The sequence below is a fragment of the Syngnathus floridae genome, chromosome 12 (genome assembly GCF_059516105.1).
Source record: "Syngnathus floridae isolate MCC-2025c chromosome 12, RoL_Sflo_1.0, whole genome shotgun sequence".
Taxonomy (NCBI): domain Eukaryota; kingdom Metazoa; phylum Chordata; class Actinopteri; order Syngnathiformes; family Syngnathidae; genus Syngnathus; species Syngnathus floridae.
This window is the reverse complement of record NC_142424.1, coordinates 8,483,087-8,766,892: the sequence shown is the minus strand read 5'-3', so window position 1 is coordinate 8,766,892 and position 283,806 is coordinate 8,483,087. Positions and strand designations below refer to the sequence as shown.

General features: G+C 39.6%; 19 protein-coding genes and 3 long non-coding RNA genes across 46 annotated transcripts; 11 read left to right on the top strand and 11 right to left on the bottom strand.

Annotated features, from left to right (window-relative positions):
• Positions 1-7,440: 7,440 nt before the first annotated feature.
• Positions 7,441-20,274, bottom strand: LOC148389973 (cilia- and flagella-associated protein 44-like). Of its 2 annotated transcripts, XM_088391749.1 has the most exons (34): positions 20,183-20,274; positions 19,591-19,729; positions 19,107-19,269; positions 18,622-18,724; positions 18,338-18,554; positions 18,157-18,271; positions 17,895-18,059; positions 17,652-17,807; positions 17,526-17,573; positions 17,133-17,232; positions 16,634-16,728; positions 16,041-16,235; positions 15,711-15,821; positions 15,441-15,593; positions 15,134-15,316; positions 14,800-14,942; positions 14,447-14,726; positions 14,263-14,318; positions 13,930-14,092; positions 13,689-13,819; positions 13,241-13,446; positions 13,028-13,172; positions 12,752-12,929; positions 12,412-12,653; positions 12,043-12,244; positions 11,756-11,959; positions 11,392-11,584; positions 11,218-11,319; positions 11,001-11,131; positions 10,602-10,718; positions 10,298-10,499; positions 10,065-10,225; positions 9,824-9,958; positions 7,441-9,213 (listed from the first exon to the last, which is right to left on the bottom strand). In XM_088391749.1, exons 2-34 carry the CDS (start codon positions 19,671-19,673, stop codon positions 8,950-8,952), a joined length of 5,142 nt encoding a protein of 1,713 aa, XP_088247875.1. In that variant the 5' UTR covers positions 19,674-19,729; positions 20,183-20,274; the 3' UTR covers positions 7,441-8,949. The 2 variants fall into 2 exon arrangements, with proteins under 2 accessions (XP_088247875.1, XP_088247876.1); XM_088391750.1 differs by having other exon boundaries at positions 19,591-20,240.
• pum3 (pumilio RNA-binding family member 3) lies at positions 8,236-27,172 on the top strand. Of its 6 annotated transcripts, XM_088391757.1 has the most exons (21): positions 8,287-8,358; positions 16,706-16,768; positions 18,877-19,056; positions 21,214-21,281; positions 21,364-21,399; positions 21,496-21,654; positions 22,130-22,328; positions 22,453-22,528; positions 22,613-22,706; positions 22,941-23,007; positions 23,179-23,353; positions 23,497-23,600; positions 23,672-23,750; positions 23,844-23,942; positions 24,385-24,438; positions 24,617-24,697; positions 24,780-24,922; positions 25,067-25,289; positions 25,426-25,513; positions 25,777-25,867; positions 26,021-27,172. In XM_088391757.1, the coding sequence occupies exons 3-21, from the start codon at positions 18,893-18,895 to the stop codon at positions 26,142-26,144; spliced, it is 2,124 nt and encodes a 707-aa protein (XP_088247883.1). In that variant the 5' UTR covers positions 8,287-8,358; positions 16,706-16,768; positions 18,877-18,892; the 3' UTR covers positions 26,145-27,172. The 6 variants fall into 6 exon arrangements, with proteins under 6 accessions (XP_088247887.1, XP_088247885.1, XP_088247882.1 ...); XM_088391756.1 differs by having other exon boundaries at positions 8,282-8,358; positions 21,364-21,654; XM_088391761.1 differs by lacking the exons at positions 16,706-16,768; positions 18,877-19,056 and having other exon boundaries at positions 8,236-8,358.
• kcnv2a (potassium channel, subfamily V, member 2a) lies at positions 25,986-32,551 on the bottom strand. The gene is made up of 9 exons (XM_088391762.1): positions 32,275-32,551; positions 31,774-31,890; positions 31,155-31,333; positions 30,900-31,071; positions 28,640-28,840; positions 28,106-28,360; positions 27,909-28,025; positions 27,710-27,835; positions 25,986-27,480 (listed from the first exon to the last, which is right to left on the bottom strand). The coding sequence occupies exons 1-9, from the start codon at positions 32,428-32,430 to the stop codon at positions 27,142-27,144; spliced, it is 1,662 nt and encodes a 553-aa protein (XP_088247888.1). The 5' UTR covers positions 32,431-32,551; the 3' UTR covers positions 25,986-27,141.
• A 606-nt stretch (positions 32,552-33,157) lies between these two features.
• On the bottom strand, positions 33,158-51,319 carry vldlr (very low density lipoprotein receptor). Of its 4 annotated transcripts, none has more exons than XM_088391752.1 (20): positions 51,015-51,319; positions 46,624-46,743; positions 45,807-45,929; positions 44,258-44,380; positions 43,900-44,108; positions 43,533-43,695; positions 43,117-43,239; positions 42,521-42,643; positions 42,190-42,309; positions 41,934-42,059; positions 41,043-41,214; positions 40,332-40,556; positions 40,119-40,237; positions 39,436-39,575; positions 38,910-39,051; positions 38,469-38,618; positions 36,479-36,538; positions 34,965-35,042; positions 34,589-34,758; positions 33,158-34,141 (listed from the first exon to the last, which is right to left on the bottom strand). In XM_088391752.1, the coding sequence occupies exons 1-20, from the start codon at positions 51,259-51,261 to the stop codon at positions 34,106-34,108; spliced, it is 2,769 nt and encodes a 922-aa protein (XP_088247878.1). In that variant the 5' UTR covers positions 51,262-51,319; the 3' UTR covers positions 33,158-34,105. The 4 variants fall into 4 exon arrangements, with proteins under 4 accessions (XP_088247878.1, XP_088247877.1, XP_088247880.1 ...); XM_088391751.1 differs by having other exon boundaries at positions 43,117-43,242; positions 51,015-51,312; XM_088391754.1 differs by lacking the exon at positions 36,479-36,538 and having other exon boundaries at positions 51,015-51,308.
• A 1,993-nt stretch (positions 51,320-53,312) lies between these two features.
• sh3bp2 (SH3-domain binding protein 2) lies at positions 53,313-67,174 on the bottom strand. 4 transcript variants are annotated; one of them, XM_088392470.1, is made up of 13 exons: positions 66,916-67,174; positions 60,588-60,730; positions 59,686-59,788; positions 59,449-59,566; positions 59,250-59,317; positions 59,089-59,174; positions 58,941-59,018; positions 57,761-58,481; positions 54,882-55,005; positions 54,463-54,518; positions 54,175-54,250; positions 53,938-53,997; positions 53,313-53,832 (listed from the first exon to the last, which is right to left on the bottom strand). In XM_088392470.1, the coding sequence occupies exons 2-13, from the start codon at positions 60,724-60,726 to the stop codon at positions 53,707-53,709; spliced, it is 1,755 nt and encodes a 584-aa protein (XP_088248596.1). In that variant the 5' UTR covers positions 60,727-60,730; positions 66,916-67,174; the 3' UTR covers positions 53,313-53,706. The 4 variants fall into 4 exon arrangements, 3 of the variants coding, with proteins under 3 accessions (XP_088248596.1, XP_088248595.1, XP_088248593.1); XM_088392469.1 differs by lacking the exon at positions 66,916-67,174 and adding an exon at positions 64,323-64,991 and having other exon boundaries at positions 54,882-55,002; XM_088392467.1 differs by lacking the exon at positions 66,916-67,174 and adding an exon at positions 64,323-64,985.
• A 15,414-nt stretch (positions 67,175-82,588) lies between these two features.
• Positions 82,589-87,366, top strand: spp1 (secreted phosphoprotein 1). Its single transcript, XM_088392035.1, has 8 exons — positions 82,589-82,810; positions 83,618-83,687; positions 84,005-84,049; positions 84,131-84,205; positions 84,301-84,366; positions 84,448-84,624; positions 85,021-85,341; positions 86,546-87,366. The coding sequence occupies exons 2-8, from the start codon at positions 83,634-83,636 to the stop codon at positions 86,834-86,836; spliced, it is 1,029 nt and encodes a 342-aa protein (XP_088248161.1). The 5' UTR covers positions 82,589-82,810; positions 83,618-83,633; the 3' UTR covers positions 86,837-87,366.
• A 1,182-nt stretch (positions 87,367-88,548) lies between these two features.
• On the bottom strand, positions 88,549-89,881 carry LOC148389967 (uncharacterized). Its single transcript, XM_088392191.1, has 3 exons — positions 89,745-89,881; positions 89,528-89,600; positions 88,549-89,290 (listed from the first exon to the last, which is right to left on the bottom strand). Exons 2-3 carry the CDS (start codon positions 89,585-89,587, stop codon positions 88,613-88,615), a joined length of 738 nt encoding a protein of 245 aa, XP_088248317.1. The 5' UTR covers positions 89,588-89,600; positions 89,745-89,881; the 3' UTR covers positions 88,549-88,612.
• Positions 89,882-99,404: 9,523 nt separating this feature from the next.
• On the top strand, positions 99,405-102,151 carry LOC148389966 (uncharacterized). The gene is made up of 3 exons (XM_088393012.1): positions 99,405-99,503; positions 99,998-100,352; positions 101,406-102,151. Exons 2-3 carry the CDS (start codon positions 100,198-100,200, stop codon positions 101,836-101,838), a joined length of 588 nt encoding a protein of 195 aa, XP_088249138.1. The 5' UTR covers positions 99,405-99,503; positions 99,998-100,197; the 3' UTR covers positions 101,839-102,151.
• LOC148389964 (uncharacterized) lies at positions 100,707-107,394 on the bottom strand. Its single transcript, XR_015861940.1, has 3 exons — positions 107,261-107,394; positions 103,860-103,968; positions 100,707-103,742 (listed from the first exon to the last, which is right to left on the bottom strand). It is a non-coding gene; the product is annotated as an uncharacterized LOC148389964 (long non-coding RNA).
• Positions 104,560-106,365, bottom strand: htr1ab (5-hydroxytryptamine (serotonin) receptor 1A b). The gene has a single exon (XM_088391937.1). It carries the CDS (start codon positions 106,131-106,133, stop codon positions 104,877-104,879), a length of 1,257 nt encoding a protein of 418 aa, XP_088248063.1. The 5' UTR covers positions 106,134-106,365; the 3' UTR covers positions 104,560-104,876.
• rnf180b (ring finger protein 180b) lies at positions 106,968-112,110 on the top strand. 7 transcript variants are annotated; one of them, XM_088393002.1, is made up of 10 exons: positions 106,979-107,046; positions 107,397-107,489; positions 108,868-108,963; positions 109,065-109,389; positions 109,472-109,743; positions 109,815-109,928; positions 110,336-110,394; positions 110,461-110,567; positions 110,747-110,872; positions 111,426-112,110. In XM_088393002.1, the coding sequence occupies exons 2-10, from the start codon at positions 107,439-107,441 to the stop codon at positions 111,623-111,625; spliced, it is 1,350 nt and encodes a 449-aa protein (XP_088249128.1). In that variant the 5' UTR covers positions 106,979-107,046; positions 107,397-107,438; the 3' UTR covers positions 111,626-112,110. The 7 variants fall into 7 exon arrangements, with proteins under 7 accessions (XP_088249126.1, XP_088249128.1, XP_088249125.1 ...); XM_088393000.1 differs by having other exon boundaries at positions 106,968-107,039; positions 110,336-110,567; XM_088392999.1 differs by having other exon boundaries at positions 110,336-110,567.
• A 582-nt stretch (positions 112,111-112,692) lies between these two features.
• Positions 112,693-116,966, top strand: rgs7bpb (regulator of G protein signaling 7 binding protein b). Its single transcript, XM_088393011.1, has 6 exons — positions 112,693-113,156; positions 113,276-113,448; positions 114,453-114,583; positions 114,752-114,890; positions 114,984-115,054; positions 115,654-116,966. Exons 1-6 carry the CDS (start codon positions 113,034-113,036, stop codon positions 115,743-115,745), a joined length of 729 nt encoding a protein of 242 aa, XP_088249137.1. The 5' UTR covers positions 112,693-113,033; the 3' UTR covers positions 115,746-116,966.
• A 301-nt stretch (positions 116,967-117,267) lies between these two features.
• c6.2 (complement component 6, duplicate 2) lies at positions 117,268-125,210 on the top strand. Of its 2 annotated transcripts, none has more exons than XM_088392995.1 (18): positions 117,268-117,438; positions 117,882-118,046; positions 118,120-118,276; positions 118,500-118,644; positions 119,390-119,531; positions 119,782-119,920; positions 120,284-120,457; positions 120,621-120,864; positions 121,728-121,847; positions 121,922-122,088; positions 122,183-122,408; positions 122,591-122,759; positions 122,871-122,982; positions 123,198-123,330; positions 123,412-123,606; positions 123,715-123,802; positions 123,895-124,139; positions 124,218-125,210. In XM_088392995.1, the coding sequence occupies exons 1-18, from the start codon at positions 117,272-117,274 to the stop codon at positions 124,397-124,399; spliced, it is 2,970 nt and encodes a 989-aa protein (XP_088249121.1). In that variant the 5' UTR covers positions 117,268-117,271; the 3' UTR covers positions 124,400-125,210. The 2 variants fall into 2 exon arrangements, with proteins under 2 accessions (XP_088249121.1, XP_088249122.1); XM_088392996.1 differs by having other exon boundaries at positions 117,330-117,438; positions 117,851-118,046.
• A 358-nt stretch (positions 125,211-125,568) lies between these two features.
• Positions 125,569-131,952, bottom strand: LOC148389960 (complement component C7-like). Its single transcript, XM_088392997.1, has 18 exons — positions 131,840-131,952; positions 131,587-131,648; positions 131,306-131,381; positions 131,033-131,174; positions 130,822-130,966; positions 130,597-130,735; positions 129,912-130,040; positions 129,557-129,800; positions 129,078-129,191; positions 128,843-129,009; positions 128,255-128,483; positions 127,912-128,083; positions 127,695-127,782; positions 127,381-127,513; positions 126,727-126,918; positions 126,335-126,431; positions 126,094-126,254; positions 125,569-125,760 (listed from the first exon to the last, which is right to left on the bottom strand). The coding sequence occupies exons 1-18, from the start codon at positions 131,843-131,845 to the stop codon at positions 125,591-125,593; spliced, it is 2,466 nt and encodes an 821-aa protein (XP_088249123.1). The 5' UTR covers positions 131,846-131,952; the 3' UTR covers positions 125,569-125,590.
• A 1,565-nt stretch (positions 131,953-133,517) lies between these two features.
• On the top strand, positions 133,518-143,945 carry ghrb (growth hormone receptor b). The gene is made up of 9 exons (XM_088392998.1): positions 133,518-133,731; positions 135,088-135,166; positions 139,067-139,202; positions 139,713-139,891; positions 140,059-140,237; positions 140,994-141,138; positions 141,487-141,577; positions 141,777-141,846; positions 142,034-143,945. The coding sequence occupies exons 1-9, from the start codon at positions 133,549-133,551 to the stop codon at positions 142,889-142,891; spliced, it is 1,920 nt and encodes a 639-aa protein (XP_088249124.1). The 5' UTR covers positions 133,518-133,548; the 3' UTR covers positions 142,892-143,945.
• A 136-nt stretch (positions 143,946-144,081) lies between these two features.
• ccdc152 (coiled-coil domain containing 152) lies at positions 144,082-147,781 on the top strand. 2 transcript variants are annotated; one of them, XM_088393010.1, is made up of 9 exons: positions 144,082-144,541; positions 144,620-144,782; positions 144,906-145,011; positions 145,461-145,529; positions 145,719-145,783; positions 145,865-146,000; positions 146,400-146,527; positions 146,765-146,866; positions 147,047-147,781. In XM_088393010.1, exons 2-9 carry the CDS (start codon positions 144,720-144,722, stop codon positions 147,170-147,172), a joined length of 795 nt encoding a protein of 264 aa, XP_088249136.1. In that variant the 5' UTR covers positions 144,082-144,541; positions 144,620-144,719; the 3' UTR covers positions 147,173-147,781. The 2 variants fall into 2 exon arrangements, with proteins under 2 accessions (XP_088249136.1, XP_088249134.1); XM_088393008.1 differs by having other exon boundaries at positions 144,082-144,782.
• Positions 147,782-148,668: 887 nt separating this feature from the next.
• On the top strand, positions 148,669-151,490 carry nim1kb (NIM1 serine/threonine protein kinase). The gene is made up of 4 exons (XM_088393007.1): positions 148,669-148,818; positions 149,075-149,358; positions 149,888-150,156; positions 150,593-151,490. Exons 2-4 carry the CDS (start codon positions 149,085-149,087, stop codon positions 151,355-151,357), a joined length of 1,308 nt encoding a protein of 435 aa, XP_088249133.1. The 5' UTR covers positions 148,669-148,818; positions 149,075-149,084; the 3' UTR covers positions 151,358-151,490.
• Positions 151,491-152,319: 829 nt separating this feature from the next.
• Positions 152,320-153,209, top strand: LOC148389956 (uncharacterized). The gene is made up of 3 exons (XR_015861650.1): positions 152,320-152,369; positions 152,463-152,531; positions 152,619-153,209. It is a non-coding gene; the product is annotated as an uncharacterized LOC148389956 (long non-coding RNA).
• On the bottom strand, positions 153,055-154,473 carry gadd45gb.1 (growth arrest and DNA-damage-inducible, gamma b, tandem duplicate 1). Its single transcript, XM_088391741.1, has 3 exons — positions 154,236-154,473; positions 153,938-154,145; positions 153,055-153,844 (listed from the first exon to the last, which is right to left on the bottom strand). The coding sequence occupies exons 1-3, from the start codon at positions 154,376-154,378 to the stop codon at positions 153,731-153,733; spliced, it is 465 nt and encodes a 154-aa protein (XP_088247867.1). The 5' UTR covers positions 154,379-154,473; the 3' UTR covers positions 153,055-153,730.
• Positions 154,474-157,310: 2,837 nt separating this feature from the next.
• LOC148389953 (uncharacterized) lies at positions 157,311-183,187 on the bottom strand. 4 transcript variants are annotated; one of them, XR_015861636.1, is made up of 5 exons: positions 183,130-183,187; positions 182,510-182,593; positions 178,012-178,416; positions 177,777-177,926; positions 176,403-176,906 (listed from the first exon to the last, which is right to left on the bottom strand). It is a non-coding gene; the product is annotated as an uncharacterized LOC148389953 (long non-coding RNA). The 4 variants fall into 4 exon arrangements; XR_015861638.1 differs by lacking the exon at positions 183,130-183,187 and adding an exon at positions 182,793-183,105; XR_015861637.1 differs by lacking the exons at positions 176,403-176,906; positions 177,777-177,926; positions 178,012-178,416 and adding exons at positions 157,311-157,796; positions 157,881-157,955.
• On the top strand, positions 157,882-158,633 carry LOC148389954 (growth arrest and DNA damage-inducible protein GADD45 gamma). Its single transcript, XM_088391693.1, has 3 exons — positions 157,882-157,982; positions 158,108-158,315; positions 158,409-158,633. The coding sequence occupies exons 1-3, from the start codon at positions 157,882-157,884 to the stop codon at positions 158,520-158,522; spliced, it is 423 nt and encodes a 140-aa protein (XP_088247819.1). The 3' UTR covers positions 158,523-158,633.
• A 5,191-nt stretch (positions 183,188-188,378) lies between the features above and the next one.
• On the bottom strand, positions 188,379-242,187 carry LOC148389952 (ephrin-A5b-like). 2 transcript variants are annotated; one of them, XM_088392623.1, is made up of 6 exons: positions 241,782-242,187; positions 241,484-241,593; positions 196,905-197,197; positions 192,157-192,222; positions 191,990-192,070; positions 188,379-191,233 (listed from the first exon to the last, which is right to left on the bottom strand). In XM_088392623.1, the coding sequence occupies exons 2-6, from the start codon at positions 241,585-241,587 to the stop codon at positions 191,109-191,111; spliced, it is 669 nt and encodes a 222-aa protein (XP_088248749.1). In that variant the 5' UTR covers positions 241,588-241,593; positions 241,782-242,187; the 3' UTR covers positions 188,379-191,108. The 2 variants fall into 2 exon arrangements, with proteins under 2 accessions (XP_088248749.1, XP_088248748.1); XM_088392622.1 differs by having other exon boundaries at positions 241,484-242,187.
• Positions 242,188-283,806: the final 41,619 nt, after the last annotated feature.

Below are 283,806 nucleotides of genomic sequence, written 5' to 3'. Positions count from 1 at the left end.
AATCCACACATGGGCGCATGTCAAACGCATGAAATAGAAAATTGGAGCCTGCCGAGCCTGTCATGAAACCGATCACATTTACAAACTCGTTATGAAAAGTAAGGGGTTAGTTGTTAATGCATGTTCACAGACATGACACAAAATTCTCCAAGACTGCAGTTGACAACCTGCAAAGTAAAGCAAGTTTAACAAATAAAGCACAATCTGCTCCCTGGGTTGCTGTTAGAGGCTGCAATACAATTAGGTAAAACATCAAAACAAAGCAAGTCATCACAAATTCCGTCACATACATTTCGTCACACTGTCAGGTAAGTCCAGAGTTGTTGTCATACACTGTCTTGGCTCAGAGTCTTGATTGTCAATGCTGGTATAGTCACGTCTGGTCATAATCTTGAAATGGGCCTTCTCCATTGAAGTCTTTTGTTGTCAATGGTGCCCCAGAGTAATCCTAAACCCATATTTAGTCCAAAATGAGCCCTGATCAATCTTGCTTTTTTCAAATCTGTAGTATCTTTATATTTTTCAGGTGAGAGGAATGTTATCCTCTGCTGTGATCACATCACCCCAACCTTAAATCATGTTAACCATTCACAATACACAAACCCCATCCCAAGTACAGACTTGACATTCATACAGCATGACAGACAAACTGTCATCCCACAACACACACATAAAACATACAATATTAAATTGTAAAAAGAACCCTCCCTATGCAAAATTTTCTCCTCAATTAAAATTTCCCTTTTTTATTTTAAATCCAAAATTAATATCTAATTGTCTGGTCTCCTGTCCTCACATCGTTTGCCAATATGCATAATACTGGAACATGATTTAACTCCCCATTTAGTTTGCTCACATCTCACACTTAGACTATTTGACACTTTGTGTTGAGCTGTAACTTCAATATTTCCACCTTCTCATATTTCTTCCACTAAACAGTTCCATTTTGCTTTCAGTTTAAATTCATCCCTCCAAATAACTACCTCTGGCAAAAAACCAAAAATTTTTAGAGCACTCCCTTTTACTGTCACCTTGTTCCTTCATTCATCTCCTCACAAGCATTACTGACCCTCCTAAGAAATAATGATACTGAAAATAATGTTTAAAAAATATACACAGCTTCCTCCTGCCACTTACACTATAACCTTGGATTATCGTTCTCATTTTTGTTGATGCCAATTCTTAGAATTAAAAAGAAAGACTTACTCTTGATAATTGAGTGACGCTATATCACAAATTTTGAAAACCTTCTTCCATGTTCCCCCTTTGTTCCTATCAAAACCAATTAGAAATATTTTTGCTGTCATGATCATCATTGTGGCCCTCACACTTATTGTTCTTGTATTTTAAATTGGCAATTTTTGTACATTTGGAGCCCTTTGAGACTTGCTTGTGGGATATATAAATAAATTTGAATTGCCTTGACTTTATTATTATTCAACTTCTTCTGCATTCCTCTTCCTTTTATTTTAATCTTAACTACTTCCACATAATTCATCTGATTTACTCCATTACACTTTTAACCTCCGAGATTCAAATTCAAATTTCACATCCTCACTTCCAACATTGCGGTAAAATTTTGCAAAGTTTCATTTTTTTTTCCCTTCTAATTTCTTCTAGTTTTCCTTTTTTCTTCTTTTTTTTTTTTTTTCCACTGACTCAACTCATTTCAATTTTTTTTTTTTTTTTTTAACTGTTCATCTTATGCCTACCTATTCCAAAACTTCCCACTCCCCAAATTTCAAATTTTCAACTTTAAAATTCACGCCCAATTTAACAAAATTCTTTCTAAATTTTTATCAATTTTCTAGCCAATTCATCACGTTCCAAATTTAAACATAACCTTGTAGCTTTCCCCGAATTTTTATTCAGCCTCTTCGCTTTCACACGCAATTTCTACAGAAATGAATAATTCTAGTTATTATTGTTAATCATCTGTGGCCCTCGTAAGGACAAGCCACACCAGTAATGGATGGATGGATGGATTGTTAATCCTAACCCCAAATGCCGATCATAAATTGCCATTTAAATCAATTGTCGCAAGGGTCATGTCAATGTATTTGTTATTTAAAGCCCTACTGTATTACTATTTTGCCGACTATCCAGAATTCCAACTTTCTTATGGCCCCTCACCCATTCAAGCTGAAATATGCATCCTATAAGTCAGTCGCAGTTGATGTGTAATTAAATTCTGTTGTTTTGATAAAGGTCAATTAAGTTTAGCAATTCAGCCTTCTGTTGCCCGAATCCAAATTTTCACTGGTCCAATTATAAAATTTCATTATTTCAGTTAGATTAATTATGTCTTCGAAATGCTAAGTTACATATAAAAATTTATGATTCAAAAGATTTAATTTCTATTGATCAATGTCCACCTTGCAAAGTTTCTGATCACGCGGTTGTGTAATTTGTCAGTGCATCTTCACTGTCCCTATCTATGTATTTTATTTTTTTTTATCCCCGTTTCAGTGTCAATAAGCAGCCTTATTATTCCCACTTTTATCAAAACTCCTCAGTTATGTCTGCCCCAGCACCCAAACACACTTCCATCCCTTTTGTCCCACACTCCACCAACTTTGTAATGCTTCAGCAGTCTTTAGCAATGTGTCCAGTTTGACTTCATGTGACTCGTGCAAGTCTTTAGCAGCCTCTCCTCTTAGATTCTCATGATGATGATTCAGGGCTGGACCGTCCGCCATTCTCAAATGCGTCCATCTTGTCTTTGTTCTTTCAGTCCATTTTCTTTTTGATCTGCAACTGTGTGTATTCCACCAACTATATGGTTCTTGTCCTGTGAAGAGCTGTGCTTGCCCCCTTCAAGCATGATAATAGTTCCTGTTGTTCTCCCAAAGGTCAAAGGTGTCTCATGACCAGGGACAGTCCTCTGTTGATTTTGAGGCAGCCAGTAGAGTACAAGGACTCAGTTCAGGACTTGTGCCATGCGCGAGGGCAGAACACACTGGGACACAAATTTCACAAAACTATCTTCGTGTTATCAGTCTTCATGTGTAGTATTTGTTCCTTACACCCCAAATCTTCCCATTAACATATTGTATCCTATCAGTTGCGCACACACATCATCTTACTATCAAGCCGCCCTTATCAAAAGCTTTTTTTTTTTTTTTTTTCGAGTAATCCATCCACCCTACCCATTAACACGGCTAAAATCCTCGTTCCAGTGTTTATCAGCAAATAAAGTTCCGAAATCCTTTGTAATAAACTGTAATGTAATTTAACAATCTACCAACATGGTTGTATATGCGGTGAATGTTATTGTTCAATCTATAGGTCATACAGCGCCTGTGTTCCAACTATGACACTCCTCCTTGGTTTACCATCTCATAAGTTATTGTTGTCAGCAGCGCTAAATGATAGTGCTTGAAAGTGAATGTCTTATCGCCCAATTTAAAACACATGCCGCATTTGAGCGAGTATTTATTCATTTATTTGCCATCCTCATGTTAGCTGGCATGTGTCAGAATTAAAATGTAATTTTGCTTTTAATTTTAAGTCTTTCAAAATTGCTTTATCCTTACTGCACCGAGATAAACTGTCAAATATATCTTTAAAAACAAACAAAAACAATCTATGCTCTGCACAGACTCTTAAAAGTGGCACCCAAATGCCAGATTACAAATCAAACCTCCTCCTTCACTCTCACATTTTTGATAAAACAGTCTACTTATCTAGACACTGTCATCACATACGAAATAATGGCCTGCAAATTAAATATAATGTCGTTGCTCTGGTCCCTCAAAACATGTAACTAGGATTTGGACAATTATTAACCCCCATCAATTGATCAATTTTCTCCTCACTAAATTCCTAGCCTGTTAATCTATCTGCATAAAGAAGACATTTACAATGCAGGGGATAAGAGAATAACAAGGAACACCTTAACAATAAACACAAGGAAAACCTAACAATAAACAAAATAAACCCAAACCACAATCAAAACCAAATAAACTCGGCCCATGACCTATGTAGACCAACACAGTACTCCAAATATTTCCCCATTAAAAATTTAAGCCTTTTTGTGTAGAGCACCATTGATTTCTAATCATTGACCTAATTTTATCCTTAATTTAATCCCAATCACGAATGCCCCCTACTTACTTTACTTGGTGTTCTTTTAATAAAAAGTGCCCCCTTGCAATGTCGTTTTTATTTGTTGTTTTTAACTCTAAGTGATTCAAATCTTTGACTTATCCTTACATGTGTCCTTGTATAGTCTTATGTCATAACCAATCAATAATTCCCCCTAAATTTAAAATCTGCAATCATAATTTAATTTTATCCAATTCTACAATGTATGTTCTCTCTTACTCTCACATTTTTATGAGGGCTGGGCACTCTCCTCGTTGGACGAGTTTCTGACCACAACCCTCAGATTATTCTATCATTTCTAATTTTTACATTTAACAATGCAAATCTGATTAACCATTGTCTAGCACACCGTTTCCGTGCACCAATTTAACGCAATTCCATCCTTTATAACGAACTGATACACAAAGACAAACATACACATAAACAAACACACGGGCCCACAACATAGACATGACAATCTTCCCAGTTGATAACAAGGGTGGGGGGGGCAACTGAAGTGCGGAGAGCCTCGCCATCACCACGTCGCACAATGTAACCCCCCACCTCTGTCCAAAAGGTGCATTTGTGCCCACCTGACCGTTTGGCCCAAACTTTAGAGCTGCACCCTTTTGAAAACAAAAATGGTTACAGTTTAACCCCACCACACAATGGGATATAACCTTCATGCTAATTAAATATACATTCTTTATCAAATTCTTGTTAAGCCATTTTTTCTGACTCCAACTCTCATGCAAAATCAAAATAAAATCAACAATTTTATACAAATCAACTTATTGTTCTTCATGAACCACAAATCATCACTTCCATCCCATGAACAGCACCACAACTAATCACTCACTTCTTCAGCTGCGCCGCTGTCCCATCTGACAGCCAAGCCTGCTTTCCACACAATATCATCATAGACACACTTCAACAATTATGTAGCGACCTGGTTAACCCAGTTACCCTTCGCCCTAGACAACAATATAAGTCTCTAAGGTCGCACTATTGAAGTCGCCAGGCATCCGTCCTGCTATATCAGCGATGCCTTCACCATTTTTTTTTTCTTTTTTTTTTTTTTCTTTTTTTTTAATTATATTTTTTTTTCACGAGTCCCTGACTCGTATTGGTGGCCTGGCCGATCCAATCGACCCCGACCTTAGGCAACAGTATAAGTTCCTAAGTGTCTACTATTGAGGCCACTCAGGTGCCCATATGCTAGTCACTGGCATCCCACAAGTTCCAGCGGTGTGAGCGCCCTTTGCTGATCAGACAAAGTCCTCACCACCTTTCTCTTAATTCACCACGACTCGGACATCCCAGATGTCCCTCGCCTTAGACAGCCCTATAATGTTCTAAGGTCACACTATTGGAGTCGCTCGGCATCCGTACTGCTATATCAGCGACGCCTTCACCTGTTTTTGTATTTTTAATTTTTTCCACAAATCACTTTTACCAAATTCCACACAAACACACACTTCTATACAACCACCATTCCTGAACACAGAGCTGAAATTATTAATTTTTGTATTCCGCTTTCACTCCACAATATTGCTGAACTGGGAGAGAGAAAAAAAAAAGTTTCCCCCTTACCTTTTGTGCCGATCGGACTGCAATACTGTTGAGCAAGAGCGGAGAAGGAAGAATCCTTTGTGGAGCATGCACTTTCCCTTCTGAAGAAATCACGTCGGATGGTCACCATTTGTTGGATTTTGTCCACAATTTAGGGAGCGCGTTATCTGCGCCTCACGGCAAAAGCCTTTGCCAATCACCTGTTATTCAATTTACTCACTGCGTGCTCGTTTGATTTCTTCAGATTTAGGAAAATGCAAAGACACTGAAGCAGAAATTAGACTTAGACAGCTTGGTTGAGTTCAATCACAATTCTTGTTCAAAAAGCTCTGTTTTCAGGAAAGTGCAATACAGCGCTGGGCCCTTCAAGAGCGGAAAGTCTCCATTCAGAAAAGGGCAAAGTCCAAGGTTGTTAGATCAGTTTTATATTCAGTAGCACATTGTGGGCCGGGATTGATGGGCGATGAGTCTTCGGGGTGGGGCAAGTTCGAAGGAGAGTCTGCTTCCATGCGAGTGGTGCTGGTTATGGGCGATTCGGTGTGTTGGTGGGGGCTGTTGGTGTGTGTGTGTGGAGGGGGTTGTTGTCTTCCATCCCGTATCTCGGCCTTGGCGATCATCTTTGGCCGAGTTCTCGGGTGGCTCCTTCTGGCACCAGCTGGTTTTATCTCCACGTGACCTTCCTGTGAACATTCTCCTCCAATCTCGGACATACACTGTCGTACCGCATTCAACCGTATCTTTTTCTTTGTTAGGCCAAGATATTTCCCTCTGTGCAGAACGTTCAGTAGTAATCAAAAACTGGCATCTAGCATTAGTCAAAACATAAGATACAATCAAGTACTGAACGGTCAAGACGACTGTGGCCGTGTCCATGATTCAGAGAAAAAACATCAGGCATGCATTCCACAGTTCCTTAAGGGTCATTAAGGTATTTAGGCAATATATCAAAAGTCATTTGTTATTTCAAAGTCCTCAGAAATATATATATCAGATCATAAAGTTATAAAAACCTTTCTCATCACCACTTATCAAAAATGTCTAGTTATGTCTTCTTTATTGATTTGGTGTGTAGGTATAATTATATGCTTCAAATGTTTCTTTTATTTATTTAATATGTGAATATACTTGTCTGCTTATGTACTTTATTCAATGAGGTTTGAGCATATCTGTTTTTGTAGCGAGGCAGGACTTTTTGTATTTCGACCTCATTCCTTCACCGTCACTCGCGGAGGTGAATATGATGTGAGATGACCCCGCAACTTGAGAAGCACTGTGAAATAGCCATGAAAGCACCATGCTGACTGTTTTTGCACATAAGAAAACTTAGGAAAGTTGCATTTAAATAAGATAGTTATAAGAGGTTGTTTCCAGGTTATGTACTATTGAATCAACCAAATGGCAAAGCATAGTAATGTTTTAAGCAAAGGAGCAGAATAGAAATGTTTCTATTTTCAAAAGTTCTACTAGACTACCTTGATGCATTGGTATCGCAAATTGTCCCAAACATAACCTTTGTCCCTCATCTGGTGAAGTGTGTGTGTGTGTTGTGTGCGTGTGTGCGTGTGTGCGTGCGCGCGCAGCCAGTACGAAAAAGAGCACAATCAATTGCTTTGGAGCACTTTGATCTTGTCGGCCCCAAAAAGGGAAAAAAACTATTTATACTATGTGAGGGTCTTCTCCAAAGCTGGAGCGGGAGTGAGGCAGAAGAGACAATTAAAGCCAAGCACTGTGGAAATAATTTTTTTTTTGAATAAAAAAAAATTTGAACCATCCCAATGACTACAAAGTTACACAATCAGCTGAAAATATCAAACTACAGTAAATATCTGTACGTAGGTCATAACAGTAAGCATGTAAGCATTAGCTGTGTCTCCTTGTGCAGCATAATGATGTAGAACTGTTAAACAATATTGTACATTAAGACCAAACCGGGCTGCCTTGAAATCAGTTCTCCACCAAATTTACAAGTGGCAGGCAGACGACAGTCAAATTTATACCTATATTACAACAATGCAGTGTACATTCAATCTCATGATGCCTTTTCTAGAAAAAAAGGGAGTAAAACTCAAAGCTACTCCCGTCCAGTCGTCATATATTTTTTCTTTTGTAGTCTGACAAATTTTCTTGATAACTTATAAAACAAACTACAAAAGTAAAAAATAAAATAAAATACAGGGGACGTGATTGTAAGTTACCAGTTAACCCAATGATGATGCCATGGTCAAGGTTATAAAATAGATGGATAACTTTATTAACAAGCAGTAAATTCAAATCATTCAATGAGTTCTGGTATCTCATTTGATTTTAGTTGATTCTTTTTTTGAATAATCAAAGATTTTCTGAAAGGAAAGTTTAGAATAAAAAAAGGGAAAACCTGACGGGGCGCATGCTCAGCCAGGAAATAGCTTAATATAAAAAAAAATGGCGCTTGAAGATTTACTGCATGAAAATTTAGTATTGATTTTCACAATTACAGCTTCAATCGATTGATCCGGTTCAATTTTCAAACGTTTTTCCCCGTGAGAGGAAAAGCGAATGGATCAATGAAGTCGTGACGCGCGCATACGTATGTTCTTACGTCTATGACGTCACAGGTAGCGTCATAAAAAGCTGGAGAGGAACACTAAACTAAAGAATGGGAGTGATCAACATCGAAATTCAGTGAAGACACCTAAACACGATTCGAGCTACAACAAAAGGGTGAGTCCTGCATAGTTCGTGTAAGCTTCCGATGCACTAAAAAGGGAGTGGGTGAATTTTTTTTGCTGTTTTTACCACTAATCAAGCGCCCCTTAGAGTTTGCAGTGAAGTCCGACTAGTGGGCAAAAAGCAATGATCACAATGACCCCATGAGGATAAAGTACACTTCTCTGTTTTAAAATGTCTTCAACCACGGCGGTGGTGGGAAACATGTTGTAGAGATAAATGTGTAAACTTAACAAAAAAAAAAAAACCTAATAGGGATTTCTTATTTAAGTATTATTAATAAATCATCCAGATGTAGCATCAAGAACAATTTCTTCCCAAATAAGTTTGTTCACGTTACTGACTGCAAGGAGGACTATCTAAAAGTTAATTTCTCAATCATTTAATCAACACAACAAAAAGACATGTCTGCACACAAAATCATTTGCTTCTTATATTAACGTTCATAGTGCTCATATATTGAGTAAAATGTGTCTTTGTATATCTTTACAAAATTCCAACAGTTGGTTATGTGCTTATTAAGCATGTGGGCATATTAATTTTAAAAGTATCAATTTAATTTCTGACTTGTAGTTTGGCATACATTCAGTTGTACACCTTTGTGTCTTTTCTATCAAAATTTGGTTTACCTGGTTTTCTCAGGTGTTTTTGAATTGTTGGGTTGTGTGAATGAGCAAGTGGAGGCAGCTTCGCGTGGCTTGGTAGATGGGCGTGGGCTCCTTTAAGCGAAAGGAGGTTGATTTCTGTATTGAGATGCTCCATCTGCTGCGACTGCTTTCTCACCAGCTCTTGAAGTCTCAAGATTTCATGTCTGCCATCTCGCCCGCTGCTGTCTTGGAGCTGTTTGCCCTGAGAACACACATGTATTAGATGATAGAGGGAAGAAAATGTCTTCATAGCTTGCTTAAAATTGCATTGGGTAAATGCTTGATAAGTATTGTTTGCAAAAGGGTCAAGAAGACAGTTTTTAGAGTTTTGCTCCTACTAGTTGTCATGGTAATGTAAACCATACTCTCCATCGATCTAATGGTGTATGCAGGGACGAGGGCTTAGGGGTGGCTTTGCATGAGACAGGAGACTACTTTAAAGAAACTAATTTCAGCAAGAAAACTCGTGTGAATGTTGTAAAGTGAATCTTAATCCTTGGGGTATTTTAATGAAAACCTTTTAGACTTTAAAAGGTTAGACTCTAAAATTTAGAGGCTTTTTATTAAAATGCCTGGAAACTGTTAAATTGTGGTAAAAATGCATCAGTCTGCTTTAAGTCCCTGTATTCCATTACCTTTGTTTCTTGTCTGAAAATGCAGCATTTCAAACAATGCTAAGTCGGATGTGATTACTGTATTGTATGCAGAAATAAGAATTGTGACCTGTGAACCAGTTGTCTCTCAATAATGAGTATACCTTACGTCTTACTTGTGTAATGTCAATAATCACAACATTCAACAAAACAAATTACAATTTTCTTCTGTCTTGCATCGAGTTTCTGCTCCAGCTCCTTCTTCTGCTCAAAGAGACTATTCAAGCGGACGAGTCGCTCTGTGTTGCTCCTTGTCTTCTCCATCAGAGCCTCACGAGCTTTTTCTACTCTGATCTAAGAAGTGTATGCACAAAAACAAATATCGACAATAATTCTTGTCAATCCTAGTAAAACTCACACACATGCACTCCTAAACCAACACACATAAAGTTCCACGTACATCCCACTTTTTGATTTCTTTGGCAAATGCAGCTTCTTGAAGGAGTTTCTCCTGCTTCAGCTCCTCAACGGTCCTGTTACCGGACAGCGTCTGCAGAACTTCCAGATCAACCTCTCTCCCAAACCTTCTCATCATGAGCTGATTACAAAGCTTCTCTAGCGCTACATTGAACACAAAACACAATTTGATTAGTGCATCAAGGCTCTCTGGTTATGTATCTATTCGGGTCTTACACTGGATCTCATTGTTCATGTCCTTGCGTTCTTGAATGAGCCTGATGTGCTGCTGCTTGGCTTGATTGTAGATTTCGATATGCTGGTGCTTTTCAACCTCCAGCTGCTTCACTCGCTCCTGCAGACATTTTAGCTCTGTCCTGTTCAGTACCAATGCCGGACGGAGGTCTGAAGGAACCCGAACTGTGACATCATACTCAATCTTAAAGAAAAGGGAAAGCAAAGTAGATGGTGACAGAAAATCATTTGAAAGAATGTGTTGCTTTTCTCAAAATATACAGTGAACTGCCCCAGTTCTCTTTACCTGCTGTAGTCTTAGAGGAACCACAACATCTAGTTGATTCATCTTCTGCTGTTTCTCCCTGTTGACTTGCTCCAAATCATCCTCTACCATCTTCCGACTGATTTTTACTGATTTGAGCTGGAGGTTCAAACAAACGACATGTTTCTCCTTGTGTTCAAAATCGCCACAAAAATCGGGTCAATAATCTCTAAAAACATCGAGGTTTGTGGTTGTAAGGAGGCAAAATGTGAAAAAGTTCAATTATTACTTTTCCAAGCAATGTAGGTTTTTGTCCTGCACATTATATTCTGTTTTCCTGTATCTGTCAATGCAACTGAAATGACAAAATTTCCCCTTTGGGGGACTAATTAAGGTTATTTTAAGTGATTAAATCTTGTCCTATGTTACATTTATGATCACCTTCTTCACAAGGCAGTCACACTCCTTCTCAAGAGCGTCAGCAGTTTTCTTCTCATCTGTCAGCAGTTCTTCCAGGTCCAGTCGACGTTCACGTAAATGCAGTATGTGCTCAAACAACTTTGGCTCACAGCCTGTGACCAAAAGTAGAAAAGGTACACACGCACACACACATGAACAAAACAGAAATAAGGAGGCTTAAAAAAACAGCAACATTGACCTAGAGGGCATTCCTCTACAGCAGCTTCTCCTTCCACTGCATCCCAATCATCATCGCCATCCCAGTCTTCATAATTGTCAAAGTCGTCCTCATCCTCTTCTTCTGCAAAATACATTTGGAACATGAAATCAAGATCACTCCCACTTATGTATATTTGGTGAGTCTTCTTCTCACCTTCACCTGGCTGCTCCTTTTTCTTGGTGCGTTTTATTTTTCTTCTGAAAACTTTTTTCAGATATTCTTCAATTTTTTTGTCGTCACCCAGCGACGCCTGGAAGGCTTTTGTTACAGCCTTCTCTTTCTCCCGCACCTCAGTTATGGCTTTATACTTCAGTTCGAGCTCTTCCTTACACTCCTCCAGCTTATACTTTTGACAAAAGTGTAAACAAATACAGATAAAATAAACAAAAGTACAAAAATATACAGAAAAAAAATAAATGGTGAGACACCACAGGTGACAATTTTGTATAAACAAATACAAATAAAATAAACAAACGTACAAAAATACACAGAAAAAAACAGGTTACAATTTTCTCACCTTCAAGTTGTTCTCCTCCTTCACACGTGTGTTGAGCTTATCTTGCAAAATCTCCTCAGTCTTGGCCACTTCCTTGAGGAGCAGGAGCTCCTGATAGAGTGTAAGCTGACGGAGGTTGCCAAGATTTAACCTCCAATCTAGCATCTGTACCTTCTGAAGACACATCAGGTGCTCCTTGTCAAATTGATTCACCATGCTTTCCATCTAGTAATTAAAAAAATGAATACATTTTCAAATCATAAAATGACTCATTTATTTGTGACCTAAAACTAAACTATATAGCAGACCTTTTCCAGGAGACAATCCTGCATGTCTAGCAATTTGCTCTCCTCCTTACTCAGTTGTGCTGCTTCCTCTTCTTCTCTTTCTTCAGGGGCAGCAGATACAATTAACCCATCTTCTGCTTCCATCATTTCCTCAATTACATTTTCCAGTTGCTTCAGGAAATCTGTGGCTCTCTCTTGATTCTCCTGCTCGGTCCACTGAAACCTGTAGCAGGTACATCTTCGATAAATGTTTTTATGATAATAAAACAAATCACTTTTAGAGGAGTGCAAAAAAATTGATCGTCGTGTCTTTTCCATGAACTAAACTTTGAACAAGAGTAGATGTTAGATATTGAGACTGATAACAAATATGAAATGTGGCTCCAGAACCTTTTCTCCTTCAGCGCTCTGTATCTTTCTAGAATGGTTCGGGTGCATCGCTGGCTCTTCTCTGGTACTTCCTCACATCGTATAGTGGGCAGCGGGGGTGGGTGGCGGTGGAGTTGCGATGGCAAACAACTCTGGACCCTCTGGAGCTGTTTAGCTAGGGCTCCCAGTTTGGATAACAGGAGAAGTTTGGAGTCTCGCAAGGCCACAATCTCTCTGTTCATCTCAGTTTGTTTCTCACGTATCTGGAGGGATGGATACAATTATTTAAAAAAATCTCATGAGTAGTCATCTAGAAATTAAATTTAAAAATCTAAATGATAAATGTGTGTGTGCGCTTTACATTGCCCTCCAGGTGTGTCATCTCTGCTTTCTTTTTATCTGCATTCATTCTTAAGTGTTTTGCTACAGTAAAGTTTTTGTCTGTTTTAAGTTTCAAGTCCCCAATACTCGCTTTGGCTTCACAGATGGCCTGCACATCGTATGGGTCTTCGCAGTTCTTTTTGGGTTTCTCTGTATAACTGAGATACCAATAAAATGGTTAGCGTTGTGTTAGTTGTACAAATCATGGGTCGTGGCTTTTCGTGCTGAAAAAGATCTGCAGTGATACTACACTTACATCTTGTCCCATTCCTGCTTCCTCTTTTCAATCTTGGCCCTTGCCTGTTCAGCTTTCTCCGCGGCCTTTCTGAGCCGCTCTACTTGCCGATCTGCCAGCTTTACCGTTGACGATCGAGTCACCAGTGGGTGTGGGATATCCTCTTCTGGTGAGCACACATGAGCGGGATGTTAATGTACCGTATTTCCCTACTAAAACTAATTGTTCTCTCACCATCTGTTACTTGATTGTCTTTTACAGCTTGATCTTTGGATTTCCTGCGTTTATCTGGAGCATTTTTATTGCTGCTGTTATCGCTATAACTGCTCTGTTGATGAGTCTGTACTGAAGAAAGTGGTGGAATATGGTATGTGGAAACTCTGTGATTAGAGTGGATTGCAAATACTGTGACTATGTTGGATTCCAGGGAAACATTGAACCTGAAAGAAAAATACATCCAAGTCTTTACAAAATGCTTCATCTTGTAGGTTTTATAATTTGGTAGTGTGTTAAGAAAAAAAAAATCTGTGTTTTCTAAGAATGTGCATGAGGAAATTCCAGTAACAAGTTCACGAGAAAAATGATCTTACTATTTGTGGAGAAAATATCGACACTAAAATGAAAAGCATTTTAAGTGGAATATCACACCGTGACGAAAGCCGTATTAGTAATCGGTCAATACCATTGCTGTAGTTTGTTTAGAGCTATATGGGAGTGTTGTTCTTCCCAACTCATTTGTTCTTGGACTTCTTTTAATTTCTGAGTCTTCTCCTTCTCAGCCTGTTCTGCAAAACACTTGTCCAGCTGCAGCTCCTGCTTACAAATAAATCACAAAGCCGTAAAAGCCAATCTACTTTCACCCAGTCTCAATTCAGATTTGTCTTTTTCATTAACAACGTTCTACCGTGTATATGTTTTTGTACCGTAAGTGTGAGTCGGGAATGTTCTGGCAGCTCGAGGTTGTCCTTCAGCAGTTGTTTGAATGTATTCTGAATCTCAGCCAGCCTTCTCCGCTTGTCCGATTTCTTCTTCTCAGCTTGTTTGCACTGATTGTCTTTCTCCAACTTCTGTTTGACCATCTCTATGCTAGGACATTTTCCCAGCTAAATTAATGTGTGTGGCGGTTTATACTTCAATTGAGTTTTCGAATATTTAAAATCTAGTTGCGTTGTGGGGGAAACAATTCAAGGCCACATACAATGACTTCCCGATGTCCAGGGAAGGTGATATCCATTGAAAATTGATTCATACTCAACCTATCAGCCGCTGGGTCATCGATGTCCTGAGCCAAATCCTCATTCTCAAGTCCATCCTAGTTGAAGGATCACAATATTGTTTTTCTATTAAACCACTAATCTGCATGTCAACATAAATGGATCCAAAAGAAAGCTTCTTTGTAAAATAAAAATATATATATATATATATATATATATGACTAACCCTTGGAGAAGGAACCATGGCCCTTTTTCTTCCCAGTCCTTTCTGCAGCTCCTCATGAGAAAGCAAGTTGAAGGAGAAGATATTTCCATCATCTCCTGCTGTAAGCACAAACTGGTCGTCATGACTGCAACAGACATGCCGCAAGTGTCCATAATTGCTGTCGTGGATACTCAGTTCCCAGTACGCCTGCATGGATTTTAGAGCGTGATCGCCGGGATCCAAAGGATAAGCTCTGATTGAGCCTGAGTGCATTCCGCATATCATGAGCTGCCTGTTGGAGCTGTGACAAAAACAACCAAACATAATCTGGTCACTACAAAGTATTTTCACTTTAGTGTCTGCAGTAATCATACTTGAATGTGACCGAACAAATAGCATCATCATCAGCATTGAGGACAGTCAGGTAGTCAAATGGCTTGTCTTGACGTTGGTCTGGATCCTCATCCTGACTCTCAGAGAATTTGCAATGGTACAAGAAACCTGAGTCAGACCCTCCCTGGAGACAAAAGTATTAAAGCAAATGAGGCAGATATACATTAGAACCGATAATAAATCCAAGAATAGAATAATAATATAGAATATCTTATTCTTGGAGTTCATTTCTGCAAACGCGGGCGTATCGGCTGATCGGTGTGTTGGGAGAGATCTGCCGATCAACAAATTGCTCGTGATTTCATGTGTGTGTACCATTGAGAGCCAAAATTGGCCAGGCTGTGAGTAGAAACCACAGTGAAGAGGACTGCGAGGGTTACTGATGAAAATAAGGGGTAACTCCTCTTCCAGTGTCTTGTCTCCTATGATTCGATGCGCCTCTTGCTCTTCTTGCTGCTTTGCTTTTAAAGCTTGCCATCTTGCTATTTCCTCTTCTCTCTACAATGCATGGATATATTTGCAAGTTATTAAAGTTTTGTTGATTATTTAAATGAAATCAAGAAACATTGTTGTAACAGAATAGTTAATGACATATGCTGAAATCATAGACGTGAAGCAGAACCTTGATTTGTGATTTGATGCTATTGAAGTAGAAGGATTTTCTAGGCAGTTCAAGCAGTTGGTAGGATTTGGTTGGCTTCAGGATATTCTCATCAGGACATGGTACCTCCACAACATGACCATTCTGACATAGTATTAGCAACCTGTTTTCATGCTGTACAAGATTAGAAAATGGTACATTGGCTTTCATGCTGTGCAAGAATCATAATAGGTACTGTGTATCATGTGTTTTGCACATGCAAAATAGAATCTCCTTCAAATACATACTTACATGGGAAGGAGGTGACCACTCGAGTAATTGTACTGGTCCAGGAACATGGACAAAGCCGATTGGCTCATATTTTTCTCCAACAGTAAAGAAAAATATCGTGCAATCTGAGCTCTGAAAGATTTTTTTAAGTTAAAATGTAAAATTTAAATGAGGAGGGCTCCCATCATGACAGCCAATCAAAACAAAAAAAATCATCAGATTAGTGACTGTGTGAGATTTTGTCCCCACTCCAAATGAGATAAAACTTTTCCAATGAAGTACACTGCAAGTCTTGTAAGCAAATTATTTACAATATTATAATTACTAAAAAGATTATAACAACGTACTTACCCCCGTGGCTAATATTTTTCCATTGTACTCATAAGCAACTGATGTTATAGTGGCATTATGTGGCTTGAAGGCCTGTTTGAGTCGAATGTGGGCATCTCCTTTATTGTTGTGCAACCCCGTGGGGTCAAAAATCTCCAGTAAGCGAACAACCCCATCTTCAAATCCTGCCACCAATAAACCTCCACTGTGGTTCACCTGCAAAAAAAATATTTGAGGTTATTTATTCCATTACTGTCTTGCGTCAGGGATTGTCAACCGGTGGTCTGTGCCCATCTAGCGATTGTGGCGGTATTGAAGGTGGTCTGCATAATTGGAAGTGGAACATTTTTGTAACATTTTTAAAAATGATATTGATTCATTATTTAGACCTAGTTTATTTTCCAACAAATTTTGTGAATCATTTACCCATCCAAATTATGTAAAATGTAGCTGAAATTCCCAAAATAGATATAGTAAATATAGGTCTATGCTCCTTCAGTGCAAAATAAAATAAGATTCCACCAAAGCAGTGGTCCCCTTGAGGTGAGCCCCTTGGACAAAACCAGCTGTTCTGTCTTACAGAAATGAAGTTGTACTACTGCATCTTTACTTACAGAAGGTGGTGCCCAGTGAAGAGCAGTTCCACCTTGATTGAATCTGCTACTGATTAGTTCTGTTTTCGCCAGAAAGTCAAAGACTCTGACTGAACCTGGAAAAGGAAATACCCAGAATACTGGAGACAATCGCTGGTATCCTTTCAATTAAGAACAACAACAACAACAAAAACTCAGTGGTCATTACAACAGTATTTAACTGACAAAAGCAAAGATACTTTTTGTCCTGAAAAGGAAGATGGATAGCTTTGAGACAAGGTAAATGAGTACAAACATATTTGCATTTCATCATTCACCTCATCAAAAGAACACAACAGGAAGCATGCCAATAATTTTGTCCATAGTATGTAAGTATAGAAGGAAAAAATATATAAAAACAACAATAATACATTTAATTTAGAAGCGCCTTTCAGGTCACTCAAGGTCATTTTACAAAGAGTTAAAAAGTTAAAAACAAATTAAAACAATAGCATTCAGTAAAGAAGAAGTAATGACTCACGATCCAGAGCAGTGGTGGCCATAAGGTGACTTTTCTTTGACACATCAAGACCCTTGATTGGTCCGGCATGGAAGGATAACAGGCACTCTGGATCAGGAGTCTGTTTACGAAGATTTTAGTTAAAGTCATTCAATCCTGTTCAATTGCTGTAGAGTAGTTACTAGAGTAGACCAGACAATTTGTTTACAGTCGTTCCAGAAAGTGGTGTGGAGGTGCCCAACTCTTCAAATAGACCCGATTTGGAAATGTGCCTCTTAGCATGTAAATGTGACAATGTGTAGGGTGATTGGTCAAAAAAGCTTGTTTTACCGTTCACTCAACATGATCCTTAATTTAATCCGATTCAAAAGTCAAGGTAAACATTGCTTTGTTAATTGTGCAAATGAGCCTCACAGTGTATGTGAATGAAAGATCCAGTTTCCAAATAGCGCCATTGGAATCCTACAAAATAAAAGAGTTCCAGTTGGAATTATTCCTCGAGGTACGATTTGTGCATTTTCATGAGAGATGAGTGGTGACCTGAGCAAACCAAACAATCGAGTCTGGCTGGGAGGTTTTCACGATTGAGGAGAGACATACGTGGCGCCCAACCGTCATCTCATTCATGGGCTCCATTTCAAACTTTCCGCTTTCACTGCTACTGTCTGCATTGTTGATTGTTTCAAAGTCCCAGCCCTGCAGGCACAAAGCGTGGTCACAATGGCTTATTGAACCAACAGGACCACTGCAGCCCTTCAGTTATGACAATTATTTCCGTTTTACCCGGATCACTCCATCAGAGCCAAAGGTCATCAGTTGTCCATCCTCCAAGGCAAACGGTTGGACAGCCCCTGCATGACAACACTGTCCTCCCTTGCTGCAGATCTCAACTTTGATAGAATTTCCATCCCAGACAAGCAGGTTACCCCAGGCTGAGCCAGAAACCACCTTGAGAAGATGCACATGGGTCAAAGCCTTGCATTGTTTTTGAGCCACACTACCTTCCTTAAATAAACCCAACCTGTTAGAAATGCAGGAAACAAACCTTTCCATCGGGAAGTTCCATGTAGCCTTCAATGTCTGTTGCTGTAGTTTTGCCAAAATGACCAATAAGTCCTTCCAATTTGAGACCTGTAAATGTGCTGGCCATTCTCCAGAACCTAGGCAGGGACAACATTTAAATCATAAAAGGACAGTGAAAGAACTGTTAGAATTGTGTCCTTTACTTGATATGTCCAGATCCTGATGATGTGAGTAGGCTAGGGTTGTATGGGGAGAAGCTCACTCGGTAAACCTCTTGAGAAATGGCTTTACACCTGAGCATTACCTCCTCCTGCCTCCACCTCCACACTGTCAACATGTAGTCTGGTGCACTGGCCAGAGTGGCCAGAAGACTCCCATCACTGTTAAAGCTCACAGAGCTAAAAGCATGTTCTGCACCATCTACACACACCCAATGAACAAATGAGCGCAACACCAAATTATACAACACAGATATAGATTTGCTTACCTCTAAGAATACGGTATGCTTGTAGTGAGGAATACTCATATATTATCACGATGGGCTTTTCCCCCTTTTCTGCCACAACAAAATACTCTTGGCTTGGGTGAACCTATACATACATAATTTAATTACCAGCCATTCACTACATTATTTATGCACTCCAGGGATAATGCAAGAAATGGAGTCTATTTTGCCAGGATTTGGGGAAAAACTGTGAATGACCTAATTAGTGATGACAGCATATATTCTTTGACTGCAAAGACTTGATCAACTGATTATGACCTCAAGTGCTCAAATGAGGACACCTGCCAGGTGTGGCAGAACCAAATGTCTGCTGGAAATATATCTGCAGAACTTCGCGCATGTCCTGGAAGAGGTGGGAGACATTGCTACCAAATGGGCCAGTGGCATCATCTGGGATCTCCTATCACTAGGATTCAGGTTGTACACAGTATTTGTTGCCTTATAATTTATTTCCCCCCCATTCTTACCCCAATCGAACCAATTCCACTTCCACTGCGGGAGCGGATGTATGTCTGCTGCTTGGTGGAAATATCAAGCAGGATCAGGATCTGACCTGCAATAAAAATCAGTGTTCTGTCTTTCAGCAGCAGTAGGTTTGCTCTGCGCTTACAGTCGTAGCCAAAAGAGTGACTGAGAAAAAGATTGAATCAAGGGTCCATATTCATGTTTTTTTTTTTTTAAGTTTAGAGCCACTGTAAAATTAAAGTTTTATACTAACAGCTATGTCCCTAGAGAAGGAAACTGATTGGTTAAGACATGATTGTTTAGCTTTAGTTTTGTTGTTATGAGGAAAATATAAGAAGAAGGGTGTCAACAGCAGCATCCTGTGATGGCCTCAATAATTAATGAAAATAATAATTATTAATAAATCTAGAGCTTCTAATTCATAGATGGCTGTGCACACAAAGATAAACTAATGGCCTCCATGGCAGAGGTATACATGAAAGATACGAGAGATTCAGGAGGTTCTCTGGGATGTCGGAGCCGGGTGTGATGAACGGTCTTGAATAAAGCTGGTCGTATTTGTAATGCATGTCTGCAGGAAATTGTTTGCCCCCAGCAGATATCGCAATGTGATCACAGGTCGCTTCTGTGACAATAAAAAAAAAAGTTTCAGATTACAGAAGGCATGATCACCATTATAGCAATGGATGTAACAATTGTCTGTTTTTGATTAAGGATTTACACTTGTTTGGTCCAATAATCTGGCGGTTGAACCAACTTAATTTGTTTTTGGCTGTATTTTATACTATTCATATTTAAATGTATTTAATTCATCGTTACATTATATATATTTAAAGTCTCTTTAATTTACTCGTCTGTCATATTGCTTTCAATCGTTCCAATTTACATAATACAACGCATAATTCATTCATGCTTAGTGTGTGTGCGGTCACCCTTTTCACTGGCATTGTAAAATGGAAGTATTGTAGACATCTTCACTCCTTGTCTCAAAACTAGAATAACTCAAAAACAGTCATTCCATTATTGGTCATATGCTAACATATTAAAAGCTGGCAAAATAATGGTAGGTCGCGCTTACGTTTTTACTTGATCGTTGCAATTTTAGCGTGTCTCATGTCCAAACTTTCCAATGTCCAGTTCCGTTGCCTCCGTTGCCAGGCAACAGGGAGACACCGCTAACACTACGAAGCCTGTTGGTTACTGTAGTCCTCCCCCATACACTTTTTTAAAAAAAATAATTATTTAAAGAACACCAGATTTTTTTTTTTAAAAAGGAAATATTTAATTACATATCAATTGATAATTTGTTGGTACTTTTTTGATAATCATCTATACATTGATTGCAACCTTGCACGACTTGGCTGACTTTAAGTAACAGTCAAAACAATTTTAAAAAGTATTTTGCTGACTTTAAGTACATGTCAAAACAATTTTAACAAGCATGAAAATGTTTAAGGAAACTAATGACCATATAGTGAACTGCGTTTGTGGATCCTGGCTCAGTCGGAGAAAATAAAAAAAGTTTCGGGTCGTTTATTTTGTGCTACGGCATTGTCGTAACGATACGAACGTTTTACGGTAGCAAACGTCGAGTTTGATTGGAACTTTCAGTGTCGTAAACCGTAGGGGTAAAACACGCGTGGACATTAGAAGCGGCGTGTCCGTGTCCTAGCATTTAACGTAAGTAAACATGTTAAACGACGAGCATTGACAGAGGCGTTGTTTTTAGTATTTGTAGATTATATGTGTGCATTTTTTGAAAGCTTAGTAATTTTGATCGCCGGAATGCTCGCTTAAGTGTAACCTAAACCCGTAGTGTAGACTAGATAAAAATGGCGACAAGTCAGTTTCTCTTCTGTAATTCCCTAAAATGTCCTTTACCTGAGAAATTAGTTCGTTACATCGTTTATTTACTTTAATGGTTATATCCGCCCCTCCGACACACACGTAACTTTTTGTTAATAGTTACTAGTTATGATACAGATTTTCCATAACTTTCCATTGTATTCAATATTGAATTGGCTAATTCAGGCAGTTCAATTTATATTAAAAAATTTCATTATATCAATCCTATCAAATATTAAGATCATATTTCTATCACCTCTGCAGGATGGAAGCTAAACCTAAATCGCCCCTTTCCCCCAAGGGAGGAAAGAAGTTGAAACAAAAAGGCAAGGGTAAGCTTGGAAACACTGTTAAACATCCAAATGCTCATGTCTTAAGTTTGAACCTATTGTGTTTATATGTCTCTCTCTACAGATTCTTCTGGGAAAGCACCAAATAGTAGGCCACCTGGTAAAAAGCCTTTCAAACCATACAACAAGAAAGATATGATGGGCAACATGGGGAAGAGTAGAGATAACACCAAGAAACAACATACATTTGTTAAAGATGGGAAAGGGCCAAAGAAGAAATTACTAAGTGGTAAAGGGGAAGGTGGAAAAGGCTCCAAGAGAAAATTATCAATCGACAAAGGCGAAGGTGGAAAAGGGCCTAAGAGAAGATTCCCTGTTGACAAACGAAGAGGAGACAATACAAAAGATGATGGAGGTAAGGAATTCACTCACTCACTCACTCACTCACTCACTCACTCACTCACTCACTCACTCACTCACTCACTCACTCACTCACTCACTCACTCACTCACTCACTCACTCACTCACTCACTCACTCACTCACTCACTCACTCACTCACTCACTCACTCACTCACTCACTCACTCACTCACTCACTCACTCACTCACGTTTGTCTCAGGGGCACAAGCTTTAGCAGGGAAGCCCAGACCCCTCTGCTTAGCAAAAGGCTACAGCAGTAGACTGTTCATTTTTTGTGATGTGGACATAATGGGGGAGGGACCCAAGTATACCATTTTAGCTAAGCCCAAAAAATTATGAATTAGGAAATTGTAGCTCACATTTCATAAAAAAAGCAATGCACGTTTTTTTTTTTTTTTTCCTATGTCAACAGTTGCCACACGCTTCCATTTGAGAACATTTAGAATCAGTTTGTTTTCATGTGTGACCAGGTCCTCAGGCAAAGAGGTTCAAGAAAGCAGAGTTCAAGCCACAGAAGAAAAAGCAGGGAGCACAGGAGACAGATGAAGAGCTGAAGAAGAACAGGCTGCAGAAGAAAAAAGACCTGAAGAAAAGCAGACAACAAGCAGATCGAAAGGACATGTACCAAATAATCAATCAGGCTAAACAAGTGTGGGGAGACTTAAGGATGTACGTAGATGCGTGCTCGTACTCACACAAGTGAATTTCAAACTCGTCCTTTGTGTGGTGCTTGTTTGGCAAACATGATCTACATATGAACAATTCGTTGCGTGTCCAATGTGCATGTCCACAGGAAGAAGTGTGAGAGCGATTTGAAGAGGAAGCTGATGAAGGACCTTCATGATCTTATTAGGGGCAAGTACAAAGAGGTATTTGTCGGAGTTGTTGAAAACCAATCTTTGCCATTTACATGCACTGTCTATGCGCTAAGTCCCACTATCTCCCGCCACCAGATGGCGTACGCGCATGACTCTGTGCGAGTGCTGCAGTGTTTTATCCAATGGGGTAGTCATGAACAACGACAAGAAGTGTTTGACGCCCTTAAAGGTGAGGTATTTTAACTAGAGCTATCTGTCTTGTATAGTTTCCCATCCAGCCAAACTTCAACACTAAGAGTTTTGCGAACAACTGAATACACGTTATTTCCTATGAGGAAAATTATATTCAAAATGGAACAGGGGCAGTTTGGTATTCTCAGTGTGCATTTGGAAGTGAAACAAATTCTGCTGTTTATCAAACATACTGGCTTTGCTAATGTACGGCGTCACGTGTCTCCTGCAGATGATGTCGTTGCTTTGTGTAAGTCGCAGTACGGCAAGCACGTTGTGAAAAAGTTGCTGATGTATGGGTGAGTTGCTATGCTGATGTCCCATTTTGACATTGTTTGCTCATAACAATATCACAACCATGTTGCGCAAGATTTCTGTTAAACGTGAAAATTCTTGTAATGCCTTAAGACGAGAACACTGTCTCCATTATATTTTTATGAGCAGGTGACTTAGTGAATTTGCCTCTACAGGAATAAGGAGCTGGTGGCAGCTGTGATGCAAACGTTTAAGGGTAACGTCCGACCGATGCTTCGACACGCTGCCGCTTCGGCCATCATTGAGTACGCCTACAACGACAAAGCTGTGCTTGCGCAGAGACTCATGCTAACCGAGGAACTGTATGGAAACGCCTTCGCCATTTGTAAGGTACACAAACCGAAGCTTAAAAACGCACCTAAGAACTGTTTGAATTTATGATGAAAATGCAAAATATCTTTATGCGTCCAACTGTGTGGACTTGAATCGATGTTGCCGCTGCTCGTTGTCAATCTTTATCTCTCTGCGTGCAGTCTTCGGTGTGCAACACTATCGATAAGGTCGTAGAAGCCAACCCGGACAAGTTGCACCATATCATCAATGATATGAAGCAAATTCTTACGCCAATGGCACAGAAGTAAGTCAATTCAAAATGAATTCATCATACACCTTCATTCTTTGGCTGAGAACACTTTTGGTTTGTTTCAGAGAGCAGGTCATCAAACATTCTCTCGTCCACAAAGTATTCCTGGACTTTTTCTTGTTAAGTCCTGCCAAAGAGAGAGCGGTGAGTGTAATGTTCTCGAGTAATGTTGTCATGTTGCTCTGACTGTGTCCCTCATGAACCTATTTCTTTGGTGTATGGTATCACCGTGAACAGGAAATGATTGAGTCCATAAGGGAGGCAGTAGTCTACATGGCTCACACTCATGATGGAGCTCGAGTGGCCATGCACTGTCTGTGGCACGGCACCACCAAGGTAAACACACTGACATGCACTGACCAAAGAAATAACATAACAGTTTTGCTTTGGCACATCTGGTGGAATGTGGTTGTGAAGGAAACAAGTAGAACTGAAATCAATGCTTTAACTAGATTGTTTTTGCTGCCCTCTTTTGGCGCCTTTAGGCAATTAGACAGATTTTTGCTATTTGCACCAGGGCCCGGGTCCACAGTCCAGTGAATTATTAGGTTGACTGTAAAATTTGTCTAGTTTCTTCTATACACTTTCCTTATATAATTTGGCTTCTGCAAGTATTATTGCATGATGTGCAATAATAATTTGGCCAATTTTGTTCAAAGATCAGACAAGATGCATCACAGGTTTTAGTGCAGGTTCGGCACTCGGCACTTTAAAACCCACATTTTGTGTCTGATATCACCATGTTCTTTATTTTGAGCCCGAGGTTTTTCTTTTTCAGGACAGGAAAGTCATCATCAAAACAATGAAGACATACATGGTGAAGTTTGCCACGGTGGGTTTTCACACAATCTTTTTTTATTTATTTATTTATTTTTTTTTACCCACTGTCACATTTAGCTAACCTGGTGTCACTTTTCTTGCAGCGCTTAAGCACAAATTATATGATTTAAATGTTGTAGAATCAGTCTTGATGCGATAGCGGGTTGAATGTGAGACTGTTGTGTCCTCAGGGGGAGTTTGGTCACCTGGTTCTTCTCGCTATATTTGACTGTGTGGATGACACCAAACTTGTCAAACAGGCTGTGTTGTCCGTAAGTGTAACATTTGTTTGAGAGTTCTTTACCCCTTTGAATGTGTGAACATGATCAAGTGGCATGTATCTCACCTGTCCAGGAGCTCATGTCATCATTGGATGAGGTCATCAGTAACAAGTATGGCAAAAAGGTTCTGTTGTACCTGCTGAGCCCCAGAGACCCGGCTCATTTGCTGCCTGAGATCATCAAGGTGCTGGAAAAAGGAGATGGCAATGCGCACAGGTCAGACATGGAAAACCATTCTTTCTAGTCACTTTTGGCATGTCTAAGTATTACTGCTCACACCTACCTGATGGTGAAGTTTGTAGTCCTCAAGCAAGAAGTGACCAACTTAACACCCAGCTCGACCTCTTCTTCTTGCACCAGTAAAAAGGACACGGCGCTTCGAAGGAAGGAGCTACTTGAGGTTGTTTCCCCGCAGTTGCTGAATTATCTCCGTGACAATGCCGCCGCCATGGTTATGGACAAAGCCACCAGCGTGACAGTTAGCGACATCCTGGCGTCAGCCTGTGGCGAGTTGCGACCTGCTATGGCAGCTGTGGCTCAGCTAGCCAATCAAGATCTAGTGCCTGGAGGTGTTGAAGGACAGGTCAGGGGGAATGAATGAGGACTTTGGGGCATTTAAAATCATTACATACCAACATGTGTTGAAAATAGCACAAAAAAGTGCTCGTGTGAAGTTGTTTGCACATGTGGGTCAAACGTTCATTTCTTTTTTTTTCTAGCTTCACATGGCAGAACATCCTGCAGGGCATCTGGTGCTCAAATGGCTGATAGAGCAGGATGTCACTCTGGCTGAGGCTGGCAAAGAAGGTGACTAAGTTGAAGCAATGCATTTTTCCCCACATCACTGTCTAAATATATTTAGATAAAATATAATATTTCCATTTTTCATATTTATTTTCAATATTTAATCATTTCAATATTTGCATTTTGATTTAATCGTAATCCTTTGACAGAAAATCAACACACCCTATAGAAGTCATAGTACAAAAAACGCATCCTTGGTCATTTGTTGAGTTTTATGCCAATGCTGACAGAATGCTGAGTAACTTTTCTTTGTGTCCTTCTGCCAGAGCGCTTTTCCAGGATCTTGGTGGACACTGTTGGAATAGAAAAACTGAAGAATTGGGGAAAAGTCAACAGAGGAGCCATGGTACTCTGCAGGTCCGTGTGTATTTTCCCCCACTCAAGTTACTGTTGAGTGTTGTCATCACTGTCAGATAATTGATTCAAAACCATGCTCTAAATACCATTCCTAGGAGAAAATTACATTATCAAGATGTAATGTTTTTAAATGTTTGTCTTTACTTTCTACAGCCTTCTGAACAGCTGCGACAAGTCTGTGGTGGCAGATGTGAAGACAGCTTTACAAGACTTTGAGCTTGACAGTGGCAGCAGCAGCAAGGGAGCTGAAATCCTGCTGGAAATCTTGAAAAAATAGATCAACCTGTCATACAAACAGCTTGTGACACTCTGCATCACTTTGGATCTGGAAGTAGGACTGTGTTGCTCCAGAAACTGATGAGGACCATATCAAAACTATTTCAAAATGTTTAATGCCGAAAAGTGTCTCAAAGAGAGAGAGAGAGCACAGAACATCAACTTCGGCTGATGTTTGAGTATTTGTAAACATCTATACTCCAAAGTTAATTGAGGTCTTCCGCTTGAGGATCACTGAAAATAATCTCTGGAGTCAATAGCTTAATCCGGTTTAACAAATGGACAGACGACCTGATTAAGTGATGCTCTTAGGACCCAAAGAGTGAGACATCAAATTACTACAGAATTCATTAGTGGTGTCAAAATGTTGTGCCCTGGAGATGAACCTCAAATCACATTAGCAAAGAAGGAGGTTTACACCTAATAAGTTACATGATAGTTTTGCTTTGCATTTGCTGTTCTACTTGAGAACACGATAAAGACCAGTTGCTCTGTGTTAATGGTTCATAAACGGTTGATGCAGTATGGCTCGACATGCCAGTGGTAAGATAAGTTTTGTAAAATGAGATAAGATTTTTATATTCATGTAAAGTTTCAATTGTTTTGATTACAGTTGTCTTTGAAATGTTGACAAATTCATTGCATGTAAAGATGGCAGTTTGTTAGCACCTGTGACGCCTACATGCATCACACACTTGTCTCCATTACACATTAACTCGCCTTCATAGTGTATCTCCCTCATGTGTACTCTTAGCATGCTTGCAAACTCTTGCTAGACATGCCTCACTTGCAATATTGGTTCTCCTCCAGACAATTTGACATTTAGAAGTGTGAGGCAGAAGAAAGTCAGTCCTGGTCTATTGCAGACACCCAGGAAAGATGCCATTACAAAGTTGGGAAAAGACGTCTTCACCTTAAGAAAGAGTCCAACAATTTACCTGGGGTCAAAGGTGATTTGTAAGGTTGTAATTGTAAATAAAAATCACGGGCATGAGTGGTCAATGTAGCCATAACAGCCTTCTGCCATTAGTGTTCTCCTCTTCTGTCTCAATCGGTTGACACTGCAGCCGTGACACTCTCAAATGAAGGCTGTCCTGATAACATTCTGCAAACTTCTTGGCAGCTCTTCGGGCAAACTGCACGTCGCCGCGGGCCTTGGTGATGGCGGCATACTCTTGCGACTTGAGCTTGCCGTAGTAATCGGAGAACTTGTTGTAGAGGACGGAGATGGGCATACCGTTGAGGATGATGCCGAAGGCGATGCAGGCGAAGGCAAAGACACGGCCCAGGTTGGTCTCTGGGAGCATGTCGCCGTAGCCCACCGTGGAAATGCTTACCTGCGGGGATTGGAGACACAAAGATTATGTGAGATCCTTTAACAATAGCTGTGAAAATCAGCTTTTACAGAGAGAACTTGCTTTCGGTTTGTTAGGATGTTCAATATTCAAGTGTTTGCTGGTGACCAAGTTCGAATCGGCCCGAATTGAAACATTCATCAGGCATAATTCTTCGTTTTGACGATCATAAAAACACCTACTAAGGCTATTACTGGTAGTATTGACTCACAGCTGCCCACCACCACGCAAGCGGCATGGAGGTGAAATTTGTGTTAGGAACGTCACGCTCGACTGTGTACACCATGGCTGAAAACATGAAGATCCCCATGCCAATGAAGAGCAGCAAACAGCCCACCTAAACACACAAATAAATGATGTGACTACAAGTGGTCTGGCCGAGGAGCATTAAGGTACATGTAGAATGTGACCTGCTGGTAGCAATGTCTCAGTGTGAAGCCGAAGGCTCTGAGGCCTGTTGAGTGACGAGCCAGCTTCAGGATCCTGAAGATCCGCATTAATCGCATAATCTTCAGAACTTGACCCAACTACAGAGAGAACCCATATTTAGTCTGCTTCCTTATGTAATGTCATAATAATCTCATCAGTCACCGAGTGCTGCTTTTACCTTCCCAACACGAGTCATGGCTTCAATGTCTCCAGAATGCATATGTGTATCCTCTTCATCGAAACACTCAAGGACAATCTGCAGGTAGTGTGGTAATATGGCAATCAGGTCGACAGAATTTAGGACGCTGCGTCCAAAACTTCTGATGTTGGGCGTAGACAGCAAGCGGAGAATGTACTCCAGTGTAAAGAAAGCGATACAGAAAGTCTCCACGTGATCTCCGTAGAACCTGCTGCTAAGCTGTCCTGATGGCGTCTGGAACATAAAATCAGAGAAGCAGTATTTTTTTTTTCATATCACTTAAAATTCAATGCAAATAATTTTGAGTGATTCAACTGCTGGAAATAATGCAAAATTACATTTCTCTTCACACAATTGTCTTCCACTGCCACTTTGTGGCATTTTTGGTGCTATGTTGAAGTCAGTTGAGAAGTTTCATTTAGACAAAAATGCTCAGACACTAATGTGGCATCTAAATGCAATCATAAATGTTTTGTCGGTGTTGATGTCTATTCTCAGTTTCCCCCTTCACACCTTATACTGCATCTCATCGACCGTGTTTAGCGTCATAGCAACCAGTGAGATCAGGACAAACATGGCAGATGCAACAGCCATCAACTTGGCAGAAACAGAGGAGAAGGGCTTTTCCATCATGTTCCAGATCTTCCAGCGGGTGCGTCCAAAGATCATGTTTTGATACAAGGCCTCATCTTCCTCCAATGCCACAATCTCCACCTGTAGAAAAAAATGTTGGTGAAAGGCTGCACAGGGTTACAAAATAGAAGCAGGTTATATTACTTTCCAGGAAACTGTGACGTCCGATGAAATGGAAATTGTATTATCGTTATATTAATGATGTTCTAAAAGCAAGGTATCGAACGTCACTTTCATGCTGATCCTTGAGCGCCACAAGGCCACATTTCCAGGTGTCAGGTTGTTATTGCCAACACATAGCCTTGGAAAGGATTGTTTTGACTACATATGCCTCAGTATGTTTGGCAACTGGGAAATTTGGGACAACTTCTGGATGGCCGGATTGTTCCAGGCCAATCTGGTCAAACATATTTAGGCTTTTGCAGCAATGCATCATGTCAGTTTGTAAAGTGAATTTGTAAAATTGAACAAAAAGGTGTGTAAAAAAATAAATAAAAAAAAGTCATTAAAAACATGCAAAATATACAAAGGATAAATATAAAAATTTGGGCACAAAATTTTTTAATAAAGTGTAAGTTGTGTAAAAAGTGCAAAGTTACATTTAATTTTTCTTAATTTAGCTTTAATTTAAAAAAAAAAAAAGCTATTTTACAAAGTCTGTAAAAAAGCACTTGACAACTAACCTGAGGGACTGAAAATTAACACCGTTTATTGCATTGCCATACGTTTTTCTTGTTATTCTTTTATAATCTTTGATACCCGTTTATTGGGGTTGCAAGATAATTTCGTCTGTGAATGATGGCCTCCAACTATTTTCATTTGGCAGAAATGATTAACGTGACTTTTTTCATTAAACTGTATTTCGACTGGGTCTCTGTTCTTAATTTGATATGAAGAACATTAGATATCACCACATTATTCAGCATAGAATTTTTTATTATGCTGCAAGGAATTTATGTCTGGTAAAATGTAAAGAGAGTAAAAGACAGCAGGCTTTGTGATCAGACATTTTGAAAGAAATTATAATTTAATTTGCAAACTGTTTTTCAAATGCCAAGTAGGAATAACATACTAAAATGGTGAAAATCTCTTCACATCAAGGTCAATCTGAATCGTGTTATGACAAACTATCAGCGCAAGGACTTGTGAGAAGGAAACATGTTGGTATAAGTGTGCCAAGAAGAGGCCCTTTCTCGTCACACCATCTGTCAAGAGGAAATCTGATTTAGGTCAGACTATCAGTCAGCACGCGCTTTCAACATGAAAAACAGCCTACGTGCAGGGTTAGGATTGGGCGGGGGAACTTGAGATGACTTTATGGACAGTATAAGAGGAAGGTTGGTTTGTATGACATTTTGTATGTGACAGCAGCACAATCACTTTACAAGTGAAACGACAAAGAAGCACTTATTTTTCAATTACACTGTACGTTGATGAATGTTGGACCTTTTCTGCAAGAACAGTGGAAGGACCACAGCTAGAAAAGTCACAATAGAGTAACTGTCATTTTGCTCTCGTATTTTTATAAATTGACATTTATTTATCCTCATTAGGATCGCATCCAAGTTTGGGCCTGAGGCTGGGTACAACCTGGATTGGTCGCAGGTTATGTCTAGAAAAGCAATCATTCACACTCATGGACAATTTAGAGCCGTGTTGTCAAACTCTGGATCCGTGGGCCAAATTTGGCCCGTAGTGTAATTATATTCAGCCCACGAAGACAAATTGTGCATCGACTTCATATGTCAATACTAAAATTGCAAATTGGCTTCACTTTTAAAAAAAATAGAGACATTGCTATCAATTTTTATTAGCATCCAGCCATCTTTTTTATTTTTTATTTTGAACAGTTTTTACTCTTCTCCGATTTCAAAGACCTTTATCTGTTAAGTAGCATGTACTGTACTTAAGTTCATGCATTTAATTGGGTTGACTGTTATAATGGCCCTCCAAAGGAAAAACAAGTTTGACACCCTTTATTTTCTTCAATTAACCCAGTGCTGCCTCTTTAGACATTGAATTTCTAAGGCAATTGATTTATTTGGCATTCTGGCTTATGATATAATCATTCCTAGTTATAAAAATGTGAAACAATTTCCTCCTCAGACTACAACTGAGACACTGAAGGGTCCTGACCCACCTCTGCCATAAGCTGCTTCTGTATTTTCAGCTGCTCGTTCAGCTCGTCCTGCCTCTCCTCGAATGAGATGCGACAGCAGCGTTGGCTGTTTTTGAGCCTGACCCCCCAGTAACTGATCTCCTCCAAGAAGGTACGAGGGCAGAGCTCATCTTTAATCCATAACACGTCGGTCCTTGGCAGAAGGAACAAGAAAAGTGTGATATTTGTGGGCCGTGTTTTACTTCAATTGGGTCCAATCGCATCAACTTGTTGTACCTATAAAAGTTGAAGATATTTTGGAAAACAGTAGGGTCCCGATCAAAGAAGAACTCATTGTTGTGCACAATGTAGTCGTCACATAGTTCCAGCTTCCTGTTATGGTCTGTGTATGTGGCAAGGCGGCCAATCCGTGTTTTGGGATATCTGACAGCTAACCTGTAGGGCAGGTGGTACACCTAAAACGTAGAAAAAATAAATCGACAAGGCCTGTTCCTAGTTGAACAATTTACTGTGGTTTTAAAAAGTGAAGGTTTCAATACTGGTATATGTTTTGGTAGCTCAAAAAATTAGCAATCTTATGAAGTGACTTGTGATTATTCTAAGTTACTTGGGGGAAAAAAAATAAAGTACTTTTTTCCATGTCAAAATTTGTTATATGGTACACAAATCATTTCTGAGTTGATGTGGAGAAACAGGACACTCAATTTTTGGTATATTCAAGTTGAAAAATAAAACCTCATTCCTGTTGAAAATGGCAAAACAGAAAGCTCACCAAAATTGAAAGATTCCATATGAAAGCATACGATGACTGATTGTGTCCATGTCATGTTTGGTGCCAGATTGAATAAAAACTGATGGCTCGGAACAATCTGGCTTTCACCACGAGAAAATTTACCGTTCCACCAACATTGATGTTGAGCGTGAAGTGCTCTGAAGGCGACAGCAGTGTGTGAGGTGGCGATGCATCCTCTTCATCCTCGGCATAAAGATCATAAACATCTTTGCCAAGTTCCTACACAAATATAGTCAGGTGACCAAAACATATCAAATACAATAGGCAATAAAACTGACTCATTATCACAGTTATCTTCACATCTGTAAAGTATGCCGAATATTTGGACTTGAGAATGTTCGACTAATTTTTAAATCAGGCAAACTGAAAATCATTAACATGAATCAATGACCCTTTTGATGAAATTACACGAATGTATTAAAATCAAATGACAGAAACTTAATTCTAATAATTTTCACAAACTGCACTAAAAATGTCCTCTGTTTAAAAACAAAAATTTGACCATAGTCCAAAAGACCTCATATCCCATGATCTCTCTAAAAATGTACTTTAAAACTAAGTTTAAAAAAACAAAAAAAAATATGAATAGCTTAATTGTCTGACCTGCATAGAATTCCATGGTTTCACAAGGATCCTGGTCAGATTCCCAAAATTGCTTGGTTCCTTGAAGACTGGAGTTCCGCTGTCTGATTTGTATCCGGGAAACAAACTCCTGCTGCGAGCTCGGAGGCGTCTCAACATGCTTCGATTCTCATACATGAAGGTATTGACATGCTAAAGTAAATGATTTTGTCAAAAAAACTCGTGGGATGAATTTTCTTTCAGGCAGGAGGGCATGGTGAGAGAGAGCTTCTGACAAACGGTTGAGCTGTGAAGTTGCTCTGCGATGATCTGGGTTCTTAATGTTTTAGATGGAATTATCCTTTCTCTCATCCATCTCTTAATCCTTCGTCTCTCACTCAAGCCATCATAACATGACCAATCAGGATGACTTTAATTATGAGACGTCTTACAGCAATCCTTAATGAATAAATAAATTCCAGGCACTGAAAAGGACTATTTGAGAGAAAAGTGAAAATACCTTATTTTAACATGGCAATATTTCTGCAAAACAAAAATGCCAAATTCTGGACAGCATTTTTCATGCAGACACCGAGGGGGTTATCAGCTTTTCCTGAAGATTTTTTGGAGTTTGTTTTAGGGGGAAAATATATATATATATATATATATATATATATATATATATTTCGGGGGAAACACCAGAGATATCCTTGTGCCCCGCAGGGGCAGGGAGGATGGAGGGGAAAAAATATATCGCAGTAATTTTACCTAATAAAATGGTGACCCTTGCACTGCGTTAACCCATTTCCTTGCCACAATTGAGAGCTGGTGTAGTCAAGAAAATAAAATAAACAGAATGGGCATTAACAGTAAGCTGTTGACAGTGTGACACCAAGGAATGATGGGCAGCCAAGATTGGAACAAATTTCTGGATTAGAGTTTCAATTTAATTAGTTTTCAAATCATTCTCCCCCACAGATACAGAGCTTTCAAATGTTTAAACAACTGTACAAGGCTAGAAAAGATCAACAGCCACAGCAAACATACAAAATAGTTTTACCAAATTGTGTTGCAACCCCCCAGCTATGTTCAGCACATTTGAATCATAACCTTGGTACAATGGCCAACCATATCCCAAAAGACCTCATGTCAAATGTATACAATCTTATTTACACAAAACATTTGATCAAAGTGCATTGAATAGAATCCTGATTGACAGCCTGAGACGATGGCTAAATATGTACAATGTTTAGAAATGCTGAAAACCTGCTGTCAATAATAGAATTAAATATTCAAACTACTAAGAGGTATTGCAAACATGATTTGATATTTTAACTGAAGACAATTTCCCACACACAGAGCCTGTAGGTTTAAAAAGGCAAGATGTAGTTTTGATCAAGTTGTGAAACCTGTCCGGCAGACTTGATCTGTTTGGTGAGAGCAGGACTGGTCTCCTGCAAAATTTCAAGACCCCCCCACCACACCCCATCCCACCCCACCAAGCACAAAAAAAACCAGCTCAGCAAGATTCAACCGACTAATGATTTTGCTTTCTTTCCGGAAAAGGGCGGGAAAAGACAGTCAAATTGCCTTAAGGGCAGGGAAGCTTGGAAACCAATGAAAACAAAAACAAAATCAAAAGCATTATTTACAAAATAAATAACATCTTTCAGTTACTGTCACCACTGATAATGATTTAATGCACTTCAGAAGGCATGTTGTCGTACTGTGAGCAATCGAACTGGTGCTGACGGGAAAACCAGCAGCGTGGGAAACAAGGGGACAACATGCTCAGCACCATGAGTTCCCTTAAAAACCAAAGGGGAAAGACAGAAGAGGGGAGATGGGTTGGGTGGGGGGGGACCCAACATGGTCACGATAGATCATCCTCCGTGCTCACTATTGAAATCTGAAAAGAGGAGAATCGACAAACAGAGAATTAATGACCAACATGCCGTCATACCTGAATGTGCAGTTCTATTTACAGAGACAATTGCAACGCTCATATAGACAATTTATGGAGTGTTGAATTCTAAGAGCGTTGTGTTGGCAGCTGCAAGGATGACGGCCAATGTTGCGCCATCTTGCCTTGAAGCTTTGAGTGGTCCAAGGTTAATCTACTTAATCTGTGTACGTGGGCGGATGGCCAACAATTCATTAAAGATTACAGAGGGTCACAGATGAGCATGGAGGTCATTAACAAGCAGTCGCAATCCCCTGCTGAGAAGAAATTATTTAATCTAGTTGAATCGAACCCTAAGCGACTCTGCACCAATTAACCCATTTCTTCTTTGCAGCGTCACTTGCTTTTGTTATCAGGACAATTCAGGGGGAAGGTTATCAGCCTTTGACTTACTGCTGGGTATGTGTGTCCCACATTTGCGCCGTGCCGTGTGATGTCAATGTTGAGGTCTTCTTCTGTGGTCTTCAGGTAGACTGGGTTGTCAAAGTTCATGCTTTTCTGGTTCTTCGACGTCCAGTTTCTCCACATCAAATAGCCGCCTGCTGCCGCCATGGCAAGCAGCACTGAGTGTGTGAGCATGGACACATTTTCATTAGTAAAAAAAAAAAAAAAAATAGGTGATGAGGTTAGGGTTAGGGGCAAACGCTAATTTAAAATTGTGCCATCCGGTTCCAAAAAAGCCACAACCTCTTTTGAATTGCATGCCAAGTATACTACTTTAGGTGTTGATATTAATTCAAAGAAGGTACATGTGAAGATGTGCACTTACAGACAGGTAGTATGGCCCAAGCTGCTGCAGAACCTCTGGCTGTGGTGTTTACCTGAATCGACGTACTCACATTGGCTTCTGGAAAACAAACACACCTTGTGGGCAAATCAAGCACACTAAAAGTGTAAGTGATTATCAAGTAAAGACAGACATCTCCATTGTTCAGGTAATTGTGGCTTTCAAGCAGGGTTTGGAGGGAGAAATGAAAAAGCAGCTGCACACCAATGCACATCGCAGCCAAACCTTGATTAGCACCGGTAGCCATTTTCTACTTAAATGAGCAAAAACTCCAAACAAACCAGTCGGAATGTTAGTTATAACTAAATATCCTAGGAGGACTAATGGAATTAGGCTTTATGATTCATTTATGTCAATTATGTGCCCACATGTACAATGCTCTTCTCCCAGATACTAACTAATGTATACTACTGGATACATATTTTTAATCATCCTATAACATGCATCATAATTGCTGGGTTAATAATTGGAATTGGACCAATTCATAACCCTAATTGGATCGTTTCTTTTTTACCCAGCGTGAGCAGTTAGGTATTTTTTTCAATGGTCACTAGAATGGCTAGGAAAGTCACTAAAGTTCTTTATGATGGAAACCCAGAAGACAAGTCATTGCCTTTGTTCGCTCAGAATATTTTGTCTTTAAAGTCATCCAGGAGGTGGTCAGCAAGTTTTGGGGTGCCAAACAATCACCTTTGGTGCCCATTTGACAACAAGACCAAAAAATGCACCCCTGAGCATCATCAAGTAGGCTGCTAGGAACTTTACAAACTTTTGAACAACGTGAAAGGCACGCACTTTTGAGAAAGGCTGAAGTTCCCCTTATACTAAAAAAAGGTTTGTGCAAACAAGTGATATTAACGGCAAATCGGTGAGCTCAAACCGGAGTAAAATGTCCTAAAGGTATGCTTGTGTTCTCAAATTTGACTTCCTCTCAACTGGTTGACAGTATTTCGAAACATCCTGTCACTCAGACAATGCCACACACTTCCCAAATTTGCAATTACACCCCTCAAGGGAACCCCCCCACACACAAATAAGCACAACCCCCCCCCCCCCAAAAAACAAAAAAACATAAGTCAAATACAAAAAACAAACAGTATGATAAGAGCTACAGAGAAGCTGTAGTGAGTGCGATAGAATTTACAGCCACATGAAATTCCAAGATACAAATCTAATTAGGCAGAACAAAATATAGTAAAGAAGAGCTGGGATGATGACTGAAATAGTAAAAGCAATCTTAAAAAAATAGTAGCATTACCAAAATGTTGGAATTTGAGATAACCGTTTGACAGGCAAGAAGCTGAACAGCAAATATTACTGTGCTCATAACCATGCCACAAGATTTTTTGTTCCATGTAACAAAGACGAAATACTTGCGAAGGAGAGTTATGCAGCCAGAGAAAGGCAAAGCACGTAAAAGGAAGCCTTGAGGTAAGTTGCCACTTGCCAGCAGCCCAGCATCAGGAAGCACAACAGGCGACAACTGATGGTATTACCTGGGGAGGGCGGCAAGACAGGTTCCCCATCCTCCTTTGTTGGACTTTTGGTCAAAAGGTCTGTACCAAGAATCAAGGGGTCAGACTTTAACAGGGTGGGGGCAAACTGAAAATTAGCTTGTGAATGCTGAGAAGTTTTCACATTTTGCAGTATCACACCTATCATTTCTCTGAAGAACTGAAGATAGCTCATTTGCAGGAAAAAAATAAATAATTGAGAACCTTCTTAATGCATCTGAATGGAGCCAGTTTAGGGTAACCCTCACAGCCCTATCTCAAGGTGGTCACATGATTTGTTTTCCGTCTCACTTTTTTTTTTTATGTTTTTCCCCCTATTTAGTGCTGCATAGCAAAAAAATTACTGGCAAACACTGGTTCTTTATATTTTATGCTTATATCAGTCTATCACCCTCATCAACTATTCTTGATTGTTCTGGGGCCAACCTAACCTGTAAGTGCATTAACCTGAATGGAAGTTGAGCTTTGTTTTGGCCCAACCCTCCCAGTCCACTGGTTTTTCCTTTCAGATGTTCAATTACATAATTTTAGTCATTTTTTGTTTCTAACAGCTGGCTTAGTATTGTCTTCTGCTTTCACTGGAGCTTAACGACTGATTTAAGCATCAAGGCCACCTTTTGGTGGAAGGTTGTATTGCAGCCAAGTGGCTAACACCCAGGGGGTCACCAACCTTTGACACTGAGGGCTATTTCATGTAGGCACGGATTGATATATATAAAAAAAAATAAAAATAAAAAAAAAATAAACATGCCAGACGATAATTTTGCAGCCCTCAACTCACGTTTCCTGCCTTTTGAGCCAGAGTGCATGGTTTGGGCGTGCTTTCAACTTTGAGCTTGAGGTTTTCCAAACTAATTCAGACTGGTGCATAAACTGATCAAGTTTTCTCAAACGAGGTGAAGATGAACCAAAGAGCGCAGTTGCGTTTGGGAACAACTTCACACATCAAGCTTACTCTAAAATTTACTTAGAATAGAAGAATAAAACAATGATCCATGGTTCCTTTTAGTGCAGCAGCAATTGCTGAACAAAGGACATAAATGCATTTGCCTGAGATTTCGTAAAGGGCTTTGGCTACAACCCAACTTCAAGAGACGGTGAAAGGCATTCTTTCCCAAGCTATTTATTCAGCACACCAAATTCACGGAAGGGTGTGTTAACACAATTATACACACAAACTTGGAATCTAAAAAGTTTCAAGGCATCTTAGACTAACAAGGCATTTATTTCTCTTTTGGCGGACACAGTGGCACAGAGTTGTCAGGGAGATGTTCTATTGCTTTGTTTACGCCACTTGCTTGGTCTACAGCAGAGAGTCTAATTAGGAGTTTATATGCAAGAATTCCGTTGCCGGGTTCCTCTCTCACTATCTTCTGTATAGATTTAAAATAAAGAAGGAGTAGAGCATCCCCTAGTCACATTAAGAAGAAAAAAAAAAAAGACTGCTGGCATAGCAACCATGAAATGTTCACTACCCCTCCAAAAAAAAATGTGCTCCTGGATTACGGAGACCCCCCACCCCAGAGAGAAATCCTTGGAATGAGCACCTCAAACACCTTTAAGATAGTCCATAACATAATGTATTCATGAAAAACAATTGACTACAGTACACAACCTATTCTACTGCCAACATTGCTCTCGAATAAGTGTTTCATTTGCATTATTTCAAGTCAAAATAGTTTTTTTTTTTTTTAAGCACGTGAGACCATGAAATATGAGGGAGTGCCTGGAAGAACATCTGAGAATATTAGCTTGCATGAGCTTAATGATGAGCTTTGACAAATGCATGCTAATTAGGGTCTCACGAGCACGTCTATTAAACGAGTCAAACATTTTTATTCGGTGGCCAATCATTACGTTAGTTTTTACGTGAATTTAACCAGGTTATTTAAAGGCAATATCGCAAAAGTGCTCCCTTCAACCTCCACCCACAAATCATGCTCATGCTTTCATCATGGGTGTTTTAACTCACCAGGTCTGCAGAGTAGACCATCAGCAGCCAATTCCTGCCCTTGTGGACACAGGCAAGTAAATTTGGGAGAGTGTTTGTTGATTTGTGGTGCAGGTAGACACATGTAGCTGCAGCCCCCATTTGGAACCTTCTCTGCACACCAGTTTGTTCCTGCAAACAAGTGTAGGTTTCTTGTTAGATCATGTCCAAGTTCTACTGGCAGTTTTGCCACTGAATTGATCCATTCTGCCAGTTTCCCAGATAGCTTTACAAGAATGCTGGAGCTCCATTATTGGTTACCAGTCAGTCACAGGGACAATGAATTAAAAGCACAATCTAGTCCACATTAACTTTAGGTACTGAGAGAGTTTTCTAAATTTATTGAAATTGACCCACAAACTTGCCAATTTATCATTACAGAACCCATTTTTCTTTTCAATTGTGTTTTAATTGCATTCTTACCAGAAAGTTGAATGAGCTCATGGTACACTATGATGTCCTGTGGATCATGCAGGTTGTTGGCTAGTGTCACAATGTCCATTCCTGTGAATTTGTTAGCTCCGTAGATGGCTTTCTTCTCGCCATCTGTCCAGAAGACACGATCCTGGAAAGGGGATCATGGAAAAAAGAAAAAAAAAAAAATTTGGCATAAATTTAAAACTATGCTATAGGGATAGCTATATTGATAAATCATACATTTTAGAACAAACTGAAATCTAATTCTAAAAATTAACATACAGTAGCAGTAACTTTCAGTTTTCCCTGTCTGGTTGCCACAGCCTGCCACTCGCATGATTTGTTTGGCACAGTTTACACCTTCTGGTGCCCTTTGTGACACAGCCCACCCATTTAAAATCCTAAGCATTTGATAATGTTAAGATAATACAAATAAATCAGGAAAAAAAACCCTGCAGATTCTTTGTGCAGGTCTTAGCTCTTAAAACAATAACAAAAAAAGTCCCACTTTTTGGTAAAATGGTAGCAGTACCTCAAAAACAGTAAGAGCAAAGGGGTGCGCAAGGTAGTCTGAAGATTGTAGCACTTTCTTCCTGTTGTCACCATTCAGGTCAACACTGCAGAGCATGTGTAGCTTTGAATCAACCCAGTACAGCCGTCCTTTGATTAGATCTAAATAAAGAACATACAGAAGATTAAATGGGTATGACATAAAAATGGCAAATCTAAAATGTGGCCCAAAAGGGAAAAATGTAGATTTACAGGTGAACATCTAATTCCAATTTGCTTTCACCGCAAAAGTGAACACCCAGGGTTGCTCAAAATAAATGCTAATAAAACATTTTAAAATGACTACAAAAGTCAACTTTATTCATTGAACACTTGAATCTGTGGTTGTTTTGTTGTACATTAAGTTAATCGGACATTAAAACAAAAGTTGTTACAAGACATCAAAATCGGTGAAAGATAGGCCACGAGTTTAAAAAAAAAAAAAAAAAAAAGAGCCCTTGAAGAATTAGCCCTGCACATTGAAACACTCAAATCTCTGACAAAAATAAAGATCTTCTACAAGCCACAAGCCAGAATTTCCAATTTCAACCCTAAACCCCCCCGCCCCCCCAACAGTGGTTGAAATAAATCCCAATTGATATCCGTGGAATTGATCTTTATAATCAGCTGTGTCAGCATATCGTCAGTGCGATATATAACCTTTACCAAGGGTTATTCCATTTGGCCACTGGATGTCTGTCGCCACCAGAATCTGCCTGTTGACTCCATTCATACCAGACTTCTCAATCTTGGCTGGCACACCCCAGTCAGACCAGTACAGGAAACTACAATTGACAGATGTGCCCAAAATAAGAGAAACCCAAGTCAGAAAATAGATTTTACAGTATTGACATCTTCAAAACCTTGACAAACACCCACCCAGACAGAGGATCCACAGCAATGGAAGCTGGTTCTTTCAGGCCACTACTAAACAGAATTTTCTGCTTGGTTCCATTAAAGTTTGCAATGGAAATGGTTTTGGTACCCAGATCGGACCAGTACAAGTTCTTGTATATCCAGTCTACGGCGATGCCAACGGGAGAGAGGACGTTTTCTATCACTTTGTTGTGGGTGCTCACGTCGCCTCGTTTGTCCAGCACAGTGCTGTAAGAATAAATTGAAATATCTTCAGCTCACTTGAACAAGTTGTACTCCATCACCATATACAAACTTAGTAATGCAACAAGTCTAGGTAAATAATTACACAGAAGTGGGTGTTCAGATGACAGCGGAAGGAATTTTGTTCTGTGGAAACGTCTGAGCCGCCAGCAGACGGACATATTTCGGAATCATCAAGTACTGCTAAACATTTTGTCCACGTCCGAAATAAAACTACATGGAAAAAAAAAAAGAAAAAAAAGTCCTGCAGATGCAAGAATAGTTGTGTCACACACAAATATAAAGCTTGCAGTTTCACTTCTCTATTGCAACACAGTGGGGGGATAGTAAAACCCCAAAAATCAAATCAGACCAAACTGTGAGGCCATTCATTAGACTGCCACAATACTAGTTTTATGCATTTTAAATTCCATACATCAACACTAATTTATTGCAGTTTCCAAAAGTATGGTTATGTAAACATTACAGTACCTAAATATAGCTTTCTGTCCCAGATCGGCCCAAAACATCATCTGCTGGTCAAAATCTGCATCCAGAGCCACCGTGTTCCTCTGCTGCTCCACAATCTGAGTGTACTCCTTTCTCTCCAGACCCAGACGACGAATGTCACGACGGTTTGTGAAAATCAGACAGGGCTCCTTACCTAGGAGGGAGGGGAACACAGGAATAAGTTTACACTTCAAAATGTGTCCAACATATTTATGATATCATTCTCTATTATGTTTTAATGTTCAATTAATTCATCAAAAGGAGGGATAAAAAAAATGGTCCCAGGGCATTTGTGATTTGAAGAGCACCCAGTTGGTGACAAACCTTCCAATTCAACTGATTGTGAAACAACACTTGGACGAGGAAGCTGGAGCTTCACTTTACACTGCTTTCCTCATTCCTTACCACCAGTCCTATGGTCTTGTCAATTTGAATATTTCGAAGACCAGTTGTGATCAGAATAGCCGAAGCTGGCAAAACCAAGTGCTACTCTCATCCACCACAAGCTTCCATACGTTTGTATTCTCAACGTCGTGCAGATCTATCATAGTTGGGCCGGACATTTCATTGCTGCGCATAGCGTTGTCGTTCTGAGGTAGCAGCAGACGGGTGATTAAAAAGTCTTTAAATTGCCTGACTGAAAGACCAGATGCCAATAAAACTTGACTAGCTATTAGTCAAGACTAAGCTTTAACCAATACAGAGCCGGAAATGGCAATATACAACTAATCAAGTCAATTTATTAATTTGTCATCACTACAAATACATTAGTGTTGTAAAATCTACAAGGGACCAATACATTTCTGTGAATCTTTAATGCCAGTGACTAACTAGATGAGGCGGGCATATTGGATTTGATCGGGCCTCACTCACCTACAGCTTTACAGACTCCTGTCGTTGGATCCATCTGGTAGCCGTTGTGGCATTCACATTTGTATCCTCCTTTCAGGTTAATGCAGATCTGACTGCAGATGCCTGGGTTCAGACACTCATTGACGTCTGAAGGAAGAAGGGTCGAATGAGATCTTTCAACACGCAACGGCAAATTCACAGCAACATATGCTACCAGAAACAATAGAGCATCATGTTGCTGCATGCAATATTGTAAAAAAGTACTATACTTTACTACCTCCACAGGTTTTGTGATCAATGAGCTGCAGCCCGGGCGTGCAGTCACACTCAAAGCCAATTGTCATGTCTTTGCAGATATGCGAGCAGCCCCCATTGTTCATTAGGCACTCATTGACATCTGCAGCACAACACACAATACAGTCCTTAACACAGCAAATATGGTTTCTGCCTGATTCACTCAGTCTGAACATAACTGAAGCATGTTGACGCACAAGATTTTGTTTTTCTTCATTTGGTCTGTTGCATGACAGCTTTGTCAGGTTTTGCTTGATCATGAATTCTGATAATATTGGGCAACTAAAACAGGACATTTCAAAGATAAAACTCACCACATTCTTTGATGGGTTCATCACTCCAGTCTGGACAGTCTCGATTCTTGTTGCATACTTTGCTCATCTCAATACATTCCCCACTACGACATTTAAACCTCTCAGGTCCACGACATTGTGTCGCTGTGAGGAGGGGGGAAAAACGAAAAAGTGCATTTACAAAAACTCTTTTTCTAGCATCATCGAAAATGGAGATGCCCATTCCTTCACTTTTTTTCTAGTATTTTGACCGGGCCACTCTTGGCACACACTGTAGTAGTATTTTTTTATTTATTTTTTTATTTCCAACACATGGGTCCATCCGTGTTGAGTCCAATGATATGTAATGTGCGTATACTAAAAGAAATGTCATCTAGTTATTAAATCCAAGCCTACACTCGCTTTTCTTGTAATTTTCTGAAAATATTGTGCATGTTATTTTTGTGATTATGAAAACAACTGTTTATTCACGTGATTGAAATAGTCAAGCCACGTCATGACCAATTTATGTAACAATTTAAGAAATTCCAAAAGGGTTCACATAACGATCATTAAAGCAATTGTGCAAATGAAAAAAACCCAAAAGGAATAAAACTATTGAAGGAACCGGAACTTACAGTTTTTGCAGTTGACCTCATCTGATCCATCAGCGCACTCTCGGATTCCGTTACATTGTCTGTTGCCCAGGATACAGTTCCCGTCGTCACATTTGAACTGATCTGCGCCACAGGTGCGTGCAGCTGCTAATACCAGACAACATAACCATATCATTTCATATTAGACCTAGTCATATTAGACACCCTAAAAAGTTCACTGGTTTTTGAAAATACATTGCAGACTACCCGGAATAAGTAAAATCCGCGAAACTGAATGAATTTGCTTTAATTGCATTTATGGTACTTAATTTGTTAAGTGATTAAACACACAATATAAACCAGCAGTCACACACGCATGTTACTTTTTTTTTTTTTTTACAGTATTTAAAATAATGAGAAAAAAAAATTGTATGTACGGTGTTGAAGTTTGTACATACGACAGTTTGCTTCATCGCTGCCATCTTTGCAGTCCGAGTCTCCGTCACACCTCCACTTTTTGTGAATACACTCTCCGGAAATGCATTGCATGTCACTCGTTGAGCATTTGGCTGGTGGGGTTGGATGACGACCACACCGTAACGGCGACTCATCGGACTGATCCTGCAGAAGAACAGAAACGTTGGACCGGAAGAGACGTGTGAAGAAGCATGTACGCCTTGGATAACAAATCTGATGTTTATTGTTCTTGGTTGGACGTGGCAAAATTGGGATAGCAATTTGAGATACACTGCCATTAATGCGTTGAATTTAGTCTAAACATACATTCGTGATAACAGCTATTCTTGTTCATTGTCGTTTCCTTACCTGGCAGTCGACATCCTCGTCGCATACCCAACTATTTGGGATGCATGATGAATTTCCACACTGGAATTGACTTGGGCCACAGGAAGAAGGCGCGCACCCCACCTCATCCGAGCCATCCCCACAGTCGTCCTCGCCGTTGCAAACAAAGTTTCGGGAGATGCAGCGTTCACTGGCGCAGGTGAATTCGTTTGGAGCGCAGGTTACGTTACCTGAAAGTAAGCATGAAGGTAATTAAAATGGCTTGCTGGCAGCTCCTTTCAATTACTGGCCGCCAGACAGTCAAGCACGAACACCACAAGCATATTTTTTTAGACCATAAGCCGCACTTTCACATAGTTTACAGCAAATCTCAACCTACCGCAGTTCACTTCATCTTCTCCATTGTCACAGTCCTTTTCACCATCACACTTCCAGAAGTTGGGGATACACTGAGTGGAACCTGCTCCACAGCTAAACTCATTCAAACGGCAAGTCCGCATGTCTGCATGATCCCCAAAAAACAAAAAAACAAAACAAAAAAACAGGTCACGAATCAACAATGCATTGCAAGGCTTTTGTTTTGTTTTTTCCCCAATATAACCATTCAAAAAAAAATGCGCTGTAAATATTTTTCTAGTTTCAGCACAAGCCACGACAGAGATACAGAACCCTGGAGAGGGACATTTTTAACGGCACAATATACAAGAAACTAGCAACAACTGCCCTTAGTGGATAGTTAATATTTACACACACAGGATGCTTAAAATTGACTACAAGGCTCTTCCAGAAATAAAACCGAATGCAATTTTTTGCCCGTAGTTGTATCAATTCTGCACATGGATCTGTTTTGCTCATCTAAAATTATGTAAACCTTTAGGCTCAAAACTGATAAGCCAGCTCCTTGTACAGATAAGTTGAACTTTTATTTTTAATGTGATGCGTAAAAAGGTGGATTACATAGTTATTAATTCTATTACTGCATTATGGGTCATACTTTACGTACACCTTTCCTACCCTCTACTTCAATGAAGAACAAATACTCATGCAGCTCAAGTTACCAGAACTCTCAAACAGTAGTACCTAAAATAACACCACATAGGCTGTATGCTTTGTCAAAAGATCAACATACTGAACATGTCGCATTTAAAAAAAAACATGGACATTATTAGCTTATATGTATTAAAGCTTGTGTCAAGCTAATAAAACAGACATATGCATTCACAGCATGACAGCCACATTGCATCAGAATTTCTTTATCCACTAGAGTCACTAGAGATGACCATGCAAGTGCAGTGTTTTCCACTACTAAGAATAAGAACAGCTGGACAAACAACAGAGTGACATACGCAGTTATACGTGCAGCTCAGCTCATGTACACTGCAGCTAGAATGCCTGGAACTTAATCAGATGCACATGATCAGAGCCTCCAAGTTCAAGACCTTCAGGAAAACGTTTATGTGTTAAGACTACTGGAAATATTGTTCAAGTACAAACACAGAGTACACATGACAAGACAAAATACTCCAGTGAGAAAGTGCTGACAAGACACTATCTAATTTGCTTGGCAAATACGCAGCAGAGCCCAAGTCTCATACTTGCTCATTCATGGTATTAACATACAGTTTCATTCATGAGTCATGAGTGAACATGAACAACAAGAATACTCCTATCAATGTTAAATATACAAATACATACGTATATATATTTTTTCAGTACTTAAGTTGTAGTGCATTACTACTACTTAAGCCAACTGATGTTTTGTGCTTAACATGGTGGATCAAAGCAGACCAGTGCTTGATTTTGATGCTAAATTGATTTGAACTTTATCTTAATCAACTAAAAAAAAAAGAATGCAAGTACGCCGAAGGCCGTTTAAGATTTTAGTAGTTAAAATTTAAATCAGAATTTGAGGCTTGTGCAGTACTTACGGCAAATTTCGACACTTTCGTCTGAGCCGTCCTCGCAGTCTGGCTCCCCATCACACTGCCACCTCTTTGGAACACACTGGCCATTACGACATACAAAGTCTGCATCTGGACAAACCTTTTTGACTGTTGTGGGAGGGGAAGAAAGCAATCAATATAACAATCAAAATGCACATCCATGACTTGATTCTCACTTCATACGTTGCAACCGCTTTAGTCAAAATTTCTCAACAAATATGGCATGACTAACTGACAAAATGAATTGAAATGTACATAAGCTATAGGTAACCTTTCAAGTGGTTCGTGATGGCTCAAATTGGATAACATTTTAAAATCAAATCAACAGATTGTCATGTGTGACCTTTAAGTAATTGGATTTTTCGTCGTTTGGCATCTTACTATATTTATTCTTTACCATTTTACACGCCATGTGTTACATTACCCGGATAAAATGAAATAAAAAGGAGAGGTGAAATTTGGGATTGGTTTTGAAAGAGAAAATTATTGTACATCTGTACTGTGGGTGTGTGTATATTGTATGACATTATTGATTGGTTCAATAGACATGTCGTTAGCACTATTCTGATGCCTCTGTATCAGCAGGTTAGTCATCCCAGGAGATAAGAGATTCACCAGTTATGTATGACTTCTACAAGAACACAATGATATGTTGCCCAACAGTCTCCTCCTCTCCACTTCATAGATTACAAATGTGTCCATAATTGACCTAACTTGAATTCCCCCCCCCCCCCCCCCCCCCAAGAAATCTTCAGAATTTAAGAATACATTTGGCAGAATATTTCAAGCCAGCATTTCTTACCACACGAGCGTTCATCACTGCCATCACTACAGTCCTCGTCCCCATCACACTTCCAAACAGACTGGATACAACGACCATTTTCACACTGAAATTGGTTGGCCTCGCATTCCGTTTTAGTTCCTGACGGACAGAATCAAATCTTGACATGAATTTTTGCAAAAAGAGAAATATGATTTTGTAACTAGGGATGAGCAATACATTTTTTGTCCGGACCGATTAATATTTGCTCGAGGACTCTCAGAGTACCGGTGCCAGTACCTTTCTAACGCACATGATGATTTTGCACTGTGCTTAAGTGCATCACCAATGACTGGCAAGGAATTTGATGTTAGAGGTTTTCCTGCCTCAAGTATCAGTGGCTGGTATCGGCATCCTTTATGAGTACCCAAAATCTTGGAATAAGGACAATATTAGCCCGATACAGGTACCTACTAGTATTGGTACACATCCATTTCTGCACATACAGTAATGTTTCATTATCTCTTGAGGTCTTGTGTCGCTTTGCTCATTATACTAATAAGTTTGTTTATAGGTTTATAGAACATAAATTTAAGGTTTAGATTCCTTATGTGCTATTGTAATACTAACCTGAATTATTCTATGTGAAACAGCTCACAATAAGTAAGTTCAGACAAATCTAGCCAAACAAACGTTGGCGTGCATTGTCTGTTAGGCTATGTATTCATATATACACATTTTAATTCATGTGAAAGAGCAAAATCGTTTGAAAAAGAACTATATATAAACATGCTCCACAATTATTTGTGCAGTCTGTCACTGGAGATATTCAAATGCTACTTTAACTGTACACAAATGCATGTACAGTAGATAAGTACCTTAAGTGCCCATCCACCCACCAAGTGTGGAAATTCAAGCATCACCCTCAATGGCTCTGAAATGTCCTGCCACTCCTTGCATCGTGCTAACCATTTCTGTAGTTGCCTTTAGCACAGCAGTATATGGGGCGCGGAAAACAGTTTCACCCTTGCATGGGGCAGCAAATCCTTAAACGTCATCAGGACTAAAACAGGATGTGTTAAGTATTACGATTCTTGATTTTTGACACAACTTGAGAACTGTTAAGAAAAAAAAGCACAATATTTCCCATACGGGGTAAATCTACAGCGATCCATGCAGGTAGAATTCATAATCCTGAACAGGAGTATGCTGAGCTGTAACTACACTACAATTTCAGTCACCCTAACAGAAGGAGGATCAAAATTATCTGCCCATCACCAATGAGAGAATTCCACCAGAAGTGCAATGAGTGCTTGAAAAAGGACAAAGCCACTGAAGGGAAAACATAAATACTATAATGAGCATGCATTCATATTGTGCTAAAATCATCGCCAAGACGGTTGCTGGGGGGGACTGAATAATGTAAAGATAAGAAACATTCCGAGAAAGAATCAAAACTGGTAGTTTGGTAGACAAAAAAGTATTCTCTAAAATATCAAACATTGCTCTTGTGTCCTGCTAAAAATGGTAAGTCACTGGGCATTACATAAGCACTGTCACACTGGTGGTCACGTTAATGCATTTTTGCCCAGTAACACAAACTGTTGCAGTGCGTTCCCCTCCTCCTCTTCCAGTCCACCACCCCGCCCACTTCAGGAGCCAAGCGCACCCCCACACCGCCAGTGCTCGTGTAGCTGCAGATCTGGGTCTAACATGCCATCATACTCACTGTGGAGGGAAACTACATCCATTTTAATCAGGGCAAGCATTGACGCTGCTCTGTTTTTGTGAGACGCCTTGCTCACAGACTTAATTTAGATCTACGTGTACTTGTGATTTTTTTTTTCTTTAGGAGACAATTGTTTTTTCATTAATATCCTGTACACTACAAACTTCAACACCTCAAATCTGCAAAGAAAGGGAAAGAAAAACCACCAAAGAGCCAAATTGTGCCTATCTCTAGCTCTTGATAATTGAGCCTGGATTTCCTCTACTTTTGGACAGAATTGAAATTAATGTGCCAATGGTATGCACACATTTTATCTACCTACAACAAAGAAAATAAGCTTGAATATGCTGTGGACATTTGGTGAAAAATACATTTAAAAACTAAATTAAAAGATTGAAAACAATGTTACCTTGACCAAACTGATTTTTAAGTTAACAGCATGTTTCAGCACAAAGTTAAATTGAGTGACTTGATTAGGGCTTAGCAGAGGTCTGAGTCCAACATTTTCATTCTAGGTGTCTTTGTTGAGGATGAATAATCTGAGACGAGGTTATATTTGATTGTTTGCTTAAGACCGCTGTACAGATACCGATAATTAGATCGATTTTGACGCAGATTCCTCGGATTCCGATCAAAATCAGCTAAAGCCAATTTATTGGAAGTCTCTAAAGATAATCCAGAGCAATTATCCGTTGGTGGTGGGTGCTAAGAATGTCTTTTTCCTTTTCAATTAGCTTTAAATAGTGATTGAGGAAGAGAATCCTAAATGCGACACAGGTTCTATATTTTCAATGCCAATCAGAAAGCAATGAAAATAGTTCAATGCTGCCAAACTTAAATAGTGGAGGAGAATACCGTTTGTAGTACTTTGTCTTTAATGAATAAATATCATTTGTTGCCTGAGGAAAAAAACTTCACAGCATTAGCACTTGCACTATACAGTAAACTGCAAATAAAACAATTCCTTTATCCCTATTCCCAATGATTTAAGATAATTCAAATAGTGCGGATCACAACTGTTTGGTCTACTCTCTGCCCTGTGCCAAGGTCTGTCAAGCCCAAATGGCTCTTGTTTAGGTTTAAATAGAGATTGTGGAGATAGGATAATGTTGCTGCTGCTTTTTTGGTTTTACAAAGACACTATTACTTCTATTATTGACAGGTGTTACGCACCAAGCCCTGATGCGAAAAGCAAAAATGTACATTCAATTTACACTACATTTATAATTGTGTGTAGAAGACTTAAGGTGACAGTAAAGCATTTAAAAAGGGGATAATAAAGCACAATGTTCATGCGTCTAGCATGTACACAATTATGAACACAACATCGATGACTGTCTTCAGTAAGTCCAAATGATCCACTTTCACATAAAACTCATTATCTAACCTAAATAACACCCAAGCAAATACTGCTGTATGGCCATCATACATGATCAGTCAACTCAATCATCACTATCCTACTGAGGAGAAACAGCATATTAAATGGATTGATAGTTAATTCATTTGCCTCTGCAATAAATGTTAAATGATAAGGAGAATATAGATCTCTCGCATCTGCGCTTTTATGTTAGGTGGTTGTTCTGAAAAAGGAGGCCAGAGATTTAGCAAGAGAAACTACAGATGGACTGCTCTGCAACAGTAGCTTTGTTGTCAAACATCTGAGGACAATGGCGCTCAGTGTGGTACTACTCCACAGGCTCACTCAATACGAGTGGTAGGCAAATAAATCACTACAACTACAGCTCAGATTGATGTTTTTTAGTACAAATAGCTTATATTTTGGCACAGTGTAAATGTACAGATTGTGTACAACATTGATTGCAGTAAATTCACCACCTACTGCGCTTCTGTACTTCAATGTGTCTCATGATATTGGTATCCAGTATTTACTCAGGTGGTATGAGAATGAGTGCCTAAAAAAAATATTTATTTATTAAAAAAAAATATATATATATACATAAAATAACTATAAATATATAAATAAATTATTTATCTATATCTATCTATCTATCTATCTATCTATCTATCTATCTATCTATCTATCTATCTATCTATCTATCTATCTATCTATCTATCTTCACCTAAATATTTCTTACTGACAAATACTATGAACTAATCAATGAAATATAATTGATGAATTAATCAATGTCATTCAATTAGCATAATCACACCTGGCCCAATGATCAGACCTAGATTGAGGTCACCTGCAGCAGGTAAACTCAGCTGTCGCCACTTGTCACAAATTCATATTCGAATTCATCGTGACCCACTTCGAAATAGGTCCTTTTATACTAATTTAAATATGAATGGGAGCTTCAATAGTAACGCGTGATCCCACAATAGTAGTAAATGACCACAAAATCAGATTAGATTACGTGCACATGTGCACAGCAGGCGTTTTTCGGAAGGAGGAAATTGACTGACTAAAAAAATGACAATTAGACAAACCAAACAGGGCCCGCTTCGACATTCATTCCAGAGGAGTGCAATATAATAAGCTATAATAGTCAATCTAAATTTGTAGCGACGTAATATCGTTTGTGTGAAGAAAACAGGTCATGCATGCATCGTCCCATTTCTAACAATAAACGCAAGGTACACGACATCATAACCGAGCTGGGTCATTCAATCAGAGGGCAGCACTATGACAGGTGTTCAAAGTGGGCGACATTTGCTGCGTTCATGCGGGGAAATCAAGACTTACCACGAACGCTCGTGCAATGTTGGAGGCATATTAGCAGCGGGAGCAAAAAGATTCCGGCTGTGGAAACGATCATGTCTCCCCCTGAAACGTGCGCTTGGTTGCTAGCCGAGCGCTTAGCTCTGCTCTGCTCCGCTTTTCTTTCTGGAGGCTCGGTGCTGCCCTGCTTTGCTCTTTGGGTCTGCTGCGGTTCAAGCGCCCAGCTTATAAGCACGTATGCGCGCGCGCTCTCGCATATGTGCTCGGACATACACACTCCCACGCGCGCACGTACGCACGCACGCACGCACGCACGCAAACTGATCGACCAGCACGCGCTCGACGGAACCAATTGGGAATAATGTTCGTGCGCCTCACTGGTCGCGCGTGGACCAGTTGACGCGATTTCACACTAGATCCATTTCATAAACGTGACGTTCAAGGACGGCCCCGTGTGATCGGGGAGCTGGTGCAATAGCGATCTCGTCACAACCAAGGTGGATTTCTTTTCCCCTCCTCTACGTCTTGTTAACCCTTAACAACCCTTAACTATGCGACATTCAGTTTTATACTTGCAGTATTTCAGTTATTCAGTCATCTAAAAGCATTGAATGTATTTGATGGGCTTTATCATCAATAATACTCAATGCGAGCTCAAAAACGTTTCTTCTTCCTCCCCAAAAAAGATTTTACTCACTCCAACCAAACAATGACAGTTTAATATGATTATTTACAGTACAGCAGAAAAAATACTAAGCTCTCCAAGTAACAAAATATGACCTAAAATACACGTATTTATCCAAAACAAGGCAGTTGTATTCTCATTATCATTAATATTAACAACAACAATAACAACAACAACAATAATAATAACAATAATAATAATAATAATAATAATAATAATAATAATAATAATAATAATAATAATAATAATAATCTAAGTGGTTCACAAAATGGATGGAAGCTAAGTAATAGTTCAGAATAATGAACAATGTTGTGTTTATAAATAAATGTATGAAAACAAACTGTTCTCTATGCTTAAGTGCAAATTTCATTGAACAACAAATAGAACTGAAGGAACTGAGCACTTATTCTTTTGCATACCACCAGAGGGGGCCCTCGTGGAACTAGTGGTTCTAATAGCATAACTAATACCATACCTGCAGCTGATGACACCAATCTCACTACTTGTAGCCATTGAGTGTACATTATACCTTAAAATACTGCTAAGATAGAAAGCGTATGCAATAGAGTGAAGTAAAGTAATTAATTATTAATTTCAAGTTCAGTTCAGGATTCAGTTATATATTTAGTTTATTCCTTACTGACAGTCTTAATTTTGTTGTCTAATATTTGAAGAGACTATCTATCAGAATCAAGCTCAGCTTTCGTTCCTTCCCGATCTGATACTATTCTTCACCGTTTTGATCAGGGGGCCTTTTGGCTGTTCCATTGTGTTGCTGGTTGCCAAATTTTACAGACTATCAGAGGGTTGAACCTCATTTTTGTGATGGCTGATGGCTGCAGATACCCCCTAAAGCTTGTTCCGCTCTAGAGTTCTGCACCTTGCAATGTGCTTATTGTGTCATGAAGCTCCTACAGGATCTGAAAACGGGAGAAACCTTTCAAAGTAAACATGATCTATTTTGTCTGAAAAATGACATTAACAATTGGAGCGGTGCAATAAACATATAGCGCTCATCCTATTTTTCTTTTTAAAGACTTCAGCACCACAGACAGCGACGCTTGATGTCACTGCAAACATCTGGGATCATCCATTCATGCCACTGCATTGGTAGCACTTCTACAACTTTGCATTGGAATACAGAGAGATTGTTTGGTAATCATGATTCATGTAGCGCAACAATCTGAGTTTTATTGTTGTTTTGAAGTTAGTCTATCATAACTGGAAACTTCTTGTCTGTTACCTGCATGAGAATGATGAATCCAGATACTGTTATGTTACACTTTAACAAACAATAAAATTCTGCACTGTAAATTTTGCCATATCAATCAAAAACCCTTTTCATTGATTATTTCTTTGTAATTTGTTTCTTTTTACATACATCTCTCTGATATAATGCATTTGTTTTATTGCTATCTGGACGTATCTGCAGTATTTGTTAAGGAGTTATTGTTGTTTTTTTGGTTTTGGAATGAATTAAACAAATTACAATGTATTATTATGGCAATATTTGATCCAACATACGACTATTCAACATATGAAGTAGGTCCCGGAATGAATAAAATTTGTATGTAGAGGTTTGACTGTTCTTAAATTTAAAAGAAAATGCTGCAAAAACACTCATAGCCAGCTCTCTCTGGTATTGGCTGAGAAATTTTATTTCTCAAGAGGAAGGTTCAGTCAAATACTGTTTTTGAAAACACAAGACCCAATTTTACATTTGCCTGCTATATACGATTGTAATTCTTTGAGGTTGACTTGCCTTTGTGTGATGACACATTTTCATCCTGTTTTGTTTTTTCTCCTTGAGAGGCCACAGAATATTTGTATAGCAACAAGAGACAATTTGTCAGTTATTACAATACAATACAATATCACATTTTAAAGTGCTATTTTGAGCAAAGATTTTCCACTATTCAACAAGTATTCACACTATGACATATTTAGCTCTCATTGAATTTAAAGCAAGTCTGTCTCCATGGTAGTCCGCATTTTAACATTGCGAGTTCTTGCTCTTGGTTAACGTGGTGCTTATTTTGAATAAGGTTTCTGCAGGCATAGCGAGCCCTGCTGAGGAAGAGGATGGCTGTAGTAGTGTTCGATCAGAGCTGAAAGAATCGGGAAGGTCACATCACAGTCCAGAAACACCAGGTCACCCTGTGTTTTAGAGAGGATATTACATTTTACAGTTTCAGTTTGGCATGGACAATTTTCTACTGATGTAATGATCTAATATGAAAGGTAACAGACAGTTTTGTCTACCTCTTCAAACAACCGGTAATTTCTGGCTTTGCCTATGCTGACATCCCATACCACCAGCACCTGAACACATTGAAATATTTGTTACAACATTGGCATTGTCGCACAAACAAATCAAAGCATCAGCCATTGACAAAACACTGGATATAAACAAGCCTGTGGAAACAATAAAATATTTTAACACATATGTATATTATTTTTTCCTATTTTGAAAATGCAGTCTTCAATTTTTTTTCTTACCTTGGAGGTTTTGGTTCCAGATTTTCTAATGGCATAAAATCCATCTTGCGGAAAGACAGAGCTCTCTTTAAATAATCTACAGGAACAAAAGTCACAAAGCATTAGCAATGGAAGTAATAAATATGAATAGATACAGTAAAATTATTTTACATGTAGTTTACACAAATGTAGTCATCATAGAATTTCCTCGGAAAAGTATTGATCCATTAGTAGATAGTATGTCATCACGGAGAGTAGCCCTAAAAATCAAGATCAAAAGTAGTATCATTCACAAAATCAGTGTCATACTTCTCTACAAAGCTGGTATCCGTTGAGTCAATGAAAACGGATTGTGGCAGATGCATCTGGAAATAAACCAAGAATATTTGCACTTTTAGATGTTTTATAACTTTTTATATGAGTTGATCATGATGTGTTAAATCAATACAGTACAAATCAAGAATTATAATTTTTTTGTTTGTTTTTGTCCATGCTGCTGTCTGCAGCCAGGTCAGCATTGCCTTCCTGAATAAGGTATATATATATATATATATATATATATATATATATATATATATATATATATATATATATATATATATATATATATATATATATATATATATAGGTTCATATAAAAAAGGGAATTTATACAGAAAATAAATTAGTTCCAAAGTATGAATGAAGTGAGCTCACTGTTAATGTAAATTAATGTCAGTTTTTCTTACGTCATCATAATCCTCATCGGAAACATCTCCTTCAGTGCTCTCAGTCAAATCTTGTTCCTTCTTGGGCATCTCATTGTCCTTATCTCCTGATGAACGGAAGCTTTGACCTTCTGGGGATGCTCTTCTGGTGGGAAAACACAGTATAAATAGTAGGACTGCTTTCATCAGAAGGCACTATAGTTTCAAGACCACGCTTTGATTTCGTAGTTTTATTAGTACAAGCTGAAGTGAACATGGTGCAGTAATAAATAAATGTAGCAAGTAGGTGATCTAATTGATGGCTTTAAATCTCATCTTGGACCTTTCTATGTTATTTCCATGTTCTTTTTCCACTCTCTCTACTTGGTACTAGTTGTTGATTTACGATTTACGTGTCTGCTCTTACGAAACTCTATTTTATCCATCCATCCATTTGCTGAACTGCTTAGTCCCCACGGGGGTCGCGGGCGTGCTGGAGCCTATCCCAGCCGTCATAGGGCAGTAGGCGGACGACACCTTGAACCGGTTGCCAGCCAATCGCAGGGCACACAGAGGCAAACAACCATTTGCACTCGCACTCACACCTAGGAACAATTTGGAGTGCTCAATCGGCCTACCAAGCATGTTTTTGGGATGTGGGAGGAAACCGGAGTGCCCAGAGAAAACCCACGCGGGCCCGGGGAGAACATGCAAACTCCACACAGGGAGGGCCGGAGGTGGAATCGAACCTGCACCCTCCTGTGAGGTGGATGTGCTACCCAGTGCCCCACCGAGCCGCGACGCTATTTGATTTATTTTCAAATTTTCTAGATGGTATCAAGGTACGTATTGTTGGCATTGGGCTGAAACCGTGTAGTCACTTTTCGGCAACCATGCAGGTATAAGTATCAAAGTCAACATTTTTGTATTGTAACGATGCTAGCATAGCATAGTATTGTGCTATATAGTATAGTACAGTATGACGTGTGCCTTGGCCACCTGGGGGTAGTATAGGACAAAGATGGATCTTGTTTATAGAGACGTCTCAACTCCTCTCACCTCATCAGTACGACACTAAAATTATTATTATTATTATTTTGCAAACCGTTAAGAAAATATGCCTGTGAACATTGTAAAAATTGTCTGTCTACATGTGTTGCAGCAACATTTGTGTTCAGACATCCAATGCTTAAAGGCTGACAGCACCATCACTGCCACATACCTTAGATGCCAATTAGATGTGTATCTAAAGTTTTTGTTGTTTATTTTGACTTTTACATTATCACCATTCATCACAATTTCATTACATACACTACTACCACATGACTTGCTGAAATGGTAAATGGAATAAAGCAGTTCTGCTTATCTTGTCCCACCCCGATTTCAACAAGGGATTTCGATTAGTAATAGACGCTTCAATTATGTTACTTTTGTCACCCCCGCCCAAGAAAAAAAAACAAAAAACAAAACAAGAGTGACATTCTAAATTGTATGAAACAACAAAATAGTAGTTCATTAGTTGGAATCTTCAGTAGGTTTGATCTAGTTAATTTACATCACCGATAGTTTACATTTGTGATCTGTTATACCACTTCAAATTTGTTTTTGCCCAAGTGTCCTAATAAACTGGATACCCTGAGAGTTCTTAAGAGATTTCCAGTCTGTCATTTCCAGTCTTGAATGTTCGAGTTTTGTACGTATGAGATTTTTATTAGAATTTTTGAGAGTTCTCTGGGAGTCACAGCCCACAAGATATAGGAGAGCATCACAGGACGGCACCAGTCCCGACAGTTCATCATTCATCCTCTTCCATGCCAGCCTCACGCTGCTCGTGGATTTTTTTTATAATTCAGACATCTCCAGGGGAAGTGTAGACATCATTTCTCTGGGGTGTGCGCTGTCGGCCTTTAACCTTGTTAAGAGGTTCCTCATTGCTGAGGGAACAAGACCCTATCTTTCTCAGCTTTCATTACACTTTCAGCACCATAAGGGTCAGCGAGTGATAACTACAAAGATGTAGACGTTCTCCACGTCTTCTGTTTCCAGCACACCAAGACACAAGACACATATTTATTCTAGCCATCCATTGTATAACCTGCTAATGAAATACCATGGGGGCAGGGCAGCTTGCCAGTGCCGATGTGTCGTGTGGAGAAGATATGATCAATTGCGTTTATGGACCGGCTTAGGGAAATTCCTCATGAGAGTCATCTGAAGGGTTGGTGCCTCTTCCCGCTCCACAAAACCAATACCCAGGTAACTTCCAAACCACCACTCTGAACTGGTTGCCGGCTAATCGCAGGGCACACAGAGACAAACAACCATCCACGCTCACACCTACGGGCAACTCAACTGATCTACCATGCATGTTTTTGGGATGTAGGAAGAAACCATAGTGCCTGGAGAAAACCCACTAAGGCAGGGGAAGAACAAGCAAACTCCACACAAGGAGGGCCGGAGGTGGAAATGAACCCGCACCCTCTGAACTATGAGGCGGACGTGCTAACCAGTGTCCTACCATGCCGCCCTATATTCATTTTATCAGAGATAATTCCCACTTCAAAAGATAAATAACATGTATGCAAGTTTCACATCTGGCTCATTTGCATCTATTGATGTTTTGCTCGTGCACTTAGTTAAGGTAGACCTCATCTCAACTTCAGTTTTCAAGTTGATTTCCTTCCAAAGTATCGCTTGTTCTCATAGTTTCCCATTGTTTGTTAGCATTTAGGTAGCAGACAATACAAATTGGAATTATCTTTCTTTTATGTTTACTTTGACTGTACTGCTTGATGGGAGTGGGAACAGACAGTTAAAAAAAAAAAAACAACAACCATGTTCTGATTGTATCTGCCAAACTGGTGCTTGTTGTGAAGTGAGTTTGAGTCACCGGTCAGGTGTATGTGAGAAAAACAACTTACTGGAGGGGTGTGCCTGTTTGTCTGGGCTTGGTTAAAGGCAGTGGAGGCTTGACTGTTGGAGCTTTTGGTGCATTTGTACACTTGTGCAGTTCACTTTGAAGAAGAGTAGCTCGAGATGCGTGACAGGGAAATGGTGGGTAGCAGAAAGGTGTCGGCACTGAGGGTAATGCCGTTCGAGGTTTTGGCATTGGCTCTTCAAAATTTGCTGCTTTGGTCAGTGCTTGGCTTGGCTTGCTGCGGTGGTTTTTGATAGCAGAACGTTTTTTTCCGGCATCACGAGGGCAGTGATCTCCATCACTGACAGTCATCCTGCTTTCTAGCTGATCACAGATGGGAATGGTGGTGGGGGATTGGAGTGAAACAGAGGATGAAGGCCTCTGGTGATTTCCGTCAGTCCCTGGTCCAACCACAGACTGCACCCTGTTTTTAAGAGGCCGCTGTGAATTGGGTGGAGGAAGGGGTGGGGGGATAGGAGCGCCGTGATTGTGCATCTGGGTGGCGAAGGGTGGAGCGGGAGGCGGGCCTTTGTTTGTGTCCTTCAGGATGGGAGGAGAAATCGATGGCGGGTTTTTTCTAATGTTTGCACTGGTTTTGACTCGGTTGTGTGATGGGATTGGAGGTGGTGGCCCTCTATGGGTTTGTAAACAAGATCCAAAAGGTCGCGGAGGTATCATTGGAACAGGAGGAGGCGGGTAAGAAGGTGGAGGGCCAGTGGGTCGACCTGTGGAAGTAGAACCGACATTACCAATCAGTTAACATTTTCTTTGAAGAATTTTTATTGTCGAATAATTGATTAATCACAGTCAGGAGACAATCCAATAATGTGATTAATCATGAGAAAACTTCCCACTCAAACCTAGCATAGGCTGTAAATTCAAATGGATACCCTTGAAAGCTTACTTTTACATATTATATACTGATTTTTATTTCAATAGGATTATATGCATCCAGCTACAATACAGTAATTGCAGATGTTAGGGAACAAGTTAGAGCGTGAATAGCCAAACTCCAATATTTGAAATGAGACATCCAACAAAAAATGATAAATTACAATAATTGCCACAAGATGGCAGCAAAGCAGAATTGATGTCATTTAGTAACATTCTGCAAATCATCAGTAACAAACGGATCATTGATCTACACTTTGGTGTGAACGTGTACATGAATATGTTGTGCTTACTTGTACTTGTTGGAACACAGTCACTGTCTGGCTTCAGATAGTCTTGCTCATCTTCATCGTCATCATCCTCACCATAATCTACATGCAGAGAGGATTAGGTAGCTCAGTAGCAAATTTAGCCAAAATCAATTCCTCCTGCATGTCTTACCAGTGTCTGCATTATTGATTGGGTGTTTAATATCCAAAGGCCTTTCAATGGTCCCGTAGAAACTGTCTGCATCTGAATCCGAGTCACTATGGCAACAAAGACAATGATTGCAGGAAGAAAGCAAATTGAAACATGAAAATGCCTCCGATTAATTGGATTACCTTGGAATCTGGGACTCTTTCCTGTCATTATAATGGTCAATTTCATGTCGTAAGGATCGCATCCATGTCTGTATTACGGCATAAAATATAATGTGTTAAGTGTGTGCATGAAAAGTGTTTACCTAGTTCATCCCTAAATCACAATATTCATCCAGTCTTTTACAGCTACTTTATAACGTCTGGGTGTGATTCTTCCTACCCTCCTCTCATCTTCACTAGCTGCAGAGAAAAACCACGTCCTGTGTTTTTTACTGATGTGGATCATCTTAAACGGAAAAACATTGTTAGATGTCGTTTCCTCTGCTGCTCTCATCACTCTGTGGGAGAGGGGGGAGGGGGATATAGCCAACAATGTAATGATTTGTCTTTTAAATGTTAGATGCAATTCTAAGCAGCTAAGGATAATTTAAAAAAGAGGGAAAATTCTGCTGCTGACCTATTGTAACCGTTTAGAGAGAACGCTCCGTGTGGTGCAGGAGACGTACTACTTTTAAAGTAGTACACACAGCCCTTGTGGACGATGATGTACCTCAATGGCCCTGAAAAAAAAAAAAGCACACTTAATAATCTGTTTTGATAAGAACACTCACTATATGTAATTCTTCACAGATTTAATATTTATGGATTGTTGTTGGAAATGTCGCTTAACATCTTATTTGTTTTGTAATTGTGAATATGTATTACTTAATTAATTATTATTATTTAGTAACTCTCTGATAGTATCAATACACAACTGTTGTATCAATGTCTTTCAAATAAATAAAGTATCAATTTCAGTTCTCACCAAGTGGAGAATACTTGCGACCAGTGAATTTTAGATTTTCTCAGGGTTCATAAAAGGTTGCAAAAATGTTTGCAGTTTTACTTGTCGCAAACAATTTTGGAACATGTTTAAATGTTTATTTCATTTCATTTTAAATTAAAATTTTTAAATGTTTAAATTTTTACTGCAGCAAGTGTCGGGTTGTCCGCGAATCAAGTCGAGTGTGTTCACAGCTACAACAGGGCAAAACTTCTCACCAGCTTGCACGCATCAGGGAATATTTCAAACTAAGTTCCGGTTATTTAATCATGTATCAAAATCGACTTTGTCATATCAAATTTTACCGTTCAGCCCCCCAAAATGTGTGTGTTTATACTATATATATATATATATATATATATATATATATATATATATATATATATATATATATATATATATATATATATATACCTATCACATTGTGTTCTATCATTAAGCTTTATATGGATACACATTGTAAAATAAAACATAAGGGTACACCCCTACCTAGAGTCATTTAGAAATTGGATTAGGTTTTGTCAATATTTACTCACATCTCATGAGACTAACAAACTGATTGGCTCCCTTCTTGTGGAGGTATCCTGCTATAGAAACTCCACCAGGCATAGTGAGGAGGTTCTGGGCTCCGATGGCTCGCATTGGCACAGGCCAACACACCTCCTGAGCTGACATGGTTCTGCATGAAAAGAAATGGGAAGTCGAAGAAAAATGACAATAAAAGTGAGCCACAGTTAGAGACAGAGGCTTAACATAGTAATTAATAGTGAGCACAACCCTTCGCTAAGATTTATAAAAATGAAATGTCGGCGCATGAGTTCTTGCAATGTGTGCTCTGACAAAAAAATCAATCAGTAGACAGCAATGACTATCCTTTATGGAAAGCCACGCAAATTCAAAAAGCAGATATTCTGCTAACTGTATGTCTCCTGGTGCAGACAAAATTTTGTCCTTAAAACAATACAAACAACAAGTATAACTGAGATAACAGAAAAATCACAAATTCTGGCTAATTGGCATATTGACAGAAATGTTCATTTATATGTACTGTCTCTTTGATAAATAAATTAGGAAACAAAACTGCGTAATACAAATAAAACGTACCTGTTTTGATGAGACTGTGCTGCACATAATTATAAAATACACAATTTACTGTGCCTCACATAATTAAAAATACACAATTTAATGGCATTACAAAACAATAGACTACCACATTTAAAAGCAAATAAAAAACACTCATACAAAAAGCCTTAACAGCATTCCCCTGACGGACGATATCCATTGACTCACTTTTCTAAATGTGATGACTTGTAAACGAACATGAAATGTTAGCTGCATTATGGTTGGCACATCCTTGTTTTCGCTGGATGAATGCCAGAAGGAATGATCTCACACATTCCTTTGCAGCACTGAGAAGACGTGACCTGTTCTATATGCTGCCTACCTCCTGTCACGTTTTGTTTTAATGCTCAACATTGCATGGCTGTCTCTTAGCAGATTGACAATGGAGACGGCCACCGTATACGGCAGACGCTCTATGGCTGGACCTTTTAATGGATCCAGATGAGGTCTATCTTTTGCCTCTTCATGGTTGTCTATTACTGGAAAACCTGTTCCATACATGACCTCCCTCACACACCTAAGCTGAGATAGTGCCCTGACTTCAGCAAACAAACACTCTGAGTCCAAACAGGAAATATTCGTGCCAAGAATCATTTAATTTGAGGTTTTATTTAATGTGTGCGCGCGCATGTGTGTGTGTGTTTGTTTCAAAATAAACATCCCAAGTCAAGCCCTTCATCCTCAAACGAGTTTACGAGTAACTTCCAGTTTATCAGCAGACCCCAGAGTGTAGGGGTAGATGATGTGTGTGTGTGTGTGTGTGTGTGTGTGTGTGTAGCCTATAAAGAGTGAAGGCATCTGCTCCCTTTTGCTGTCACAGTACACAACTGTATAAACATCTGACTTGATGTACTGCAGTCCAACTACATTCTTAAACATCAACGTGTCAGTATGATGTGAGTTTTTGGATTACATCGAAGCAGTGGAATTTTGGTATTAATAGTATGACAATTTTTTTTATTCCTGACATTGTCAATCAAAAGTCGGCATCTTTTTTTCCTTGTGGAGTCAATTCAGGATTTTGCTGAGGATGTACCTAATGGAGCGTCAGTCTTTACACAGTCAAGTCTTACGTTTTCTAAGTATATAATAAACTATCTAAAGTTACAATAGTTAAAATAATACAACTCCAAGTGAGCCTTTGCACATTTAATGGCATCGTCGGAAAAACATGAGAGCCTAGCAAGACAATAAGAGTAAAAGTTCAAATCATCTGACCAAATCAGAAGGATTAAAATTTATTTTGTGATACCACAGTAGAAGCACACCATTGATGGCAAGTAGGACAAAGTGTGATGTAGGACTGTCATATTTTTTTTGTCCAACCGAACAAAGTGCCAGGTAAGTGTTAAATGTAATTCCAGAATTCATACTAACGTTGTAAAACTGTAAAATACACTTAAAGGGGATCATATCCTTTTATTATATGTTTAACTCATTTGAATGTTTGCCTGGAAACAATTACCCACCAGCATCACAAAGCAGAGTGTTTATAACCCCATTTGATCGCTGTGTGTTTACAGAAATAAATCCATTGAGCATGAATAAACTATTCTGAATTCAAAGCTTTAAGGCCCATTTAAAATGCACTAAGAACATAGTTAGAGTATGAGTCATCTTGTAATTTGAAATGCTGACAACTCTGCGGCCAAAAGGAGTCAACCGTCAGGAATGAAAGGCATGGCAGCCCAATAGAGACTGAACCGGAACACAGCTAAAAGATGAGACGCCAGTCAATCATCAGGGTGGAGCGTATCTAAGAAGACACACAGAAGATGTGTGTGGTTTGTTCTCAGGCGCAAACACCGCCACTATCATCATCTCGGCGCGGCAGAGGTTTGGGTTCTCCTCCTGTTTATCAAATGGGAAGGGTGGATTTCCTGTACCATCCCCCCGTGCGGAGCAAATCCAACACACAGGCAGCAAAGGAAACTAAAGCATAATGGTGCTAAAACTATGGTCGCATTTTTAGGGGATCAACTCCAAAGTAGTCGTAACATTAATTCATATTATTGTTATTTTGGAATTTTCTAATTTTTGGGATTCTATTTTCATAGACAGTGTAGGTGCACTGGTGTGTTAAAAGCTATATGCACAATTTATTTATATTATTTTTTTAGTTACATGAAGTACAATGAAACTTTCATTCTGAAAATGAAAGTGTTTTTTCTTTTTGCCCCAATGTACTCTAAAGTGTCAGACAAGGTCACTTCCTCCTCTTAGAGGATGTACTGAATGAAAAATCAGCTTAAATTTTTCGATCTGAGCCTTTAAGGACCCCGCAGCATTTCCTCTCACTAATAAAACTATAGCCACTCATGTCAATCTGCCAAGCTAAATATATTATTTTCAGCATTATGGATAATGCTACACGGTAAGTATTGAATCCAATCGTAAGGTAAAGCGAAAGAGCAAAAGGCAGGAAGACGAATCCGATCCCACGCCCATCCTCCCCCCTGACAGAGAATGAAAACTAAAACACTTCCTGGAAATATCCCATTTTCTAACACAAACCATTAGCCTAGCAACAACTTACTTGGAATGCAGTAGTGTCTCACACTGATAACAGTTTCAAAAACCCTGACTGTAATAGCTTCTTTGGTCACTGAAAGGGCATAACTTACATTAATGAAAACAGATGCCATAAAAATAAATCCCATTTCTGACTCATGCATGACAATAGCATTTGATTCCACACAAATTTACAATGTTGGTTCATTTGATGGTGAATTGGGCCTTTGCATGGTATAGTGAAGTATTTTGTGCATGATGTCTCGCATGACGGAAGTATGTATGGCCTCATTTCCGCCAAACAGCTCGAAGAAATTCCAAATGGTGTAGGTGGGTATTTAGTTCTCAGTGTTGCACTAACCCTCAACAAGATGCAAGTGTGCTTAACACCATAAACACAATGCTGCTGGATATATAATAACCTAGTTCGGAGTTTCCAAAAAAAAAAAAAAAAAAAAAAAAAAGAAAGAAAGTCAATTAAATACAATAGAAATAAAATATTTTAATAATTTATTTAATAGTATTAATTATAATAATGATTATTAAATGTATTTAATGAAATTATATAATATATACTGTCTATACATTAAAAAATCCAATTCTACACAAGACTCCAAAAAAGGAATGTTCCTACTTACATGGCGTCACTCTGTTCCTGAAAACACATCCTGACCCTCGCTTTGGAGCTCCACACAGTGGATTTTCTCACAGATGGAACATACATGTCAATGGTAGTAAATCCCAGTCGAGCATTTTTTTTTGCCTCATGTATCTTGATGCAGACTGAATTTCTAGTTCAATTGAGCGAGAGTTATGTCGGTGAGATCCGTACTGTAAGAGGAGACTGAATGAGCAGAGCGGGTTGCCAATTGTTGTGAAATGATCGAATGTAGCCTTAGAAGGATGTATGGAAGGTCAAAGTAAGAAGAAAAGGTCAGTGAGTTGTGTCTTCCTTTAATTCTGCAAAGCAGGTTTGAAGTCTTCTAACTTTGTCAGTCATTTCCTGCAGGTGGGTGATTGGTCAGATGCCTGAAGTGTACTTCCTTCCTGCCTTGGGTTAGTCACAATGTGATTGGTTGGTAGGAAACACCCACACCTCTACACAAACATGCTCTTCATGTGGACACAAAGACCTGAGAAAGATGGGGGGACTTTCCATCCTTTGCTACCAGATAAACCGCTGTCGACCATATTGTCTCTCCCAGGTAACTCACCAGAGAAGCATATTGTGAAGCCACGTTACATGTAAAGGTGTTCCACAAGTGACTTTAACCCTAACCACTTGTATAATGATTATTAGGTTTTGTATTTCATTGCAAAAAAAAAAAAAAATCACATCTTCACAATCTTCAACAGCAAACCTCTCAATGAGACTTTCCCACTGAGTGGGAACTGAACTCACACTTCCTGCACAGAAGTCAGGTGAGCAAACCATCAGCCCACCAATGACCTATTTTATGAAAAAGATAACTTCATTAATTATCAATTAACCAATGCTAATGTATTGTGCTAATTATCACAACGTGACTGCTGCCTAGGAGAAAATTAATGTCTAATTTAATTAAAAAAACACCCATAAAACCGGAAATAATGTTGAATTACTGTTAGTGTGACAAACTTCTTCCTGTCACAGTCAGTGAGTAAATATAATAATCTCAAACCACAAGCTCGGTCTTTGTCTGGCAGCAAGCAACACAACAAACAGTACCAACAGACATGATTGTTACATCGTTATTTAGAATTGTAATTTCTAAAGTGGAGTCTTGATATCCTGGCACTGTCAGTGATGTTTCCTCTATTTAACCGCACGTATTAAACAGGTGATGCCTCTGATGAGAATGCACGCCACGTTCCAGGAGTTGTTATAAACCTGTCTGCACCATTATCCCACATTCTCCTCATGACACTGACATCATCACGAAACCGCTTACCTTATATACTGCAAAGTTCCCTAACAAACAACTCAAGCAGGTTTTAATGATACTATGGGAAATTTGTGAAGACAGATTCACTATACTACTATTTCATTATGTTTCTGGGTGGCCCATGTCAGATGATCGCTCATGTGAAGACACCTGATGTGGCCAGTGTGGTCGTTCATCTGTTTCTGTGAAAACACCTCTTTGGCTAGATATCCATTACGTGCTTATTTTTGTGGCTCGGTTTGGATATACATGGTAGCGCAAGGGCTGGGAAATTGGGTTATTGTTTGATTTTTTTTTAGCCTTACTGCAAACGGGTGAATGACTATAATGTCAAAGCTAAAAGGCTGCGTTGTTTTGTTAACTTCTTAAATTAGCATCAGATAATAGTGTCACCAAGATTGCTTAGTTAAGTTGTCGACCCGGTACAGTGAGGTTGTGACAAGGACCTGCGAAGAATATTTTAAGCGAGTGCCAATTAACCCTTTTAGCTATATCAGTTGAAGGGAAGGTACACAGAAAAGATTGTTCATGAGAAAAAGTGAAATTAACAATCAATAAGCAGCATAACAAAAACTTTTGCTCAGGTATGGACTTCTGTGCTTTTGAGGGGAACAAGCTGAGCGTCGGGCAGTTGAAAACATTGAAGTATTTTATATGACATTGTGTTTATTTGTTTTCAAGTAACAGTCCCTTATTTTATTTTCATTGTGTTTCTTATTTTCTCACCTTTGAGTAGTGAGCATGGTAGATTGTTGTTGTTGCAAAATCTGATTTTATCTTTTATGTGTACCTAATATAATATACTCTGGCCCTTCAGAATAGTGAGTGCACATGCTCACAAATAGCAATGACTGTTTTTTTTAATTTTAAGTTTTTGTTTTTAACAATTCAGAATCCCAATTCACCTTACTTTGCCTTTGCAAATGCTAAGCATGGTGTCACAATGTTTGTCGTTATCTGATTGGTTTATCACTGCTGACTGTCTTGCGATGTGCACAATGGGTGACTAGTGACAACAACAAAAAGTCGAATTTGAAGTGGCGCTTACCAGATAGAACATATCGTACTACCCTTTTCTCACAATGTCTGAATATGCAGCATTAGTAAATAGTGATCATATTAATTAACCTGCAAAAAGTTTACCCCAACATTTTTTTAACAAGCAAAGAATTAGAAGGTGTATTAACTTTCAGGGATGTTAAACATTTCATCATAAACAAGAAGCACTGAAGTAAATGCAAACTGAAAGTATAAAAGTGAGAAAGTAAAAGTTAGAGCATGATAAGTGAGCTTCCAGCAAACTCACCCATCTAGTGCAGTGTTAAGTTGAGCAGCTCCTCTGAGTGTGTTATTGCAGCTCTCGGTGCCGCTGCGTTCCAGCCCAGATCACTTCCTGACACGGCTTTTCAGAGCTACTGTGCACAGTGTCAGGGCAGCCTCCATTCCACCAAAGCAAAAATAGCTACGGTTTTCATTCAGACGCTTAAACAATTACAAAAGAAACACAGTTCCAGTGCATGCCCAAATTCCTACTACAAATGTGCTGGTTTGACAGCACTCCGATTCTGTGTTTACTTCCTCTTTATAGATAACTCCCTCAAACATCTGGTCAGTATTTCATAAACACCTAGACTAGAAACTTGAATAATCCCAGACATCAGGTTTCAACAGTAGTTTTTTTCCAACACTTGGTAAAAATTCTACTTTGCTGTATTTTCATTTTTTTCTAGCTTTTTAGCAATAAAAAAAAGTAATTAAAAGGACTTATAAAATTTATACAAAAAAACAAATTTTCCTTTGTAGAATCTTGATTAAAGTTACACCGCAAAGTACGTTAAACACTTGGTAAAAATTCTACTTTGCTGTATTTTCATTTTTTTCTAGCTTTCTTAGCAATAAAAAAAATAAATAAAAATAATTAAAAGTACTTAAAAAAATTTGTAAAATGGTAAAACTACTTTTTATCAATTGTTGATAATTGTTTATTCAACACTTTTTTTGCTCCAAACTCTTATTGGAACTGGAGCTGCAAATATTATTTCACTCATATGCTATTTTTCCTTTGTAGAATCTCGATTAAAGTCACACCGCAAAGTACTTTAAACACTTTCCATAGATCATCTATTTCCAGCCCAGGATCCTGTCTTGAGGATTGTGCCACTTCTCATGATGGTTTTTCAAGACAAACCCCAAAAAAATTTGATTACTGCTCTCAAGTAGAATTACTGACAAAGCAGAAAGCAAGTCGTGAAGCAGAAATTGTGTGAGCGTTACAGTTATGCAAAGCCAAATGCCAAAACGGCAGCATTACTGTAGCCCATCAATAAACTTGGAATTGCCTTTCTCAGCAGAGAAAGTGGTAAAGGTGTGTGGGTGAGTGTGCGACTGAAAGAGGTAAGTGATGTGGAAAGCTATGTAATATTGGTGGAACAATGAAATTGAAACTGCTCGGGTTTATTTTTACAGGCACATTTCATTTCTATTATCAATATTTTATTCAACAGGAATATTATTTCAGGCTTATAAAATAAAATAAAATTCCAATTAAATCTCCCTTCTCATAAACATCCTACTATTGAAGTACAAATGTGGCCCCAAGTTATGTGCCTTTAGAGCACTGGTATCAAACTCAAGGTCCGGGGGGCCAGATACGGCCCGCCACATCATTTTGTGTGGCCCGCGAAGACAAATTGTGCATCAAATTCGTGTGTCATTACTAGAATTGAAAATTGTCTTCACTATTAATAATATATATATATATATATATATATATATTTAATATTTGACCAGTTTTTACTCATCTGATTTGAAAACGAGTCATTTGTCAGTTTGTTTTGTACCTTTTTCTGTATATAATATGAGGTGCTCATACATTTCTTTGGGTTGACAGTCATAATGGCCCTCCCAAAGAAGCTATGACTACAATGCGGCCCGCAAAAGAAATGAGTTTGACATCCCTCCTTTAGAGTATGTTTAATCGTCTGGAACATCTTATCATATTTATTTAGTACTTATTCGGCTGCAATATAAGTTATATCCCGATCTCCAACGCAATTAAGCGTATCTTCTACTGAAGACTTGCAAAGTTACCTTCTAATTGTCTAGTGCAGTAAATCCTCAATCACATTGTGTGTCATAAGCAGTGATGCTGCTACCGATGCTGTTTCTTATAATGTACATGTTTTCTGCAAACAATCTAACACTTTACTTTACCAAATCAAGTAATCGGATTAAAATTACTGATCAACTAATGTTACTCATTCATACATAAATTAAATTAAATATAAACTTCGTGACACCCTGTTTTTTTTTTTTTACTTCTTTCAAGGCATAATCGTTGCACTCAGAGGGTTATTTTTCAAATTATGTGGTCTTTCTTTAACACAGAATAAGAAAACAAAAATAACCTCAGACCTGACTACTTCCTGTGCTCAAAGAATAAATGTCAACGACAGTAATTGTGACCACAGCCCAGAGGTTTGTGTTGCAACGGACGACTTGTGGAAAGAATCAATGTTGTTTCTTAACGTGTACAAAAATAACATTTTCAGGCGTGCTGAAGTTTAAATTATATAACATAGTGCTTTTACACCACTTTTTGCTTTTACACGCAGTCCTAGAAAATCGGGTAGGGCGATAGTAAGTAATAGGAAGTGACTGTATTGTCACGCAAACTAATTTGCTCAATGGCCTTTGAATGATCACATTTCGGATTTGGAAAGTCTTCATTTTAGCACAAAATCATTCTTCGAGAACACGGTTGAACATTTTATGTTGGTTTGGTTGGGGGAAAACAAATATAGTGACAGACATGTTGGGTTTCAACCCACGCTTCTCACAGTCTCAGAGGCAACAATACATGCTGCACCATTTTTAGCACAGGAAACATGTCAAACCACAACGGCGACAATGAGCAGACTCTCTGAGTCATGCTTGATGACTTCCATGTAGTTCTATGCTATTTTTTTTTTTGGTTATGAAGACTTATTCTAATCATTTTCAATCAAGATAAGGATTTTGGCTCTTTTTACACCCTGTAATATGAATGATAATCAATAACTTCTTCTCCATAAATGTGGTTTTCACAAGTTCCTCGTTGTGACAGTATTGTCTCACTTTTTTCCTGTAACACATAATGAAATAGGAGAAGAAATATTTCTTTCAAAATTTTATTTATTTATTTATTTATTTGTCATTTATTATTTGTCTCTCTCTCTCTGTCTCTCTTTCTATCTCTCCTTTTTTGTACATTTAACATGCATAGTCACCATTTTAACACTAGGCCAGAGAAGTTTGGGCTTCCGGTGCATAATAATGCCTTTTTATCAAGATATTGCTGACCGATGGTGACTGAGTTGTCTCAATACACTCACCACAAGAATCAAATACAGGCTGCAGCCTTAAAAAACTGAATTTGCTTGTCCTTCCAGTGCATGTGAATGTTTTTTGCTGGTGTGTCGGCTTCCTCCCACATTCCAAAACGAAGCATGCGAGTTTCATTGAAGTCTAAATTGCCTTTAGGTGTCAATGTGGGTGTGAGCAGTTAATGGTGTACACGGCCTCTTGGCCAAAGTTAGGCTCCAAATTGCCCCCGAAAAGTGGAGATAGAAAGGGGACGGATTTTTATTATGTTTACAATGAAACATTTAATAAAATACCACCACCAAATTACTACAGTAATAATGGTTGCTTTATATATTATTATTTTTATTATATATTAATTTTGGATAGTATGTACAAACAAATATTATCATTATGATCTCCTAACTTACATTTGAGGAACGATGCTGCCCTCTAACGTAACATTTTAGATACCACACTGTATAACATTTTAAGGGAATCACTGCATTTTAAAATGGACAATAGCGACAAGTAGTGGTAAAAAAATAAATATTTCAACTTTTCCACGCAAGATTCCATTCAGGCCAGTATCTTGATAATTGCCAACAAATGTGACCTTGGTCATGACTCGTGACCGAGTATTAATGGCTCAGATAGATATAAATATTATGGTGACAAATATTTGGAGCTAAAAATTCTCGTTATTACTTGCATGGGGTAAAACAAAAGTAAATAAAAATATTTTATTCAATCCACAGATCGTCCTAAACACGCACACGCACGCACACGCACGCACGAACACACAAACACACAAACACACAAACACACACACACACACACACACAAACACAAACACACACACACACAAACACACACACACATATATAGAGGAGGCAGACATACAACATAGTTTGTGGCCGTATTTCTGCAGACTATTCCCTCGTCCAGACATTTAGAGTGCATATTTAGCTCCCTGTGTCATCTCACCGCAGTCGAATCTTTGGCACCTGGAGTGGAAAGTTTTTTTGTGCTTTTTTTCTTTTTTCATGTCTTAAAGGAATAACACACACACACAGTTATGTAACATCACAGTGTTATGAAACTTGTAAGGAAAAATAGCTATTGTATACATCATATGTAAGGATATGAAGAGAATGGGAATCAATGCAGACATTGCACAGACACAGGTACTAAAAACTGAATGTGGGCCACACCAAGTCTTGAACATTTTATGTGTGTGTGTGATAATTACTACTATTTAGAAGCATCTTTATTGCATGTTTAAATGCTAAAATGCTGTATAATTATTATTGTCATCCAAAAACTACTAAAATAGGCGAACTCACCATTTTGGCCTGTTATCAGTTATTTTGAGTTGAACCCTACTTTAGATAGGGGAAGGTGAGCACCAGAGATACTACTCCACCAAACTGCCCTAAAAAAAACAATTTTGTATGTGTGGTCTTCTGTCAAAGTTTTGCTACATAAGCTTCCAATTGGTTAAACAGTGAAATTGAAAGAGTCTGCATGAAAGCATCCACTAAGGATGCTGAACAGACACTTCTGATGAATTTAAATAATAAAAATAAGTGCTGTACAGTACATACTGTACATATAAACATACCTCCATTAGTAGTAAATTTAAAACACATTCTTATTGCAATAAAAGCAATAATGTAATACATTATAATAATATTATATATTGCGGATGACGGGAGAAAACAATGATTCACATATTTCCAGCTCACCCTATTTTTCTTTCTCTACCCAAAAGATTCACACCTACGACCACTAAATGATGCCAGACACACATACTTACATGCCAGCTAATGCAATTAGTTTTCCCAAGTGGTGTAATGGAAGAAAAAAACAAACACAGGATGGTTAGTGACGTCTTTAAGAAAATGTTTAAGTACATTTAAAGGGAACATCCCTGAAATATGAGCCAAACCTCAGATAACAGACAATTCAAAATGCTCACTCACATAACCAAAGCGCACAGAGCATGAAGTTCTAGCAAAATCATTTAAAAAACAAAAAGCATGTGAAGCAATCAAAACAAGAGAAAAAGTGCAGTGAAAAAATGTGTTGTATTTATTCAATTTCATTTCATGAAATGGTTACATGAAATAAAAGTATCTGGATCCAAAGACATTATTTAAGTAGTCATAGTTTAAAAAGTCTATCCATCCATCCATCCATCCATCCATCCATCCATCCATCCATCCATCCATCCATCCATCCATCCATCCATCCATCCATCCATCCATCCATCCATCCATCCATCCATCCATCCATCCATCTTCTTCCGCTTATCCGGGGTCGGGTCGCGGGGGCAGCAGCTTCAGGAGGGACTCCCAGACTTCCCTCTCCCCAGCCACTTCGTCCAGCTCATCCTGATAAGATGCCCGAGCAACCTCATCTGGCTCCTCTCAACGTGGAGGAGTAGCGACTCTACTCCGAGTCTCTCCCGGATGACCGAGCTTCTCACCCTATCTCTAAGGGAGAGCCCGGACATCCTGCGGAGAAAACTCATTTCGGCCGCTTGTATCCGAGATCTCGTTCTTTCGGTCACGACCCATAGCTCGTGGCCATAGGTGAGGGTAGGAGCGTATATCGACCGGTAAATTGAGAGCTTTGCCTTTTGGCTCAGCTCTCTCTTCACCACAACGGACCGGTACAGGGTCCGCATTACTGCCGACGCTGCACCGATCCGCCTGTCGATCTCACGCTCCATCCTCCCCTCACTCGTGAACAAGACTCCAAGATACTTGAACTCCTCCACTTGGGGCAGGATCTCATCCCCGATCCGGAGAGGGCATTCCACCCTTTTCCGATCAAGGACCATGGACTCGGATTTGGAGGTGCTGACCCTCATCCCGACCGCTTCACACTCGGCTGCGAACCATTCCAGCGAGAGCTGGAGATCACGGCCTGAAGAAGCCAACAGCACCACGTCATCTGCAAAAAGCAGAGACGCGATGCTGAGGTCCCCAAACCGGACCCCCTCAACGCCTCGGCTGCGCCTAGAAATTCTGTCCATAAAAATTATGAACAGAATCGGTGACAAAGAGCAGCCTTGGCGGAGTCCAACCCTCACTGGGAACGAATCCGACTTACTGCCGGAAATGCGAACCAGACTCTGGCATCGGTGATACAGGGACCGAACCGCCCTTATCAGTTGGCTCGGCACCCCGTACTCCCGAAGCACCCTCCACAGAACCTCACGAGGGACACGGTCGAACGCCTTCTCCAAGTCCACAAAACACATGTGGACTGGTTGGGCGAACTCCCATGCACCCTCGAGGATCCTGCCGAGGGTGTAGAGCTGGTCCACTGTTCCACGGCCAGGACGAAAGCCACACTGCTCCTCCTGAATCCGAGGTTCGACCTCCCGACGGACCCTCCTCTCCAGCACCCCTGAATAGACCTTACCAGGGAGGCTGAGGAGTGTGATTCCCCTGTAATTGGAACACACCCTCCGGTCCCCCTTCTTAAAGAGGGGAACCACCACCCCAGTCTGCCAATCCAGAGGCACTGTCCCCGATGTCCACGCAACGTTGTAGAGGTGTGTCAGCCATGACAGCCCCACAACATCCAGAGCCTTTAAGAACTCCGGGCGGATCTCATCCACCCCCGGGGCCTTGCCACCGAGGAGTTTTTTAACTACCTCAGTGACTTCGACCCCAGAGATTGGAGAATCCGCCTCAGAGTCTCCAGGCCCTGCTTCCTCAATGGAAGGCGTGTAGGTGGAATTGAGAAGGTCTTCGAAGTATTCTCCCCACCGACTCACGACGTCCCGAGTCGAGGTCAGCAGCACGCCATCCCCACTGTAAACAGTGTTGACGTTGCACTGCTTCCCCCTCCTGAGACGCCGGATGGTGGACCAGAATTTCATCGAAGCCGTCCGAAAGTCATTCTCCATGGCCTCACCAAACTCCTCCCACGCCCGGGTTTTTGCCTCAGCAACCGCCGAAGCCGCGTTCCGCTTGGCCATCCGGTACCTGTCAGCTGCCTCCGGAGTCCCGCAGGCCAAAACGGCCCGATAGGACTCCTTCTTCAGCTTGACGGCATCCCTTACCGCCGGTGTCCACCAGCGGGTTCGGGGATTGCCGCCACGACAGGCACCAACGACCTTACGGCCACAGCTCCGGTCGGCCGCCTCAACAATGGAGGCGCGGAACATGGTCCACTCAGACTCAATGTCCCCCGCCTCCCCCGGGACGTGGGAAAAGCTCTGCCGGAGGTGGGAGTTGAAGCTCTTCCTGACAGGAGATTCTGCCAGACGTTCCCAGCAGACCCTCACAGAGCGTTTGGGTCTGCCAGGTCGGACCGGCATCTTCCCCCACCATCGGAGCCAACCCACCACCAGGTGGTGATCAGTTGACAGCTCCGCCCCTCTCTTCACCCGAGTGTCCAAAACAAGTCTATCTATCTACAATTAAAAAGTCTATCTGGATCCAAATGATCTCTTATCGTGAAACCCCTTGCCAAAACAAAATAGAGTAAATTCAACAAACAATCTGATCTTTTTCATTTGTCCAACTATTTTCTCCAGCTCAGAGTCTTACAAACTGCTGGATTAAAATTTGAACCGACCCAGGAAGTTGGAACAATTTGACCCAAATCTGGGTCATTTTGTAAAAAAACATTTTTGGGGGGATTTGTACCAAAAAAAGATTTGCTGTGTGTAAAGCAACTGGTTGAATTTTCAACACATCAGTTTTAAAGTTGTAGATATCCTCTAGTACATGGCCCAAATGAATAAATCATTATGAACGTTTCCTCTACTACTTGTGGACCCCTGCATACTCGCAGCAGAGCACCTGTGGATTTTCTTACAGCGCTTATCTGGAGCCTATAGCAGTCAACATCAGACAAAAGACTGACTACCGTATTTTCCGGACTTAAAGACGCACCTAAAAACCTAAACTTTTCTCAAAAGCTGACAGTGCGCCTTATAGTCCGGTGCGCCTTATATATGGACCAAATTCCGAAATTTAAACTGGCCCGAAGCATTGTGTCGTGAAATCAATCATAAGTGGCCCGCTGAAGACTATGAATCATGAATCAAAAAAACTATGGGTCATTATTTTGTGATTATAAAGTAATTTGTTGCGTCTGAAGTTGAAATAAAAAAGATAAACTGGAGAATGATTTGATTTGGATTAAAAATCTGACATGATGCATTAATGGTGCGCCTTATAGTCCGGTGTGCCTTATATGAGGCCAAAGTTTTAAAATGGGCCATTCATTGAAGGTGCGCCTTATAGTCCGGTGCGCCTTACAGTCCGGTGCACCTTATATTCCGGGAAATACGGTACACTCTTGGCAGTGGCAGTGCACATATTTAGAGAGACAACAATTTGGTGAGTCGGTGAGTGGGAGACAAACCCATGCAGCCTGCACAAAAGTCAAGCAAATATAGCACTATAGTACCTATGGAAAAGCTGAGTGTGGGAAAAGGAACAAAATCAGCTGTTTTAGGAGTAGATCAGCTGTCTAAATAAAAGTCATCCTACAAATTTTGAGAAGTGCCAGGCCACCCCATGCTGTTAAATCAGCGCTTAGAGGAAAAGGTTGGAGACCTCCATCTTACAGTAACCTGCATCCTAGTCATGCTTTGTTCTATTTCCAATAGTGTTTCAATTTTTCTTCTAGTATATTTAAAAAGGTTGTTGCAGGTCACAGAGGTAGGCTTTAGGCCTTTATCAAACAAAGGAAGTGGCCATATATGGTCATTTCCTTGTCCCTACTGCAGGGCCTCTTCTCAGGGAGTGTCAGCCTGGACTGTGCAGTGATCTGTAATTACACTTGGCCGAGTCAATGAGTGCCACATGAGTGTTGGTTCTGAAGTAGCTACTTTTCTTAAAATGTTTCAAATTGGAGTTAGAACACACGTGCATAAACATGTAATCACATGCTCACATATGTAACAGCAGACCATGTTTAGAGGAGTATACAGGATATGCTTGCATAACACTTCCTTGTCTGGACATAATTTTACAGAAACACCCACAGCGACAATCATAGGTGGGTAACATAAAAGCACTGTGAAACAAACATTCTTCAATTTAGGACTGCAATAAAATTAAAACAATCAGGACAACAATAACAACTAGATTTGTGTATAAAATAGACGGCATGCCGACTGACTAAACTAATTGAAAGTGTAATTTGGAAACTTGGGGATGAATTAATGCAATCGGCTTTTTATGGATGCGTATAATATTTAGTAGTAGCTTTGCACAAGCACAATTCATCTACAGTCTTTTTACAGAGAGGTGAACCCTTTGTTTTATAGCACAGGTGTCAAACTCAAGGTCCGGGGGCCAGATATGGCCCGCCACATCATTTTATGTGACCCGCAAAGACAAATTGTGCATTAAATTCGTGTGTCATTCCCAGAATTGCAAATTGTCTTCACTTTTAATAAGATCATTTTTTGTAAATATTTGACCAGTTTTTACTCGTCTGATTTGAAAACGAGTTATTTGCCAGTTTGTTTTGTAGCTTTTACTGTATAAAATATGAGGTGCTCATACATTTATTTGGGTTGGCCCTCCGAAAGAAGCTATGACTACAATGCGGCCCGCGAAAAAAACGAGTTTGACAACCCTGCTTTAGAGGAAGTCTCAGTCTGCAGAAGTCTCCAATAACCCCACAAAACAACATTACTATTGCTGGCCGCTTTTTGTAAAAATAGTTGTTTGAGGGGTTACTAAGCCACGAAGTTGGCAACATCGTGTTTCCGCTGTAAACCGTCAGCATTTACCTAAGACAGACCCCAACAAACAGATTACAAGCAGCCTTTGTGAAGTGAATATTAAGTGTGCTGGAGTTCTTCACTTTTTGTGTACTTTGACTGAAGACTGTCAAAGAACACTTAAAATATAAAATTTTAAAAGACAACAGTGAAACTAGAAATGAAATTACAAATCAATTATTGTTTTAGCCCTCATCATTAAGATGTGTGATCTCTTGCTGATTTGACTGATTCCACTTGGTTGGATTGTGGTCAATGACTAGACTTCTTGTTTTTTTCTGCGCCTTTATGATCAGTTCATACTGTGTGTATAAACATCTTAAACCATGGGGTAGTACACTGACCAGTTTGGGGTAAGTCCCTAGTGTAATGGTGGTTTCACAGTTATTTCCCAGAACAGCTCTACAAAACATACAGTATCGTGAGTATAAGGCTTTTCACTTGTGAAAATAAGCAAACTTAAAACATTTGTTTCTATCTATGAAAAAACACTATTAGTTTGTGTTTTATGCTAGGTTCCTTGAATTTTGCTTTCATCTCATTGTTGATGGTTCTGATGATGCAGATGAATGTTTGAGTTGCACTAGTTGTGATTTATGCTAGGTTCCCTGCATTTTACTTTGATGCAGATGAATGTTTGAGTTGCACTCAGAGATATACCTTAAGAGAAGATTTGACATTGCGTTCTTACCAATAAAAAAGTGCATGCAGCACTTCTCCACAATTGATGACAAATGTATGTCATGCTCAATGGCATTTTTGCAATATAGACAGAAAACATCATCAAAACGGCACAGAGAAATCAATGTATTCAAGTTGGGTAAGCTTAGTAATGGACAGGTGGCTTAATGTCTTCCGACAGTGAGTAAGTTAGTTCATTCATATTTATGTCCGTGCTCACAAGCTATTTACCTATTTATGGTTAACTATTTGGCTAGCTATAACTATTAGCTATTAATGGCAAATCACATACTTTGAATAATTATTCCAACTCCATTGATCTTCGTAGAGGATGTCTTGACTGTATGTTTCGTCTTTACAGTACCAATAATTAAAATAACGCACAGTGCTGCGCTCCCTTTCCAGCTTTAAACCAAGTCGGTCAAAGTATGAAATGAGAACAACAATTTTAGGCATACATTCTTTGAGCTTTCTGACAAACAGTCTGTTCTTGTCATGAAGCTATTACATATATCCTTAGATCTTCATCCATCTGACATCTGCTATAACCTCAAAAGATACTGGAACTCATGTGAAGCCACGACATAGTCTCTGGTTTTGCTTTCCAGATATCGTTTTGGAAACAATAACCCGGTTGATGGAACCACAATGACGGGCTTTTCCTCACTCTGACTTTCATAGTTTATAATACTGGCTTGGTGGACAATGAGAGGGACCAAAGTGATGTGTACCACAATGACACTGTGTCACATGCGCACCACAATGAACTTGTGAGATTATGCTCTTGTTATACTGTTCCCTGTGAAAAAATTGAGCTCCAAAGAATTCATATACAAATAATTAAGGTAAAGATGTGCATAAAAATCAATGCTGTTAAAAAAACAAAAAACAAACAAACAAAAAAAACACTCGTTGGAGATTATTTCATTGTAGTGAGAAGAAATTAATTAGATGATCTTCTCTTTTCAGTCGTCATTGCTCCTTCTTCGCCCTAAAATTTCTCAAGCGCGTAAAAGTCTGGTTTGAGTCTAACCATAACACAACCACAGCGTCCATCCTTACAGACACAAATAACTCATGCAGGCCCTCTGCAGCCACACCCTCAAACAAAAATAGTTTTGACAAAACATGGCACTAGCGGGAATTCAATTATGTGCAAAAAAATATTTCATTATACCATTTGGGGTATAATGTGACATACCGACATGCAGGTCATTTTAATTCTGAAATCAAATCCATAATCAAATGACATTTGTATTGACAAGGTGTTTGTTTATATTCCACCACCAAGTCCCATTTAAAATATTGGTGTGGTGCATTTTGTTGCATGAGCCTTAGTCATTACAACAACTTTACTAAAATGGGTTTGCAATACGTTGTTCCCTTGAAGTCATAAACTGGAGAAAAACATATCTACATTTTCCACCCTATCATCCTCCCGGCAACATGAACTTACAGCCGCAACTAGTATGAAGAACACGCCCTGGTGAGGCAAACTATGTAGCCAATCAAACGCAGCCAGTCATCCTGGAAACTGTCCAAAATGAACAGAAAGGGAGAAGTCATCCAAAGCTACATTTGTGTTCTTAAAATAAAATCGCAATTCTCTGTCAACCAGACTGACATGCATATTGCTCAATCCTTTACGTGGCATTCCACCCTGATGGATGAAAACTATTCTGATAAGCTTCACTCTCACAGTGTTGAGAATTGTTATAGATTAGCAATAAATCATTGGGAAATTGGAAAAGAATTATGAGAATCTTTTGGTCACTGGCTAGATTTCAATATTGGATCATCTGGCTGTGCCTGTTATGTAAAAAGGAAGTCCCTAAGAGTAATGACAACCTTGAAGATGAATACAAGACTTTTTTGAAGCACACAATTCTGAGTGGAGAAATTTGATAGCCACACATGAAGTATAATTCCACAGTCATCGAGTGCAGAAGAATTTGAGATCTGGTCTCTGTTGTAAGTGAAGACATTTTGCAAGACTGTCTTTTTGGTGTGTGTGAATTAAGATAGGCGGGATTACACAAAAAAACTACCAAAAAATACAAATGTGACAATGACCATCACGCAACCAGCAACCATCTTCCTCCGGGCTCAGATGTTGTTGTTCTTTTTAAATGTGTCAATAATGCATTGAAATTATTTGTATTTGTGGCAGGCCTTTCACAGTGACTCTTAGCGAGTTATGTATACGAGTTGTGTCAGGATCAATATCACAAAATATATATATTTCAAGCCAATGCTACAAACTATATACCGTAAATTTCGGACTATAAGCCGCTACTTTTTTCTCAAATTTTGAACCCTGCGGTTTATAGTCCGGTGCGGCTTATATAGTTTTTTTTCCGTGCTTTTTCTCAAGATTAATACACTTATACACTCATAAAAAGGCTGTGGACCGCTGTTGTGCTGTTATGTTAATAAAAGTTATGCGTCCCTAAATACTTATCTCTTTCCTGACAATCATCTTTGTGTATATTCTCTTACAAATGGGAATTAAACATTAAAAATCTTACGCGATCATGCGACGACTTTACATGCATATTCTAATCAGACACTGAGGAGGAAGGTTTTGCTGGTTTCAGTGGACAGGAGGAAGACAAAGACGGCACTCAGTGACTTTGTTGACTGGTGTGTTTTGTTTTTTACCCGCCTAGTTAGTGCTGTTACTTCCATGTGTACAACAAAATGTTAATGTTATTAAAACTTTAGCCCAGCTAGTGCTGTTACTTCCGTGCTTACGACGAAATGTTAATGTGATTAAAACTTTAGCCCAGCTAGTGCTGTTACTCCCGTGTTTACAACGAAATCTTAATGTGATTAAAATTTTAAAAAGGCTTTCTGCGTACTGTCTTTCTTTGTAAATAACTCGTGCGCACGTGCGGCTTATCGTCCGGTGCGGCTTATATAAGTATAAAATGAGAAAAATCACAAATTTTAGCTGGTGCGGCATATACTCCGGTGCGGCTTATAGCCGGAAATTTACGGTATATATTTTTTACAATCAACCAGCATAACAACAAAAATATCCAATGATCCTTTGCTTCGTTCAGTGCGTGTGAAAAGGCTAGTGAGGCGATATGACACCATCAGAGGAAAACACTGAAGAAGTTCACATGATCATGTGATCATAAAACATGCATATTCTTTTGTTCCATCCTAGAAATGGCAACAGTGAGAAAACCAGACAGCTCTTCGATTGATCACGAAACAGACAGTCATGCTGTTGAATGAACAATTCACACAGTGTATCTCTTTATTCGCGTCCAGACTCGAGATCATGGAGCTCAAGCAATAACAAGTGCCATTTGTATTGTTATAATGTTTTTTTTTTTTTTTTTTTGCTCTTTGTCTGCATTTTTAATTTTCTCTGAAAAGAAGACTGCGTGGGTTTTCTCAGGGCACTCCGGTTTCCTCCCACATCCCAAAAATATGCTTGGTAGGCCGATTGATCACTCCAAATTGCCCCTAGGTGTGAGTGTGAGTGCGAATGGTTGTTTGTCTCTGTGTGCCCTGCGATTGGCTGGCAACCGGTTCAGGGTGTCCCCCGCCTGCTGCCCGATGACGGCTGGGATAGGCTCCAGCACGTCCGCGACCCCCGTGGGGACTAAGCAGTTCAGAAAATGGATGGATGGATGGAAGAAGACACACTATTTAAGTTGTGCTTTCATAAAATGAAGACTTAAGTTGTTGATGTTTCATTTTAAATGCAGTTAAATGCATACCTATATAAACACAACAAATAGTTTTGCATTTTGTTCCCTTTCAGTGCCGAATGTAAACCAGGAGTTCGAAAACGATGTATGAATCAAACTGTGATTTGTTATTTTCATTTATATTTATACACTTTCACCATTATACCCTCTCTTTTCTAAAATAGTCCCACAAACTTGAAAAATAGCATTGGCTATGAGATTAAGGGCCCCTATTTTTGTAAGCAGGTGCCCAATAATAGTTTTTATCCAGTTGCATCTTATCATACTGATGATGACAAAGCAAATCAAACCGATCACAATTACAAACATAAGTATATTTGATCCACCTAGAAATGTAACTGTTGTCTTCCAGTTCATGAAATTCCCTTGTGTTTAAAATAAACTGACTACCAGAACAACATGCCTAAATGGAAAAGAGAAGTGAGAAAATATATCCAAACCAGACACAGAAATAACATCACCCACCCAATCATCATGGAATATTGTGTGAAACAGTAATGATGACAGTGGACGTTATTTTTTTTATTTTAATGTCCTCATTTTGGGTACGCCTGTGTTACTTTGTCTAATCTCTGCATTTCCATATTGCCACAGCAGAACAATAAATCGGAAAATACAACATTTAGTTATATATCTGATCAGGTCATAATTCATTCCCTGCGACTGGGGACCTGTCAGAAAATAGACTGGTGGAACATTTAGATGATGATGATGATGAAATTTGATGATAATGTATGGATAATGCCCAGGTACCTCCCTTCTCAGCTTTATTGATACGTATGCTGTATTTAGGTCTTTACAAGCATGCAGATGTAAAAGTAATTCAATACAAACCCCCCAAAATATGCAGAGTCCACTATTCAAAATAGTATACTAGTGCAAAGCATGTTTGCAGATAGTTAAATATGACTCATCTTATTCCAGTGCATTTTGTGTGGTCTTTCGTGCATGTAAATTAATTCACTGGTGCAGTTTACAATTTCTATTGTGCAAAAAGTGCATTGTCCTGCTAAGTGTATAATTTTGTACAGCTTTCCCATGTTGCATTATATTGATTTTCTTCTTCTGTGTACGATGACACTCGTGCAGGAAGAACATAATAATAATAACGTAACATATCACATTTATTTGTACCAACCAGGCAAAATGCCCTTTAAAAAACTTACAATTCAACCCATTTGTTGTTCTTTTGGGCCACATCTAACATAGTTATACACACGGGATATTCCCACAGAAAAGAGGCAAAGCCATCACAATCTGGTTATTCTCTTCAGTTGACAATTTAAGATGATTCAGTCTCCTCTTGCAGACAAATTGTCAATTATCCGAGTAGACCTCAGTCAGACATCTGTCAGGAAGTTGAGTCATTGTCACAGCTCTTGTTTTTAAATTTACATCATGATAGGGCATTTTCTTGGATTAATTTAATTCTTTCTGTGTGTATGTGTGTTAGCCCCCACACCACAAACCAAAGGAAGAGTGGGGGAGACAGACAAGAGGTGGACCATGGAGCGGTTAACCTCATGACATCAGAGTCTCGGCCCTGATTGGCTGCTGACAGAAGCATGCAGATAAAAAGGCCAGCGGGGAGACTGCAATAGCATCACAGGGCAGCGCACAGCATCCAGGGAACATACTACAATCAGACCTCACCAGTCTCCACTCTTCCTGCTACTCCAAACAAGGTTAGTATAAGTTCATCAAATATGAATGACAAAATGGAGTGTTTGGGAGCGACTGTGGTTTGATGGAGCTAATAATTATTTGCAATGTTTTGCTTTTAATACCTGCAAGAACATGTAATGTAAAACATCTGGAATGTAGTAGTAGGATTAGTCAAAGTGAATTACATGTTACTGGATAATTGTACCCCAGCAAATAGTTGTGAATAGTTGGGTTAATGGGTCAATTTTATTTGAGCATTGTACAGTTACAAATTCCCAAATAATTCCTCAAATGTTCATTTTCATTTATGCAAGATGCTGGGGGATGCGGGGCAGTACACCTGATTTTCCCCTCAAAGTTCCCCATCCAACATCTTTAGGGGGAGTAAAGAGAATTGATCAACAGCAGTGTCTTGCTTCTGAGACGGAGTGGTAGAAAATCCCTTCGACTGGTTTGGAAAGACAAAAAAAAACAAAAAAAACCATGAGTTTGGGCTAAGCGGCAACAGATTACTAGGCATGGTTTTGGAATGAGATGTTAGTTTTTGCTCTGTATGTCTGCTTGGGTGGGTGTAGTGCTTGGCCGTTCAGTTGTTCCCATAATTTCGGGTCTTGTGGCAGATGCAATTTAATTTGAACTTGCGATTTAACTCTTTACATGGTGTATTTTGAACATTGCTAGAAATTACATAGCCAGAGTCCAAACAACAGAGATGAGTCAACAGTCAAGCCCAAAATTCATCACACCCCTGTAGTTATTATTTTAAAACTGTATTTTGTTGTTTCAATACAACATGAGTGCTTCATGTTTTTCTTTTGTTCTTCTAGACACCAAACAGAAACGATGAAAGTGGCATTTGTATTTGTTCTGCTCTTTGCTGCAGTTCTCTGCCGACCAGTGAGTTTCCTCTTTGTTTTCTTTAAAATGCATTTCTACGTCAGGAATTGGAACCCATATTTTCCTCTTAGTTGAGTTAAATTGTATGAAACATGACAATTACTTGGTAACGGTGCGATTGCATGGATTAAGAAATACTTGTACAAACCAGCCAATCAAATTAAAGCAAAGTTCTTTATTTCTCACTTTGCATGATACCAGTAAATATCTAATACGCTGAGATTTTTTTGTCCTCTCACAATCTCGCAATTCCAGTTATTATTTCAACATTACAAATATAGTGTGGTTTGTATTGATTGTGATTGTTTGCTTCTCAGGCAAAAAAATATTCTGACAGTTCGGCGGAGAGTTCTGAAGAAGTGGTGGGTGTAAAGTCGGACAGTCATACAGAGAGACAGTGGAACCTCCACGTTGATTGTTCATATTGTCCACATTGTCCACAGGTCAGACGATCTGGAGCGTCACTCTTCAGGAAAAAGATGGCCCAATTGACTCGCTTCCATGTGTCACCATTCAGGGTACAACATTTCTGCAATTCAAACTAAAACGGACAATTTTACATATGTTTACTTAGATCAAACATTGGAACTCATCAGTACGAATGTTTTTACAGTTGTTCCAGAATTTTTTAGCACCTGTTGCTATGGGTTCAGATGAGAGCACAGATGGTTCTAAGGAGGTAAAACATGAAGAATACAATATAGTATATAGTGTCAAGACGGTTTATTTTGTATAATTGTGAATCTTTGGATTTCAACAGGCAGCAGTCGAGAGTCCATCTTTAATCAACTTTGAAACTACAGATGATGCTGCAACAGACACACCATCCGTTGACAACCAAGATGAACCAAGTAAAGACGGTGATGATGACGACAATGATGACGACAATGATGACGATGATGATGATGATGATGATGAAGAGGAATCAGAGGAGAGTGTGAGTAGTTAAAACAAATCATGTCTTTACCTGTCATATGGAGTTCCACAGGGTTCTATTTTGTGGCCCTTGCTGTTTTCATTTTATTTGCTGCCCCTAAGTGCCATCCTATGAAAACACTGTATTTCTTTTTACCGCTATGGGGATGACAATCAGATCTAGGTCCCGCTGAGCAAAAAGGATGATTTCTCCTTTTAGCCACTATTGTCTTATCTGGGAAAATCAAAGCCTGGGTGGCACTGAACTTCTTAAAACTTTGGTGTTTGGTCACAGGGTCCCTGTACCCTTTTGAACTAAAGCCAACAGTTTCGAACTTGCGTTTTTAATTGGACAGTGCACTTGAATTGGTTGTTGTTGTTAAATCTTTTCATGCTGATATGTGATTTGTCCCTTTAGGAAAGTGAAGAGGAAGACGAGGAAGAGAGCTCAGAATCGGGCGAGTCTTCCACTGTTGCTCCCGAGACAGTAACCCCTGTAATTGTGACCGAGGAGCCCCTGTTGCCCACCATTGTCACAGACACAGATTCGGGCCGCGGTGACAGCATGGGAAGATACCCCAGCGAGTACAAGAGCTATGTCTACGCGGAGGAGAAGACCTACCACAAGGCTCCTTCATCTTACAAGTCCTATGAATATGTTGACACAGGCAAAAAATCGGGCTATGAAATGCCCATTGACAATGAGGTGGAGAAGTCACCAGAGGTGTACAACAGTGAGGTCAGTTGTATTTTTTTTTTGGTTGCATATTGTTTTTATGGACATTCAGGTCTGACTCATTTCCGATATAAGGGGAAAAACAATCAAAGCATAAATTATACATCTTCATAAAACCAAGAGCAACAAAAAAAAAAACCCTTTGTGGCAAGGGGGATAATTTATTCCCCATTCGGTTGGTTATATCAGTAAAGTGGTGGTTATATTTACAAGCCCTCAATATCCTGCAAGCTCCGACTATGTTTTTGTGGTGTAAGACGTGAAGCTTTTCCCCGTCAAAATTTTTTTGTACTGTGATCAGTCAACAGAATATCAGTGTCACATTGGAAACACACAGAGACACAAAGCGTGTCTCAATATTAGTTGTTTTTTATTTTTGTATTTTTTTTCAGAGGTAGCTAAATGTAATATGTATATATATGTAATTTCAGTGACTGGAAATTCTTTGATTTGACACCGGTTTATACAACATAACACTTTGCCAAGACCAAGACCACCATCGATGTTGCATGTGCTCTGCAAAACCAAAATAAGCCAATATTGCAAAAACTGTAATGCCCCGGGTGCAAGCTTTCAAAGGAAGAAAACAAAATACAGTAGTTGAAAAACTCAGGGGCATAATTTAAGAAAATCCAAATTACAGACTTTCAACTGGCGCCTTGACATTGCCAGTTGGATTATTCCCCTCTTTAAATGAGTCCTGGTCCATCTGGCAGTAGCCAGTCTTGAGGTGTCCTGAATTGGACTACTACTCCGTCTAAGCCTGCATGTTTGCGTTAAGTCTTTAAGTAAACATAGAGATGCCCTCAATTAAATATAATGTGACATTTTACACACGCTGACTCTGATGGCTCACTTATATATGGCAACATAAAATCCAAAGGCCTTAAGTATAGGTTAATCAAAATATACAAAAAAACAGATATCCTATCCATTTTTACACACAGCATGTAAAGCAGAAAATAGCCTACAGGAAATACAGTCCTGAAATTAAAGCCACTGCCTTTCAGTGAACCATTGGCAGCCCAAAGCGACACTAAATCTTTAGTATAGCCAATGCAATGATGTCTGTCAAATTCTGGCAGCCTCTGTGTACAGTGTTCCTTTCAATACCATAAATGTTTACTAAAGTATATCTTGCACCAAAGTCTTGTATTTATTTTGTAACTGTAAAGCTGTAATAAAGCCTTCCATCTCCTTGTTTCAGATTTATCAGGGGCAATCTAACATACTGGAGGAGGACAGCAGCACTCCTGAGAACCAGGAAGTTCTTCCAGTAGAGGAGGAGGAGAACGATGGCACAAACGATAGCGGAAGCTCCACAGATGTGGAAGAAGAAGAAGAGTCTGAACACGAGCAGAGCAGCGAGGAGGCTACATCCACACCCGGGGCTGCTGACAGCGATTCTGACGAGAGTGACAGCATGGAAAGTGACTCAGATGAGCAGGAGATGAGCCCCGAAACCACTGACATGCCCGCGGTCATCACCGCCAAATAAGTCGTCCAGGAACTCAGGTGGTGTCCCTCATAATGGTATAAGGGGTTCATGGCCCATTCTAGTTCATCTGTCCACTTTGGAGACACTTTCTACAGGAGGGACCAAGAAAACCAATGTTTGTTTACAATCATTGTCTGAGTTCGGAAAATATTTCTGAGCTAATTGGCACATTATTTATCAGATTCAAACAGGTTCTGTTGAATTTTGAATGAAAAGATCCAAAATTGTAAATGTTGATGACAAAAAAAGATTAATCAGGAGGAAAATATTTGACTTAGCGCAGCAGGAAATAAATCAAAATCCAAGGGGCGCATTCAAGGTAACATGAACTTGCATGCAAATATGGGTCATCAGTTCAAAAGCATGATAATATTTGCCTCATGTGGGCTGAAAATTGTTGCTTGCTACATTATAACATCTGCTGGTGTCTTCAATTCTTTACATGACATGTGGGTGCACCCCATGTCGATTGTAATGTATTATTTTGTACCATTTCTAAAATATAAATAAAATTATTTTAATTAAATCCACCCTGCATATGACTTATTTTGCTCCAAATGGTAAGATTCATTATTTTTTTGCTGACATAGAGCATATAGAATTATTAGACTGATGAATAAAGAGATCATGAACGACTTCCAATAAAAAGTTATTACCAATTGGAAATGAAAAAAGAAAAGTGTCATCATCAGCCCAAAATGAACAATATCAACCATGAGTGGTTGCCAACCTTTTTGGTTTTGTGTACCTCGAAGATTTTTGGCATACCACGAATACCCCAAAAGTAGAATGTAACACAACTGATAAAACGAAAGTCATTTAATTTTGTCTCCTCGATTTGAATATTTAACTACCATTATCACAAACAAAACAAAAATAATATTCAACCCCATGATCAACGTTTTACTTTCTTTTTATGAGTCATACCTATATGATAACAGATTTGCATGTAACATTTGCTTACACACAATTAAAAATTCGATGTCTGGATGTGTCTTTAATTCATGCCTTCTCCCACTAGATGTCATTAGACACTTTGAAAACTACTATCCTGCAGTACACTGAGCAGACACAATTTAAGGGCACAGCTGCACAATCTAGTGCAAAGAACTGCAAGAAATGAAGTTTGGTTTGTATACAATTCTCTAATGATTTGTCATTGTTGCAATAGAGAAGATTTTTGATATTTTTTTTTTTTTTTCAGTTTGATCTGAGCTTGTGTTGGAGAGTACTACCTAAAAAAGTGTCCGGCAAGTGTACAGAATTCAAAGTTGTTTGATGTCGTAATCAGTGTGAGCACTGTAAAGTACACGTATGTCAAAAAATAAATATCTTTACCAATGCAAAATTGATGTACTATGGTCTAACTATACTGGCTCTTGTGAGGATGTTGCAAGTGTGCCTTAGTCCTAGACCAGTGTGTGCTTTCATTTTTTTCATCACATGCATTGTGTAAGTGACCCTTTTTTTTTTTGTGACAAAACAAACATGTCGACATCTTTTTTTCCTTTTTCATATTGTTTTTATGGAACACAACATTTATTTTGGTACTTTAGATGTACAGTATATATATGTGAAAACAGTGGCAATACCTCATATTCATTTGAACAGTTGATATAAATAAATAATAAGTAGAAATAAAATTATTATCCTGATTTGTTGGCAGCTTTAACACAATATGTTTGTTCTAAAACACAATGATTCCAATCAACTTTGAGTCCAGAATCATACCATTTTTAATTATTGTATATATTTTTTGTTTTGCGTGCTCCATGTTCAGTTGTCTCCTCTCCTTTCAGTGATGTGAGCCTCTCTGGAGACACCATTGCTTACGGTCAAATCTCCAGCAGGTGTGGTCATCCCTGGCTCATTTGAGCTTGTGGTGGCGGGTTTGGGTGTTGGGGTGTTTCTGTCTTCTGCGGTTGTCATGTTGGGATCTGTGATAGGAACCTCCTCAGAGGATTCCTCAGAGAACTCCTCGGAAGACTCTTCAGATGATTCCATGGAAGACTCCTCAGATGATTCCATGGAAGACTCCTCAGAGGAGTCGTCAAATGACTCCTCAGAGGAGTCGTCAAATGACTCCTCAGAAGATTCCTCGGAAGATTCCTCAGAGGAAGGCTCAGTGGATCCCTCTGAAGATTTGTTTGGTGTCTCCTCAGTGGATTCTTCATATGACTCCTCAGAGGATTCTTCAGATGACTCCTTAGAGGATTCTTCAGATGACTCTTCAGGGGATTCTTCAGATGACTCCTCTAAAAATTGTGGCTGTGGCATCTCGGAAGACACCTCAATAGATTTCTCGGACGACTCACTGTCGGACGCGACTCTGGACTCCAATGAGTCACGTGACTGAGCTGACTCGGAAGAAAAACTCAAGTTGTCCATAGCCAGTAATTCTTGTTCGTGATTATTTTCAGGAATCTCAGCATCCTGATGCCAGTTCTCATCAACCTTTAGAGAGAACATGAACAATCACCATTTTAGAAATGCTGTTTTTTAATTAGAAAGACAGCAATGTTCCCAATCATTTGTTAACATAGTATATTGGTTTTACACTCCCATTTATGATTCAAACAATAATATAAAATTATACTAGGTATACAAAATGCATCAAATAATGGTATCAAGTCTGGTATTTGTGTAAAAAAAAAACACAGGTGAGTGAGCAGTACAAGAATGCAGCCTTACTGGTTTAGCAGATGCTGCAGCAAGAAGTACAACAATCAGTGAAAATGTTGGAAGATTCATCTTTAATTGGTTCCTGCAAATAAAAATAAAGTTACAAAATCACAGTACATATGACCAAAATCCATCATAAAATAATGCCGTACTTATATAAAAAAATGTCACTACAGGGGTTTTAAGAAAATATATTACAAATAATAATTAATTGTAATAGATTTACCTTTTTTCCCTATGATACCAGAACAGCACCTAGATATTTCAGTTCTCTAAGACCTCTGTGTTGAGTCCAAAAAGAAGTGGGAGTGTCATTTGAGATGATCTGATGCTTAAGTATGCTGCGCAGAGAGGCTGGGCAGGACTATTGTGCGATTTGTGGACAAGATTGAGTAAGAGTAGGTTACCTGCAGCTGGGGAGCAGAGGAGGAGCAAGAAAGCCCCGACAGCACAAAATGTAGATTCGGTTTTTCAGTTGCACTTGGCAGATTATCTGGTTCAGGATAATGCCATGCACTTTCGTAAACATCTGAATACTAAATTGTATGACTTGAAATTACCTTCAGCTCACTGGAATTTGTGTGGAAGGTTTTGTGACCTTGTGCATGGCATCTGCATAGAAGATTGTGTTATAAGTGAACTTTTAAATGGTAATAAACCGACATTGTTGGATTCTTTCATTTTTTTGCTTTAATCCTTTGTTGTTCAATTGTGACTTTCATACGTATGTGCATTGAGAAATGTATTATGGAAAATGAAATATAGTAAGAGCATGTATTTTGCAGGTATGCGTGTATTTTGGCCATATTTGAAATTTCTTTCATACATCTGGTTAGTGTGTGGTGCTATGCAGCTCACAGTACAATTGATGAAGAAATTACCGTATTTTCTGCACTATAAGTCGCTACTTTTTGCATTAGTTTTGAACCTTGGGGCTTAAAGTCCAGTGTGTCTTATTTATGGATTTTTCACGATTTTTATGATAATGTATGATTAGTGCGTATTCTGTTATATATGGAAATTAAATGTTATAGTCCAGAAATTAAGGTAGTTAAAAAAACAAGATGCTCATGCCTGAATTCCATCTATCCATTTTGGGGTTAAATTAAATTTATTAGTTATCCCTGTAGTATCTAAATTATTCTTGCTAAGACAATCTGGATGATGCAAACCTCATGGGAGCAGTTTGGGAAAGGCCCTTTTCTGTTGTATTCCATGTCCCAGCACTAAAAGTGAATTATGTCATTGTTTTTCATTTCTCTGTATGAATTTCTTAATTGGGCATTTGATTTGTTCAAAATAAGTGGGCTAATATGGGAAAACCAAGTACTAGCAACTAATGTTTGCCGTCTTTGTTTGCTGTCGTGCAGATATTCCATAAGGCTTCTGAAAAAGTCAGCAGTGGGTGTTTGGCAGAGGATGATAGTCGGATTTTAGTGCTTTTGGCTCGACTGATCTGATAACTGTGAAGTTTGTCATGGCGACGATGTAACTGGGGTACTGTATGAAACATAGTGTTTGATGAAATGAAGAATTTATTCATCATTTAGGCAGACTGAGTGGCAGCCTGTGGAATTTTACAGGGGAGTAAGAGTTTGATAAGTGTGTATGTCTACGTCTGTGTGACACAACTGTGTTACTCCAATAGTGAAGTCACGACTGAAACGTTCCTCTTCCTGTTGCTTCAGCGTGAATCCTAAAGAGGATATCATTAAAGAGCTTTCAAGGGACACAAAATGACAAAATAGTTGCGTGCAATGTACTATATGGGTTCATATCTTATTGTTAGGAATGCAGCAGTAGGGTCTGCGACATGGAAAATATAACAGCCTTGCGAGTTAACAGCAGAAACATTTTCATTCTAAAGAAAACGCACACAGTACCATGAATGTTGTTGTAGTCCAATGTAGGACTATAACTAACGTTTGATAGAATAATTTCTAATCTGACAAGGTCTCCAACTCGTTATTGATTAATTTCATAAAACGATTAATCGTTGCTCCTCCATCCCAATGTGCATTGTCATGAGAATGAAAATATTTAAGGGGCCATGGATTTCCCAGTTCTATAAAACTCTTAACTCCTCACGTGGATTACAAAGAAACGACAAATCCAATACTATGGCATTCAGTACTATAAAAGTCACAAAAAAATCTACCCATAATATATATATATAAAGACATGAAATGTATTGTTATCATAACAAACACAGCAACTAAACACAGAATCGTTAAAAGTTCAGACTCTGATTGATTGTAAATGTGTTTTTTTTCAAAGTCAAAGTCAGCTTTATTGTCAATTTCTTCACATGCCAAGACACACAAAGAAATCGAAATTACGTTCCCACTATCCCACGGTGACAAGACATCGTTACACAATAAACATATACAAGTAAACAACACAAAAAAATAAAAAAAAGAAGGCACAAACAATGAATAAATAAGAGTGATGAACAAATAATAAATAAACAAATATTTTTTGTTAATCATACAGGTAATGTAGCATTTGGCAGAGTATCAAACGATCTAAGAATACCGCATCTGTAAAAAATGAAATCAAAAATGTATGTATGTTTCAAAAATTTCACCGAGATGTGGGGTGGCCATGGCTATCCCTGGCTGCCATTTAGCTCTGGCCCTGATATAGGCAATCTCTTATTTTTCTCTTTCTTCCCTCAAGGGTTTTCTTGGCAAAATCTGTTCCATGGTGACTGCAGACTTGCTTAGGTGTAACTTGTATAACAATTGACTTCTTATGACAAAAACTCATGAGCCACCACCCCCTACAACAATTGACTTTTTACGACAAAAATTCATGAGCCGCCACCCACTACTTTTTTTTTGGTTGATGACGAACGCATTGGACCACAACAATGTTCATGGTATTGTGTGTTTGAAAAAGAAAAAAAAAAAAAAAAATTCCCATTATTGTTTCAAGACTCCGCCTCATTCCTTGCTGTTTATTTGAGGCTATGTATACAACTCTGTAGTACTTGACCAAAAAAGGTGTGTTTTTTAAATTTTTTTACCCAACACATATGACGTCCAGGCATTACGTGCAAAGTGTTGTGCAAAGTTGGCTATTTACCATTGTTCATAGTTGGCTATGAACCATTGTCATCCTCATGATCAAACAGACAATCTGTACACATCATACTTTGAACATAACCACTTCCTCTTGCCTAAAATTACCTTGATCCACGTCACGCTCCCTGTCACAAGTCTCTGCAAACTAAAAAACCTTTAGTTTCATCTATTATATTGATATTTATTACATTGATTATAATGTGGTTAATATTTGGTTAATAATTGTGGTTAATAAATTACATATAGTTACATACAGTCAACTTGCCACTTTATTTATATCTTTTGAAAATAAAGCACTTTTTACAGTACCTACATATCATGATGAGTCCTTTCCTAGTAGTTTATGAAATAGATTTAATCATGTTGAGAGTAGTAACTTATTTTAATAATTAGGGTTTTCTCAAATAAACCCCCACAGTGAACACAGAAATACCTTTAATCTGACAAACGTGAAAATTAACCAATGAAAATTAAACATTGCAATTATTATTTCAAACACATGAAACAGGCCAGAGAAAAATATATTTAGACTATTTTTTTTAACTAAAAAATAGTTTAGACGTTTTCTCAGAGGTATACAGCATCCAGCTGGATTGACCTGAACTAATCAGTTCCCCTGGTATCGCAAAAATAGAATTTGTTGATGAGTGACATCTAGTGAAAAGAACCGGGAAATAGATTTCGATGAGGTGTAGCAGGAGAGAGAGAGAGAGAGAGAGAGAGAGAGAGAGAGAGAGAGAGAGAGAGAGAGAGAGAGAGAGAGAGAGAGAGAGAGAGAGAGAGAGCACAAATATTAGGGGAATGAAAGGAGAAATAACATCAATAATAAAGACAGTGACTGGCAATTTTGTATTGATAACATCAGCCACCAGAGGGCAGCACGCCCATTCAAAGCATTACAATTGCATTTATCAGAGCTCATAAGGCAGAGTGACTCTATCCATGTCGAGCACATTCTTTACCAATTCTTCCTTTTCACCTACTCCATCTGTCTTCTCCTCCTCACCATAGCAAAATAATTTGAAACCTGGCAAGACTTGTTACCTTGGCACCTGGTCTAATCCTAACCCTAATCCACCGTTTTAACTAAATCTCAAATCTGATTCCCTTACTGGCACAAACCTCTGCCTTCAACTTGAGATGACCTGTGCATTATACATATGTATATTTGTACATATATATTATGTAGGTTAGAATTGACTAGATTATGATGAAATCGGCCAGGACAAATATAATTTTAGTACCGTATTTTCCAGACTATAATGCGCACCGGACTATAAGGCGCACCTTCAATGAATGGCCCATTTTAAAACTTTGTCCTTATATAAGGCGCACCGGACTATAAGGCGCACCATTAATGCATCATGTCAAATTTTTAATCCAAATCAAATCATTCTCCATTTTATTTTTTTTATTTCAACTTCAGACGCAACAAATTACTTTATAATCACAAAATAATGATCCATAGTCTTTTTGATTCATGATTCATAGTCTTCAGCGGGCCACTTATGATTGATTTCATGACACAATGCTTCGAGCCAGTTTAAATTTAGGAATTTGGTCCATATATAAGGCGCACCGGACTATATATATATATATATATATTGGCCTTTGAGAAAATTTTAGGTTTTTAGGTGCGCCTTATAGTCCGGAAAATACGGTACTATCATCCGGAAAATTATATTGCGTCAATTTCTCATTAAAGGACGGTGGATATTTGTTTCACAGACCCTCAGTTTCTCTTTTCATTTGCCCTCAATTGTGGACAAACAATTGAATCCAAAATTGCAGCTGTCTTCAGACATCAGAGCTTGTGCAGACACTATCTGAAATGACAATCATTTTAGCGCATCCTTTAAGGATTTGAACTCAATCAAAGGCGATACCGAAGGGCATATCAATGCTGACGAGCTGCCTGCTCAAGTCCCCCTCTTCTTCCTCCTCCTGCTGATTGCAGCTATCAGCGGCTGCGTGGGCAAGACATTTCCTGATAATGCTCCTCTTTCAAATGAGTACATGGGCTATGAGTTGTGATGTCCCTCGGCCGGTGGGTGTCATTGCAAAAATGCTCTGATGTCTAAGTACATATTGAGGTGGAATTTCAAATGTAGTGTCTTGTAGTATGCAATTTACTGTTACCTATTTGCCCTTCAGGTTTTGTCTTATTTACTTCCATTTTACTTTCCAAACGAAACACTTGGGCATTTGACGTATGTCTACATGACGTGGACCTGAGCTAATATTGTTGAAGCATCAATTTCAAACTAGAAATTCAGATTGAAAAAAAAAAAAAAACATGACAACCACTGAAAGCACCATGCAGGTAGGTATATTTGTTAGCTGCCTCACAGTTCTGAGGTGGCTTCCTCCTTTATCCCTCAATCATATCAACCAGATTAGCATAAGCAGCACGCATGGAGTGACTGCCACTTTTTTCTTTTAAAAGTTTTGTTGTCCTTCCTCAGACAAAGCACGTGTAAATGACACAGGTAATCATCTCCAATGTCACAAAGCTTTTTTAGCAAATTTCTTTCAAGGTGATGTCACATAGAACTGGGCTCTAGGGCCGTGAAGGGGAAAATTGTTTTCCCTGAGGCTTTGGAATGAGTAGCTTAAGGAAAATAAAGAAAGTAACATCTAGAATATTTAATGTTCATAATGGACCAAAGGAAATTCCCAAAATTGTCTCGTAATGACTCTCACAAGCTCCAGGAGCTCTCAGACCTCATCAGTGAATTAGAAGCTGCAAAGCAAGATGGGCACTTCCCTGGTTTAACTTATTTTGACACAGCCAGAGGAGTGCGTCAAATTGTGGAGAAGCTGCCCTTCTATCTTCAAGAAAAATGGCTTATGGTCGGGTCAAAATACAAAAAAGATTACGGTGTTACATTCCCACCCTTCTCCTTCTTTTGTGAGTTTATAAAAGGACAAGCCAAAATGAGGAGTGACCCAAGCTTCACTATCTCAGCTTTCACAGCAGGCCAATTTCACTGCCACACACAGAAAAGGAAAGCACGCAAGCATGCACACAAATGAAAAGCAACTGAATACAAGATACCATAAGTTAAATTTACCCTAAATAATACAGACTGTTAACATATGTTGTCTATTGACTTCGGTAACTTAATTTAATCCTTACCTAATGGCATTCTGTGCTTGTATTGTGGTTTCTCAACTTTTTGTATGACAACAAATCTTGCCAAATATGAGAATTGTTGTTACTTGGAGGAAGTAACTCAAAGTGTTTAGTTGTCTGTTATTTCCATTACAGAGTGACATTAGGTGCAACAACAGGGCGCGACACCCTGGAGATTTTTTTTTTTTTTTTTGCTGTGTTGTACTAGAATAAAATGTCATCACACATCCATTACAGTAGGTGGCAGCAGTGCCATCATTATTGTCTTTTGTTTTCTTTTTAGGCAAATTTTCCGTCGTGTTTTCTGATTTTCATTCGAGTCATTTGGTTATCAATATGAGAATATGGCTCCATTTTAGCTTAATAGGCAAAGGAAAATGTTGCAATGTTGATATTTTATTATGCAGACTCATGGTGGGCAAGCATATATCTCAACCTGTGCCTGTGTGTTGTATACGTGTGTGTACTCTGTCGACTTGTTAAAAAAAATTCAGACCCATTTTTTCCACAATCAAGGGACTGATTCTGCGAACAGACAAACATCAAACTTTGAGGGATATTACCAAATATACTGTCATTTAGATGGTTCTGTATAGGTGGATTAAATTACTGGCAACAAAGATTTACCTTGTTTTAGAATGTAAATGGTTGAGAGTATATTTGTGCTCTGTGTGAGCCAATGGTGCTTGAGAGTGTTTTCTCTTTTGATACAGAGGCGCATTAAACAACAGCATCAATTTCCGCTCTAGCAACCCGATGATTGCCATCAAGAGTGCACAGGCGTTCTACCCTCGACTATTAAGCATTCAAGCTCAGCTCTGTGTGCTATCTGTTGACGGAGGGGTGTAGAGGGTCACAGCTTGGTGGTCAGAAGGGAACTTTTGAGAAACGTCTCAAATATGAACAAAACATTAAGAGCAGGGGTGTCAAACTCAGACCCGCGGGTCAAATTTGCCCCACTGTTTAATTATATTTGACTCGCCAAGTCAATTAATGTGCAACGACTTTGTGTCAATACAAAAATATCAAAGTGTGGTCACTTTTAAAATAATAGAGATGTTGCTAGTAATTTTTATTAGCATTCATCGTTTTTTTTCTAGTTTCTGATTTCAAAACTAGTTATCAGTTTGTTGTGTAGCCTATCCCATATATAATATGAGACGTTGATAAATTTATTTGGGTTGACGGTCATAATGGCCCTCAGAAGAAAACTATGACTACGATGACAAAAATGAGTTTGACACTCCTGATTTTTTATTTTTGACCATGTCCTTGACTCCCACAAATACCCGTCCTGCTCTGTTTTTTGCTGGGCTTTGCCTGTTCAATCATCCAGCCAAATTATTATACAAAATGGTGAGAGAAAGTGAATCAATTCCTTCATTTTGTTTCTGTGGTTAAGTTTGGTAAGGCTTAGAACAAGCCAGTGCACCGTTCCGAGACATGCTTGGTGCGCACTGAAAATGATATCCATCAGCTTGACAGCACAACAGTGGAAATCCCAAAATGGGCGGTGAGTGTACTGTGCCGCCTCACTGAGAATGAATATGGACAGCCGAGTGACTGGAGGCAAACCCGACTGCTGGTCATCATCTGATGACCTTGTGCTGTCTGCTGTGGATAGTTGATCTGACAGTGCGAGGCCTAAGGCTGGAGACGCAAATGTGGATGTGCACATCACCAACCAGCAAACACACTTGACAGGGGTGACAGATTTTTTGTCAGTTGGCCCACAATGACTGGAAGGCTTTGTGTACTTTGTGCATCAATTAAACAATTAGTGATCTGCAGTTTGTCATTTTTGATGGCTCAAGGGCGATATCAAAACAATCCCAGCTAATATCCGAATGTTATGATACAAGCATAAGCCGGTGCTGAAAAGCAAAATGATGCAAAATAGAAGAAAATGAAAATATTTTTTTCATTCAGGAAATTGCATATATTGAGTATGAATAAACTTGAATTACCAACTTGAAGAAAGCATGTTTTATTTATTGGCGGCAAGCTTGTCAAAGAAATAATATTAAAAAGGTCTGAATCGGAATCTTCATATGCTAGCTGTTGGGAACATTACGAAAATCATTATTTCTCAATATTTCTTTTTTTTTTTTAACATTGGCATTAATTTACCATCATACGTAAGCCATCATCTGCGTCATCACCGTTCTCATTTTCACCACCATCTTAGGGAATCTGTAGTGCATCCTTATGAACAGTTGTATGATTGACCATCATTGCTACTGAATGTGCCATTGCACTGATTGGATATTGTGACGGACTTGAAAGTGATTCATAAGTGCAAAGCATCAGGAAACCGCACAAAAAGGGTCATCAATGACAGCTAATGAGCGCTCATGATGGCACCTTGAAGTACTCCGAAGTAAATCAAACCATCAAGTGTTTAAGCCAGAGGCTCCCGCTAAAACCAACGAGAGAGAAAATATCATTTCCATCAAGAAAAGTACTATCTCATGATAGAAATTCCGGCTCTTTTAAGGGAGCTTTCCTTCGTTAGCAAATTTGCCTTAGAAACTGCAAAGTGGACCACCATCTTTCAAAATATTTTCTCAATCACCATCATTTGTATTTGAGATTATTTCACACAGGCTCAGATGGTAGCACCATAAAACATGCATTTGCTGTACCGTCAGTTTTTTAACTCACTGTTACTATAAATGTATAAACAAGAACATGGCTGTAATGTAAAAAAAAAAAAAAAAAAAAAAATTAGGAGGAATGGAAATAAAAATGTTCCAAAATTTGTTTCTAATTTGCAATACCAGGATCCAAATGATATTCCTTCCTTTTATTGTCTATGGTTTTAAGCTGGAGCATTGTTCCTTGTTCCATTTTCTACTGGGTTGTCTGGGCGGGTCACCTCTCCCCTCAACCACAATTGGACTTGTGATAACGGATCTTTTAATATTACCCTCTCCAATATCAAAGGATTGTGAAAGTACCAAGCAGGGATATTGAGTGCGAGCTAAGAGTTGCTCCCTTTTGGCTTGGCCCGGAATCAAAACCTATTAGACCGATAAATGAAAGCTGGACTTGCATTGAAGCGAGCCTTTTTAGTGCCAGTGTGTCATTTATTTGTTCCTTGAATACTGGCTAAATCAGATAGTAGCAAATTTTTCACACCGCCTGCCATCTGTCTGCATCTGTTGACCTCCACCAGCACTGGCACAGTTTCTGTGGACTTTGGTGGCATTGAAGTAGATGTTTATTTCCTCTTTGAATGAACATATGTTTAGTTTTGGTCTTTGGTCCAGATAAAGCGGCATCACAAAGGTCAGACGTGTGTGTGTGTGTGTGTTTGTGCGTCTGTGCGTGTGCGCGTGCGCGCGTGTGTGTGTGTGACATCTGCATCTGGCATGCTGTCCCCTGATTCAAATGAAATAAAAATTTCTACATCTGCATTTATCTTACAACATTGATCCTACTTTATTTTGGATGACAATTATTGTACTGGACCAGAGACTATTTAAAATACATCAATGTGACTCTTAAAGGCGTTACATAAAGGCGTGTTCATTTTATAGCTCATTTAGACACACAAAGGTGAAAAAGGGGAGAAAAAAAGACATCCTTGACTAGTTTCCTGTAACCATGGCGATAGGAAGTCATCACAGCACTCCTTCAAGGAAGTACACTGTTTCCTGTTGTTTTTACTAGCTTCCCTCCAATTGTATGTGCCTGGAATTTTGCATTTAGTACTGGAAAGCTGCACAACCACATGGCCAGGGCACTCGTCGTCTTTAGGGTAAGCTGAGTTTTTGTACTTTTCCGACCAACATTTTTTAAAATCACATCTCTCATAATTTAATTTCCCTGGTTATCTAAAGCAGGGGTGTCAAACTTTTTTTTTCGCGGGCCGCATTGTAGTCATAGCTTCTTTCGGAGGGCCATTATGACTGTCAACCCAAATAAATGTATGAGGACCTCATATTATGTACAGCAAAAGCTACAAAACAAACGGACAAATAACTCATTTTCAAATCAGACGAGTAAAAACTGGTCAAATATTAAAAAAAAATGGATATCATTAAAAGTGAAGACAATTTGCAATTCGAGTAATGACAGGAATTTGATGCACAATTTGTCTTCGCGGGCCACATAGAATGATGTGTCACGCCGTTTCTGGCCCTCGGGCCTTGAGTTTGACACCTGTGATCTAAAGGATAAAGCATTCGTGGTGAGACCTATAGTTCAAAGATAACCACAACATTTTTTTTGTTATTACATTTAATTTTACAGGCTATTTGAAGCTAACCGTTGTGGACAGGATGTTTTATAACTGAGTTTGTTGACTGCTGATGAAACCTGGTAGTGATGCAGGATAGAGTTGAGCTCGCCAACAGCACTTCTCCCAAGATCCCTCCCTACCTTAAGACACAGCTTTGCTGACCACCAGCCAGCCAACCCCAGTCAAAGCAGTTGTCAGAGCCAAACAAGCGATGGTGACAGCACAGCCCCCCGGCACCTTTAGCTCATCTGAAGCAGCTGGCAAATCCTGCTGGAGTTTGGATGCCAGAGTGGTGATGCTTCTAGTGACTCTAGCTGGAGCCGTCATCTTGATGCTTTTGTACAGACTCTTACAAACTCGACATAGGTGTGTATAAAATCTTCACTGCCAAATGTGAATTTCTGCTTTTGTCTGGACTGGAATGAGTAAAATAACAATAATAAATTATATTTATAATGCACTTTACATTTAAACAGAATCAAAGTGCTACAGAAAAAGCTTTTTTTTTTTAAAAAAAATAAATGTCTTAAGACCGTTTTTAAAAGTTTCAACAATCGTATAGATTCGAAATGATTGTTGTACTTCTATATTATAGAAGCTGACTTTGGGCAAAATGTGGACGACAACCTGGGTTGTACATTAATTCAGATAATCATTCACAAATTGTTTTTGGAGTACCCAAATGCAGAGAAGCAAAGATACAAAACCAAAACCAGGAATTTCAATTTCAAAGTATTTATTCACCATGAAAAAAAGTGTAGAGAGGTCAAAATACAAGATTAACCATTTTCAACAAGTCTGTATATTAACTCTTAACAAAAAGCAACAAGTATATATGTGTTTGACAACAGCAGAAACATAAGCAATCGACAAGACACCAAGGATCTAAATACAAGCAATGTGATGAGACCATGAGGAACACCTGAAAAAGACACGAGTACCTTAGTGACCTCATTGGTCGGTAACCGGACCGGGCTAATGAGAGTAGGTGGGTACAAAGATGAGTGATGCAACATGCTACAGAATGAATGGAAAACGTAACAAAACTAAAACTCCATTCAAGACCAAATCAACAAAAACACATTCACATTTACAGAGCGGGAACTAAACTCACAACTCCTGATTACGTTTAAACTTAAAACGGCATAAATTGTATTACAATCCAAAAGTTGGCATTACAAACTGGGTGCAGTGTATCAAAATAATATTATCGGCACATATTTGTTGACTACCATCATCCACTTTTTTCCTTTGAATGAAAATGAAATAAGAACTTAAGACGGCATAAATTTAAGACACTAAAAGGGTGGAGTCTCTCCATGCTAGTACGGTATTATCAATTTTAGAATTTTAGATACACCATTGTTTTACTTAATATTGTGTCCAAGGGGCCACATTGACTTTTGTGATGTTCCACAGGCTGAGAATGGCAAGTGCAAGACATGCTCTGGAGTATTACAGCTTCTACCATACAGGCACCTACACCTTCAAACACCCGTCATCATATGAGAAGCTGTCCAATGGCAACGTACCGCACACCATTCCACCTGTGCAAACTGTCGCCATAGCAACACCTGTCGCCACCACCCCATTGCCACCTCTTCCAGTGTGCCCTCCAGCCTCAATGCCACTGCCCCCAGCACCTGGCCATGCTGCAGTACCTTCCCTCCAGAAGACGCTCCCTCCACTGACTCCTCCTCTGAGGCACACCGCCGCACCGAGCCCCCACCTATCATGGGGTGCTTGCTCAGATGTCGATGTGTACTCTCGTATTGGAGCTTACAGGCCCTCCAGGCTGTCCAGCCTATCCAGCCATTCAAAGGTCATCCTTTTCGAACACTCGTCTCTCTGACCTGAGCGTATTATGAAGTCTGATTTCCTTCTTTTTTTTTCCATATTAAACAATAGTTGCTTCAAGTAATTATATTACTGTATTACTCTCTCTGAAGTGTATTGTGATCAAACAGTGGCTCTTTATAGCCACAGAAGACAAAATCCTGTGGGGAAAAAAAAAATACAATGCTTGCTATTCTACTCAAACTTTGAAGTGGATGTATTTGTGCATGTTTACATTATGCATGTGTGCTTTAGTGTCTTCCTTTTTAAACACTTAAGTTTTTGTGTAACTAATATTTGAGTGCGCAAATAAAATGGTTCCCTTACAAGTTTTCTTACAAAATTTCTGTTGATTACTAAAACTGAAAACGGCTCTTCTTGCCTATCTAATAAGGTGCTGCTAAAATATTGTCAAATAACATAAAACTATCCTCATTATTTATTGTTGGCTCTTTTGGAAAGTGATATATAAATCTAACCTCTACATACGTACCACCCTAATATTAACAAGATCTTGGAAAGTGCATTTTCGTCGACAATGCATGATTTATAATTTCTTTTCTTTGAACTCCTTGATTGTCAGAAAGCAATCTTTACTCCTTTCATTTCCAAACATTTGGCGAAAGCAAATGGCAATTATTGTTATTCCCAACAATCCTTTCAAACTCTGGGATGCAAATACTACGCAATTAGCGTTGATCACTTTGTCGATCAAGACAGCACAAAGAAACAAAATTTGAATGTGTAAACAAGAGTATAGTTGGAAGAGACGATAAAGACTTACTGGTGAGTCAAAGTAAAAATGGTGCCATTGACTCTTAGATTATAACAAAACAAATATACAACAGTCATCATATTAAAAGGGACCACACACTACAGAAAAATGTGTTTTCTTCCCATCGGTTCAGGTCAATCTGAGGCATCAATGGCCAGTTAACGTTGCAAAGGGGGCCACATGAGTAACTCACTGAGAGCAAAAACCTCTTTTCCAAGAGGTCAGGAAATACATATTTACTATGACATGAAAACAAAATCACACTGTTACACAATCAGCTCTTACTAAGCAATCACCATCATAAATTTTTCAACGACAAATTTGAACAAAATTTAGAAGCAATTCCATTGTCGCATTTGTTCCACCTTCCTTTACACTAGACATGAATTTGTCTGAAGAAGTTCCAATGACTTATGATGACTTACATTGTCACGGAGCGAAATGGAGCAGGGTGACTAAATGCACCTTGGACCAGGGTTTATTGGAGAACTCAAAGACAGACTATAAGAAGCTCAACTAGTGACAAGACTAACTGAACAAAAAGACAAGATAAAGACAGGCACGACCACGACAGACGAGACGAGGACAATCCGACAGGGGTGTGACACGCAGACAGGACTTATATACGCGACAGGTAACGAGAGGCAGGTGACTGTGATTAGTACATCGATTGAGAGTAGACACAGGAAAGGAGGGGCGAGCACACAGACACTGACATAAATCACATCCAATAACCACGATCCATAAAACTGTAGATTTGGGTGCACTAAAATCAGGCGAATTGTATAGGAAAGCAAAATGTTGCTTATATTAGCGCCACTGCTGTCATTTACGTTGCTTTCTGGTGCTTTTTTTGGGAGTTGCTAAAGAGGTCAAAAAAGTCACTGAAAATAGCAAAAACGTCACTTGGTTGGCAACAACACAGACCCCAGTTGTAGCAATTGCTTTTAGTTGGTTTGCCTGTCCCTGTCCCAAGAATAGCTACATAGCAAAGATATATTTGGTTTCCTTTTATGTCGTTTTAGTGATGCTCTCCGTTTTCATCTTTCATCAATGATGTATAAAAGTTGCAAAACACAGGAATTACATGAAAACTTGTTTCTGCCAAAGGCTGGATTACATCTTTCAGCACAGGCATTGCTTCTCTGCATGAAAAACAAATGAAAGAATAGAAAATATTAGAAAATAATAGGAAATAATAGAAGATAATAGACTTGTTTATTGTACGTGATGGCTGCCAGCTGTGGGCCACTCAAATACACCTCTGTATGCTTGTGTTGTACCAGGCCTTTGATCAGGTAATTGCCCCTTCGGCTCCCGGAGTTTGCATCTCCCATATGTTGCTATGGCAACCACCTCTCCAGCATCCGTCTGCCTTTCAAGATATATTGTTTGTTATGAGATTGAGAGAGACAGAGAAAGGGCATTGGAGACACACCCTGACCCTGAAGATCTTTTGGGGTGCACTGGTGATGTATGTGACAACAAACAAAAAAAAGAAAATATATGTGCCATTGTTTCTACAATCCATGCACACATAACTCCTGTGCCATGAGGCCCCACATCAATCATGTTACTTGTATATATATATATATATATATATATATATATATATATATATATATATATATATATATATATATATATATATCCATGGGGATGTTAAAAATGAGAAAGCTTCAAATACAAATTTTTAAACCCATTTTTCTTTTCAAACCGTGGTGTTATAATAAATTACCGTGTCAGGAAATAAGTGAAACAAATCTCATGGACGCCTGAAATATGATATATACAATTATATATTTATATAATAGGGGGTTGAATGACTATATTCAGCAGTAAATAACCTCAAAGTATAGTTGATCTTGTCATTTGCCTGGCAGTAAATTACCTGATGGGATTATATCTAAAATATTTAACAAAGTGAGGCTCTTAAGGAACGACAAAACGTCATTGTTTTTAATGCCAACTGTTTAATTCAAGTCTCACAGATGAACCCAGAAGACATCAACAAGTTTTCATAAGTATGTGGATACGTTCAGTCTCACTTTTTAGACACAGAATTTAAAAATGGTGATTTGTTGATTATAGAGTGTATCTTTATTGAGCATTACAGAACAAGATGATGACCATGAAGGTTTATCAATGCACATACCTCAGGTAATATTTAACACTGCATGATGATGGTTGATTCGAAGTCAATGTGAGTTTTTGTCAGGATCAGTACAGCTGAGTAAATTCAGGGCAGCTCCTGTCAGGATGGTGCTATTAAAAGAAATTCATGGTCTGCAGAAATGACACTTGATGATTTTCTTAAAAGCTCCCTGAAAGTCTTTGTTGAAGTAGGCATAAATGATGGGATTGAGCAGCGAGTTGGAGTAGCCCAGCCAGTTGATCACATCCTCCAGCCAGCGGGGCATGTAACACGACTCCTGGCAGAACGGCATGACCAGGGCGACGATAAAGAATGGTAGCCAGCAAAGGATGAAGGTCCCCATAATGATGCCCAGCGTCTTGACTGTTTTGCGCTCCCGAGCCAGGGCAATCTTCCTCTTGGCCTCGGTCGCCTTCTCGTGCCTGCTCTCGAACAACGGCATGGGGCTCGGAGTGTTTGGAAGCGGGAGGTTGTCTTTGAGGCTGCTGTGAACCTCGATGATCTCCAGAGATTCTCCGTCCTCGGCGTGCTTCACTGCGCCGTTGACGCACGCCACCGTCGGCCGCGGTTCTACGCTTCTTTTCCAGCTTTTCGTCTGCGCTTCTCTGGGTGTCTTTTTGTGGAAGAGAGCGGGGGATATAGCCGAGCAGGAGTCAGCCACTTTCTTTTTTTCGCTTTTACGCACGGTCCGTCTGATGCGGAACCTGGCTGCTTTAAATATCCGCCCGTAGAGAACCAGCATGAGCATGAGAGGGATGTAGAAAGCACCAAACGTGGAGTAAATGGTGTACCAGACGTCTTGCCTGATCTTACATTGCTTTGGGTTCTTCCTGTATTCCTCCACGCTGTTCGGCTGGGAGCGCATGATCAACATAGGCGGCACCGAGATGGAGAACCCAACCAGCCAAGTGACGCTAATCAAAATCGCTGCTCTCCGAGGTGTCCTCTTCTTCATGTAGTCTATGGGCTCGGTAATGGCCCAGTATCGGTCCAGAGCGATGGCGCACAGGTGCAATATGGACGAGGTGCAGCATAAAACATCCAACGAGATGAAGATGTCACACGGAATTTGTCCCAAAGTCCACCTGTTTAAAACCTGATATAGTGCCGCCATGGGCAGAACCAGCACCGACACCATTAAGTCGGTGACAGCAAGAGAACCGATCAAATAGTTGGCCACATTCTGCAAAGAGCGCTCCAGGGCGATGGCAGCCACCACACACGCGTTCCCAAATATTGCGCACAGGATGAGCGCACAAAGGAGTAAGGAGGTGAGGATTTGGTAACTCAACCTCACCTCATCCTCTTTGGCTGCTTTGGTGGTTTTGTTTAAAGGGAGGTTGAATTGAGACAAGATTGTCGTGTTGTTTGCGTCCTCCATGCCGGCTTGACAATTAGAGATGCTCCTCGTTGGCACAGAGCGCTCTGTTCCACTTTGAAGAGCACATAGCGGACTACTACTGTTTGAGGCTCACGGTTTAGAGAGATGGTCCTTATTTATACCGGTGCGTCACTGTGGGTGAGGGTGCAGGGAGGAAGCTTGTACCCCAGCAGTGTGTCGCTGCTTTTGTGGATATACTATTAACGTAAACACTCATAATTTTTGCTTTGCTTTCCCCAAGCTATTCACTGCCTATTTGGTTGCACACGTACACATACTGCAGATTTTTGTTTTTTAATTATTTGACTCAAAAACAATATGCTAAAGGTATGTATGTAAATCTAAGATTTACAAATTTAATCATTAATCCGTGCAAACATTCAGTATACACAAAATGTGAGTCTAATATTACATGGATCTCTGTCTGTCTGTCCGTCCGTCCGTCAGGGTAATTTCCTGGGAATGTAAGTGATCAATATAAAAATGTAAAACTTTGCAGTTAATTTATTGTTCTTGATATTCATTTGTTTCCGACCTTGTTTATTAGTTGTTGGTAGGCATGGTTAGATATCGTTAACAAGTTGAGTATCTTCACATATAAATGTATCTTATAGTTTGAGGATAAGCGGTTCATAAGGTAAATGAAGAATGGACATTTCAAGGTAATTTTATTAAATTTCAAAAGTGTACTTTAAATGAGTGGCCCTTCGCATTCATCATTACCCATAAAAAGTATATCTTAATGTCCTCTTTTGGATACCTTACGGAAATTACTGTCAATGTTTTTTGTATTGTATACGTATCGGCAAAAACTGAACAGAATTTATATTTTGTCCTATCCGGCCTGCCGTAGTACCTCAGCTCTTAAACAAGAAGTCCTCCGGGCGAGTAGTGTTTCTTTCCGAGGTAAAAGGTATTTTAGATTCAATATCTTTATTTTAAACTCAGATTAGACCGAGGACAAGTTTTTATGCGTCAACATGTTATATTATGGAACCAAGTTTGAGGATATTGCCTTTCTCCTCATGATACTTGGGTAATGCAGAGGTGTGTAATTAATCATGCTTTAGCAAAGTCTTCAAACGTCAACATTGTTGTGCGTAAGGAAACATTTGACGTTCTCCTACCCAGAGTTTCTTATGAAGGACTGTCAATTTTAGCCTGAGTTGGGAAGTTGCGATCATCATTTAGATGGAGCCTGTAACCGGAATTGTAAAGTCTTTAATGTGTCTTCATTTGCAAATGTTTACTGTTGTTTTTCAGCACTGACGTAAAAGGTTGGCTCCGAACCGATTAAAGACAGCAATGCTTCGCTGTAGGATGTGCCGGAAAGTTGTCATCGAATGTTTGCAAGAGGTGACTCGCATTATCATCGCATGATTTGTTTTCTGAGAATAGTAATTTAGTCAGTCCTAAGGTTTCCATCAAATATTTGTCTTTCACTTGCCTTATCACTTGTGTCAAACTCAAGGCCCGGGGGCCAGATACAGCCCGCCACATCATTTTATGTGGCCCGCGAAGACAAATTGTGCATCAAATTCGTGTGTCATTACTTGAATTGCAAATTGTCTTCTCTTTTAATAATATCTTTTTTTTAAACTTTTTTTACCAGTTACTACTCTGTTTTGAAAATTAGTTATTTGTCAGTTTGTTTTGTAGCTTTTATTGTATATAATATGAGCTGCTCATACATTTATTTGGGTTGACAGTCATAACGGCCCTCCGAAAGAAGCTATGACTGCATTGCGGCCAGCGAAAAAAACGAGTTTGACACCCCTGCCTTATCAGAACCCCAGTACGACACACATGCACGTATCCACTGCAACTTGGCACTTAGTAGTTCGACGTTCGGTGTCTTGCCCAAGAGTACATTACCACGGGAATATGCCAACATCATACATATAATTAAATAAATGTTGGTGTCATGATTGATAATAGCATCTGTAATTGCAGAGTGTATTGTTTGGACAACTTAGAGTTAATCAAGTGTGTTCCAGCAATTAAAAATAATGCTAACAATTACAAACATGGGGTCAGGTCTGTCTGAGCTCAACAAAAAGATCAACAAGACAATGGAAAATCATCACGGGGGAAACTTAGTTGTGCGATCGGTAGGCGGGTGCTGCCTGCGGTTGTGGACCGTGCCCGGTGTGCTTTCGAGATTGTGACTCCAAATCTCAAAATAAATGAACTGTACTGTTGTATGAAATCAAACTGTTAAAACGGGTTATAACAAAATAACCTCATGGCCGTATACAAAACAAATTGATGCAAACGTCTATTCGCCATTGCTGCATTGAAAACAAATGTTACCTTGGTCAAACCTCCAGTAAATATAGGTATTGCTGTATTCAAATCATATGTCATATTAGTCAAATGCTTGTTCTTTGTTTTCAACTGTTTATTCAAACTTCCAGTGAATTTGTTGCAGCTGCATTCAAATCACATTATACTAGACAAAGCTATGTTTTTTCTTTTGTTGCTCACTTTCCTCTTTATGGTATATGGTGGTATATAGGTTGCGCTGTAGAAATTTAAATTGTGTGTCTGGTAGTGATACCTTGGTTGTAATCAGGGACGGGACTAGATAAGCAAAATATATTCCTCCTCCCTTTTCGACAAGTCATGTCAAACAAATGTGAAATGAATTTGTAATAAGTATGTTGTTTATGTACTCTCCGAAATAAACAAATCAAATCATGTTGAAAATGTCCTGTCTATTGTATGTTTGCAGGTTGGGGTCACAGATGAAAGTTCAGAGGTGGCTTGCACCATTTGGCACATGAATGTTGACATGCTTCCAGAGTGGATACGGAACTCATTGCACTTGGTACAGTGCACAAGTTATCTAGAGAATGAATGATTTTTAAGTGACGTTCGTGGAGAGCTAACTTAAAGTTGTGTTTCTGCAACCTGACGCTTTCTTTTTAGGCGCAGTGGACTGCAGGGAGGCTGGAGTGTCATAACTGTGGGGCTCGTCTGGGAGGCTTCAACTTCATCCGTTGCAGTCAGTGTCCTTGCGGCCGAGACGCCACAATCCACCTCAGCAAATGTCGTGTCGACCACGACCACAAGCAGAGCCTTTTCCAAGTCCAGCCAAGATGGTCGAGGCCAGACAAGAGGCCGCAAATGACAGAGGGCTCTCAGTATATATACGAGAGCTTGGAATTTAACAAAAGTAATCGTTTACAGCTCAACACTGTTGATCACATGCCCCTCCCTGACCTCGGTGTATCCTCACAAGTAATGTCTGAAGGTAAGAATGCAAAATTTATTAATTCCATCTTTTTTTAGTACACTTTTGAGGAATGCTTCTATTTGACTCTGGTTTGTAAAAGACTCTCCAGATGGGTCTATGCTGTCCCCTGTCTTGTGTCCCATGACCAAAGATGATGACGCCACTTTCAGTGCTGTTACTAGCAACTCATCTGTCTCCGCACTAAGACAGGCGCCTCTGGAATGTCAGATACAGGCGCCTCAGGAATGTCAGATGGTGCAAACTGAGGAAAATGAAGGGTCATCTGCAACTAATGCCCACGAGGATATTTCACTGTCCCTCAGAAGAACGCCCTTTTCTAATAGTTCAGCCGAGCAGGAAGAGGAGATAGTGGTATGTTACAATATATTGTCAAATATAAATTGGAGCGTATTTGGTAATATTATTTGTGCAATCATATGCAGCCTGGATCCTCTCTGGCGTCCACATCCTTACACAGACAAAGTAAGAGAGAGAAGAACCACCTTAAGAGCCAGCGAAGGAAACAGCGGCGCCGGGAAAAATGGCTACAGAAGCAGGTGAGGGGAAAGTCCACACTGATGTTACATGTTGCAATATTTTTACTTGAGTTTTACTGGCATTTTTTATTGGTAGATTTTCTTAATTGGGTCCTTATTTTGCAATTCCTGGGCAAAAACAGGGTTTTGTGGTTTACTATTTTACTAGTCAGATTTTGGACTTGTTTTAAAAGTCCAGCCGTAAAATGGCTTAATTCATTTTGAGAATTCGCTTTTCCATTCAAAATGGTGAAACAATAAGATAACAGTAAAAAGATCAATTTGACTTTTAATTATATTTTTAAAGATATCTAAACTATCTGTGTCATTTAAATGTAATTTAATTATTTTTCAAGCCTATTTTAAAGAATAACTAATTAATTGATACAAACATATCCTATACTGAGTACTGTATTGTTTGTGTCTAGGCCAGTAATTTGAATGATTTGATGCTCAACGGTGAAGAAGCAGAGAAGGAGGAAGACAGGCAAGGCCTTACCTGTGCCGTGTGTCTCGACATCTACTTCCATCCTTACAGCTGCCAACCCTGCAGCCACGTCTTCTGCGAGCCGTGTCTGCGCAAGCTCGCGAAGAACCGAGAGGAAAACACGCCTTGCCCTCTATGCCGAGCCCTCATCTCGCATACTAAATTTCACACAGGTAAACATTGTCCAGAACCAGAATTTATTTGAAGAAGGTAATTGAATATTTTTAAGAATGTGTACATGCGTCAGTCTTCATTGTGGAACTGGATAGGACATGCGTGTGATTTGACTTAGTAGCTTGGTCGAAAGTCAAATTTGACTCGTAAGTTAAGGCACCACTTCCTTCTTTTTCAGAGCTCAGCCAGAAAGCAGAATCTTCTTTCCCGAGAGTGTACCGCGCTCGCAAGCAGTACTTCCAAAATGCCTCATGTGTTAAATGGCCTCTGCCCAGCTGCCGCAAAGCCTTCTGTAACTGGTGGGGTGGGTCTCAAATCCTGTCACACACGTTTATTTGATATTAATAGTAACCCTGCTTTTTTATAAGCATCAAAACAATCCAATTAGTGTTTGGGCGGACTAGTGGTTAGAACATCTGCCTCACAATTTTGAAAGTTGTAGGTTCTGCGAGTGGATGATGATTTACCCATGAAAATTGGTGGTGAGATTTTCTTATGTAAAATATGTCCTCAGTATATGCTCAGTAAAGGTTGCCAAACACAAAAATTATATCGACAGAAATTTGTCGTAGCCATGATTTTCCTCTTCAGAGCGATCAAATAGATTATCACATCTCGCCGTGATGTATTAAATGAGGTAAAAGTTCAGGCCAGGTCACGAAGAGCAAATATCAAGGCAACTTTGTGAAATGTAGCATGCAGTCGTTCTTACCCTAATGCACACACTGATGCTGAAGGGTGTAAGATAAGACAAGGACTAAAAAGGAATTGTCACAAGAAGGTCTTGGGTTCAACGCTGAGCTGGGCTGGTGAATCACTTTGGGTGCCCCATTGTCATTTGATCTCTTTCCTTTCAGGATATAGGAGGAATGCCGAGAGGGCTCACACAACTTGGCACTTCGCCCACGTCGGCTTCACGCTGCAGACTTTCCACCTCTCAGACGTGTGCGGCTGTTTTTTTGATATCGGACTGGCCATGGTATGCACCCCTTACCCAGCTATCTGGATGCTGACTTTCCTGTTCCTCGCCATGTCCATGTATTACCTGTGTATTTAACACGTGGAAGAGAATTCAATAGTTTACAAGAAACTTTACTGCTCTATTTTCTTTATTAAGGAACGTTTTTATTCTGCTTAACTGCATGGCTGAATCCAGCCATAAGTTAACCTGTTTGTTTTTGTGTTTATATTTCTCAAAAATATGGTCTGGAAATGTATATAAATTTTACATTTGAGTGGTTTCACATTTGTTGTTGTTATTTTAAGACAAATCAGACTAAATTAACAGTGAGAGATGGTTAGAAATTGGTAATCAAAAGCACAAACAAAAATGCAATTCTGCAATATAGCCTAGCCAATATTGCAGTCTAAGTGTGCATGGGTGGAGTTAATGTGGATGTGTGTAAAATAGAGCAAGATTGATCTCCACTTGTGCATCATGTAGTCAACCACTGAAAAGTGGGTACTTCAAAACCACCTTCACTTCGTGCAGAACTAGTTCAAACACAGCATTCTGATTAATAAAATATTTCTGGAATATGAGTTAAGCAGTAATTTTTTTTATCCATCTCATGGGCCGGTTTTTGACTAAAAATGACATCACAGATGGCTACGTATACACCTAAAATTGTACTAAATGTAGTACATTTAAATGCACTTGGGCCCAAGTGATTTGACTTACTGAAATTAATTAGGATGGTACTAATATTGGAGAATCTAAAACCAATAGAAAAAAAAGCCAAACTCATGTACAGTGATCCCTCGCTACTTCGCGTTTCGTTTACCGCAGCTTCACAACATCACAGTTTTATTTTCCAAATTAAAAAAACATTTCAAAGTCAAAATAAAACTTCTGAATTGAGGAAACGTGTCTAACGTTTAGGGCAATGAAGTATTGCTCCAAATGTTCATTTACATTCCTTTAGAAGTACGTTTTGGCGTTTTAGCACGATCGCGAATTAGCATCCTTTCGCTAACTCGATAGCCTGCCCAGTACTTCTTGTTGGTTACCGTACTTCGCGTATTTCACTTATCGCGGGTGGTTTTTGGAACCAATTATCCGCGATAAACAAGGGATTACTGTATTGTAAGGTAGACTGCAAAAATAGGCACGGATTCGGGTTTCCTCCGTCTGTGTGGTATATAATGGGTTAACATTGTCAGGCGGTAGGGTGACGACTTGTTTCCCTCCTCACACGTGAGCGTGCGGCGGAAGACGTCGGAGCCTCCCCCCCGGCCTTCACGAGCGGCTGAAGGTGACTCTCCTCGGCTGGGGGATGCAGAGGGAGCTGCTGGCGGTCCTTCCGCCCCTCGACGCTGTGCTCATCCGGAGCCAATCTATTCGCCTCAACCGGGGTTCCAAACGTTAACTGCGCTTCTCTGCGGTATCCGAACCGGTGTCGTCTTTGTGCTCTGCTGAGAGGACACAGCAAATCTCCAGAGGAAGACGGGCGCTCTCTGCATGCATGAGTTCTGCACCGTGCGGGCGGAAAAAGCGCCCCAGATCTGCAGGCAGTGTCTTGCCCATCACGAGAGGGGCGCAGACGGATTTGGAGCAACGGGAGAGCACCGTGGACGGCAGCAGGATGGTGAGTTTCTCGCTGGGGCTGATTTCAGGGTGTGCGGGTGCATTGTTGCCATTCGTTTGCAAAACACAAAGCACGTAAACAGCCTGCGAGGAAAACGTCAAACCGATTATTTGGTTCAGACTGTGCAGGAATTCAACACCCTGGTGGCGCTGTACAGAGAACAGGTCATTTCTGTCGGTGAGATGTCAGCCGACTGCCCATCTCTGCGGGCTCAAATGCACTACACGCGAGCTAAAGGATGCTCCATGGCTCGGACTGCGCACCAAGACCTCGCCCTGATTGCTGTGTCTGGGTAAGCAAGGGGCGTCACATCCCTAACTTCTCCATTTAAAAACACAAAGACGGTATTTGCGTTTGTTATTATGGCACGGTTATCCTCGTTTTGTAGACACAAAATGAAACTGCAGAATGACTATAATATGTATTTTGGGTGGCATAGTGGTATGCCGAGGAGCCTATTGGCATATTATATATGTTTTTATTTGTGTCATTTAAAAGTGTAACTACTATCAACCCATGGATATCCATCCATTTTTAATAATACTTGGCCTTGTTAAGGTCACACAGGTAAACTAAAGCCAATCCCAAAATTTTTGAATGAAAAGTATAAATGGAATGGTCACCAGTGGCGGTGTTAAAATGAATCAACAAATCGATGATCAGATGAATTGCCTTATATTTTAATAATCGAGAACTCGTTTCGAGACATTTTTCTTTATTTAAGATTGTCCAAATTGTTTGATGAAATCCACACAAGAGGCCTAGAGTCAACATTTGAAGTGTTGAGCTGCCCCAGCCAACCTTTAATTAACATATTACCCAATAGTGATATCATTGTAGAGAATTCTGTCCTATGATGAGACCCCTGAACACATCAAATCGTTGGGTGAATCAGAGTTGATCTTTTGAGTTTCTCTTAGGACACACACACTCCCAACATATTCAAGTAGTCCCTGATTAGTGTCAACTGTTGGCCGCAAAATAGGCCATGTGTTTTGTATTCAAATTTCACATCCATTGCATTTGTTCACCTAATGAATCATCATACTCTACATACACATGTATAAGCCAGAGGTCACAGCCTCATGAATGTCAGTCAAGATCAAGTAATGTTCTCTTTTATTGATTTACACCAAGCCATATTCTACGTATATTATCTGTACAAGAATTTTCCACTTGAGGATTATTACTGAGTTTAAATTGTTATTTTTTAGAGATTAGTTTTCACATCCCGTGTTTCACCGACTGCATGCCCGTCATGAATTCCCACTTTTCTCTTGTCACCTGCTGATGCAGTCGAGAGGATGGAGAGATCCACCCAGAGATATGTCGGCTCTTCATCCAGCTGCAGTGTTGCCTGGAGATGTTCATCACGGAGATGCTAAAGTCCATGTGCCTGCTGGGGGTGCTGCAGCTTCACAGAAAAAGTACCAGTACTATATAGCACACAGCGACATCACATCACAAGGCAGATGATGTCCCATAATACAAACTCACAAAAGTAGAACTGTGCACTTATACTATAAACCAATTTCAGGAACTAAGATAAACAGTTAAAATAGTATTCATTGATCATTTTGTGTTTGGCACTCAAGGAACCGACTCAGAGCCGAAGATGGATTTCAGGGTGGACGAAAGTTCTGATGTTCCCATCCTCGAGGATCGCTCCTCCTCACCCATTGACTACCCTCATGATCCGTGGCTGGTGGGAGTCCATATTGAAAACATAGAGAGGTATGCTGACTTTTCAGAGAGACTAAACTGGTTGATTAGTAGGACAAAATGAGAGAAAAAAAATGCTGAAAGGGGTTTTATTTGATTTGGCAGAGATATGCAGGAGATGAGAAATCTGCTCAGCAAACTCAGGGACACGATGCCTTTGCCACTGAAAAATCAAGGTGTGTAACAACTAAAATTAGAATTTTACGATTACTATTTTAACAATTCCAGTAGAAATTTCAAACTACCATGTATTTTATGTATTATATGGTGATTGTTGTACCATATAAATATCGTAGTTCAGCCTTGTGAAAGTCTGATGGTGGCTCCTGATACATCTCAAAAGACTATTTTAGAGCATCAGATAAAATATACACAAGCTACAGTACTTTGCCACAATCAACCATTACTGCCATTCTTCCCATTTAACATGGGTTTAAATGTAATTGGTTTACTCAGAATGCAGCCACATTCCACAAGTTACAAAAGGGTGTGCACACTTGTACAACCACAATATCTCAATTGTTTCATTTTACTTACCCTTGTGAAATTTTTCAGTTGTACAGGTTATAGATCACAATGTGAAAAAAAAAAAAGTTAATCGCACATTTTCAATAAATAAATGAATGAATAAATACTGTTTTTTATCTCCATGGTAGAGGAACAACTACTCACATTTGCAATTCACTGAACATTTAAGAAAACAAAATTATGGATTTTGGATCTTGTACAGTATCACTGTCGTGTAATGTTTGAACGTGAGCATTGTGTGTCACAGACGACAGCAGCTTGTTGAATCTGACTCCACATCCGCTGGTCCGCCAAAGGAAGAGACGCTTCCCTGGACTCTGCTGCATGGTATCCGGTTAACAGTCTGAACTCAATTCATCATGTACTGTACATCAAAACGTTTGGTTATTCTTTTATCCTTCTAAAGTAAACTGCTGGTCCCTGGTCAGTGGACATTCCTCGAGCATTTAACGATTAGTGGCTATTTCTTTCCACAAACTGTACTATTTAGATTCCATCAGCCTCTTAGCCTTTAGTTCTATTTCTAGGAGGTTATCACTGAGTTTTCAACATATACAGTATATTGAATTAAATTGTATATATTTGGGCTATGCACAAGCATTATCATTGTTTTGGTTTTCTCGCTGTGCTTATATCCTGTCATAATGTGTGTCACAATACACAGTGTTTAACAGCACAGTGTTTGCTTCACAGTAGGTACACACTGTGGACAAAATAGCGTATTGGTGTTATGTTGCATACACACAACTGGTTCCGATTATGTGTTTGGTTTTAGAGAGGCTGAATGGGAATTGCAGATAATATTTGATATGTCTCAATGTTTTTCTTTGTAGATGTTGTCCGTCTTTGATTTCACCCTTATAGTGTTGATGCATGGCTGTACTGGTTGCTCGGTGCTTTTCAGTCGACTATGACATGTCTCAAACTGCAAGATTTACTAGCATGATATTTAATTTGAATGATCTCAGTGAGATCATCTCACTGTTTTCCTTTCAATCAGTCGTTGAAGATCAGTGATCTAGTGAAATAAAATAACATTTCCCAGCCACCCCAATTTAAGACAAAACTGGCCTCATCTGAGCTTCTCTAAGTTTATATTCTAATTGTCAGTATTCATGAATGGAGATTTAAGTGCGTCATGATAGTTTTCTATTATGCATGAGGGAATTGATCATTGCCCTACGCCACTAGTGGACATGAGTAGACCCTGGAGTTGTTTTGATAAATAGCATGCCAAACAATGTCTTTTTCAGCTTTACAACTTTTGGGAAGGGGAACGGCTCGGCTCCCAGCCTCAAAATAGGCTGAACACAATTCCAGCTCAAGACAAAATTCACTCATAACATTGATCTGTTATACTGGTTGTTTCTCCATTGAATGTAAATGCAATGTATTGTATGGTCATTTGTAAAGTTTGTATTTATGTGGAACTTTTCTTTTCTTGTGTATTTTTTCTATCACGGCATGTATTGTGTAGTTAGTGTCCTTCTATGTAGACAAGCAACTGCTATGTATGTACAGCTTAATTTTATAATGTGAATAAAGTTTTCTATCCAGGCAGGGGGTTGTTTATTTATTTATTTATTTATTTTGCACTTTTAAGAATTTGTGTAACTCTTGTCATAAATATTGAGTTTGGAAGGAGTGCAAGATTGTGAAATTTCAGGGGGAAAATGTTTTCTTATCTTTGAATATGAAAGCATCAAGATTGAACACAACACATCTGGAGCATATCTTGCAAATGGGAAACTCCTCAGCGTTTAACTTCCCGTAATTTTGGGGTGAGGCGGGACAAATGGTTTATGTTACTTCGTGTTCAGAATTTTGTTGTCAAAAAATTTGCGCCTGTTTGCAAGTTTCTGGGAATGCTGCACAGAAAGGTTGATCCAAGGCTTTCTGGAGTAATTCCAGAGGCAAGTTTTATTTATAAATACCTGTCAACACAGACTTCAGTTCACATTCAGTTCTGCCTGCAGTGCAGACAACATCCCAAACTCAACAGATATTGGCTAAGAAGGCAACACTGTCTGTGGTGAGTCACATTATTTAATCAATTTCTGTTTTGTGTTGTTCCTGCATAACATTAAAACATTCTCTTTGAACAATGCATGCAGACACATGAAGTGGAAAATTATAGTTCATTATAATTATATAATTACATTAATAATTATAGTTAATAGCTCAATGCAACTGTTTTTAATTCATTTAGCAGCAAATAAAGTAATATCGATTGTTGTATAATTTGTATATGTCTGCCATCATTATTGGTTCTATTCAATTCATTGAGGAATTCCAAATATTAGAGCTTCATGATATTTGATATATTTCAATATTTAGTAGTTAGGAATAGTTATCATTATTGTTGATGCTCTCGATAGATTTTTAAAATAGCATTTCAGAAAATCGTGAGAAAATGTTATATTTATGTGTGTGTGTGTGTGTAGGGGGGGTCCAACCTTTCTTCATCTCCTTCAGGGTCTTTCTGGCAACCTTCCTGATGGACTCCACAAGTTTGTTTCTGCTCCTCCATCTCCTCAGTCTGATAACTACCGGTCTATCTTGTTTCTGTGATCGCTACCCATGGGGCTCTTGGTCTTCTTGTTCCCGAACATGCAACCAGGGCACACAGAGCAGACATAGGTAAAACAAGTCAAAATTGTTGGACCATGGATTCTGATGAAAAATATTTGTTTTGTTCATATCCATTTAATAGAACATTTCAATATGATGATTACTACTGGAAGAGCAGCTGTCATCAGCTGTGTGAGAAACATGACAGAAGGGCTTGTAATGTGCAGGCTTGTCCCATAAATTGCCTGCTGACAGAGTTTGGGCCCTGGTCTGACTGCTCATCCTGTGCCAAGAAACAGGCAAGACACATTGCAAAACCAGTACAAGACTCTTTGCACTTAGTACATTTCACTTTTATAATAATTTCAATTCATACGAATCAATCACATACATTGGACGGATTGCGTGAGCATATAAGAAATAAAATATATCAATAACTATTCTTGTAATTGTTTCTCTCTTTCCAACAAATACTGTATATTGCTGCTAGCGTGATTGTTTTTTTTATTCATGGTGTCATAGTTACGGACCAGGGCTATCCAGACACCATCCCAGTTTGGTGGTGAACCATGCAGTGTGGAACTGATGGAGGAGAGGCCATGTTATCCTGCCACAGAGTGCAAGTTGGCACCAGTCGACTGCAGAGACAACTTTAAATGTGACAATGGTAAAGGCAGTGCGCTTTCTGTTGGGATTGCAGGTTTATTTAAACAGTATCCTCCACTTGAGTAATCGAAATAACAACAACAACATTTCATAATGATTGTATTGTCTGCTTGTTTTGAATTGCTGTATTGTATTTAAATTATTGTGTCTTGTATTAACCAATATTATAATAGTTGACAAATATGAACGAAATAACAAAACCAAAATTGAAACATTTTTGTTAAATAAATTAAATACAAATAAGTCCTTTAAAAAACATGAAACAAAATAACTAAAATTATAGTGAACATGTTTTTTAATAGTTGAAAAAATAGCTGACCAAAATGAAGGGAATAACAAAACCAAAATTGAAACCAAATTTTTGTTAAATAAAAAAAATAAAAATCAGTGCTTTAAAAAAACGAAAACTAAAATAACTAAAATTATAGTGAACATCACTCCCTTTCTTATTTGTGCTTTCAGGGTTTAGTTTAAATTTTTATTTCTGTATCATTGTTTGCTGTACAGATAAAAAGTTGCTTAGCTAAAAGTGAAACTAAAACTGATCAAAAAAAATAAATTAAAGCAAATGGTTTGGGGGAAAAGGAATAAAATGAATGAATGAATAAAAATGAAGTAACCCACTCTATAAAAACAACAAAACTAACTGGAAAGTAAAAACAGAATAAAATTATAAAACCATTGCAACCCTTTTATTAACAGAATTTTGGTCACTTTGCTTCTTAATTCTCCCCTTTCTGATTCAGGACGTTGCATTAACGCCACACTAACTTGCAACAAACAAAACGACTGTGACGATAACTCTGATGAAAGGGACTGTGATGACTTCAAAGTTGTATGTCCAGCTGATAAGAGAGTGGCTCCTGGTGCTGACTTGGTGGGGAATGGGTAAGATAAAGGTCAAAGCATCACTACTCCGATTACTGGGACTTGTTCTTGCATTCCTTCCTGTTGTGTCCCATAAAATGCTTGAATATCAGTTGAACACAGTAACTTGCATTGCTCTCACATTCCAAAACATTACTTTCATTAAATACTGAATTATTTTAACCCTCTTGGTTGGGGTAGGTGGAAAAAAGCTGGATATTTAATTCAAACCTTTCCAGATTTACCAACTCACTGATATATTGGTTTGTAGGTTTGATGCATTGGCAAATGAGGCGCGGGGGGCAGTCCTGGACAACATGTTTATGGGAGGAAATTGCATCATCAAGAGGCCTCAAAGCACACTGCTTTATCATCGGATACCTCACAACTTTGAGAGCTTTGAAATTAAGGTAACGTAAACTACAGTCCTGTCCAAATGCATTGGAACGGATGTAATGGGTTTCATTGTATTTACCATAGTAAGTCATCATTGGAAATTTTTATAATAATAACAATAATGATAATAAAAATATACTTTGCATTTTTATTTAACCAACTGGACACTTAATTGTCAGTGTATATTGCCTGTTTTCTTTATATCTTTTGTGTCAAATGTTTATTATGTGTTAAGTGCAATTTTTATACACGGATAGTCTAAAGTCCTGCTCAGAATGAAATGGGTTATAAGGCAAAAAGAAAATAAATCATTTTAGTATCCTCTCTGAAAAAAAATCCAATGGACATGAATTCTCATTGTTATTGTGGTCATAAAGGTTGGTGTGATCGAAGACTTCACCGCAGCTCCCACCCCTGTGCACTCTGAGTCCATTGATGTGAAGACCTCCATTTCCACTGAAGAGGAGAGAGACAAAAAGATCTTTTGTATTTTCCCTTTTTTGACGTCACATATGAAATCAAAGGATGCATTTGAGGCTTCAAAGAAAACTGTGAGTGAGCAAAAAATAAATGCAAATGCAAATATTTAGCATCAGAATGACGCGACCACCTAACTCCGCTATTATAAATTCCACTCATATCTTTTTGCTGAAGTCAACTGATGCTCTCAAGTTGACATACCTGTATAGTAAACCTAATCTTTTCTCGTGTTAGGATTCCACTTTTTTCCGGGTGCACCAGATTCTGCCCATTTCCACATTCAAAGTGCGGGACCCAAGCGATTTGGTCTTATCTGGGCCTTTCCTTAAGTTCCTCCATGCTCTTCCTCTTGAATACAACTACGCCCTCTACAGAAACATCTTTCAACGCTTTGGAACACACTACTACAGCTCAGGAACACTAGGAGGCATCTATGACCTGCTCTACCAGTACAAACGAGAGGAGCTAACCAGTTCAGGTACCATAAGCCGAGAGCACAGCAAACAAAATCATACCTCAGGTTAAAATAGTAATTAAAGTTGGTCGATTAACTTGTAGCTCTTCTTGAACCTTTTGGCACCCTATTGTGTTAAAAGGCTGCTGTGTCTAAAGATTATTGCACACTTGTGTTCTCTGTCATAACCTGGATATTGGACAAATGAAGCTTCATAAAGCACTTGTGATATATTTTTGACTCCTCTAGCTGTCACTCTTTTGAGAAGCAGATGAAATTCAATACATTTCCATTGCACTAACATTTATCTTTAAACCAAGAGTACCATCTAGAAGAGTAAAACAAAAACTCACAATTGCTTCATGAAGCTTCATTTACCTGTCACAAGAAATTTGTCTAAAATGCACATAAATAAATAAGCAAGAATTAGTTTCATGCCCAATATAGAGTAGACATGCATTAATTGTGGCTAATATGAATCGACAATAAGATGAAATATTTTATAATAAGGTATATTTGATCAATTCAACAGGGATGGTACCTTCCCATATGCACTCTTGCACAAAAGTTTGCAAAACATGTACGTAAATGGTTTCATTTTCAGTATCGTATGATTGCAATTCTACACGAGAGAAGACTGTAAATTGCTTTATAAAGCAATATACTATAATGCACTCAATCAAAACAGCATTATTCTTTGAAATGATTGTGCAGAACACTGGCGATCTTTTGTGCTGAAACGTCTTCTTGGCATGATCAAAACTACGTATTTGCGTTTTAGATCAAATGTTACACCCGTAACAATCAGAATCAGGATCAATCTTTATTTGCCAAGGAATGTCTACTTAATTTGAAAAATACTAATACATGCAATGTCTCTCTAACAGGTGAAACAGAGGAGCATGTCAAAGGCTGTCTGGGCCATGAGACCAAATGGGCAATCGTCCTGGCTCAACCGAGGGCTCTACCGATGTGTTCTGACAGCAAAATGAGTCAAAAATATCAAGGTTCAATACCACACCACAACAATAAGTATAAGAGTAATTGTTGGCATAAATTTGCTTTTTTTTCTCTGGGCCAGGCTCATACATTCAGGCTGCAGAGAAGTCTTACTCAGCAGTAAGAGGCGGACGAACCAGAGAGGCAGCATCTCTGGCCTGGGACAGGCAAGGCCCTGCTCCTGATCAACATTCCTACAAAAACTGGGCTAAATCTGTCCTTGATAATCCAGCTGTGGTCGATTTCAAGGTTAAGTTGAAAAGACTCAAATGCATGGAATGTATTGAATTTAATTGAAAGAAAATAAGTTGACAAAACAAAAGAACAACTTGTGGTTATCCAGGTGGAGCCAATTGTAGATCTTGTGCGTGGGATCCCCTGTGCAGCCACAAAGAGGAGGCAACTGAAGAAAGCTTTGCTGCAGTACTTGCAAGAGTTTGACACCTGCAAATGTGCTCCCTGTCCCAACAATGGCAGAGCATTTCTCTCTGGAACAGAGTGCAAGTGTGTCTGCCAGACCGGTACTTTTGGGCCCAACTGCGAGCAGCGAGCTCCTGACTACACTTCAGGTACTACATAAAACAGCAGGATACACATGACCAGATGCATTATCCTACACATAAGCTGGAGAATATTTTAAAGACCTCCTTCGACACACTTTCCAATGAGTAGAAGAAGAATTAGAGGGCTTTCCTAACTCTGAAGTTGAAGTCCAAGACTCTAGATGTTGTGGTTGAATTGAATCTCACAGAGGAAGTAGATGGTTCCTGGAGCTGTTGGGGATCTTGGAGTCGCTGTGGAGCTTTCATGAAGAGACACCGTAGAAGGAGGTGTGACAACCCTGCCCCCTTGAGAGGGGGCCAAGCCTGCAAGGGTCCTGACAGGGATGAGGAATCATGTCACATCTCACTTTTTAAACAGTAGGAAAAGTTCAAATGATAAAAAGTGCAAACCATCATCTTTCCTTCAAATGATAGTAATTTTACAACTCATTATTAGTATGACTTTTTCATTCATGTTCTTGTGTCCAGACATGAAACATGTGAAAATGATGATGACTTCACCACGGGATGGAGAGATGAGCTTCCTCCCGGTGTGCAGGGTTGTCCCAGGCCGAAGCCGCCTGTCAACAGCTTGCTCAGGGTAAAGGCAATATTGTTCATTCAACTCTTAATTTTTTTGTAACCTGAAAACTGCATCCACTCATGAATTGAAAAGCGTGGGGCATGGTCATAAAGTCTATGATTGAATAAAAATAAAAGATGGTTATCCACTGTCTCTTAAAGTTTAAGAGACAGCAGATAACCATAATTTTTTAAGTTTAAGTTTAAGACCTAAACCCTATGTTTTGTATCCAGAAAGCAAAGCAGTACTATAATTTTGGAGAGGATGAAGAGTTCAAGTGCTTCACAGGATTTGACCTGGAGGGTTTCCAGTTCATAAATTGTCTGCCTGACGGGACATGGAGTCAATTAAAAGGAAGCTGCCTCAGTGGGTTTACGATTCTTAGAATAAGTTGCCTTAATAATACTCTGTCTGTCTTCATTACTGCACGTTCTCCTCTACTTTTAGGAAAGATATGTCTTCCCCCTGATATTCCTGATGACATGACGCTGTTCCCCAGCAAAGAAGAGTACAAAGTGGGTGATTCAGTGGGTTTGAACTGTGTTGAGGCGGGTTTGATGCCTTTGCCTCGAGGCTTCTTCAGGTGCAGCAACAGTCTGACTTGGGAACCTCCATTACCTGCAGGATTGCACTGCACTGATGGTATATGTAGTTTTACATGTGTCAAAGAAAACTATTTTGTCTAACATTGTTGAGAAGTAATGTTTCTTTTCCACAAAAAAAACAAAGCCTTCTTTTGTTACTTTATAGTGGAACCTTTTGAACCTGACAATCAGTGTGGTCCAGGTCAGCATCGTCAAGGCTCTCAATGTGTCTGTTTACAGCGTGAGAACTGCCTGTACGTTTTTTTGGCAATGAACATCTCATTTTCTACATTATACATACAGTAATGTGTGTGTATATAATGTATATGTGTGTACGTCCACCCAGAACCGAACCGGAGACTCTCTGTATCTTGAACACTGACATCAACGTCACTGTGCCGATGTCCGTCTGCTCCTTCCACACCGGCCGTTGCCATGGCGATCCGCTTTTCTTTGTCAGCGAAAGTACTTGCGATACCGTGGATCCGGCTGAACTGGAATGGGCTAGTTTCCGCGCCAAGTTTGCCTCAAAGAGTTCTGTCAAGAAGTCATGTGATCTTGACACGTGTTATGAATGGGAGAGCTGTTCAAGTAAGCGTGACTTTATGCACACACTTTCTGAATGAAAGAATAAAAACAAATTCACATTTGTACTCAATGTCTTTTCAGCGTCTAAGAAATGCGATTGCATAGCTGCTCGGGAGTGTCCCCAAGTTGAGACGTACAAGTTTTGTCTCATGCTGACCAGAATCCAGAAGACTCGGAGCATGAACCTTTGCTCCATGGCTGCTCTGAAGTGTGCCAAATATCAATTTGAGATCCTCAATGAAGGTGACTGTGAATCCAGATGAGCCAATATATGTATGACCAGACACATTTGTGAAACATCACTCCACCACTGCTCTAAAAGACATAGTGGTTAATATAAATACACTTTGATTTGTTTTTGACATGACGATATGTAGAACCTCCAATATGGACTACAATTAAGCGAAACAAGTCAACACTTACATTCTTGGTAAATATTGTTGAATTTCCCCATTTCTTTTTTCGGTGCAAAGTTATTATGGCACCACAAAAAAAAAAAAAAAAACAACCACAAAAGTTAAATATAACATAATACAAATAATATACTTTTGAGGTTGATGATAGTTTGACCTTTCTGTGAGGATTTAAACAAATACATTGCCCATGAAGCTTAATTAACCTCCTAGTTGTATGACTTTGGAGGATCTGCCATCATTTCAAAAGCCCACAAAGTATGACCACAAAGCATTGTTTGTTTTAATTCAAGATGGATTAGCTACATAATTCACACCTAACTATATTTATGTAGATCATTGCAAAGATTTGAAAGCCTTTTGGAATTTGTCAAAGTGAACTAAGTGATCTTGCATAGGCTACCTGGTTATGTTATACTACTCTATTTCTTCTTCATATTTTTATAAACCATGCAGTGTCAAGTCATGGTAATTTTTGAGTACAGTATGAAATAATGTACCACAGAATCCTTTTTGCTTGCTATTATTCCTTTTCAATGTCATGAAAAGTCACATTACACATTTGCATGGACATAATGCAAGTAGATAGAGACTGAAATAAGTCGTTTTAACAAAAGTGGCAATTTTCTTCGACTCAATAAATACATACTGGTTATTTCCACCTCGTAAAGTAAATTATTGCCAGTGTTTGGTCATTATTCAAAACAATATACTCTTGCCATTTTTTATAATTTACATGAGACTACAGCAGTTGTAAAGAGTTCCCGTACCAACCGACAAGGAAAAAAAAACGTATTCAAGCCGTTTACACTCTTTTCTCAGCCCTGCTACCCTGATCAAATGACATGGGAGGGTTAATTTACCCGTGACGCCATTGGTGCCACTTATGCCAAAATAATTTGCACCAAGTTATTCTCGTGTATTGTGATCCTTCTGTGGTTTCATTATATTGTGTTGAATTTTTATTAGAAAACCTATACAGACAGTTTGTTATGGGACAGGCAAGAACAGAACAAATGTGAAGGAAATTAGGTAACTTTATTAGGGGCACGCGTCAATACTGATCACAGTGAGCTGCTCACCAGAACACCTCTTGGACCTCACTTGGCATTCGGTCATCGTCATGGCAACAGTGCCAACGTCTGATGTCACACACAGGGGATGTGAGTCTTCTGAACAGTCTGAGGGATTCTGGCATTGACAATTTCCAGCTAATTATAGAAAGAAGAGGAATAGGTTATGACTTGCCATTTATAAATTACACTAAGTACATTTATTTATATCCAAATTCATTACATAATGTTCAGAATGTTAGACTCCAGTCCTCGGGGGCCGCATTCCTACATGTTTTTGAAGTTTCCATTGTTAAACACACCTGATTCAATTGATCAGGATCATTAGCAAACTCCTGCAGAATGCGAGGATTAACTGGATGAACCTTTTTGTCTATTTTCTCTTAAAAGCTACTGTATGAGTCATTTTAAGACCTACAAATTTTACATTTCAACAACAAGATACAAACTTTTAAAGTATTCCTGACTCACGCTGACACTTTGTTCCAGAGGTCGTCCCTTCCGGCCAGTCACATTCGCTATTATTGACCAGGGTAAAATTACGGCCTAAACATTGCAGCGCTCCAACCTGGCAAACACCAAGCACCCGAGGCTGGCTTGAGCTTACTCTGGCACACAACTCCAGAGAGGTCCTGGCAAAACCAATAAATTATTTCAAAAAGTAAAAATAAGTAATAAAACAAAAGAAATCATTCACCCAAATAATACTCACGGGCACTGGAATGGCATTTTACACACACAATCAGTTTTTCCGACATTCTCCCAAGGTTTACACTTCAGGCCCTCGGGAGGAGTCGGAGTTGTGGGGCCTGAGAGCAAATATAAGTGGGAAAATAACATCAATACTTTTGATTTCCCACGCAGGCAAGGGGAGAACGTGCAAAATGAACCCGCACCCTCCTAACTGTGAGGTGGACCTGCTAACCAGTGTGTCACCTAGCAGGCATATAAAAATACAAGAGGAAACGTACAAATAAAACACAACTGCCACAAGATAATCCATTTTCTACAGCTGATTCATAGAGAGACAAGGGCTATTCTAGTTGAGAAATGGGTGAACTTGAATAAAATATATGAGGTAATGCTATTTATGATAATTATCACCTTCATGACAGTGAGCTGTGGAGGGAGAAGGAGACCATTGCAGACTGGGAGTACATATGATGTCTGAAATGTCACCAGACAGCATCAATCCCTTAGGACAGGACAAGGATATCCGCTCTCCAATCTGATAGTCCACTTTGACAGGCGTGGCCGTCACGTCATTGTTGAGATTGGGATTGTGGCAGGTTGAACCTGTGAACAGAAGTGAAGAAAGTAAGTAAGAATGGCTTACAGTGGTACATCGTGGGAAAATATATATAAATATATAAATATAAATACTGTATTTTCCACACTATAAGGCGCACCTAAAAACCTCCAATTTTTTCAAAAGCCTTTTTAATCCGGTGCGCCTTATGTATGGACCAATATTGAGCCACTACGGCAGGCGTGTCCAAATATATGGATTTATATACGTATGGACAAAGTTTTAAAATGGGCCATTCATTGACGGTGCACCTTATAATCCGGTGCGCCTCATATATGGACAAAGTTTTAAAATGGGCCATTCATTGAAGGTGCGCCTTATAATTCGGTGCGCCTTATAGTGCAGAAAATACGGTACATACATATATCTGTTATACATGTTATAACCTTATGAGAATCTAATGAAGTGGTTTTATGGTCATTTATTATGGTAATGGAGAGAAAACTTACTTTTACAAACCATTGCTCCAGTCTTCCAGGTCTTACTTTCAGTACATTCAGCCAAAGAGTTTCCACTGAGGTAATAGCCATCGATGCAAGAGTACTGCACTGTGTTCCCAGCCAAATAAAATTCGCTGGTGTCCTGAAAAAGACACGCAGAAGCAGGTATACTTAAAATAATCCATGTTTGAGAATTGGCAAAGGACAATGCCGGTTGTTTATTCATCGCCAAATAAGGTACATACATGGAGTTCTTTTTTTTTTGTTTATATGAAAATCAGACATCAGAACACAGTATTTTCTTTTAATCATATAAATTTCACCTGGATGTAACCATTTCGGAGGTTTGGAGGAGGTCCACAGGTCTTTGGTGGAGTCACAGACAGGCCGAAACATTGCGGCTCCATCATCCTGCACACAAGTTAGAAAAAAAACAAAACACAAATGAACATCATCATAGATCCATTCTATTTAATTCACGGTCACTTTGAATATGTAATTGGATTGATTCAGAACAGATCCATGCTTTTGTGTCCTTACTTTAAATACTGTATATCTGCATCTTCACAGGGCAGTTGCTCTACAGTCACCCCGGAGCAGTGCTGGCCACCTCTGCTGGGGCTGGGGTTGTTGCAGTTGCGAGACCTTTCCCTTTGACCCCCAGAACAAGAACTCCAGGACGACCAGCAGCTCCAGCCACCATGGATCACCCCTGCGAGGAGTTATCATGAGTGAACATACAATGTACATTTACAATTATTTAATAATTCATTTATTTATACATTTATGTTAATCAACTCCACTTTAAAATCTGCTTGCAACATTCTTTTAAGATTTAATCATTTCATCTATTTATTTTTTTTAATTCCAAATTGTTTGTTACCTGTTTGTTCCCCAATCACAGCTCCATGTTCACATGCCCGTCCTGAAGTTCCAGGGCGACAGATGCATCGACACTCGGAACCAGAAAGGAACGCCTGGCCGTTGTTACGGCAGGGTTGGCAGTGACATGGGTGCTCCTCTGCCAAGTATTCTTCAATGGCTCTTTTGAGGTGAAGCTTTTTTAGTCCTGCACACTGCACCTCCTTTATAAGCTCATACAGAGGGCGTAGCTGCAAAGCAAGTTTCAAGGCGATCAGTGTATATAGTACAACGTAAAATGATTTACTATCTGTTGGGCTACAAAAACTCAACAACAATACTGATACAATATATAGACAAAAAAATAACAAAAAGAAAATATTGTGGGATATTTGAAACACCATTGCTCTCCTGCCTGGTGAAGGGGTTTGTGTGTCCCAATATTCCCAGATAAAAAATAAATAAATAAATGAGGGAAAGCATAGCTAAAAAAAATGGCTTGAATATAAAATATCATATACATTTTATTTCATGCTTGCATTGGCTCGTGAAAGGGTACGAGCAAGCTGAATGCATTCTTTGAACCCCAAACAAGTCATAGAAGTCATACCTTCTTGTCAATTACGTCAGGAAAATCTTTGACAGAGGAGGCCCAGTTATCATAGGCCTCTCCATTTCTTTCTGGATTTTCAAGATCCAGAACTTTCAAAATGTCTGAAAATGATGGATCGCCTCCATATGTGTTCACCTTAATGGGCATCTTGGTCACACCTCTTTCTGATGAGAAGAATATTGCAATTTGAGAATGAGAGTGACACCTTATTGTGCTAAATGCTTATACTCACCTTCACCAAATGATATAGAATTGGAGAATTTTTCACAGACGATTTTGACTTTTTTCCTGAACAGTCTTCGTTTCACCTTTCTCCAGCAGTACTTGTAGTCTATATGTGTTGCGCCTTTACACAATTTCAGGAGCAAGACCACATGACATCAACACATTTGTCACTTAAAGTGTTACCGTATTTTCTGGACTATAAACTGCTACTTTTTGCATAAACTTTGAACCCTGCGGCTTATACTCCAGTGCGGCTTATCTATGATTTTTTTATGATTTTTCTGATACTAAGAGATTTGTGCATATTATCTTGAATATGTAAATCAAACATTAAAACACCTGTGTTATAAAGTCCAGTGTGTCTGAACAAAACTGGATTTTCCTCTAATTTTAGCTGGTGCGGCTTATATTCGGGTTCAGTTTATAGTCCAGCAATGACGGTAGTTTGTTTTTATAACGGCAAAAAATACATACAAAGATACTTACTGGACGAGACAAACGTTTGACGGTCTAACTCCAACAAGCCTTGGTATTCACCTCCAAGAGAGCCTTCAGCGAGATAATGTGTGCCGTACTTCTGCAGCAGTTGACGGTAGGCGGCATAGTTGTATGTGAATGGAAGCGAGATTAAAGCCTTCCAGAATTCTTCAGCCAGAGTTAGATACTGAGGGGCTGAGTTTTGGAACTGGGCCAACTCCACTTTATTCTTTAGAATTATAAGTCTCTGATTCTGTTTGATTTCGTGATTGAATGAGAATTTCATGAAGACAAAGGAAAAGGCAAGATCAGGGTAAGGTATTTGTGCTGTACAGCCAACCAAGCAACATAACGTCATTGTTACCATTGTTTCAGTAAGATCTTTGTGAAAGCTGCGACGGTCATGTCCCACTAAAGAGTTGACCTGGATATCTTGCATGTAGGACCAAGAACTTTCGTAGGAGTCATCACTTTCCTCGTTGTCGACTTTCACCTGCAAAAATGAAACATCTTAAATATAATTGCACAGCATACCCCTCCTCTACCATACATAACATGGATTGTTGTTCCTTGCTTTAAAATCAACAGAATCTTAAGAGTATTGTACTGTATTCATTGTTTATATGATGTATACTTATATGTTTTATATCAGGGGTGTCAAACTCATTTTTTTCACGGGCCGCATTGTAGTCATAGCTTCTTTCGGAAGGCCATTATGACTGTTAACCCGAATAAATATATGAGCACCTCATGTTATATACAGTAAAAGCTACAAAACAAACTGACAAATAACTCATTTTCAAATCAGATGAGTAAAAACTGGTCAAATATGTAAAAAAAAAAGATATTATTAAAAGTGAAGACAATTTGCAATTCTAGTATCACACGAATTTGATGCACAATTTGTCTTCGCGGGCCACATAAAATGATGTGGCGGGCCGTATCTGGCCCCCGGGCCTTGACTTTGACACCTGTGTTTTATATGCTTATGTTTTCTTTCTTAGAGCAGCATATGCTGGCAATGACTATGTTGGATCTGTTTTACTCACCTCAAAATTATACCTGAGGATGTTCTGGGGTAGTCGATAATAAATTTTATGGTCACCGCTGAACACCTTTCTGCACTGCCCTCCAAAACTCAGCGTATTGATCACGCCTGCCCTCAGCTTCCCTGTCAGCACGTCATACCTGGTAATAGAGACAACAAACTCATCAGATTTACAAGGATCACTTTGGGTTGTACAATATATGCAGTCAAAGTTTGAGGTACTCACCCTCTGCCAGTCAAGTCAGAGTTGGGCGGTGTTTTATCAAGATCACATACAAAGTGGCTGTTCTCTTCATAACAGCCTCTCTCATCCAGACCATCTTCACAGTCCTGATCTCCATTGCACACCAGAGACCGGCTTATGCACTGACCTTTATTGACGATATTTGAGAATTTATATTGGCAACGTTTTTCTATAGTTTATGCTTTTAGCTTACCAGATGTGCATCGGAATCTTGATTCACAACCCATTTCTAGAGGACACCCCTTTTGGGGCACACAGGGATGGGATTCTGCAATTTGTCCAGAGCATGGCACACCACCAAATTGGGCATATACCTCCACAGTTCGAGTGCGCACCTTTAGGAGATGAACAAACAACGTTTATGCACACTTAATATAAGAAAATTGCAAATCTGAAAATTTACTTTTTATAGCAGCTGAGGTTACATTTAGGGCACAGCACCAGCTACTACTGTTCTATGGGTTACCTTTGTCTTAGTGCAGCCATCACATTCAGACCAATCTCCAAAAGATCCCCATCGGCAGTTTATGGGCTGCTGACAGCTAAAACGTACTTGTTTTAGTGATTAAAAGAACTGAACCTCATAACAAAAGCTATACATTTTATACATAAGCAAGATTCTGTATCAAGAACTAGTTAATCACAATACTGCCTAGGATAACAGCTGATAGACAAAATGAAATATTGTTGATAAGTAAATGAAAGCAGTAGTAAAAGAAGACAGAGAGCATGTGAAGTATCACTTACCAAATGGGAAAAATAAATGTAAGCAGTAAAGCCAATGAAAGCAAGGCTGCAGCCAAGTCCAACTGTTAACATAAAACAAGAACAAAATAACTAATTTTATTTCTATGAAAAGTAACGAAAGGAAATATTAATACTAAAAAATATTTAAATGTGAGCTCTGATACAAAAAATGACAACAATATCAAACTGAAGAAACAGATTCGGATATATACACTTAACCTTAAAGTACACCAAACAGTGTTTAAGGGTTTACCTTCATGATGCCTTCCTTAGATGCTTGTTTTGTCCAGCGTTGTAACCCTTGGTATCATATGACCAGCAAAGCGCGATTACCCAACAGAAGTCCATTATTTGGAATTCCCCCCCACTGGTGAAAGTCTCAGCTATCAAATTGGAACAAGTGTATTTGAAATGCCTGAGTACACACAGTGAGTCAAGAAGAAATCCAGCATTCTTTTCCAAAACTTCAATTTCAAATTCTGTTAAATTTTATGATTCCGAGTGTATCCAACAATGTAATAATTGAATTCCTCCTCCAATACTGGTACTATTTTTTAAATATTTTTTGAAGGCATATGCTGCATTCTATTCTGTCAGAGGGCTTCATTACAGGAATGGTTGCGTAATCATTGTTTATTCTGAATAGAGCCATCACCAGTTGAGTGTGCTGGAACAGGACAAAGGTTAACACGTCCTATTTGATAAATTGTTTATATTGTTGAATACCCCCCCGCCCCCACATGCACAAAACAAGCAATATACAACAATATAATATATATATATATATTGCCATTATATATAAAGCAATTAAGGCAACAACACAATTGTGAACAAATACCTAATGCATACAAAAAGTCTCGTGTTACCTCTGCTCACATTATTTGCTGTAACAATTGTCACACTTTCACCCAAACTTTATGTACAGTATGAACATGCACCCGGGCCCATTTACAAATATAAAAGTCTTCTGTGGGAACTTTACACAAGCTGCTGTGAGATTTTTGCATGTTTGTCAAGAGCAAAATATTTGTCAGGTCAGAGGTCTATGTTGAACAAGAGGGACTGATTCCCAAGCATTCTCATAACTCATTGGCTGGACATAATTGAAATGTTTACTACCTTCAAGGGTAAATGGAGTAAATTATGTCAGTTGAACACATTTTAATCACCCACATTCATTCACTTCTAAACAGCATCTAAAATTATTAAAATTGAAATTAGATTATTTTATGGAATTCTCCTTTTGTCCAATAATGTGTTTTCCTTATTTCGTCTTCATATTTAAGATTCAGGGCATTTCAAGGATTAGAGATTTGAGGTGCTGAGCTCACTGCCAAGCAAGATCAATTTTAGTTATCTATAGATTGTATTCCAATTTGACCCCAATTTGACCCCTTGTAACACCTTTTATTGTTTTTGTTGTTATAATAGTACTACTGTATGTTTGAACTGTATGTTTGTTATTAATGGAAAACTACTTATGGGGGGTGGGATCTCGCAAATTTGCCTAAAATAACTATTTAATACTGAATTATGTTAAACAAAAAATTAAGGACTTTTATGTTGATATTCAGGCTGAACCTACATGGCTCTATTTTGGTGTACAGCGCACAAGTCTAGCACGTTTGTCTTTTTGGTCTCATTATATCAAAAGGTGAGCAAGCATAATGAGGACTTTTGGGCTCTTAAAACACAAAAGGTAAGAACGTTTATTTCCAACTTTTTTTTTTTTTTTGAGTCATGCATGAGAAAAAGTGGAAAAACTAATAATTCGTCCTTTTCAAAGGTTGAAATGCTCAGGCATGTTTCCTCGAGGAAGAGGACTCCTGACAATTCCTAAAATGGTGGCAACGCCCCTGTTGGCGTTATACGCGTCCTATTTCTCGCAGTTCCTGGAAATCTAGCTTTTATAGCGCTTCCCAAATTTCACCAACAGGTGGCGCGCACAACATCAAGTATTAAATGGTACAGCGCTGTACACTACACGGATTTGCCTTATTGATCGCCACACTTCTAGGTTGTCGTACCCGGTTGCAATCTCCTGGTGTTATTGAGGAAGTTCAATCTTGCAAATTTTGTGTGGTCGACTCAACGAAACCGATGGAATCGCGTGGCTGTGAAACGCTTGTTTTCCACTTCTCAGCGGTGAGTGACTTCAAGTCAGCTCTCGTGTTTCACTTGCGTGTTTCTTCTGCATGTTTACAACTTGGTTTAATCATCTCGTGTCTCATAATCGTCTAATTTACGTGGTTGATAGTATGCTATAATAAGGCAAGTTGCAACTCTTTATTCAGTTTTTATTGTTTTGGCTTTTCTATGGGAATGTTGCACAATCCTCGAGAGCACGTCAAGGGAATAATCCAGCGAAAGCAGCGAAAACTATTTGGAGTGGATGTAAACAGAATGTTCTCCAATCTTGGTCAACAGACTGAGTTTGTTCTCCGAGTTCGAGTTTTCCATACGTATGAGTTACTTGCAAATTGTGCCAGGTTGAGGCATGACAACCCACTAATGTTCCTGTGTGTGTGTGCGTGTGTGTGAGTCTGTGTGCATATTATATTGGCATATATTGCTTGTTTTGTGATGTGTGTGCGTGCGTGTGTGTGTGTGCATATTATATTGCTATATATTGCTTGTTTTGTGGTGTGTGTGCGTGCGTGCACGCGCATACTATATTGCTATATACAGTGATCCCTCGCTACTTCGCGTTTTGTTTATCTCGGCTTCACTACATCGTGGATTTTTTTTTCCAGATTAAAAAAAACATTTAAAAGTCAAAATAAAACTTCTGAATTGAGGAAACACGTATCTAACCTTTAGGACAATGTAGTATTGCTCCAAATGTTCGTTTACATTCCTTTAGAAGTCCGTTTTCGCGTGTTAGCACGATCGCGAATTAGCATCTTTCTGCTAACTCGTTAGCCAGCCCAGTACTTCTTCTTGGTGATCGTACTTCGCAGATTTCACTTATCGCGGGTGGTTTTTGGAACCAATTATCCGCGATAAACGAGGGATTACTGTATTGCTTGTTTTGTGGTGTGTGTGTGTGCATATCATATTGCTATATATTGCTTGTTTTGTGATGTGTGTGTGTGTGTGTGTGTGTGTGTGTGTGTGTGTGTGTGTGTGTGTGTGTGTGTGTGTGTGTGTGTGCGTGTATGTGTTGGAGGGAGTTACGGGGTTAAATCCGAATCTAATTGGTTAGATAATTTGTATTTTGTCTTGCATCTACTTAGTATGTATGTACTGTGTGATTCCTCTTTTAGGAATGAAACACTGCTGAACTTGAGTCAAGACCCCATAAGTGATTTTATTTTTCTATTAGTTGTAGATTAAATAAAGAGGGAAGATATTTTCTGGGAGTGTGAAGTTCTCTTATGCTTGAAATGAAGACAGGACGGAGTGCCCCTGATGCACATCGCAGATGTGCTATTCCGTGAAGATTCGATTATGTGGGCTATACTGAGCAATGAACGCACTTGCCATATGTTTCCTTCACAGATCAACATAATGGCTGCTGGTTTCTTCCTTTTTCTTTACTGCATCACCGCCTCAGCGTTGGAATCTGGTTCCGTCCAAGGTATGTTTTTTACAGATAAGGATTTATTTACTCAGCATTGTTTTGGTTTATTTGTTTAAGATACCTTGATAAATGGATTTGGGGAAACTCTCAGAGGAAAGTACAGTAATAATTAAATACAGGATATTAGAAAAGCATTTTTTGGGGATTTTAAAACCCTGTGTTTTTATTAGATTCCAATGCAATTCAAATTGTAGGAGTTTATCCAAGAGCTTGTATAGTTGGAGAGTCCCGGGTTGGTGGTAAAATGCACTGAACAACCGCAAAACCCTCCACATGGAGAACAGCCTGCAGATTTCTAGGAAAATGGCTTCCCAGGAATTCTGCAGAGCAAAGATAGACCTAACAATGGGAAGTTGTTTAAAGTGCGAAACCTCTCAACACCACAAAAAAAGCTTTGTGGACATGGATCCCATTTTATCCCTAGACATAAATTAGGTCCCCATTGACCATTCACATCCCAACATCCTGTGCTGCTTCTTGTTATGTAACTCTGTCTGTTTATGGTGGAGGATATTTTCCTAGTCTGGAATACCTACCATAGATTTCCGTCCTGTAATTTGTAAGACGTTAAGCAGAAGTTGAGAGAAAGTAAAAAGCAAAATTGGATGCAGTACCTGATTACAATACAATAACAATAATAATACAATAACAGATGTTCATTAGAAATATTGTACAAAGTGTACGGACTGTATATTTTGCCCCAGATCATTGGAAAATGAATTGGTTGCTGTTTCCCTGGCGAAGTTAGAGCATCAACATCTTTGTACTTTTAGAGTAAAGGTTTTCTGGTGCTGGACTCTCTTGGCTACTTTCCTCACATTGACATTAGCCAGGAAAAATAATTAAGATGGTTTCATTGTGATTTGCTCATGTTTTGGAATGTGACACATTTTGCTGGTATTTTTTATTTGGTCCAAGCAAATGCTTAATTTCTTTTTGTTGGTGTATAATTTCTGTCTGAAATCAAGATTTAGTGATCATGGTTTCTGTGGGACAAGGAATAGTAAGTAACATGAATATTTTCAACAGTAAATGAATTAAATTACATGGACTAAATAAAAGCTCTGCACGGAATTTCATTTTTAACTGGAGCAGTCATTCTACTGAAAATGAATTAACCATGATTAATCAATCATAGTTGAAGTTAAATTATGTGTTTAGAAGAACCACAAGCACTATGAGCTCACTTGAATGTTGATGGAAGAGATTCTATTTGGTAGACAACTCAAGGGACAATAGAATTAGCACACAGTAATTATTATCAGGTCAGTACAAACAAAGAAAACACACTAAGATGTAAATTATTATTATTGGCTTTCGAAGGTATTGTTCATTGTTGTCTAAAGCATTGGTCCCCAACCTTATTTGTGCCACGGGCCGGTTACCTGTGGCGATAAATCCATATTTTAAGTAGGACTCCAGAAATGTTCTTTTAAATGCAGCTTTCCTTTTCTTAGAAGTCGTAACCTCTTCTTCTTCCGTCTCCTCATTGGGATTTTTTCCCTTTCCGAAGAAGCTTTCCAAACATCTCTGTTTCTTGCTGAACTGACAGATGTAATTGGGAGAGAAACGCCAAATTTTTCATATTTTTCAAAATAAATTCTTACTCGTTTTTGCTAGCTTTGCGGGCTCGACTGGGGAAACTTGTCACGTGACCGGGATGAGCGTCTTGACCTGACCGGTACCGGTCCGCGGCCCGGTGGTTGGGGACCTCCGGTCTAAAGGAAACCTAAAAAAAAAGTCATTCCCAGCTCTCCTGTAACTATGAGGATCTGAATTAATCAAAGTACAATGAAGGAGGATATTTCTTTTCATCTTTTAGACTTTTGCAGCCTGCGGTAAGAAAGAAGTACAGCCTAAAAATAAAAATCGGCCTCGTAAACATGTTTACTTCTCAAAGTTCTGCTTTCCGAAAGAGTAATTGGCCATACATATTGCCATCTCAGAAATGTGTCTTGAGGCTTTAAGTGTGAACAGGCTGACGAGTCTAGTACGCTCTTGTTCTCTGACAAAGATTGAGCAAGCGCATACTTTGACATGGAGCCAAAAGAATGCAGTCTGCTCAGTTAGCTGGTTAACACTATTTTAAATTTAAGTTCTTACAAAAAGCCCATCTCAATGTGTTGCACTGTGTTACACAGTCATTGTCAAGGTACAAGAATACAGTTTTATAAATAAATCCACAATAGCTAAATATTGTGGTGTTCTTCTGGTATCCTACTCAGAACAATCTTTAACAAGGTGGATGCCCGATCCTTATCTCTAAATCACAATAGTAAATGGCTATTTGGTGTATTACTCTTCATTGATTTAGGTCATACCTGTAACCAAAGCTTGTGTGTGAGTCTCGGCGTTCCCCCAGGGCTCAGGTCTAAGAACTTTATTGTTTTTGTTGTGTTTGCTGTGTGCAGCTCATGTCATGGTTTTGTCATCCTGTTTCATGCAAAAGATATGGTAGATTCCTATTCCTTTGAAAGAGGTGGTTTTATAAATGTAAAAAACAAAAAAAATGGCGCTCATTTATTTCAATGAAATGAACTAAGGTGGCGTTTGCTTTGGAGTCTTTACATAGTACCTCTCGTGTGCACTTGAGCTCCCTTTGAGAACTGATGGTCATTAATTTAGATAAATAATAAAAAATAAATTAATTAAATAAAAAATTAAATAAATTTGTTTTATAACTAAAACAACTGACAAGATCCATCAATGGATGGACTGATGAATGGACAACTGACAAGAATGCCACTGTTTTAAACATTCCAGGACCTTGAAACAGTAATTCATGTTTTTACTTAGTGATCATGGTTAGACTAGTCGGAGCGCATAGAATATATTGTTAAAAAAATTAGTTGACTTTCTCTTTAAGGTCCAATGTAGTGAGATAACACACGACACATGTTTTGGAACTGCTGGAAGAAGCTGTAGAGAACACAGGCAAGCACAATGGGGGTGGGGGATAATTGATTTTTCCCTGCATCCCCAACCCAGCTATTTCCTGGTAGTAGTTTGTCCTGTTGTAAACAGATTATGTTTTAAACATAAAGCATTTCAGAAAATCTGGATTTTCATTTGTGATGTAATGATTTAGAGCAGGGGTGTCAAACTCATTTTTTTCGCGGGCCGCATTGTAGTCATAGCTTCTTTCGGAGGCCCATTATGACTGTCAACCCAAATAATTGTATGAGCACCTCATATTATATACAGTAAAAGCTACAAAACTGACAAATAATTTGTTTTCAAATCAGACGAGTAAAAACTGGTCAAATATATATAAAAAAAAAGATATTAAAAATGAAGACAATTTGCAATTCTAGTAATGACACAAATTTGATGCACAATTTGTCTTCGTGGGCCACATAAAATGATGTGGCGGTCTGGATCTGGCCCACGGGCCTTGAGTTTGACACCTGTGATTTAGAGCATCGACACAGAAGCATTTAACAGATCCACAGTCTACAATTTTACTGGAGTTTACCTACAGATTAACGTCCTGCAGTCGAGTAACTGATTAACCCAGCAAACTAGTGGTGACTAGTTTTCCCTGGTTCCCTCTTTAGTTGTTTGCTTCAGTGTGCATGAATACAGCTCACTCGAATGTCAAGAACCCAGACAAACATATGATTCATCTTTCTCTTGACCTGTCTTTACCCTGTAAATTTGATCTAAAAAATGTGTCCTAGTAAAGACAGAAAATAGCTGCTTCTAAGAGGCGCGGCAGTATAATGTGGCAGCTTGCGCTGAAGAGCAGTAAAATGACTTCCAGGAAAATGGGAGTGTTTACACTGTGGCTTAGCAAGAGCTCAGTTACCCCATTAAGAAGCTTCACTCCAAAGCAAAAGCTGTCAAATTTTGCAGGGAATTTTTTTTTTCTCATTCTTTTCTTTTGTGCTTTCCTAGACTCACCCATTAAGTACCCACATCTCACTGACTGTGTGTCTGCCAACATGGAGACTTTCTACTGCAGATGGGATGTTGGTACGTTGCAGAACATCTCCAAGCCAGAAGATGTGCGCTTATTCTACATTATCAAATTGTAAGCAAACAAGTCCTGTCTGGATCAACAAAGTTAACAAACTCAAACAACAGGGCCCTGAAATGGAAATATTTCTTTTGATAATGTATTTAACTAAGAATTTTTTAGAAACTACTAAATGTAGCATCTTTTAAGATTATCTGCATTCTCAAAAATGTATTCACAAAGTGATACCCACAAACCTCTAGCTAATTGTTTTACATGGTTTCTAAAAAATATATATACTTGTACATCTGTCTTGCATGAGCTAAAATAAAATAAAAACAATGGTTTGTTGCTTATCAATCAAAGCCAAACACATTTACACTGACTTTTTTTCTGTACAATTTTACATTAAAGCATTTACTTTCTACTCAAATATTTACTATTTTAACCAGAGATAGAGGTTTAACTAGTTTTAATAATTAAAAGACATGCTCGTTGTTCCCACCCTTAATTGTTACTTGCAGTCACCTCTTATTACACAATGTAAATGATCACATATGATTGTTTTCTTTACCATCCTTGCAGACCCCTGTCCACATATTCTAAAGAGTGGAGTGAGTGTCCTCATTACTCCACAGAGAGGTTCAATGAGTGTTTCTTCAATGAAAACCATACTTCTGTCTGGATAGATTACACCATTCAGCTCCGCTCAAGAGATCAAACTATCCTCTATGATGAGAAACACTTCAATGTTGAGGACATTGGTAAGTTTGGTACAACTTACTATCTGACTATCATTATCCACTTCAGTAGAGGGGGATTAAAATGATTGATTTCGAAAAATTAAAAAAATATTTTAAAAAAGCGCAAGGAGAAATAGTTTGACAAAAGTATCATGAAGAAATAATGATCAAAAAGTATTTCTTTGCAGTGCAACCCGATCCGCCTCTCGGGCTGAACTGGACATTGCTGAATATGAGTTTGACTGGCAGCTTCTATGATATCATGCTCAGTTGGGAGCCGCCTCCATCTGCAGATGTGAAGATGGGATGGATGACATTGCAGTATGAGGTCCAACACCGCAAAGTTAATTCTGAACGCTGGGATACGGTGCGTGTTGAATGTGATTTACCGGTTTTTCCGCACGATAAGGCACTTTGGGTTAAAAGGCGCAGACTCAATTCCAGGGGCTTTTCTGTACTTAATCCACACATTATAGGGCGCATGCATGCCATGATTTACGGTAAAAAAAATTAACATCACAGGAGCAAGGCAGTCAGTTTCGTTGTACTTGCACGTGTTACGTACAATCCTCTGATTGGTCTACCGCCCCGATCTACGTAAAATGTAATGTCCTCTAATTGGTTCATCGGGTGCCTGTATATTACGTCTCAAAACAAAACAACTTTACAGATTTGCACAAATGATAGTATTTATTCATCAATGGCGGCAGAGGTACGTACATACTGGATGCGTTACGTACAGTCCTCTGATTGTTTTTTTGCCCCGATCTACGTAAAACGTAATGTCCTCTGATTGGTTCATCGGGCCTACATATTACTCATGTATATTACGGAAGCCAGACAAAACAACTTTACAGATTTTGGAATTTGGTCCACACATAAGGCGCACCCTTTTAAAAGGCGCACCTTCGTTTTTGGAGAAAATTAAAGGTTTTTAAGTGCGCCTTATGGTGCGTAAAATACGGTATATATGTTTGATACTTTGCTATATTAAGCCGCTCGCCAACTGAGGAAGCTTGTTCTCCATTTAGACAAGTTGTTTGCTATTTTGTTTTCTATATCATTAATGATACCTAGTATTTGAAATATAAATACCCAATTGTGTCCATTCTGTTGCCCACAGGCGGAGCTTGTAAAAACCACACATTGTTCCCTGTATGGGCTTCAAAGTAATGTAAATTATGAAGTTCGGGTTCGCTGCAAAAAGCTCGGCGAGAAGAAGTTCGGCGGGTTCAGTGACTCTATATTTGTCCACGCCACATCTGAAGGTAAAAACGTTGACAGGAGATCTACTGAAATGGGGAAAATAGCATTGACACACGTTTGTTATATTTTGTTTTGTAGGGCACAAGTAATGTTAGGGTTAGTAGAACCAAGTAATGTTAATTAATGTCTAATATGCCACTTCTGCCAATAAATTTGACTTAAAATTGTTTTGATTTAATTGAAATACATTTATTATACTAATTTCAATTCCTCAAAGGGGGACATTTATTTTATACTCTGTATATTTGTTGTACACTGCAAGTGAACCAGACACATGCTTACACCGATTTTTTTTCCTGTTCTTTTTTCCAATTATAAACATGTGATAGAGTGTGTTTTTACTTTTCTAGTATCGAGATTTCCTTTGTTGGCTTTACTCCTCTTTGGCACCTTGTGCTTGGTAGCCATCCTGATGTTGGTCATCTTATCGCAGCAGCAAAAGTAAGTAGTTAGCTAATAAACCAAGTTTATACGTATATGATAGACAGTTTCGGGTTTGTCATTCAAAAAGCGACAATGCAAGTTCACAAAAAAACTTGAGTAATGATTAACAAAAAAAAAAAGTTTAACAGTAAACGGTGTGCCAGAATTTCTGGTTACAGTTATTTGCATTTAACATTTTCCCGTATTCTTATTAAAGATTGATGGTCATTCTTCTCCCACCTGTTCCTGGACCTAAAATAAGAGGAATTGACCCTGAGCTACTCAAGGTATCTGTGGATTTACTGGATTTTGACTTGCATGCAAACACGATTGGCCGAAAACATATATTTATATCTGTAATGATGTTTCAAGACCCATTTTTGAGTAATCTCAATTATTATTGATGTAATTAATGGAATTATATAAAAAAAATGTTAACATCTGTATCAAAGTTGTATTTTTATAATCCCATAGAAGGGGAAGATAAAGGAGTTGACATCCATCCTGGGTTGTCCTCCTGATCTGAGACCAGAGCTGTACACCAATGACCCCTGGGTGGAATTCATTGATCTGGACTTTGAGGAACAGAGCGACAAACTAACAAACCTGGACACGGTGTTTCTCATGGATCGATCTCTGTTTTCCAACTGTTCAAATCTTTCCATCGGTTTCAGGGATGATGACTCAGGTCATGCAAGCTGCTGTGATCCTGATCTTACCAATGATGCAGAAACATCACATTTGAATTCTCTTGCCACAAACCAAATCCGCAATAGAGATCCGGCTACTACTTCTGGACCTTGCTTTGCAAGCCCAAGCGCCACAGCAGGAGATCTTCCTTCAGAAGACCCTGTCAGGCAGGCTTTGTATACACAGGTAAGTGAGATTAAGCCATCTGGGAAAGTCCTGTTGTCTCCTGAGGATGAGATGGAGAAAAACACAGTCAACGATGCAGAAGAAATCAAAACGGCAGAAAAAAAGGAGGACAAGAATACTTTCCAGCTCCATGGAATATATAGCTTGGAGGTCAATGCAGTAAAAACGAGCCCATCTTTGCCTGTATGCAATTTCAATGACTTATGTTCAACTGGTGAGGACTTGAGTTCAATCACATGTTCATCATCGGAGAACTACCAAAACCCTGCCCGTGAATCATTTCCAAATCCCACATCCCACCTTCCCCCAACTCCTGTTTATACCGTAGTAGAGGATGTCGACAGCCTCGTACTAACGCCAAATTCAATACCTACCCCGCAGCTGACAATCTCAAAGGACATGCCGACACCTGATGGCTACCTGACCCCGGACCTTTTGGGAAATATTACACCATAAACATGCAATGACCTTCTAAAGTTAAAATTATTCAGTCAACAACAGCGATAAACTCCTAAAACTGTCTTTGTGATTAATGACTGAGAGTCTTTTGCTTCAGTGTTGAATTTCAGTTCACCGAAAATAGAAAGGGATGACCATCCTGCTGCTATCTATGTGACCTGTGCTCTATGCTGCCCCTAGTGGCAAAGATGTGTATTACTTTATAAACAAAAGGGAACTGAAAGATGAGCCAGAGCTGGAATCTGTTGCCATAATTCTATACTGTGAGCCGCCACATATGTGTGGTTAAAGATTCATAAATTTGCTTATTTACACAGCTATAGTTGTTTGACCCTATTTTTTGTTGTTCATGAAACATTTTGGCCATTTTTTGCTGTTTTTATGGTCAAGTCAGAGCAATTACTTCAGATGGGATCTTGATGCTGTTGATTTCATGGTTTTTTTTTTTGGGGCTGTGTTTGAGATGTCTTGTTATGTTGTCAGTCCTTAATTGGCTATGCAGTCAAAGTGAAATTGAAAGTATCTTTTTGCCTCGCTTTCTTACTAATACCAGGTGAAATCTACGTTGCCTATAGTTTCCCTGCATCCCTGTATTTTTTTTTTTTTGTAAATGTCAAAGGAAGAGTTTATTGACTCAATCTTTGATCGATTCTGCTATATTTTTCATCTATGCGATTGTCGGGAGTTCACTGTATTATACCACCTCTTCTGAATATGTCTCCATGATTTAGTTCTTGAAGGCAAATTATTAGCCATCTGCTATCAAACAATGTCATTTTCCTTTTTTTGAATAATTAAAGGCCTCTGTACAGCTGCACTAACAAATAAAACAATACTTTTAAATCTGACATTTTAAATGTAAGTAGTCCTTCACATAAACAGGTTCTGTATATGCTGAAAACAATTTCTTGACTGTATAAAGAGGGTTGTAGCAATTTTATATTCTGGGTCAACATTCATGTAAATAGACATGTCACTTAAATTCCAAAAACTTGACACATCTTGGTATGGTTTTGTTCAGCTATAATAAAAATGTCTACTGTCAATGTAATTTCTGAGCACTATCTGCATTTGAATGTTCTCAAGTTCTTGTACTGTGTAATTCATCCATCCATTCATTTTCTATAGCGCTTGTCCCCACAGGGGCCGCGGACGTGCAGGAGCCTATCCCGGCAGTCATCGGGCAGTAAGCGGGGACACCCTGAACCGGTTGCCAGCCAATCACAGGGCACAGAGATGAACAACCATTCGCTCATGCACTCACACCTAGGGGCAATTTGGAGTGCTCAATCAGCCAACCAAGCATGTTTTTGGGATGTGGGAAGAAACCGGAGTGCCCGGAAAAACCCACGTGGGTACGGGGAGAACATTCAAACTCCACACTGGGAGGCCCGGAGGAGGAATCAAACCCGCACCCTCCTAACTGTGAGGCGGACGTGCTAACCAGTACTCCACCGCCGCCCTGTGTATTTCATACATGCAAAAATTGCAAATCCAATGATCAGCATATCCATATCTAATTTGTGCCAGTCCTCATTTTATGACATTTCTTTTAGCCAAGACCCTCTTTTCAGATGTACCCTGGACGGATAGAATTGGAATTAGAATTATTAGTCACTATAGTACTTGATTTGCAGTACTTGGGCGGTAACTACAAATACTAAATTCTTTTTTTTAGGTAGAATGTCATGTGTAATATTTATTTATTTAAATTTGCTTTAATAGTTGTGAAGCGAGCCATCGGTGCCTGTTACTCGGACGCATTTAAGCTAATCCTCCCCTGCTTCAAGATATTTTAACGCTTATTTCGTACCATATCTTCTACATGGCACTGTTAAATGGAATTCATCTTGACAAATTAACAGAGGAATTCATCGTACTCGAAAATGTAAGTTAATATTTAACTTTTGTCTCCAGGTAAATTTTAGCGTGGTAATTCTGTATGTGCAGAACTGCAAAACAGGTCTATACCGAATGTTAATAAAAAAAAAAAAAAGGTTTGTACGCGCAGACAATTACAGATTTAAATGGTAAAACCATCTTGCTGGAGACGAAGCTGGAAGACGCCAACAGACAAGTGAAATTTTACGAGACCAAGGAGAAAGCAGTCACTGAGGGTGAGTTTCTGTTTGTTTTTTTTAAACCTGGTGGTTCATTTGATGTTGGCCAGATACGGCCCGCCACGTCATTTTATGTGGCCCGCGAAGACAAATTGTGCATCAAATTCGTGTGTCATTACTAGAATTGCAAATTGTCTTCACTTTTAATATCTTTTTTTAAAATATTTGACTAGTTTTTACTCGTCTGATTTGAAAACGAGTTATTTGTCAGTTTGTTTTGTAGCTTTTACTGTATATAACATGAGCTGCTCATACATTTATTTGGGTCATAATGGCCCTCCAAAAGAAGCTATGACAACAATGCGGCCAGCGAAAAAATTTTGTTTGACCCCCCTGGTATACAGCATGCCTTGATGAGGCGTTGTTGTTTTTCTGAGGCGTTTATTTGTCGCCTCCTGCTGGACATTTTACAAAAACGATTGTTTCTCTGATCAATTTTTTCTCAGAAAGAGATGCCCTTCTTGTCACAGTGAACCAGCTACAACAGGCTTTGCAGGAGCAGTGCGACCTCAGAGGTAACACAAGTGCATGTATTAGGAAACTATTGTTACTTTGGACATTGTAACTGGTTCAAAAAGATGTCAATTCTTTTCTGTAGGGTGTATCACCAATGTATTGAACTGTATACAACATCACAACATAACTAATGTTTCAGTATTGCCTATATAAGAATCATAACGCAATTGTTTATTTTCTCACACTAGTGGAAAATGAGACACTGAAAAGCAATATGGAAATCTTGAAGCAACAAAGTAAACGAAAAGCAGAGGTAATATTTGAAATCAGCGAAAACTGGCCTTGATTCAAGAGCTCCTTTTCCACTTTTTGTTTGTGCTTGTTTTTCTATCAGGATGGAGAGGCTGAGATCCAACGACTGCTCTGTGAAATGAAAGCACACGAAGAAAGCCACAAGAGGGGGCTAGAGACTGTCACGCAAGAGTGCAGGAGGCAGGTGGAGGAGATCCACAAACAAGCTTGCAGTCAACGTAAGAGCAGTAAACAATATTCTCACGTGAGAAATTTCATTGAGCACTTTTACTAAACCATCAGAATCCATGACACATGCAAGTAGTCTGGTAAAAAAAAAAAATGTTGCAGACATGTGGGCTTTAGGCGATGGATTCACAATCAAGGCAACTGTAACATGCAGTTCCTTCATGCATCACAAAATTGAAAGTCTGTGCAATTGAGAATTGAGGACATTCAGAATGCTTGTTTTTTTTTTAACATGACAGTACCACATGAATGTCACTGAAAACAGTTTAAAATATTTTTATCAGGATGAACACTTTCACTTTCTTGATATTATTCTTGGTATGAATAGTTAAGCAGTATTCAAGGCTAACTTAATTTTAAGGTCAGTGATGGAATGTCTGTTATTGCAGTGCAAGCCAAAGAGGTTGAAGTTATGAAGTTAATGGAGCAAAAAGATCTGGATCTGGAGGAGATGAAAACAAAGCTGAAGGACCAGGAGAGGAAACAGCAAAGCGAGCTTCTGAAGCTGCAAATTGAGGTAAATTAAATGTTGGTCCTCCATCACTGTTGATTGAAATATCGTCTGTTGTTTTTTTTCTGTGGCGTTCAAACCACCAGAAAAAGTAGTAAAGTGCAAAGTCAGCAGTGCAGTTCTCATAACAAGTACCATCAAAATGCAAAGAAAAATTATGCTGCTACATACAGTTGCTTTAAAGTAATTTATTTGTACTTCTGTCATGAGTTTTGAATGATGTTAGTTCATTTTATTCTGTAGTTTGGTGAAAAGTTGGGGAGAATCCAAAATAATGCTCAGCTGAGCCAACACCAGCAGAAAGAACATGAATCCGTTCTTTCTGCACAAAATTTCTTCAAAAGGGTGAGCATGTTTTTATTCATGTATATTTATGTTCTAAAGCAATTCTCAAAGTCAAAGTCTCATTGAATTAGAAAAAAATATGGCAATATTGTTTTAGGCCATCATTGTTATCTTTGTAAATTTTCTGAGAATTGTAATCTTGGTTATTGAGTATATGGTCTGTGCTTGTTTGTCCATTAGAAGCTGCAATTCATTCAGGAAGAAAAGAACAAAGAGATTGGGGTTCTACGTCAGAGAATTAAAGAGCTGGAAGACAACCAGCGCGTTGGCAACCTCTGCAGCCGTTCGAAGAAAAGAAGAACCTAAACTGTTTACACGTTAATAGCACTAATAGGCTACTGGCCTACCAGTTCCGAAGGTTCGTGTTTCCTGGGTGTTTACATTTGCTACTTATTTGAATTCAAGTTTTTGACTTCCCGTAGGGTCATTTAACAGGATAATTGTCTCCCATGCACGATGTATTGTCACACATTGATCTGCAGCGTGACTGCCATTCTGGCAGGTGACCAGTGTGCTGAGATCACAGTTAAACACAGGCTTTATTCCTGTCTAAGGCCTTAATCCAATCAGACACTTGAAGCGGTTGACGGCTGGCAGGCGGAGAACTAAGTAGAAAAACACGAGACCATTTGACTTTCAAAATTCTGTTCTGTTGATCTTTCCCCAGTTCATTTCAACTCATTTTATGATTGATTTTTTTAAGTTAGCGTAACTCAGAATCACTCATGGTATGTGTGTGCGTGTCTCCAGCAAAGAACGATTTGATACTTATTTGATGCATTGGTTAGTATATGATTCAAGAACTGTTCATTTTCAATTGGAATGATTGCACCTTGATTCGATATGGTACGGATGAAACATCTGTCGAGTTCATTGATGTGTAACAGTTTATTAAATTCTCTCCAACCCCCCAAAGTTCATGCTAATTAGATTCAAAGAAACAAAAAATCACAAGCAACATCAAACCAATTTATACCTGGTGCGCATCGCTCATGATAATTCATAATATTTATGCAGAATTTAACTCATCTTGATATTTTTATTATGATCTTTCATGCAACTATCCTTCCATATGCTATAGCGCTTATCCTTGTTAATGTTACTGGTAGTGATGGGAAATGAAGCTTCAAATATGCTTCATGAAGCAGTTGTTATATTCCCCCCCCCCTCAAGAAGCCACTCTCTGTTCAACATTGGGTTAAAAGTATACCGACTGGCCATTTCTAAAATGCCTTTATTTCTAGTTATATCTAGTTCTCACTCTTGACTTTGGGAAAGAAGCAGGGGACACGCTAGACTGGTCACCAGCCAATAGTAAATAATCATTTTCTATTTGTTTAATTTTCCATAAAATCAGATCCTTGATAGGCTAAAAATTGTCATGAAAAGTAAAGGTAAAGGTTCTGAGTGTTGCTGTCTGTCTCACCGTGTCAAAACACCTGAATGGAGAAGCTCTTCCCAGTAAAGCTTTGACATGATGCTCTGTAATCTCATTATCTGTGCTACTCACACGGCGTTTGAGTAGGAGCCCAACGCTAAGCTCACCTAGAACATTGTGTAATACAGTTGCGTAACAATTCATCTCACAAAAGCTAACAAGTCACTTGTCACCGCATTCAATACAACCACACACAGCAGCCTTTTTTCACCTTTATCACATTTATTATTAAAAAAAGGTTGTGCCTCATTTTTTGTTGTGAGCCAATATCTGCGTTTTCAGAGGGTTGGGGCAAACTAAAACAGGATTATAGCTCAGGACACCAGCATAAGACATCCTCCTTCAATGAGCCAAAAGGATGGGTGGAGGTGAGGGGTGTGGCCTGAAAAACCTTCGTCCTCATCATTAGTATTGTAGCGCATTGGAGGCTGTGATGGGTAACAATTTCAAAGTTTGGAGTTAGTTTTACCCCCCAGTATGGTGTTTTGACATCTACCAGCAGTTTGGAAACTTGGTAAGAATATACAGATCTTAAATATGGCTTTGCATTCATCTGTGTAGTGTTTGATACTTTATTGTATAGCCGGGGTGTCCAAACGACATTCTGCCGTCCACTTTTAGTGTTGTGCAGCATACATTTTTCAAACAGAGCTCTATAGTCACCAAGACCCCCTTGGTCATAGCTTGCTATTCACTACACTCATGGTTGCATTTGCAATGACATTGGAATATTGTTCTGTTGTCTAAAATTTACCATGATGGGTTTGCAGATCATCAAAAATGCCAGCTGGACAGATCCAGGTAACAAGCCCCAAACTCCACCATAGCCTTTACTGCCTTACAGATAGCTCAGACCCTGAACAGGAGGGAGAGGAAGCAGATGGTCCACAATGTCTTACCCCGCTGCAGAAGCTCACAATGGACATGCACAAGGATGACAGAATCATCAAGGAACTTGTCATCGGCCGCAGGGTCGGCTTCTACAAAGTTAGAGGAGAGATTGGCCATGGGACCTTCTCTCGAGTCAAACTGGCTTTTCATGCTCTCACAAAAGGTACCTGCAATATTGAGCTCAATATTGTGAGTTTGTGATTATTTACACAAAATAATTGATTTGAGTAAAACTGTAAATTCTATTTGCATTGCACGTTTCTACCATCAAGATACTCAAAGCATTTTAATTCGGTTCTCTCAACCATATTTTGATGACACAGCATCAGGGGCAGCAACTGAGTTACGGTTTTAAGTTGTGTTTTCGTATTTCTTCTTATCAAGATGTATTGTTAGGTTCTACCGTGTTCACCTTCTGTATAGAAAAAAGGATGTATGGATGGATGGTAATGTAGCTAATAAGAATAATGCAAATCAATCAAAATATACATCAATGATCATTTAAATAATGCTAGCTGTTGCTGTTATTTGTTTGTGTGACCAGAATTTATTTTCATTCATTCCATCAGTGCAAATTTAAATTTGTTTCTGATTTAACACAAAACCATCATCCATTTTTTATACCCTCATTTTTTCAAAGTTATTCATCCAAACAGCCAATGTGTTTGAAGTCTTATTATGTGTCCTCATAGACAAAGTGGCCCTTAAGATCCTGGACAAGACAAGATTTGACAATCAGGCCCAGCGGCTTCTCTCCCGAGAAGTCAGCAACATGAACTCCATCCAGCACCCGAATGTGATCCGTCTCTATGAAGTGGTGGAGACGCCAAGCCGCCTCTACCTGGTGCTGGAGTATGCTGGTGGGGGAGACCTTCACAACATAATTTGCAATCAGGGAAAACTGGCAGACAACACCAGCAAGATTACATTCTCGCAAATCCTCTCTGCTATTAAATTCATGGTGAGTCAGCGCAGTGAGCATTCACGCCACTCACAAAAGTTTGGATAATTTGATGGAATTTTAGGATGAACATAAAATACACTCGCTTAATTTGAGTTAAATGAAAACAATTAAGGAGGCACTGGTTAGCACATCGGCCTCCCAGTTAGGAGGGTGCCGGTTCAATTTCACCTCCGGCCATCCCTGTGTGGAGTTTGCATGTTCTCCCCGTCCATCCCTGCGTGAGTTTTACCCGGGAACTCCAGTTTCCTCCCACATCCGAAAAACATGCTTGGAAGGCCAACTGAGCACTCCAAATTGCCCAATTGATGGATGGATGGATGCAAAATCCTCAACTTTTCGTCAAGTATTATAACCAGGATTCTACCATAGAATATCCAATAATGATGTTTTCAGTCTTCAGAAATAAAACTATCCGTAATGATTTACCTTGCAGCACAATAATAACATCATCCACCGAGACCTGAAGGCAGAGAATGTTCTGTTCACCGCCAGCGCCTGTGTCAAAGTGGCAGATTTTGGATTCAGCAAGCAGATTTCCAACCGCAATGATACACTCGACACCTTCTGCGGCTCACCTCCGTATGCCGCCCCGGAGCTCTTCAAGGACGAGTGCTACCTGGGCCCTCCTGTGGACGTGTGGGCAATGGGGGTGCTCCTTTTCTTCATGGTGACGGGCACCATGCCGTTCCGTGCTGACACAATGGGCAAGCTGAGGCGCTGCGTCATCCAGGGCACCTACAGCATCCCGCCTTGGGTTCCTGGTCCCTGTCAGAGGCTCATCAGGGGCATCCTAAAAGCAGATCCCATTGAGCGTTATGCTGTTGACCAGATGCTGGGTTGTGATTGGCTTTTACCTGTGGAATTCCCCTGGTCGTTAGCATCTCCTGAACCAGCGAGTCCTCTGCAAGGACTCTTGGATTCCAAAAGTAGAGACTTTGTGAAGGAAGAGGAGATGGGGGAGGTCAGGTACTCCCTGGAGAAGCTCGGCTTTACCTCGGCACACTTACGGAACAATCAACTGAATGATAGTCGCAGCCCCGTTACAGGCGTCTATCGAATCCTGCAGCACCGAGCGCAAAGAAGGAGAGGGTGCGACAGCCTGCCAGTGGTACGAGGGATGGTGCGGGACCCCAAGCGGGAGGGACTTCGAGCGTATCGGGGCCTCAGGCACACCTCCAAGCTCTGTGTGATTTCTTAATATGAAGGTCTGCTCAAACTGGTGATTTTATTTACACAAGTTTTGTGTTTATATTGATTTCAATATTTCTTCGATTTAATTAATTACCTTGACAACCAATCAGTGGAGCACATTAAGAAAGCAACTAATCAGTTTTGAGGACCCTAGATGCCTTTCCAATAGATGCCAAAGGTCTTATTAATTCTTGTTATTATTATTGTAATGCAAATAATGTTTTTTTTTTTTGTAATTCTCTCTTTGGTTCCTTAATTCTAAATATTTGATGTTGTTGTATTCTTATTTGTTTGTTATTCAATATATTTAAAAAATATATATATGAGTTCCATTCCAGTGTGTTTTTCAGTCGTGTGTGTCACGAATCTGGGAATGGAGGACCCAAGTGCAAGGAAGCAAAGATGTGGGGCTGTGGCTCAGCGAAGAAATATTTAATTAAAAGGAAACACACATTTAAAAAAAAACAAGGCTCTACTGGTCAAGGAAAAGCTGAAGAAACAGAGTTGATTGAACTAACTCAGATCAGCTGTCAAAGTCTCCCATCTCAGAATAAGTCAACTCAGAGTTCAGGGATAGACTCAGAGTATGTTGAACCTGCTTTTTGGAATACCCTGCAGGAAAACATAAGACAAAAAGAAAAACGAACCAAAGTACAAATCAGAACCAAACAAACAACATAACAGTGTGTGTGTATGTGTGTGTGCGTGTGTGCGTGCATGTGTACGTCCGTGCATGCCTGCCCTGGGTTGAGAGCGTATTCAAGACGTGTTTTGGAAGCCTGCTACTAAGACTATTCAAGTCATACTAAATGAATTAAAACATCCAAATATTGAACTGTATAATCTTTTAATCGTCTTTTAAAGTCACAATAGAACCAATTTGGTCCATGATGTATACATTATGACCTCACAAAGAATGTATAAATGATTCTGTAAATTTCTTTATGGAAAAACAAAAGTTAAGCCAAATACAATTCGTGCTCCAAAGACAGTTGGTAAGCGAACCCCAGTTGAGTCACGTAAGTTTTATTCTTCCATCGAGCAGGTGGCAGAGTTACTGCCGCACCCAAACACAGCTGAAACTGCGTCCTTGTGTGGGCTGTTTACCATAGGTCCAACAAGTTCCTGCGAGTAAACAATAGTCCTATAACAGCAGCTGGCAGGACACCAGATGCTGCACGGTCAGGACCCCTCTCTTTTTCACAACCGACCCAGACCAGCTAGACGGGCCCACCAAATCCAACGTGTCACTTTTTTTTTTTATACAGGACCACTCACTAAAGCCTCAGCTCCTCCCCTCTCAGCCATGCCCTCGCCGACCCCCTCCTGGAGGAACAGCAGATGGTGTGGCGTGGTTGTGGAGACATCTGCAGGGCAGACAATGGGGGCTCTGTCCGGGTTGCTGGAGCTGACAGGCCCGGAGCTGCGCTATTGTGTTTGTAAGCTTTACACATGCAGATTAAATGATGGGTGAGGGAGGGGTGCGGTTGTTCTTGTGCTGCAGAGGGACAGCATTGAGCAGATGACTGACCGGAGCCCCCCTTTCAGGCAAATTTGCTGAGTTTAAAACTTTTATTAGGACATGCACTCCTCCAGTCCTGCAACCCCATTTGCCAATAGACACTTTGCATTACTGCAAGAGAGAAAGAAAAAAAAAAACCCACACAAGCCAAAGTTATAATTGTATTTTTTTATTCAGCTTTTCCACAAATTTTCCAACAATATCAGATTTTTTTCCACAAGTGACATACTCTTTAGTACAATTCTTTTATAATTAGCATTAATTTAATTCAGCCATATTCTAAAGTGAAACCTTTAGGGAACAGGCATAGGTTTTTTTTTCAATATTTATCTTTTTTTTGTCGTTGTTAAACTTCTAAAGTGAAACCTTTAGAGAATTAAGACAATTCTGGAAAGTGGGAAACATTTTCGCTGACTGCAACTGTTGCCATGTTGCTCAGTCTTGCAAGAGGCCATGGTTAAAAAGTCTCTTTTTAACAAGTCCTCTTCCTCAGCACCGCTTCTTCTCCTGCTGCGCGTGCTTCAACGAGCGACGTGCTGCGTGCATGAACGAGATATTACCGCACGCACACGCCGCTTCTCCTTCCTCTCCAAACCTCATCCGCACAAAGAATGAGGGTCGATGTGTCGCTCTTGAGGCATACCTGACCTCATTCACATAAAGAATGAGAGTCATCTTGGCATGGACGGGACAAGAGGCGACAGTTCACGGGGGCCCCTCGGGCCGGCGCCGTGCTGCCTGGATTGGGAATCCTCCTCAGGAGTATCCAGGGATGAGCAGAGACAGCCTCATCCTGTCCATAAGGATGAGTCTTTGCTACTTGCAGGGAAGCTTCACATAGAGGAGCCCAATCCCGCATCAGCGTCCGGGGAGGCTGATTTCGGGAACCCAGTCGTTCAGATTCCGGCTCTTCTCACAGAACAGGTGCAGCTTCTCCAGAGAGGGGTCCTCCCAAGCCCCTTCAGATGGATTCTGTTAAAACAGAAAGAGGAGAAGGAATTTAGACGGTGCCCCCATTTCACACATCATAAAAACCTTTGCATTGGTGCGAGGAGCTCTACGTACCGTGATGAGGACACAGTGAGCATCTTCGAGCTGCTCCGACTTGCCAGCAACAATCTCAGACAGACGTTGCTTGTCGCTCACTCTGACGATGCTGATGTCATTGTCGAAGCAGAAGGACTGGATGAGGGTGAAGTGGATCTGCAGCGCAATGTCACACTCGAAATCCTCATCCACGGCAAGCACGCAGAAGGACACACTGTCTGGATCACTGTTCAAAGAAGAAAAAAAATTATAAGCATCTCCAAAGTAAACTATGCAACACGTTTTGTGCAGATTTTGTGTTCTATAATATACTTACAGATTCATCACTTTTGCGCACTCGTAAACTCCTACAGTGAGGGAGTCGTTGTCCATGGCAGTAACCAGCACTTCTTCCAGGGCTTTGCCGGTGCACTGAGCAGGCTCAGTGGATTTCTGGGTCAGAACTTCCTCAAGAGTCATGTTGATGAGGTTCCTCAGAAGCACAGACAGGTAGCTATGAAAGGCTGTGTGGGTTTGATCCGCAGAAAGAGCAGAGTGCCCTCAGAGGAGAGGCTTGTGCCTTTTATACAGAGCAGCTCGTGTGGGGTTGTAAAAGAGCTACCCTCTGATTGGCTGTGGCCGCGTGTATTGGTATGATAATACTATTGTCACACTTCTGGCTCGTGGCAGATTGATGGGGGTCATCGAGCCACGCACGCTCCCCCTTTGGGATGCAACAGCCTGGCCCGAATCTAAAAATAGCCTAATATACGCACACAAAACTGTGGTTGCTTCTTCTTTTGTGGAACTTGCAAAAGAAAAATCACGTGACTCAGGGTGAGCGAGTTCTTGCACCAACTATTCAACCTAAAACATAAAGTGAAGATTTAGACTTGTATTGCGGTTGTTGAATTTTTTTGTAAATGTAGCTTTCATTATTATTATTACTATTATTATTATTATTAATATTATTATTAATTATTTTTTTTATTTTTTTAATGTTCTTACTGGCATAAAGAAAGTGTGCAAACCCCCCCCCCCCCCCCCCCCCCCCCCCCCCCCCCAGCAGCCCATGTAGAGAAAGGGCAGGTGGACGATGCCATCTGTGGACTCGGGGCTGGCCTGACCATAAAGCAGCCCTATTGTGTGTGCAGAAAAGCTTTCCATTATCACAGTTTCTATACAAATGCAAATGAGCAGCGCGTGCCAGAACGTTGTGCGTGCTGCTGCATCGGTCACGCAGACCACGTGATTATCAGCTGTACACAAAAATCCTTGACTTTTTTTTTTTTTTTTTAATTATTATTACGCTGTGGAGCTCCTACGGAAGGGACTGCTTTCAACTTCAAAACCTTTAATGCAAATAACACACTTTTTTGCAATTTGCTCAAATGTGACCCAACAAGTAGCCTTTTGCTCTGATTATGCTTTTGGAAGCATAATACTGCAATTCTGGTGAATTCATAACATTATCTTATTGTTGCATATATTGCATATCTAACCCCTATCTAAATAGTCATTAGGCGTATATGAGTGATGTGGTGTAGAGGCGGTGCAGAACTCAGGTTAGGACAGATTGATTCCCTCCATTGTTCAACTGAAGGCAAAACGGCAGATGGAGAAGTGTCGCGATGCCCCCCACAAACCCAGGTCAACCCCAACCCCGGGGCGCCACACGGATCTTTTGTCCACAACTTTGCATGTGTTGCCCTGTCTGAGTTTTGATTAAATTTGAATGCCAAAGAGGTCACAGTTGCAGTTTGCGCTCCTAACATTTACAATGAAAAGTGCAACCTGCCAAAGGCGCACTAACGGTGATAAAAATCGCCTGCATGTGTGTATACTTTCAACATGCGTAAAGAATGTTCAGAGTGTGTTGTCTATAACAACAAACGCTTATCGGGAGATTATTGCGGCAACAAAAAAGTGTTTACTTGCAAACTTGCAACTTTCAGTATCTGTCCCGCATGTGCGCTCGTCATGCAGGTTCAGCTGCAAGAGGCTCACGCAGTCGTATATGAAGCTATTTGATGGCGCAGGCGCGTGCAAATCGATACGATCCTTTTGTGGCTTCAACACATCTGTTTCACGGAGGCCTCCTCAGCCGGTTGTCGCGCGTCACAGGTGTTGGTTTTGGGGACGAGCTTCTGATCTGGTGACCCGCTGCGACTCAGAAACCCCCACGCTCATTGGAGAGCTGACGCATAAATCAGCAAGGGGAAAAAAAGGACTGAAGTCAGATTATATTTAAAAGTAAAAAGTAAAAAAAAAAAAAAGTATCGCTGCGTGACCATCACTACTAACGCTGTGCTTACACAAGAAATACAAATCTAGTGTTTACTTTTTTATAAATCTTTCTGAAAATTTGAAATCTGCCAAACACATAGAGAACAATAAATCAACATATACTGCGCAGAGCTGAACGTATTTATTATATTATTCACAATTTTTTTATAAATCTTTCTGAAAAATTGAAATCTGCCAAACACATAGAGAACAATAAATCAACATATACTGCGCAGAGCTGAACGTATTTATTATATTATTCATAATCCAAAGTTTGTAATTGAAATAAATAAAAAAGTGCCTCGATCGTGTGCGGCCCACGCTGCGCAGCAGGTGCTGGCCGACTTCCTTTGTCCACCCTTCCCTAGGGGGACAGATGGCGCCCCTCGGTCGTCATGGAGATCGATGCAGACTGCGAGATAAGACACGAAGGCATATCTCCAGATGCCACGCGCCTCGACTGAGGTCCGTCTTTGCGTATGCAAACTACTGGCGCGTGCCACTGCATTTGACTTATACATGCGAGCATGTCCTCCTCCGAAATTGTAAAAGTCCAACTCAGATGATACGTCTCAAAGAACTTGCCAAGAAGCAGACAATTTTCATTTCCTTCTTTCTCTCTTTTTTTTTTCATTTGATCAATGCCGCACTACTTCATGACCAATATTGTTACCGAGAAATTGAAAATGTTGTATTACAATATTCTGTACTATTCCCTATATTTTCATAACTTTGCTTAATGCATCATCTTTCCCTGGGATTAAATCAATTATCAAGGTATTATAAACAGCTTTTAAGAAATATCATTACCTTGGAAAATTCCTTTAACGTCAATGTTGTCTTCATGCTCTGCACGGGCTGCAGAACAATGCCATTAAATGGAATTGCGGTTGTTTTTTATTAAGTTGCATGTCTACTATGGTTCAATATTTTTATGGAAAAATAAGCATCCAAAGTTACTGTTACTTTAAAACTTCTGAATTAAAAAAGCCATCATGCTGGAATTTCAGCACGCAAGTGTTACTATGTGAGTTGTCATTTCAAGTAAAAGTAAAGAAAGTGCAATTGTTATTTACAATTATGAATGCTAAGATGCATGCACCTGTATCATGACTCACTTTGGCATCATACTTTCATCATTAAAGTAACATGTCATTTTATTTTGTTAACTTAAGACTTGTATTTTTATATGACCATTAGGAATGGTACAAAAATCTTAAAACATTTCCTGTACAGTCAACAAACATATGACCCTAAATTTTGTTCCATTATTTCTTTTGGAAAATGTTCCTAGCAGATTTACAAAAGATTTATACATCATGGCATCTAAAAAGTCTGAAATGTCTGCAAATATGTTTAAACATCCACAACCTCACCATGTTGACTTAAAAAAAAAAAAAAATTGACATAAGGGTTTTCCTCTTGTGTGGTTTCATTATTCCAAAATCATCGAAAGGTCAAAAAGTCTCGTCTGATCCTTTCATTCAAAGGATGCCGCCCCGACTTTGGAAGAGTTCTAAAGGCACGCGTCCCAGAGGCAGACGGAGGGCAGCAGGCCCGTTGTAGCCATTGTGCCTGAACGAGCCAATCAGACAGCAAGCGTGTGCCGGGACTATAGTATAAAAAGTGGCAGGGTCTTTGAATACAGCACAAATAGCTCACCAACAACTGAATCGTAAGATACCCTACAACTCACCATGCAGTCTGCTGGAAAATCTCTGAAGGAAGCTCTGCTCTGCGCTAAGGGCGAAGATCGACTCACCGTTGGGGTCTATGAGAGTGCAAAAATAATGACCGAGTAAGTTGGAATAAATTTCTGTCGAACATTTCACATTTTGTCTGCTTGGATTCTCTATCATCACCAAGATAATCAAATCAGTTGCAGCAGCTAACCATGTGGTTTTTTTTTCTATGCTTCAACAGTGATCCAGACAGTGTGTCCTTCTGCGTGCTTGCCGTGGATGAGGATTTCGAGTGTGACATTGCGCTGCAGATCCACTTCACCCTCATCCAGTCCTTCTGCTTCGACAATGACATCAGCATCGTCAGAGTGAGCGACAAGCAACGTCTGTCTGAGATTGTTGCTGGCAAGTCGGAGCAGCTCGAAGATGCTCACTGTGTCCTCATCACGGTACGTAGAGCTCCTCGCACCAATGCAAAGGTTTTTATGATGTGTGAAATGGGGGCACCGTCTAAATTCCTTCTCCTCTTTCTGTTTTAACAGAATCCATCTGAAGGGGCTTGGGAGGACCCCTCTCTGGAAAAGCTGCACCTGTTCTGCGAGGAGAGCCGGCGTCTGAATGACTGGGTTCCCGAAATCAGCCTCCCCGGACGCTGATGTGGGATTGGGCTCTCCTATGTGAAGCTTCCCATGTAGCAAAGACTCATCCTGATTGACAGGATGAGGCTGTCTCTGCTCATCACTGGATACTCCTGAGGAGGATTCCCAATCCAGGCAGCACGGCGCCGGCCCGAGGGGCCCCCGTGGAACCGTCGCTTCTTGTCCCGTCCATGCCAAGATGACTCTCATTCTTTGTGTGAATGAAGTCAGGTATGCCTCAAGAGCGACACATCGACCCTCATTCTTTGTGCGGATGAGGTTTGGAGAGGAAGGAGAAGCGGCGTGTGCGTGCGGTGATATCTCGCTCATGCACGCAGCACACGTCGCTCGTTGAAGCACGCGCAGCAGGAGAAGAAGCGGTGCTGAGGAAGAGGACTTGTTAAAAAGAGACTTTTTAACCTTGGCCTCTTGCAAGACTGAGCAACATGGCAACAGTTGCAGTCAGCGAAAATGTTTCCCACTTTCCAGAATTGTCTTAATTCTCTAAAGGTTTCACTTTAGAAGTTTAACAATGACAAAAAAAAAAAAACAAGATAAATAATGAAGAAAAAAAAACTATGCCTGTTGCCTAAAGGTTTCACTTTAGAATATGGCTGAATAATGAAAAATAATAGGGTAAAAAAATCCAGATGTTTACTTAATTAACTAGTATTGATCTATGATGTTTTAGCAAACAGCAAATGTGTTGTGAAAGAAAGAAAATGTTTTCACTTTGTCAAATGATTTGCCATATTAGATGCAGATGAAAAAATATTTTTAAGGAAGAAATAAAACGTTTCAATTCATAACATTGGTCTTTCCTCCCCCCACTGCCAACGTGGGTGCCATGCCGGCATGTTGGTTAGATAGGCTGCTCCATAGTGCTGAAATATCAAGTCCTTACACTTGTGATAAGAACATTCTACTATCACAAAAAAAAAATCATGAAAGTATAAAATTTATGAGGTATTAGATGAGCTACCATAAAAATGACCTTCAAGACTGTTGAAATTAGTTGTATAGATAAACAGTCACAGTTTTGGGTCATTTTAACCTGTCAAACTCAATAGCTGTTATTCAAGGGCCACTATCCTGCATGTTTTTTCTATCAATAAAAGCAAAACAAAAAAATCTAACTCAAAAACACAACCATCTACGTATCTAGACTCAGAACCACCACAACATTTGAAATTTTAATCCTACTCTCGACAAAATCTACTCCATACCACCCAAACTCTAATGCAGCGTAATTAAAGTGACATTTTGGACTTGGCACGCGTGCTTTATTCTCTTGCGCCGTTGCAATTCAAACATTTCCACTAGTCCTTTGTGACTTTGAATTCAGACTCTAAAGTCAAACTGACCTTCAAAGTCTTGTGTCACCATTGCAAAGTCAACAGCTGCTGTAGTCTCCACGCCCCACTGTCACACACAAAGCAAGACCAGCTGAAACGCAATCAGCACTTTAAATCTCCTCGGCAACCCACCCGGCACTCACTCCATCTGCTTTTCAGTTTAATGAGCTGACGAAAGAGAGGGTGAAGGGTAGTGATGATGTCGGCTTCTGCAATTCAGCGATGGGTGACAGTAGCTTGAGGAAAATTAGCACATCTCAAGTCACAACACTGCAGAGTTCCAGCATGATGAAATTATTTGAATATCATGCATTTTGAAAGGACAGTGAACCTCAATTTATTGTTTTGAAAACATTCTCGATCCACCCACAGGGGTGAGACCATGGACTATAATTCTGTACGTAAAAGTTTGTTCATCCTATATGCCACATGTGTCAAAGTCAAGGCCCGGGGGCCAGATACGGCCCGCCACATCATTTTATGTGGCCCGCGAAGACAAATTGTGCATCACATTCGTGTGTCATTACTAGAATTGCAAATTGTCTTCACTTTTAACAATATCTTTTTTTTTTTTTTTTTTTTTTTAATATTTGGCCAGTTTTTACTCATCTGATTTGAAAACGAGTTATTTGTCAGTTTGTTTTGTAGCTTTTACTGTATATAATATGAGGTGCTCATACATTTATTTGGGTTGACAGTCATAATGGCCCTCCAAAAGAAGCTATGACTACAATGCGGCCTGCGAAAAAAATGAGTTTGACACCCCTGCTATATGCTTTAAACACTTTTAAACTCAGCACCTGTTCTCACTTGCACAGTTCTCTAAATATCAGGCAAAACATGTTTTTTTTCAACCCATTTATTTTAATTCTCAGCTGCAGTTTATATTACAAAAATAGGATATAAAGCAAAAGTTTAATATTGACACAAACTGTTCAAAACATCAAAACATATAATTTGTCTCATTACATTTTTCTAGCTCAATGCTAACATACAATGTGAAGTGGCATAGACAGGCTAACGGAAATTAGCATAGATGTTATGTAATAATAAACCTTCCAACAACTTTAACACAAATCGAACAACTTAAACAAACAATGCATGCAAAAGACATGTATATGCAAAAGTATTGTTACAAACATCACCTGAACAACTTCAACCTGAGAAACTTCAGCCCGCTTTCTAAACTAGACCATAAAGAGGTCCACTCCTGCAGCCACATGCTGCTTCTCAAGTGTCCCTCCTCCAACCCCCCCCCCCCCCAAATCCTTTCGATGTGCAAGAGAACACCAGCAGATGGTTCTGATGGACAGCATTCAGTGTGCGTGTGGGCTCTATGCATCTCCAATTAATCTAATTGAATGATTAAATTAATTATTAAAGAAAGCATTTAATGTAAATATTCTCATTGCTGCCAGTAAGCCAGCACACACATTAGCAGCAATTTAAATATATTTTGATCATAGTAAAAACTCTGTATATCATCATATTGTTAGGTACATTTTGTGAATAACAGATATTTTTTTATTATGTTCTTATAGAGGCCGTCTGGTAACTATGCTAATGCAATATAATGCTGCATCATTACCATGAAAAACAGATGCACACCCGCACATGCACACACACACACACACACACACACACACACACACACACACACACACACACACACACACACACACACACACACACACACACACACACACACACACACACACAGCTGTTGCAAAAACAGTGGAGTGCCCCACCATGCAAGTACTGCAAGTTGGGGCCCTCAAAAGTTAAAAGTTAAAGTCCCAATGATCATCGTCACACACACATCTGGGTGTGGTGAAATTTGTCCTCTGCATTTAACCCATCCCCATATGATTTTAATCCATCCCCTGGGGGAGAGGGGAGCAGTGAGCAGCAGCGGTGCCGCGCTCGGGAATCATTTGGTGATCTAACCCCCCAATTCCAACCCTTAATGCTGAGTGCCAAGCAGGGAGGCAATGGGTCCCATTTTTTTTATAGTCTTTGGTATGACCCGGCCGGGGTTTGAACCCACAACCTTCCAGTCTCAGGGCGGACACTCTACTACTAGGCCACTGAGCTCAAGGCTTTCATCCAAACACAGCAGCAGTGATGGTGGATGCACATTTATAACAACAACAACAACAACAACAACAACAACAACAACAACAACAACAATGAATCACATTTATAGTTCACTGACATTTACAGCAATATCAACTACCCTCATAATAACGGCTATACTGAATTGTTCAATTAATGTCAGTTTTAATTCAAACCACAATTGACTTTATAAAGTCTTTTATTGGATGTCATTATATTGTATAAGCGGGCATAAGGTTCTGGTCCTGTCTTTTATATTGGGCAGTAAGTGTCACACTTTTTCTAAGGTTTGAGGATTTATTTTGATTTGTTAATGATTAAATGTCAACCCTCACGATTAAACTTTGTAGGCAAAGTCCAAAGCTGCAAAAAAACATTATCTTCCAACTCCTCATGTGTTTCAGCTTTTTATTTCATTTAATTATTATTTTGAAAGGGACAATGCACATTGATGAAGACTGTTAAATGTTAGCATACAGCTGATTTACATTTGTAGACCCCGGACAGGTGAAATAAAAAATAGCCATATCAGGAAGAAAATTCTTCAATAATTCATACGTTCATATTTACACAACAGTCTAGTTATATGGTTTGCTGCCGTAATTAACTCGTAACAAGCACACTTGACTCTTTTTCTTTTTTTCGGTTCACTATCTGCCAAACTGCACAAAGCACACTCAGCGATGGCAGCAAAGACGTTATGGTTCCTAAAGTACAAAAAACATCAGAGCCCCATCTCGTAACTTGAAAAAATTTAGAAGTTGTAGCACTTGTATGTCAAGGCACTTGTATGTCAAGGCACAAGTGTGTAGGATCTGTATTTTCACCTATTGGTGGTTCTGGACTATCTACCCAGTGTTAATTGTGTGTGTATGCGGAATGCCAGTTACTAAGTCCTAAGTTATTTTCTCTTTTGATATACACTAAAACCACAGGTGAGTTTTTGCTTTAACATGTGCTCATGCATTTATTGTAAACACTACAATGAGTTTGTGTCGTGCGTCTGTGTTTGTGTGCTGCAGAAAGGTGGCTAAATGTGTTTGTTCCGCACCCCCTCCACAACTCGACTCGCCAAAACAAAACTCAGACAAAAGCTACAGCCAACACTTCTGCACCCTCCTCAATGGATGCAAAGAGCAGAAAAATGAGGGGAGGGGCCTTCAACAAAAGTGCATGGGGACCTTGGACCTCTCTCCTCTTTTGTGTTAAAGACAAGAGAGGTCCAATAGCAGCTGCTGCGGCTGCATTGGACATTTGAGACGGTTCCTTTCACCCCAAACACAAAGTCTGGAGCTGTGAGTGTGCAGGCTGCAGGGTGGGATGGGGTGTGGGTGGATTCAGTGAGGGGAGGGGTTGGGGCACACAAAACCCAAGGCACACTTTGCCAGATCATCGTGCTGACTCGTTATTCAGCCAGCAAATCAACAGAAGGAGGAGGAGGACTTAAAGTGCAGGAAGAAGCCTTTAAAGTTGTGAGGCGCATCAGTCACAGAACAAAAGAGGCCTCCGGGTCAACCATATGGATGCACGCATATCATCTGTTTTCCAAAGAAATCCAGTCTGAGCCAATAGCAGCTTTAGCTTGCCTTCATATTTACCTAGTGACAGCAAGACTGGTTTCTGATTGGTTCTATATGGGTGTCCTAGCAAAGGGTCTCAATTAGTTGATTAGCTGGTGGTGCTTTTTTTTCCTTCAGCTTGTTGAGTAAACCTCATTAACATGTGCATGTGAAAAGTGCACACTCAGGAATCATTTCACAACTGATTAAAGTTGTTTCATCTCGGGGACAAATATTTATATAATTATTTAGAATGCCACTTATGAGCGTATACATAGTATATAAATACATGTTGGATTGCAGGTAAAACTGGATTAGGTACAGATGACAAAAAAATAACAGAATCTAGGCACAGTAGTACAAAAGGTCATATTCAAATTGGTATTTGTCACCAATCAAGCGTACGTCATCACTTGAAAGTGCCAGTGGCATTTCATAAAGTGAGGTAATTTGAGGCACCACATTCTGTTGAAACACTTTGCTTGTGCTTATTCTGCCACCAAACGGTGATGTGGAAATACTGCATGTTGAAATTGCGTTGCTCCTTTTTGGTTTTATAGGATGCAATACTACCACCTTGTGGTAGCAAATTTTCTCACTGGACTTTAATTACTACGAGAGTTATAACATTGTTAACTTTAAAATTAACATTAAGAATTAAAATTAGGATGAATCCCCCACAAACAATCCATGGGAATAACCAGAGAAGATCCAAACATATAAAGCATCTAGAATTATTTTTGCTACACTTGACCTTGTACTACCTTTTGTGTAAGCAAAAATTACAGTAATAAGTACTGTATGTGTGGCGATGACTAGCTCATTCTCTGTTTTTCAAACTTACAAATTTACAGAACACAGAGTTGTCAGATCAACAATGTGTCTGACCTCATTCTTTGCAACAAGGTGCCATAATGAACTGACTTTTAACTGTATGTAAACTCTGATAATGGTTCTTTCCTTCTCATTCCTAATTTCTCAACATTCTGTGTGTGTGTGTGTGTGTGTTAGTGGGTGGGTATGCACACAAAAGACTGGAAGTCATTTCAGAAAGAAATTAACACCACTGTCCAATACTCTATCCCTCCCGACACCACAAATTGGATTCATTCACTTCACCGACTCTGGGTTTCAGTAAATTACATGACTCAAAGCCTCCCCACAGCTTGTCATAAACAGACAATCCAATAAGAAACAATGTCTCAACTAATACTCTAGTTTTAGACATTTTGTGAATGATATTTCATGAAAACAAACACTACATGGCTTAGATTTGTGTGTGAGATATAAAAAAAGTTGCTTATCCTGATGAACGATCATGCGGGAACCTGTCCCAAATAATTTGGGTTGAGAGGTGGGATTCCCAGTCAATTCCCAGAAAAATAGAGACAAAATGAAAATGATAAAAACAGGTCATTTATATGGCTTTTTTTCTGTGATCCCATAAAAAAAAAAAAAAAAAAAGAAATCAGCCAGCACTTCCGAATTTTATTTGAAAGCCTGAAAGTTGTTTTCAAACTATTCAAATTGTTTAGCCACAATCTCATATCCCCACGGGATAACCAGTGTACCACTGTGCCGCCTGGCTTAAAATTCACATATTCTATTCATTACATTTCGCAAGGACAACACCATGATACAAATATTAAACATAGCTGTGCTTGGGTTTGGCTCTTAGAACCATTTCTGCAATTTTTAACCTGACACCAACTCTCATATTCTAGCCCCATTACCTCCCTGCATTCACGCATAATCAAACAAATTAGCCTTTATGCAAATGACATGGCAATCAATTATGTTGAAAGCCTGGTATAAATGACAGCCATAATTAAACTCATAATACTGGTAGAGATATTCCTGGAGCGTAATGATAATGCATATGAAGGAGAATGTTGCATGTGCTCTAGGAAGATGCAAAAAAAAAAGTAGCTGGTGAGCTGTTTTTTTCTTCAAAATTTTTGTATTTTGTTCAAAAAATCTAATTTCTTGTCACTTTAAAGTAATGTACATCTGTTCAAAAGTCATTTAACAACAAACACTTGCCAGACAAAGTAACTATGACTTTGTCCGGCAAATGTTTGACATGAAGGTTTTACAGTGCTACACATTATTCTATCGAATCAAATTGAATCTACTGGTTACATACTCACATCCAGCAATTAGCCTTTTCTTCATAGTGTGCGAAGGAAATTGCAAGCCCTCACTGATATAACCTTTTAATTATCAATGTTTAACAAAGGTCAATCACATGTCTCCTGTGACCTATTATGTTATTTTTCAGAACATGTGACATTTGGCTTGCTCATATCATTAGTTTTGTTGACTGCTTTGTATCCAAACCTCTGGCTGTTTAATTAACCTTCCTATATGCCATACATGTCACATAGATGGGTTACTATGGCATCAAATGAAACAACAGAAACACCTATGAAGAGGCAACAAAAAATGAAGAGATTTTGTGTTGCTGCGCTCCGGAGTAAATAAAGAAATGAATGAATATTCATGTGTAGATCAGTAAAGGTTAGTTATGGTTATAAATCTTGAGCAGACAAGATGATACGCTGATGCTTGTTGGTGTCTCTAATGCTTTGCTGTCTCCATTATCTCCTACTCATTTGGAGCAGGATATGGATCGTGATTGTTATCACTCCACCGCTGCGGTTCAGAGTCTGATATCACCATCCAATGGGATCGCAGAAACCGCTCACGCTCGCTGCCTTGGCTGACTTCGAAGGGTGACAAATATGACAATTACTTTGTGTATTAGGAGTTGGCCCTTGTTTCTATTGCGTATAAACAGGCTGGCATGACTGAGGTATCTCATAAATTCTGTGAGGCACAGTGTACTTGAATTTTGAAATTCTTACAATCCTACTGAGATATCTTTGACGGTCCAGACACATGAATAAGTCTGGCGGGAGGCCAGAAAGCATCAACAGGTATACAAAGTGGATCGTATGCTATCTGGAGTATAGATCCAAGAGATAATATTTCTGCGTGACACCAGAATGACATTAAATCAGACACGCTGTAACGCAAATGTAATATATGAATCAAAACATGACGCTCCAGGAGAGACCTTGACTGCTGAGCGGGATAAAATACACCGTATGTGTTTGGATATGCTCTGTAAATTGATTTCTGAGAGATCCTCTTCATTGTTTTTTTTTTCCGACAGACGTTATAGACTCACACAGAGAGTGGTGATTCATCCAACAAAAACGAGAAGCACATTCTCTGTGTCTTAATAACTTAATAATATTTTCTCTTTTCCAGCTTTCTATTGTGATATCATAAATTGACTGTAATGTACCAAAAGAGTTTGCTGCAACAGATCGAAAAATATTTGTTTTAAGTTTTGGTGAAGTAGCATGAAGCTCATCAGTCAAGGTTATTTCTCCATTCCGGGATCCAAGTAACTAAGCAATTGCCTGTTTGTGGTCATGTGGTGGCTCAGGTTTTATGTGTTGCGGCAGCTGCTGTTTTTGTTAGAAGACTGTGTATTGCATTCAAAACATGTGCTCTGCAAAATTCGTCCTCATTCTTCAAGAAATAACATACCAAAAAACAAAAGAAAGTACCCTTCATCTTTAGGCCTATCCCAACTCTGTTTACGAAAACTGTTAATGTTGTCAGGGTAATTAATACCTTAACATCATTTGAAGAAAAGTCATTCTGTGATGATTGCAGGATGATGATGTCACAGGAGAGACAAAAGATTACATCCTGCATCATATGCAAATGAGAAATACTTTCATGTTCCACAGATATGTACCTTCATATATCAAATGTAATCCACTTTTACAGTGATGTTGTCCTCATCACACCAGTAATTGTGGTCATTATGCTTCTCCTGATTTGATTCTTATCTCGTCGCCTGGTGGTAAGTGAATATATTTATGAGTGGGGGGGAAATTGCTGTTAAATGACTTTCACTTAGTTTTGATGCAAAGTCGTATTCAGTCATTGCCTGAGATACTCAGATGGTTTCTGAATTAGAATTAGAGCAAAAGTTGGTATCCAAGCTTTATTCTTGGTTTAGTTTACTGCTCTCCAGGTGGTTGATTTGTTACCACATCTGGTTTATAGTTCTGATGTTTGAGGTTTAAATTCAGGCTCTGGCCTTTCTGTGTGCAGTTTATATGATGCCCATGTGCTTGCTTGGATTATATTATATTATATTATATTATATTATATTATATTATATTATATTATATTAGATTAGATTAGATTAGATTAGATTAGATTAGATTAGATTAGATTATCCATCCATCCATCCATCCATCCATCCATCCATCCATCCATCCATCCATCCATCCATCCATCCATCCATCCATCCATCCATCCATTCATCCATTCATCCATCCATCCATCCATCCATCCATCCATCCATCCATCCATCCATCCATCCATCCATCCATCCATCCATCCATCCATCCATCCATCCATCCATCCATCCATCCATCCATCCATCCATCCATCCATCCATCCATCCATCCATCCATCCATCCATCCATCCATTTTCTGAACCGCTTAGTCCCCACAGGGGTCGCGGGCGTGCTGGAGCCTATCCCAGCCGTCAACGGGCAGTAGGCGGGGGACACCCTGAACCGGTTGCCAGCCAATCGCAGGGATATTATATTATATTATACTATATTATATTATATTAATTGTATTGTATTGTATTGTATTGTATTGTATTGTATTGTATTGTATTGTATTGTGTTATATTATATTATACTATATTATCATCACCAGTCACAGTTATCGAGTGCCTTCATCTTAAAGTCAGCTGGGATAGGCTCCACGTTACTCACAATAACCAGTATAGAAATGGTTGGCTCATGGATGAGAGTTTCTTTTACAATTGCAACAAGCTGGAAAGGTCAGTCGAACTGTTGTTCGTGATTAACAGCAGATGTAAGATTCACATGAGCAATAACATGTTTCCTGATTTTAAAAATTCTTCTTGTATTTCACAGTTAGCCTATATATTTTTTTAATTTACCTTAAAGTGTGTTTGTAATGATTGCAGGCAGACTGTTTATTGGACTTTGATGATTATTTATGTCGAGACCTAAGTGAAAACATGTTTTCAAATCGTCAAACATACAGGACTGGCATCCACATGGACACTTTATTTTCCGCTCAGGAATTTTTTTTCTTCCTGGCAACCTGGTGAGTCCTTCCCATGCTCAACGGGTGACTGATACCCGATCTGGTCCAAGACCCATGAGACCCTCATTTAAGTCAAACTGAATGCTTTTGTGATTAATAAATGATGGTTTAAATGGACCACAAGTAAGCATGGTTTGAGTTAGCTCTCTGCTGAGGAATGCGACACATATACTGTAACGGAAATAAAAAAGGTCTACAAAGCTGGTTTGGCCAATTGGTGCTCTTGGTAATGTTTTTTTTTAAATATGTCAAAACAATACACTAATACAATATGTATACTGCTTATGAAAAGACTCACACTTGAGGTCTCAAAACCTGACAAAATGTGAGAAAGTCTCAAAGGTTACATACATTTATTTTCAATTTTTTTTAATGTTTTAAAAACAGCATTGAACAATTACACTCTGCTGACTGACAAATGATTTTTGGGGTGTTTTGGGGAGGCGGGGCTTGCATGAGCTGAAGCCCCTGGGGCCTTCTCACTCAGAAGGGACTGCTTCTCATGTCATGACCCTGAGGTGACACTCACTATTTCTCACTTCCTACGATACGCATTTTCCCACCGACATAATGACAGTGTTGGATCACCTGAACGGAACTTCCAATGTCAGTATTGTCTCTTTATCTAAAGTGAAAGTCTCATTAGGGTGGTTGAAAAATAATAAGATAATTCTTTGGTTAAAATGGAAATTCTCATTTCCTTACCAAAGTTAGTGTATATTGTTTGCTACTTTTCACGTGTACCTCCCTGGAGAGTTGGTCATGCACAGTTAAATGAATTTTAATGACCATTCACGATACACATCTCTGAACGAGGTATCGATTGAACGAAGACCCCTTGTTTTAATGAAGCAGTGTAAACGCTTGAGCAAACTCACCCTAAGCCACAAATAAAGGAAAGCTCAAGAGATGCGTGTAATATTTCCCCAGTTATGAATTAAATGCTATTGTATGCTTATGAGTAATGGCCTGCCTAAAAAATGTATATCATATGGACTCTGAGGACAATGTTTACTGCCCTTTGAATAATTCATAACAGTAAGGTCACATTAAAATGCATAAATAAAATTGCAGCTGTTACCGAGGATGTTATTTTTCCGCAACTATACATAATGTCCTGGCTAGAAGGTATTTTTGTCGAGCCATAAGCTGCATCAATCTTGAGGATCCGTACAGTCTTAAAATGCTGGGTTAAGAACAACCCTACGTGGGTTAAAAGAAAAATTGCACAAAATAATTTTTTTGTACAAAACAAGCCAACAAATAGAGATGTTTTTTTGCAAAATGATTTTAGCCAACTTCCTGGATCGGTTCAGTTTTTAGCCTTGCAGTTTTAATGATGTTCCTTTTATTTGTTAACCTGACTTTTACTTTACAATAACAATAAGAAATTCTTTGCACCGCCGGTCGATTATCCTGGAAACTTTCTATGGAGTCAACAGCATTGGCTACATATAAATGTTTGCTTTTTAAATCATCTTTATATAGTTGCAATCATCACATTTTTTACCTAAGCAGGAGGACAGAAATAAAACACGTAAAAATCACATTAATTGAGGTCAGTGAAACTTGTTTGCATAAAATGCTGAAATCAAGCAGCAAGGGCAAGTTGTACTGTCAATGTTGGTGGCACCATTGACTTTTCATGTCCACTTCCTCTAGACCTCATTCTAAATTTAGATCACAGGATTGTAATAATGGGCTGATAAATTGACTTGGCAGGGCCTAATATAAGGAAATCCCAAGAGAAAAGATCGACTTTCGAGGTTATAATCATCCTCAGGGAAAGATCAGCAAAAACTTCTAAGGAGGAAATGAATGTATCATGATTCATAGGAAAGTAACTTGATGTGTGTTCGATCTTGCACAGTGGCATCACCTTCACTTGGATAATACATACTTTTTTTATAATGATTTAACTCTTAAGTAGCACAGTGAGGTAGTGATTTGTTTTAGTTGTGATTCGCATAGTTCTGTGTTCGGGCCTTCCATTTTTTTGTGTTTGTAGATTAGCCCAAAGATTTATTGGAACCTCACAGCCTTATTTGCAATTAATTACTGGGTGATGGAATTTGTTTTGCATCTCCCCAAACAATGAAGTCACAGTTTAAAAGTTTGGATTTGGATCAGTAGTAGATGTCTGATTGAGCGCAGACACAAATCACTTTGTGTGATTTGAGGGAATATCATAGTTTAGGTTTGAATAAGCACTTTGTAAGTAAAAGCACTGTGGTCAACTGTAGATTACTGCATTAATAAGCAAATAGTTAATGTAAGCGAACAAATGGGATCTTAGGTTGAAGAAAAAAAAAGAAATATAAACAGTGACCTTCCACCAATCAAACTCAACTTCTTTGCTTTACTTTGTAATAAGATCATTATGCGTCCTCCCTTGCTCCTGTTTCATCCCTTACAGCGGCATAAGTTTTAGTTGTGACATATTGCATTTTTCTTGGGACCAGCATAGGTGGTTTGTGATACCTGAGAATCGGTTGAAGGAAATGAAGACTGACTAATTTTATAGCACAGAATTGAAAGAAGAAAACAAAAAATTACTGAATGTGATATATCGTAATTTGAAACAGATTTTTACTGTAAGGAGTACAATGTTTTAAAAATATTATAGAAAAGAGGATTTTTTAAAAAGTTTTTGTGCACTTCATCATAATTTCAAATAACACTAATAATTATATGAATTATAATAGAAACTATGACTCTTTTTGTGCACTTTATTATAATTTCAAATAACACTAATAATTATATAAATCATAATAGCAACTATGATTCTAAAGTAAATTCAAACATGACCACGAAAATGGAAGCTACGACAATACAGAATATTAAAGCTACCAGCAGAGGGCAACACAAATTACCACTTCTCTGGAATGTGCCTAGTTCTCAGCTTTTAACATACGTATCTTTTTTGTGTGTGTGCAACACAAGATGGCCTGGTCAGAGGGTAGTTTGGCCTTCTGATGCTCTGGAGTAAATATAAAAATAAAGCATGACACAGGAAAGCCCTAATTAGTCTGTCAGTACTTCTCACAAGCTCACCATCCAGACCCCCGCAGCAGCAGCAGCAGCAACTCTTCACCTAACACTCTCTGACCCTCCCCACCTCACACTCTCACCATGCAGTCACTCTACCCTCCTTACCCCTCAGTATTTTTTCTCACTGTCAGAGTTGGTCATCAGTGTGAGACTGAATGTGTCGTTGAGGTCAAATGAGCGCGGGTGTGTTTATTATAGATAAAACAGATAGAGGGAATGGCCGGGCCCTGGAGAAGGAAACAGCCTGACAAATCCAATAATTCAGTAAAACACCTCAGAGGAGTCTTACTGTTGCTTTCTGCTTCACTTAGTCTCCCTGAATGAATATGTTTGTCTAAATATGACATGCAGTCCATTACTGTGTTGTGAATATTTGTGTCATTTTTCCTGGACCACTCTTCTCCTTGCGTCTTCCTCTGAGTGAATCCCATTATACATGCCACCATCACTCAGCTTGGTTAATGGAGTGAATAATATGGACAATTCATTGTTAAGAGGAATCTGTATTGATGATATGTATGCTGCACCAGTCAACTAATGTCATGTTAGACTCTGAAATGTTAAGCACTGGAGGCGCACAAGAGGTTTATTTAATGGCCTCCATTACCATGCACATGCACTGATGAGCCAGTGACGATTATTTTTTTTTACCCAGCAAAAAAAATCAACTGCATTTCGAATATTAATTTGTTCCCGATGGAGTGGTGAAATAGTATCTTGTAGCCAAACCAAGGATCATTATGCTAAAAGAGAATCCGTACATGCTATTGGCTAAGGGTGAGGGCTTGCTCATTTGCATGAGTCAAAGCCAGCCTCTCTAAACAAGATCAGTACGGCAAGAGTGAGAAATTACCTTGAAATTACTTTGAGAAAAATAATCCGTATTTTTAACATGTGTTAATATATTAAAACATGTTTTGTTTGAATATGTGTGGACGATTGACAATGATAATAAGCAAAGTACTGAAGCACATTTGCTGAAGCAAATAAACAATCATAGCATGATCTGTTTTTTGGCCCCTGGGGTCACACTTAAGTAGTCAGGGTTAAAGATGCAGAAAACTGGCCTGCCCTCTGTTTTAGGGGCCGAGGGCAAGAATCTCTGTAATCAATGATAATTAGGTTTCAAAGACAAACATGTCGCTGGACTACAGAAAATGAGTCTCTAACTTTGGAATCAACTTTAATTGAAACCCGGAAACCACTAACATTACTCATCAAACCAGTATCTTTGCAACCAATCAAGCTTTAAGTCAGGCCAATCCGCATTGAACAATAAAAAAAAAAAAAAAACATTATTTCTCCGAAAGTATTAAAAGCTATCTTGAACCAACACTTAAGTTTGAAACCTTTGTACAGGTTATGAAGGATGGAACCGTTTAGGTTGACTCCTTGGAAAGCATACGTTCCACGTCCATGTATTCGTCTGTTAACTTCCTCTTCTTCCAAGATTCCTGCAGCACAGCATGGAATCTGTGGCCCAGCTCACATGGGCTTAATGATTTTATCTCGGCAAACACGACAGCATTAACCAAGAATGTGTGTGAGGAAAGAGCAGCCAGCAGGGAACATTTTCACAGCCTCTTCAATATTGTCTTCACGTCAACCACATCCATAAAAACATGTGAGCTGTGATTAATCACTGTCATGGGACTATTAGAATTAGTATATAAGCATGGCAGTACATTTGAGATAAAAATTTAAAAGTATTTGCTGTGGGCAAACGTGTTACTTTGAAAATACACGCATTATAAACCAGAAAATTTGGATACACTTAATTTTGTTCTGTCTTTTCACCCACAACAATTTCACCTAAAACCGACATTTTGCTTGCAAAAACAATATCCCACCTATTTTTTTTACTTTGCCATATTATTCCATCATGTCTTATATTTTACATTATACATGTTAGAACTGACACACGTTGGTCGTTGATTCGGAAATGCAACTCAACCGTACACGAACGTAAAATATTGCAGTAGCTTCACCAAGTATTGAGTTAACAAATGCTCTGTGCACATCTGCAAATCACACCCATAAAAATACACACTTTTTTTCTGACTTAGTAAAACAATTTGTGATTCACACTGACATTCTTTAACATATTGAGTCTCACTAAAACAGCTGCACCTAATGTTTTGACAGGTGAATGTAAAACACGACGCGAGTAACCTGTTAGTGATTTGACATTGGGGCACTTTTACGATATGGCGCCCTTGCTGCATTGGTTACACTGAGGGGACCGTGGGAGAAAGTGACAAAACTTTGAAGGCAAAACATGCAGGAGCAAGGAGAACATGCATAGTCTTCACAGAAAGACTCTTACTGTGAGAAAACAGAGATTCTGCACCACTGTGCTGCTCAGCTATCCGGCACTTTACGATAAACATCCTAAGGTAAATACTGCACATTATAAATCTTATGAGTACATTCCGCTTGGGAACTTTTGCTTGTACAAATAAAAGTGAGAATAAGCACAACCAAACGCTGTAGACATGACACAAATTCAGCTGCTATTTTAAAAAGGAATTCAAGCTGTGGATATTGCGGTGGAATTAAACGGCACGAGCAAAATCGGGATGCTCTTTTATGATCAGGAATGGAATCAGAGCTCATTAGGTCGAGTTTGCTAGCCTAAAATGATCAAAGTCGACTGATATACATCTCCCCAGGAAGTTCCCGTTATGGTTATGTCTTGTCGCCTAGGGGCTCAGCGTACCATATGGAAGACATGTGCACGTGGTTATTTCCTCATGTAGAGACAACCCGCCTCTTCGCTGTGTTCTGTGATATAATTAGTAGCTTCCTTTGTCGAGAATGAGGCTACTGTTTATCTTTGTCAAAACCTGTCCGTTAAATCATTATTAGCTGGCTAAATGCTGTTGGAGGAGTGAACTGCCTCAGTGTGAGTTATGACCAAATATCTGCTGTGTCTGACTGGCCAGTAATGGATGGCTCTGGCTTTAGCTTAGGTCCAGTTTGAAGAGCATCCTAGTACCTACAGGCCTGGAAACTGAGGAAATATGAGATTGGGGCAGCTGTGAGTCACAGGAGGATATAGAAATCCCCATATGAAAGCCAGAAAAGACATGACATACATCAATGTAATGTAATTTTTGCACTTGTACACCCAGATCGTATGAGTACTTCTCCTGAGATTAATAAGACAAACTCAAAAAGTGACTCTCCCGGGATCTTTATAATGGGTTAATTTAAGTATATGTTTATTATGTTGAGTTAAAGTATAATCTACGAACAAGACAATCTGCGGCCATTTTCAGATCTGGGATATTGTGCTTATTTTGTATATTCATCACACCGATAGGCTTCCACATGACACTGACTGGTTTTTAATTTTGAACCAGTTTTTTATTTAATGAGATACTCCAATCACCGTATCTTGAAAAAGTTAAAAAAGTCCAAAAATGATTGGAAAAAAAGTTGTGGTGCGGGACATTTACCTCTTCACCCCTCGCTCATGGTCATCTGGGACAAGATGAACAGTAAAAACCCTTTTCTGTCACAGTTTTGTTTTCCAAAGAAGCAAGGTGGTATTTGTTTTAACTTTATTTATTTAGGAACAACACAAAGTGTTATGTATTTTTATTTATGATATCACCCTTTTCTCTCTTGCCGTCACTGGTGTTCTTATCTGTTGACATCCCACAAAATTAAAACACCATAGAAAAAGAAAATATACACTTGCTGAGTTAATCTTGTTAATATTTTTTATCTATTTATTCCTTTTTTGGCTTTATCTACATACACTCTTTACGCAGTCTTTGGTCAGACAAACAATCAAACCTCAAGCTGTAAAACTGCATGAGCAGATGTCACAGACTATGCAGTACAATGATTAATGTGGCCAAACACTTCCTGTGCTTATTATACAAGGAACAATTGCTTGCTGACTATCAAAGGGCGGCAGTGGTCTGAAGTTTAGGGAATAGAGTTAAACAGCAGGACACAATGATTAATGTTGTTGGCCAAACTTACCAATGTCATTAATTCTAGCATTGTATACATATTCATAAATCGACTTTCTCAAAATATAATGTAGTATTCAGGAGTCAATAAAAGCTGATAATGTTAACTTTGTGGTTGCGCTCCAGGAAAACATCTCCAAGGGCATTTATCAAGTAATGGTATTTTTTTTAAATCAATGCGCACTGACAGTTTTCCTTTCAACTTAAATAATACACAACACAATTCAACATTACAATATTTGAAATTAAAGTAGTGTGTTTTTATATTATAAATTGTTAGTTCCAGGGAATCGCAGTTCTCTTGGATCGTACATAACTCAAGTGCTGTATTTCATGCAAAACGGGATTGCACATATTTAAATCACATTAAGTATTGAGAAAAACCAAACCATAAAAGTAATGTGTTTACAGAGTGCAGAAGCATGCCAGGGATTTTCACTGAAAACAGCATAGTTGTTGGCATATTGATGATTGGAATGGTCATCAAAATTTACACACAAAATAATATTTTGGCTCAGATGAAGATGGAGGGACACAATAAGGTTACATATTTCATTATATCATCCATCCATCCATCCATCCATCCATCCATCCATCCATCCATCCATCCATCCATCCATCCATCCATCCATCCATCCATCCTCATTTTATTATTATTATTATTGTTGTTATTATTATTATCATCATTATTGCTCTTGTTATTATTATATACCGGTCCCACTGCGCTTGCTTCCACACATCCTCAAAAATACTAAAACTAGTCCCACCCTCCCTCGGGGCTCTTTTCGTAAAGTCACCACTTGGACACTTTAGTAAAGACTATTTCATATGTGATGACCACCACTGTTACTGTTGGATAAAAAAGTAATTATTTAAAAATGATGATGAAATATTAATAAAAATCTGAATAAATAAAAAAAAAAACCCATGTTTTTCATGAAGTTATTAGAAGTTACTTTTATCTTATGGCAGTCTTACAAGAACAGGTCACAGATTCTGTAAAACCTTCGACACCCACAAGAAGTTTACTAAAAAACTTCAGTGTGCAGTTTGTGCAAAAAAAATGAAAAGTTGATTCCCGGCAATAACGAGATGAGAGGGGTACTCTGAGGCCGTGTAGCAAGCCTTGGCTGTGGCGCTCCAACCTGTGATTTCCGCCTATTAAAAACACAAACCCTGAGCTCACTCTGGTCATCATTGTGGAGACTTGTTTCTGTGAGGGTCAACGCTGACATGGTGCTTGGCTCTGATAGCACGTCTCCATCTAATTGTAAGAACACTCATTATGGCTGATAAGGAAGAACATAAATCACTCAGAGAGGTTTGACCCGCAGCTGCCCCTGGATGTTTTTGGCTGCCGGGGGGGCTCTCATAGGCTGACTCAAAAGATCTCATTATATCTTTGTCTTGAAAATGTTAGCCACGCCCATCATTGAGTTGGAAAGACAGCTTTTCATGCATATGGCCTTTTTCCTGTGTGGTTGGTTAACAGCGACCTGATGCAAAGTAGCTGACCATTGCTCTAAGTCACAGGTGTCAAACTCAAGGCCCGGGTCCAGATACAGCCCACCACATCATTTTATGTGGCCCTCAAAGACAAATTGTGCATCTAATTCGTGTGTCACTAGAATTGCAAATTGTCTTCACTTTTAATAATATATTTAATATTTGACCAGTTTTTACTCGTCTGATTTGAAAACGAGTTATTTGTCAGTTTGTTTTGTAGCTTTTACTGTATATAATATGAGGTGCTCATACATTTATTTGGGTTGACAGTCATAATGGCCCTTCGAAAGAAGCTATGACTACAATGCGGCCCGCAAAAAAATTAGTTTGACACCCCTGCTCTAAGTATATAAATGACCAGGTTCTGAATGTAGATAAGGCAAAGACAGGATGGCCTGTAGCCTAATGGGTCATGGAATTCTTCCATCCTATTTTGCTGTTATACAGTTAGATGTCATGTGTGCATCAACTTTTGTATGTATGTATGTATGTATGTATGTATGTATGTATGTATTTACTTACATATACATACATATATAACTTTTATGCTCCCCGTAGCCCCCCTTTGGAGCTAGGTCTTGAAGTGGGGCTTGGCCCAGCCTGCACCCATGGGACTCGGCCGGGCTCACCCTGAAAGGGCAACATACGGACCTCTTCTCATGGGTTCACCACCTGTGAGAGGGGTCATAAAAGTTCAGTGCAATCTGAGCTGGGCGGCAGCCAAAGACAGGACCTTGGCGTTCTGATCACCACCTACCAAAGGTGGCTTTAGAAATGTGGAATGTCAACTCTCTGGCAAGACACGAGATGTGTGTCATGTCCAAAAGTACAAGATCTTGAATACGGGCTGCCAAAATGGGTTTTCTCGGCAAGATGTCCAGATTGTCCCGTCGAGAAAAAGTGAAAAGCTCAGTCATCCGAGAGTGACTCAGAGTCGAGCTGCTGCTCCTCCACATTGAAAGAAGCCAGATGCAATGGCATCTGTTTAGGATGCTATCGGACACCTCCATAGTGAAGTATTCCGTCCACATCCCATCAGGAGGAAGCCCAGGGGATGCCCGAGCACACGATAGAGATTGTCCTGGCTGGCCTGGTCACGCCTTGGGATTCCCTTGGACAAGCTGGACAAAGTAGGGCTTCCCTGCTTAAAATGATGCAGATTCTGGATAAACGGAAGAAAATGGATGAATGGGAATCGGCCTGCTGCCAATATCATATCGCTGCTGGCCACAGACAGGGCACACTGCATTTTTTTTTTTTTTTTACTGAACATACATGTGGTTAAAGCAGGCTTTACTTAGACTTCCTGTCATTTAACTAAATAGTTCTATGTGGGTTAGAGTGCACGCCTAACTAGATGGGGAGGAAGAACTCAAAGATTGGACAGGAAATCAAAATTAGTAAATTCATACTATGTAGCACAAACTCAACAGAGTCCAGAGAGATAATCTCGAGACGTACAAAAAGAGGGTCATAACACTCATAAAAGCTTCACTAGATGCCTGTTAAGTTTTCTTATTGAGGAAAGGAATGTGATTTTGTGCCATGGGAAAATATGTGCGCAAGCCTTTAGTCATGTGCTGTGCAATGACAGAAAATAGTCTCATTTATTCATCCTCTTTTGACCCCAGGTAAACTTGAGTTTAGAGTTGGGGGATGAGACTGTTCAGCAGGGAATGTGCTTCATTTTGAAAGTGATTGGCCTTTGACCCTGTCTATACTCTAATTCGCTGCTTGAGCGTTGACAACGCCTTTCTTCGTACGTTTACACACACCTCGCTTGTCTCCTCCGCAGAAACAGACCTACTCATGACTGCAGGAGTTTGACGTACAATATTATTTCAGCACATGAATAATTTTCTTCTTGACACACTGTAATCCAGGACAAATATTCTCTTTTTCTTTCCTGTCGGAATTTGGATTTGTAATCAGTAATTTGACTGAACAGTATGGAAAGAGCAGACCGGAAAACCTTGCTTCTCGGGACTCAAAAGAAAAACAATCATTGTACTGGCCAAAACGTTTATTTTTACTTGGCAAAGTAGACATGGAAATACCCATGAACCGATGCAAACACTCACTACAAGTTTGCTAGCATTCTATAGGTATTCTTACTTTACTTCAAGAATGTATTCTCCAGTCTCACGACAACTATGAATTATGATTCACACACTGTGGAATAATTTTCTGCTTTGAGTATTTTTTATGAAGGGAAAGCACAGTAATTTCACATGAGTGACTTAGCTCTGTATTATGATCTACAAACTTTCACAAGTATCTAAGTCAATTCCATTCCTTCTCCAAAAGACACAAGAGAGACAAACGGCTATAACATTTCAAGCATGGACCATTACGCCTCACTGGGCTGTATAAACAGACTGAAATGCATGACATGTGAATCTGGAATGAGCAATACAACTCATGAACCAACTCATTGTAAATACAAACTCTGAATCGCTTAGCTGTCAGCTTGGTGGTTAGAGGGAATACTAGTATATTGTATTATAAAGGTAAAGGTCTCATATGTAACACACCAAGCCTTATGGGGTATTTTGTTTTTGTATCCACACAACATCCACAGATTGGATAGATTGCTCCTATTGATACAGCCCACCACATCATTTTATGTGGCCCGCAAAGTCAAATTGTGCATCAAATTCGTGTGTTATTACTAGAATTGCAAATTGTCTTCACTTTTAATAATATATTTAATATTTGACCAGCTTTTACTCGTCTGATTTGAAAACGAGTTATTTGTCAGTTTGTTTTGTAGCTTTTACTGTATATAATATGAGGTGCTCATACATTTATTTGGGTTGACAGTCATAATGGCCCTTCGAAAGAAGCTATGACTACAATGCGGCCCGCAAAAAAATGAGTTTGACACCCCTGCTCTAAGTATATAAATGACCAGGTTTTGAATGTAGATAAGGCAAAGACAAGATGGCCTGTAGCCTAATGGGTCATGGAATTCTTCCATCCTATTTTGCTGTTATACAGTTAGATGTCATGTGTGCATCAAGTTTTGTATGTATGTATGTATGTAGAGAAGGGTATCACATCTTTATTGTCCTGTGTCTTGACGATTTTTCTGCTGATTTTTTTAGATGGTTCAACAGATTTCTTACCCTGCAGACTTAACTGTGCCGCACTCTTAACGTGTGACTTCTTGAATAACGTATTTTGCTCTGAATAAAAACGAGGCACTCACAGCTGACCATGATGCGCTTCATCTCCCAATTTTTGCTGGAGTTTCTTTTTAGGGTGCATGATGCTTGCTATTTAGGCAGCTTAATGAACTATAGGTTGGCCCCCTAGTGGTTGGCTGACTACTGGTTGAGAAAGTTCCTGATTATTTGTGCAGCAGAATGTAATAGAATGTAATCATTGATTTAATCATGTTTTAATCGTGGCAGACAAAATTAGGATCCCGATTTAAATTAGATTCTTTGTGCAGTCCTACCCTAACCCTAATCTTTACAAAGAAGTCAGCAGCATAATTATGTGCAATGAGACTAAAAAACAACAACAACAAAAAAAACTAAATCAGTATGTCCAATTTAGCTTATTCACTCTCACAAGTGTTTTGCATAGTTTTAGTCACAAAGTGTTGTGTGCTTGGTGGTAGATTTCCCACTGACTTTTGAAAATGTGGTCAGATCTTCAGGTTGGAAAGGAATTAAAATTTATAGATACATAAATAACATTAAATCCTTTCTACTCATTCCTTTGGGATTTGGTTAAAAATGTGCCCTGCTGATGACCCTGATTGTGGGTTGAGAAGGATCAGCTCACAAATGACAAAGCAGTGTTGTAAAGGTCTAAACAAGAACATGTGATTTGAGGCTGCCTAATGGCCATGCAGATTTATCGCAGTTTTGCTGTGTGTGTGTGTATGTGTGTGTGTGTGTGTGTGTGTGTGTGTGTGTGTGTGTGCGTGCGCGCGTGTGCGTGTGTACTTGTCGGTATGTGCCTAAATCACAAAGAGCACAATTTAGCTATTTGCACATTAACCCTCCATGTTTTGCAGTGTAAACATTGCAATGTCATGAACTCATCTCTAAAATCCCCATTTTAAAAAACAAGTGGCGCATGAGACAACATAAGGAAAAACTTTAAAAGTTACAACAGACATTGATAAATTAGAATAAACAAATTCAGCAGGCCATAACATTACTCAAGTACCACTTTTCTAAAAAAAAAAAACACAAAAAAAAAACGTTTTACTTGTCTTTTTCCACTGCAGTGTGTGTTAATCTAATTAACAAACCTTGTAAATGTGTCCACACACAAGTGCAAATAAACCTGATTCTCAGCAGGTCAGTGCACCGCACAGAACCGTAGCATGAGAAACAGACCCAGGTGTCACCTCACTGTAAAGTTGACTTCATTGGCCTGGCAATAAAAACATTCAAGCTAATGAACAAAGCAAAGGCTTATAAAAAGCGGGGAATGTCTAACACAGAGGAGCAGGAAGAGGGTCTCTCAAATTACTGGTTAAGGTTACTGGTTACTTAAGGAATGTAAAAGACAGACTGCAGAAAAAGGTGTTGAGCAGGTTGTCAAAAATTGAAGGATGAAAAACAGGTATAAAGTAAGAGTAAGTCACTGGAATGCCCTAAAAAACACGACTCATTGAAAGGCAGAGCATAGCCCAGTGAACTCGGATAAAATTATTAAATTAACCCTCAATAAATGAAATTAGCTTGTCTCATTTTACTCCATCATTTGAAATTAAAATATTTTGCTCCATCGTCATGTTCCTTACTCTAATTTACCCGTTGTACGACAAAATTGAACACAATCTAAAATAAAATTAAGGTTCTCACATTTCAATTATTTATGATACAAGAGTAGCCATGTGGCTTGCTGAAGGCAAATTGACTTTATGTGTATCACCTTAGATAACTTTAAAAAGAAGCAAAATGCTGAATAGTGAAATAATCAAATAATCAAACGTCTCACAAGATATCTTGACAAGTCTTTTTTTTTTTGCATTTACAGCTTTGAAGTTTATCATCTTTTGTCATGATCTTACCAACATTTTGGATGTTGCATGAAATCTCTGGAAAAAAATAAGTTTACTATCAACTCATGTTCAAACAGGTCAAATTAAGTTCTCTTGAATTCCACCTATGTCCTGAATGTTTCCCCCAAGAAACGGATATCCCTTACATTTTGCGAGTACAGTAATGCAAAAGCTCGCCACTTGCTGCAACTTCTTCAGACAGTAGTACATTAATAAAGTGTCTTACCTTTGCCTGCAAGACGTTCAATATAAGGCCACCTCCTGCTGGGTCTGAGGGCTCATTAGTGTTATAAATAGCACCACAGACCACCTGTAATCAGAATAAAAAGCTCTTAACATTGACTGACGACATTTTAAAAACCCCATATTAAAGTAAAGTACAATTCCGATGTCATGAACATATGTGTGGGAAACTTTTAAGGCAGGCAATTTAGTCTTGCCTTAAGCAGAGTGGCTTCAAAGTAAATTACATTTCACCTGAAGGGTGAAAGATAGAAGCTCGGCCTCACCTATCAATGGCACTCTAACTGAAAGGGAGAACGACAGTACAAATTGTTGCATGTTATGGCTACTCTTGCATTCCAAGAATTGTCACCACAAAAATAAAAGAGCAGCTTGTAAGGAGGAGGTCTTAAACCCACTAAACCAAAAAGCCATTGCGGAGATAGTGCTTCAATCCCAAAAAAAACATTTATTTACATTAAACTTAAATATCCCGGTTGACTTTCATACAAGAGAAATAAAACAATAAAACATGATCTAGTCATGAGTTTAGTGATCTTAGTGGTTGAAAAAACTATCACTACTTCTCCTTCAAAACCAAGAAAAGCCAAAAAGCAAGCCCACCTGTCCTAATTCCCTCATTATAGGTAGGAGGTGGCTACAAAGGAGGAGGAGACCTGACTGGCACTGGCCCTATCTGGCTTCACATATAGAACAGAAATAATTCATAGGCCAGACCACAAATAATAATGATATTAAAACAATCAATATAAGAGATTAACTAGGCTCCATCATTGCATTTACCTGCATGTCTGTGTTCTGTCACTCACTTTGTTTTATTTTGTACTAATTCTACTGGGGCAGAGATTGTTCCTCCTGTGACAGGTTGTGTATTTGCTTGTGCATGTTAAACAGTGTTGCGCGGCCCTGTCACCGAGTTCTCATGAGGTTACAAGTGTGTGTGTGTGTGTGTGTGTGTGTGTGTGTGTGTGTGGATGCATACAGTAACAATGTGTGTGTTTTTACGTGCAAGGGGGCCTCCTGGGTAGGAAGAAAACCTGCCTCTGCGCTGTCTGCTCTTCCCCCCAATCCCTTGTGTTTTGTTTTAATGTTGTTGTTATGTTACTGTAACATGTTGTCAAAAGAGTCATGGAGACACCTGATAAAACAAAAGCATACGACACAAAAGGAGTAAATCAGCAGAAGATGAAAAAGATGTTTTCATTTAATAGCCGTAAATGTTCAATACGCAGTGCACATTTTATTTGTTATTTTATTTTTTAGCATTTTTTTTTGTATTTTTGTATTCACAGTACTCCGTGTCTAAATAAAAGATTTCAACAATTTCACTGGTCTTGATACAATCTCGGAGTGGTGCTGCCTCTGTGCCTTTTCTCTTTTTACTGATCTCATCCAGCTTCGAGCCATCGGCAGCAAGAGGACAGCGTCATGATTTAATGGGTTCTCTTTCACTCAGTCTTTATATTTAGTGTTGAGTAGAATTGCACATGGCCTACATAAAACTGAATGGGGCTTCATTTTAGCAGCGGGGCACAGAAGTGGTCGACCATGCCATTGTGTGGTCTCCATTATGGAATACGGGGTAGCTTAGTAATACAGGCAGTCAACTGATGACAGCCAATGTCATTTTTCATGTTCATTTAAAAAAAAAAAAGGCTTTCTCCTCAAGTTTTCCGTCTGTATTGCCACAAGGTGAAAGATCACTGCTCCCAAAGAAGGCAGTACAATTGTTTGGCTACTGATATTATCTCTTATTCTTCCCCAAAATGGTTTGTTTAGCAAAGGCCACAGCTAAATTCCTTCTGTTTAAGCATTCAGCTAAATTGAAGCAGACAGGAGAAAAAAAAAAAAAAAAAAAAACGCCAGTGGAAGCATTGAGAGTTGAAGTGGATATTTTACAGGAGGCTCCCCTTGTGAGATCAAATTAACACAAGCCACAGGAGTCATTCTTAGGACTCACATGACAGAAAATTAATCAAGTTAAATGAAGGATTAGAAATTAAAGAATGTCAAACTGGTAGCACACCAGTCAGTAAAATATGTTGGGTACTTTCCAGTACAGCCTTGTATCACATTTTTATCCTATAGCAACAGTCAATGCATTGAATCTTATTTAACTTGAACTGTTTTGCTTACTTAATTTCTTTCTGGATGGGCCATTTTTGCATTGTATGTGTACTGAAAAGCAGATATCCCGCAAAGGACATTTTTAATACTCCCCACAATAAGTCCCAAATGGAAATCAACAGCACCCGATCCACACTGTCCATCCCATAATGACATTATTAGACTGGTCTCTCTTTTTTGTATTTAACACAGTCCAAAATCTTTACTCAACATAAAAATCTGTAACGTTCCCAATAAGAGCAATATCATTTTCCAAGCACAGGTCTCAAATGCAGGTCCAGGGATCCATATAGTGTTGTCTCTACAAGTGGTCATCTGAACCAAGTTAGTCTCCTCCTAAATTTGTGAAGGTGTCAATAATGGCACAGTCTCGTAACCTTACAAATCTATCAACTCATTTGCATTTGAAAAACAGGTTGAAAATTAGAGTTGAGATACATCTCAGATGACTTAGAAGAAAAGGTGGCATTACTCTCACGTTCATTAAGACAGGGGTGTCAAACTCATTTTTTTCGCGGGCCGCATTGTAGTCATAGTTTCTTTTGGTGGGCCATTATGACTGTCAACTCAAATAAATTTATGAGCACCTCATATTATATACAGTAAAAGCTACAAAACAAACTGACAAATAACTCGTTTTCAAATCAGACGAGTAAAAACTGGTCAAATATTTAAAAAAATATATATTATTAAAAGTGAACACAATTTGCAATTCTAGTAATGACACACAAATCTGATGCACAATTTGTCTTCGCGGGCCACATGAAATGATGTGGCAGGCCGTATCTGGCCCCCAGGCCTTGAGTTTGACACCTGTGCATTAAGCCCTATTAGCATTTAGCCTTGAATGAACCTGACACATGTATGGTATATCGTTTTGGACCATGGGAGGTAGGCAGAGTACCAAAAGGGAACCTCATATTAATACAGAGAGAACATGCAAACTCCTCACAAAAAAAAACCCATCTGTGATTTGAACCTAGACCCTTCTCACGGTGAGCTAGATGATCATCTACTATGCTGTTTGACAAGTGCTTTACATGTTTACTTATTCTGTATTTTACATGTCATTGCAGTTTGGAAGGGAACCTCGCAGCTGCTTTGTCAACCGACACTCAGACCAAACAACGGCAGACACACTTCCTGCTCCCTGTGACATTCTCCCGAAGTTTCATCACTGCTGATTTAATGAAAGTGACGAGCCTCGGAGCACCCGCAGTAGAATGCTGCTAGGGTGTGTGCTGCACAAGAAGGGACTGACAGAAAACAACCTTTTGGTTTTACTATTTTCTTTGCTTTCAAAGAAAAAAAAACTCCGAGTGAGGTGGTCAATCAATGCTGAGTTGCACACTTTCAATGTGATTATTTAATAATGCCTCCATGGAGAACCACACGAAAAGATGAAAATGATGGGTTGTAAGGGATTACATGCCCAAAATAATCTGCATATGTTACAGTCTTTAGCAGAGCAGACACAGTGAGTGGCAAATCCTGAGCTCTGAACATGTTTCTGAGTTTAGCCTTTGTAATCGGGAGAGTTTAAACACACAAGCAGCCGAACGGGTTAAATACTAAGTATATTCCTCGTGGGTAACACTGATTGAATGTTTCCTTTCTGACACTTTATTACATCAAAATCTGAGAATCACATAATCTCAAGATCCCTAAAGATGCAGTGATGCATCAGTGTCAAGTCAATTTTTCTCATCCAGCTTCTTAAATCACTATGAGTCACCATTCAGTACTTGTAAAATACCGAACGGGAAGTGTCAGTCTGATGTATGTATTTCTACAGACCAAATACGCAGATAACAAGAGACTGGTTATCAGTGGGAAGTCCAGGTCAAGACATTCCCACAAGCTGCCATCAATCATCATGAAATATTGGAACAGGATGTGCCCAAAGTAATGATTGAGGGTGAAAGGCTTTATTACTGCCACTTACAAGTTGTAAAGATACATAAACAATATGAAATTATGGTGATCGTTACAAAGCAAAAATTAAATTTTAATGAAATAATAATAATTGGCATCAGGTAAATGTCACTGACGTTGCGGTTTGATTTTGATTTTTAATTTACATACTTTTGCATTTTGGGATCATAAATAATTTATGATGCTTACTTAGAGTTTGTTGACACTACAAAACTTTAATACATTGCTGTAAGTGTTTTGATGACAGTGATGGTTTTCACTTTATAGTAAAACTGTAATCTTTTCCACACACAAAAAAAAGCAGTACAAGAGCAACCTATCCCTTTTGTCTAATTATTATTTATGGACTCCAAATCAGAAAAGAGTTTACCTGTAATGCAACGTGGCATACGGGTATCTGCTATTAATTTTCTATCAACAACTCACTCATTGATTGTACCAATACGTGCAGAAGAGCCCGTAATTTACATACTCACTGCACATTGCGTTCTCATTGCCTAAAAATGTGAGCCACACTAGACTTGTCAGAACATGAAACATTTTGAAAAGATGCCAGCGTATAGGCATACACATGCTTCCCGTTCCACTATGAACCGCCTCCAAATTTCGATATGCCAAATTATATACTGTCAGGTTTGGTTGTATTCACCCTGTTTCACAACGGCTGACAAGGTTTCTCATGACTGCCGTTGCAAATTTGTTGACGGTTTAAAAATCTTGCCAGGCATCTACAGCAGTTATGGTCTGTTAAGTTTGCCCATCATGACCCCCTCACCCCCACATGACATCCCGTTAGCCTTTATAAGTGTTGATAATACAAACACACATAGCATGACATGGGTACCTAACTCACACTGCATTGTTTGCAATTTGATTCCAGTGGCAGGAATAGCATTTTTGCCTTACAAGAAGACACATGATCAAAAACAGACTTGACCTTGGAATGATGTGTAATTACATTCAAAGACAGAACAGGCTGCTTCATATTGTTTTTCTTCTGTGTCTTGTCCGAGACATATCAGCGGGGGGTGGGGGACACCATTGAGGCATCTTTCTTTTGGTTGTGGTTGACGTTTTCATTGAGCGTAACCTTCCTATCATGTTGTCTACGTATGTGAGGACAGATTGAAGAGTTGCGAGGGCTTTCATTTTTTTTTTTTTTTTAAGATAAGATCTTTCATGTTTGGAGCAAACTTGAATATACAAAAACAATTTTAGCAATGACCTAAATTTTAGCAATGATATTCTTAGTTTTCTTCCTTCTTGAGAAAAAAGCTGAAAGGAGGTACTAGGAGATGTATCATCCATCCATCCATCCATCCATCCATCCATCCATCCATCCATCCATCCATCCATCCATCCATCCATCCATCCATCCATCCATCCATCCATCCATCCATCCATCCATCCATCCATCCATCCATCCATCCATCCATCTATCCATCCATCCATCTATGACATGCAGGTGTTTGAAGTGTACTGTGCTCATGGGAAAAAAATGTGGTGATTTATTTGAATTAAAAATGCATAAGCTATGCAGAGTGTGGAGCTAAAAGGCGTTTTGTGGTGAACCTCACAGAACTGCTCCACATTCGTTCGACATTTATCGAAGCTTATTTTTGTTTTTTCAATCTGCATATTACCTTCAGATCCGAAAGTAACAGCTGTTCCCCCACTTCTTCTGAACTCAGTCTGTGTGATCAGGCAAGATAAACAGGCTCCGACTGAGCCTCTATGTTATTTCTGTCACACATTTGCGTCACCATTAATGATACAAATCACACACCATACAATGACAAAGAAATATTTATTACACCTTTTTTTCCATGATTGTTTTCATTAGTTATAGCTGCTCCAACACGTGTATTTACAAAGAAACGCCCTTTCCGTAGAAAAATCTAGCGAGAGACTGAGCAGGGAAACATTAGAAGAGATCGGGAGGGGCTAAGAGGTAAAGTCACAACAATGTTAAAACAAACATGGAGTTTGAGGAACTGGTTGTTGCAAAGGTAACAAAAATCTTTTCCTAAGCAATTGGCATTGGTGGCACAAATTCAGATGAAACAGACACCAAACCTTTTGGACCAACACTCCGAGTGACACCATTTGTTGAAAACATATAAAACAACTGGCGATAGACATTTAAAACATCTCCTGAAACATTGTAGCAAAAAGCTAGTGGCGATGATGAACAAAGGCGCACTGAAAAATATTTCAATAAAACACCTGTATGAACTGGAGTGACTATTTCTAAACAGACTCATTTTGTATATTTAAAAATCCATCTGGTGTACATGATTCATGAGTGTAAGATGACCACCGCATGTTCAGTTTGCTTAGCATTTTCACAAATTTACATCCCAAGGGTGTAATGTATCCATTTTATATAAAATACATATAAAATGAAAGAGTTTTCTAATATCAAACATTATTTTCTTACTGAACACCCATCAAGAGGGGTGTGAACAAACAATCTAACATTGTATGTTAACATCAGATTCAATTTTGGATACACAGTATCCAGGAAACTGGTTGTTTTTGTCATGGTGACATGGCCAGAAGTGACGATTTTAAGATGACTTCAGTCAGATGTACAGAGGTTGGTGGTAGATGTTAGGGAGTATAATGAAACCAAAAAAATCCATCTTTTAATATCTGCCCAGGTCTACAGGGATGTGAAACAAACCCCCCAAGCACACACATGAAAAAAAACTCCACAAAAGACAACAAAGCTATTCAAGTGTGATCATGCAATGCAAATGCAGTTGAGTTAGTGAATGCAATGTTACAAAACATCAAACTTGAACATGCATGTAACCTATGAATGTGTTTAGCACCCATGTTGAGCAGCAATCTAGGAGTAAATATGCACTCTAGAGAGAAAAAGATTCAATTCACATGAAAGTGGATCATTAGACTACAAAATAAAAAAAATGTGATTTTCTTCTGACTTTTGTAATGTACTTACAAAACCACTCCCATAAAGATTTTTTTTTTGGTATCTAAAAAAAATGGAATCTGACATACAAAATTACTGCCACTCTTGTTTTTATATTATTTGTATTTACCTACAAAGTATTTGTCACTATTCTTAAAATGCACTGGACTGATACTTGACCAAACCAAAAACGGAAATAGCCAATAGAACTGTTTGCTTTCTAATCTGTAGGAAAATGATGTGGTTGACAATTTACCATGAAAGACCGCAAAAAAAGAAAAAAAAAAAGTGGAGCAGTGAGTGTTCCCACAAAATCTGTAAATGTTAAAATTCTTTGATAAAATGAATTATTTTGACTCAGAGGGAATAAAATATCAATTGATGTACTGTACTGCACCATCATGATCATTTATCCAAATCTGTGTTTAAAATGAAAAAGACAAAACTCACCGTTGCTATCTATATACTTCACTTTAGGCATGGAAACATCCCTGAACTCTTTAGGACACGTGCCACTATATACAATAATTGTGTAATGACGATGATTCACAAAAAGAATAATGCAAGAGGAAACCTACAATTGTGACATTCATTAATAACATATTTTGAACACATATTCCGCCATTTGTACACCCTGATAGCACATCAGATTATTTTTTTCCTTCCTTCCTGGACTTGATAAAACCAAAAACAGATTAAAACAGACAAACACAGACAGACATACGATAGTCAGTATTATCTTCTTTTTTTTTTTTTTCCAAAATGAAACGTATTTTATGCTAATAAACCGCATGACTTATTGTTCTAGTGTGTTTTATTGCCTTTTTACCAGACCGGAAATCACAATAAATAAAGCACATGTTGCCAGGACAAAAAACCAACACAACAAAACATTCCTTGCACATGTCATCCCAATATTTTACTGTACATTGGTGTTGTCAGCTACACTTGATGTATGTGGTTTACTAAAAAACAAATGAACAAAACAAAAACAAAAAACACCACTAAATTGCTTCGATTCAGACACGAATATGAGTGCTTCTTTAAATGTTGCCAATATACTTTCACCAAAGGCTACTGCACAGTCTCTCAACGAATCACCTGAGGAAGGTTACTACATTGTGGAAGGTTGCCCTCACCCCCCATGCAAGCAAAAAATGTCCTTTCCTCCAACACATGCGTCCTTCCACCATCTTCTGACGTGAGATGTCGTCATGTTACTTGACGGGGGTCTTTGAGTGATCCTGCAGCGCTTCCGAAAAAGACTAATGTATGTGTGAGTGTGTGTATTTATGTGTTTTTGCACAAATAAATGTTTAATATCTAGGAGATGAATATTGAGATTCTGCCTCTTTCCACTCTTTCCTGCCAATGTCACTAGTCAATCACAATGGTTGGCAAAATGAAGTTTTTCATGGTCCCTTCCTCTTTCACTGACAGATATTGTCAGTGTTTATCTGGTTTCCTTAGAATTTTTTTTATGTAATAAAAAAGTGCTCAATAAAGGGGAGGGGTTGCAGAGTCGGGCAGCCTGTGCTCCAATCAGGACAGTCAATTCCTGGGAGTTTTCTCAGCACGACCGCTATAAAGACAAGATCGCTGCCAGGAGGATGATAGCAGAGCTAAGCAGGAGTACGGAATTGCAGCACCGGGCGGAAGAGTTCACGTCCCTTCGAGAAGGCTCCGGTGACTCGTGACTGATGTCATCTGAAGGGGAAAAATATGACATTATTGCATTATTATTGAGCTGGCAAATTATCAAATACGCCGGGAGGAAAGTGCATGATTCTTATACTAAACACATGTGTGAGTGTGTCTTTATATTACAAATAGTAATGAGAGCATGTAGAGGTCACGCATGCACTCCAAGTCACAAAAATCTCTACGGGCTCAATAAAATAATAATTTGGATGGTCTGTTGTCTTTAAGGGGATTTCTAAACCACTAAATACTACACTGAGAAGACAGCAATTACGTCAGAAAGTTTACTTTAGAGTTACAGTTTCAGAGGTTAGCTCATTTTTGTAATTTGAAAAAAAAATTGATGAAACGTTTTGGAGTTGGGAGGCCATTAAATGGCACGAGAGTTATTGTTTTCCTTAATTTCTGAGACATAATTAAAACGTACATAATCAGGTAAGATTTAAATTAAGTATTATTTCTTGAACGTGTGTGTGTGTGGGGGGGGGGGGGTGCGTGTGTGGGTGTGTGTGTCATTGCAGCAGCTTGCTTTAATAGAATTTAAAGTAAAATCTTATTGGGTATGTTAAAATTTGTGAACATTTGAAACAATTTGCTAAATGAATAGTCAATGTTCCAACCCTGAATTTCCTTCAGGGTGGATAACAAATCTAATTCCAGAATTCTCAAGAGAAGACAAAATTCCCCTAAACCAACAGCCTCAACTCTGTCTACCGACACACACACACGCACACACGCACATGCAAACAAAACCCCACCGACCTCTTGGTTCTAGACTGTTGTGACTGTTTTCGTCAAAGTCGACCCCTTCCTGTACGCTCCCAGAGTTTCGCACACAATTGTCTTGAAACACAAAGAGGAGAGAAGAAGACGTGTGATTACTGAAATCGGACGTCACACATCTACAGTCCCAACAATGCGCAACTTACTTTGTGGCCTAACAAAGACTTTGAGTCGAAGGCAGCTCCTTCTTCCTTTGGCGTCAGTGAGGGAAGCTGTGGAAAGAAAAATCCAGCAACTATTCAACACAAATAACATAAATGTTTTTCTCAGTTTTTCTCGATTCTGATATATTCCAAAGAAACTAATTTTCAAGAAATTTGCAGCACAGAATCAAAGCGGTCCATTTTTGTCTGTCACTAAACACAAGACATGTAGCTAGCATAAATATTAGAAACATAAATTCCACAGTATTTCACTATTAACTACTAACAAATACATAAATAGTCACAATTTGTGAGTATGAACGAACTTTCTGAACTTCCTTCCCTCATCCTGGTATAAAAGCATTTAGACTCCACATACATGCTTCCATAAAGCAACTTAATATCATCCGTGCAATTCTATTTCTCATTTCGGTGAAGTGAGACAAGTGAGACAATGACAATAAAGATCTATTCTATTCTTATGCTCACCTTCATGTGTTTCCAGAAACCTTTGAGTTTCTTAGTTAATTTAGTAATTCATACTCGACTGAACTAGCCAGCCTTCCACTTGTGCCTTTGCTATTGTCTGGAATATTCTGATGTGTCCTCTGGCACAATCTTCATCTGACAATCTCCTAATCTCTCTCTCTCTGGCTTCACATGAGCATAGAAAGACTGACCTCAGTCATTTCCTGGTGCTTAAACATGACAAAGAGCTCATGAAAACATTTCTTTTTTTGCGTTTTCTGTTTAGATGACGACTATCAAAATTTTACCGATACATGTGAAATTGCAAAAATGACTTTGTGATGTAATGACACATTTTATTTGTTTCAAATGTCTTGTCCTGTCTGTCGTAGACTGCAACTGAATGTATAGGTGTCGGTTGAAACCCGTTCATCCTCATTCATCTAAAACCTCAGTGTGACACATCCAGACCCAGTGTTTCCACTCTTACCCGTGACTGAGGCTTTTCTTTAAAAAAAATGCAATATCAGATGGCGTGGAGATAAAAAGTCATCGTAAACCCTGGCATGAGTGGAATATTGGATGTCAAGTAGCAGAGGGAGGATACAAACGTGTCTGTCCATGGCCATCCAATAACTTACAAGTGTCTCTTTGTGTCTGGAGAGTGTGGCCATGATCTAGCAGTGTATTCTTATTCATCTTATTTGACTGGAACTAATTAAAATTTTCTTGAAATTATCTAAAAAAAAATCTTGCTTCACTAAAGGTCAAGGCAGACCTGAACCTCTTAGCGAAATCATCCACCTACTGATACAGAAAATATTAGTAAGGAATCAATCTATGCATATATTTCCAAATGGCGCGGAGAACAGCCACACACAAAAAAAGAAGCTTCATTGTAGTTGTGTTTGTTCTGCAAACAGTGACAACGACACATCAACAATAGCTGAGGCTACCGTCATGTTTTTGAATGCTAAAAAGGCCAAACCACTTTAGAAATACGAGAGAATAAACCTCAGCAGAAAGAGTAGGAAACACAAAGCTGCTCATTTCTTTTCAACAACTGGCCGCGAGTGCAATTATGCATCATGGGGTGTCATATGACGTAGAATGGGTTGTTCATGACCACATTTACATTTGTCATGTAAAAATTGGCAGACATTTTACTGTGCTCTTATCAAGAATTGCCCCTCGTATTTATTCAGTTTTTTGTGTGACTCACATTTCATTCCATTGTCCTGTGTTCAGTAACTACCCGCCTCTTTCACAGCAAATGCAAACATCCCTTCAGACTCCAACACACCACTGAGGTCACAGTCTGCTTTTTTTTCCAAATCCTCGAGCAACATGGCTGAGCTCCGCTACCACTTATTGAAAGCTCTACCTACAATTATACCTCCACGCAAACCAGTAAGAAAAAAAAATACATTAAAGAATATTCTAGGGCTGTCACGTAAATGCTGCTACCATTAACACTATTTTAGCATGAGAAACCTGAAGACAGAAAGGTACAAAAAAGGAACAACAATAATCAACAAAAGAAAAGTGAATCACACTGACTCACAGACTCAACTTTCTTTTACCAACTCTACTAACAACTCTACTCTACTGAATCACACTGACTCGACTTTTAAAAATGGTACACAGTTAGTCACCTGTTTTTACCAACTCTACTCATCGGGGCAAATCGCCATATACATACATTTATGCTATTATCATATTTAAAAACAGCACAGATGACACAATATAAACATTTACAATGTGGCATCAAACAAAAAATAAACCTCTAAATTATTTTGTCTGTCTAAATTCAGAAGACTAAGATGTGTTTGGAAAAAAGGCAATAACGCACACAAAAATAGAGTTTGTATCGCCTCACGATCACTATTATTTCAGGTTTGGTGCCAACAGAGAATAGCAGGTCTCTTTGTAAAGGAATTAGCCAGACCACGATAGAAATACTCGGGGATCAGATGTGTAAGGATTGGTTTATGTCGGGGCCTTTTGTGCTTGTTTCTCTGCGAGAAGTTAAAGGGAAAGCTGCTTGTGCTATTCAAGCTCACGTCATTATCGATGTAGATCTGTGCTGAGTGTACACAAGCGCTGAGCCCGGCCGTTTGAAGAATTGGAGGCTTTACGGGGAGTCAGTCATCTCTCTCACATGGGGCGAGCCAGACTCTCAACTGTCTCCTCTGAAAATTGGATTTCTATCCCCCGAGATTAGGATCAGGCTTCCCCTGCTCAACTACAGCTCTATAAGAAAAACATGCCGCCCTCTAAGGCCTTGAGAAGCCAGGAGCAATGACTTCATAGTCATCTTAGTAACCTTTGGCCTTGCTAGACCAGCCGGCAATTCTGCTCGGCCTTTATGCCGGTCTGCCAGACGGCCAGTAGCCAACAGCAGGTGTCATCTATTTGACGTGACCCCGCCTCCACTTCCCTCCTGCCTGGGGCCAGTGACAATCACCGTGGAGGAGGATAAAGGAGTATCTGTCTCACTGAGGCAGGCAGACATAACCCCTACCCCCACCTCACTTTGTCACTTACAGAATTCCAACCCAAAGTTGACGTGCAATGCTTCAGTGAGCGATCAGCTATTGTTATGTTTTGTTCCAGTAAGACACCGTCTGCAGTGGGACCAATAGCAGCAGCTGCTAAAACATAGTTAACAGCGTATACAATTAGCATGAGCATAGCATAATGCAAACATGCAGCCTTGAGTTCACTATCTGATTCTGCATCAGTGAGATATTCAACAGCTGTAGCACGTTATTTTCCTACACATTATGAAAATCTTTCTGCACATCAACAGCAACAGTCTAAGCAAAGGCTCCTGGGTGTTTCCACTTTTCGTCTGTATATGCTTTCCAAAACAAATGTAGAATAACAAATTAAAAAGAAAATAACAGACGCAGCGGAACGCTACCACACCATTACAGAACCGTCTGCCTACTCTCGGGATGGAGGAAGCATGCAAACGACCAAGTGACATTATTAAAGAATAAATCAACATTAGTAAAATATTTGTCCATCTTAAGCAAAAAATCTTTTGAGTCATGATTGGAAAATGTAATCTCATTTATACAAGTATGCTCAGATTCAATGGCCGATAAAACCATCAGGTTCAATACTGAAAGCCAATAAAAACATTACAGTACCAAAATATTATAGACTTAAATTTTAGACTGACCATTTTTAACAGATTTGTGAGAAACAAAATATTTTAGACTTGAGTATTCTCTGTACATTTCAGGTCTTGCTCCAATTAATTGTTGAATGTCTCTTGGGGATTGCCAAACAAGTTCTTATTGGTTCCTTCTACTTGTCTTTGACTTGAAGTGTTTTTGAAATACCTCAAATCTACCATCAGGAGCCACTGTATCTAGTATCGTCCCTCTGTTCTGCCCCTGCAGGGCAGTGACATCACTTAGGAAAACATATGTTTCCAGCTGCTTGTTTTCCCGAGTTTTCTCACAAGGAGAAAAAAGAAAGAAAGCTGAGCTTCAGCCAGTAAGCAACAAAAGACATTTCAGTGTAAAATAATTTTTCTGCTCGACTTGTGTCTGACTCCAGTGAACCAGAACAAAACAGTTACAGTGGGATTTATTTACTTGTTGTTTTTGCAGTATTGCTCTTAAACATTTTTCATATTTCTAAAAGGTTAACATATTCTATTTGTAACCAAATGTGTAGTGGAAAGTCAAACACTAATGTTGTCTGACTAACAATCAAAACATTTTTGGGGTAAAGCAGTAAATTATAGTATTAGTATATATGTATAGTATTTGTAAAATCTAAACAACCATCGTGTCTGATGTTGCCTCATTTCTGCAAGTGTCACAATTGTGTGGACTTTTATGACACAAACCGAAAGACTGACCTGATTTACGATTAATAAAAAAAAAAGAATAGAACGATTTAACAAATGTCTTTAATGTTACAAAAAATGTTTTGAGGCATACATTTTTGTTTTTACTTTTTTTGTAGTCAACACAACTGATTGGCTGACTTTGATTCCCAGTCCTAAAGTTAAATTTTTTATCCCAGTACTTTTTTAATTATTATAAGTATACTTTTTATTTCATATGGCTATTAAGAATCAAATGTTAAACAATGAAATGTGTTTGACTTTAAATATTCCACAATATTGTTGATACCTGCACAACATAACTCAGAGTTAACTCAACATTGTAAAGACAGACTTAATGAAATAAAGTCATTCTTTTGGGTGATCTGTTAATGATACCAATGAGTAGCTTACAATAATCGCCATCCATACTCACAGATGTAGTAGTACTCTCTGCCAGGACGAAACTCAAAGCCTAATGAGAAGGGTGTAAAGAGCTGAAACTTTTCTGAAAACTTGAGCGGTCCGTTTGAAGACAAAGGTCTGTTGCACTCCCAGCGCTTGAATCCCTTGGCGGTGTGGTCACATGAGCTGTAGCCATCATAGTTCACCATGTAAAGCACATAACGCTCAGCCCGCTCATCCGACACCGTGCTGATGTAATGCGGACAGTAGACGTCAAGGTAGTCATTTATGCAGACGTCAATGTGGTAATCCCCCCGGTAAAACCTGAAAAACAGACAGAATAAAAGCATTATTATTAATAATTAATAATAATTATTAGAAGATCCGGAAGAGACAGTACTCAACAATAAATAGGAGGAGTTTTGCACAACAAGGACTTCATTTGAAGAGCAAATTTGTGCATAAAATTGATCTATCTATCTATCTATCTATCTATCTATCTATCTATCTATCTATCTATCTATCTATCTATCTATCTATCTATCTATCTATCTATCTATCTATCTATCTATCTATCTATCTATCTATCTATCTATCTATCTATCTATCTATCTATCTATCTATCTATCTATCTATCTATCTATCTACCTACCTACCTACCTACCTACCTACCTACCTACCTACCTACCTACCCAAACCCCTCCCTCCCTCCCTCCCTCCCTCCCTCCCTCCCTCCCTCCCTCCCTCCCTCCCTCCCTCCGTCCCTCCCTCCCTCCCTCCCTCCCTCCCTCCATCGATTTATTTGTTTATTGCAGGTTAATCCAAAGAAACTTGGGCAAGGGTTTCCATTAAACAATAACAATATGACAATGTAAAGCTGCTCACGCTCATACTAACATCCTGATTCAGCAAATACTGGGAGACCTCTGTATTCATTTCTCAATTAATGCTTTTTGACTCATTCACTGCCACTGACAGCTATATAGACATCAGAGAGTCAGTTTAACAGAGATGACAGTAAATGAGATAAGCTCATAACTCATAGGGATCGTTTGAGCCCAGCCCTAATGTTGATTTTTCATGTGTTCGTTTAAGAGAGCAAACAGTCACAAAGATGTTGGCCAGACATACCCCAACAGTTTTAACGGTCGCAAAAACCTTGTTAAAATGTAACAAGGAAATCTGTGACCGTTAAAACTGTAGGTGCATTTTCTTTGTGATCGTTGCCGACTTTGAATGAACACTGAATATAAAACAACTTTCACACCACACAGCGAGATATGGGCACAATCATTAGCCCATAATGTCTACCACAGAGTCTATCTATCAGAGTTTTACTTTGTACAAAATTACCATTCTGTGACCAGCTCATAAACATATCATGAGCAAATGTCACCACTAGTCAAGAGGATCATATTTAAAAAGGTTTGCTTGTAGTATAGGTACATGGTTTTGTCCAGGGTACACTTATGCTGTGTTGGAAAGGTCTCTATATATCAGATTCAATCACCCAAACTCTCTCAGAACACTCCACTGAATCACTCCAGCACCCTGGCAGAAATCGTCCTGTGAAACCCCTTCATCACTCGAAAGCCATGTATCAGTGTCAGCGCTAAGCAGTGAGGATTTGTGCTGGTGCAGAACTTAAGGGTTAATTGTCTGGTTAGCATTCGACTTAAGAGGATCCCATTCTGGACTGTGATTTTTACTAGCAAATAAGAAAGCTTGAAGACAGCTTTTGCAGGAGTTTGGGAAAATGAGGCATGTGTTAAAGCTTAACTATGGCCCCCAATTTTGCCTACTGTAAATTGTGTGGAAAAGAGATGGGGAGTAAAAGCTCAGTAGGAATAAGACAGGTATTCATTCGAGACGAGAATGATTGGAAACATATATTCCCGAAGGCGCCATATAAGGTTGCATATCTGAGGCTTTTAGCGGACGGCGATTAAGGCCATAGCGGCTGGTTGTGTCACTATAGCTGCTAATGGGCCTTGGATCAGTATCACTGACATACTACAGATGTCTTGAATACTGCTCTTGTTCGTTGACAAAGAAGTCATGAAGAGGGGGAACAGGCTGGCGACTGTGTCCAAGCTTCCATTGGGATGGCCGATGGGTTTGCCAAACAACACAACAGGTTTGTTTAGTTTGGTAACACTGGAACGAGCTGGCTCCAGTTCAGAAGTACGAGACAAGACCTGCTCCATGTGGAGAAGTTGTAGCTGAACCGTAGCCAGGTGTAACTGGAAAAGAGAAAGGTTTGATATACAGCTGTTGCAGCTGACATGTTGGGGTTACATGAGACGCGAGTAGCATGATGGGAGGTGTTCGGGGTATCAAGTTGTCGATACACAGATTGTACATGTGCTGGAGGATTAGTGGCCACAGATGAGTGCACGTGTGGCATTATTATCCACATAGTACATTCTAATCTTTTTCTCTTTTCAAATATGAAACCAAAGACAGAGAAAAATATGGCACTACCTCCAAGATTTTGGTTCCAGGCAAACACGTGTCCTCCCATGGACTTAATTTCAGTACAGCTTGCTGATATTATGACTAGCGGGGGTCAAGCGGCGCCACGGTATCATGACCTTAGCCAGAAGCAATGGATGGTCTTTCTTTGTCCTGTCTTTGCTGAACCCCATGTGTCAGTTTTAACTTTCCTAGTGTCAGCAGCTGTCTATCAAACCTGACTCAAACCAAAGAACTTTCAACTAATCAACAATATCGTTTGATACAGATTTTTGAAAATGATCAATCTCTTACTGCTTAAATTCAGATTATGTCTGGAGTGAGGAGAGTATTTATTCACGGTTTCAACAAGCCCCGCAAAGGAATCTCAAGTGAACAATTCAGACTTCCCCTGAATACAAATGCAGTTATCACCACCAAATGAGAAGTCAAACAGTCTGGGGCCACTGTTGCGCCTTGCAGTCAAACCTGGAAATAGGTTGCTCCGTGCCTAATATTTTAGGATTTGGCTCCTTTATGATGGGTGATACTTTTGAAATAAAAATACAAATAATAATTAACAATAAATTTAATTACTTTTCCAGCAGGGTAGAAAGCTCTGAAGATTGTCTCAAAAGACAGAAAAAGAGAGAATTCAGATTTCATAATTTTTCATTTTACTATAGACTCCATATGTTTAATAATCCTGTCTCTTCTTCAAATGAAACTGCAATTAATAAAAGCTTTGTAGGGATATGCGGCATTCAAAATATTTAGAACAATTTTCACGATTGGTGGGTAATATTAAAATAGAAACCATGAGAAAATTGAGCACAAGAAGATGGCCCAGATGTTGTCCAGATGAACGTATAAATTTGCTTTTCAGCAACAGAAATAAAATACTTCAAACCTACAAAAGAGCAGCCTGACTCAAGATGGATTCAAATGGGCAACATTTCGAGCTTTTACTGTCCTTTGGTTTCGATTAAGAAAGAAGCTGATCGGAGTTTTCCCTCTGTTGATATCTGCTTTGATGTTGACTATCTTTTCTCGAAGCACATCCGGCATCCCCCGCTGTGCCTTCCCGAGACAGTTTTTCTCCCAGGTCATCAAATACAGATGTAAAAGTGAACCGCTGGCAATGATATAACATACACAATCATTTCAATTAACTCAAAAGAAAACACACTTAGGACGATGTGAGAATGGGGTTAAATTGTTTGTTTGTTGAGGCAACTATTCTTTGTGTCACTACACAAAGAATATTTACCAGATTTCATTTATTTTAGGGGGGAGCGTCAGCTTTTGGTTTTCTTTTTGGCAGGTTTAAAACTAAGAATTAAACAATCAAACTTTTAAAACGACACTACAGCACCGTGGATCATAATGGGCTCAGCAAGCTATAATCCTGAATGCATTTGTCGTGGGGATGAATGATTCTGGATTGGTTGAATGACTCAGCTAGTAAAAGGGATTCATCAATGAGTTTGTAACTAGAGCTATTCGCAAGACACATAACTACAGATAATCCCCCTTTTCAGTCACCCCCCCCACACAACCTTGTTTGCTTTCTTTATCTCCATCTGTTGTGTTGGCCTGGCACCTTTAAGGTATGGCAGAGCCAGTATGGAGAGAAACAACCATGCAGCGTTTGCTTTGTGTGCATTTGGAGAAAGAGATAGGAAGTGATAAAAAAAAGAGAGAAGCAAAAAGACTGCAGAGGGAGTGATGAAAAGAATTTATGAGAGAAAAGAAAGTTATGGAGCAGGTAACCAATAAAAAGAAATGGAGGGAAGCATACAAAGGAAAATATTTCCTCGTTATTTATTATGCATTAAATGTGCTTTTAGATGCACTGATTTGATCCAGCGGTGGAAAAGGGAATCGGTAATGGTGTGATGGCGAGGAACTATAACTCTTTTGTTCCTTGCCTTGTGACTTCAGTTAAAAGAGCAGCTTTCCAACAGTATTGTAAAACATAGAGATACTTTTGGTCATGCTATAAGTAAAAAGGTGTATTCATATAAATTACTGCTGCACAATCTTACGTACTTACTTTGTACTTGCTCCCTGGTTTTCCCACTAGGGGGTACTCTGCAAATAGGGTAGGAAGCCAAAGGTTCTGACATGAAGTCACTAAACGAGGTCAGGCAAACTGCCCACAGGGTTGGGAGTCTCCATCAACCTCTCTCCCTCTCTATGCATGTCCCATCATTCGTAGCATTGCCGCAAGGAAGTTATAGTCATTATTACTGAGTTAGCTAATTACATACACACATCTGTTTGTGGGCTTTTGCTCATGTGCACGCACACACACGCAGTTATTAAACACATAATGTCCCTGTCAAGGGGCTCAGTCCGATGGGGAGTTGACAGCAGTAAGATGGGAAAATGGTTGTAAAGTATAGACAGTCCTGTGTTTTTTTCCTCTCTCTCTCTCTCTCCCTCTCTCTCTCTCTCTCTCTCTCTCTCTCTCTCTCTCTCTCTCTCTCTCTCTCTCTCTCTCTCTCTCTCTCACTGCTGGGAACAAAGCCAAGGGGAGATGAATAATTGGTCTCAGATTGAAAACACATTGCTGCATGTGGGAAGGCACCTAAGATACCTAAAAAAATACAACATAGGCCAGAGAGCGAGCGAGAGGAAATGCCGACGGGGAGACTGTACAAGTGCTGTCTGTTTATGGAGGCTGGTGGTCCTCATTGTGCAAATGGCTACTCTTTGAATTCAGCTGGAGCCACAGTGTGTTATGTGCCTTGTAAAGCTTTGCGTACAGTTCTCTATCTGTATGCATCATTCAATTAATTGTCTGTATCAAAGTGATCGTGCAAAATCATTTGTCAATCATAGATTACACACCCTAAGTACTATCACTACATGCTAATAGCAAACAATACTAAATTAAAGCACATGAAAGGGCAAAAATACTAGTGGGACCATTTTTCATTTTCATTTTCTTGTGATTAATAAAGTCATTTAAAATAAAAATGTTTCAAACTTCACATTCAATTGTACCACTCAACACCAAATTTTAAAGGCTTTATGTGTCTCCTAATGTCTTTTTAATGCTGTTTTCCAAACTTTCTTCACTTATTTTCAAATATCAGATTATAGAGGTATTAGATTACATTATTATTATTATTATTTTATTATTATTACTATTATTATGATGGGTGAGAGAAAAAACAAGTGCGGATTTGGAATTCACGCAAAAGAAAGTTTAATTGCAGCATCTCAATTAAAACAATCATCTTTCCAGTGTTAATTACTGACCTCATTATAGGTCAGTCAACAAACACACACACACACACACACACACACACACACACACACACACACACACACACACACACACACACACACACACAATACCCCCGCCCCACACACACGAAGACACATACATATACGCACAACAGGAGACTGTCATTCTGCTGGTGTAAAACCGCAAGGGTCCAGAAGCTGACATGATAAACCCCCTTCAGTATCAACAATACTTGCCATGGTTGCCATGACACCAGGATACAAAGTTCTGATCCAAGGAGGCTTCCACTTTTGGCCAACACATAGTATTCATACCTGAACGTCTGCAAGCACACATGAGCACGGACATACAAGAACCTGCGCCTGAATTCCAACATAACTCCAGGAGGCCTGGAGAAGGTCCCATTAAAATAACCTCATTAATAATGTCCCATCATCACCTACTGCTTCCAAGTTTGCTGCTGAATGCTAAAAGCCACACTATAGTTATGAATGTGTTCGTATGATAGTGTAGACGTTCCACAGAAATGCCCTTTGAGAGCGAGGCTTCCACACTGCCGCTCAGCAAGATGATATTGATCTGACACCGTAGACTGTGAGCTGAGGTCAGGGGTTAGTGACAGTCCATTATTCAGCTTGAGAGCCAGTTTTTGGTCAGTGTCTGAACCCAGGTGATGGACTGACCTCAGCACCGTCCATCACAGTTGCTGAAGAATGGAAGTTAAAGTGCAGGACACATCGGCCTCCATTCACTTCCACGTTAATTGACTGGTAATTTCTATTAAATGTCATGCTGTGCTATTTAGAATAAAGACCTTAGTTTAGGAAACAAGAAAGCGAGCTAATAATTTCCAAACTATAAATGTCATGCGTATGGCCATAAATTAATCTCAATTAAATTGCAGACCGATGAAATGGTCGTGTTATATCGCAAAAAAAAAAAAATACTTTATTTCTCAAAAAATCTTTCCAACTCTTTTTCTCATAACGTTTAACAATTAATGGAGGAAAAATTAGGGTTTAGGTTTATTGATTGATTGAGGTATCTTAGTGTACATTACAATGTCTGTTTGTGTATATTTGTGATACAATATATGCCCAATACGTGCACATACTTAGTTCTAAACTTGGGTAATTGGGCTTCTCAGGAGATGGCATTCAATTATGAAGTGAGGTGAAAACAAGGACTACATTTAACCATACCCACAAACTCACGCACGAACACACATGAACAAACACAAACACATGCACAGTGGTTCACACCTGAAGTGTGTTTGACGAGCATGGCCCTGATAACCACAGCGCAGACTCAGACCTCTGACCTTCCTCCCCAGGGGCGATCCAAGCTCCCCGGCCTGCCCTATCACTTTACTGCACCCCAGGGAGCTAAGGCCGCCCCTCGTGCTGCTGCTCCCCACACATTCTAAACCCACAACCATGGGAGGAGGGGCTGGCGGCAAAAGAGAGGAACCCACAACGTCTGGAGTCAATCACCCGCCCATGACAAGCCAGCAAAGCTGCCCCCCCATACACACACACCACAGGTCCCACACACACACATGCTCACACACACATATTATAACACCAGCACTTATCCACGAGTGAGGTCTCACACACTTCAAAGTGTAGTAGAGCAGTCTTGGTTGAGTAATATGTGGTCTATGGGGAGTTCCTAAAAAAAAAAAAAAAAAAAAAAAAAAAATAGTGTTGTGTTGGAATGTTGGATTAGTGATAGGAGAAATGAGAGATCGAGTGAGAGAAAGAGAGAGAGAGAGAGAGAGAGAGAAAGCAGCAAAGTGGCAAATAAACCATTGCGGAGTGAAAGGAATGTGAAAGACAAGAAACCAGAATGATGTGAGAAAATATGAGAGCTTGGGAAGAAAGGAGTGGTAGAGTACACGTCTGATTTAGTTTTCCTCTCGGTCTTGTTTGTGTGTATGTCAATCCATTCGTGGGAGTTCAATTATCAATTAAAACTCCAGTGCCGCATAATGTAATCAAAACAAACAATATGAGGATTTGAATAAATCTTTTTATAAAAACACATCTTGGAACTTGCAGCACCGCAGCACGGCTGGGGGTGTTCTAAAAGGAGTCTGCTAATTCATGCATGCTGAGGGTCACTTGGTTAACTGAGGCAGGTAAGGGCATAAGTAGGTTAATGCAACTGGTAGAAAATAACTGGATATGCACAAACTCAGTCAGACTGTCCTTGAGTTTCAACTAAAACTCACTTTACAACATACTGTAACTTAAAGCAATGCCATCTTCAGCATATTGGTGCAGCCCATACAAAATATTGGTTGGAGGGCAAAGAAAGTCATTTACAAAAAAAAAAAAAAAAAATCAAATATGATAATAGTAGTCAGCCAGCTCTAAAATAACCATTGACCACTTAGTAACCACAGTTGCTTCCCTTTCAAGTCCCGCAGCAGGCTCAGAAAAACAGCACATGTAACATCATGTAAGAGCTAAACATAGAAGTGCCCCGCATGCCAGTATTGAGCTGAAACACCACCTGGTCTTCTCAATCTGCCCCTGCCAGGCCTCATAACACCACGCAGCCGGTTCCCCTTGACACAGGATGTCTGTCAAAATCTTGTCCGTCAGTCAGCAAATCAGAGTTCATCTCTGATGTGCACGTACCGCTAAATGTTGAGAGTCTGCTCTGATTGGTTTATGAGAGATTTTGAAAGGAACACAGTGTATTTGATATTCACACCCGCTGAGCCGTTCCAGTTCAAGGCTAGCGGAGGTTCCTTAAAGTAGTCACTTATGGTAATAGTGCAACTCCTTGGCTGTTTGTGGGAAATTTTCAATGCATACAAATTGAATTCATACTGTTACCCAACATTAATAGGCCTGATACATGCGGGTCCAAATCTTAATTTAGCCAATTCAACAAAAAATCAAAACATTTTTAATCCTAAATCTTGAAATCTTCTTTAAGATAAAGTATGAATAGTCTGTATTCTGACTCATCGAAGCATTTAGAGTCAACGTGTTTATTTTTACGATAGAAACATAATTTGTGTTTACGTGCGCTCAGCGTGGCGCAGCATGGCACAGCGTGGTCTGCCAAATTCCCAGCCCGCATAATAATGAAGATGCGGCAGTTCTTACAACCGAGCGCATGTGTGCTGTCTACAAAAATGGATCCCATTATATATTATTGTGAGGAGAGGGACCACAGAAATCTGGAACTGACGGGGAAAACCGGCCAAAAGTAATATCACCAGCTGCTGGCCACTCACATTCAGCATTGCACATTTCAAATATTTAACGAAACTCACATCCAAGACACGGTATGTGCACCTTCTGCTCCTCATATCGTAGGATGATGCAAAAATGACCCAGGATCAGCTATCAACCTATTTCTCACTGTGATGAGTATCCCACATTGGATCCAAAAAGTTTGGCGATGACATGTGCTGATGGAGAAGGTCATAAAGAAGCGTTGAAACCACAGTTGCTAGATCACCTCATCTCAGGCCACTTTCCATCGCTTAGAAAACACTTGGAAGGAACCTCGTGTATGTCTTAGTCTTTCTTTGCCTTTCTTTCCACTCTTTCTTTGTACATTGTGCTCCCTGGTTAAATATAACATTTTCAGGAAGTCAATTCCTCCACTCAGCGCATCATTATTAGCCTGTTTTAGCGAAACAGACTGCAGTGATTTGCCCCAGCCGCTGAACCGTGTGCCGCATCGTTTAACACACCACTTCGTGTAATTGATATTGGAGAGGTGACGCTGTTCTGCTGGACACACCGCAGCTCGCTTGCTCTCACCCCCCGATTTGTTTCTGATAGTGAGCGAGGGCGCCGTAAGTATTGGAGTAAAAACAAGGGTAACTTATCATTAAGGTTTAACGTAAATTTGAAAACAATACCAAAAAGCTTTTCATGTCGACCTGCAAAAATGACAAAAGAAATGCCAGGCCAAAAGTTGACAAGTATAAAAAAAAAAAACACAAAAGGCCATTTTCTCCCATGGGTGACGAGGAATTCGCTATGGACGGCATGTTATTTGTGGAGTGCTATTTTTCTTTTCAAATGGATTTCTATGTCATTCACAAGTCTCAGGAAAACTCACACAGCCAGCCTCAGACTTCACTTTGTCATTGCGTGCAAAATCCCAAGTTATACACAATTCACATATATCAAAAGTCTGGACGGGAGATTGTGTATTGCTTTAAGATTTGTAAAACTGGCTTATTAAAAAAAAAAAAAAAAAAAAAAAAAAAAAAAAAAAAGGCTATCGTACCCGTATCTGTGAATCCACCTGATAAATTTGGATTTTTAATACACAGGTACTACAAATTTGGTCATGTTTTAACATTGGCCATTTATAGTAAGCATAAAAAGAAACTGAAAAGAGAAAATTCTGATCCACAGAAGAATGTGACACAGTGGAGTGTGGAGAGCAGGTTAAGCAAAATATACAGCCGTGAATGACTCCCTCCTTTCTCATCTACTACTCCAAGGGAGGCAAAAAGAGCGATGTGGGGTGGACCTGTCATCGTTAGCCTTCATCTTTGCTCATTTTACACCACCATCACTTCCTTCAACTCTCCAATTGCTCCTTTTTTCCGGGGCAGCCGTTTTAACCCTTCATAGCGCTGGACACAACCCCTTTCTCTTTATATGTCCACATTTACTATCACCACTATGCACACTCTCCTCTCCTCAATGGCATTTCACCACCATGATTACCGTTTGGAAAGAGCAGCGTCATCTTGTGTGCAATATTTTTTCATCCATAATCATTAGAAAGGTTGTAAAAAGAAATGAGCACTCTCATTGAGTCTTCACATAATGGACACTGGTTGGATTGTGGCTACTCACAATCATCCTCTATCATTATTTTTTATGACTTTAAGTACTGTGGCCCTTAATGTACATCCTTCCTCTCATTGCATTTGAACCCAAAGAGGTGGGAGCAGGGGGTGGGGCATCCGGTTATCAGAAGAGCCACCATTTTAATGTGTGCACCAATTAGAACAAATTAGTCCGAGGAAGTAATTCAAACACATTACATTATTGGACAATTGGAACTTTAATTTTCATGACAAAAGGTGGTATTTTGAACTTGGTATTTCAATATATGGATATTTCCTGGGTGTTTTTTTTGTGTGTATTTTTTTTTTTTCAGGTCGAAACGTGGGGAAATAAGAGCTCTGTGTGTGTGTGTGTGTGTGTGTGTGTGTGTGTGTGTGTGTGTGTGTGTGTGTGTGTGTGTGTGTGTGTGTGTGTGCGTGCGTGCGTGCCTGCGTGTGTGTGTTTATTTGGCGTTCTTAGTGATAAAACATGTAAATATCAATTAAACAAAATCACACGAGAGATTATCATCATACTCACCAAAGCTTTTGAAACAGATTCAGTTACCTGTGCAGTTATTGTTTTCCGTAGAAAAGGCAGACATTTGCAAATGTCTTGTTTTGATTAAAATAATTAATCTGTTTGCTTGAAAAAAAAAAAAATTAAGAATAATTGCTATTGAGATGCTGACATTAGAGGATTAAGGTAATTAATTAACTATTACTCGATCATCAAAATAGTTGTGGATTAATCTGATGATCAATTACTTGTCAGTTAACCGATTAATTTGAATTAATCAATTTCTCTGCGTTTTTCAGTGCTTGTTGTTATTTGATCCAAGTTTTGATATTTTTATACAAACCAAACAAATGGAGCAGGTGGCACACTGCATAATGTGCAGTATGCTTAAACTATATATACAAAGAATGAAAAAGCTGTAGTTGGAACCTGGATCAATCGGCACACACATTCACACAGTTTCCCACAAATGCACGGTCAAATATAGAGTCTGCACACCACACTCAACACTCACCGTGCTAAAACACACATAAAGCACTTCAGAGGATCAACACTTCTCAGATAGCATTTACCCTGTGAACAACAGTCAATTACACAGACACAGAGGCTTTCAGCAGCCGCCTCAGATGTGGACGTAAACCTTTGGATATATTCCATTTGTACTGTTTTTCTATTTGCCGTCTGGGTTACATTAATTGGACATCACTGTAAAAAAAACATTTCAAAGTCTTAATAATAAATGGATTGACATATTATTCGTATGGTCATCATCATTCATGTGGAAAACCGGTCTACGTGCATCATGTGACGCATTCAACCTGTTCTATTGCACAGTCAGGTCATTTCATTTGAGAAGAGGTCTCCGTTTAACACCTACAGGTCACAGAGTGCCGCGTCTCTTTATCATCGGGCGCATGCTGAGCCCCTGAGCGTAACCCGAGTGTGGAGCTGCAGGCAGCTAATCCACCTCAACAAAGCCTTTCTACTACCCTGACAGTCAAAGCCATCATCAGTCAGGTAAAGCAAACTGCCCAGATTCAACCATACACACAGGTGGCTTTACTGACCACTCTGGGTGTGGACATGTGTGTGTATTTATGTAAGTGGCTGGAGAGAAGAGGACACACATTTGTTAAACATTGTGCCTATTTGCTTTTGTGGCTTGATGCGTGTGACATGTCCGGACCTGAGCGTACATTCAACTTCGGATTGATTAGATCGACTTTTCTCACGGCAGGTAAAAACTCAAATCCCCATAATCCCTCATATGATTACATTCAGGTCATTCAGGTCAAGACACCACACACTGGGTACGAGACAGATAACTTTGTGAGCACTTTTTTTTTTTTACATCAAGCACTTGCGTCTAATCCAATACAAAATATGTATATTATTTTAACAAACATTAATACTCAGTTTAGATTCGTTTGATGTGCAAATAAGAGAAGAATAATTAAGTTTAAGATAATAATTCAAGTCAGACACAGAAAACATAACATAATTTCATACAACACATCACTAATTGAACACAATTTCCTTGATTTTTCAATTTGGACAAATATTTCTGTAAAACAATTAGACTCATCACATATCGTAATCTTCCAACTAGGGTCAAAGTTGTTTTAATTCCTCCTTAATGCTGCTTTTTTAAAATTTGAATTGTATTGTTTCTTTCTATATCATTAATATCAAATGTACTGTATGTTTGAATATAGCTACTGTGATGATTTAGTTTCCCTTACAGGATGTTACAGTTCAGTGGTGTAACAAAGGTAATGATTTTTTTTAAATTTTTTTTTATACTCAGCAGGCTACTCACGATTAAGATGCCCCCAATAAAGGAGAAAGACTAATTCTTACAACCTGCACACCGGCAGAGTGGAACTGCATTCTTGTGTGCCTTCTGGCTCTCGTCCCTCTACACTTGTCACCCGGAAGCGTGGGGCTGTGTGTGTGCGTTTGTGCATGTCTGTGTGTGTGTGTGTCTGTGTGTGTCTGTGTGTGTGAATATGCCTGCCGGCCTGAAGAGCCTCTCACAGGCCCCGTTAGCATGCAGCCGGTGTCAGGTGACAAGAGCCCGAATAGCAGTGTGCAGATGGGAGGCAAGTGGCTGCTGTAGCTGCAGACTCCAGATTTGTCTTACAAGAGCAAAAGTAGGTTGGTTGTTGTAAAATTCCCCATTGCACATTAGCATGTCTGGAAAAACCTTGTGTGGCTTGTGGCGTTACAACTTTTAAATTTTCATCATTTAAAAAAAAAGTGAAAATAATACCACCCACTATAACGGTAATGAGAATTTCAGGCTAATATTCACACAGTCAAATTGTTGCAGACGTTCACTTATTGCTTTAGTTACGTGTTAATTCTGCTAACCTACTAGCACTACCCGGCTTTTTACTTGCTTTTGCCCTAAAGTACCAATGATTGCATCAACGGCATAACCGAAGCGGAACGTCACCGGTTACTTTTTTAACACCAGAGACTAACTGGGCATTTTTCTTAATGCTGATATCAATTTTTGCTATGACGCTGACATCGTCTTCTTTTGTGTTCTTTAACATCTTTTTGACAAAATCCATACACACATTTGTATTAAATCTTTGTACAAACTCCGTAGCCGAGTTGGCCAAAAGAGCAAAGGAAGTGAGCAGAGTGACACACCAGCTGTGTTCCACGTCACTTAGGAGAACAGAACAATAAGGAAAATCAGATGTTCATCTCAAAAATAATCATGCTGTCACTGGAGCCCAAAATATATATTATGACATTTTTGAAGCACTTACATAATTAATCAGTGTATGCACAAAGCCTTGTCACATGTTTTGTATAAACTGTTTTCAGAAAGCCATTAACACGAATGATTGCCTATTCTGAGTTTTCTGATTAGTTGATTTTTGATGAAAGATGTCCTCGTTAGCTTTGTAATCCTGCATTTCATTATCCTAAAATGTTACTGAGATCACAAGATTTGAGACATGGAGAATTTTAGAAGCAAAACAAGTACAACTTAAGTGGGAATTAGTCTTTACATTCAGGCCATCTTTTACAGTGTGTTTCCATTTCATCCTATATTTGTCTTTGTAAAGACAAATTCTGTCACATTGGAATAAATATTCACTTCTTTGCACACAGAGACACGCGCGCCTCAGGCTGCTCTGCTTCTCATTAGCACTGCACTGAAGTTCACAGATGTAAGCATACAAAGGCATGCAACGTAAGTGTTAAGTTAAAAATGGACACACGAGGAAAGCTTACACGTCACAAACTAAATGTCTTTCTTCTATCAGAATGCACATCATTGCATATTTGACATAATTCTTTGACTGTTCCACACACTTCAAATAGAGCTGCATTCAATCACTCACTAGCTTGAGCTTTAAAACCTTCTTGGGCATTGCCAGCTGAGCCCCCCGGGCCTCTCGTCACGACCGAACCACTCAAAGCCACACCATAAATGGAGCAAAGCATCAGGGTGGTCAAGCACTTAGTGGGCCCGGTTCAGTAAAATGACAAGTCAGTGATTCTGACTCAGCAACGGCTGATAGGCACATCTGTGGCCGTGCTAAGTGGGTGGCGCTGACAGCGAACACAGCACAATTGGATAATAATCCCATGGATGAGTTTTTAAATGGGCCCAAGTGGTCTCTAAGCACAGAATGGTTGCTCTCACACTAGTATGAACTCAAGAGCAAGGAAGAAGCTGAAAGTGTGACTTGACATCATTATTGATTTGATGGATTAAAATAGTTGGGAGATTGTGCATCTGCGTTGCAGTTCTGAGGTTGAAGATTTGTGGACTACTTGTGTGGAGGATGCTTAGGAGGTTTCAACTAGGTGCTTCAACCCGATTCGCCAAAACTTGTATGTGGCTTCATTGGCGACTCTAAATTAGTTTTTAGATGTGAAAGGTTTTGTTTTGTACTGGCCGGCAACCAGTTCAGGAGGTACACCAAGTTTTGCCCCAACTCAGCTGGGACAGGCTCCAAATACTGACGATAGTTTGAGATTCTTTTTTTGAAGTATAAAGATGGTAACTTGTAAACCCATTTGAGGTGTCAAAACGAATGAATCGATGAGTCATCCATTATCAAATCAAGCGACAACTATTTTAGGTAGTATTTATGTCACCGAATATTGTACTAATCCTTTGATTTCAGCCTTTTAACAGTAAATACTCTGTAGTCCTTCATGAAACTAGCGTGATTATCTGTTGTGTTTAACCAAAATAAGACATTTGCAAACATTTGCCTTTACTTTAAAAAAAACAATGACTCAATCAGTTTAAAAAGGTTGGTGAGTACACCAATTCTTCACACGTGATATTGCTTACATGTTGTTTTTATCGCGAAACTTTGCCAACAATAAATAAATAAATAAATAAATAGATGTTACACATAGTAAGTACACAGAGAAAGTTTTTTTTTAGGTGAAGGAATTACAATATACTCTGTTCTTTAATAGCGATTATTTCTGCATTTCTTAGAGCTGGCTGTGCAAGTTTGAACAACACAGGTGGATTCTCAAAGGAAATCTTCATTTGACAACATTTCCGTATTGGGGTTTAAATACTTCATGGCACATGTAACCTTTTTGATGCCAAATTTCCATCCTGTAAAGAATTAACTCAGTTAATATTGCAGAAACCTTTTTCCCCCCCAGAAGACATTTTCTACTATATTTTAGAGACTTTTGGCTTTCCGGAAAGTCGCTGAGCCATCCATAATTTAGAAAAAGAAGTGCCAACTTCAGTTTCCATTCAGTTGAAAATCACCAAAATGCCAGACAGTTTTTTTTTTTTTTTTTAAGTGTGACAGTTGAGATAAGTTGCACTGCACTCCTACGAGCAAAATTCTGAGGTTGGTTGAAGATACTGAAAATGATGGAGAGGAGTTGTTGTGAAGGAGGGGGTGTTGGGGCCTCGAATTGGGATCTAATCTACATGGTCTCAAGTGAAGGTGTTGGCTTAGAGTGCCAGCCTGTCAGCGCCAACATCCTCCACCATATTCCCACATTCTTCAGATAAAATAGCTGGTAGGAGAGGAGTGGAAGAAGAGAGACCGTTGAAGGAGCTTAAGGCCAGTGGAGCTGTGTTGGGTAAATCCTGCCACTGAGGTCTGATAATCGTATCTCCCTCTCTCGTGTGTACCAGACAAAACCCATTTGTTTCTCATCTGTTCCCCTGATTTGGGCCTGACAGGTTGGAGTGAGCTTTAGAGTTGCACCGACGAGTGATGGAGAAAAAGATTGATCCAGGCTTTTACACGGTTAATGATGTGATATGTGGCTAAAAAAACATCGGCCTGAGTACTACATTGTTCATCTCTTACTCTATATTCATAGAATGACCAGCCACACGACAATAACAATGAATAAATTTGATTTTTTTCTAGATCACAGGTGTCAAACTTAAAGCCTGGGGGCCAGATACGGTCCGCCACATCATTTTATGTGGCCCGCGAAGACAAATTGTGCATCAAATTCATGTGTCATTACTAGAATTGCAAATTGTCTTCACTTTTAATAAAATAATATTTTTTTAAATATTTGACTAGTTTTTACTCGTCTGATTTGAAAGTGAGTTATTTGTCAGTTTGTTTTGTAGCTTTTACTGTATATAATATGAGGTGGGCATACATTTATTTGAGTTGACAGTCATAACGGCCCTCCGTAAGAACCTATGACTACAATGCAGCCCGCGGAAAAAAATGAGTTTGACACCCCTGATCTAGATGTTACGCAATATATTTGTACAAAAGTATTGTTCTGTATCTTAGATCATCACAGTAAAGGACAAATATTGGACAATCGGAGTGAATCCCTCACTTTATGAATATACGTATGTGCCAGACAAGCAGAGTGTTCCAGCAGGTGAGGGGGCAGGGGATTGCTTGGGGTTCCCCTCATGAAAAATAATGCATATACAGTATGGAGAAGCACTTAAGATAAAAGCCGGCTAAATGTTGCAGGAGAACAAAGCAGGAAAATGGACAGGCAGAGACCACATCTGTTCATGGAGAATGGACTCTTTCTTTGTGAGTTCTTCCCTTCTTCATGTTTTGCACGGATGTAGGTCTCTCATCCCTCATAATCCCTTCCTCAAACACAGATGAGTAAGTCCGGACACATCGCCACATTGTACAACTCGGCTTTGCCTGCGGATTTACTTGCTAAATAAATTCTACACACACACACGCACATGCACACGCACACACACACGCGCACAAACAATTCAAAGCGATGCACACTGAGCAGTCGTCTTAATTTGATTTGTTTTAACTGTATGGCAGACTGATTTTCAAAAGAGATGGCTCTATTCAATTTTCTGCTAAGTGGTACATTAGTTAAATGAATATCTTTTTGTAATTAACTATAAGCACTGTTTTCTATCAAGCAAAATAAAAGATTGCGTAACAAACACATATATGGTAAACAGTTTTTTCCATAGGGATTCCAAACACACACCTACTGCCGAATGCATCAAATCAAACCAAGTAAAGTTAAATCTCAATTCTCACAAAGGCAAATTCAACCATGAGTAAAAGTACTATATGCAAGATGAAGTTGCTACCACGTCGGCTTTCTGAAAAAAAAAAAAAAAAAAAACGATGCACCTGTATAACTGTTAGTCCTGAATCCAATTTAAGAAACTCCCCTTGCTCTAATTAGTTCAGCATCAAAAATCAATGTCTCGCAATGGCCCAGTCTGGCACTGTAATTATTAAATATAAAGACTTTTACTGTCGAAAACCCACTCAAGCACAGTGAGCACATATAAAGTCTACACAAGAAGGCCAGAGCTGAGATTCAAAACTAGAAACTCTTGACTGAGAAGCCCATGTGCTCTTCTGCCACCCCCCCCACCGCCCTCCACAAAAAAAAAAAGTAAATATATAAAACTTTATTTTTGCACGCTAATTAAAATATTGCTTGAGGTTAAAATTAGAGAGGCAGAGGGCATTAATTAAGCCTCGTTGGTGATAAAGGGTGATAACGAATTGATGAACCTTTTTTAAACGTGCATGTATACAGTGCCTTATGCTTCCTAACTAGCTGTATAAACTAATCCTGAGGTGTAAACGGCAATAAAATCCAATTCCTCGGAGGATACATCATGTAATAAAGTGAATCAAAAGTAAATTATCGCTTTTTGCAAAGGCAAATATATCATGTCATTTTTGGATTCATACCATGTTTAGTTGTGTGAACCTGAAATGTCACACTACCTGCACAATTTAGTGTCTCTCTCTGCAAAGACCTGAAGTGATACATCAGCTGATCTTTTTTTCTACAAGAGACTATTAATTCTAGGGCAGAGTCCAAAGTTAAAATCTCATCTTCGGCCAAGTTTTATGTTCGAGTTAATGTCAAACACAGCTACAGAGACAGGAAATGTCTCCCAAGAGGCTTAGGTTTCCCTCTTACTTCTTTTTTTTTTTTTTTTTTTTTTTTTTGCTGTCTGCTTCCGACTAATGACCATGCAGTCTGCTGGCAAATGGCCCATCTCCATCACCTATTTGGCTTTGTGCTGCCTGTGTGGCGAGTTGATGAGCTCATGATGAATGTGTACTCTAATTAATCAATAAAAGTGTGAGTTGCTCCACATACAGCCCAACAATCATCCCAGGGCTGTGAATGCCTAGTGTTGGGGTTAGCTGGGTTCAACTTTTATGAATGAAAGAAGAATGTGATACAGATGTCTCTTGACTCTTAGACCACATGCACTAACAGTTCAGGCAGCAGGGGATTTCTTTCTATTTTATATCATAAACTATATTACAGAACAGATTATTTTAAAAATGTAGCAAAGTTGTAAACGAAGTAATTTTATTCATTTCATTAAAATTTTACGACCAACACATTTGTATGATGTGTGTCAACCATATCAAAACTAACTAAAGCTCTCACTGCATTCCAAAACAAAAACACACAAATTTAAGCGAGAAGACAATGGGGCAATAACTTTTCCTCCCTAAAATGTCTGTTGTGACAGCACAACAAATAGCTAAAAGGATAAAAATTATGTACAGCGTGTATATATCTCTGGCTATTTAAATTTACATCCTTTGTTTGTTTGTTTGTTTGTTTATTTGTTTTAAACAATTTAGTTGTTCACTTTCAGCAGGCATAATGAAGAAGTGAAACCTGTGGTGCTTCCAAACAGAGCAATGTAAATGTAAGTAGTGGATACATACCCTAAAAAAAAAAAAAAAAAAAAAAAACCCTAAGAATTTAGAAGCTATAAAGATCCTGAACAAACTCTGGGACCTCAAAACCCGCAACCAGAAAGATGGATTTCAGCAAGGAGTTAATCCTGACAGATGAGAGCAAGCCAACCTCGGATCCGTTTCATACATAAGCCTCCCACCAAGGCATGGAAATGACATCAACTTTTATGACATCAACAAACATGTACTCTGGCAACAATCCACTTTGCCCCTCTACAGTATACATCAGGAAAAAAAAGTTGGACCCAGAAATATGTCAAGTAGAGCAATAAATCTACAGGATACAGTGTTTTTATTTACACCCTCATCAATCACATTTCTTTTCCGGGTTATCCATCCAACAATCTTGGTCGGTTACTGTGGCTAAACATTATTTTACGAGCCTCCGTGTGAAAAGGAAGGAAGGCTAAAGTCTATGTGAATCACCATTCTTATGAGCCACGCTGAGTCTGACAGCATTTATAAATTATGTTACCAAATTATAGTGTAGATCTGAAATCAGCATGTTTAGGGTACATGGAAGTCTTAAAATGAAATACACAAAAACGTGAATGCTCAAAAAGCTACATTTCATAACAAGTGCAACTGTCAAAGCACGCAAAACTCCTCTAAATTATGATTTTGTATGGGATAAAATGTGATAAACTCGTTTGATTTAACTCTATTTCCAGTTTTGCAATAAGTTCCGACCCCTGATCACAGATGGCTGTTCTGTCTGGGTGACCGCATTGCACCAACCCAAACAAATATTTGACATTGACCAGCATTCTGGTCAGTCAATACCATTTGTCTGGATGGGTCTCTGGATGGATCACCACACACGGGCCTGCCATGCTTTCAAAGCGAGTGTCACAGGCGGTTGTATTGAACTGTTTTGGTGCATCTCCTCTCATCTGCTGCTTGTGCCTAAGAATGTTTGTGTGTGTGTGTGTGTGTGTGTGTGTGTGTGTGTGTGTGTGTGTGTGTGTGTGTGTGTGTGTGTGTGTGTGTGCGTGTGTGTGTGTGTGTGTGTGTGTGTGTGTGTGCGTGTGTGTGTGTGTTGGGGGGGATGGAAAGCAGAGACACCCTGATAATGTCCGCTCCCCCATTTCCATCTTTGTGCTGATAAAGCAGGGGGCACACACACTGAAACACCTCTATAGCATATCATCAAAAAGAGATAACACATTTGAGTTTATCTGTCGTTTTGTCTTTATCGTACTCATTTTTCCATGCAAGCAGCGTAAATCAAAACCAGCCCAATGTGATCAAACATTTCTGTAGATTTTTTTTTATTTTTTAGAATTTTTTTTTTTTTTTGTATCTACTGACATTATGACTGAGAAGGGTGCTTTTTTTTAATGATAGATAATTTGAAATGATATATCGTGCAGCAATACCGTCTTGTTGGTGGAAAGCCTTGTGACAAAATCCAATTCTTCATTCAGTGCAATTCAGTCAGCTCTTTCATCTGTGCAAACAGGGCTAGTGACGATGAAAACATTTGGTCTAGTCAAAGTTAATCTTTAAACACTTTTCACTTGCCATGTTTTGTTGAAACTGCACCTGTTGAAGGATCTTCCAAAGATTTTCTCTTTTTTAAATCTCTGTTTAAAGGCATCAATTGTTTTTGGGATGCATTATCTTTACACCATGCACAATAAAGCCCCTGTAAGTGGTTTGAAAGATTTCTGGATAGATTATAAATATTTGAAAATAAATACATTTGAAGACTGAGAACAACAAACGAATAAATTATGAGGTTGTTATTGCTGCAAATAGCATTGAGTTGGTTTTCCCATTTTAGCTTTCTAGATTTTTGGCTAATCTTGCAAATAATGAGTCACCTAAGTGTCCTGCATAAATCTACGCTATAAGAACGTGAGTGGCCTAAAGACATTTGGAGACCAATTTGCACCCAAGACCATTCATCAACGATTATAATTTATTCGATAAATTGATTTTCACAACGATTCAGAGGTTGTCAGATTAATGAATGAAATACAAAAAAGAAATTGCGTCTATTGCGTATGACATCTGTGGAAGTGGCCAGTATGCATACTATAACCAAAAAAGATGCAGAAAATATGACAAGAAACCCAAACTGAATCACTGGGAGGAAATTAGAGATCAATGAGTTAAATGCCTGATTTTATTTTAGCCATATTACAATTGTTATACCAAAACAGATGCACAAGTTTAAATGAGCTAAAATGCAGACAACTGAGCTGAATAATAAAACCTGTCCCGACAAACTGTTGATAAGGCCAATACATGTAAGTCATTAAAGGGCACGAAATAAACATCCAGACGGAACTCGACTCCTGCAACACAGTCAAGCATCTATGTCACCCGATCCTGGTGCTGTGGGACCTCACTGTTGTAAATCAAGAGCATCCCAGATCAGTTTGTGAGACAAGACCACGAGAGCACAGACAGGAACCAAAATGTGTGTCTCCAACAACACGCACATTCAAAAAGGTCTCGCCCACAGCACACATATTTGACGCAGCATTCAGGCTAGATTTACAATAGAGCCCCACAAACAATAGGACAAGAAGAGATCACAGGACTACTGACATAGCTGCATACACACTAATTAGCCACATTGGCCCGGCCACAATGGGCCTTTTCTTAGCCTCCATTCGCAAATCACTCGGCGTAACACATACTCATAAGATGGCCATCTTGTCCGGGATCGCTGCCACACTTGCTGTGATACCCTTTTAGAGCCGGGGGTGAGAAGGTCCAGCCCCCCCCCCCCTCCCCCTGATGATAAAAACGAAATGAGACAAGCTGTTTTTTTCCCAGTTTTTTTGAGAAGTTTGCACTGTTTGTTCAAGTGTGTGACAGTCGCAGTGTGAATGGAGGATGCTGTGTTTTGTTCCGTCTCTGTATGAACGAGTGTTTTGTTTGCAGGGTGACATTTAGACAATGACAGTGGGGCGGATGCAGGGAGAGGTGGGATGGTGGGGGGGGGGGGGGGTACGTAAGGGGGCTGTTGGTGACGATCATATGAGCAACGACTGAAGCTTTTGTGGAAAACTGAAGAATGGAGGGTCAAGAGGTGAAGACCGGTCAACATCAAGGCAGAAAGTATAATGAGCTGGAAACAGAATTTCCTAGATGTTGAGTTTCCCATTATTGTAAGTATGCAGTGAAAGTCCTGCATTGATGTTCATGCTTATCTGCGACATAAAATGCCAAATGTTTACAATTTGTGACAGGATTGACATTTCTAAACTGATTAAAACTCAAACAACAATAATGTGAAGCTCATTCCATAGTCATTATTCGTCTGTCCAAACTCTTAATGGACTTGGCAGTAAATCCATTTTTTAAAAAGATAATATAGAAGTAATAAATCGTTGCTTTAGTCCAACATTAGAGTACCCGGGGATTCAATTGAATTGCCATTCAAATCCTAGGAGAACGTTAGTTTGTGTTTTTCAATCACTAGTATTTAAAGTGTTTGATGTCAAGAAATAATATGAATAATCATATGTGCATTTCTAATTTAATATTATTCACAGGTTGTTAATGTGTGGCTTTAGGGGCAATTGAGCCAAGTGGTTATAAGTTATCCACTAACAAACCAGTTTAAAGACAACATATTATAACAGATCATATTGATAAACACGGGCCTATCTAAAATGCAAGTATTCATGCAACTCCTTGAGGTGCTGTGTTGTGTTGCAGGTGGTCACAAAGGTCAGATAATCCCCTATGCCTTCACATCTGTCACTCAAACACACACGCAGATGCATGTACACACAGCAGCAGTGTGGGTCCATGAATGATGATAGAAGATTAGAGCAGCGTGCATGGCAGGACGTCGGCGTGGGCATGACTCAACAGATCATATCTAGGGTGTAGATTTTCATATCAGTTAAGTCATAAGGTTGAATTGCAGGAAAACAAAAGCACTGTCTAAAAGGAAAGTAGTACATTAGTGTTACGGAACTATGGTGAAGTGATCGACTGAGAGACAAACTTACAGTACGTGAGAGAGGAGCCAAGTCTAGCTTGGGTTGTTAGGAGACCAAGATTTATAAGAGTTGGTCATACGTGGATACACACAACGCGCAAGGCATTTTTTTTTTTTTTTAAATCAAGTCATCTGTATGTCCCTTATTATGTTAATATAGTAATATCAATTTGAATTGATATTCAACTGTTTTGGAATAATTATTTGTGATATACTTATGATTTAGGTCATTATTAGGCTATACATTTGAGGAGAGGGGTCAATTACTCACACTTTTTCTCAATTTATGGCAGACCTCAATCGCTAATTAATGTATTAATACTGCTCAAACAACTTCACCCCGAGACTCAGTTTCCAACTTTAGTAAGCAAAAGAGCATCTCATATGCATTAACTGTGTTCCAAATATAAGATTGATGATGGTGGTTTGGACTTTTTGATCACAAAACCATGTGACTTGTTCTATTCCATAGGCTCTCTAAGTTAAGAACATAAGCGAACCCCAAAATTGATATTTTGCAATTTGCATAGCTAGTCAATAAAATAAACATGTGTGTCTTTGTCTGCTTCCCCTGCTGCTTTAGGCCACAGAGGAAAATGCTACAAGGCAGTGGTTAAAGGGAATCACATGTTTGGCGTTGCATGAGGAAACTCTGTCAAAAACGCAGAAAGCAAATCTTTGAGGAGAAAGAGTGGGAGAGAAAAAAAGGGACTGGTTTCAGCTGTTGCCTTTATGGCCCAACTCTGACCTCTCGCTCTATTACTGCGCGTTAGTGACATGAATAAAAAAAAAAAAACTAAACAAAAAAAAAGCCCACATATTGTCTCGGGAGGTTTTACTGCGTGTAAAATATGAGGTGTTGATAAAGCGCTTTGGGGTTGTCAGGGGACTAAAAAGAGAAGCCAAGAAACCCTTTCATTTGTTATATATTTTAAATGTTCTATTTGATATTTTCCATCAATTTCTTTGTATGTCTCTTTAAAAAGTCCATCAAGACAAGTTTGCTTGAACAGAAACAGAAGGCAATGAACCATCACCTCACCCAAAAATAATGAAAGAATGTTGGTCAAGTTGTATGGGATGATGTCCCCAAGAAAAACACCATCTTTTGAGGAAAATCCTATCAATGTCACAAAGGTTACGCTCCCTCAAGATAACCCGCAGCGTTGCTGTGAGCTCAGACAGATTTTTTTTTCACTCCACTCTCCTTTTTTATGTGATTAGGTGTCAGCAGAATTTTCTTTGGTGAGCAGACGACGGCTTTCATGTCAGAGGTTTCTCATGGTCTCATGCACTATCGAGTTGCCTGTTTTAAGTCCGCGCAAAGTGTGAACAAAGTACACAATGTCTATTTGTAGTGTAGGCTGGTCAAGTGTGAATCCATATGTACTGCAGCAAAATAATTATGTCTGTATATGTAGGGCAAGGTTCGTTTCACAGAAAAAGGCACACAAAGATGACATTGAATTTGAAAGCTTAACGAAACAAGAGGTCATTTCATAAAACCAGTGGATTAATTTTCTGGGACTGAGCTAGGGATTCTCATGTCATCTTGACACTTTGCTTGGACGGTGGTATGGTATGATCTCAACTTTTAATATACTTTTCTACTCAGCTGTATGCGTGTAAAGACCCCCACATGGTTAGGATTAGTATCCATCAAGTCTGCACTCACTGATGCTATATTAAGGAGTTTTCACGAAATAAAAGTGTCCATGGAAGAAATAGATCTCTGCCAAGACTTACAAGACGGGATATTTTAGGGCCTGAAAAGATTCCTGTGTCAAGCATATACAGTACACTATATCCTCACATATTTATTCAACTGCTGGAAGTCCCAGTTGTCTTGTCAAAGAGGTTAGCCCACTTCACTTAAAAGAAAATACCAAAATACAAAAGCAAAGTGCAACTAACAATATGTTCTGAAAGTGAATTTGGTACTGTCTGCTAAAAACTAATGTGCAAATGTTGCATTTATTCCTTTTTTTTCACAGTAATAAAACACTTAGCAGGCAGCACGCATATGAAGCAAATAGTGTCCCCGCCCTTCGTATTGTGTGCCAATGACAAGTGATTATTTATTTATCTATCTATCTATCTAGCCATCCATCCATACATTTTCTATACCACTTGTCCCCACGGGGGTCGGGGGCATGCTGGAGCCCATCCCACCAGTCATCGGGCAGTAGGCGGGGGACACCCTGAAATGGTTGCCAGCCAATCGCAGGGCACACAGAGACAAACACTCGCACTCACACCTAGGGGCAATTTGGAGTGCTCATTCGGCCTACCAAGCATGTTTTTGGGATGTGAGAGGAAACCGAAGTGCCTGGCGAAAAAACACGCAGGCACTGGGAGAACATGCAAACTCCACACAGGGAGGGCCAAAGGTGGAATTGACCCATACCCTCCTAACTATGAGGCGGACGTGCTAACCAGTGCTCCACTGAGCCACCTTTATTTATTTATTTATTTATTTATTTATTTATTTATTTATTTATTTATTTATTTATTTAAACCAGTGGCAGAGCTCGGGTGAGTGGCTACTGGTTTGCCCAGAGTGTGACAAAAATGATCAATTCCCCATAAAGACATCAAAAGCATCCGATTATATTCTACTTCACTTGATAATCATGCTGAATTACACTTGTTAATTTTAGCATGGTTACTCATTTCATGGCAAATATGATAGACACATCGCAAAAACTCCCTGTCAAATACGCGCTAGGCAGCTTACAGAACTATTTGTATACAAGCAATTAAAAAGTCAATTTTCCATAAAATTTCCCTTTAAAGTGTTTGAATTTTATTTCTTCCATTTGTCGCTGCCAAACGTCTGGGCTGATTGATATGCAACTAGACTTTTCTTTGGCACTCTAACTTGTACACATGATGACATTGGTGGTCGTTCTAAATAGTTGTTTAATGCAGTACTGCTGTAGGTTTACATTCAAAGGGATGCTTGAAATGTTAATGGGAATGTGATTTACCATGGGAACTTCATTGCTTTCTTCTTGTTTTAGAGAACACTGAAAGGAACCCAACTTTAGCCAGATAAAAAGAACAGTGAGGTCTCACAGCCAAGAAGCGGTAGCAGCGAAGCTAAATCGAGAGCGCCATATAAATCTTGGCTTTAAAGGGTGCGGCAGCAATGCGCAATTACACACACACACACACACACACACACACACACACACACACACACACACAAACACACACATGCAAACGCATGCACACGTTACAGCTCTGCGGCAACAACTGTTCACAGCTGATATGTTAATGGTTCATGTGAGGCCAGTTTGGTGCCAAGGTTCCCACACCAGGCCCAGTTCTGTTCAAAAGGCATTCATCTCCAAAAAACGGAGAAAAATTACACGTGGAGGTTTGTGAAACTAAACAAGTCTTATAGCCAGTCCGCATGTACCCATGTATGTGTGTGTGTGTGTGTGTGTGTGTGTGTGTGTGTGTGTGTGTGTGTGTGTGTGTGTGTGTGTGTGTGTGTGTGTGTGTGTGTGTTCAGTATGTGTGACAGGGAGGGAAAGAAGGGGTTGATGACAGCAGGCAGGGAAACGGAAAGAGGGAGCAGTGTAAGTCAGTGTCAAATCCGAGCCGCCATCGTAGCACTATTATGCACTTAGGGCAGGGATGCCATTGGCAAACAGTGACTGAATAGAATTAACTATATAGCAATGGAGAGAACAGCAGAATGGAAACAGGTCACCTCAAAGCTGGAGAAGTGTAAAGAAGCAGGTGACGAAGAGGTGAGGAAGAGCAAACCGTTAAGGTGACGATGGAGGATGTCAAGGGTGAGAAATGTGTCATGACGGGGGAGGCCTTTCACTGCAACGCTAACCTGGGACTGCCTCAACCTGCCTGAAGCCTTTCAAGTCGATGGTGTGTTAACACTATATATTTGGAAAAGTTCTCAAAAAAAGCCGCCATATTGTCTGTCATTGTTTGGGTGTAAAGTCTGTTAGAGTTACATACGGTGTTCATTCTTATTGATTCTGCAGCCAAGTGTACGTTTATTACATATTTGGAATTAATTACGGCATATATTTTGTTTGTTCAAGGACATATCTAAGATGCAATGCAAAATGTATGTTGTCGGCATGTTAGCTGAATATAAATGAAATCAATAATCGAAAAATTTTGTTTTTGAGCCTTGTAGTAACTACTGCTTAAAAAACAGACAGACGCATTTTCACATTGTTTTGTATATGCCAAGAAATTATTTGAAGGGAATGGCATCAGTAATACTCAACATCGAGGTTGCGCCCGTTTGTACACTAAAAAGGCAGCGATTTATTCTTGGAAAATAGTGACCAACCAATATTATGCTCTGGTCCACTTGCATCGCTAAATATTAATTGACAAAGTAATAAGGATTTTGTTCACATACATGTTACGACAAATAGGATTTTTTTTCTTCTGATCTGTAAAGAAAAAAGTGTTATTTCTACGGAAAGTGTCTTCGGTATCATGAGAAATATACAAATATAACAAAACAAAATAAAGCAAGATTGGATTTGAATGATGATTGTCATTTGCTTTTTCAATTTGCAAAGTGAAAATTTTCAATTCCAAAATCTAATTATATTTGAAGGCTTTATCCATCCAGCCCTATTGATGTATATGTACGTATATCCAAATCTCCAGCATAAATACAAGTTGTATAAAGTAGAAATGCTCTGTATTGTTCATGTCAATTAAAACAATTCTTTTATATATATTTTTAAAGAAAAGTTTATCGATAGTGAATGATTAAAAAAAAAAATTCTATCATTCACAATACACATTAATTATTAACGTTAAAAGCTATTTGAGCAATTTTTTAGAAACTGTAGTTTAAGAATGTGGTAAGAAAACAGAACATTTGATCTTTTTTTTTTTTTTTTAGCCATTCCCCTACGGTTTTGCCCTCATTCCCCAGCTCAGTCAGCACGTGCTCACATGCTATCTGCAGGCCAAGGCCAAACACCCGCAGGGAGCGACGCCATCCTTCTTTACACATTGTGCTGCTTCTTACCACCTCCCACTTAACCCTCACCACAATCATAAATATGCTTCCTGCTGCCCGGAGACCAAACAAATAAGCTGATGTCGTTAGGAAACGCAAATAAATGTTGAGTTGCAAAGCAAAAAATTGGACGGACGCAGAAGCCGACAGCTGAAGGGATGCTGGCGATTCACCAACACAATTTCACACACACACGCACTTGAGTCTGCGGCAGAGCGAGGTGTCAGAGCCCGTTAGAGGCCTTTGGCTGGACGCAACTAAAGAACAAGCTGGACAAAAGCGTTGCCTGTCTCCCCTCATTAAGTGATTTAGGATCCCATGTTCCCCCTACTCCTTTCATCGCCATCCAAAGTGAACACACTTAAAAAGCTCAAGAAGAATGCCAGGGCCCGCTGACATGAATGGGGTGAAGAGGGGCAGGAAAGCCAAGTTCATGGCAGAGGACCAGGGTATAAATTTGAGCTACGCTGGCCATGCCTATAAGCCAGCATTCAGATTAAGGGGGGTGGGTGGGGCGGGAGTGCTTTAACTTGAATAAACTTGGGTACGCTCGAGGCTCGGCCCTCCGGTGGGAAACAGCAGCCACTTAATCCATTAACAGTTCTTCCTCCACAGAAGAAGCCACCATTTCCCATGAACGGCTAGTTGAAGTGAAATGTGCCATTTTGATGCTACAGACTAAGTGGGACATGATGGAAAGATGAAGGGGAGGAGGGGGCGTGATGGAATATGAGGGAGAGCTCCAAAATCAACCTCTTGAAAGCCTGAACTTGGTCAAGCCGTTTCAGGCTCGAGGTGTTCAAGTGGACTATTGTATAGTTTGGCGGATTTGCAATCCAAACACACAGGATGGAGTCTGTTTTTATATTTGTAAACATTTCTACCTCAAAGCTCACTTATTTCTTTATTTAGCCTCATTATATCTAATTAAAACAATCTACTATGAATGTTCGTTTCTCAAAATTCATCTGTATGATTGAGACAAAATAATTGATACATCAAAACAAAAACTTTCTAGAAATGGAAGACCAAATCCTGAAATAGGACAGCAGTACTGCTGCATGTTGTGAGTTTTTATTTTTTATCTAAGTGCCTCATAAAAGTTTCTGTTTGATTGTTTGGCGACGACAGGCTCAGCAGTAGACTCCCTCGTCTCAATCCAAACAGCCACTTTAATCCGTGCACTGCAGCATTTTTTTTTCAATATAATAAAATTGTTCATGACTTAATAACAGCAACTTTCCTTTTGATAAGAGACTGCAGTGGTGCGATGAGATGAAACACACGCCACAGCAAAACTACATAGGCATATACACTATATCAAAGGATAAGGAGACCCAAATGGTTTGTCTGGGTCATGATGTCATGGGTGAGCCTTTAGATCATAAGAAGCAGTCATCTGTAGCTGAACATGCGTTTGAGGACATATGTGACATTTGGGAAACCTCTAATTTGGACTTTTCTTGATATAGCTCGGTGCTGCATCAAACCAAACACTGCATGGACGGATTCTTTAAAGTGCCATTAGAAGGAGGCCTAATTGGAGACTGTGCGTGTTTGGAGGTGTACGGAACATGCATAATCTAGACATGGAGAAAAGAAAAGCTCCCTTTAGGAGCCAAAGTCCAATTAGTGTGGTAAAAAAGGTGGAAGCCAAAAATTTGTTTACAACAAGGCTGTTTTTTTTCTACTCTATATGAGACGGAGGGAACCCAGTTGGAGACAACACAGTGGGTGTGGCTACGCCCTGCAAACCACAGGGCCTTTGACATTACACTGCACAAACCACGAGGTCAGAGGAAGGTTGTTTCTTCCGAGGTACAAAGGGGTGATTTTTCACCCACTCCATGAGAACAGCGACAAATAATGAACTCTCGAGACTGCTGCCATCACGTTCGGATTCACACGCGTCAACTCCATTTTGGAGCGGAACAAAAGGGCAGTAGACCAAATATTAGTGGGGAGGGCACGGCATGCACTAGACATGCCATGCCGGGTGAGTCTGACAAATTTTAATGTATTTCCACTTAATGTAATATTATAATATTTATCGTCAGACAATCGACTGAGGTGAAGACGTGACAATTTGACAGCAGCATTAGCGATACAAATAAAACCACAGGTTTGCACAATTGTTTGACTCTAAATATTCATAGTGACCGTGACGGCAACTCTTGACCAATACGGGGTCACTGCATTGCTCACAAAATACAAGATGGAAGACGACAGCTCATGCTTGAAAGTAAATGTAGCAGAACATTTGTGAGGCTTAGAATAGTTTTGGTTTTACATTTTTTTGCTTACACTTTCATAAAAATGTATTTTAAAACATTTATTTTAAAAATCTGTGTTCTAATTTTGAGCTAATTTTTGTCATATAAATTGATTCAAAAATTGTATTCAAACTGAATATCGAATCATAATTACAGTATACGTATATATTATTTCCATCGAACATGTTTTGTTTTCGTCACATTTTTTAGGATGACACAAACTTTGAACATGTTTTGTTTCCATCACATTTTTAGGATCACACAAACTTTTTTTTAACTGTTTTTTAAATAATTTTCGAGAAGGTTGGGACTGGATAAAGGTACGGATTCTTTTTGTTTTTTCTCTTGGTAATATAAACGTATCTTTAGATTTTCTGTAACACTTAGCATTTGTTGACAAAATTCAAACGCACAAATGAATGAATTGAGTGTGGATACCTTTTAGAATTGTTTAGCCTTAAAAGTTTGTGATCTCACTGACATCTATTCTAAATGAGCCAAAGAAATAAATAGTACAACACAGAAGGAAGGAATAACTCTCTCTCGCGAGCTTATATATACTAAATATCACTAGATACGCCTTTTAGCCCGCAGTCGACTGCACACATTAATCAGAGGGACAAAAATGTTTTGTTCTTAAGAAATGCCAGACTAAATCCTTCTGCATTCCAGGTACAGGCCGTCACCACCCTCCTTTCTCATCGTCTGCTGGGCTAAACTAGAAAAGCATTTTGGACTGTCCAGACAGCTCAAGCTACACTTACTCTGACATGAAAAGCCGTGCTTAATTCAGACTGTCTCATGGCTGATTAATCATAATTTATGATCAAATAGATGACTTACAGGATCAACATATGCCACCCTGCTCACAAGTCCATGTGTTTTTTTTCTCTGTGCACAGGCACCAATTGCTTGTTTGTGTAACACTGTCTCCCCAAAGTCTGTAAAACCAACAAAATCAGTGTGCCGACACCAAAATATGCACATTAGTGCCCTCTTTTAGATTTGCAGCCTTAAATAGCACTTTTCTTCTTCCTACACAATTTGAAGCAGAAATAATTAAAATGCCACACAATAAGATCAAACATTACTGATTAACCTAGCTAATTTAAACAAAAAAAAAAACATTAAAAAAAAAGTCAAAATTCTGGGGCAGAACTGATCCTTTGTGTCATTAGGCAGCGGTTAAACCTTATAATAAAGGTTTAGTTCTTGTATGTCGCACACATGGACAAGTGAGAATTGGCAGCTGAACAGTCAGGGGTTAAGGATTTTTTTTTTTTTTTTTTTGCTCCATAGCAGAGAATTCTCAGACAGTATTAATCACCATGTCCTATCTAATGGCAGCGTCAGCAGCAGTCAGCATCTGGATGACAGACAAGGAGAATGGAGTACATGTACGACACATCAGAAAACGATTAAAATGTATTTTATTTGTTTTTATTTCAGACCTAAACTGGACTCATTTTCTGGATTTGTGTTGATTTCATAACTTGATGACCACAAAATATTTTTCCATGTACAGTATTGTATATCTTTCAATATGTTTATTGTTGTATTTGATACCACCCAAATAAAAACAATATATATTCATCTGTTTTTGTTAATTATGTTAAATTATATGCAGTAATAGATAGATCCCCGATTTTGGGATTTTGCTATAACCTGCTGTGTCTCTGTCTTTAAATGTAGTGAGAATAAATCAAAATATTAATTTACAATGGGGAACAGGTTTTCAGATCGCAATACATATAATCGCAATACATATAATTTTGAAGTCCAATTTAAATATTACAATAAAAAACTGTTAATGGATTATTTTTTCTTGCTTTTTTCCCCTACTTATTTCTTTGAATGTGTGTCCATACGTGTTTTTGCCTGCCTATATATCTGTGTTTAATGTCAAGTGTATAAGTGTGCGTGTTTGTGCATGTGTGCGCGTATGCGTAAGCGACAAAGATCACGAACAGATAGGCGGGAATGGTGAGGACTAAGGGAATACCCCAAAAAAAAAAAATCAAATCAAAAGTAAGGAACTGCAGCTTCTTGTAACCTTCTAAAGTCCTTTGCAGGAGGCGTACACGAATCATACAAATAACAAATTATGGGAAAAGTTGGTGTCTTTTCACTTTCCATCTCCAAGAAAGGATCCAAGGATGAATCCAGTTCCCTTCGGGCAATAGGAATTGTGGGTTATTTCTACCCTGGTGTATCTGGCATAGTTTTGGTGAGCTGTCCTCAACTGGCCAATGGGAGTGCAGCTGCTTCATGGCTCATTGGTTCTTTTAGGGTTGCGAGCTAAATCCTGGTTGGTGACTTTCTGAGATGACGCACCCCTCCTTTACCTCCTCAAGTGAGGGGAAATGATTTGCACATTAAATCGTTTGATAGTGGAGTTGAGGGACTGTAATAGTTTTTTTTTTTTTTTTACACTTTGGATGCCAGGTGGCAACGACTTTAAATGATGATGATGTAAGGAGTTGTAAATGACTGAAAATGCAATGCTACTTTTCAAAATTTAATGTAGTCTAAAAAAAAACTATTCTAATAATATTTATTTTAATTATTAATAATTTTTGTTTTACTGGTATGAACACGTAACTGTGTTAATCGACCTGAGCACCACGTCTCCCATTATTCTGCTGGGTTGCTGGGCAAACTTTGGAGTGGGCCTGCCTCTCTACAGGAGTGGCTTGGCGTATGGTAAACGTTTGTGACGTCTTAGCTGCCATGTTTTGTGAAGCACCCCCACAACTTAAGTGTATCGTGTGTCAAGACCTCACTTACACTGCTTTCAGAAGGACCATGTGAACTTGAGGAGCGGCCATATGACCACAAGTATCTTTATAGAAGATCAATGTGTCCCCTTTAGTCAAGCCCATAACCGAACAGACTGAAATCATGAAACTGAGGGTAAGTGACAGAAATGGAACCTAAGGCCAGTGACACATGGTGCTATCAAAGCAAGGTCCAAGCATGCAAATGACAGTTTTGCCTGTGACAAGATTTTTTTTTCTATTAAATTCAGGAGCATTTTTTACAAGACTAAAAAGAAAATGTATTTTCCTGAAGATAAGTATTAACAAACAAAGTGTAACCAAATCTCTGTAGTAGAGGAAAGCAGTTACGCTGAATGCAACCTGGAAAAATTAGATACAATTTTTAAATTCTTATTTTTTATCAATAGGTTAATAATGAGTAAATGTACACAATGATATATGCACATACATATTGTTTTTAGAATTTGTTAGGCAGAGTACGAAATTTGATCTGTACTAGTTATCACTATTATATTTCAATGACAATCTTAAATAGATGGCCTTCATTGATCCCTCTACCATAAAATATGTTTTGTTTACCAGCAAAATATGTACGATGAAATATAATAAATATAATATACTGAAAATGTAATGTTAAAGAAAATTATTCAGTACTTTTCTTTATGTCAAACAAATATATTTAAAATGTTTAAAACACAAATAAAATGAGCACACATTTACAATTACATTACTTTGAATAATACTGACATAATATATTTTGTACATTTTAACAATTGTGTATTTTTTCATTAACGAATATACAGCTTTCCTTAGAAAAAATAATCAAGGACACTAAAAGTTATTTGGCAAGTTTGATGACCATGTTTTTCCAACTTACAAAAGTCCACGTCAACCTTTTTGTCCTCTCTCCTGTGCCAGAATCAGAGACAGAAATATGAGTCGTGAACCATAAAGACTACTGATTGAAACCTAAGCAGCCAGCATACTCAGAAAACAAATAAAACATCTTTATGAGTTTGCTTTTATGACCTCAATAGGTTGAGTCAAGGTCCAGTGACCTCTAAATGCTCTATTGGACAAGTCGTTTTTTTTTCTCAAAAGACAACAGACACCAGCCACGGTTGATACAAATTCTTTTGCAAGTCTGCACAGTGTCACTGTTTTTATACTGATTACCAGATACTCGCAATAACATGTTAGATGCCCACAAAATGACAATAAATTCATGTAGCAGTATTTAATGTATATTTGACACACAAAGTCATTAAATGAAAAACGAACAAGAAGCAAGAGTTGAAGTTGCATGTTTTAACAGTAGTAAAGGAAAAAAAGGTAGACATTTCGAATCTTTATGCACAACAAAAGTATACAATAGTTTACAGCTGTTTTATTTTTACTATTTGAAAGTTTCATAATTGTAACTTTGAACATTAGTAGTCATTATATCAAATTATACATCTAATATGTACTTTATTTTGTATTTTCTATTATGGGCATTACTTTTCCTTCATTGATGAGTTGTGAGAAATGGTTTTGTAAATTTCCAAATTTTCAAAAACCTCAATTGAGTACTTCGATCTGATGCAGATTTATACATTTTATTTAGTTTAAAAATATATACAGTACATTTTGCTTTTAATTTTGAACTTTTTTAGTCATTCGTCATTTCATAACAAATAAGAATAAATCATGATTTTTCACAGCAAAAATCAACTGCAAATTATTTCTAATTTATTCCAAAAACGTCAGTACTTTATGATCATCTTCCTCCATCTCAATGAGCACTTTCTACATGTAGAACTTTATCTTTTAGTAAACAATTTGTATTTAGAGTAAACAACACACTGGTAACTATTTAACAAGTTATCTGTTCATGTGAGAGGCAGTCATTTGATAAGCGTTATTAAAATGCCGTCTTGCAAGGCCATTTTATTCAAATTAAAATTGCCATGCAGTATCATGCCTTGTTCTATTTTCTAAAAGATGAGTGCTACAAAGAACACGAGTTTTATGTAAATTGAGCAGAAACTGAAACCTGTCTCCTCTGTGGGTATCAGGTTGCTTCTCTGTGTCATTGTCTCTTTTGTTACACAGACAATACAGGCTTGTTGAACTATTAGCTTCTCTTTGTGGAAGATGTGATGTCCGTCGTGTCACCACTCACAATGAAAAGCCTTCCTAAGAATTCTCGAAGAGTTCCGAAACCTCCATAAGGTCAATTCTGACAAATACGTTTTCTGTTCCAAGTAAAGTGTGAATGATCTTCCATATCAACTCGAAGCTTTCCTGGCACAAATAAGTGGAAATGGAGGCCAACAATATAGTATCTGAGAATGAACGGGTTTGTTGTCCAAGGCCGTAGTACTCCGCTGGAGTAGAGGCCTCTCATTGGTGGAGAACAGGCCACTGTGGTTGGCTAGCGCGAGGACATATTCTGTGTCGACTCAGCGCTGGGACCTGTTCCGCCAGATGCCCTCCTCTCGTCCCCTGCAATGTTTGCAGCCCCACGCACGCGATCCCTCGCTCCGCTTGGCTGCACCCTCTCATCGCATTACTTCTGCTATTCTAACTCCTCCATCAATTATGCACAAGAATAACTCTGGGCCCTGATGGAGCCAAGACATAAAAGGGGATCATGGATGTGAGCGCTCACAGCGTTGGCCCACGTGCTGCCGTTGTACTGATGCCTTGACCACTGATATGAGCGCCAAGGTACCAACTCAAATACTATAGTAGGTGCACCAGGTACCGACCACAGATAGTGCCTAAACACAGGTTGGACAAATGTGCCAATGGGAAATTTTCGACTTATTTTCAGATAACAAGTTGTTGCTTAAAAGATAAAACTGTAGATTTTATGAGACTTCTCATCATGGTGTAAATATTCACCAAAATACATACATAGTTGATAACGCTGACCAATTTTAGGTAGACTTTATCACTAAGTCATTTCAGATTGTATTATTGTTACAATTTTAGCTCAACCGTCTGTTGCCTTTTAGACTGTGGCTGCAATAGCTCACGTCAGATGCAGTTCTGACTTTTTACTAACGTTCTTGATGTATGTTTGTCTCACACAAAAAATAAAGTTTATATAAAATGTATTCGTGTCTATAGAATATAATATAATTTTTATTAAGGGTAGTTGCTAAAGTTTTGCATGATGGGCATTAGAATCTGAATAATAGCAATAAAAACTTTGAATTTTCTATAAAAATCCCAAAAAGATTTGGCAATAAGTGTGGTGAAAGTTTAATTTGGGAATTGTAAAGAAAATCCATAAGAAGACATTACATTAACATCTAAGGGAACATAAATAAAACAAAGTATACAGATAAAATGTACATTGCCAGATTAAGAATTTATATCATTTTTTTAGAAAATGTGAGAATTTAAGTCAATTAAAATTACTTTAAACGTAACATAAGGAGACGTCTCTTTGAAGCAATGGTTAAGTGTCATCTTAAAATGCTTGTGATTGCCCAACATTCGTAACCTACTTTTTTGTTCTTAGAGACAAAATGGAGTCGAATTCGCAAAATGGCGGCTTCAGCCTCGCGCGCCGCCACACAGTGTGGGGGAAAAAAAAGGCAAAGAGGAGAAGTCAGACATGTCGTCACGGAAAGAGATCCAGACAGTCGGAAAGTTTAGCAAATGAACCAGTGCTTAAGTTGATTAGCGATAAAACAGCTATTCAATCCCCAGAATCAAAGTAACAGTTGCGGAAAAGTATTTGTGAAGGGGGGAAAAAAAGGCGACATAATGGCAACGCCATGATTAAAGTCATAGTGGTCATGACCTGGATTTCTCCTGGTTGCGTGTGAAGGTTTGTCCGAGCTTTATCGTAAGATCACAAACAGCCCATTTAATATTTCACAAATCCCAAAGCACCAAGTGAGCAGAAATCCTGCAGGAGCAAACATTCAACGGGTCGCAGAGTCACACGAAAGGTTCAACAAAGTCAGACCGAGTTCACCATAAACGGCCACTGACAAATTGACGGCATTTGTGAATTCCCAACCACTCTCTATATTCAATTATACTGTGCAATACAACAAAAACAATCAGCACTCGTATATTTCCTAAAGAAAGGTCAATTCAGGGATGTTGCGATACATCGTAATGGTTGAAAACGCACCATGGTGACATGATTGATTCAGTCAAGCTTGTCGAGAGACACAAAAGCCTTCAAGGTTTGTTGCCATTCAAACTATTATTACCCTAATGAGGATTTTTTTTCCCATATCAGTCGGCTAAATTGCAGCTACCTATTAACCCAACTGATGTATTCAGTGAAAGGGTTATTTTATTAACTCACCGACTATAAAATTAGCTGGCCCTGTATTTTTAATCTAATCCAGATGTATTAAAATTTTCTCTAACAAAGACTGCCAGTATTTTATGATGTTACGAACCATGAGTCTGGAACAACATTCTGAATTGACAATATGACTCTCAAGTTTGACACAGAAAGGAATTCATTTAATTAAATTTAACAGTATAATGGTATTAGTTTGAAACAGTGTAGAATTGTAGTCACAATCATTCGACTTTCATTCTAGAACTACAAAAACTACAACGCAAAAGTTTTGGCAATCTCACTTTGAATTGACATTGTGGTAGACAAACGGCATTCCTTAACATTCCAGCTAATGTTAATATTTTGCAATTTCAAGAACAGAAGGTGAGGGTGAGTCCCAGCAGTCACCTCGCTCTCTGCCATATAGTTCTTCCCTGCAAAGTGCAGCATACTTGTGCAAACTGTTAGCAGCTTAGTGGCTCTTTAGGAGCATCTTGGAAGCAGTTTTTAGGAGCTTTACTGCAGTCATTAGGAGGTAAGACTGATTAATGTGAATGGTCAGGCAGGACCTGGCTTTCTGAAGGAGGAACACGGAGGGGTGAAGGGTCCCACAGGAAGTGTTTTGTGTCCGGGCACAAAAGGAGGGCTGACCTCTTAAGCCCCTTAGAGCCTCTTTGCTAATACCCTCACCGGTGCCTACAAAGACACAGGGGATGCCATTTCACCACTCACATTTAAACAGCATTCACAAAAAGCCTCACCGAGATTCGAACAGCAGAAAAGTGAATCTCTGTGCAGCGGAGTGAAACTGAGATTAGGACTGAAGAGTCTCCCGCTAATCCATTGACTGGGGCGCATATCAAGCAGAAGAAAGCTAAAGTCACACAATATCTTATCACAACACAGAGGGGGACTTATGAGACCTTTTTGGTAGCATAACAAATCTTCTATTTAAAATAAAGCGGAGATCAAGGAGGTGTTTTTTTTTTTTTTTTTCCAAGACAACTTTGTGTCTGGATGTATCATCGTCAAAAGAATAATTGCTGAAAAAAAAAAAAAACATTTGTGTTGCAACACAATGGGCAACTGCTATAGAAAATGACTTGATGGATAAAATGCCGGTTTTCTTTTTGTCTGAATATTTCTCAATTTTTTAATCACACATAAAACTTTAGGATTCCAGGTGTAGATACAAATGGTTTTGGATCTTGACTGGGTACAATTGTTGCTGTTTTTTTTTTAAATAAGATAAAGCACTGAAGGAATTAATGGATCACTCTTGTTTGTATTTTTCTTTAATTTAAATTAATCCCTGCTAATGTTGCTGCAGTTAGTTTTGTTTGTAGACTCAATACGCTAAGATTACAGATCAATCCAGTCGCAATAAAATGAGAAATGTTTTCATTATATTACTTTATCAAAAATATTTCCTTTCTTACATTCCTAACAAATCAGTAGGAATGGGTGAGTTCCAACTGAAGGTATCGGTATTGGTGCGCATACCAGCCTTATTTCACGGTGTCAGGACTTCTACCTTTGAGGAAAAATGCTGTATTGGGATATAAAGGTATTCTAAAAAAAAATATCAGTAATTGTTTCCCGGGCAAATTTTATGTATCAAAGGTACTAGTGGTATTGGTTCTTGGTATCGGTATCAGCGATTACTGAAGAAACTAGTCCTCATACAAATATTGAACATCCCTACAAATCAGTGAATACAGGACCGGTGTACAAACTAACAAAAAGTCCAGAGAGTACAATGAGACAATCTGATTTTGCAGGAAACTGATGCTCAACGTCTCTCATCAAGTAGGAATTTGTCTTCTGTAAGTGCGCTGAAAGCACAGCAGACCTTAAGTGGAGCATTCACACATGAGAAAGGTCAAACAATTTCACACATTCGACCACTACCTACTGTGATGTCATGTTTAATTTCATGGTAAATACTGTATTATACTTTTCATGCATCCTCTATTTTTCTTTTAGAAAGACTGTACTTTTTGACGGTTTGTATGACTTATTTTACAATTGACGAATAATACAAAAAAGCTAGCAGACGTTGTTTAAACGAACGGCTAGAATAGAAGCTTAATGTTTTATTGGATGATCATGAATGGATAATAATAAAAAAAAAAAAAAAAAAGATAGAGAAGCTTGCCAGGTTACAATATAGTTCTACTTGCTGTGAAGGAGACCAGAAAGTGCTATCGTGGTAAGCCAGTAGTTTTGCCACACATAATAGTAACTTCTCGTCACTAGTGGCTGTCAATCAAAGCTGGGCCGCCTGAGGGCCTCGCCTTATTAGTCACAGCGTAAAAAAAGAGAGGCTGGGGTCGCTCCTCTCTGCAGGCAGGGTCATCGAGAGCATGAGGAATGACGGGCGGCTCCACAGGACCATTGATACCCGCTCCGCAAAGAGTTACAAATCAGAAACTCCGAATACAATAGAAACTCTAAGTTTAACTCATCTGGTGGGTAATACTCTTGTAGGAGGGCACTGAGGTTAGCCGCACAAAGTTGTAAGAAGATCATTTGAATTTGTAATTGTGCTATATAAGGCAATATTTCAAGATAAATTACAACTTTGTTAGAGGAAACGGGGCTTGTTTGAGGTGGGGCTATCATGGACTTGTACTTGGACTATGTTTTGTCTGGACTCTAATTCTATAAGAAATGTGTTTAAATACATGATAGAAACTGAGTTTCAATTTGATTCATAGGCAGGTTATTGCAGCCTATACAAATGAGGCCGATGAGGAGAAATCCTTCCCTGTGTGAGATGTGATACTCTTTCATTTGGGACCTAAAAGACTGCAGCACAGCGAGGGGCATTACTGGTTCTGCACTAAGTTAATAAAACGGAAGATAAACCCCAGATAAAAAACCTTTATCCTTTTGACCTGCACTTATTGATACTTTCTAAACCTCCTGGGCAGGAAATCACATTCATTCAGATCTCTTTGATCCTCCTTGTGAGATTGACACTTCCTCTCTGCGGACACGCTGGTTCTGACCACACCCTGTGACTTGCAGGCCTGTCGCATAGCCTCTGGCCTCTCTCCTCCAAGGAGGCTCCTCTCACCCCCATGACTGTGTTATCCTGTTGTTAGAATTTCCCTTCTCTACCTTGGAGAACGCATTGACACCTTCTCCGTCTCCTCCTTCTCCCCGTCTGTCTTCCTGCTACGGGCTTCCGAGACAACAATAGCGGTCTTTCAAGCAAACTGTGCTGGCGCTGGGAGAGAGATTCGGTCTGAGACCCGGTCAATATTTGGACGTGGTTGCCTTTTTGTGTCCGTTTTTAATCCAAGCGGAACCGAGCGGCAGGGAGCCGGGGAAAGGCTGAGAGGGGGAACGTGAGGGTAAACACTTGACACAATGCAAACGGGCCAACTCACAATACCACTGGGAAACTATCACAATATCACTCTGTCAGCCAGTAAAAAGTGGAGTATTGTTCTTTTAAGTGAAGATTAAAAAGAGAAAACAAATAGCGGAGGTCATTGCGCGATGGAGAGGAAAAGTGGCCGAGTGTCATATTGAGGTGTTCTCATGGCGGGGGTATTAGCTCCAACACAAACAAACACAAACCTCGAGTACGCACTGAGAGTGACAGCGGGAGTAAACAGTGCATGATCAGAGATCATTTAGGTCAATAAGCGCACTGATCAAACATGAAAACAGGCCACTGAAAAGATTCTTTGATTACAGGATCTTGCATCTGCTGCAGAAAGCTTTGCATGACTATTGTCACGGATTAAGGAAACCCCCTGGGGTGACGGTGCTCCCACAGAATGCTGGGATACCTTCTCTCCCCAGCTGTCAGTTTGTTAGTCCCACCCAATGAGCTTCTTTGATGAGGACCGGTATCAGTTTCCATAGCGTCGGAGACACAAACAGCTTGAGAGATTAGGAACGGAACCCGGCCCCGAATTCTCCCGGTGATCCCACCTATCAGCAACAAATAAACACCTTAGGCCACATCAACGCCTGCGTGCACACCATATGGACCCGAGTGGGTTTTAATGAAGCAGCTAAATAGCGGGTGAGCGGGGAATTCGGTAATAGCTCCTTGTCAGAGTAGCGGTAAATACCCAACTCGAACAATTTCTTCCATCGTTTGGTTACTGAAACAGACGGCGAAGCCGACAAGGAACATCTGCGGCTCGTTTTTCTTACATGAACGTTCCCGCCACAAAATGCAACACTTTTTATTTCCATTGTTTTGATTGAGATGTTTATGTCTTTGTACCACTTTCTGCTGGGCCATTAATATAGTGTTTGGCACTTACACCGAATGAATGCGAGCAAAACGTGCTTTGTAGGTCAGATATCAAAGACAGGTTTTGATTCCTCTCAACGTTCTGATCTACAAAGACGTGATTACAAAATAGTTAGAGACGGGAGTAACAAATGAGTTATCTTGTCATTTATGAAATATGTTGAATGGATTTTAATGAAGATTTCTGATTTTTGTCATCTGTCAAAAACTAGCTCCTTGTTTCAGAAATGTTTAGAAAATAATGTCAATTAGGCGATAATATTTATTGACAAATGAATATGTCATCGGCCGGAATACAAAAAATTGAATTCCATTAATGCATGGATGGATTCGTTCTGACATTGTTTTCATTCATTTTTCCCTAACTGCAACTTGGCTTGTGACAGTAATTGGAAGGTAGCTCAAACACGTTTATACAACGTAGAAATCTGAACAACGAAATCAAATAAAAATTATGGAAATAATGAAATAAAACATTTTAGTTAAAATATAACATTTCTCTTTGGGTACTAACAGCATATTTATTTGCTCATAAAACGCCATATGAACTGTAAGCAACACTCATCGTTCGAAAAGTGCGTTTTTATCCGAGAGCTTTTCACGTCGTACCACATTCCTAAAATTTCCGCACAAGAACCATCTCTAGATTTTCAAAATCTGCATAGCAACTACAGTTGAAACGCAGCATACGGTGCATAAGACATCCCTTGAGTGGCAGCTCAACTCTGGCGGGAGCAAACAATGTTAACCACTTCTAAATCACGTTTTCTTGTCATATTTGGGATATTTGGCACCAAAAAACATAAAAAGTTGCATCGCTTATTTCTCATTCTAAGAAAAATCCCAGACAATGAGAGTTCTGCACAGCATTGAGTTTTATGAGCTCCGCCGTCATTGTGGAAGCTTTTCAAACACTGGCTGAATCATCCTCGGGTTGTAAATCCCTCCTCCAGCCCGCTGAGTCTTGCTGTCTGAGTCTTATCAGCAGCATGCATCAGCAGAGGGAAAGAAGTTTCCCACATATCAAAGCATGACAAACCCAAATGCATGAATCCAAATTACAATGAGGTTTGTTTATTGCCCCCTTTGAAACAATGTAAACTAAAAAAAAAGCTATTTCCATATTTCACGACTCACTTCCTATTTCAATTCCAGAGCTCCTGTTGGGAATTTCATGAATGGCTGAGTATGGACTGCTGCTTTGGTTGCCGTTTCTCCTCATTTTGGACAAATGTGTGACAGAGATAGCAGAAGAAGGGGGTACAAAAGCTAATCTAGAAGTTGGGACTCAAACACAGCAGCAACTTCAGAGTTCCAACAGCAGTTGTGGTTACATTAAGCAGCAGGGTTACGGGCAACACATGTATGCACGGAATACTGAAGGTCAGACGGGAACCGGGTTTTTAGAATGACCCTTGCCTACATTATGCAGTTCGCGTCATCTTTAGATTAGAGTCATGAATGAGAAAGAGACACAGTCACTTAGCGTTACTCATTTATTTAGCTGCTTTTCTAACGAGACAAAGCCCAGGCGGGGTGCCGTGCCAAAACCGTCGCTAGGGCCCCCTCCATAGTTGGCGGTTCTGCCCCGGTTTTGACCCTGACAACGGGTCCCCTTCGCGCTGCTTAACCTGGAACTCGCCTAGTTACGACCAAGCGTGTGACCTCAGCATGTGTGGATCTCTCACAAGACCCAACATCATGCTGCGTCTTGGCTGCTGCTAAAATACCCCTGTATGCCCCCTTTATTGTCTGCCCCAGCTTGAGCCGGGTGGAGGGGGTAAAGGCGGTATGGGGGTGGGAGCCAAGAAACCAGACTTGGGAACAGTTTGAAGGCCATGAGAAGGGACGAGAGCCAGAAGCTGTTATCAGCGACAAATATCTGCCTTTTAGTAGCCCACCGACAACCTTGGATCTCACCACAATGTTTGCACTTGTATCTGTCAATGAATGGAGTAATAAGCAAGTTCTTTGCGTTTACTCTTTGGTTAAAAACACACAGCAACAATCTAATTGCATGTTTTGATGTTGGATCTCATCAAACCCATTTTTTCTTCTCTAGATAGATAGATAGATAGATAGATAGATAGATAGATAGATAGATAGATAGATAGATAGATAGATAGATAGATAGATAGATAGATAGATAGATAGATAGATAGATAGATAGATAGATAGATAGATAGATAGATAGATAGATAGATAGATATTTAAAACAATGCCTGCACTGCTTTGCCCTTCTTTCAACAGACACCCCTAAAGAAAAATCAAGCAAAATACAAAAAACTTGCCTAATCAGTGACATCAGAGTAGACCTAACTTATCCGATTACTTAGGTACGTTTTACGCACAGTGCGCCTATTTGATTTTCAAATGAGAAGCGGCGCAACGCAGAATATTAAATGTGTAATGGTGCGTAAAGGCGCAGTGTGAACAAAGTATTACGAGTCAGTTGTTAATAATATACACACTTTTCAAGGAGAATGTTGATTGGGAAATACGATTCATCATACGAGTTGGGGGGCAAGATCGTGATTTCAAAACTCCGTCATCCAGTTTATGATGATGCGAATGTAAATAAAACTTCAATTGACAGCATATCCGCATTGTTTCGTGTTGTTACGAGTTAGTTTGCTTATGATTCAGCAAAATGTGGAAATTCCATCTTCACTGGGTTCTGTACGTGCAAGGAAAGCCGATGGGCGAGTACTTACTTGGGGTTGGTGCGGTTCCAGAAGACAGCGTAGCGGTCGGATACCACTTTGGAAGCCGGGTCCTGAGCGCACACCCCGACGATGAGGACGAGGAAAAACAGCATTTCCACCTGCGGCATATTTGCAATGAAGCCAAACCGACGACAGTCCTGGTTTGTTTGATTTAAAATGTTCTGATGGATGCTGTTGCAAGTCAAGTCCGTTTAACGCCTAAAGTTAATTCATAAATCTCAGTCTCTCTTATAAAACAGTACTTTGCTCTGTTTTCTTTAGGAAAAACACAAAAAGCTAATTTCACCGGGGAAATCCAGTTGACGTAAACTTGTGCAACTTGCGCTGCAAATGTCCCTGAGAGGAGGCACTCTTGTGAGCGCAAAACTGTGGGCAAAAAAAAAAATCTCGATAAATGCGCTCCACTTGATAAAGACTGGAAATATAGTCCTTATGCTGCCATTGTCGCTGCAATCTTCTCAGCTGCGGATCTCGAGCCGATATTCCTCACCAAGAAGCCGACGAAAGCAATACAAAAAAGCGGCGAGCGTCTAAACGCGTGGATGCAAATTGGTGAACACGATCGTTCTCAAACACGCAGTAACGTCCACGGACCGCGTCGCACGATTGAGAGCGGGTGAGAAGCAGTGTAAGCAACCAGAGGGAAGTAGACCAAGTGTGCGCTTTGGATCTTGCAGCCATGCTCCCCCGGACCAGCCCCCCCTCCCACCTTCACTTCTCTCCCACCCCCTTCTCTCACGCACTCCCTCTCCCTTCTCGCTGTAGTACCAGCCAGCCGAAGCCTGCTGCAAAAAGTGTCCACATCTCAATGGTTGTGACCAATGGTTCCCCAGTTAGGCTCTCCAAATTGAATTGGAAGGTTTCCAAATGAAAATAATGCGATTTTAAATGATTTAATGTACAGAAAATCCATCAAGCTGTACATGAATGTTATGAAGCATCCCTGGCGATTTTTTGCAGTGTGCACGTTTATATTTGAATGACAGTGGTCTCACTTACAAGAACAACATCCCTTCTACGCGGGGGTGCATCTCAGATTCCCTGACGGATCATCTCGTAAACCTGGAGCCACAACGAGCCTCTTTTGACAGCCTGATCCTCTTTGCACAACAAGAAGATAAAGTTCTGTTTTTGTTTTCAAAGCTCCTCTGTCTATTTACTTACGTTTCTCTTTTTCACAGGTGCATCTTTTAAAAGGTTCAACAATCCCCCGAAAGAACTTTTTTATGTTACATACAGTATGTGCAGTTTTGTTTTCAATCCCGAGCAACGAAACCAAGCACTTCAGAAAAAAACACAAATTTTATATATTTATTGTTTATTCCATTGAGGGTTTATCTTTTTGTCTTCGCTGCATGCAACATATAGCTTCATATGTATGAAAATTGACTGCAGCGCATTTATTTTGCTCCGCGACTCACTGCGCCGCGCAGTGGTGACCATGGAAACAGCATCGCGTACAAGAATCCACAAGTTGCCCTGTGCATAAATTCACTTTCCCCACTGGAATGGATTCTCAGATTTCATTCAACATTTGCTGAATGTAATGATAAATTATGTTTTGTAAAATACATGAAATTGTGAAATACAACAAATTTTGTTGAATTGATATTTACTGACAAAATGCCCAACTTAATTGATGTCTAAACTGTGTGTAAAAAATGGATAGATTCCAATTAGTTTGATGGTTAATATAATCCTCAACAGTGCCACTGACAGCTGCTTGTCAAAGGAGCCAACTTCTCTCCCAAAGAGATGATTCATTCAACGTAATATTGGTGACCCTTAATAAATCACATATCCATCTAGTTGACCGCCAGTGTCATTGCATTCAGAAATCATGGGATGACTGACTGCATAAACCAAAATAGATTATGGTGTCACGGCCCTCCCCTGTCTGTTATGGGAGGTCTGTTGTGGGAGGTTTCCCACAACAGGCAGGGGTGGGGCCACCTGAGCGGTGGCACCTGTGCTGTTAAATTGTTTGTGCTGTGCTCATTTATTCTCTCTGCTCTCTCCTCAACAGGTAACACTTTTGGCTTTGTCTTCAGTTTGTCTTGCGTTCCAGTTATCTTTGATTTACACAATGCAACACCTTCACATCCACCTAGTCATTTGCATTCATGCACAGCATACACCACTGATTCATACTCACACTTGCATACCTTGTATTGAACTATTCTTAGTATTTGTTAAATAAACCATTTTAATTGGCCTGGGCCTTTTGAGTTGTTTTCCCCACAGTTTGTTTGTTGTGACTTGCCATCATCCCAGGCTTGTTATACGTGGGGGCTCGTCCGTGATTTGTGTTGGGGAAATTTGGTTTAGGCCAGTGTGGGTTGAGGACTGTGACAATAAAAAAAATGTGACATATTTGCAGAAGCAGTTTGTTGTTTAGCCAATGGTCATGAGCTTTGTTATCACCAAGCTGCAAAGTGATGAATCATATTTATGCCCATTAAATGTTGGAAATTTGACTGGCTTTTTTACCCCATCTATGAAGAAACAATCACTATAAATTGTTACACATCTTTGCTTTAACACTCAGAAGGATTGTGAGCCAGGTCTACTTATCCAACATCAATGATACCAACCTCTAAAATTCTCACACACACACACCAAAGTCAAAGTATTCTCAGAAGAAACTGATACTCATAATGAGGATACATATTTTTATGAATGGCTCTCCTGACATAAATACACATCTGACCCTAAATAGGCTGGAATAATTTCAATCACAGAGAAAAAAAAATGCGTAAATGGCCTGAAAGCCATCGTGATCATCTCTGTGGGCTTTGTTTACAGTAAATTACACTCCACATCGTGTTTGTTTGGGTGTCGGCCAGTGTGCGTGTGCTTGCAGATGAACGCGTGTCACGTAAATGCATAAATTGAGTACACACAATCGTGCGGCCCTGAGACTTGATGAGTTTGCATGCGTGAATCTTTTGTATGGGAGCGTGTGTTGTGTGCGAACATGGGGTGAATCATCTGGCTGGATATGGCAGACTATTGCATGAGCAATAATCACCTCATCTCCCTTGCTTAAGTGGCTGTCCTACTTCATTTATGCCTGATACACGTCTGTGTTCCCCAAGACAAAAGAGTCGTTATAAATTAGGGTCAGTGGGTCTGCCAGCATAAACCACGGCAGCGCATGCCAATGTTTCCCATGGCCTTATGATCGGGGCGTCACACTCACAAGTAGATCTCCAGATCAAGCACATATGACTTGATTTGTAGCAGAGAGGGAAGCCATGAGGCAAGAAAAAATTACTGAGAAATTGTAAAATTCTGAGATAATTGGAAACTGTAAAATACATCAAAGCTACATGCAAATAAGGGAAATCCCTTGTCTCGTCATACGTCGCCTTCAATTGATTTTGACAAACCACTTGCTTGATCAAACTGGCAACCATTTATACCTTTCAATATATAGAAAATGATTTGGAAGAGAGTAATTACATTTCCAAATCAAAATAAAACATGAAAGATATTTTAAAAATATTAAGTCAAGCGACTGGATTTTTTTTTTTCATTCATTGAGTATGCCGACTGAAAGTGTGAAGTTTATGCGTTGTTATATTAATTGGAAGATTATATTTGAAAGTATTAACAATATGATTATGTAGTTTCACTTTAAAGTAGTTTGAATGTTAAGTTGCTTTTGTTGCATTGCATATGAAATTATTTCTGTACAAAGATAATGTTTGAGACTTTCGCCCCACATTTTTTTTTTTAATTCTATACCAGTACAAAGGTTTTTTATTTTATATTTTATTTTATGTTTCAGCGATGTTATTACTTTTGGATAGAATGTTTAGAAACATTGATATGATTCTACTACATGTGTATTCAGTTTAAAGTTGAAAGACACACTTACAGTATGCCATTCCATTCATGCTTCAGTCCACTTGACACCTACAGTAAACTCAAACTGGCTTGTGTGTGATGGACAGAACAAAGTCATGTACATCTTGTATTTGGAGTTAAAAATAAAACAGCACAAAAACATACAAAGAACCCCTCTGCTATTCTCATTCGCACTTTAACGAATAAACATTTGAGTCGGTATTTTAACTAGGAATGTGACCTTGGGAGGATACTGCAAATACAGTGAGAACTAATAATAAAATATTGCTGCCTTCCACAGCGACATCTGTGTTGGTAACCAGCCTGAAATGAAGATCAGTTGACTTTTTGTTGACTGGAATGTTTTAAAAAGGTTTCCAGGGAGAAACAAATCAAAGTTTTCTACATATTGCGCTGCACGTCTGCTACAGTCTGATGAGTCATGCATTTCCTTTTCTGTCTGTTTTACTTTGAGCCCTTTTGACTTCCTTATACTTTCTTCTCTGGATTGGGTTTCCTATTTTCCAATGATGCTATTGCCAACTCCTCATGGAAAAGTAAATGTGTATCTCGCTCACATGGGATTAGTTTATCCCTCCATCGCTCTTCTTCAACTCATGTCAAAAGCTGCAGGGTGAAACTTCTCAGCTGGTTTCAAATGACGCTCTGCTCAGAAGATGGTGATATAAGCAAAATAAAAACGTTTACGTGATAGATACAGATTAATGAAGAAGAGTGAGTTGGGGGGGTCAGAATGAAGGATGGCAGGATGAGTGAAACGCAGAAAGACGTGGGAGGTCTGAGATATTTTTGTCCAATCTGCACTTGTGGGCCTGTGTGTGGCACCTGGTTGAACTCTTTTTGTATACATGACCTCCTGCAAACACAAACACACAAACTCACACATCCACATAAAAGCCATAGTGTGTGTAAATTCGCATCGACAGGAAAACACACACACCTCACATGACCCATTCTTAGCTTCATTCATGTTTTCATAGTAATGTGGGTCTGCTTGTAGCTTAATAATGTCCATGACCCATGGAGATTGCCGTGCTTACAGCCATTACCACTGAGTGCTGCTGACAGTGGAATGCTAACTCTGTAGTTGTTCAGCGGGTGGTGTTTCCACCAGGTTTGTGTATTCTGATTATTGGTATGTAGAATGTTTTCCGGCTCTTGTTACTGGCTCATCAATTTGGTATTCATCCATTCATCCATCCATCCATTCATTCATTCATGCATTAATTTGTTCATTCATTCACATATCCTGCATATAATGTAAATAACTTGTATAACAACCTCACATTGACATTTGAGGCCCCAGTTTCATGCTCAGAGCGAATGTAGTGTGGAGTGTAGTCTAATTGTGCTAATGGGAGGAATTTAAAAAATAAAATGGAAATGTTGATAATAGCATAGACAATGCTGTCACCTTTAGGAATGAATTGTTATGACATCCATCACTCAACGGAATGCAGAATTCTCCAAATCATATTGCACCACCTGCGCCATAAATTAGACCTGCTGATAGCTGGTCTAAAATGTAGTCTACTTCCAATCACCAAAGCGTGAGATGTAAAAAAAAAAAAAAAAATTAAAAAATCCTGCAGTCTCAACTTCCTAATAAAGGATCTGTGCACCCGAGAATTCTTGCAGAACTAAACTGGGCTGACCTAAAGTCACAGTGACTTAAGCCTTGATGATTCAACCACTATTGTGGTGAACATTTGCCTCTGATTGGCTGTTATTACCTTTTCAATGAAAGTGCTTGGCTTCAATCACAAAATAGTATTCAGAATCCTCAAAGCTGATTGCTTTTAAAATACTTTTTTTTGTAGTAATTTTGACGAGAAAAGCACAGGTCCATTTGGCAAGTACAGTATACATTTAGAACATTTTTAAAGTTGGCATTCTATTCGTTCATCTTGTAGCTGAGGTATGTCAAGATGGACCTTTGATCACTTTGAGAAGTGTAATATACTATAGATTAGAACCTAAAGATGGATAGACTCATCAGTTCATATGACTGGCAAATCAAGATTTCAACGTGACATTCTCCCAAGCTTTGTGGGACACAGCCGTGTCAGGTCAGTCTGGCCGTGTTTCCAATGGATACCTGATCCGCCTCTGGGAGGATCTGAGTGAAAATATAACTAATAAAATTGGTGGATTTTAATGCTGGATTAAAATAAATTACTAGTATAACCACGAGAGAGACCATTAATATCAAATGTAACAATACAATGAAACACACCAACAATAACAGTAGAATGTTTTTTTTGAAGTACAGTACAGAGGCTAGATGTCAGATTTTTCAAACATATTCATTAGATTCAATAACAACTAACATTTAAGACGTAATACATAGTTCCAGAAAGTCATTAAGTGATTTAAGGAGACCATTAGTATCGGACAATGACAGCTATGCAAATTATGCGGGGAGTCAAGGGCAAAATGAATTGCCCTGTAGTGCAGTAATTATGCTACAAAGACAATTATGTAGATGATCACACAATTTAAAGTAACCAACAATCATGATTGACAATTGTGCAAATGAGTTTGAGAATCTTTGAGCTGTTTGAAGTGTGTGATCCACAACAGTTAAAAAAAGAAAAAAAGAGTAATGGACTAGTCAGATCACAGGTGCACTTTGCCTCCATCCATCTTGATGATCTCAGGCCTAGAGAAGCCGGTAGTGTTGCTTTGATACGAGCTCGTATTTAAACCTGTCCCGTTTTCGCTATATCTAATCAAATTAAGAAAAAAGGGATAATTCCACACAGCACACCAGTGCACACTCTGGATGGAAATCACTGCCTTAGTACAACACCAAAATGGCATATCTGCGATTCTCCTAATTAGTAGACACCCTGCAGTGAAGTGTGAGATTTAACTGATGGGCATTAGCTGTGGTTAGTAATGATGGATCACAGTTGTCTTTGCCAGCCCGGCAGTGCAGCACAGACAAGACTCCGGGATTCATTTTTTTCCTGATATAGTAAGTCAAATAAATTGTTGAATAATTTTCATGGCTTTGATACTCTTCCTATAAAATCTGAAATTTGCTATGAATATGAGAAGTGTTAGCTTTAGTATATTTTTTAAATATATTTATTGGTGTAATAAATAAGGAAATTCAAACTCAGATGTATATTTTGTGTTGCACCGAGCACACACACTGTAGTTCATATCACACACATGTAAGAATGCAAGACAAAATTCAGGGCTTGACAGTATTTTTCTACACGGCGTATGCAGATGTATTCTGATTTTTGTGCCGGCACGTTTCAATTTGGCAGCCCGCTCTGTGCCACGCTGAGCGTTCTGGCATAGCAAGTATGTGTCCTTGTAGATACACCTGGCGGAATAACAGTTTGGTAGAAGAAAAGTCAGTCTTGAGTTACACCTGCTCCGACTAGGTCTAAATAGTCACATGCCTGATTTAACGTGGTTATGGTGCTCAAGATTCATACAAACACATCCCCGATGTCGTCATGTTTCATTCATAAATACGAGAACAATCCAAGAAATCAGTTCATTGATGTTATTCTTATAATTCATTTGTATTCTGTTTTTAACGGAGATATGGTGGGACAGATTAACAATCAGTTGTGGGGATGGATACAGCAGATGAAGTCCACGGCTACTGTGTATATCGCCTGTGGTTATCACCAGCTCATTTACCGTATTTTCCGCACTATAAGACACCGGATTATAAAGCGCACCTTCAATGAATGGCCCATTTTAAAACGTTGTCCACTTATAAGGCGCACCGGATTATAAGGTGTATAGAATAAATAACTCACCGTTGCTTTAACGTTAATGCAATCACAATATAGTAACACTCGAAATAGTGAAAACAATAACAATATCTCAATAACTCAACATTGTTCAAATGTTAATATCACACAACACACAAAATAAACATATAAAGGTTACTTTAATAAATTAGTCCTCATCCACAAATCCATATTGGTCCATATATAAGGTGCACCGGATTATAAAGCGCACTGTCGGCTTTTGAGAAAATTGGAGGGTTTTAGGTGCGCCTTATAGTGCGGAAAATACGGTAATGAGGGTACTTACTTACCTTGTGTGTTGCCACACCAGGCAAGCACGGCAACAATGTTCCAGTCACGCACGGATTGCCGCGTCCTTTCCGCCCTTCCTTCCTTATGGTCTATTGCTGCCATACACTTAGGTTATACCATTATTCAAATGAATTATCCAAATTCAAATCATAACGTGAGATCAAGTCACATTAGAGGCACAAGACAATGTCAAACCTCTTTTTCATGCAAAGTACACATTTAGAACCTTTCATTGAGGAGATACATAAAGATGGCTGTCTTTCCGCATTTAGAGCGTGCCAATCTGGTAGTATTCACTCCTTTTTCGCTTTCTATTGACCCACAGGGGGTATATGGCTCTCAAGCTGTTAAATGCTCTGCTTAGCTCACCAGCCATGGCACCATATGTTTGTTTGCTCCTTGGAGCCAAACATGGGGTCATCTCCACATTTGCCTTTTATTTTCTATGTGTCATGTCAAGAGACACTTTAGTAATACAAATTGGTTTGGCGGTTACATTTTAGTATGATGGATAAACTGCTTAACATTATCATCCCTTTGTTTCGTGGTTTTAAGTTTTTTTTTTTTTTGCGTGTTTTATGAGAAGTGTGTGGAAAAATGAGGCTCAGGCAAAATGAGAGGCAATTTAAGATGAAAAGGAGCCCACTTGATACAACCTGGCACGGGATTAATTTCTGTCTATGAATGTGGTCACTGCCACTTTACAGAGTGCTTTAGTTAAAAAATGCTATAGTTAAAAAATCAACCCTTCCCACCAGTTTACACAATAAATCACATGAATTTATGTTTTAATATACAGCATTTTGTTCAACATATTTTGTTTTTAAATTTGCTTGTAAATACATAAACCTTAACTTTGAAAATAACCAGCGATGGATTTAAAATATTGCCCATTTGGAATAAAATCTATATACATGTCAACATAGCTAGTGAGGGTTTTTTTTCTGTATTTTCATAGTTCTTTAATTTTCCTTGTGCAAATATGACAAGCAGATAACGAGCAAAGAACGATGATTAAAACAATAAGCTTCTTATTGTGGCACAAAATGTCTTTCTGTGCCCATTCCAGAAGATGATTCAACCACTCAATATTATCTCAGTGCTAAAAATGAAAAGTATTGATCTTTCACTTCAAGCCGTTCAGGCGATTGAGGCTGTGAAAATATGCCTTCAGCCAGTCAGTTTTACAAAATGGTAAAAACGATAAACTGCGCGGAACAGCCTGGTTCACCCAAAGGTAACAACAGTTCATGTCCTAATGATTTCAAGGAGGAGAGGCAAGGAGTCATTTACACCAACCAGTCCTTTATGCCACTCTGATAACTGCTTCATCTCTGAGACATTTTTGTCCTCCATCACATTTGGACACCCTTCAGGTGTCAAATAGACCTGGATTTTTTTTACTGAGGGAATGGACAGACACAACTTGTTTATAGACACCAATCTAACAGGTGTCTGCAAGGTGTCAGAACTGAAGCGAAGATCTCTCCTTCTTTGCAATCAGTCTGGGATGTGGCTGCTGGCTATCAGAGTCGGGCCAGACACAGCTTGTCATTGAGGAAACGGTAACGCAGTGACAGGCCGAGGTCTGTGTTCACCTCAGCTGCAGTCCATTTCATAAATGCCTTCTCACTGAGCTCACGGCTGGATGATTAGATTAGTGTGACCTGTAATCCAATGACAGGGTCTGGTGACACACAAACATACCTAGGAGGCGGTCTCTGCCCTTGGCTCCACATTACAACCACACATGTACCTACTGACACACGTGAATGTACCAGATAAATAAACATGACACATCGACTGGATAGTTTTAGAAGAACAGTTATTGCGGGTGTAATATTGATCAATAAGAAATGTGGAAAATGAGCAATAGGTGTCTTTAAAAAGAAAACAAAACAAAAAACAGTACGTACAATAGGTTAATGAAGACAAAGGGAAAAGAGAATGGAATGCAAGACGGTTATGAGTGTTTCGCTGCAAGTGGTATGAGTCTCGCTGACATCTAAACCTTAAAAATCTAATTTGAATCATTTGTAAAATCACATTTGGACTTTGTGAAAAAATTCTAATGTGTTTTTTATCGTGATTTTATAATTTCAGTGCAACTGGGGGTCGCACAGGACCATACACTTAACATGTATGATGAAACATTGAAAAATTTAATTTTATATATTTTTTAAAGTACATTTCTCAGTGCATGGGGAAACAAATATTTATTTATTTTTTTATTATTTTTTTATTTTTTTTAATTTTACAGCTTTATTTAGATCCAACTTGAACTACATGAAGAACATTTTACTCTAGCATTTTACATTGTCAGCTAGAATGATGGAATGGATGTGAGCGGTTAAGAGGAAGATGAGGCAGAGGGTAGAAAAAACAGGAATAAGATGAAAAAGAATGACCATCAAGATAAGGTTAAGCGCTGTAATAAGATAGGGAGCCTGAGAGCCAAAGAGCACAAAAAAATAAATAAATAAAAAGAAAGAGTTTAGGTGAAATTTGAGAAAGAGGAAAAAAATCTCAAGGAGAGAGAAATAGAAGACAATGACAACTTAAGGAATATGAGATTGAACAGCAACAGATAGATGGCAAAGAGGGATAGGTAGGAGATGAATGACAAGAAAGAGGAAGAGTATTCAACAAGGCAGCCTTGCCTGCAGGTCATAGAGGCCACAGCTGAATCCACAGATGTTCCTCAGACTGGAGGATCCAATGGTGGCCTCCTCCCAGAAATAGGAGGTGATTTATCACACTGGCCATAAATCAGCATGTCTGACCTCCCCTGCACACAAGTCACACCCTTAACTGTTTATTCAAATGTCCGACTATCCATTATGAGGCAAATGCAGCAGATGTTGTACAGCGAGCTGTCAAATTGCATTTTATTTCTAATGTCCTATATAGTTTTTCATATACTGTATAAGTACTGCAAGAATTATTTATGAAAATTTGCATATAACTGATAACCAAGGCTCAAGCTCATTTCAAAACATACATAATATAAAGTCTCATTCTGGCTCTCATACAAATGGTGCTATTATTAACATTTTTGTATTTTATTGATGTGAAATTTGATATTAAAAAGGCATATTCAACAATCACAAAAATCAAATCATTAAGTTTTAATTTGTTGTTCTAACATATTCCCTTGAAAAAAGGGCATTCAAAGGTCTCGGCTGCCTTGACCCCAGAATGGTTAAAACAATAAATTAAGAAATATTGCCCTTTTTTCTAAGAAATGGACAAAACAAAACAATGGAGAGTGTAAATATTGACTCGTCTAGTGCTTGAAGGATGAGAGCCTTTATGCCCTATACTGCCATCATTGAATAGACCTGAAGTGACCAAGAGCATAAATCACAACTGTCCGTTAGCTTTGAATAGGAACAAGATGTTGTTAATTAATTCAATGGGCCATAAACTAACTCCAAGGTTTATACCCAAGCGATGTCGGTGACTTTCATTTTCATGCGACTTCCTGCTCTACATTGATACATTTCACTCACAATAATCCACATTAATTCCTAGATTTGGTAAAGCATTACTTCAATTAAATACCAAAAACATTCTGCACCAGATTTTAATTTACAGGTTACGTTTCGTATGATTTTACCATTGCCAACAGTCATTTATATGTACGAATGAAATATGTTAGACATTAAACCATCTGCCAACCCTGCACCAGCCACTTAGGTGTACCGTATTTTCCGCACTATAAGGCACACCTAAAAACCTCCAATTTTCTCAAAAGCCCACAGTGCGCCTTATAATTCGGTGCGCCTTATATATGGACCAATATGGATTCGTGGATGAGGACTAATTTATTAAAGTAAGCTTTACGTGTTTATTTTGTGTGTTGTGTGATATTAACGTTTGAGCAACGTTGAGTTATTGATATATTGTTTTTGTTTTCACTATATTGAGTGTTACTATATTGTGATTGCATTAATGTTTGAGCAACGTTGGGTTAGTTATTCTATCCGCCTTATAATCTGGTGCGCCTTCTATATGGACAAAGTTTCAACTTGGGCCATTCATCGAAGGTGCGCCTTATAATCCGGAGCGCCTTATAGTGCGGAAAATACGGTAGTTTAGTTCTATTGTTAGTGAGTCTAATATGTTTTCATGTAAAGAGTTTTAGACTATCCAAGGATTATGCACCTGATCCTACAGCCATGTGCTGTTCTATCATTGTCACTTTACCACCTTTCTATGCGAGTGTGTTTGAAAATAAAAACAAGACTTAAAGTAAATATCACTCCATGTCTGTACCTACCTAATTAGACACAATCACTACATGAGGCTTGTTATATCACAAGATAACAATTTGGAGTCAAGTACTCATGGTGGAACACATGGAATCTCGTTAGTTCCCATCAACAAGACAAAACAGTGGCCACCCTCATATGGAGAGAATTAAATCAGAACCACACATGCTTGGAACGCGTTCCTCTGTTGCATTGGCAACATACACACACACAAATACATAAAACAGAAACATAAGAGCCATACAGTGTGCCAGATTTTTTTTTTAACTTTATATGTGGTTTGGCCTGAACATATGGTATCCTTGCATATTTTAATTTGATGGGAATTTTTATTTTCTATACCGCTCAGGGCGCTAGACTGCTTCTAAATGGTGGTATCTTGTACAATAAAATGTTTTATTTACAAGTTGCTTCAATGCGACCAGTAAATCTGACAACCGTTCATGTTCACTTCTGTGGACAAGCACGAGGGCAATGAGCAGATTTCAAACAGGAGAGCCCAACTGAAATTTCATCCCGGGATCTGAGTCAGCACTTTGATACCTCATTGCAATATACTGCAAAATCAAAAGTGCACAAAACAGTCAAACTGAAGATTTATTGCAATTGTAAATGGAAATTTTAAAATCCAACTATTGTCTAAGATGTCAGTGTGCAGGTCTATCAACGGGAGTATTTATAGACTAGAGACTGTTTAAAAAATTGAAGGTGCAAATGAAAATAAATAAGAATTTAAAAATTCTAAAAGGTAGTTAATTAATTTAATCCCCAAATTATACCACATGTATTCCATTCCTCTCCAGGCCTGTGAAATTGTACAGATGTAATGCACTGTCACCTTATTTCACGTCATGAGAGCAAAGCTGTGCTAACTTTCCTCTGGTGCACACGAAGAGCCCACATTCCACTGGCTGCGCTCACCGCAAACCTCCAAACAGGGGTCCTCATTAGCAGGAACTTTTTTCTTAATAGCTCTTAATTTCTCATGAGCGTGGCGACCTTTTGAATATGGGGGTGAAGGGTCGTGGCCTGCCTCTCGTTAGCTCCATGAGAGTACACTGGTTACATGTTATATCCTGGTGATTGAACCTAAAGCTGGGGCTCAACCTCATTTCAAAAGAGTCTATTAGTTTACTCAACCTTAACACTCAGCTCTGTTTAGAGCAGAGGAGAGGGACACGACCTTACGCATAAGCTGAGAGCTTTAAAGAGGATGACTCCCCCCCCCACACACACACACACACTTTTTCTTTTTTCCTGCAAATACATCAATTGTACCCATACTGACCATACTGAGTCTTGACAGCAAATCATCTCTCCTAAACTTCAAATCTAGAATGCAGCATCGAATGCCAAGTCATCCTTTCTTATAAGAGATCACAGAAGGAAGAAACAAAATGTGTGGATGATGAAGGCTGGCTAGTGGAGCGAGTAAGTTGTGTTGACTTTTGCAACGGCAATATTTTGGAGAAAGTCACACCATGAATGGTACTTAAAAATGACAAATAAGAGGGGGGGTTATTTTGGAAGTTTCTGATGTTTGGGGGAAAGGTTGAGGTTTTCTACATGATGTCATGATTTGGTCTATGGGTGTAAGTGCGGAAGCTGCAAAGAATCAAGACCAAGCAGAAATTCACTGATCTGAAAAGAACGGAGAATGTAAATATAAGGATGAAGTTACCTAATGTAAGCAAGCAGCAGGACATAAGGTTCTCCCAAATAAACTTTGGAATTGATTCATGTTTCAACTGTTCGACTCATAGAATAACTGCAGGCAACTGCAAAAAAAAAAGTGTTTTGCCGCCAGGCTTTTTATTGCTTATTTTATTACAAAAAAAATGTTGGGTCTCAGGTCCCTACCCACCCATTATAAAATTGCACAACTGAGTAAATGTTTCAGCTATATCACAGGTGTCAAACTCAAGACCCGAGGGCCAGATACGGCCCGCCACATCATTTTATGTGGCCCGCGAAGACAAATTATGCATCAAACTCGTGTGTCATTACTAGAATTGCAAATTGTCTTCACTTTTAATATCTTTTTTACATATTTGACCAGTTTTTACTTGTCTGATTTGAAAACGAGTTATATGTCAGTTTGTTTTGTAGCTTTTACTGTATATAATATGAGGTGCTCATACATTTATTTGAGTTGACAGTCATAATGGCCCTCCGAAAGAAGCTATGACTACAATGCGGCCCGCGAAAAAAATTAGTTTGACACTCCTAATCTATATGGACATGCACCCGTAACCAAACAACCAACAGTCAATGACTCAGTAGCTTAACAGCAAGGCTTGATGAAGTTCCACAGATAAAGCTGAAGCTTATTATGTTAAATCCAAATGATAAACACAGCTGCAGTGTTGGCACAGATTAGCATGAGCTAACAATGTTAACAGCATTAGCTTATGATAATAATATAATTAAAATGTCCAGATAAGTTGTCACGGTTTGTGGATGTCTAATGCCACAGTGACACATTCATTGACATGCATTTTAGTGGCCTGGTGATTAAATAATGTGTCCAGCAATGATACAAGTGAATCTTAAATGTGTGGGGCAAATATAGTTCAATAAGTCATTGATAGTAAACAAGGTGAACAGAACTACTGAGACTGTTGATAAATACGTGATAAGCGCTATAAGCAGCATTAGCTTGTCATAAATCACACTTGATATCATGGTAAAGTATATGTCCATACAATGAATGATTGCCTCTGTGAATTAAAATGATTTCTTCTTTTTAAGATAAGGGCACTTATTTGTTTTTCACATTCAAATCTGTCAGTCAGCACACGATCACCAGCACTTGTCACTGAGCAAGGCAGAAAAGGAGACGAGCCAAACGATCCAGTCCACTGATTGTCAATCTAATGGAAGTTTGACTCGCCAATGGATCAGTAGAATGAGGGGCAAAAAAGGGCTGGCATTTGCATAAGATGGATGATGCGTAAAACTGCTTTTTTTCGTCGAAAAGTATGGTATATGGTAAGATAATACATAAGGACACAGTATGATCATATCAATCTTCAAATACGCACAGAAATATCTTGCGATCCCCCTCTGGGCCCAACAACAAAGATGTCAACTGGAACGAAGAATTCCTAATGATAAACAAAGACACACACAACACACACAAAGACTGAGAGCCTAATAAAACAGGGAATTAATCCTGGCAGCGGATGTGCGTCTCAGCTGGTGGTGTGACGGAAGACAACAGAGTGTTCAAGGACTGATAGAGAGCATGCTTGTGCATACTCACTACTAATATTCAAAAGCGCTTACTAACGCCTCAGCACTGCAAGGAAATATTACCGCTAATGATTTTTGCAAATGCAACCGGCAGAATCATTAAACCCTGTGACACGTCATGTACGCATCAGATGCTGTTTGATTATATTTTGCGAGGATTTTGTTGGGCTTTTATTATGAAAAAAAAATAGGATCATAGTGTTCTGATGAGAAGCTTACAAAAATACCCGTATTTCTGTTGACACTCTCTGCACTGATATCCTTAAACCTTTAATTGTTTATCATTCCTTCTCATCAACTTACGTGTGTGTGTGTGTGTGTGTCCGTGTGTGTCCGTGTATGCGTGTGTGTGTGTTAATATTATCGTTATTGTTTTATATTGCTCTTAATTGTTGAACTTGTGAGCTGTATTAAGCATTGTGATTGTGTGTGCGTGCAGTGGCTGCAGAAAATAAGATAACATAAAAGCCACTGGATTTTGTCAAGTAAATTAAATATTGTAAATATTCATGTGTTTGAACTTTCAATAAAAAATAGCTAATTCCTGAGCAAAACAAAATTATTGGTGTTTAAATCAGTTATTTTTCAGTTACAATTACTTTGAATGGTCATGTTAACATTAAATATGATGCTGATAGCGATGCATGACGTCACCATTTAATACTACGTTTACTTCCTGTGCTGGGTTTTGCAGTTTCTATTGTTATTATGGTTTAAAATATAAATATGTAATTACTTTCTAGTTAAAGTGAAATGTTTGATCACAATCTGCTTCAGGATGCTGTAAAAACAGATTTGTCACATTTCAAACTATTCTCCAATACAACCCACAGAACATAAAAGAAAAAAAATGGATGAGGAAAACGTCTTTGAATTAGTCTTAAATAAATTAAATGTATTTTCTTTAAGCAAAAATGCAACATGTCTGATCATGCCACATTACATTTAATATACACATACTGTATAAAAAGTAAACTAGTGATAAATGATGATGATGATGATGATGATGATGATGATGATGATGATGATGATGATGATGATGATGATGATGATGATGATGATAGAACTTTATTTATCCCACAGCGGGGAAATTTGCAAGTGATAGCTGGCAATGTTACACAACCTTGACTCAAGGACAAATCAGTCTCTACCTACCAGAACCGGACGTGACCTTCAATTGCATTACTTCTCCATGGCCCCTTATTTTATATTAACCTTTTCATTGCAAGTGTCCCTTGCCTTTTTTTATTAGAATTCTTCACCATCCCAGGAGCCCGTGCAATCAAAACTCACTAAATTCGGAGAAACCCAGTCAGCCTGTTATTACTGGGAACTGCCGGTGCAACCATGACTTAAATCCACCAAAACCCCGTATTATCCACTAAACCCTTATTAAATAATTTAAGAATGGAGAATGAATAGACCTTATCAACAGGTCTAGAAATAACCTTGGATGGGAAGAAACCACATTAGAATGACCAATTCCCTGCAAAAAGGTTTTATTAGATAAGAATGGATTCCCTAGCGAACATAATGCAAATAGTCATTTTTTTTTTTAAATGAGATATATTGTTCATAGTGCACAAAGTTTCCTAAATAGACAGCTAACAGATTTACTTATCAATGAAAGAAAGAGTGGAATAATGCCACAATGGAATACCAGCTTGATTACTGAATCATCAATAGTTATCCTTGTTGCATCATCACTCCACACCCAGATTGAAACTGACAGCTGGATTGGGTCTGTCACATCACAAAATGAAGGCCGAAATCCAGAGTGGGCTGCAGTCAATCCTACTGGGCAAACAAACTGCCTCTCATCTCTCCTCAGAGAAATCAGCTTGTCAGATCATTCAGTGCTTGCGCATTAAAATGTTGCAACACATGCCGTTCAAACGAATAAAGCCATTATTGTGCCATGTTGGAACCTTTTCCTGGGTATTGTAAACCCAGTTTGAACTGGTTAAATAGTTCGACAGCTTTGTATCCGGAAACTTGACATGATAAATATCATAGGTCACCGCTGTCTCAACACAAGGGAAAATACTCAAGTCATTCCCATTCGACAGACTTTAAAGAACTTTTTCTATCTTCAGAGACCCTCTCGATCAATTAGACGCCGACTGTCATATTAAAAAGTAAACATACAAAACTGTTGTGCTCTATTAAGGGGGCAGCTATGGGTTTTTGTGAGATCATGGGTTAATGTGTGTGGAAAGACGTTTATCATATTTTCCCCACTATAAGGCGCACCGGATTATAATGCGCACCTTCAATGAATAGCCCATTTTAAAACTATGTCCATATATAAGCCGCACCGGATTATAAAGTGTACCTTCAATGAATGGCCAATTTTAAAACTTTGTCCATATATAAGATATATACATTTGGCCTGCGGGCCGGACTTTGGACACGCCTGCTATAGTGGCTCAATATTTGTCCATATATAAAGCGCACCTGATTATAAGGCGTACTGTCGGCTTTTGAGAAAATTGGAGGTTTTTAGGTGCGCCTTATTGTGCAGAAAATACGGTATTAGAATTCACTTTTCCTTATGAACTCTACGTTGTCAGAAAAGTAAGACATTGGCACAACGCAAGTCAATTTTCATCACGTGACATCCGAAAGATCAGGTCTCAGACTTACAGCAGACTGCCCTGCAGAGGTCCATAAAAAGGCCATATGTTTTCAAGTGGCTTTCCAAGTGGTGGAGCACGGCCCAGGACGTGATGCTGTGCACCAGATGGTTGCATTAAGCACACTTACTCCTTTCTGTTGATTCTTTCCGAAGCACGCACTTGGGAGAGCAGGTACACAGAGGTGAAGGCACACACAACACTGACCCAAAAAAACAACAACAACCCAGTCCATAAGTGTTATAAGTTCGTCACCTCTACCATGGAGCTTGTTTTTATCACTATTCCATCATTATAGAAAAAAGCTACCAGTGTTGAGCTTAGGACAATAACTAACCTATTAAACGACTGAAGGCCAAGACCTAAGAGAAGTGAACATGTGGGGAAAAAAATATATTTCGAACAACAAAGTTAGTCATGGCGTTAACATATGACTGATTATTGTGTTTGTCCTAGATTTGTTTTTCAATGGGAGAATGGGACAAACATGATGTTAAAGCAAGAAAACGAGACAAAGAAAATAAGATTTTGCCTACAGTATATACCAGGATTGTCAAACCAATTTTTTTTCATAGGCCGCATTGTAGTCATAGCTTCTTTCGGAGGGCCATTGTGACTGTCAACCCAAATAAATGTATGAGCACCTCATATTACATACAGTAAAAGCTACAAAACAAACTGACAAATAACTCATTTTCAAATCAAACGAGTAAAAACTGGTCAAATATTTAAAAAAAAAGCTATTCTTAAAAGTAAAGACAATTTGCAATTCGAGTAATGACACACAAATTTGATGCACAATTTGTCTTCACGGGCCTCATAAAATGATGTGGCGGGCTGTATCTGGCCCCCGGGCCTTGAGTTTGACGCCTAGACGAATATGATTAGTGCTGACTAATTGCGCGTCTCGCTTCACTCTACCCTTCAGTCACTGTCAGATCAAATAAGAAAAAGAGCAGAATTAATTCAGGTGACTATTATTATTATCCATGGCAGGATATGATCCTCGTCTAATCTCCTCATAGCCAGGGGTGAAGGAACCAGAGTAAAATGTGACAGAGCAATTTTAAGACACTTGATCATTCATTCATTAAACAAGGTTAGGCCTGAAATGCTTTCTAGTCACACGTATACTAAACCACAAGCGCTTCTAAAACAAAATGTCATGGTCTATTTGATTATTTTTATATCTATATTATTTGTTTAATACATATTGTTAACTTGTTAAAAACAACACAATACTATAGTGTTTCATCAAATAATATTCTGTATTGATTGACAGTTGAGACATTTTCTTGTTTACTTCTGTAATGATGGACAGCTCTGACATTTTGTGATTAATTTGTTTTATCTGATTGGATTAAAGGAATTTTGCAAACGTAGCGGTTGGTGTGTTTTGCCCAACGAGTTCCTGTTTAAATGATAAATAAGCATTTTAATGCTAAACATATTTGCAGCTACAAGTGTTTTTTATTTCCGTGCAGGGTTCACTGCTGTTGGTCTTGGATTGTGGTTTTAATGCATGAGGTTTACAAGAACCACAATAGGGGTGCCCAGTGGGACCACCTCAGCCTATTCCTTGCATCACTACCTAAGACTATAACATGGCCAGACAATCTGGTCCTTAATGAGCAAAAACCACACAGGGAAGAAGTAGCAGATGTAGTGACACCATGGTTGTTGGCTCTAGTTTAATCTCCACTCAATCAATTTTACGGGATGGCATCAGTGGACGGTGTAAACTTCGACATATGACAAAACTCATTTTAATGTATTTTTTTACCTGAGATTTGGAGTGCTTTAGGAATCCCTCTCAGAATAACTTGACAAACACTAAATATCATGGTATAAAGCTTACCTCAGTCCCAGACTCTGATAAATAGGAAGAACTGGAGTCACAAAGCATATTTGTTCACAAAAAGAGGACGGACAGGAGGACAATAGCTGATAGCTGAGTAGCAACCCGGTTTGCAAAATTCAAGGCAAATGTGAAATACTCGGTGACCCGATTGCTGATATCGACGCATTAAAAATAAAGCTGACCAGTTTTCTGTCTGAAAAATCTTGAGAACACACAAGCTAAGGTGACCTACTACTCACTCTTGAGCATAACTTTGCTGCCAGATTTAATGTCTTTAAGAAATGTGCCCTGAGTGACATTTATATATCTAATTTAGTCATGAAAGGAAGTCATAAAATAAATGTCAATGCCATTAAGTATACCTATCACACAAAACTCGATCGACTCACAGCTGTGTTATTTTGTTGAAGTGGCAAAAGGTAAAGAACACCCCTGATGCAGTACATACCGAAGGGCATCATTTGACTCCAAATATATAATCCCCTACTTCAGCGTGTTCTTAGTATACATACAGTTATTTCCCAAGGAGCCACATTTTTGAACCTATAAAAATATAGAACTGGGAATAGTATTGCTAATATTTTGCTGTCGTGAGGATTAAACTCTCGGGCAATCATCAGCATAAAGAGATAAACAAGGGAGATGAAAGTAAAAGAGAGGATGAAAGAAAAAGATGGTTGAAGGTCGTTTCATGAGAGCAGGAAATTTTTGTGCGTGCTTGCGATACTTTTAGCCAGACCAGGAGCAGGTGCTAGTTTGCTCCTTGCTTCAGTGAGCTGTGTCTGGGTGGCTCCACTCCCAGCTGGGGCACAACAACGACAAGAGGGAGAGAGAGTGAGAAAGAGAAAGAGAGCTAGAGAGATTGAGCGAGAGAGGGAGCTAGAGAGAGATGTGCGATGAGGTGGTCTGATTCGCGGCATCTGAGTCCGAAGGGTCAGGGCTCATCACATCATCGCACATGCAGCTGCTGATGGTCACCCAAGTCACCCAAAACTTACGTACTTTTGAGCCAACTTTCATTTTCAACAAGGTGACTCAGTTAAATACTTGTGCCTGCTTGTACAGAATTATTGAGACATGTTTTTGTTTTAGCAGCAGTGGGTTTACTCTGATTTCATCTTCTGTTAGACTCAAATGTAGGCTTTATACAGCGTTCAACTTTTGCAGATGAAATGATACATCGGCACGCGGTTTGCATGTAGTTTGCGCCACCTCCCGTCACAACGCCGGCCCCCTTACGGGGCACACGCCCCAGTTTGAAAACCACTCTATTGAGTGGACTTACAGTATTCGCACATGCACACACTATTCTCCATTTGAATACTAAAAACTCGTAATACTTCACTGTTTTTAAATGTCGCCAATTTGCTTAAATAGCCTCTGAGAAAATGGTGAACGCACATTTACATTTACTTGACTTTGCAGATAATGGAACTAATGATTGTTTTTTTTTTTACCTTGTGAAAGCTGCTGCTTTACAGCAGTTCAAGGTAATAAATCATTCCTGTTTACAGACTAGATTCGCTAAGAATTCCTCTAATCAAACAAGCTCTGTGGCTCTTGATTAAATTCCCTCTTCCGACAAACTTTTCACTTGACTGCGTTTTCTTTCTCCGGATGTATTGCTGCGTGTCTTTGCCTCTCAATCGTCCCCTTTGGTTTGACATTACAACTGTCTTATGCTGTCAGTCACATATTCATTTTCAGCATCATCTTTCTAAGGATCTCTCTTGATCAGTGGCTCACTATGTTGGGGCTGCTTGCTCATCTGCCTGGCTCATCCTCGCTTGGCTTGGTTGGGATTGGCAGCTGGAGGAACCCAGGTGTGGTTCTGGAGGTACCCAGCTGTGAGCCACCAGTTTACTCTTGTCATTCTGTCAGTCACGGATGACAGAGGCCACTTCGGGATGCCTGGTGTGCGGCATGACACAGTGTCTGGTGGTAAATGTGCGTATGAGGCCACTTCATTAGTATGTGTATTTGTGTTTCTTGCACATGGTCCCAGTGAAGAATGCCTAACTGAGAAAATGGAGTATCATTGCCAGGAGAGGTTCATATTTCCCAAATACAGTGTTAGGAACAGGGGACAGACACCGCGTTTAATTTTAAGCTAAGGATAGTTTATTCGTCACATGGAGTAAACTATCTCAGTAGTCCCCAACCTTTTTAGTAGTAGCTACAAATTTATTGTGGACCGACAAACATTTGTCAACGATGCAGTGTAGGGCTGGCTTGTGTCATATATTTCAAATTGGTATATGCTCTGCTACAATTTTTTTTTCTTTTTTTTTTTTTGCAATTTAACTGTGCAGTCCAGTACCAAACATGGGTATTTAGGGACCCCAGCAATATACTAAGCCAACATCTTCATCTATTCACACACACACGTCCACATAATGATTGCATATTACCTAATAATGGTGAGGACCTAATTATATTTTTTGTGTCATCCATGGAACCGTTTGTATCCACCACTATGCTTTGATTTCCATCCATCCATTCATTTTGCATACCGTTTGTCCCCACGGGGGTCGCGAGCATGCTGGAGCCTATTGTAGCAGTCACCAGGCATTAGGTGGGGGATACCCTGAACTGGTTGCCAGCCAATCGCAACAAATATTGGCTCGCACTCCCACTCACACCTACAGGCAGTTTGGAGTGCTCAATTGGGCTACCATGCATGTTTTTGGGATATGGGAGGAAACCGGACTATCCGTAGAAAACCCACGCAGACCCGGGAAGAACATGCAAACTCCACATAGGGAGGTCGGAGCCGGAATCGAACCCACCACCTCCAAACTGAGGTGGACTTGCTAACCAGTGTGTCACTGTGTCACCTGCTATAATGTGAATAAATTGTCAAAATATGCGTTCATGAAGATAGTACCAAAATTTCTGGACGACAAGCCGTACCCGAATATAAGCCGTATCAGCGAAAATTGGGGAAAAATTCTGTTTTGTTCATATATGTATAACTGGCACTGTACTATAAGCCGCAAGTGTTTTAATGATTAACCATACGTATAGAAGAGAATATGCACAAATCATAGAAAAACCATTGGCTTGTGCAAAACGTACCATTTTATAGTCCGGAAATGTCATGTATAACATTTTGCATATACTTGCATATACTTGCAAATGTGTATGGATAACTTGTTTGTCAAAATGTTAATAAAAGGGATGCATCTCCAAAGAGCCATCTCTTTATTGACAATCCCCTTTGTGCATATTCTCTTACATACACATCATAATTATCTTTTGATTTCAATCCCAAATGTTTTTGGAAAACAGAAACAATGAGTCTTGTTGGTTGACTTTATTATTGTCTTCACAGCACCAGCATTCAAATCCAAATAAAGTAGTTGTGACAGGTGGTGGAAGAAATGAAATGGAAATAATCAAGAAATAATCATGCCAAAATTATACAGCTCATGTGTTCCTAACACTGCAGTTGATATGCTTCACGTTTTCTCTGTAAAGTTGGCAGTGTCTATCCATGCAGACCTTTTTAGTCACTGGCACTGATTCATTTAACTGCTGTGTGAAACATGAGTGACAGATGTCACTTTTACATTACAAGCTGCTAATGGCACTCGATATTTTCTGTATACAATATGTGGGCTAAGTAATAAGGGAGCTCATCCTGAAAATCAGAATACATTGCAAATTACAATTCCAGATGTTTAGCTGAACTTGTCATTCAAATTATGACAGCAATTCAGCACAACGTTTTTTAGGTAATATGGAAGCACCCTTTTGCTGACTGCAACATGCAACAGATGTCAAAATGCAAATGGGTTCTTTGTCGAGTGCAGCTCTTCATACATGTGGAGTGGTTTAGTATTACAGCATATGTATTCGTCTGTGGCTCTTGCAGACTTGAATGAGAACAGGCAATTTTTGTCCGATTTTTTTTCCCGCATCTACATGGGACGTTATTAAAATAAAAGGCTCAACATGCTCAAACGACATAAACTGAATGTTCTTTGATTGATAGAAGAAATAAAACAAACGCAGTGCAGCTCAGCTTCTTGCTTTAAGATGTTATGGCTTGCTATATGTTGATGGCTCTTTTTTTAATACTACCGCAGAAAAAAAAAAGCAAATTACAGTAGAATTAAAGTCTTTCTTCAATTCTTCAGGCGCAGTCTTGGCAATAATAAATTAACGGATAGTTCAATAAACTTTTTTAGATGTATATCTAACCCTCTATATATACGATATATGTATATATATACATACGTATATATATATATATATATATATATATATATATATATATATATATATATATATATATATTCAATATAATATAATCTGATACAACCTAATACAATCTGATAAAATATGTCATGTAATGTAATATATATATATATATTACATTACATGACATATTTTATCAGATTGTATTAGGTTGTATCAGATTATATTATATATTCAGGGCTATGTTTGAAAAAGTATTATTGCCTCTGTAGTTTATAAAGTTCCACATGTCATATCTGATAACATCCATGTTTTGCATGTCAAAGGAATTATTTATCCGTGAAAATGAAGACTGCGAAGCAGAGAACCAAACTGACATCTCCTGGGAGATGGCATACAAGGAGGTGTCGAACCTCGCTCTGTTTTTGACACGGCTTCACACCTTGGATCATCAATTTGATATACTTATGAGACATGACTAAAGAAAAGGTTCAGTACAAGTAAATTCATATTTATGCAAGCAAACCGTGTGTGGGTGTCTGCAACGCTGACATGCAAATTATATAGCAACCTTACTAAATTGAATAGTCTATTAAAATGTAAAAATGTGTTTTACATTGTACATTGTATCACTCAATACTAGCGGTATATATTTTTTTTATGGCTGGTATTTATGCTGTTCAAAGGAAATGTAATATAAGAAAGCGGTTACCCTGCCCCCCTCCGCGAGTCGTCACCTTATCGTGGTGGAGGGGTTTGCGTGCCCCTATGATCCTAGGAGCCATGTTGTCGGGGGCTTCATGCCCCTGGTAGGGTCACCCATGGCAAACGGGTCCTAGGTGAGGGGTCAGACAAAGCACGGCTCACCCAAGCCCCTTATGATGACAAACATAAATGGACTTTGTTTTCCCTCGCCCGGACGCGGGTCACCGGGGCCTCCCTCTGGAGCCAGGCCTGGAGGCGGGGCTCGAAGGCGAGCGTCTGGTGGCCGGGTCTTCGCCCATGGGGCCCGGCCGGGCATAGCCCGAAATGGAAACGTGGGTCCCCCTTCCCATGGGCTCACCACCTGTGGGAGGGGCCGAAGGGGTCGGGTGCAGTGTGAGCTGGGCGGCAGCCAAAGGCGGGGACCTTGGCGGTCTGATCCCCGGCTGCAGAAGCTGGCTCTTGGGACATGGAATGTCACCTCTCTGGCTGGAAAGGAGCCCGAGCTGGTGTGCGAGGCAGAAAGATTCCGACTAGATATAGTCGGACTAGCCTCCACACACAGTTTGGGTTCCGGTACAAGCCCTCTCGAGAGGGGCTGGACTCTCTTCCACTCTGGAGTTGCCCACGGTGAGAGGCGTCGAGCAGGTGTGGGTATACTTATTGCCCCCCGGCTGGGCGCCTGCACATTGGGGTTCACCCCGGTGAACGAGAGGGTAGCCTCCCTCCGCCTTCGGGTGGGGGGACGGGTCCTGACTGTTGTTTGTGTCTATGCACCAAACAACAGCTCAGAGTACCCACCCTTCTTGGGGTCCCTGGAGGAAGTGCTGGAGAGCGCTCCTTCTGGGGACTCTATCGTTCTACTGGGTGACTTCAATGCTCACGTGGGCAATGACAGTGAGACCTGGAAGGGCGTGATTGGGAGGAACGGCCCCCCTGATCTGAACCCGAGCGGTGTTCTATTGTTGGACTTCTGTGCTCGACACGGATTTTCAATAATGAACACCATGTTCAAACATAAGGGTGTCCATGTGTGCACTTGGCACCAGGACACCCTAGGCCGCAGTTCGATGATCGACTTTGTAGTCGTGTCATCGGATTTGCGGCCGCATGTTTTGGACACTCGGGTGAAGAGAGGGGCGGAGCTGTCAACTGATCACCACCTGGTGGTGGGTTGGCTCCGATGGTGGGGGAAGATGCCGGTCCGACCTGGCAGACCCAAACGCTCTGTGAGGGTCTGCTGGGAACGTCTGGCAGAATCTCCTGTCAGGAAGAGCTTCAACTCCCACCTCCGGCAGAGCTTTTCCCACGTCCCGGGGGAGGCGGCGGACATTGAGTCTGAGTGGACCATGTTCCGCGCCTCCATTGTTGAGGCGGCCGACCGGAGCTGTGGCCGTAAGGTCGTTGGTGCCTGTCGTGGCGGCAATCCCCGAACCCGCTGGTGGACACCGGCGGTAAGGGATGCCGTCAAGCTGAAGAAGGAATCCTATCGGGTCGTTTTGGCCTGCGGGACTCCGGAGGCAGCTGACAGGTACCGGATGGCCAAGCGGAACGCGGCTTCGGCGGTTGCTGAGGCAAAAACCCGGGCGTGGGAGGAGTTCGGTGAGGCCATGGAGAATGACTTTCGGACGGCTTCGAGGAAATTCTGGTCCACCATCCGGCGTCTCAGGAGGGGGAAGCAGTGCAACGTCAACACTGTTTACAGTGGGGATGGCGTGCTGCTGACCTCGACTCGGGACGTCGTGAGTCGGTGGGGAGAATACTTCGAAGACCTCCTCAATTCCACCTACACGCCTTCCATTGAGGAAGCAGGGCCTGGAGACTCTGAGGCGGATTCTCCAATCTCTGGGGTCGAAGTCACTGAGGTAGTCAAAAAACTCCTCGGTGGCAAGGCCCCGGGGGTGGATGAGATCCGCCCGGAGTTCTTAAGGGCTCTGGATGTTGTGGGGCTGTCATGGCTGACACGCCTCTACAACGTTGCGTGGACATCGGGGACAGTGCCTCTGGATTGGCAGACTGGGGTGGTGGTTCCCCTCTTTAAGAAGGGGGACCGGAGGGTGTGTTCCAATTACAGGGGAATCACACTCCTCAGCCTCCCTGGTAAGGTCTATTCAGGGGTGCTGGAGAGGAGGGTCCGTCGGGAGGTCGAACCTCGGATTCAGGAGGAGCAGTGTGGCTTTCGTCCTGGCCGTGGAACAGTGGACCAGCTCTACACCCTCGGCAGGATCCTCGAGGGTGCATGGGAGTTCGCCCAACCAGTCCACATGTGTTTTGTGGACTTGGAGAAGGCGTTCGACCGTGTCCCTCGGGAGGTTCTGTGGAGGGTGCTTCGGGAGTACGGGGTGCCGAGCCAACTGATAAGGGCGGTTCGGTCCCTGTATCACCGATGCCAGAGTCTGGTCCGCATTTCCGGCAGTAAGACGGATTCGTTCCCAGTGAGGGTTGGACTCCGCCAAGGCTGCCCTTTGTCACCGATTCTGTTCATAATTTTTATGGACAGAATTTCTAGGCGCAGCCGAGGCGTTGAGGGGGTACGGTTTGGGGACCTCAGCATCGCGTCTCTGCTTTTTGCAGATGACGTGGTGCTGTTGGCTTCTTCAGGCCGTGATCTCCAGCTCTCGCTGGAACGATTCGCAGCCGAGTGTGAAGCGTTCGGGATGAGGGTCAGCACCTCCAAATCCGAGTCCATGGTCCTCAATCGGAAAAGGGTGGAATGCCCTCTCCGGATCGGGGATGAGATCCTGCCCCAAGTGGAGGAGTTCAAGTATCTTGGAGTCTTGTTCACGAGTGAGGGGAGGATGGAGCGTGAGATCGACAGGCGGATCGGTGCAGCGTCGGCAGTAATGCGGACCCTGTACCGGTCCGTTGTGGTGAAGAGAGAGCTGAGCCAAAAGGCAAAGCTCTCAATTTACCGGTCGATTTACGCTCCTACCCTCACCTATGGTCACGAGCTATGGGTCGTGACCGAAAGAACGAGATCTCGGATACAAGCGGCCGAAATGAGTTTTCTCCGCAGGATGTCCGGGCTCTCCCTTAGAGATAGGGTGAGAAGCTCGGTCATCCGGGAGAGACTCGGAGTAGAGTCGCTACTCCTCCACGTTGAGAGGAGCCAGATGAGGTGGCTCGGGCATCTTATCAGGATGCCTCCTGGACGCCTCCCTGGGGAGGTGTTCCGGGCATGTCCCACCGGTAGGAGACCCCGGGGACGACCCAGGACGCGCTGGAGAGACTATGTCTCTCAGCTGGCCTGGGAACGCCTTGGGATCCCCCGGGATGAGCTGGATGAAGTGGCTGGGGAGAGGGAAGTCTGGGAGTCCCTCCTAAAGCTGCTGCCCCCGCGACCCGACCCCGGATAAGCGGAAGAAGATGGATGGATGGATGGATGGACGGTTACCCTGCCCTCATCGTTTTCATGGGCTGAAATTTTAAAATGAGTGCAGATTTGGAAATAAATAAATAAAAATACATCAATTTGAACATTCGATATATTGTCTTTGTAGTGTCTTCAACTGAATAAGTCATTTCATTATATTCTGTTTTTATCTTTACGTTTTAACTTCAACACCTTAACTTTATTGGAATTGCGATTCACAAATGTATACTATCCAGTTTGATTAGTTTTACCTTGAACTTCTCATCTCTACCTTCCAGACGCACTGTCAGAATGAAATCCAGTTTGAATACTGTGCAGAAAATGAATACTTTGAGCCTGGCGGTTTGACCTTCATCTCTCGTCTTTAGTGCTGACAAACCTTTATATTTAAAACATATTTTTGCACATGCACAAAGATTTTCACACAAGCACAATACAATGACACAGGCTCTCCACAATCTAATAGAAAATTTACCCCGCTGTGTTGATACTGTTTCAGTAAATGGCAATGGATAGATAACAACCTACCTCATCTGTGTGATTTATGGTAATGCTCTTAGCCCTAATGAGGTCCACAGCATATTTATCTCCACACACTGTTATGATGATTCTGCACATTCCAAGCACACCAGCAACAATCAAATATTAATTCACACAAATAAACTTGCATTTTCACCGGCATTGATGAAATGATGTATAAATCAGCAATTCTGCCATTTTGATCTTGCCCGATGGCATTTATTCAGATTGGTCAATCCAGAGTCTAACTGTGGACCGACACCAAATTCGAGATCGAGCACTTTTACTGCTTTTAAAACTGGAGGTATACTGATAAATTCTGTATGTTCAGTCTTGTTTGAGAGTGAGGTCAAGTAAAATTTCACAGCCATCCTATTGAGGAATTGGTTTAATAAGTTGCAAAATTGATTGCTCATGCAAACAGATATGGAAGCTGATCTATTTACCTGGCACATGCAGGATTGCGTCTGCCAAATAGGTAATATCGCTGTGTAATGTATTTTGCACATTCACAGAGAAATGTATGGTAAGAAAATACATTTAATATGCACAATATAATAGATCAAATCTGAGACAAAGTGTGATTGCTGATTTTGCTTTTCTAAATAGCTAGCCCGCCTGCACTTGGAGCTAGTCACAAGAAGGAGTCATAAAATATCATCCATGACAAAACTCATTTGAACTCCGCATTTATTTGCATCAGCGTCATTTCAATGCATTCGTAACTGGTCTCTTCCGGAGCACTTTTCACCCAGTGCTGAGACAAGTCTTAAAGTCCATATTACTCTAGATGGGCAGATACATCCAGTTTATATGAAACTGAGGTGAGGTCAACTCGGATTTATTTTATTTTTAGCTGGCTTCACCCATTTCTCGTCAGCAAGAGATTTCTTTTTGTGACTCAGTATTGTGTTTGATGAAACCCATGAGTGCAAAATCCATGCTTGAATATGGTAGTCTCTACCACCTTTACCTGTGATTTTTGTTTCAATTGATCATCCAAAATGTTTTTGTACATACTCAACAAATTAGACCAGGGGTGTCAAACTAATTTTTTTTGCGGGTCGCATTGTAGTCATAGCTTCTTTCGGAGGGCCATTATGACTGTCAACCCGAATAAATGGATGAGCACCTCATATTATGTACAGTAAAAGCTACAAAACAAACTGACAAATAACTCGTTTTCAAATCAGACGAGAAAAAACTGGTCAAATATTAAAAAAATATATATTATTAAAACTGAAGACAATTTGCAATTCTAGTAATGACACACGAATTTGATGCACAATTTGTCTTTGCGGGCCACATAAAATGATGTGGCGGGACGTATCTAGCCCCCAGGCCTTGAGTTTGACACATGTGAATTAGACTGTAATAATTTGTAACTATCCAGATATTTAACTAGCTACTCCATTTGTATTCACTAAATACTGTGCACTATAACGGACTAATTGTCACCCTTGTTTCTGCTTTCAAGTGACTAAGAAAAAAAAGTAATTTTATTTTCATCCTGATACAGAGACAATGGAATGAATAATCCCGCAAACCTTCGATGCTCATATGGAAACAGAAATGGAGCAGACCCAGGGTTCATAGTCGACCAGGTAGAGAACAAAGCTGGCCAAGACCAAAAGGATGTGGGAACTTGGTTTATGAGGTGTTGCTGGAACCCGACAACAGGCTCATGAGCTCATTCATTAGCCCACCCAAACACTCCGACCTCGCTCAGCAACGAGCCCTACAGGAGCTCTGCGGTCAAAAGTGTTTCTGAGTTTAGTGATTTCTTCAAAAGAACGTAAAACTAATTTCAGAAAGAATTTCCCTTGGAAGACAAGTGAAGTCACAGCTGTATGATTTTCTGATTTCTTTTACAGGTACGTATATTTTCTCAATATTACTGTTTAAGCATGACTGCTCGTTTTTGTTAAAATTATTGAAAACGGTCTTGTGTTCTAAGTTGCTAAATAAGAAGATCAATGAGTCTAAAGTCATTTTTATTGCAATTTTATTTAGGAAATGTTATGAATTACTGTCTCGATATTCTGTGTTTTTTTCTTCCAAACGCTCTCCCACTGATATTACTATTATGAAACTACAATTGTATTATGTTGAATTACAACGGGAGTTGATAACTTGATAACACCAAATCTGTGCATTTAGGACTTCAGTTGAAATACTCCAAATTATGCTTGCCTGTAATGTTGCAAATATCTCACATTAAGAAAGTGTCTCCTCTGCTTGGTATCTCTGACAGTCGGTTTGAACCTCCTTGACCCCAGCTTGTGGTTTATGGGCACTCATCCAAACAACGTTAGAGGTCGAGTGGGACACATTAGAGGAGTGTTAGATATGCAGCCGGCATCTGATGGGATGTAATGACCCTTTGACAATGCTTGGCTTCGCCCATGAGATGTTACACATTTTCAAAGACCCAGGCTGTGTAATGAGGGAAACATGGAGCCTAAGACCTCACACTGCATTTATGGGTATATCTGTCACATTAATGAGCAACACAACCATTAGTGGTGATAGCTGAAGACGGCGTAGCATCTCTAGCCTCATGGCAAAAGTCAGTGTCAGGTTACATCAGTGTTCAATTTAACAGAGGAGAGTGTTTGAAAGCATTGCCACATGCCAATTATCTCAAGTCCTGCTGGTCAGCTCCCGGTAATTTAAATTTATTTTGTCACCAATCAGGAAGAGCACACTGCTGTAAGACCCCTGAAGTGTAGTGAGTGTAGTACTTACAGTGCTTTGACAAGCACCATAACATCCAATTCAACCCGCTCTTACTTTTTGATGGTTCATCTGGCTCTTTGTGATTGTAGGTGCAACACTTTGGAATGTTTCTTCATATCTTAATTGACAGTCTACCTACTTACTACCTACCAAGTGCTTCCCTTGTTCCTCCTGTCTTGCTGCTCTCTTCATGTAGCCTTCAACTGTGGAAACCTGTGGTATTTGATGATCAAATAGGCCACAACTGTCTATCACTCCCATTATAGATTTTTATTACGGTAAAAGATTAGCGTGTGACATTTCCAAGAATTCCTATTGTAAATGTGCATGTAATAGTTCTTTTGAATTCAAATTCTTTGTAAAACATTATTCTTGGTGCACACAAGTTATACATTTCCAAACAGCAGCTAGAAATGTATCAAATAGAACAGGAGTGTCAAACTATTTTTTTCCGCGGGCCGCATTGGAGTCATAGCTTCTTTCGGATGGCCATTATGACTGTCAATCTAAATAAATGTCTGAGCACCTCATATTATATACAGTAAAAGCTACAAAACAAACTGACAAATAACTCGTTTTCAAATCAGACAAGTAAAAACTGGTCAAATATTTAAAATATATATATATATATATATATATATATATATATATATATATATATATATATATTATTATTAAAAGTGAAGACAATTTGCAATTCTAGTAATGACACACAAATTTGATGCACAATTTGTCTTCACGGGCCACATAAAATGATGTGGCGGGCCGTATCTGGCCCCCGGGCCTTGAGTTTGCACCTGTGAAATAGAGTAAACATTATTTTACTAGCTCCACACAACTAATACTATGGATACTTTACTAATGGCATGCAGAGATATTGTGTAAGTTTTGCAACTCGGGTTGAATAATTTGATAGCAGCAATACATTTCCCCTGTGAAAATATCTTTACGTATTTCCACAGCAAGGCCGAGAGATGCTATGACATTTCGGAGAGATTTCATTACAGGAAGCTGTGTTAAATGATAAGTTTATTTTTCAGAGGGCAACACTGCTGTGCTGGCCCCAAGGACTGAATGGTTTATTTTTTTCATAGACCAGTGGGAGGGCGCTTATGTATAGATGACATATTTTGGCTTTCATCGCTGCATTTGAGGGGATTCACACAGAGTTTGGGAGCCTTGAAAGCTGCAAGGAATACCTTCAGCGCTCTTTAGGGGTTTTTTTTGCTGCTCTGGTAAAAATAGTTTCATCGATTATTCTTTTGTCTGGATGGTCCCAATGGCCAGTTCTTCTCTTTCGCCCCTTCTCCCTGCATGTGCATGCTTTCTGAGGGAAATTAACCCGATGCGATGACTGATGTGCCAAGAGGATGTCACCGATAGCCGCCAGCTACCTGGCCACCAAACCAACTGCCGAGACAAGAGAGCAGCAGGCTTCCTTCCCAGCAGATAAACATACCAACATGAATGATTTTTATTATTATTATCCCATCTTCCTTCTTTTGACAAATATTCAGCAATCTTCCCCCAAGGGTTGCCAATAGAGGAGCCAAGAGGCTGCAAATCTGTCTGTTTATATACATCACATCAAGAGCAAATATTAATGCTCAATTTCCTAGCAGTGGGCCATCCTATAATGCATTTATCTTCTGCAAATACCAATGTCACGCTAACTCTGGGGAAAGGCATCAGCTGAAATGTTATGAATAACTTGATCAAATTACACAGTCAAAGCAGGAGGGGAATAATAAGGCTGGTGCTGCAGTGCTTGGCAGCCACAAAGGGCCCCGCCAGGTTAAGGCACCCAGCCAGACACCATGCCTGGAACTAAATGAAGCCGTTAGGAAATGGTCCAGGTCATCAGTGGCATACGTGGTGCTCTTTCAGGGTCTGCTATCTCGAGTGAAACGAAAACGTAAATACATTGATGCAGTAATAGTGATTTTTATTTTGCCTGGTGTGAGTACATTCATGAATTATGTCAAGCTTATTAAATGAATTTGATGGTTTTTATTCAAATGTAAATGAGGAACTAATTTTCACCTTTGCTAACATTTATCAAAAATAAGAACTAATTTATATTTGTATTCGCAACTATGTTTTTAATGTCATCAACAAAGACATGATCACCCAAAGCAAGTGTTTTTTTAGGAGGTTTGGTTGAGGAGGGGCATAATCTAGCTCTTTTTAAGAGACAGTTTAATAATTAACCACAGATGGCATCCACACGCACAGACATTTTTCTTAAATGAAAAACCAGTATCACTCAATGTGTTCGCAAAATAATTTCCTGAAACTTTCTCCTTCATACTAATTCAATTATAAATCCAATATCTTTTCTCCCTAAGCCAAATGTCAAACTGTGCTGGAGTTTTTGCTGACTTTGTGCAGAATCAGTTGGTTTTGGATGGCAAGATATAAACTGAGGCATGCTGGGATGCACCGGTCCAACTGTGTTTCTGCATGCAGGTTGATAAAGATATTAGTTTATCGCGTTCATCTGTCCTGAATCAAGGTCAGCAGCTTGGAAAAATAACACAAAGAGATAATTTATCATCATCATCTGTGTGTCTTTTTGCAGCCAACAACATCCAACACAGACTGAGACCATCACATTCCACAGGAAGTGTGTTTGCAATCACTCCCTTTTAATGGGTGCTGACAAATACAATATGTAATCAAATATAAAAAGATTCCAGCTGCTTTTAATACAGAATGGTCAATGATTTCATTTGGCTAAGGTTAACTTAATTTCCTCAGTGGTAAGCAATTGAGAAGCAGAATTCATCACACCATACCATTATTCATAACAAATACGAGCAAGAAATCCACATACTATTCATTTGACATAGTGATAATGCGGTGTTTTGAAAATTGTTGACATGTGGTCTGCAATTGCCTGGCGACCCAGTTCAGGGTGTACCAAGCTTCTTGCCCAAAGTCATAGGCTGGGATAGGCTCTGTTGGGGAACTAATGGCACCTAATTTGCTTCAACAACTGTAATTGAACCCCTCAGCATCATGGGCATCATTATAGACTGTGGCCTGACGACCTTTACGTTCAGGCACCAATGTTCCCGTACTTTTAATTATACTGTATGTGTACATGTGTGAGGAGCCGAGAAGACAAATGACAGAGTCATATTAAGACTTCCTTCCCTTCCTCATTGTTTAAGACACCGTCACCCTGATTGTGTCTGCTCCTCATTGATATTCATGAGCTGTCGGCTGTGTGAGACGTTGCTTTATTGCTACTCTGCCATTCTGCCTGCAATGACTCGGTGATGAGTCTGTGTAGCCTGTAGTCAAGTTCAAAGAGTAATTTGCCTGAGTGTTATTTCAATAGCGGAAAATGGCTTCCCATTGCAGGTCCTTTCTCTCCCAATAAACCAGGCTGGCAAGTCATTCACTGGGCACATACATGCATATCTCACAGATTCATAATGAACTGGCTGTTAAATGTACACGGAGACGCCCCCCCCACCACCACCACCACCACCATCCCAATGGAAAATGAAGATCCGTGCTGTGTGACTTCAGCGCAAATGAGTCTTGATGGTTTTGTTGTTTCGTCAGTGAGGCCTGGCAGTGGACTCTCACATTAGTGACGTAGCACACATTGAAAATCATGAATACCCAATTTCTTATCATTAATGCCGATACCTTTTTAGAATGTTTGTAAATAATAGGTGCCATAGTAAAGAAATTGACTACTGCTGACCTGTACTGAAATGAAGACAAAATCTTGTTTTACACCACAAGGGTTTTTATTTTTTATTTTTATTTTATAATATCGTTGAAAAAGTCCAAATTAAGACAGTGCTGCCTGAGTGAGTGGGGTGGATAAATCAAGTATTCATGTAAAATATCAATGTGATTGCTGGAAGTATTAGAATATTGTTTAAAATCAGAGACATCTTTCAGAATACATTACACACTGTATTGTGCATTTGTCATGAATTTCCCCCTGGGGATCAATATCTACCTACCTACCTACTACGTAGGTCCGTCCGTCCGTCGGTCCATCGGTTCGTCCGTCCGTCCAACAACAAAGAACTTCATACTTCCATGTCATCTCTTTGTGTCTCCCAACTGATTGCATTTAATGTTCACACACAATCCGGCCAACAAACCCCCTGCTGTATTCATAATCTACGTCACAGTCTATCTGGCAGGGTTGAACTCGAACAGGTGAACCTCTCGGGCACCCACTCTCCTGAATGTCTAATAGTGTCTGACAGTGTCCAAATGGGATCCAATTCACTTGGACGAAGGTCATTTCCATCATTTAGTGCTTCTAATTGGATGAATAATGAATGAATTACTGCCCTGGTGGGAAGACATGTTGATTGAGACAGGACGCTTTGTAGTTGGTTGAGAAGCAAGCAGGTGCTGTGTTTACCACACATGCTCACTCAGGAGCCTTTCTCCAGCTGTAACATTTTCCTGACATCCTCCAGAGTGAAGGTAATTTCATTACCCAGCATCCAAACTCTACATGCTTGACTGGTGGAGGGGGCAAAAGAAATCAATAGGTACCATTACCACGGCTGAGGTGCCAGCGCGCGAGCGTGTGTGTGTGTGTGTGCGTGCGTGCGTACGTGCGTGCGTGCGTGTGTGTCTAATAGATGACATCAAGCTTAACCATATGACAGTGCATACGTTTGTATATACTATAGCTCAAAACCTATCGACAAAACCTCATAAGTCCCAATTTGGTGAATTACTTTTTTTTTTTATAATTAAAAATCTACACTTATTATTAGTCCATTCATGTTCATGTTACTTGAACAAATGATTGGCCAATTTTAAGTGTTCTGTCTTGCTCTTTTTTCACGATGCAATGCCAATGAATGAGCTTTTTTAGAGCTGCAAGGATTCCGTAGAACGCCAGCATTATGTAAACCCAGTATTAAGCAAACTGTGGATAATGTAGCAAGCCAAGCTACAATAAAATGTCAAAAAGGGTTAGTGTTTCAAATTAGGATTAATGTTTCAAATTAGGGTTAGGGCTTGCAAGCAGGCTCAGGGTTTCATAGTAGGATTACAAAGTAGGGTTACGGTTTCAATCTAGGAATTTACAGTAGGGTCAGAATTTTTAACAGTGGTGATAATATTGGTCGTTATAACATTCAACTGTCCCAGTGTGTGACCTGACCTCATTATTTTTCTTATGTTTCATCACAGCACCCAAAAAAATCTTGATCATGGCTTTCTGATATAACCTTACCTTTCTCTGGGGAAACATGTTCTCAGTCTTTCCAAGACTTGCTTAAACCAAGTTAAACCGGGCCAAACTAGGCCAAAATAAGATAATCAGTTCATACTTGCGTTGCGTGCATACTTGGGTTAATGCATGCGTGTGTGTGTGTGTGTGTGTGTGTGTGTGTGTGTGTGTGTGTGTGTGTGTGTGCGTGTGTGTGTGTGTGTGTGTGTGTGTGTGCGTGCGTGTGTGTGTGTCTGTGTGTGTGTGTGAGAGAGAGAGAGAGAGAGAGAGAGTGTGTGTGTTCGTGTGTGTGCGCGTGTATAAAACAAACCTCATTAACAGTTGACTAATGAAGATTTAAGAACCTACTGTTTGCCTTTTTTAGCAGCTGTCGGGGGTTGATTACATCTTCTCATCTAAGAGGAGTAATCTCTTAAGTGTAACGATAGTGTCTTACGTTTCACGCAAGTCTGATGAAAGATGAGGCCTGAGCTGGGCCCTATGACCCAGCAGATTGATAGTGGGGTATACCCCTAGAGGAGGAGGAGGAGGAGGAGGAGGAGGTGATGACGAGGGACGTTCCAGAGTCAGTCAGGTTCAAGGATTGACGCTCCCATCTGCTGAACAAACTGCTCCTATCTGCTTGCTAATTAAAATTAATTACCCCAAATTAACTGTGAGACTTTAGTTCTGTCACAGTCCACACACTCTGTGTAAAGACAGAAGGTGAGATCAGCAGATTACCGTTTCAACTGATGTGTTTTTTAAGACAACTCATACAAAGCCCTGCAGATGATAGACATCATATCTGCTCCCTCAGTTGTTAGCCATATAGCTCATCATGTCAAGCACGTTGTTGTTTTGTTTAACAGGCTTATGGGGCTCCCGCTAAGCCACTGACAATTTGTCTTTTAAATTTGTGACAGCAGCACTTTGCCTCTCTCATTTTAGACACAGTCGGCGTTCCTTCTCTCGGCGCTTGCAGCCATCATCATATCCTACTGTGATGTATGGATTTGCGCAAGCCATTCTGACAGTCAGCGACACACTATAGACGGCAAACATAAACATATGTACTCAATAAAACAACGCTTCAACTTTTTTTTTTTTTTTTTACAACCTTTAGGGGTGATAGCTATCAGACAGGCAAATCTCAAGTTTGAATAAATTATTTTCTCCTCAGCTTTTTAGGTGGATGCACACGTTCTACTTCTGGAATTGCAAATACTCTCTACTGATCCAATGACATCGCTGACTGGAAAGACACTTACCGTATTTTCCGCACTATAAGGCGAACCTAAAAACCATCCATCCATCCATCCATCCATCTTCTTCCGCGTATCCGGGGTCGGGTCGCGGGGGCAGCAGCTTTAGGAGGGACTCCCAGACTTCCCTCTCCCCAGCCACTTCATCCAGCTCATCCCGGGGGATCCCAAGGCGTTCCCAGGCCAGCTGAGAGACATAGTCTCTCCAGCGCGTCCTGGGTCGTCCCCGGGGTCTCCTACCGGTGGGACATGCCCGGAACACCTCCCCAGGGAGGCGTCCAGGAGGCATCCTGATAAGATGCCCGAGCCACCTCATCTGGCTCCTCTCAACGTGGAGGAGTAGCGACTCTACTCCGAGTCTCTCCCGGATGACCGAGCTTCTCACCCTATCTCTAAGGGAGAGCCCGGACATCGTGCGGAGAAAACTCATTTCGGCCGCTTGTATCCGAGATCTCGTTCTTTCGGTCACGACCCATAGCTCGTGACCATAGGTGAGGGTAGGAGCGTAAATCGACCGGTAAATTGAGAGCTTTGCCTTTTGGCTCAGCTCTCTCTTCACCACAACGGACCAGTACAGGGTCCGCATTACTGCCGACGCTGCACCGATCCGCCTGTCGATCTCACGCTCCATCCTCCCCTCACCCGTGAACAAGACTCCAAGATACTTGAACTCCTCCACTTGGGGCAGGATCTCATCCCCGATCCGGAGAGGGCATTCCACCCTTTTCCGATCGAGGACCATGGACTCGGATTTGGAGGTGCTGACCCTCATCCCGACCGCTTCACACTCGGCTGCGAATCGTTCCAGCGAGAGCTGGAGATCACGGCCTGAAGAAGCCAACAGCACCACGTCATCTGCAAAAAGCAGAGACGCGATGCTGAGGTCCCCAAACCGGACACCCTCAACGCCTCGGCTGCGCCAAGAAATTCTGTCCATAAAAATTATGAACAGAATCGGTGACAAAGGGCAGCCTTGGCGGAGTCCAACCCTCACTGGGAACGAATCCGTCTTACTGCCGGAAATGCGGACCAGACTCTGGCATCGGTGATACAGGGACCGAACCGCCCTTATCAGTTGGCTCGGCACCCCGTACTCCCGAAGCACCCACCACAGAACCTCCCGAGGGACACGGTCGAACGCCTTCTCCAAGTCCACAAAACACTTGTGGACTGGTTGGCGAACTCCCATGCACCCTCGAGGATCCTGCCGAGGGTGTAGAGCTGGTCCACTGTTCCACAGCCAGGACGAAAGCCACACTGCTCCTCCTGAATCCGAGGTTCGACCTCCCGACGGACCCTCCTCTCCAGCACCCCTGAATAGACCTTACCAGGGAGGCTGAGGAGTGTGATTCGCCTGTAATTGGAACACACCCTCCGGTCCCCCTTCTTAAAGAGGGGAACCACCACCCCAGTCTGCCAATCCAGAGGCACTGTCCCCGATGTCCACGCAACGTTGTAGAGGCGTGTCAGCCATGACAGCCCCACAACATCCAGAGCCTTTAAGAACTCCGGGCGGATCTCATCCACCCCCGGGGCCTTGCCACCGAGGAGTTTTTTGACTACCTCAGTGACTTCGACCCCAGAGATTGGAGAATCCGCCTCAGAGTCTCCAGGCCCTACTTCCTCAATGGAAGGCGTGTAGGTGGAATTGAGGAGGTCTTCGAAGTATTCTCCCCACCGACTCACGACGTCCCGAGTCGAGGTCAGCAGCACGCCATCCCCACTGTAAACAGTGTTGACGTTGCACTGCTTCCCCCTCCTGAGACGCCGGATGGTGGACCAGAATTTCCTCGAAGCCGTCCGAAAGTCATTCTCCATGGCCTCACCGAACTCCTCCCACGCCCGGGTTTTTGCCTCAGCAACCGCCGAAGCCGCGTTCCGCTTGGCCATCAGCTGCCTCCGGAGTCCCGCAGGCCAAAACGGCCCGATAGGACTCCTTCTTCAGCTTGACGGCATCCCTTACCGCCGGTGTCCACCAGCGGGTTCGGGGATTGCCGCCACGACAGGCACCAACGACCTTACGGCCACAGCTCCGGTCGGCCGCCTCAACAATGGAGGCGCGGAACATGGTCCACTCAGACTCAATGTCCCCCGCCTCCCCCGGGACGTGGGAAAAGCTCTGCCGGAGGTGGGAGTTGAAGCTCTTCCTGACAGGAGATTCTGCCAGACGTTCCCAGCAGACCCTCACAGAGCGTTTGGGTCTGCCAGGTCGGACCGGCATCTTCCCCCACCATCGGAGCCAACCCACCACCAGGTGGTGATCAGTTGACAGCTCCGCCCCTCTCTTCACCCGAGTGTCCAAAACATGCGGCCGCAAATCCGATGACACGACTACAAAGTCGATCATCGAACTGCGGCCTAGGGTGTCCTGGTGCCAAGTGCACACATGGACACCCTTATGTTTGAACATGGTGTTCATTATTGAAAATCCGTGTCGAGCACAGAAGTCCAACAATAGAACGCCGCTCGGGTTCAGATCAGGGGGGCCGTTCCTCCCAATCACGCCCTTCCAGGTCTCAATGTCATTGCCCACGTGAGCATTGAAGTCACCCAGTAGAACGATAGAGTCCCCAGAAGGAGCGCTCTCCAGCACTTCCTCCAGGGACCCCAAGAAGGGTGGGTACTCTGAGCTGCCGTTTGGTGCATAGACACAAACAACAGTCAGGACCCGTCCCCCCACCCGAAGGCGGAGGGAGGCTACCCTCTCGTTCACCGGAGTGAACCCCAATGTGCAGGCGCCCAGCCGGGGGGCAATAAGTATACCCACACCTGCTCGACGCCTCTCACCGTGGGCAACTCCAGAGTGGAAGAGAGTCCAGCCCCTCTCGAGAGGGCTTGTACCGGAACCCAAACTGTGTGTGGAGGCTAGTCCGACTATATCTAGTCGGAATCTTTCTGCCTCGCACACCAGCTCGGGCTCCTTTCCAGCCAGAGAGGTGACATTCCATGTCCCAAGAGCCAGCTTCTGCAGCCGGGGATCAGACCGCCAAGGTCCCTGCCTTTGGCTGCCGCCCAGCTCACATTGCACCCGACCCCTTCGGCCCCTCCCACAGGTGGTGAGCCCATGGGAAGGGGGACCCACGTTTCCATTTCGGGCTATGCCCGGCCGGGCCCCATGGGCGAAGGCCCGGCCACCAGATGCTCGCCTTCGAGCCCCGCCTCCAGGCCTGGCTCCAGAGGGAGGCCCCGGTGACCCGCGTCCGGGCGAGGGAAAACAAAAAACCTAAAAACCTTTTCTCAAAAGCCGACAGTGCGTCTTATATATGGAACAATATGGATTCCTGGACGAGTACTAACTTTTTAAAGTAGGCTTTATGTGTTTATTTTGTGTGTTGTGTGATATTAAAGTTTGAGCAACATTGAGTTATTGATATATTGTTATTGTTTTCACTATTTCAAGTGTTACTATATTGTGATTGCAGTAACGTTTGAGCAAGGTTGAGTTATTTATTCTATGCGCTTTATAATCCGGTGCGCCTTATATATGGACAAAGTTTTAAAATGGGCCATTTATTGAAGGTGCGCCTTATAATCCGGTACGCCTTATAGTGCGGAAAATACGGTACTTGTATATACTGTATTGTATTTATTGGATTTTTTGTGTGTAACTCTGAGTCTAACTTATCTTTTCATTCACTTGTCGTAACTTGAGTGTCTGTGTTTGCAGGTCATTCTGAATGATTTCTCTCATTCTGCAGAGTTTCAATTCTTTAATCTGAACCCTTTTCAACTTAAGACATTTGCTTGTTTGTAGAAGTTATGCTTCAACAGGTTTTCCAGACCAGTGTTTTTTGGCTTCCTTTTGAATGACTTTGCAGAGTCTACTATATTTACATCCATCTCAATGACCATTCAGTCACACACTGATGGCACAGGCTACCATGCAAGATGCCAACTGCACCATCAGGAGCACGTAGCGGCTCATTGAGCTCAAGGACGCTCAACATGATCACTAGGGAAGTGCAAGATCTAACTGGTAACCCTCCAATTCAAAAAGGCCATTCTACCTCCTGAGACATCAGTGTTACAAAATTCTTTCTTTACTGTCGATAATTATCATGGTTCATCTACGGCTTACAGTATATCAGGAATATACAGGCACGTCCTTGAACACTGCCATCTTGTTTCCCCACCAATCAAATGGCTCCTTTCATTGCCGCTGATAATCCTTGACATGGGAGTAAGAAGAAACTTATTTACCTGCAGCAGATCAAGCCTTCAAACTAACTTTAAGAAATACAAGAATAAATGCAAAACTGCAAAGAATGTGGGCTGTTGTTCTATTTTCCGCCTCAAGGTGGTGCAACAGATGTAAAAAAAATCACTAATCAA

What these genes read in the sequence shown, in the direction of transcription:
- pum3 (XM_088391756.1), top strand. Translation starts at nt 18,893, where the DNA reads ATGACCTCAAGTGCTCAAATGAGGACACCTGCCAGGTGTGGCAGAACC. An exon ending in TCAAACAGGCTGTGTTGTCC is followed by an intron (nt 24,698 to 24,779) that starts GTAAGTGTAACA and finishes TCACCTGTCCAG; the next exon opens with GAGCTCATGTCATCATTGGA. An exon ending in GGAGATGGCAATGCGCACAG is followed by an intron (nt 24,923 to 25,066) that starts GTCAGACATGGA and finishes TTCTTGCACCAG; the next exon opens with TAAAAAGGACACGGCGCTTC.
- LOC148389973 (XM_088391749.1), bottom strand. Translation starts at nt 19,673, where the DNA reads ATGCATTACAAATACGACCAGCTTTATTCAAGACCGTTCATCACACCC. An exon ending in GCATCAAATCACAAATCAAG is followed by an intron (nt 15,317 to 15,440) that starts GTTCTGCTTCAC and finishes CATGCATTGTAG; the next exon opens with AGAGAAGAGGAAATAGCAAG. An exon ending in TTCCTCTAAGACTACAGCAG is followed by an intron (nt 10,500 to 10,601) that starts GTAAAGAGAACT and finishes CTTTTCTTTAAG; the next exon opens with ATTGAGTATGATGTCACAGT.
- kcnv2a (XM_088391762.1), bottom strand. Translation starts at nt 32,430, where the DNA reads ATGTATGAGAATCGAAGCATGTTGAGACGCCTCCGAGCTCGCAGCAGG. An exon ending in AACCATGGAATTCTATGCAG is followed by an intron (nt 31,891 to 32,274) that starts GTCAGACAATTA and finishes ATATTTGTGTAG; the next exon opens with GAACTTGGCAAAGATGTTTA. An exon ending in AGAAGCAGCTTATGGCAGAG is followed by an intron (nt 28,841 to 30,899) that starts GTGGGTCAGGAC and finishes TTTTTTCTACAG; the next exon opens with GTGGAGATTGTGGCATTGGA.
- vldlr (XM_088391751.1), bottom strand. Translation starts at nt 51,261, where the DNA reads ATGTCCGAGCACATATGCGAGAGCGCGCGCGCATACGTGCTTATAAGC. An exon ending in GGACAGAAAGCTATATTTAG is followed by an intron (nt 40,557 to 41,042) that starts GTACTGTAATGT and finishes TTATTCTTACAG; the next exon opens with CACTGTGCTGGACAAACGAG. An exon ending in TGTCTTGCCGCCCTCCCCAG is followed by an intron (nt 35,043 to 36,478) that starts GTAATACCATCA and finishes TTTGTTTTCCAG; the next exon opens with AAGCCAATGTGAGTACGTCG.
- sh3bp2 (XM_088392467.1), bottom strand. Translation starts at nt 64,408, where the DNA reads ATGTATGTTCCATCTGTGAGAAAATCCACTGTGTGGAGCTCCAAAGCG. An exon ending in CTAGTGAAGATGAGAGGAGG is followed by an intron (nt 59,318 to 59,448) that starts GTAGGAAGAATC and finishes GCCGTAATACAG; the next exon opens with ACATGGATGCGATCCTTACG. An exon ending in GATACCAGCTTTGTAGAGAA is followed by an intron (nt 54,251 to 54,462) that starts GTATGACACTGA and finishes TTGTTCCTGTAG; the next exon opens with ATTATTTAAAGAGAGCTCTG.
- spp1 (XM_088392035.1), top strand. Translation starts at nt 83,634, where the DNA reads ATGAAAGTGGCATTTGTATTTGTTCTGCTCTTTGCTGCAGTTCTCTGC. An exon ending in CGGAGAGTTCTGAAGAAGTG is followed by an intron (nt 84,050 to 84,130) that starts GTGGGTGTAAAG and finishes CATTGTCCACAG; the next exon opens with GTCAGACGATCTGGAGCGTC. An exon ending in AAGAGGAATCAGAGGAGAGT is followed by an intron (nt 84,625 to 85,020) that starts GTGAGTAGTTAA and finishes TTGTCCCTTTAG; the next exon opens with GAAAGTGAAGAGGAAGACGA.
- LOC148389967 (XM_088392191.1), bottom strand. Translation starts at nt 89,587, where the DNA reads ATGAATCTTCCAACATTTTCACTGATTGTTGTACTTCTTGCTGCAGCA. An exon ending in CTGCAGCATCTGCTAAACCA is followed by an intron (nt 89,291 to 89,527) that starts GTAAGGCTGCAT and finishes TTCTCTCTAAAG; the next exon opens with GTTGATGAGAACTGGCATCA.
- LOC148389966 (XM_088393012.1), top strand. Translation starts at nt 100,198, where the DNA reads ATGGTGACAGCACAGCCCCCCGGCACCTTTAGCTCATCTGAAGCAGCT. An exon ending in CTCTTACAAACTCGACATAG is followed by an intron (nt 100,353 to 101,405) that starts GTGTGTATAAAA and finishes GATGTTCCACAG; the next exon opens with GCTGAGAATGGCAAGTGCAA.
- htr1ab (XM_088391937.1), bottom strand. Translation starts at nt 106,133, where the DNA reads ATGGAGGACGCAAACAACACGACAATCTTGTCTCAATTCAACCTCCCT.
- rnf180b (XM_088393000.1), top strand. Translation starts at nt 107,439, where the DNA reads ATGCTTCGCTGTAGGATGTGCCGGAAAGTTGTCATCGAATGTTTGCAA. An exon ending in CTCACAAGTAATGTCTGAAG is followed by an intron (nt 109,390 to 109,471) that starts GTAAGAATGCAA and finishes GGTTTGTAAAAG; the next exon opens with ACTCTCCAGATGGGTCTATG. An exon ending in AAAAATGGCTACAGAAGCAG is followed by an intron (nt 109,929 to 110,335) that starts GTGAGGGGAAAG and finishes GTTTGTGTCTAG; the next exon opens with GCCAGTAATTTGAATGATTT.
- rgs7bpb (XM_088393011.1), top strand. Translation starts at nt 113,034, where the DNA reads ATGAGTTCTGCACCGTGCGGGCGGAAAAAGCGCCCCAGATCTGCAGGC. An exon ending in GCTGCAGCTTCACAGAAAAA is followed by an intron (nt 114,584 to 114,751) that starts GTACCAGTACTA and finishes TTGGCACTCAAG; the next exon opens with GAACCGACTCAGAGCCGAAG. An exon ending in CATATTGAAAACATAGAGAG is followed by an intron (nt 114,891 to 114,983) that starts GTATGCTGACTT and finishes TTGATTTGGCAG; the next exon opens with AGATATGCAGGAGATGAGAA.
- c6.2 (XM_088392995.1), top strand. Translation starts at nt 117,272, where the DNA reads ATGCTGCACAGAAAGGTTGATCCAAGGCTTTCTGGAGTAATTCCAGAG. An exon ending in CAACTTTAAATGTGACAATG is followed by an intron (nt 118,645 to 119,389) that starts GTAAAGGCAGTG and finishes TTTCTGATTCAG; the next exon opens with GACGTTGCATTAACGCCACA. An exon ending in AATGAGTCAAAAATATCAAG is followed by an intron (nt 121,848 to 121,921) that starts GTTCAATACCAC and finishes TCTCTGGGCCAG; the next exon opens with GCTCATACATTCAGGCTGCA.
- LOC148389960 (XM_088392997.1), bottom strand. An exon ending in TCTGACTTGACTGGCAGAGG is followed by an intron (nt 130,736 to 130,821) that starts GTGAGTACCTCA and finishes CTCTATTACCAG; the next exon opens with GTATGACGTGCTGACAGGGA. An exon ending in TCCTCAGGTATAATTTTGAG is followed by an intron (nt 130,041 to 130,596) that starts GTGAGTAAAACA and finishes TCATTTTTGCAG; the next exon opens with GTGAAAGTCGACAACGAGGA.
- ghrb (XM_088392998.1), top strand. Translation starts at nt 133,549, where the DNA reads ATGGTACAGCGCTGTACACTACACGGATTTGCCTTATTGATCGCCACA. An exon ending in GGAATCTGGTTCCGTCCAAG is followed by an intron (nt 135,167 to 139,066) that starts GTATGTTTTTTA and finishes GTGCTTTCCTAG; the next exon opens with ACTCACCCATTAAGTACCCA. An exon ending in TGTCCACGCCACATCTGAAG is followed by an intron (nt 141,139 to 141,486) that starts GTAAAAACGTTG and finishes TTACTTTTCTAG; the next exon opens with TATCGAGATTTCCTTTGTTG.
- ccdc152 (XM_088393010.1), top strand. Translation starts at nt 144,720, where the DNA reads ATGGCACTGTTAAATGGAATTCATCTTGACAAATTAACAGAGGAATTC. An exon ending in GGAGCAGTGCGACCTCAGAG is followed by an intron (nt 145,530 to 145,718) that starts GTAACACAAGTG and finishes TTCTCACACTAG; the next exon opens with TGGAAAATGAGACACTGAAA. An exon ending in CACAAAATTTCTTCAAAAGG is followed by an intron (nt 146,867 to 147,046) that starts GTGAGCATGTTT and finishes TTTGTCCATTAG; the next exon opens with AAGCTGCAATTCATTCAGGA.
- nim1kb (XM_088393007.1), top strand. Translation starts at nt 149,085, where the DNA reads ATGCCAGCTGGACAGATCCAGGTAACAAGCCCCAAACTCCACCATAGC. An exon ending in TTTTCATGCTCTCACAAAAG is followed by an intron (nt 149,359 to 149,887) that starts GTACCTGCAATA and finishes GTGTCCTCATAG; the next exon opens with ACAAAGTGGCCCTTAAGATC. An exon ending in TCTCTGCTATTAAATTCATG is followed by an intron (nt 150,157 to 150,592) that starts GTGAGTCAGCGC and finishes TTTACCTTGCAG; the next exon opens with CACAATAATAACATCATCCA.
- gadd45gb.1 (XM_088391741.1), bottom strand. Translation starts at nt 154,378, where the DNA reads ATGACTCTTGAGGAAGTTCTGACCCAGAAATCCACTGAGCCTGCTCAG. An exon ending in TGCGCAAAAGTGATGAATCT is followed by an intron (nt 154,146 to 154,235) that starts GTAAGTATATTA and finishes TTCTTTGAACAG; the next exon opens with TGATCCAGACAGTGTGTCCT. An exon ending in CTCACTGTGTCCTCATCACG is followed by an intron (nt 153,845 to 153,937) that starts GTACGTAGAGCT and finishes CTGTTTTAACAG; the next exon opens with AATCCATCTGAAGGGGCTTG.
- LOC148389954 (XM_088391693.1), top strand. Translation starts at nt 157,882, where the DNA reads ATGCAGTCTGCTGGAAAATCTCTGAAGGAAGCTCTGCTCTGCGCTAAG. An exon ending in AGTGCAAAAATAATGACCGA is followed by an intron (nt 157,983 to 158,107) that starts GTAAGTTGGAAT and finishes ATGCTTCAACAG; the next exon opens with TGATCCAGACAGTGTGTCCT. An exon ending in CTCACTGTGTCCTCATCACG is followed by an intron (nt 158,316 to 158,408) that starts GTACGTAGAGCT and finishes CTGTTTTAACAG; the next exon opens with AATCCATCTGAAGGGGCTTG.
- LOC148389952 (XM_088392622.1), bottom strand. Translation starts at nt 241,602, where the DNA reads ATGCCGCAGGTGGAAATGCTGTTTTTCCTCGTCCTCATCGTCGGGGTG. An exon ending in CAGAGAGTACTACTACATCT is followed by an intron (nt 192,223 to 196,904) that starts GTGAGTATGGAT and finishes TTCTTTCCACAG; the next exon opens with CTTCCCTCACTGACGCCAAA. An exon ending in AGTCTTTGTTAGGCCACAAA is followed by an intron (nt 192,071 to 192,156) that starts GTAAGTTGCGCA and finishes TTGTGTTTCAAG; the next exon opens with ACAATTGTGTGCGAAACTCT.